Raw genomic sequence first — 284404 nt, forward strand, 5'->3', positions numbered from 1 at the left:
CCACTAAGTCCTGCTATTAAACCTAGCTCTTTATGCAAAATATGAAAAGAAGCTTACAGACATTTTCCCCTAAAATAACAACATATTGTCACAAACCTAAAGTCCTATTTATTTATTTGTATCTCTGGTATGTGTGGGCAAAGATGTGAAATCTTCCTTTCTTTCAGTATCTCACATAACACTCAACTCTGCCTTAATTTTCTTTTGGCCCTGACTTTAAAGTGCATCTTACCCTCATACTTTTGCACTTACTGCTGAAGAAAGCACATTCATAAATGTACTGCGAGATGCTGGATTACATGGCACTGCGGTTCAAGAACACGATGGAATTAATTTCCAAAGCAGTTTCACGGCACACGAATGCACCACTTACATTTACGACATGGTTGTGGACAGGGTGAAGAGAAAAATGCATATTTGTTTCCTTTTCTCAGATTCTTTTTCGTTCCCGTCTTGAGAATAAATACATTGCCGGGTTTCATCTTTAGCCGCGCTTTCTCTGCAGCTAAATGCTTGCAGACGAATGACTGTAGCTCTGATGGGTAAAACCCAAAAGCGCTGCCACAGGTTAGCTAATGTTTCTCTTTATTTTTCCCGTGTTGACACAGAGAAATAAAAATGAAAAGAGAAGCTGGAGGGCAAAAACCAGAAACTCAGGGATGTTTTTCGTTTAAGAGAATCGTTTAAAGATCTGCAAAACAACAGATGACGTACCTGCTTACAAATGATTCCCCATCACACAACACGAAAATGTGTATTAATGTATATGTACAGAGAGTTATACACTAAACTCCCTGACAAAGGCTTGTACACCGGACCACATAAGAATTAGGTTTATTTTTTCAAAGTAAAACAGGACCATGTAAGGAGGTACTGCTCTGTGTTGGGGGTCTGGAACTGACAGCCTTATGCCAGTGGTCTACTTTCTCCAGTGGCAAATATGCGAGGGTCCGAGACATTTGTGTACACTCTGAGGCGTTGTGCGTGCATGCATAGGGGGTGCCCTTATAGTGGGCACCTCCTATGCATGCGTGTACCCTCCAAACAGTTCTAGAATAGCTATTTATATTTTGTGTCTGTAGATGTTTGGGTCTTTCTTTATTTTCTTTTTTTTTTTTTTTATGAAATTAGGTGACAATGTGAAAAAGTGTTTTTCCAGTAATCGTAAGTTAAAGGTGCTGGGATGCTCTTTACCCTCTGAGATGGTAACTGCAGTGCTCACTTTGTATTCCAGATGCAAATCGAACCTGATTAGTGGAAACAAGCAGAAACAATTTTAAGCAATTAATGAGGTTAGTGAAACAGTGGTCTTAAAGATGTGACGTCCTTGTGTCAGAGTGACTGAAAGGATTAAGCTGATTCATTTTATGCATCTTTGTTACCAAATTGCATCATATTGACTTTTGCCAGCACACCCCCATTTGCCAGGAGTGATGGATGTAGGAGGTCCGAGATGATTGTGTTGGTTTGATTTCAGTATTTTTAATGGATGGTTCAGACTGCAGCTTGTGGGTGTATGTGTGGGGATGAGGCGGGGATCTGTTTGATGAAATGTAAGGTGGTGACTCTGTTTTAACCTTGCGGTAGCATTTTGCAACAAATCATTGGATTTTTCCCTGTTTGTTGTTAGTGTTTTACTACATTAAAGGCACATACATTCATTTTTTTTCACCCCCTACCCTTTGGAAGTGTGTCATAACTAAGTGTGCAGTTACTGCTCGAGTTTGTCCTCCAGATGTCTCTGTGAACTCCAGATGCTCTCAAACGCCATCTCCTGCAATCATCCTTCTTCATTCCCACTAACAATTAGATAATGAAATATTGATTTTTAGTTAGATTCATATTGATGCTATTAGCTTTGCATTGATAAATCACTGATGCTGGGAGCCAGACCAGGAAGACATTACTGTGTGTTAATCTGATGGATATGCCTTCTTCTGTCCTGTGTGTCTCTACCTGGCCTGTCACACGCTGTCTTTACTACATATAGAATAGCTTCATATCATGGCCCAAATAACTTGTATTTCACTGTATTTGAGGTCTTGTGTTTGCAGACAGTTGAGGATTTCCTTGTTGATTAAGAACACTGTAAACTTAAAGTTCATACTCCTGTAAAAACCTCCTGATGTAAACAAACCACTTAAAATCACCAGGATTCCTGCATGAAACGGTCATAACATATGACCTAATCTTTGTCAGTGTCATGAAGAAAGAAACACAACAGAATTAAGCTAATAACAAGCCAAAAATTATAGTAATATGTATTTATTTAAAAGCTTATGTGGCAAAAAAAAAACCAACCCTCCGATTTAGACCCTCCTTTACCAAACTGCTCGAGCTTAGCCATAATTTTAGGACTTCCAGGGGAAACGGCTACATCTTGAGGTCACTGCACAGCATCATTATTGGGTTAAAGTGCTTAGCTCTGACTGGGCCACACTGAAAGGCAGATTTTCTTTGTTTGAAGTCATTCTGTAGTGGATTTACCTCCAATACCAGGGTCATTACTGAGTCTCCTCTGTATTATCCTGTAAGATACCAACTTGGGAGGCACAAAGAAAGCAGCCAGCCTCAACACAGCTTTCTTCTTGGTGTGTCCTGCCATCCTTTGCATTGATGCATCACAACTTTCTTATGCTAGGCTGAGATATTAACTGCTTCATTGATTTCTTTTGGTTTAGCTATTACGCTTCACTTTAAAAAAAATTAAAAAATAATAATTTTTTATATATATATATATATATATATATATATATATATATATATATATATATATATATATATATATATATATATATATATACTCTCAGTGGCAAGGGAACAATAAGAGAACAGCACCACCAAGGCTGGAGACGGAGCAATACTGGAAGAGCATATGGGAGAAGGATGCAACCCATAACGGCAATGCTCAGTGGCTAGAGGATCTGAGGGCAGACCACAGCGACCTCCCTGAACAGGGTCCAGTAACCATCACAGTGGCAGATATCCAAGAAAGGGTCTCCAGTATGAAGAGTTGGACAGCACCAGGGCCCGACATGGTTCACGCCTACTGGCTGAAGAAGCTGACTGCACTCCACGAGCGTCTGGCAGCACAAATGAACCAGCTGCTAGTTAACGAGAGACACCCGGAATGGCTAACTGAAGGCCGGACGGTCCTGATCCCCAAGGACCCCAAGAAGGGACCGGTCCCCTCCAACTACCGACCAATAACCTGCCTCAGTACTACATGGAAGCTCCTGTCAGGCATCATATCGGCTAAGATGAACAGGCACATGGGTCAATACATGAGCGGGACACAGAAAGGAATTGGCAAGAATACCAGAGGTGCAAAACACCAGCTACTGGTAGACAGAACAATCAGCCGAGACTGCAAGACCAGACTGACCAACCTGTGCACTGCCTGGATTGATTACAAGAAGGCCTATGACTCAATGCCCCACAGCTGGATACTGGAATGCCTAGAATTGTACAAGATCAATGGGACCCTAAGAGCCTTCATCAGGAACTCAATGGGGATGTGGCGTACAACACTAGAGGCCAACTCCAAGCCCATAGCACAAGTCACCATCAAGTGCGGGATCTACCAAGGAGATGCTCTGTCCCCACTGCTGTTCTGCATAGGCCTGAACCCCCTCAGTGAGATCATTAACAAGACTGGCTACGGATACCGACTACGGAACGGAGCAGTTGTCAGCCACCTCCTGTACATGGATGACATCAAGCTGTATGCCAAGAGTGAACGAGACATCGATTCACTGATCCACACTACCAGGCTATACAGCAATGACATTGGAATGTCGTTCGGACTGGAGAAGTGTAGTCGGATGGTAACAAAGAGAGGGAAGGTAGTCAGAACTGAGGGGATTGAACTACCAGAAGGCAACATTGCAGACATAGAGGACAGTTACAAGTACTTGGGGATCCCGCAGGCAAATGGGAACCATGAAGAGGCCGCTAGAAAAGCTGCAACCACCTGCAGAGGGTCAGGCAAGTCCCGAGGAGTCAGCTGAATGGTAAGAACAAGATCTGGGCCATCAACACGTACGCCCTGCCCGTGATCAGGTACCCTGCTGGGGTAATAGGCTGGCCAAAGGAGGAGATAGAAGCCACTGACATAAAGACAAGAAAGCTCCTTACCATGCATGGAGGGTTTCACCCCAAGTCCAGCACCCTGAGGCTGTACGCTAAGCGGAAGGAAGGGGGCCGGGGACTGGTGAGTGTCAGCACCACAGTCCAGGATGAGACAACGAACATCCAAGAATACATTGGGAAGATGGCCCCAACTGACCGAGTGCTCAGTGAATACCTCAGGCAGCAGAAACCCAAGAAAGAGGAGGGAGACGAGGAACCATCATGGAAGGACAGGCCCTGCACGGTATGTACCACCGGCAGATAGAGGAGGTGGCTGATATCCAGAAATCCTACCAGTGGCTGGACAAAGCTGGACTGAAAGACAGCACAGAGGCACTAATCATGGCAGCACAAGAACAAGCTCTGAGCACAAGATCCATAGAGGCTGGGGTCTATCACACCAGGCAAGACCCCAGGTGCAGGCTGTGTAAAGATGCCCCAGAGACAATCCAGCACATAACAGCAGGGTGCAAGATGCTAGCAGGCAAGGCATACATGGAACGCCATAACCAAGTGGCCGGCATAGTGTACAGGAACATCTGTGCCGAGTATAACCTGGAAGTCCCGAGGTCAAAATGGGAGATGCCCCCAAGGGTGGTGGAGAATGACCGAGCTAAGATCCTGTGGGACTTCCAGATACAGACGGACAAAATGGTGGTGGCTAACCAACCGGACATAGTGGTGGTAGACAAACAGAAGAAGACGGCCGTAGTGATCGATGTAGCGGTTCCGAATGACAGCAATATCAGGAAGAAGGAACACGAGAAGCTGGAGAAATACCAAGGGCTCAGAGAAGAGCTCGAGAGGATGTGGAGGGTGAAGGTAACGGTGGTCCCCGTGGTAATCGGAGCACTAGGTGCGGTGACTCCCAAGCTAGGCGAGTGGCTCCAGCAGATCCCAGGAACAACATCGGAGATCTCTGTCCAGAAGAGCGCAGTCCTGGGAACAGCTAAGATACTGCGCAGGACCCTCAAGCTCCCAGGCCTCTGGTAGAGGACCCGAGCTTGAAGGATAAACCGCCCGCAGGGGCGTGCTGGGTGTTTTATATATATATATATATATATATATATATATATATATATATATATATATATATATAAACTGAGCAGCTTCTACACTCCTCACTTCAAGCTTACATCTTATAAGCAGTTTTTCTCATATGCATATCTGCAAATCTAAACTCATAAAGGTGTAGATTACCTTAAAACACTTTCCAGCTTAATGGAAATTGATGCACCTTTTTTTCCCTATTTACATTTTTTTTTTTCATTGACTGACTGGATTCTCTCTGAATATTTGGGACATGTTTAATATGTGAAAGAAGTTTACAAAGAACTGTGTTATTAATTTCTTTTTTTCTTATTACAATTTAGTGGATGCTTCTCGTCAACCGAGTCGGACTGCACGCATTCAGGTAGGAATCACATATCTGACCCGGGTCACATGATCTAACAATCAGGGTGTACAGAACATTTACAACCACCTGCTGAGGCTGCTGGGAAATCTCCTTATCGGTAGTGTCCACCTGTCTGAGGCAGCGCTCAGTATTTTAGCCCGCTGCCTAGTCATTACTGTCACAGTGGGGTCTCAGTATGTAAAACTGAGGCACAGCAATGCACTGTAAGGCCAAATTAAAACCTGCTTTTATATGGAAATATGGCAACATCCACAACCAGAAAGCCAACGCAGAGCTTCATGAAGCGCATGCAAAGGTTTCAAAATCAAATAGATGGCAGATGTGACAAAAACGGTGTAAAATGCGTTGAAATATTAATGCAACATGTCTGTCGTTTGCGACATAAGGCCGAGATCAGCGGTTGTAAATATTATTTATTTCTTTGCTCATTCATTCATTTATTTTCCATGGCATGAATAGAAAACTGTGGCTGTTTAATTTTAGTGATTTAAGAGGCTTGAACAGGTAAAACTGTGGCTTGGTTTTGTTAAATACAAAATAAAGTTGAAATAACAGTTTTAAAAATGCTTGCTAAATTTCTGTGTAACACTTTATACTTACTACTGTTAAAGGAAAAGGTGGATCTTCTCTGTGATCTTCCTCCTGCCTCACAGCTCCATCTTCAACGTCCACTATCCCTCCTCTTGCGCATCACACCACACCATCTTAGCTTTACATCTCTAACTTTCTTTCCTAATTTTCTCTTTCAGGAGATTTTGGGACCAAGGATTAGTCCTAAAGTCCTACATTATCTTGTGACCCCCTTAGATTACGTTTGTAATTTCTGTTTAGCGACCTAAAGTCCAATCACTGAAAATAGCCGGTTATGGCTTTGTGTGTATAGGGTTGAGATTTTCTAACCAAAAAAAGCAGCATGTTTAAGAAACATCTTGCTTCTGTGCTTACACTGATTGCACTTAATTTAAACCCTAAAATCAAACTTTGATTGTTTAAATAATCACACCCAGCTGTCACCTTTCACACACTAATTAAATCTTACCTTTTATTATCCTTAAGCAGAGCATTTGCCAGCGGAGTTCACGACAGTATTTATTATCTGCTTACCAATTTTACAATTTTATAGAAGAGGAATCTTTTCTCTAATCTCCCAGTGGCTTATCATTGTTTTAATTATTTTCATGTATTATAATGTGTGAGACTTTTCTTCATGAAATCAGAGAACTCAAAGCCTCATAACTTTCGTATGATATCAAGATTGCGATGTTTTTCTACAGAGCTGACGTCAAGTCTGATTTCAAGCTTTAATTTCAAACTAACCAAATTCAAGTGAGCAAATTCTGACCTTTAATCCACCCAAAAGAGCATTTTTAGGCACTTCCTATAATGAAAACACTCAGTTAGAAGGACTAAAGCTCTTAGGTTCTCTTAGCAGTAGCTCTCACACACACAGAAAGCACTTCCTGACAGCTGTCACTCCCATTGGCCACCAAACCGTCTCCCCCTCTCTGCCCGACAACATCCAGGCGTTTCCCTGTCAGACAACATATGCCACTGCATTTCTCCTGCTCCGAGCTGCCTGACATTATCTACTCCCAGTCCCTGTGGCCGGCACCAGCTCTCAGCCCCCTTGCTGGTGGCTCTGCGAACATGATCTCTGATGTCTCTCAGGCAGCAAACTGATGCTGTCACTGCACCAAGATTCAACACGACCCGCTGACAAACACATTGTGACAAGGACACACAGGCACACACAGTGTACACGCAGACGCACAGTTGTGCTCATGTCTCGTCAATATGCTGCACAAGAGTCAGTGCAAGTAATGCCTTTATTCAGTTGTTATTTTCTCCTCTGTCAGACCAGGTCAGCGGCACACACGCCCCGACTTAAAAATTATGCTTTGATGTACGTTTGTGAATTTTTATAATTGACACACAAAAAAGGAAGAGCTGCTGAAAGTTGCACGAGGAGTTTGAGTTTAAATCTAAAAGATCTGCTGTAACTGTGTTTTTATAAGACCACAAAGGTGGATGATGGGGAGAAAGGTTTAATTCATCAGCGGTCGTCGTGATTTCTTTGCTGTGAGTTGTACACACAGACAGCATATAAAGGAAGTCTCACTGCAAATAGGAGAAAGAGTTACTTGTTAAACAGTGTAGAAGAAATAAGGTATAAAGCCACTTATCCAAGAGCCATGAGTAAACAAAAGCGGCTTTCAACTCCTTCATTTGTTGACATTGTCTGCCACCTGCTGGTAGAAGTGATACACTGCAGCAAGAATGACCCCAATTTTTATTTAGTTTTGTCATTTTGTTTATTAGAGCAGAAGAAATGCTTTGTACTTTATTCGAATATATATTGTGCAAACTAGAAGAAGAGAGCTGAGTCTGTTAAACTGCTGAGAAGGAACGTGACACAGTGACGTGAGGCTTCTGAATGAAGATGATGTGTGATGGAGAAAAAAAATCCAACGCCATCGCAGATCGGCATCAACCAACTTTATTTGAATTTTACAGTCAGACAAAAATTGTTGATCTGTCGAAAATATAAATTCTGAACCAACATAATAACTATGAAACATGTTTACATAGTCACAAAAATGAACCCAGCGAGAGCTCAACTGTAAGCTGGAGGTTTGCATAAGAGTTCAGACTTGCGTAAATATCCCTCTCTCAGTGCTTCCTGCCTCTTTATGCCAAACAGGAGTTACAGTTACAGGGTCGTTGCAAAACACAGGCTCAGTGATACCTGCTGTGGGAGCATCACACCCCGCTGACCCTGACCTCAAAGGTGACGAAAATTCAACATGTTTTTAACATGTTCTGCTACTACAAATATCAAATACTTTTAATTGTTGAAATCCGACTCATAGCAAACAAACAAAGACCATTAAATAAAACTATCATTTACAATATTATCAAAAAGAAGAAAAATCTCTCCACACAGTCAGTGCTTTCATAATTATGGATTCTTAAGATCGCCCAAGAATCCATAAGTTGATGGCTTTTAGTTAAATGCATAGACTACGTCTCTATGGGATATGAATACACTGAGAAGGAGGAATTGAAATGTAAACATACTAAAATCTGCAAACAATGAAACACATGAAAACAACTGGAGACTGAGGTGAGTTTTGGATCAGTAGAAATGCTCATTGCTAAAAGTTCTACTTCTAAAAGAAATAAATCACAGCATTAAATGGCTACATCACTAGAATAATGCCAAAAGAAGTGCAGATGTCTGCGCTCTAATTGAAAACATAAGAGCAAATTGTTGCATTTAAATTTTAAACTTGGATTTAAAATAAAAATAAAAACATGGCAGCACTTTTCATTGTTCACTGGTTGTTCTGAGACCCTTTTTGAAGACTGGCTTCAATGACGAGCGCGAGTGCTCATTTTTCACATCAATCCTGGACCTAAAGTTTGGAAAATGGCCAACGACTTTTCATTAACAAAATACAAGATAAACACTAGGGCACCGTTTCTGGTTGTGCTGTTTCACTGGTCTGCTGAAGTTACTGTAAACTACAACGGAGCAGTTTGTTAACCTGAAGCAGAGCTAGAGGACTCGATGGCATTGCTGTGCCTGAAGCAACTGAATTACATATCTGACCTTAGGAGAAATACTGATTCCAAACTGACTGGAAAAAAAAGCACTATTTCTGTCTTAGGCCCTGGTCACACAGGGATAGCGACCGTTTGGCAACCACCTTTCAACCATCAGTTGCTAGGGAAAAATGGGTTGCTTGTTGTTCTGTGAAAACATCTGCTAAAACCTTAGAGCAGGGATGTCAAAGTCTTTTTACACTGTGGGCCACATACAGCCCACTTTGATTTTAAGTGGACTGGACTGGTGAAACTACATGAGGAATGTGTAAAACTGGAGAAAAGGTTTGGGTAGGGTTCAAAATATAAAGTTTTGAACACTGAAAAAAAAAAAAAATCATATATATTAAAATAGCAGAGCCTTAAAGACCAGGCAGTGATTAACCCTGTCAGAGATTTTTAGTAGAGACACCTGTGTGTTATTAATTTGAAGCTCCTACGTCTCCTCATTCTCGAGGTATCGCATTTACTGGCGTCCACATCACCAGGCGGGTGGCTGCTTGTTGATATTGGTCATCAAAAAGGTGCCGCAACAAAAACCTTGTTATTGCTTTGGTCTCTCGATTGCTGTGATCCCCTGCAGTTTATACAGAAGACGTTGCAAACAGTCGCCAACTACTTGTGTCGAGTGTCAGTCAAACAATGAAAAGTGGGAGTAGTGAGGTGCCCATATGCCGCATGGCTGAGAGCAGCCAGCCTGGGTTTGAATCTGACCTGTGGCCTGTGCCTTCCCTGCTCTCGCTCCTCTGCTTTCCTGTCATTCTTCACTGTACCCTTTCAAAGAAAGCTGTAAAAAGGCCAAAAAATATTTAAAAAAGAGAAGTGGAAAAAGTGCAAACTGGACAATGTAGAACATTTACCTTTAAAGTAAGAGTTGTGCCTTCTGAAATGTCTTGGTTAAAGTGACAAGTTGACAAGTGCTAGCATACAAATCAACATTTCCAGTGTAAACAATGAGTGATAGCATTAATATGCTAATGACCAAAGCAATGACAAGAAGATTTTTGGTGCAGCACCCTCCTCGCGACACATCTCACTCAGCAACCTCCAGGAACGACTCACCAGCTGTTAGGGTACCAAAAGTCTGCCAGGGGTTTGCAAAGGGGTCTCTAGGCCTGTGTGACTAAGGCCTTGGGTCAACACTTGCATTTTAAAGGAGAGTCCTTTGAATTTAAATTGTGGGCTGAAAACACAAGTGACACCATGTTATCTGCAACAAAAATCACATACTCAACCAAGAAAATTAAAAACTTAAAAAAGAAGACATTTGTACATGAAACAAAACAACAAACTTAAACTCGACACTGATATACAGCAGTTAAAAACATGTATTTGCATCACAGCTGTTTTAGTGGAATTATGAGTTGTAAGATTTGGTATGTTGTATTGCTCTGCAAGGATCTACTTTTTGTAACCAAAAACAAGCAGATATCTGGGCCTAAAGCCAAGAGAACATCTGTTTAGCCACATAGTTGTGGCTCTACATTTAATTTCCACCTGGCTGTGGTACTTCTACAATGCTTTCCTGTTGTTTTGTACAATAATCCTGAACATTTGCCTCATTTTCACCAAATAAAATAATCAAAAACACATCATATGTGTTTATTTAACTATCATATCTACACTCGTAACATGCTTAACACTTCAAATCAAACAGTCATAATACAAAATCAAACAAGTCCACCGCATTGCTTTGCATATATTGTGCAGATTCCAGAGCCTCTGTGCTCTCCAGGAGTTATGGCTAGTTCCTTTGAAGAACAGCAGGCCTCTCTTTTTTCAGCAGTTAGAACTTTGCAGCCAAGAGAAGCACAATGTTTCGTTACGTTCCTTTATGCAGAGACCCTGAGGATGAAGTGGAGTGGCTGTTCATCTGCAGAAGACAAGTGTGAGTAACACTAGTTAGCACTGGCACAGGTTTTCAACTGGTTTGTTTTTGAGGGTGGCTGTAGCTCAGGAGGTAGAGCAGGTCAACTACTGATCAGAAGGTTGGTGGTGCGACTGGTCCAAGTTACTCTGATGCCTCCAATGGAGTATGAATGTGTGTGAATGTTAGTAAAAAAGCACTTAAGCATGGAAAAAAGTGCCTGAATGAATGAAGCAAGTTGTATAAAGCACTTTAAATGCTCAGGTAGAGTAGAAAAGCTTTATATAGGAACCAGTCCATAGTCCCTGCAATAAATCATTCATTATCTCAACTTCATTTTCATTAAATTCTGCCCACACCCCTCACCCCTGCAGTAGCTTTACCCACAGTTTGAGAACCGGTGGGTCGGCTTTAGCCCTTTAGTTAAGACAAAGGTCTATGAGTGTCCTCACAAAGATGGAAATGAGCGATGCACAAACGCTGTATAAGATATGGAGAAATAGAAATTTTTAAAAATCTTTCACAAAGTCATGTTTCTCCAGTATTGTTTTACACCTCACATACAACTGTTGTCTGGCTTAGAAATCCTCAACCCTGAAGACAGACAGTGCCCATCACTCGTGTTCAAAAAGTTGCCCACACATTACTCTAGGGGGAATAGGAGAAAGCAAGAACAGTTGTAGGTAGCATCAGGGTAGGCCTGACTGACAGGCTGATGACACACCATATGGAGATGCTGTGCGAATTTTACCCTGAGGGGGACAACAATGTTTTTTTATTATTTGTTTGCCTCATCCCTGTCAGCTTCTGTTACGGAAACGAGAAGGAAGAGACAGCCAGGTTGTGGGAGCTGACAGCCACGCACGTAGATACAAGACAATACGCAGACGCACGTGTGCGCAGAAATGACAGACTGTGCTCAGACACAGACGAAGTACAGACACAGAGCAGGAACACGCAGTTGGTAAAGACATACTGTACACGGGGTGAGCAGGGACTTTATGCTGTACTTCACTCTGGAAAGTGAGATAACTGATCTACGGTTAACTGGCTTGAGTTACCTTTAAGATGAAACTGTAGTTAAGCTTTGAACTGTGATACAAATATAAAGAGAAACACTGCCCTGCACCAGATAACTGACAGGATTTTAAAAACATAAACACAAAGTTAATCAATAATGATGTAAAGGTAGGCTTATGTTTTCAGATATAATTGGTTTGGAGCACAAAATGCTATTTTTTCCATTTTTAAACCATATTTATATACTTTATAAGTATATATCCACCAACCTAGTTGTATAACCGATTATGATCATCAATGATTCGAAAAGTCTTAAAGATTTTAAAATGAAAGATGCAAAGATTATTTTAATTCACAATTCTTTTTGCCTGAAATACAAATCTAGAAATTATCAGTAAAATCAAAAACATACCTGTTTGGAAGCTTCAGACGAGGAATGGACTTCATTTCCAAAGTTTCCATTTAACTGCATCGTTGCTGTGAAAGTAGAAAGTAGTGAAAGAGCATTGAAACATCTGTTTCTCATTCTGAAAGCAGTAGATTTTTATAATAGAAATCCTATTTCCTAAAACGTTAGGCCTCCATCTAAACCAGGGGTGGGGGAACTCCAGGCCTCAAGGGCCAGTGTCCTGCAGGTTTTAGATATCATTAGTTCATTACCAGGCCTCTGGAGAACATGAAGACATACTGAGGAGGTAATTTAACCATTTAAATTATCTCTGTTGGATCAAGGACACATCTAAAACCTGCAGGACACCGGCCCTTGAGGCCTGGAGCTCCCCACCCCTGATCTAAACAGTACTCAGTTCTTTGATCATTTACAGCAAATAAAGCAGAAAGCAAAGCTTCCTCCTTACCCTGTGAAACAAGCCTGGGATCAACAAAGCCCCAGTGCTGATAGAGAGCTGCCAGATCATGTGGACTGTAGTTTTTCAGGATACTTAAAATATCGATGTCCGTTGGCGTTTCTCCTGTTGATTCACTCTTTCCCTGAGATATTCGGAGTGTATCTAAATATGCTTTGCTTCCGTGTAGCCCCCACATATTCATGGCAGCCCAGAGATCAGAACCTTTGGGACCTGAAGAAAAGTCACTTGAATGCCTGCGAGAGTGGAGCTTATCTGTGTTAGAGGAAGAAGAAGAATTCCCACTGCGATTTCTTGCCAGCATAAAACCCAAACCCTCCTGTGGGAAGTTCCCCTCCACAGTGGCTCTGTTGCCTCTTTGTTTTGGGCTGCTGGTAGGCTGCAAGCTCTGGAGACTCTTGCTGTTCACAATGCTGTTCACAATGCTGTTTGACGAAGTAGTTTGGGTGCTGGAGCCTTTAGATCCACCCCCCACTGTTCGGTTATGCTCCTTCTTTTGATTTTGGAGTCCAACCTTGCCACTAGACTGTGTCGCATCTGAAGGTCGTGAGTCCTTTGACTGATGCTTGGACTTCAGGGTGCTTGATTGATTCTTGTGGGACGACTGCTTATTGCTGCTGCTGCTGCTGCCATGGTTTGTGACCCCGGGAGGCTGTGTGCGCTGCGTTCTTGGAGTAGGCAAAGCTGGACAGTCCTTGCCTTCGAGGAAGGGTGGCGGCCCTGTGCGTCTCCACTGAGAAGCACCTGCCTTTAAACTCTTGAGACTATTAATGCTAGGTGCCCACTTAGGTGCCATGGTACTGCTGCCATCCACCCTGTGGGCAACACGCTGATGGATCCACAGTACTTCTGGGTAGTTGGTGGTGTGGGAGCAGTATGGGCACTGATGTCTCACCAGGCCCTGTGTTTTTACTGAAAAACTAACATCAGTTATGGGTAAAGAAGAAAGATTGAGGAGGCTGCTAGCATCGCCAGTAGCATGTCCCTGCTCTTTCACCTCTGAGCCATTTGTCTTTTCCATTTTAATGTTTGACTCTACTAACTCCTGGCTTGGAGAACATGAATATGGATTCCAATATGGCTGACTGAGCAGGATGCTCCTGCTTCTGAGGTAGTCCATGTATCTTGAGGCTTTGGAACCACTTCTGCTTATGTCCAAATTGGTGCTCTGTTTGCTGTAGGAACTCAGGAAGTCCTGGTGCTGCGTGTGCAGGTGAGACCTGAGTAGCGCGGTGTCAACAGTGTGGAAATCACAGTGCTCGCAGAAATATTTCTTTTTATCTGCAGGTAAAAACAGAAGGGGACATTCATAACAGATGAGGTCAGTTTTTTTTACATATACAAAAAGACTGTATAATAAAGACAGAAGGATCACACATCTAGCTAAGGAAGGAAAAAACACCCCTAATTAGACAAAAAGATAGAATTATGTATTGTGCTATTATTAAATGTAAATTGTGTTTATTTATTGGTCATTATAAATGCAGATGCCAAAATATTAGCAAACAGCTAATATTGGCCCTATTAGCTTTATTTCATGATTACTGGTGCTGCCATGATGAGTATTGACAGTCATTGTGGTAAGTCAGACTGGTAGAACATAGCATCAGCACGTTTTAATAGTAATAAAGAAATGTGTCATTAGTCTAAAGATATTGTACACAAATAGAAGCTGTTACATAAAATTTTCCATATTGATATTTTGTCCCACCCCTGACACACAATTAATAAATCTAAATCTGAATCTACAAATCCAACCAAAACAGTTTTTTAAAGATTTGTTAAGACAATAAAACAATTATTAATGCTGAGATTTATATATTAAGAGTCCCTTAAAAATATTAGGTAAGGTAACCTTACTGCGTTTGTATGTTTACAGACATTCTTGTGTAAAAAAGGGCAATTACTGCTGCTGTAATCCATTTAGAAATTCGCTAGTGATCTCTCCTTTACACAATATATTGCCAATTTAACTCATTTTTGTACTAGAGTTGTAGTTTCATTTACCTTTCAGAAATCAATTTGTATAAAATACAGCCCTTAATTGATGCTTTGATGCTTATAAATGGTAAAAGTACAAAACTGTTCTAAGTCTGATCAACGAATATAAACTCTTGTCTAAGCTCTGTCGTGGATAATGTATTATGGTGTGTTGTGGTGTATTCGGCTCACCTTCCTGGTCTAGGCTCTTGATGTTCTTCGTCTGTTTAGATGAGGAGTGAACATCTTTAACGTTTTTAGTCTGTAGTGCTTCATAAAATGCTTGACCAAGTCCATTCAGCAGAATAGAGTCCTTCTGGCTAATCTTTTTGTCACCACCTTTGTGATCAAGGCCTGCATCACCCTTCCTCTTCTTAAGATTGGAGCCGGCTGTGTCATTTGGCTTTCTCTTCTTCTCTTGCTTCAAGGGGACGTACTCGCCTTTTTCTATGTCATATGCCACTTCCGCATCAGCTAATCTCTCCTCCCATCCCAGACATTTTTCTGTAGCCTCCACTAGCCGTCCTCTTGTAGCTAACTGCCATGACTGGTAACTACAAATTGGATCCAGCTCAGGAATTCGACTGCCCGGCTTCACTTCTGCAGGGCTTTCCCTGGGTCCAGCAGAAATGAGGTTCAGGCTTTCCAAAAACTGCCTCTTAGCATCTTGCACCTCGGAGGACTCCACATTTCCTTGTGTTGGATTCTGCATCTGAGTGCGGGTGTGGTTCAGTTTATGCAACTTTTCATGTATCTGCAGTGTCCTGCGGTCATTGAAGAAGTTACCGCAGCCTGCACAGAGCTCATAGAGGCACTCTTCATTCGTCAGTAATGCTGGGTCCTGAGGAACCCCGTTGATGGTGGCAGGCGGTTCGTTGCTTTTGCTGCCCCTTAGCTGGGCTTTCACTCGATGAATGCGCATGTGACTTTGGAGGAACCACGCTTGGCGAAAGCGTCGTCCACATATCCGGCAACCGTGATCCTGAGAGCCACGGTGCCTTTTCATGTGGGACTTGAGGAGTAATACCTGAGGGAAAACCTGGCCACAAATGGTGCAGGAAAAAGGTCCGTCATCACCTCCATCGCTAACCTCGACACCATCTTTAACCTTTTTCTTGGTTGTTTTCTTCTTGACCTTTCCATTAATGTTATGAGCTTTATCAGGTGGGCTGCTGAGCTCAGGAGGGTCAGTTATATCAGCATCCTCTTTTTGCCCTTCATCTCCATCCCCCTCCCTGTCACTGAGGTTTTGGCTCAAAAGGCCCAATTTATGGCTTCTAATATGGGCCTTTAGGCTGCCCTTCTGAGCTGTCCTGTGCTCACAGTAGGGACACTTGTAAGGCTTCTCCCGAGTGTGTCTTCTCATGTGCTGAGATAGAGAGCTTAGAAGTGGAAAACTGCGACCACACACCCCGCAGGTGTGGCATGGGGTTACCTCATCCTCTGCCTCCACTTTAGCTGTGTGTTTTTGTGAAACATCCTCCCTTTCTTCTGTCTCCATCACTTTTCCAAGACCACCGGTCATCAAGAATCACCACAGCTGTTTAATAAATCCTCTTTGAAACTCTAGAAAAGTTATTCTTCCAAAACTTATTGAGTTCTCAGCACAGGTAACAAAAACTTGCCAAACATCACAGCTTTAGTATCCAATCCCGATCTCTGAAGAGAAGTTCCTTCATCAAATGGCATGCTGTTTTTATGATACCTGGAAAAAAAGAAACTGAAATGAGTCCCATGATAATTAAATTAACTACCAAAATTCAGAAAAAAGCCAGTTAAAAAAAGTCTGTCCAAATGGCTTTAAAATAATATGAAAACATAAATGAAAATACAGTATTTAAGGAAAAAACAGAGATTGCACAAAGACAACGAGCTTGAAAGTTAATCCTTGGTATGACCACCTTAATTCTTTAGTATTCTTCTGCTGTAGATAGTTTTCGAGGTCTGCACTGCACAGCATGCTGAGACATGCCAGGTTTTCGGGTAATAGCCGTTCCAAAATCACCAAAATGGTGCAAAAATAGCGTTTTATGTATTTTTTTCATAAATTCAACTAAAGAAGTAGGAACACTTCATATGATTCCATGACAGGCTGCTGGTAACAAAGTGTCTAAAGATACAATTTAATGCAATAGTTGCTTTTTTGTCCAAGTTGACACAACATTGGTTTTTATGTGAGCTCAGTGTTAAGTGGCCTAACAGATGAATAAACATGGTCAGGTACAAGGACTGAAAATGAGTGAAAAAGCAGCTGATGTCCAAAAAGAAAAAAAGGAAAACTTTAATTCTTCAGAACTGAGAAGCCACACAGAAAAACTATTAAAGCTTAAAAGTGAATGTGACAGTGGCCACAGCATTTGTGACTCACTATCTTATAAACCAGATTGTATAACAATCTATACCAACAAGAGATTTGCAACATATAAAAAAGCACTGCAGTGAGAGTAGACACCCCTGGTTTAATTTCATATCTTTAAATAGAATAAACTGATGACTGAATAACTGAATAATATTTTGGTTTAAAAACTGTTTAAGATCAAGCAGTTGTTGATTCACATTAAGGTTGTTTTACTCTGTGCTAAGAGAGGGTGAGAGCTCACTGAGGCAATTTGCATCACGGAGATTTTGGAATAACCTTTGTCCTTTACTGGATGAACGACGGCTGTCTGTACCTATTAGACCACGGGTCAGTGTCTCAACATGCGTGTGTCTGTCAGACCTTTGGTTGCTTATGCCGAAATTGAGTGTGTGAGGTGAAGCATGAAGAGATGTATTCATTCCTGGCCGGCCAGGATGAGCCCCCAGGGGCCATCCACTCTAATTCACGATCAATAATCCATTATCAACAAACTTCATTTTAGAAACTCACTTACTCGCACATACAGAGCACGGATTCTGGGCTGAGTGCTGATGCAAGATTGTAAGTAAAAAGGTAAGAATGTATATTTGTAACTTTTAGTATCAAAATAATCTAAATCTTTAAGGTTTTACACACAAATCATTGTTGAGACTGCAGGTATAGTGATGTAGCATTTGTCCAGATCCCTGACCTGGTTTATACCTATATTTTTGGCTTTTTTTTTTTTTTTTTTCAAGGATGATGATTTTTTTTTTTTAATCTTAAAATAGCTTGCCTCGGACAGTAATGTTTTATCAAAACTCCAAAAAACTTTGGCAACACGAACACAAGGCTAATCAGCACATACTGGGTCATTTTTGCATGGCCTGCGATGCTGATTCATAATCATATATTTAGTGGTGAATCAAACAAGATTCAGTAGCAGATAGAAATGTTGGTGACCGTGAAGTTATAGGAAATGGTATTTAAAAGGGTTAATTTAACACATTAGCTAAATATGATCATATAATACATAAAATAACCATAAAATTGAACTTTTTATGTTTGCAGCACATTTTTTTGGAACAGCCTCGGGCTGGGCGATATGACCCAAATTTCATATCTCGATATTTTTTAGCTGGATGGCGATATAAGATATATATCTCGATTTTTTTTTTTTAAAGCCATAAAGTAAGAACAAAAAGAGAGTTCTTAGTCAAAGCTGTGTCCCAGATGTCACACAGGCACTTTTATTAACATAGAGTAGATGTACATAAAATTTACTCAAAAATAAATTATGAGCATTTATTAAATAATAATGCTCCATAAATAAAAGAAAACAATGTTGTTTTTGTGCATAACAAAAAGCTCACAATTGTGCAGTCAGAATGTAAACTAAAAGACGCTGAGCATAATAACATAGACAGATTTCACAGCTGCTCTGTTCCCAACTTCTCCTGTGTGACTGACAGGGTTGCCAACTCCCTGAAAAATAAATAAGGGACACCTCGTGGCCAGGGCCGGGCGACCCAGTTGTCTTCACCCTTCCCAGTGTGGTGAATTTTCTAGCTCTTTTTTTGTGTGTGAAATTATTTTTTTAACCATTTGACTTGAAGTTGATTTAAGTAGATGCATATTCTATTCTTTGTGATATGAACACATGGGAAACAAATGATCACTTAGCCATTTATTTTTAGCTCAAAATGACAACATTAACACAGTAAAACAGGTCTCTTTCTTAAACAGAAGCCTGTCATGCTTAACTTTTGAGAATATAAGTAAATCTTTCTTTAAAAGAACTCTGTCCTGCTTAACTTAAAATAATAGAAAACAATAGAAAGAAAAATATTCTTGTAACAGTGCACATTTAGTGCATTTAGTACAATTGGCTTCAGTTGAGGTATTATTTCAGCTTTTCTAATGCTAATCAGCTGCTCCTGTTTGTAAACCCGCTTGTTCCCATGATTACGCATCTTAACTCATCATCATTATTCATCTATGTATTACTTTTATGTATTAGTCATCAATTTGTTGTAATCATCTATCCTTGCAGTTGTTTATTACACAAAATAAATTATATTATCACACTTCTGGCCACATAGCGCTGATATTCATTGCACATGCCCATATTAACTTTTTCCAGCCAGGTGTTTTCCTTTTCCCATTCTTCCCTTTCTCTGAGGGGAACAAACATTGCTGCTCTAGTGCTGGGCTCACACTGTGCGATTTTTGGCCCATTTTGAGCCGATTTTTGAGTGATTGGACCGATTTTGGCCTTCATCGTGCGTCGTGTAGTATACGTGGGGTAACGAGAAGTGATTAACACCTCACGACCAGCTCCCGATCATCAATCGCTCGTGAGGTTCTCACCACAGCCGCTCACACTGCTCACGCGCAAACGTAAACGTTGGTGAAAAAGACGTTGCAGCACGGCTGTGCAGCGTGTGATCTGGACACAAGCGATGGAGGCACAACTTTGGAAAGCTCATCCGAGCCTTTTCGATGTGGCATCACAAAATTATCACGACCACAACAACCGTGAAAATAGTTGGATTTACACTGCTGCTCAATCACAGCTGCCTGATCAATGTTTTTCATTAGCAATTTAGCAAAGTTGATGGTGGTGGTGTGTCTGTGTGAGTGAAAGACAGAGAGAGCGAGCGACAGATTTTCTGTTATAACCTTCATGTTATGGAGGCACAGTGTGAGCACTCAGGTCGCATCAGAGCATCGGGCGGTATAGTGTGAGAGTACATCGTGACATACAAACTTCTAACCCCTGCGAGTCAATCGTGCAGTTTGAGCAGGAGCTGAATAACGTGACTGAAAAAAATCGCACAGTGTCTGCCCAGCTTTAGGTGTACTGTCATCCGAGACTTGCACCGCAGAGTCGGCGTTTGTTCCCCTGTTGGCCATGCTTCTTGTTGTGGTCATCTGTTGTCTTCCGGTATTTTCTCCGCAAGCGACCTTTCCTCGACCAATGAGATGAGCGGTAATCTGAATTGTCATACTCGAATTGTCATAAGTGTGCTGTCAGCTCATTGGTCACAAAGCAGGAGAGGGGCTGGGAATTATGTTTTCAAACAAAGTGTTAATTCCATAAACATTTATAGACTACTTTTGATTCTCACTGTATTACGGGACAAAGTGCGTCCCTTATTAGCTCAATACGGGACGTGTACTTTTGTTTCGAAATACGGGACGATTCCGTATTTTAAGGGACGGTTGGCAACCCTAGTGACTGATAGCCTGGAGTTTGAAATCCGCTTCGTAACCACGTCTCTTACAGGTGCCATTTATGGTCCTTATACACACACAATACGGTAATATTACGCTGAAGCACAGTACGTATCACTCCGCGAGGCTCAGCCGTAATGCTCCGACAATCCATCAAGCGGTGCAGCTCCGTAGCTTACCAAAGTCGTACTAAAACATTTTGACAGATTGCTGAGCGCCGTGTACCACATAAAATCGGTTCGCGGCCATCAAGCACAACCAGAATTCATACAAAAGGCGCGCTGTCAACTTTTGAGAGAATGAAAGGGTTTTAGGGGCTGCACGGCGTTAGCGTGGTTAGCTCGTTAGCGTGGTTAGCTAGCTAACACGTTGACGCGGTCCAGCCCCACACACGGGGCGATGCGCAGTAACTCGTTAACGCAGATTTTCCGTGTCCATCTTGTCGCTTCCTGCAGGTGAAGCGATGGGGGAGGAGGGGGAGTTGTGTTGAGTGAAGGAGAGGCGAGGCCGAGTAACGTTGCGTAAAGACAAAAGTGGACGAAAGAGAGGCAAACTTGCAGCTCCACAAGTATAATTATAACGTAACATAGACTATATCGATATAAAGGATATTGTCACATCTTATATCTCGTATAAAAATATATCGATATTTTTTAAAAACTCGATATATCGCCCAGCTCTAGAACAGCCTGTCCAATATATGCTTTGAGACTCATCTTGAACAGGTCAGCTGCTCATGTTCGCAACATGTTTCTTTTTCTACTCATATAGGGAACTGTTTTTTTCTTTTTTATCTGAACGACCAACTCGTGAGATACAAGATTCTCCCCTTTTTAAAAAAAACAAACAAAACAAAACATGATCACTTCCAGGGAAACACTGGGGGGGAAAATAAGTTTGTTGTTCTATGAATTGACCTCATAAACTTTAGAACAACTTCAGTGTTTTTTTCCATAATGCACATGTAGGCGAATATATTTCATCATAGTCATCAAGTTCACCAAAGCAAGAATCAAAGTAGTTACCAGGAAAATTATGGAGATGGGTAAAAAAACAGGACATCTGCCCTTTTGTGTCATCTGGTGAAGTTATAAAGACACTGGGAAATGATGTACCTGATATTTGTTTTGTTGTATATACATCTGCTGCACCTGCTTTGGCTGGTGGGGTAAAACATGTCAGGTAAAGGTGCCTGTAAAGCCACTCATTCTCGTTTAATTATTTGTATCTCTTTCTGTTGTTTATTGGAGAGGTTTGGGGATGCCCAAGTTCAAACCATCTCAACCTTTCCTCTCTAACTTTGCCTATAAAAGCAATTTGTGCATCTTTAACTCTGCTAGCTCCCTCTCAGCCTTATTCAGTCTTATTTTACTACAAAATATGATATTCTGCATTGAAGAAAACCAGGTTTTTGCTTGTATATGCTGACAGTTCTTAGAAAGAAACACCAAATTGACAAAAGTCTCTATCAGCAGGTCAAGCTTAGAGAAAAATCAGAATTGCTTAAAGAAAATTGGAATCTAGCGATAAATCTTTCATCATTTTAGAGATAAATGATCTTGTCTGCCAGGAAAATGAGTTTGATGTGAGAAGCTCCTTTAGAGACTTCTTATCAAGACCTCAAAAAATGACAAACATACAAGCAGCTGTGGTGCTCTACATAACGAACAGTGCATGGCAGAGGCAGCCTGATGTAGCTAAACATGTTCCTCAGGCAACGACGACCATTTGTTTGGCTGTTTTTAGTGAAAGAAGGTACTCTAGCTCAGCCAGGCAGTCAAAAGAAAAACCTGCTATTGTGTCAGCCGCACCAGAACTGTCACATCGCCTCATGTCTGGCCCTCCACCCCTCATTAGGGGGTCGAGAGAGTTATTGTTAAACCGAGGAGGCCTGGGCCTACCCATCACTGTCTTCAAATGGGCGAAGAGGCGAGACAAAAGACAACGTTTGTTTGTCTCGTCTTTCTTTGAATGCAAGGGGGAAAAATAGGTACACATACTCATAAAGGCTAAAGCAAAAACACTGACTCCAGCATGATTTCCAGGAGGTGAGGTTGTTCGTCTAATTATCTGCTGTATGTGCATCTGCATCTGTCTAAATGCGTGCCTGCCTGCTTGCTATCATGTGTGCTGATCCGCTCACGCTACAATGGGTGCTGAACCCAGAATCTGGAGGAGTTTAGGAGGGTTTTTTCTGGACATGGCAGGTGTTTGGTAGGCAGACGCTATCAGATTAACGCACGGGCAATGTGGCACACTGTCTCCAAGAGGGGGGAGGATATGGGAGAGAAACTGGAAGGTGGCAATTAAGGGGTTATGGTTAAGGCGAATGTAATGAGTTAACACAATGGGGATAAAGTCAGAGAGCTGAGGGCAACAGATGGGAATAAACGGGCCATCAGAAAGGAGGTAGCCGCCTCTACAGTATGAGCTTATGCCTTTGTCAAAGCAGCCTATCTGCTTAGTGAGTGCTAATATTTGCATCTGCAGTGTCCTACTACTGCATGTGTACACAACAAAAATAATCGTGAAAACTCCCCTTGTCTTACCCCCTCCTCTCCTTCCTGTACTCGGCTATCTTTTCCACCTCTTCAGCCTTTATCCCATACAACAGTCAAAGCCCATTGGAGGATCTGTAAAGTAATGCAGATAGCCAAACATGTTGCTCTGGGGCTTAACTCATTTCTTTTAGAATCCCTCGCTCCATTTTTCACTCTCTTTTCTCTGGCTGATGAATAGGCACGTCCAGTCAGCTGTCCGCACACTGATTCATCCTGACGTCCCAACCAGCTCAGCACAAACTCCCTATGGTCAGGGCACTGATGCTGAGAGCCTGCGTTCTGCGATGTGCGTGTGTACTCGCATGAAAATATCCACAGCGTTGCATGTTTGCGCACTGACTGTGTGCCCGGTTGCTGCTGTGGACTGGAAGTCTCCCATCTAATCTTTAAAAACACCTAAAAAAGCCTCAAATACCAATTTTTCCTTTTGCAATAAAGAAGTGTCCACAACAGCTGACGTCTGCGCATTTCTGTATTTGCAAACTAGTGAGAGATGTGAAAAATCATTGCTGTGTGTATACCCCATGACTGTGTGCATGCATATGTGCACACAGTGCAAGTGTGTGTGTGCATGTGCTGAAGTCATCCAAATATTCACATCCACAAACCTGTGCCAACATACCCCTGACTGGAGATGGCATGTGACTGTCCTTATGCTAGTGTTCAAAGCCACAGTGACTCGCTAAGCCTCACCTTGCATCTACCGTTTTGTGTCCAGTAATCCTGTCCACCAACTGCAAACACAAATGAAAATATTACACGTTATCTTTGCTGCAAATATAGTCTGAGTCTATATTCAGGATATTTTCTATCATATTGTTCCCATCTTTAACTTATCCAGATGGACAGTACAATAAATTTAAGAAAAACCTTTCTGCCCATCAGTCATTCCTGACAGTATGATTAATCTTGTGTCAGTTGTTAGCGGATTACAGGAAATACAGTGTTGCACAAGGGATATTTCACAACAAATTAAAAGCAAAGTCGAGCTTGCCACATCAAGTCCTAGTGGACCAGAGATATCCTCAGAACTGATAATTATCACATCTTTCATTACGAAAATTCTGAAAGTGTGGGGCGGTTTAAACCTACAAAATGTTATATTCTTACATGCTGAAGAAGAAGGAGGACGCCCACAAGCATAGCAAACACTACATGTGGAAGATGGTGACTCGTGCAGCTGCTGCAATAGCTGCACCCCAACCCGATGATAAGAAAGGCAAAGAAAGGCAGCAAGAGTCAGATATGGAAATACTTTGCATTTGCAAGGAGGATGATCGGGGAGTGATTATTGATTCACAAAAGCCAATGTTCAATGATGCTACTGTGATTTTTAGAACAAGCAAGAAAATAGTTAAGAGAAGAACCTAAAAGCCCGACATCTAGACCAGTTCACAGAATGAAAGGCGACCGAGTTTCAGTTCAGCATTTAAATATGCAAAGTATCATGTTCTCCTGAAATACATATTACCATTTTGTTTTTAAAAGCAAGAACTGCTGTTGTGAAGTTAACTATAATGGCTAATGATTTAACTAATTTTACCTTTTAAAGTTAAGCTACTCACATTTCAGTCCATTTCCTGTTATCAAAGTAAAATCTTAACATTTCTTGTTCTGTACTGCTTTTATTTACAGATAATGTAATTTTGTAATGTTCAAGTGTTTTTTTTAATAAAGGAGTTGGGTATCGGGAATCATGTAATTCTACTGGTATTGCTACTGACTTCTACATCGCCAGTGTGTGAATGTGTGTGTGAATGGGTGGATGACTGAATGTAGTGTAAAGCGCTTTGGGGTCCTATGGACTAGAAAAGCGCTATACAAATGCAGGCCATTTACCATTTACATTTCTGGCATAGATATATCTATAGTAGGCACAACTGAAACTCAATGATCTGTAAAGATTAATTACTTTACTCACTTTACTTTTAATTAATGGCCTTCAATCCCATAGAAATCTACGTGAAAGGGGATTTCTTACTTGACCTCTGTAGACAATTTCCTGCCCTTTTTATGCACTCAAGTCATTCACTGTCGGATATACTGAATAATCAAATTCACAAAATTTGTAGATCTTGATCATACGATGGTTCAAAATGGAAGTATGAAACCACACACTCGCACACTCGCAGCTGTCAATCACAAGTCATTGAGCATGTGGTCTCACAGTCAGACCCGCCCCTTCTCGAGCCATCTTAGTTTCTGCAACCAAGAAAGCGACAGCAGAAACGCTCAAGGCTTTAGATCAGGTGATGTCACAGCAGCTACGCCCATCTTTTATCGATCTTTTATGATTACCTACTCTTCAAAGCAAAAAGGGCCAGCTTCTGGTTAATTGATATAATAATTTTTTACTTTGAATGTCAATGTTAAAAAACAATAAATAGTTGAGTAGACATTTAAATATTGCTGCCCTTCCAAGTTAATGCCAGAAATACTAGTGGATTAAATGTATTATTTATTTTATTAATGTTCAACAGCAGGTCCCAGTTCACTACCCGTTTCTCTCTCTCTCTCGCTCTCTGAGAAGGGGAACAAGTAAACAGATGATAGCCATGCTAACCGGCGCTGTTGTGCAGTACTCTGATGTATGAACAACCCGTTCTCACTCCCAAAGCGTAACATTTTACGCTAGGTGACAAATCGTCACCATATTACGTTTTCGGCTACCCACCACGTTCCTAAATGACGACCTCGGAAAAAGAGGGAATATGAGAACCGTCTGGACTGAACCTACACATGTTCGCTCTTTTTCTTCAAATCGCTTAGAAACACGCTATTTAACATCATTAAAGTCCTGGTTAAGGTCAGGAATAAGGTTATGGTCAGGGCTAGGGATAAGGTTAGGTTTAGGGCTGGAATACAGGGCTGGAACGTCTATTACCGCGGGAGCGTCATTGCACTGGATTCCAGCCATAACCCGCCGCGTACCATAAGAACGCCGAAGGTCTCCTTTCGCGTTCCTCAGGAACGCCGCGGGACGTGACAAAACGTCGACATGTTACGCCTCGGGAGTGAGAACGCTCTGGTATGAAACAAGCAGGTGTATGTCAGTTTTGTGTCAGGGTGTCTTCTGTCTTTTAGACTCGTCAATTCACCATTTTTTTCTCTGGTTAGTTTAAGATAATTTCTTACAGGTTTTGTGGGCTCAACACAAACTCCAGGTGCAAGCATGACTTCATGTGTAGCAACTATACAATACAAGTCAGCAACTGGACATCAGATATATTGCCTTGAATACAAACTCGCCCAGTTAACAAAAGAAATATCAGTGTGTTTTAAAAAAAAGCCTTCCTTCTATCCTTCAGTCAAATACCTTCTATAAAAATATAAAGAAATATGTGTCATCATAAAAATGTTAAATGTCAAGATATTTTTCCACTTGCGTGGTGTGACTGCAGAGCTAACAATGACTTTCTCAGAGTAATACAGGCATGCTTCTTCCCATCCTGCCAGCGTGGCCTGAATGCAGCAGTAGAGGTCTTAGAATAACCTAGTGACCACAGAACAACCTCATTAGAGTGAAGTCTTGAAAAAACTGGCAAAACAAGATCAACACACATTGATAAAAGTACACAGCTCAGTCCTTCCAGACAACTCTCCATCCCACCACAGCTGGATTATCCTTTTACAGCTCACAAGCAACTCCTGTTATTATTCAGGGCCTATGGCGTTCCTAGAATGACTTAATTGCACAAAAACAGTGAGGCCGCAAGGCGCTGTGGGCGACCAGCCTAATGTACCTAAAAGATTAGACAGCCATGAGCTCAACAGTCACAAGCACGGACAAACTTGCGCACATTCGTGCCCATCCCCCTCCTTAGGCAACTCTCCACTTGGTTACACAACATATACAGGGATTACTCTTCATTGCATGAGATGAGCTGCTCAATGAGTGGCTTTTATCATGGATGCCCCTTTGTGCACAAAAGGGGGCATCCGTGGCATGACAGAGAAAAGACGGCAGCGGTTTTACCTGCTGCAGAAATACACAGTGGTCTCATGCAGACATCAGAAACTACCTGAGCAGCTCCACTAAAGAGCAGAAAAGCAAAGATGAAGAGTTGTCATTTTTAGGGCTATTTTCAATTACTATAGGTTATTATTACTGTTGATTTATCCTCCATGGTAGGCCTGAGGATCCACTGTGTACCCACTCTCTTTTCGGTTCGGATTGGCTAGTGTGGGAGACACTGGAGTATAATCTGCTGGCATTAACTTGCTCTCTAAAAAAAGCACTCTCGACAGGGATTAGATTATCATGGCAAGGTCAACTCAAACTCACTCCGACTGTCTCCCTTTATGTCTCTATCACTCTGGTTTTACTTTATCGGCCTTCCTCTCATCGTTCGGCCTCCTGTCCATAGGTGTAAATTCGAAGACACTGATTTCATTGTCACCTAAATGCGAGTCAAGCCACTAAGTAAAAGAAATGACAGCAGATTAAAGGAGATTAAGCCTACAGAATAAGGCCAAGAGAAGCAGTAAATCAGAACACTTATTAGAAAATGTTTTGTTGATTTAAATTATGTAAAAGTATTATTGTTTTGTTAAGCCTATTTATGATTATCATCATTTTCTAGTTATTTTTCTGGTGACTGACTAATAGGTTCATCAAAAAGGAGGCTGTCACTGTAATCTTATGCATCTTAAATTGGAGATAAACTTTAGCTTGAGTTGATCCTCAGACTAATGAAGATTGAGCCCAAATAATGGACACAGCCACTTTAACTGTACAGTAAATATTATTTTTATGACAGGTTTGCAGTCAGAATTAATGTCTGCATGCAAAAAGTGCATCAGAGGCTGAGGAGGCTGAATCACTCCCCTGCAAATCAGAAAGAAATTTGACATAATTTTAACTAAAATAAATACAAAATGCTAAAGCTGATATTTCTAATCAAACGTACTTTAAGTTGCTTTGGTTTTGCTTTTTCCTGACATCTAATGTTGATCTCTATCTGCGTAAAAGATCATAATTCTCAAGTTACGTAGTAGATAATGATTTGTAACGACATGTGTGTGTAATTTCCCGTTTCCTGATGATTAAGGTAAGGATTGAAAAAGCGTAAGGGGATACCTGCTTAGCGATTTTACCCTGGAGCAAAAGAATGACAGCTGGCAGGAGGGTCTGGATTAGGTTTCCCATAGGGGTATTGCATCTTTTACACCACCACTTCTTTGGAATAGAATGAGCCAATAGTAACCTGATTCCTCCAGACCCATCCAATCTCGTCTCATTGGTCTCAATGGGACCAAACAGAAGGGATCTGTGAACGCCTTACTCATCCCTCCCATCTTCCATCTGCCAGTGTCTGCACTCCAGTTCCTCCACTGGAGACTTAAAGGCCATGTTCTTCTTTCTTTTCTTTATTGAGGAACCTATATGAATCATCAAAAACTATAAATGTTCTCCGCCCATTCAATTCTTAATTGTGCTAAAATAAAGAAACGCTGCTTTGTGGTTTTGTAAAAAATGACGCAGTAGCTAAATTAGTGTTGCCCAAAGAACTGATCACAATAAGCTCCTAAAGAAAATTCAATTTGTTTTACATTTACATTTTCAGAATTTTTTTAACATAAATATGAATATTTTTCATTTGTAATTAGAAGACAAATTTCCTGATTAATTAATTTGGTGTCGAAAAATTAGCAAACACGTTATAAAAGTTAAAACTTTGAACTTTAGAAAAGAAAAGAAAAAGCATGTTTAAATATTTTACATTTATAATTCTCTTTTTTTGTTTAGGAAAAAATAGCAATTTGAGTAGATTTACTTGCTTAAATTTTAAATGCTTAAGCTTGTCCCTAAAGATTTTCTGTAGGATGATGTTTCTCATCTGTTTACATAAGGCCCAGGTAATGTGACCACCACCACATGCTCTGAATGCAGCATGTGATCCATCTGTATGATGTGCTGTTAGGTAATCACATCAAAAGAGAGGATGCACACTCAGCAAGAACGCGTACGCCTTTTAGCCACAGATTCACCCGCTGCAGACATTTGGCCCACTGAACAGTGCAGATGTTTTTACGTCTAAGTGTAAAGCTCAGTTTCCTGTGTTTAACCCACTCAGAACTTGTTTTCTTTTTTAGGGGTTTTTAGTTGTTTCATTCTGAAAAAACTAACTCCACTGTGATTTGCATGTATGTTAAACATAACTGAAAGATTGTTACACCTACTATAGATGTTACACTGAGAAATAAATTGACTAAAGCCACTTTTCCCTCAGGGACGAGGAAATCTTTCAAAGATGGTTTAAAGTTACATGACTGCATGATCTGGATTGCTTAAAACATTTGGGGCGGAGAGTGTCTGTATGAAAACAGTAAGTGATAACAGAGGTTGTGATCAACAGCAGCACTGCAGCTCATGTTTGGCCATTTGTGTTAATATGACTTTTTTTTAACAACGCTACAGGAAACTGGTTGAAGTGTTTGCCGCACGACCAAAAGTACTGAGACCAGGTGCAGTGAACTTGGAATTTTACTGCCTTTGAAATGGCTGTTTCAAAGACTGGGTTAGGTAGGCAGTTTGTGATCAATCTGAAAAATTACAATTATAACCTGAATACAACTAGTTGCGTCGGGTGCCCTATTGCAAAGACACGTGTTGAATGGGAGTTTCCCTCATCAGTGTTGGCAATTAGACGGCAAATTATTGGAGACGGGTTGCCTGTCTCCAGGAATAGCCTTATGATCGAAAGTGGCCACCCAGAGGTTGAGGATGTTGCACACTCAGCCTGTGGGCGACCAACTGGTAACGCAGCCACTTCAATCAGTCGCTGAATGCAAAAAAAACCAATCAAACAAAAACTACAACTGAAGTTTGTTGTTTGTTTTTTTGTAGATTCGAGGAGGTTGTCATCTTATTTCTCTTTTGGTGTCACTGAGACACAAAGCAGAAACATGAAAACATGCTGAGTATTTACTGCTTCATGCTGGATTCACAGGGAACAACGGTTTAATGGTTTCAGGGATTTTTTTTTATTGTAAACTGAGGTTTGTAAAAATAATTTAAAGACTAAGAAGCTTCATTTTCATTTGATGAGGTCATTGACATTCACCCCAGATTAAAGTGCTGCCCACTAAAAAGAAAGGAAATTGAAATGATTATTACCACCCATTTTAAAACTTGTGTTTGTGCTTATTTTCACTTACAATAACAATTGCCTTTGTTTTGCAACCACAAAACAGGTTATTACATAAAAACATTAGCATGGGCAGTGTCTTATTTTCAACACAATTTCCACACAGAATTTCCCAATCACTGCATCCCTACTTTCAGCCCACTATCACAATGGGTGCTGCCCAAAGTGGAGATGGCCTGACCCCTCACATCCTCCTGCCTGCGCTGTCTGCACCCCTCCCCCTTCCAGCAACAAGCCTCTGTCCAGACCCCCGGCCTCCTGACCTAATCTAGATGATTAAATCATTTTTTCTTTAGCACAAATTTTGTCCCCCCCACTAGTCTTGTCTGGTAGTTGTCGCACACCCTCCCCTATTGATCGCCATGCTGAGGAGATTACCCTAATAGCTGGGATTACCTCCCCACATGTTGGCTGGTTACTCTAGGGGAGGAGGGGAGGGCTGGAGATGGTGCATGATGTGCAAGTGCAAAGAGGGAGGGGGGGAGTAAAACATATTAAAAAATTAAAATTAAAATCTAGACCTGGATTTGTTTGTTGCCTGTGAGTACTATAAAAGACAAACCAATATTACTCTCTGTGGGATGTAAATAAGACTTTTAAGCACCCACATAACAATCTTTATCATTCAGTGCTATGCTGTGCATGATCAGTCATAAGACAAGAGCTTTTTGAGGCAGGGGTAGACAAACAACACCCTCCTAGCCCTTTCTGACAAAAATTGGGACCGCTCCTCCTGCTTAGCCCAGCTGAAATCCAGTTTGAGTGCTAAATCAGCCTCAATCTTTATAAAAGGTTAAAAGTTTCAATTATATTTTGTTATAGATTATTATGCGCTATTTTTTGTTTCTTTTGCTTTGTTTGGTACTAATGGTCAGACAAAAGAAGCAAAACACACACCATTTTTTTGACTTTTGGACCCTACTCATCAGTCCTCTCCTGATAACAATACAGTTTAAGTGGCCCATCCACATGTTTCACTGAGGCCTCTGTGGTGTGGAGGCTCGGTGGGTGTTTTAGCTCACTGTTTCTAACAAGTGCAAGGGGTGAGAGTGGTTAGAAATCAAGATGTTAGACCCACTGTGACACGAAGGCAGGCGGGCAGGCTGAGAGAGAGGCTGGAGGCCATTCAGACAGTGCAGAGCAGAGAAAAGGAATTCCGTTAATCCGCCGCTGATCCGGTACAATGGCAGCCTTGTTGTCTGTCCCGTTTGCGCTCACTTACTCACCACAAGTTTGCGTGCGTCGACCGCCTTCACAGCTGTGAAGGACCGGAGATGATGGTAATGGTTAAAGAAGCGATAATGTGTGGAGCTGGCAGGGAGGGGGTGTCAAGTCGCTACATGTAGGAAACAGCCTCGCTTCACGGGACACACGACTTCTCCCGAGTGCGTTACAAATAACTGACATCCATATTTAGTTGCCAACTAACCGACGGGGATGTTGTAGTCAACTTTCGCCAGCACAAACTCGAAACGGAGCACTTCTCGTATAAGCTGCTCCCGTCCGACACCCCACCGGGTCTCTTTTGTTAGTTAACCGTCGTTTGGCTTCACTCCTTACCTCCAGAGGGGTTAACGATAGGCGGCAGGTCGCTCCTGAAGGAATCCCATCACGGACCGAGCTCTCGCCTCGCAGCGGATAAACACTTGTCCACAAACCGAAGGGAGGGGAGCGGAGGAGGAGGGAGGCGGAGGGGGGCTATCCTTTGAGCGGTGTGCTCATCTCCTTTCTGCTCGGTGGCGTCAAAACTTCCGCGTATTTCAATCACAGCGGTGCACCTGAACCGCGGTTCCCGTTCCGCTCCTCGGCTGCTGCGGCGGCCGTCGTCGTCGCCGGGGACATGAGTGACGCGAGAGATAACGTTATTAACGTTAATAACAAGCAAGGGCGAGTGATCTCTGCGTGCGCGCGCCTCGCTTCCATTCACTGCAGCTGAGCCTGACTGCTGAGAGGTGACCGGTGCGCGCGCGTGCGGAACATTGAGTGAGGTCGAGCTCGTGTTTGCGGCCCAAATGGAGGTAAAAGTGTGCCCACACCGCCACTTCACTAATGCCACCTTGAGTAGAAACGAGGAGTTTACGGTTTGGATTATTGTTTTGCGATGTTTTGCAACAATAGTTGCAATAATAATAATAATAATAAAATAAATAATATATAGACTTTTCATATAAGCAAAAAACTTTAAATCCTATTTTAATGGCTTATTAGTTCACACGTTATATGATTTAAAGCAGAGGCGATTCTAGGATTAGAGCTTTGGGGGGTGCTGAGCACCCAGAGAGCTGCCCAGCCAGGCAAGATAAATCATATAATTCTTAAATTCATCAAGTCTCCCTGTCCCTGGGTCCTCGTCTCAAAACATGACATCACTGTTTTGTACATTTTAACACAATTTAATCCCCACATTTGTGAAAGAAAAGCAAAACACTTTTTTTGAAAAGTCTGTAACAAAACCATCAAATCTGATAAAGGTTATTTAAATGCTGCAAAAGAAGAATGGATTGGAATTAAAAAAAAATACATATCCTAACCTTAATTACTGGGGGAGAATAATGAATTATGCACATAGTGAGTAAAAAGCAAACTGAGTGCATTTTTTGGACAGAGATTCACTTTTAATGTGTATGTATAATATAATACAGATACATAAAAAAACACTCCCAAAACAGAATAAATTATTACAAATAAAAATCTTTACTGCAGACACTAATTTTACTAATTTAATAATACTAATTTTGTGTCGTGAGATTTATGGGTTTCATTCTTTCATAGTGGTACTAGGGAGAGCTTGACATTTTTATCAGGTGGTACACGCTGTAAAAAGTTTAAGAAACACTGATAAGTGTATGTGTGCTTTTGGAAAACATTTAAAGTTGCGGTACAGAATCTTTGAAACAAGCTGGCTTGAAACATTTTTAGAATATAAACAGAGCACTCTGCTTCTCTTTACAGCTCCTCACACCACCAGGGCACCGTTTGGCACTTTCTGATAGTGTGCAAATGTGGCGCACGTACTGCGGCAGTCATACAGACAACTGGACGGTCCAAAAGTTGGTCTACCCATTACTGGCTGAGGTTTTAGTAGAGTTGTGTCTGAACCACATAAAAATATATTATTAATTTTAATCTCCCCGATCAATTATAATGTTATGTTGGAATGTTGTTAAAGAGGGTCAAAAATGTTTCAAACCAGTTTGTTTTGCAGATTCTGTATAGCAGCTTTAATATAGGGAGAACACAACTTCCAGACTGTATGAGTAAAATAAGGTTTTTTCTCTTTGTCAGTTTGCAATGGCAGATCGTGGCTCAAGAGTTGGCAGTTCGCCTTGTAATCGGAAGGTTGCCGGTTCGAGCCCCAGCTTGGACAGTCTCGGTCGTTGTGTCCTTGGGCAAGACACTTCACCAGTTACCTACTGGTGGTGGTCAGAGGGCCCGGTGGCGCCAGTGTCCGGCAACCTCGCCTCTGTCAGTGCGCCCCAGGGTGGCTGTGGCTACAATGTAGCTTACCATCACCAGTGTGTGAATGGGTGGATGACTGAATATGTAAAGCGCTTTGGGGTCCTTAGGGACTACTAAAGCGCTATATAAATACAGGCCATTTTAATAGTTTCTGTTTTGCCTGTCACTGTTCCCTGTCTGTTTTCTTACCTGGTTCTTCCTGACCTTGTACTTTCTCCTCACATTCATCTCTTTCCTCTCTCCCTCTTTGGACTGAAAATCATACACAAATAGATTGTATTCAATTAGATGAAAAATTACATTAATATGTGTTACAGGAAAAATGATTCTATGTTTCTTTACCTTCTTTTAAATGTACAAAGATGCCTTTTGTCTGCCCTCTGCCTATGGTTAGATTAGTTTAGAATTATCTTTTTAGACTTTCCCAGCAAACACATCTTGTTTCTGGGACATATTGTTTTAGATTGTTTTATCTTCCCTAGCCCTCTGCTGACGAGACTAGCACCATATATGGAGTTGTTTTATTTTATCTGTTTATTATTTGTTATCCTGTTCTCACTGTCTCTGTGCTCTGTGCCTATAAAAATTACCAAGCCACTGTGCATGGTGTGAGTTGTTCTTAGCAGCTCACCCGTGTACACGTTTGATAAAGAAAGTAACTTTGTCTCATTGTGTCTTTATTTCTCCTGGGTTTTTTACAGAGTTTTCCCCCAACATTTCTTGGTCCTTCGAGCCGGATCGCCTCCATCGTGTCCCATCTCCGTGACCAGTCCACGTTGCTCGCCTGTCGACAGCTCACATACTAGGTGTGTGATAAAAGACCAAGAGCGTTAAATTCGGGTCTTGGCCAACGTCTTAGAAAGCGACCCACGGTGGTGGGGCCCGATCGAGGTGGACCAGACCCGGTGACACCGACCAGGTAGATACAGACACACTGACACAATCTTGCGTAAAAGCGTATTTTAAATTCAGGGAATTTAAAATAGCGAAAGTAGCTCGTCGCGACTGGAAGCTCCCCACCTCTGTGGGTTTAAAGTAGCTCGTCGGCTGGTAGCTTGGAGCTTGTCGACTGGAAGCTCCCCACTTCTGTGGGTTAGGTTTGGAGCTCTGGGTAGCTCCCCCAGCTGGGTCTAGACAGGGTCTAGGGAATAAGTAGCTCGTCTACAGAAAGACTGGCAGCTCCCCTTATGATAAGGGTTCCGATCGCGCGAATAGGTGTGAATGTGAATGTGTGTGTGTGTGTATTGTCTTAATTAACGGAGCAAGCTGAATTTTCACGGTCCAATAAGAGACTGAGCTGCTCCTACTGTGTTTTTCTTTTACTGCTATTCACTGACGTGCTGGTGAGTTGAGAGAACGGTCGAGTTCCGTCTCGTAAAGTTCACACCGCTTTTGGAAATAGTCCGAAAGTAGAAGGGCGTGTGAGCAACCACTCTCGTCTCTAATACCAGCGAAGGTGATAGCAGCTGTATCGTGTATATATTACTTAATAAACAAAAATAAGTAAATACATAAATAAGATGGGTAATCAAGCAAGTGAAATTAAAACTCATTCCTGCTGACGAGCAGTGGTGAGAAAAGAAAAGTCCAGACGCCGGACAAAAACAGAGAGAGATTTAAGAAAACAAAATATAAACAGTCAGAAGAACAGAACTCAACTGCCAGTTTAGTAAAACCAGAAGACGAGACACTGTGCAGTCCCCACAATCCTTTTAGTAAACCATCACTCATTCCTGCAGCCGCATGTGCAGCAACACCCATATCAGGAAGAACATAATAATCCTTTATTAAGTGAAAACTAGAGATCACAGTAGTTTTGTAGTAGTTTAAAAGGGTTGAAAACAGACCCCACTGAGTAGATATAAATATAAAAAGTACGAAATAAAGATAAACAAAGGGAAAATTACAGTAGAAATTATCTTTAGAGTATTTGAAATTAATAATAGCAAGGATAACAACCTGTAAAGTGATATTAACAATGAAACACAGTTGGCATGATGACCATGCCCAGCATGTATAAAATGAATATAAAGCAAATAATTCACACGAAAATATTTTAATAAAATAAATAAGGTATATTAAGGCTGTGTCATTGTTCAGCCAAGGACAGTGTGTGAAAAGGTAACTGTCTCCACCCTGGGAAAAGGATGATTCTGCAGGTCATCTGAAGCCCTTGATGGATACAAAATAAAATATAAATAATATATTATAATAGAACTGCCTGGTCTGCCATGCAACAGAGAGAACAAATGTGACCGCAGATTGGATGAATTCTAAATTATCTGTTTGCTGAATAAGATGATCCTAACTATCAAATTGGCTCAGGAGTAGTATAGTGGTACACACTGATAAAATATTATAATATGCTATTGCTGTTATATAAGACAAAGAGGATAATATTAACAATGACATAATATTAATATGAAGAGGCACCTTAATCGGTTATGATGTGAGGTGGATAATTGTTAAGCAGTAGTCTGCATCAAGCTTAAGGTTTGCTGAAACTCAGTGTAATGACATGTGAGATGAACACAATACAGAGAATAACTGAACTAATGAAGTGCATAGAGGCACTTGACCAGCTTGAAACCTATCATCCTAGAATGACACATTGCTGAGATATAGAGCACACCTATAATAACAACCAATAAGCAAAACCCTGTAGACAACAGCTAAAACTACAGGATTGAGAAGCTGAATTAAATATGTAGACACTGCTAAGCTGATGAGCATGTTCCACATTTTCTTTTCTTTTTCTTTTTTGTTTCTTTTAGAGCAGAAGCTGCTGTAACACACCCAAAGAAAGACTCTAGGTCTGACCAACCGTCTCAGTCGTGGGAAAAAGATGACAGTCAATAAAATTCTAAAAGATAATTTATTGACGAAAAATATATCAAGAGATAAAAGATAAAACAGTCCAGTGTCCCACTTATGAATTGTATAAAAACACACAGTCCCAAGGCCAGAGCCAGCTATGCCACACAGCCAAGTTGCACTCCACATGTTGCCTTTAACAGGGTTAGAAGTTGTCCTTGGAGACCCACCACCCTGCAAGCATATAGTCAGTGGTCACTCAAGCCTCTGGAACTCTGCTGCCTTTAGGCTGTGGCATATAATAGGCCCTGGCCTGCACAGAGAGACAAAACAACACAGCAGTGTTTGTAGTGTGGGCTATAAGTAGACCAGTGTATCAGTGCAATCAAGTACACTTGCCTCTAATTAGTCCAACCCCATTCCAGCCATTGGCTCACCAAAAATGTGACAACCACAAAACCACTCCCAACCCAGTGCAACTTCACACAATAATATGGAGCTGAATTAACACAGGCACATTAGTCTACCATGTTACAAGCTGCATGATATTAAAAGCCAACATATGCAGACTTCTGCCTTGTTCGGGTGGCAGCATTTTTCTTTTTTCTTTTGTGTCCTGACACGTTTATGTTTTTTGTTTTTGTTTGATTATTTTGTTGGTTTTGGAAACGAATTTAAACGAACTTGTGACAATACTTGAGAATCACAGTGACACATAGTGATTAGGCATATGATTGAAAAATGCCTAGGTTTAGAGCTGTGAGCTATGAGCTGTGAGCAATGCAAAGTTAAATATATATATATATATATATATATATATGTATAAATGGGAAACAACCCTAACTTGAAAGTTTGAAATGTGTGAGATCCATGAATTGTTTGAAAAACTAGAAATTACTTAAAATTGCCTTACGTGAACATGTAGCGTTGCATCTATTCTCCCAAACCAAGAAAAAAGAAGAAGCATTCTGTAACTTAAAAATAAGGCTGACGTGTTGACAACAGGCTAAAACACTAATCCGCAGGTGGCTATCAGGAACAGAGAGGCGAGCAAAGTCATAAACACCAAGGCTGCAGACAGCCACGCAGAAACAGCAGATAACATAGAGACAACGCCTGCTAGAACCGTGGAGAGGAAGGTCACTTCACACGAGATTGTAGGAGTAGGCCACAGAGAAATAATGCAAAACAGTTTTGAGGCAGCCACTTAAGAACTTATTTGACCTTACAGCACAGGCCGAAATTGTGTAGGTTACGCAGTAACCACAGATAGTAAAATAATAGAAGCAAAACCACTCTCTTCTTCATGTTCTGCACAGAGCGCTGAGCTGATAGCTGTGATACGCGAAAGTGAAATACACAAAGACAAACTAATAAATATACATACAGACAGCCAGTATGTTTTCTCTGCTGTACATCATTTTGCAAAAAATTTGGCATAACAGAGGAATGATTACACCAACTGGAAAACCAGTTCAGCATGCCAACCTCTTACAAAGCCTACTGACTCTTTCATTACTACAGGCAACAATTTTGCTGACAGAGCAGCAAAATAGGCGGCACAAAAGACAAACATCACATTGATGGCAGTAAACACACATCAGATTCCACTGGATGTGTTGAAAAATGAACAAAAGCAGCAAGCACAGCAGAGCAGGCAAAATGGCTAAAACACGGTGCAGTTCTGACAAACGACTTAATGATGTGTTATGGCAAGCTAGTGTTGCCAAAATTCCTCCACAAAATGGCGGCATTAGTGACTCATGGCTGTACGCATTTGTCAACGGGGGGACTGACCAGTATTGTCAACTCTCATTTCTACACTGTAAATTCTACACTGTAAATTTTGAAACCTCAGCAAAACAATTTGTCAGAACGTGCATGAAGTGTCAAAAATATAATGCTCAGGGAAACCTGAGACCACACAATTCATATGGACTTTATTGAGCTAAATGAATGCCAAGGGTAAAAATACACCCTAGTGGTTATAGATGTATTCTCAAAGTGGCCAGAAATCTACCCAGTGAAAAAGGCAGATACAATTTCAGTAGCAAAATGTATGTCTAAGTTGTAGGAAAATAAAGAGATGATTGTAAATGACGAAGAATGTAATGATGTCTATCAAGTGTCTTGCAGATCACAGCCCGGTGACTGGGTTCTGATCAAAGTGCTCCAAAGGAAAAACTGGAGCTTGCAAAATAGCGGAACGACCATCTTGCATCCATCAGAGCCAGTAAGTGAAGCCATCTAAACACAGCTGACGGCAGGCTTGCCTACTTGTTGTGATCTCGCCCGGTGGAGGGGTCAGCTTTCCTGGCCGGGGGGTCTACTCGCGACAGGAGGGTGTGTCCCGTCGTCATGAGGTGGTGGCTCTTAATAACTGCAGCGGCCCTGACCATGGCCGGGCTCCTCATCTTTGCTTCCGTGAGGGACAACAAGTCACGCAATATGAAGAAAAGGCAGACACTGTATGACAAAGGAAAGTACACCAAGTTTCCCCATGGCTATGCCACTAATTTCTGGTGGCAGTTTATGAACACTACAGCTTACTTGAATAATAAAACTGACTGGTATGCAAATACATATACACTTTCTGCCCACCGAGGAACGAGAGGAAGTGTATGGACTGTTCACTCAACAAAACCTGTGCCAGTAACGCGACACTGATGAGCCTCAACTGTCGCTCCAACTACAGCTACCGAATGATACTACAAACAAAGACTCATTACCAGACAGGATGTGCACGGACGGCACCAAGCAGTAAAGGAACCAGAGTTTCGCATCTGAGGAGGAGTGAAATTCTTACAGAGCTTGATCCCCGGCATTGGAGTTGCCGAGGTGCGGGATCACGTGGAAATCAACCGATATGCTCTGCTACGACACATCAACTTAACTAAGGCCCTGGGAACGGCCTTAGCAGGAGAACAGAAGGCCATCAGAACGATGGTGTTGAAGAACACACTGACACTAGACCTGCTAACAGCATCACAAGGAGGAGTTTGCAAGCTGATCGGGGAAACATGTTGCACTTTTATCCCTGATGGATACGAAACTGGAGGAGACATTTATGAAGCTTTGCAGAATTTGACCGCTCTGCAAAAATATGTCACTGACCACACACCTGGAGCAGCTACAGCACAAGGCTGGCTGGACTGGCTGTTCAGCAGTTCATGGCTGGCTGCTGTAGCAAAGCCATTTTTCCTTCTAGGTCTCATCATGATAGCACTGCTCATATTAGTGTTGTGTGTGTTGCCATGCCTAAGAGTAATGATTTCAAAGATGATAACAACTACAATGACTGCTTATGTTGCCGTGCCTGAAGAAGACCAGCATCCCGTTGCAATTCTGTTAGAGGAGAACTTGTAATAACTGCTAATGAATGACGTGGTGATTAAAAATGACTTGTCAAGTGATCACGCACTGATTAAAACATTAGTAGGTTATGCAGGTTTTCATCCTTTTATTTTTTGAAGTTCTCATCCTTTTATTTTTTGAAGTTTTCATTTTACATATTAGGTTTTCTTCATTTTTAAATACAAAGTTTTCATTTTAGTTTTCATCCTTTTATTTTTTGTAGTTTTAGTTTTATTATTTTTTCTTGTTTATTCCACTTGTTATTTCATTTACTATGATTTTCATTTACTATGTTTTTCTTTTTATTATTTTCTTTTGTTTTATTCTTTAGACCAAATGACTTCCATTTCTGCTATGCTGACATTTTGAAAATTAAAAAATTGCTTAAGATACTTAATAAATAACCTTCACAGACAATTGTTGTATACATTTAAAATAAGTTAAAACAGGAGGGAATGTTACAGGAAAAATGATTCTATGTTTCTTTACCTTCTTTTAAATGTACAAAGATGCCTTTTGTCTGCCCTCTGCCTATGGTTAGATTAGTTTAGAATTATCTTTTTAGACTTTCCCAGCAAACACATCTTGTTTCTGGGACATATTGTTTTAGATTGTTTTATCTTCCCTAGCCCTCTGCTGACGAGACTAGCACCATATATGGAGTTGTTTTATTTTATCTGTTTATTATTTGTTATCCTGTTCTCACTGTCTCTGTGCTCTGTGCCTATAAAAATTACCAAGCCACTGTGCATGGTGTGAGTTGTTCTTAGCAGCTCACCCGTGTACACGTTTGATAAAGAAAGTAACTTTGTCTCATTGTGTCTTTATTTCTCCTGGGTTTTTTACAGAGTTTTCCCCCAACAATATGAAAAAATACTATTAAGATCACTAACAAAAAGTCCTCTCTCAGTTTACTTTCAACCAAAAGGAAAATAACCAAACCACGTGAACATCTAATAAAAGATATAAATACACATCCAGTCATCCACCCATTCACACACACATTCACACACAACAGGAGTTCTAAGGTTAATGGGCATTCGGTCAGTTAGCTAGTTAGTATCCATTTAAAACAGGACAGTGGTAAAAACAGTAGGCTACGGACAATTTTAAGTTTTAGGTTTTAAATAGCCTGCATACATTTCAATGGGAGCAACAGGACGGTCAAATGTCGCTGATTTTACTACAGTGTAGGACTTGTTGTAGGGTAGCAAACATCGCCTGAAAACAAGTTTTTTTACACCCAGGTTACCTGGGTGTAATGTTTTTCAGCTAAAAAGAAACATGTTCTGACTCCTACCTAACTATATAAAGAGTAACTGAAGGTTAAATGCAGCTAATATGTCCTGTTTTAAGCCAGGCACTAACACCTCCGCTCCGCAGCGTCTCAACCACCATCGCTCTGGCAGCAACGGTGCTAGAGCCAGAGTAGGGGAGAGGCGAGCTGGAACAAACCATTTTGGGAGGGGGGTTCTATACTTTTGTTGTTAAAATGTTATGTCTCAACCAAGTACTGTATGCTTTTTATATTTTTAGCAGTGTGTCACACAAACAACAAATATTGTCAAAAAAAGTAAGAAATCTTTGGGGTGCTTTGATTCATTTTGGGGATGCTGAAGCACCCCCAAAAATGGGCTAAAATCGCCCCTGATTTAAAGTATATTAGAAGCATATAAATTAAAAACTTCCTCAAATAAATGGTATAGATTTTAAATGCTAATATTTGCATATACAGTCGTTCTATTACATTTTATTTACATAGCACCAATTTAGAACACGAGCCACCTTAATGTACTTTATATTGTAAGGTAAAGACCCTACAACACCAGAAAGAAACCCCAACAATTACACGAACCCCTATGAGCAAGCACTTGGCAACTGTGGGAAGGAAAAACTCACTTTTAACAGGAACCAGGCTCAGAGAGGAGGAGCCATCTGTGAACAACTGGAGATTTTAGCAGCTAGCAGTCTTTTTGAGTTTGATTAAATACAGCAATGGTGTATAGACTCACAGAGTGAAAAGACGTGAGAGAAACATCAATCGGAAATCATCAATCTGTTTCTAATGATAGAGTTCATGCAAATGTCCGTGGGGAAGCAGAGAGAAGCACAACATAAAAGTAATTTGAACCTCTACTTTAGTGAAGGACTTGAGTAAACATACCACGTTACTTTCCTACTACTTATCCAGGTGTTTTGATCACTGTAAAATTAAGAGTACTAATTAATAGAGGCAGACAGTTGATGCAGGTGCTACTTCGGGGGCAAAAACTTTATTATTGCATGTTTTTCTTCTTTATTCTGCTAGAAGAATGTGACAAATCCATAAGCTGAACAGTAATGTGTTTATTTAGACATACTGTTTAGTGAAAGTCTGCTAAATTTTTACCATGCCTTGACTGTACAGCACAGCAGCTTGTTTAGAACATGTGGGCCAAATGTCAGAGATTTTCACAAATGAGTTACCTTTTGAAATCCTTTAAATAGATGACGTAAGAAACAAACTCTCTGTCATGCCAGTTCCAGCAGTATTGGGATCTATGGCAGTGAAGCATATTTTCAGAGGCCATATTCTGCAGCATATCTGTCATACTGAAAGTGAGGACATATTTCAGTAACTCCTTGATGTTTTCATCCCAACCTTATTTCATTTGGCCACTTGGGGGTGCAAAAAGACTGCTTTTATTTCCAGTCATCAAGTTGCTTAAAGTACTACTACTGCTACTTATTTCATATTGTGTAAATCTACTATGCAGTATATGTACATCTATATATGTTAACATAGGCATTGATTATTAATGGATGGCTCATATGAGTGACTGACAGACATGAAAAATGAAAACTTAAGCTATGGGAAGGTGTAAAATATTCAGTTTGTTTTTTATGCTATAATGTGTCTTTCCACGACTTTGTTCACACTATCAGAGGCATTTCTCATAGTCTAGGATCCCCAGTGATAGGCTAGACTATCTGAGTTATAGTCACCACAACATACAACTGCAAACATTACTATAAAGGTGAATCGATTTCTCTTTTTCAAACAGTTTTAACAGAAACATAACTTTACAAGCAGTAGCGGTGTTTGATACGGGCGACACGGGCGGTTGCCCGGGGCGGCATCGTGGTGGGGGGCGGAATCACGTGCATCGGCAAAAAATAAAAATAAAAAAATTGCTCGGACCCATGCTGCCCCGATGTCCTGCCAGCGCATATTGGGACTGGTATAGGCACCAATCGGTTTTCTGCCGCCCATTTGCTGGGAGTAAGGGCGCCCTCCGTTTGCGAGGTGCGCCTGCTGCTTGCGGCACAGGGAGGAGAGGGCGGAGCGGCGGTGGATTCTCAGACCGGCTGGAGCAGCATCTTATAACCAACCAAAATAAAACTAAATAAAAACAAACTAACAAACACGAAAACACCAGACATTGTGATACAGACTTATAATTTGCACCGATGTTTTTTCGAAATTCTATACACGAAAAGTGAGCGCGAGAGCCCTCGGTGCGCCTGCTTGCTGCTGAAGTCAAAGTAAACTTTATTGTCATCTCCGCTACATACAGTCCAGTATATAGAGACAAGACGACGAGGCTCCAGTTACAGCAGTGCAAGTAAACAAACAATATATATAAGAAGTTTGATGATTTAAAGTCTCACACACAACCCGTGGAAAGGGGAGTGTTCGCCCAGGACGCCAAATAGGACCACCACTGTTTACAAGCAGTTATTTTGGGGCTGTTTTGTAGGTTTTAGCCACATGCACTGGTCCCAGTAGAACAGCAACAATTTAGTGAATACCGTGTGCATTTCATTTTAATTATGTAAGAATCTCCAAGCTGCCCATTGCTTTCATTTTCAAACGTATTGATTTAGTATCACTGAATTATAACTGAATGTTAATAAACTGCACTTACCTTACATGGTGCTTTTTATTCCTTTTTTTTTATCCTACTATCTGATCACTAAAACAACTTTTTATGGTCACTACAATACCTCAAGTTTCGTTTTTAATTTGATTTTTTTTTCTTGGTATACTTTGCATTTATTGCCATCAATAGGATTACTATATCTCATTAAATACTAAAGAAATAGAAAAACAACCTCAAGTAAAAGTAATAATCTGCAAAATCTGCAGGCTATTGAAGCCTCAAAGTAAATGTGGTCAGGCTGCATGTTGCTGGCTCAGGCATTTGACACTAGGGGACTCACTCAATCACGCTCTCATTTACATTTAGACTCAAGTTATCTGCTGTTTTCTCATTTTTACACAGGGTGGCGACAAAGCCATGTCTCATTCTGCCCACAGACCTTTGTGCTCCCTGAGGCAACTCAGCTGGCACGCTCAGAGATGGACACACCATTGTGGTGTAGGTGGGATCCATACACTTAAATAGTCCTAGATTTATGGCACCACTGTGGCAACTGTGGGAATTAATAAGTAAATCCCATTGAACTACATTTAAGTGTATTTATCACATCTGGGTATCTGTTTTGTTTGTTTGACACTGGGAAGAGTGATTTATTACCATGTTTAGTTACTGCTTTGGAGGCCCGCCTGAAACACTCAGTTAGATAAATATTTTCAGATTTGGAAATACTCACATTCTTCCGATGATACAAGATCTGCAGGAAATTATCCGGAAATTTCAGGGGATTGCTTAAGCTTAGCTTGGTGCAATGTCTGCAAACAGGATGAAACTTTTAGCCTGGCTCTGGTAAATGTTAACAAAGACCATCTCAAGCTCAAATGATAGCACAGCATATAATCTTTCACAAAACCATAACCCAATGTTTTCAACATTTGTGTTTAATGCAGTTTAATAAGAACACAGAACATAATAACTGCACAGCTTTGGAGATTATTATAGACAAGCCCTGGACAATAACTAATCTGCTATTTCAGTTTTTTCAAAATATTGTTTGCAAAGTTCTCACACAGCTCAGAATCCTCTTCTTTTGTCGCACTATTAAGATAAAGACCGGTCACTGAGGAAAGTACACAGGCTGGAACTAGCATGCAGTTCCTGAAAACCTGTTTCTGGCAGTAAAAACAGGAACACTGAGAGCTGCTTGTTTTGTTCAGCCAGTTTATGGCGATGCCTCAGCTTAGACAGAGCAGCATAAATCAATTTCCCCACTCTTCCGCTTTTTCCCACCTAATCTCATTTCGTAGGTCACTGCTGATGTCCCTTCCACTATCAACAATTTGTAACAAAGAGTCATCTCGGCTGCTCAATCTAATCTCCAAGCAATGACTCGGATATAAATAGAAGAAAAAACAAGAATACAAATTAATGCTGTTGTACTTTTGTGTTCATAATCTTGTGCTCATAATCAATATGTCAAACACATTGTTACCTGTAGCCGCCTGGCAAAGATCCTTAGAGGAAGATTAATCATTCAAAGTTATAGGATTCTGTGGAAGAAATTTACAGGAAAACTGTAGCCTTTTGGAGCTAAATCAAGAACTACCGTATGGTCTATATACTGTTGCTTTAGAAAAGAATAGCAAGTAAGAAATGTCTAAATGCTAAAATGTAGTAAAGCAAGAACTGAATAATTGAAATGTTATTACTTTTTTTCTCAAGAAATCTAAATGTGGATTTTATGTTTTATAAAATCTGTTATTCAGAAGTTTTTGTAGTAAATTAATAAATCAATTTACAAATTAAAAGACAGTGTAAGAAAAAAATAATTCAAGTTTATAAGCATGTCTCAGTTCTTGCTTCTTTACTTTACAATCAATGTCTTTTGAAACCAGTCAAAGAACAATTACTCAATAAGTAAGTACTATAAATACTAAAGTGTAAGTGTATCTACTATGATACACTTGCATATATATGCAAGTTGGTGAAGACTCAGTGGTTTATCCTATCATCTTAAAGAATATTCCTTGCTCCACCTAGAATCAGGGTCATTTATGTCCATTTAGGTATATGTGGAGCTTCTGCAGTGTGACTTCGCGTGGAAGGGACGTTTCTTAGTGTTTCGAACTTTTTAGCTGATTCTGAATATGCAAACTGAAAGACAGAATGGGGTGGAGCTGCATGCACTCAGAGTGGGTTGCATGGACATTCTTGCTGTTGTCTGACACGATGCAACAGAGGCTACAAAAACCTGCTGAAGACCTGCCACCTTTTGATAGTCGGGTAAGATAAAATTATGTAAATTTTATTTCTATTTATGAAGTCGTGGGTAAAAAACTTTATAACAAGCTGAACTGGATTATTACCGTAATCAAAGACACAGTCTTTGTGTTTTATTATACCCTTTTCAGTTGCAAGGTGGGATATAAATGTAAGCTTGTCACTGTGCCAGTGTTTCTAACTTTTCTTTAAAAGTAAAGTCCTCACAAGAACAGGGAAACGCGTTACATCTGTCTGCTTCTCTCCTGCTTACTCACATCAGCCAGCTGATTACAAATCCCCGTTCACACACGTTAAAGGACGGCTGTGCTGTGGCTTCGGCTATGTTCACATGTAAAACCAACGCTCATGGAGAAAGACCGAAGCTACAGTCACACTGTTAAACGTTAGTTATCGGTAAGGTAACTAACTTTTCCTCGTTTTCGACTTGACAACCTTCCAGTGTTGTGCCAAAAAGTATTTCCCGGCATTTCCCCCCCAAAACTTAATGAATTTAAACGCTTGATTGAACGAAAATCTTTCAAACAAATCTCTTATGAATGATGTCGTGTCATTTTGAGCAAGAAGGACCATTCCTATCAAAAAGTGAAAGCTTTTTCTGGGCAAAGTGGCTGTTAGATATTATTTATGTATCCATCAAAAGTCTCACTGACATTAAAAGTTTATTTTTAAAGACAGATTTAGCCAAGAGGGCGACAGAAACTGTAGCAACTAAAACTCACAGTTCAATGATCATATTTTAATCGACAAAAAGCAAATCCAAGTTGATTATAATGTAAGTAAAATAATTTTTTGTATATATATATATATATAGCGAACACTTTCATTAATTCTTCACACTATTTACCAATATGATTATCTACCCTGATATAACATATTAGATCGAATGAAACACATAGAAAGATTGGAAATCAGGTGTTGGCAGACAAAAAATGGAAAGAGGAGAATGAAGAGATGTCGTGTAGCAATACACACATTACAAAAAAAGGATAATGTTTTAAAAAGCATAGAAACACGTTGTGTTCGCCCCGCAGCTTGTAAATGGGACCGTTTAAAAGATGGCAGATGTTTTTGTTTTTAAAGTCCCCTGTGGTGAAAAATGTTCTGGTTATCAAGAAAACTTAAAAAAAAACAAAAAAAACTTACGTTTTTAAAATGTTTAGATGCAAATGTGAAAATATTTATTTTACCCCGTATAACACTGATAGCGATGCTCTGTAATGTTTGCCAACACAGATCACATGCTACAGCCTGTAGATTCGTGTGAAATCAAGCTACACAGAACATACGTTTCTGAACTTGGAAAAAACCCCTGTGCATGCGAGACAGTTTACCTCTGCAGGTTGATGCCATGATTTTTCAAGTGAAAATGTTTTTAGATGATAATGTACTCGTATATATGTCTATGTAATTAAAGTACTCGAACAATTAATTCCTCTAAAGCTATAAGAAATTCACTCTAAAACTAAACAACAACAAAAAATTAAATCCAGGAGTGTATTTTAATGTAAAAAAACATTTCGATTCTTATGTTTTCCTTTTCGCTCACAAATAACAGGTCTCCAGGAGATCTGTTGATCTGTTACATAATGAAATGAAAAAAAAAATTACTGCGCTTGAAAAAAATAAGAACTTATTTTTGTTTAAAAAGAAATCCTTGTTCATCCGAGGGGCTTTTCCGGCTTTGACCGTCTCAGGGTCCCAGTATATTCACATATTGAGGTCATCTCATGCTGCAGCTTAAAACTTGTAAAATTCAAAAGGAATATTTCTTCATCAAGCAACACTTGCAACACATCTGTTATCTCCAAGATAACTGCTAAGTGATTTACTAATAAATCGAGCACTTATCGGGAATATAAGCAATGTGAATCTATTTGGCTGTTGTCAAAAAGAACTTTTATTTCATACAAGAATAACTGCGCCATTACAAACTAATTCTGGGGCTTTTCTGAACTCTGTGGCTAACACTTTAGTGTAATTTGTTTATCTGACAGAGCTAATCTACTTATTTGCTCATAAACTCCAGCGCCTATTATGCAGTAATAACTTCCTCTTTCCTTGCAGGGACCGATGATTGTCATCTAATAAACAGACTGCCAAGACTTACATTTTTAATTTATTGTAGTTAAAAAGAGGACAAGCGGACACATCTCGCCATCTTCAGGACAAACTTCACCTTCACTTTGACAAAATGTCAAACATTGACTTGCACAGACTTGAGCTCTACAAAAGCATCATGAGCAGTTGCGGTTCAGGCACATTCTGTAACAACTCTGAGCTGATTTTTCAAAATATGAGTATTTACAACTGGCTGGAGTTTCCTAATCCTCCCCACTGGCTAAGGATTGTCATCTCTGTGGTCTACTTTATTGTGGCTACAGCTGGAATACTGGGGAACTTGTTAGTAATGTTCCTCCTCTACTCTACTCACACCATCACCACAGGCAATATCAATTTCTTTGTTTTTAACTTAGCTGTGGCTCAGCTAATGTTTTCGCTGGCGTTACCATTTTGGGCTGTTGATACTGCGCTGGACTATAGCTGGCCCTTTGGCTTGGGCACATGTAAGGCCGTGTCCTTATTCACTGGGCTGAATGTGTTTGCTAGTTGCTTTTTCCTCACAGCTATGAGTTTGACTCGTTACTGCTATGTGGCAACTGCTCTCAAACCAGGCGCTTCCTTCTGCAGCAGATCCTGGACTTTCCCGCTGGCCACAGCTTTTATTTGGGCCGGAGCGCTCATTTTGGCCGTACCCCGAGCTGTGTTTGCAGAACTGAAAAATGTGGGCCTTGGCAACGACACAATATGCCTGCTCCGTTTCCCTGTTACAACATGGCTCGAAGTAAACCACCTCCTGCGAGTTGTGCTGGGATTTCTGCTGCCCTACACCATTATCATCCTCTCCTACCTGCTTCTGATGCGCTTCCTCTGTCGGCATAAACTGAAAGGCGGCAACTCTCGGCGAAAGACTGATATTTCAAAGTCGGTGGCAGTGGTGGTGTTCTCCTTCTGGGCCTGCTGGTTCCCATACAACATCCTCACGGTTTGGAGAGCCCTGATTCATTTTGACGTGGTTGATATCAGCCCCTCGTTCTACTCGGCTCAAGCGTACTTTTTCCCTCTGGCCAACTGTCTGGCTTTCACCAGCAGCTGCTTCAACCCCATCATCTACTGCCTGGTTAGAAAAGAGTACCGTGCGGCTCTCCTTAATGTGCTTTTCAAATTAAGTTTAGCCATTACGTCCAAGGTGCCCTATGGTATAAATTCTGAGGCGGGGTCAGGGCAAGCAGGCCAGCTGGGTATTCCAGTCAACAGCATTTTCAGCCACACGTCCCAAACTGACACGAGGAGATACGTCCCTCTGTCAACACTGCCAACTGTAACCTCCACGCTGTGAGGTCACAGAAACACTTACACCTTTATGAAACACGATGGAACAAGGATGGATGCTTTCCGAGGTTTCAGTGTGCAATACGAAGGTTTCCCATCTAAGATTGTGCAAGATACATATTTGAGATATGCTGTGATACTAAAGCTGCACCGAAGCTTTTGTGTCTGCATGAAGCTTTGTGCTTTAGTCTGTAACACTTTGTAAAAATGTATTCACTAATTCAGTATAAATCTAATTAAAAGAGGTCCTGGTAGAGTGCACGCCCCATGTGTGGGGGCTGGGTCCTTCCCGGCTTCCGCCACCAGACCATTTGCAGCCTGTAACCTGTGTACTGTCTCCCCACTTTCCTGTCATGTAACTATCACTATGTAATTAAGGCAAAAAGGGAGGAGATCCTTCCACTGCCTACATTGCTTTGCCAGGTTGATTGCTTAATCTACTAAAATGAAAACTGCTCAGCTGTATATGCAACTACACTCTCATATAGGGTTGAGACGTGATTCCACGCTTAAAATGTCAAGCAACTCTTGCCCTTTTTTAGCATGTAAAACCGCCACCTGCAACAGCTTTCAGCAATCACACGGTAATTGCTCTAAGAATGGCTCTTTCTAGTGTCTTGTCCAATTTCTTTTCACTTGCATCTTCCAGTTGCTTGTACTATTTCTTAAAACACTATACAATAGTTTAAATCTCATGTGTAGATGTATTTGGAACAGTTAGTCAAAATTGTGATTGTGTTGGTTTTACACTGTGCGAGTCATTTGTTTGAATACAAATAAAAAATAAAATCCATCTTAATCTTAAACTCGTGAGTTTGTATTGTGTGTTTGCTCTTCACTCAAGTGGTCCAAATGATGAGGTGGGGAAACAAAATATTGAGCACATCACCAGTTTTCTAGGTTTTCTAATATATTTCTAAATATGAGATTTACATCAAATTCACACCAGATGTCAGTAACAACCCATCCATTCCACACATGCAAAGAAATCACACATGGCAGATCTTGTAAGGTGATGGGAGCAGGCTTGTTTTTCCAGCACATCCTATACTCAAAAACTGACACACTACTGACTGTAGTGTGGGGGAATTTGTAGGCCAATCATCTTGGCCATTTTTGCACATTCTGTGCTTTGTTTCTGGGTGAAATGTGTATATCCCAGGAGAAATTTGCTCTTTTGTTTTTCAGTTCACCTGTCAAATATGGCTGATTTCTGTGTCTCACTTCCTCACTCTCTCGAAAGAAGGATAAAAATGAATATATGTGATTAGTGGTCATAAAGCAGTCTGACACTGGAGTACGCCACTAGATGGCACTATTGTTTTATCTTTAAAACCAGATGAGGCCCAAACTCACAGCATACTAACATTCACATTTCAGAGGAGGCTGTTATCCAGTGAAAATATAAATTTAGTATTTTTTAAAAAATACTTTTTTCAAAGATAGGAAAATATGCTAATTTACTGTCTTGTCTCTTTAACATGTAACAGGTTAGCTTAATAAAAGTAGCGGCCTGTTTTACTAATGAAGAAAAGTGTTGATTAAACAAGTAAGGAATAATGCAGTAATAGTGTTACGGTCACTCTGTGGAAGACAGCAGTTGAACAATGCAGCATGACAACAATGTTTGCAACCATGTGCAGTGTACTTGCTTTCAAAGATGGGGACTAGGTGCATGACCAGTTGCAGACAGTTGGCTCTTTAAAGCAACTTTGGTGTTCAACATGTTGATAAAGGGGGTAGTAAGACCGATTCATGTCTGATATCACTTTGCAATTAAATGGGCCAAATGGGGTCAAGTTGGCATCTACGTGCAATCTGTTTGTGATAATGCGGTGATTAAGTGAGATAAATCTGCAAAAATCAGAAATCTGTTGCCATCTGTCGATGTCTACATAGCGAAATCTACCTTTAACAGAAATTCACATTAACTGCTGCCACTCAGAGCCAGACCTTCAAGCTCAAAGGGGGAGCTTGGATTGAAAGTGACTGGACTTGTTTAAGTTAAAGAAGTCTTCGCAAGCTCCTTAGAGTACTATGACCTGGATGACAGAGAACCTGCACAGACATGTCCTCCACAAATAGTGACTTAGTTGTTACAGGATGGCAAGTTAAGAGCAAAATGGCATAGGCACTGGGAAACCTTGCTGTTATATAGGAGTATAACCAGAAAACCACCAGTCTGCAACTAGCTGAGTTGAGCACCCTGTTTAGATGCCTTGGGGCAACTGTTGTTGGGATTTGGTGCTATATAAATAAAACTGAACTGAATTGAAGTTATTGGAAAACCTTTGTCAATCTGTCTGACAGTGATTTTGGTCAGTCTGAGTTGGACCATGGCCTCACTTCACGATTCCTTGGAAACAAGTTGCCTGACACCAGGTGAAATGTGCAATCGCTAGACAACCAACACTTTATTTTTTCTCTCAGTTGCGAGGAAGTTACCATCCTTTTTTTGTTTTTACTTTAATGTGACTGAGGCATTAGAGGTGTGGATTTTATTTCTTTCAGACTGAGCCTGGCTAGCTGCATTTCTCCTCCTCCTAATTGTCCACTTTCTCCTGATTTACGTTTAACACACAGACACGAGAGTGATTTTAATGTAAGGACAAGAAAGCAGGAGAATACTGAAATATCGAGCTATTCCCTTAAGATGCTACATTGAGTCCATTACCTTCTGCATTTAGCTATAATCCTCAAGAATGGCCTCAGAAATCCTCATGGTTTTAATTGTATTTTATAAAGCAACTTACCCCGATAAGTAGCTTATGCACGAATTATTTCTGTCAGTTTTTAACGATGCATAGAGAAGTCATCATAAAAAAAGGAGATCTCTCTGTGTTTTCACATTTAAATGAGCTTTATTGACATTGAAAAACATGACTCAATTCACCATGAAGGTGTGGGCTTCTGCAGACATATAAGTGTGGCAATAATTAGCATAAATATATTACAAGCCAACGGGACTTGTGAAGGAGTTGCTGAGAGGAAACCGAAAGAGCAGCAGAAGCTGTGAAACTGATTCACCTTCATTTTCTTGCAGGGTACCAGACATTTGGTTATCTGCAGTCCTTTGGCATCATGCAGATCTCTGATGGAGAGCAGCTGACATCCCATTACCCACTCAGCCATTGAAATGACAAGGGAAAATGCTAAGCCAGGTTGTTACTTGAGGGGATGGATTATGATTAGCCTAGTTGTGACACAAGGAATCTGCGAGTTTGCAGAGGACAAGTTCTGTTGTAGTGCATTTTGACTGAAAATAGTTTGGTCTTTATTCCTTTGTAATGACAAAGAAGCTGGCGAAGCTTCTGGCAGTATATCTGAAAGTTTAAAGCATTAAGAGGTATACATTTGGGAGGTATTATAGCAGCTTGAGTAGCATCAGTAAATATAGATCGACTTTGAGGCCAAGCTTGTCAACATTGGAAGATTTTATGACTTTGCTGAATGCGAAACTAAAATGTTGTTATTGTGGTATTGCACCAAATAAAACACTGAACTCTCATTGTAATTATCTTATACTGTGTCATACCACAGCTGCAGGCAGTTGGCTTAGCACAAAGACTGAAAATAAAAAGCAGCAGCTGGGTCTGCCTAGTACCTCCTTCAGCTGAAAAGCTAATTGATATGTTATATTTGTTTAATTCATACAAAAATTCATTTGTACAATACTATTTTTCATTTTTTTAGAACTTCATTGATTGCCTGGCACCACCAGTCTTTGTGTTGTATAAGAGAACCCAGTTTTCCCAATAACGGAATAAGTGCGCTTCCTAATTTGTAACACTTTTTCTTTAAGAGAAGCATTTGTTTATTCATTTAGCTCCTTACTTGACTATTTTAGGGCATCAAAACAAGATGAAACCATCTGGAATTTTATCGCCCTCTAAAGATGCCACAAAAAACATGTTTAGCACACACATTCAGCAGCATCCAAAATTATCAGGGGTTTGATATCGTTTTTCTTATGTTTATATTAATTCTCCATGTAACTCTGTGTTTGGACTCTCCTGGTGAAATATTTGGCTCTTTTTAGAAGCAACACGGCTGCTGAGAGTGAACCAAAACAGTAAAGCTGTTCAATAGAGAGTAGAGCTATTGGTTGATATTCTCTGTGGGTTTGTCCTTCTGGATGACCTCTTTCACATTTCACTTAGACATTTCGACTGTTTTTACTATGAAATATTGATTGGTACAGCTGTCAAGTTCATTTACTGAATCTTAATTTTGCTTATTTAAGACAAGAAATGGATTCAGACAGAGGACTGGCACCTCCTCCACAATGAGTGGGAGACTAAGAATGATCTGGGGCTGTGCGTGTGGATTTTTAATCAACTGCTTTACTGAAAAGCTCAGAAAATGTACCCCAGGCTGTCCCCATAAAAGTCTCACAGTGACTTTTCTGTCTTTTCAAATGTGCTTTTATGGTTCTTAGATATTGAATCTTACAATTCTCCAAACTGAGCGCACAGTTAATTTCAGTATACATATCAGATGTGAATTCGGGGTTTTTTATGTAGCACCAAACAACAACAACAGTTGCTTCAATAAATTTTCTAAAGTAAAAACTGCAGTTTTGGAGAGAAAACCCCAAAAATCAGACAATCTCCTAGGAGAAACACTTGGTGACGGTGGGAAAGAAAAACTCATCAACAGAAAGAAACTTCTGGTAGAACCAGTTTCAGGGAAAAGAGAAGAGAAAAAAAAAAGCACGGGGAGACTGAATAAAACATCCACAGAGAAGATACCGCTTAATGACATGCAGCAGTGGTATATAAACCACCATGTTTATGAAGTTTTTAGGGTCAAATACCGTAACCTCGTTTTTGTCTAAATTTAGAAGTAGGAAATTAGTGGCCATCCAGGCCTTTACATTTTCAAGACACCATAATTTAATTAACCAATTTGCATTATCTGCCTTAACAGATAAATAAAATTGGGTATCATCTGGCTAGCAAAGAAAATATATGCAACATTTCAGATAATACTGCCTAAGGAATGTATGCATAATGTAAAAAGGAGTGGTCCCAGCATAGAACCATGTGGAACTCCATGGGCAACTTTCATGTGTTAAGAAGATTCCCCATTAAGATGGTTGGGATCAAACGTGTTACAGTTCAGTTTAAAAGTAACTTACTCAAGTACTTTAAATAACAGATTCTTGATTAGGGATTTAATAATTTATTTAAATCACTCAGAAAAATCACCTGAAAAATGAATACATTCCCTTTGTTCAAACAAAACAAATCATATCAATCAAGTATACTTACACTAATAATAATAATAATTACAAGCGCAATCATACCTACAATAACTACCATTATAAATAAAACTACCAACATTAAACATCCACCACACAACATCAGGGGACTGGAGGGTATGGCTTATCAATGGGGCATGGCTTATTTCAAAAGAAATGTCAAGTAAATTAAGGTATTACATCCACTAGGCCTAATTCAAGTCAGAAATCCCACTGACTCTATATTTGTGACACATTAGGTCAATTGTGCAGAATAATAGCTGCCAAGAAAAATATTTTGCTTCATTCTAAAATGCTATACATCCATTTTAGAAACATAAATATGTTGATGTTAAGTACCCTTATTTAAAATATACAACATATATAATCTCATTTATTGTCATTTATTATCTTGTGTAGCTGCAGCAAAGCGGCAGTTATTCTCCCTTGGGTCAACAAAGGTTCATACGACGTCTAAAATATGTCATGATTATGTAAAGATAAAGCACTTCTTCAGTAGCATCTTATATAATATTCCTCATCAAGTCTTGTTACAGTGGGGCATTTGTCACATTTTTTTTATTTGGACCAAGAAAATAAACTCCTCTTCCTCTTATGTAACAAACGCTAAAAGGGAAGGTGTAAATTAAACTATTTGTAAGAATGAGATGAGAGCAGAGAGCCAGCCCAGATAAAAGCAGAGCGGTTGCTTTAGCGTTAGCACAAACCCCTCATTTAATGCGCTCTTTGAACTTTGTGTTGCTTCGGCGTTGAAATTTGTAGTTCGCTATTCTGTGCGTCAAATCTCTGTGTTCCTCATAACACCTGAGAGTCAAATACCTGGAACACGCTCAATCTCATCCCACGATTCAAAAAACATTAGTATGACTGCAATGCTAATGGCACTTAAATACAATAGCAAACAGGACAGACTTTAGAAACGGTCCTGCGATGGCAACGGTTTCATACAGGAAATCCAAAAATAGAATTAAGCAATTAAACAAGCAAAATTATAACTAGTTTGTTAGCAGTAGCTTTAAAATAAAAGGAGGATTTTTAGCTTAATGGAATAAAGTACCCTCTCAGGTAACGTTACGAAACAGAAAAACAACCTTAAATTTCAAAGGGAGATGAGGGGAGGATTTCAGAGGTAGCACACTGTACCACTGCAGCTAATACAGAGAAAGTTTTCAATAATACATGGGTATACCATTTTTATATATATATATATATATATATATATATATATTCTTTAAAAACATTTTTCGCAGATTATGGATTGCAGCTTCTTGTAAAGTGAAAACAGAAGTGCAGTATAACATTTCAAAATACTGTATTGCAATGCAGGCCAGATAAATAAACGTATATTTCCAAAAGAAGACTGCTTAAAACTGCAATCCAGCATTTGTTGAAAGCACCACTGCTAGTTTGGTTACACAAAGTAGGCGAGCTATTAAGACGAATCTCTTGTCGTATTTCATCTGGAGCAAAAATGAACTTAATCAGCTGTCGTCCCACGAACGCAGCCGCAGCGCTGCAGTTTCTGGATTGCAGCATTAAGAGTTAGAATAATATAAGAATCAAATTCTTTTTTTAAACCACAACTTCAACATGCCTGAAGGCCTACCCTTGATTCGAATACATTTTACATATAAGAATAGATATACATGAAGCTATTTTATACAGTTCTGGTAACATAAACATTTAACTTTGTATCATTGATATTTATCTTGAAATAAAATGTCTTTTTAAAGGCAAAGAGGTTAGGATAAATGATATCAACCATGAAATTTGCAATGTAAATGTTTCTAACATACAGAGTTAACCAACACACTGCTTATTAATTCATCACCTGACTACAAAAAGAAAAAGACATTTAATATACAAAGTTTACAGCTTTTTTGTATTGGCATTGTTATTTTGGGCCCTGTGGCACAGACTGTAAGGCAGTCAAATCCTATGCACATATACTACATATCCCTGCTTGTAAACGTCTTATTGTTCAGTTGGTTTCACTGTGTCCTCTCTCGTTTCTCGGATTTCTGACCATTTCTCACTATACTCCCATGTTGTATAATGCAAAAGGCTGAATGCCACACTCTTCTGGAAAAAAGCAGAAGAGTCAGCAGGTTGGATTAAAAAAGATGCCTTCCAATTAGAAAGCCGTGTCAAAGTAGTTTTCTTTTTTTTGTAAATTTTGTTTTTTGTACATCAGTATATCTGACAGCAAACCGACTTGCTCGTCCTTGCATTTAAAAAGCACATGCAGAACTGTTGCACACCTATGCTTCAGAGACATTAAACACAACAGATGAGTAACTCACTACTTGTTATATAAGATTTGCGTCCGGGTGCACGTCTCGTTTTAAGACCATGTTTGTTAAATTTTCTTTATTTATATTTCACTTTTCAAACCAGGGTTACAAAGTGTCAAGCAGCAAAATCAACATAAAAAAACCACATTAAAAAAAAGATACACATAAAAAAAAAATACCAGGCATGATAGGCTGGTTTAGCCCAAGTTAGAACCACTATGCTCAATGAAATATTCCTAAAGCCTAAGGTGATGCTTTCAAATGGACATTTTGCATCGCTAAGAGCAAAAAGAAAAACCCAAAATAAATCCAGTTTACTTTGTAAGAGAAGCATCAGCCTAACACTGTTTGATAATCTCATCATGAAAACGGTTGCTGGTTAATTTTGTTAGTTCACTGAATTGCTCATTATTGCAGTTCTACTTGAAAAGAGCACACAGGCAATTAAGGTAAGCAATTAAGTTCCTATGAGGTCAGGAAAACTGTGACGAGCTGTGTTAGTGTTATCTTTTCAAGACATTTCTGAAAACATATCATAAACAACAAGAAATTAAGTAGTAACATGACTTAGGATCTGCTGGAAGTTAGCACAACAAACGTCCCAGACCTTTAGGCTGTTTCCGTCTTTATTAAACGTGGGGAGAGGTTAACCTTTGGACCATTAAGTTATAGATCACTTTCTTTAAAATGTTAAACTAAGGCATCGGCCTTGGCCAGGGGAGTTAGGTAGTTATTAGGAAGGAAAAACTGTCATGTCCCCAGTCCCAGTTTGTAGCACAAACCCTGGGAGTCTTCAAAGACCTGTGTTTCAAAGCAGGATTTAGCCTCATCCAGGTAACTTGAGGCTTTGCCCTGGATTTCATTATTACAAAAGGCGCTAGACTTTTAACCCGTGTACATCACCTTGGCAACTTCTGCTGCTGACCTGCAGTCCAGAGCAGGTTATCTTTGAGATCAGAGATCAACAAATACAAAATCAGTAAAGTATCAACCAATTCACTATTCCTGGAAGATCCCTCAGAGCACCTATTTGTACTTGTGGACTTTATACCAAATTATATTTTAATATTTGTTGCTCTTAGACCCTTGAACACCAGCTGCAGGAATAAAAGCTAAAACCATCCTGTAAGCAACAATATTGATTTAATGGCGTATCTATCAGATTTCCCTGTGACTCAGTGACAGAGCACTGATACTGCTTCAGATAGGTTCAACTTTCTAAATACAGCAGGTCTTTCCAGCCTCACTAAAAAAAGCACTTAAAGCGTACACACATTCATGCACTGCTTTTAACACTACTCTACAGCGCCTTTCTACTGTTTTGTCTGCAGCTCTGTTGCTTTACATCTGTATTGTGTTTAGCTCTTCATATTTTTCTAATATTATAGTTTTGCTTACTTTTGTAAAATCAGTCGCTCTGCTGCTAGTGGTCTCATGGCTGCTAATGCCACCCCTTTAACGTAAACGTAGCTAGACGGATAAACTCTGGGTGAACTTATTAAGTTGATAACCACCTTGATGTGACCGCTGAGCCTGACTGCAAATGTTAGGGTAAGTGAAGCCAGATATCCTGGGTATGCTTAACTTGCTCCGTAGCACAGGACTTGGTTCAAGCACAGATGGCATCACTGACAGGATCACTTTCTCTGATCAGCCACACCAAGAAGGCTAACTAGTTCTCTCACACTGTATAAAACTGGTGAAGTGCATCTTTAAACCAAATGTTTACATTCTCCCATAATTTTTCTTTAATGCTGCGTTGAAACACTTTGTAGCACTGTTTTGAAATGTTAGATTTACTGTAGTTTATCACAATTATCACTATTAATAATACTATAAAGTTAATTTAAGCTTATTTTTGTAAAGTATTCGCCGTTATTGCAAAGATTTTAGTAGCTTTACGAAATAATTTTTCTGTACACTGAAAGTCAAGGCTTTACACTGCGTGCCAGGACAAAGTAAACCAACGAGAAGATTCAGATTGTACTTAAACACTTAAGGTGACTGTAGGACTTGTTTGGCATCTTTTTAGATGGAATGCATGGACTAAAAAGGATGCAAAAAATCATGATAACCACCTTTTCTTTTTCTTTTTTTAGTGAAAATACTTTTGCAATGACAATATTTTACTATATGATTTCACCAGAGCCAAATAGTAAAATATGTCTTTGCTTGGGCCCTGCATCAGAGGATAACAGCTGGCAAATGATTCGACGCCTGTCGCTCGTCACAGGCGTCACCATGAAGGGATATTGTGCTTATAAAAAGCCTATTTTACATTTTGTCTGCAGCCACCTTAGCGAGAAGAAACCGTGCTGCGTGTAGGAGGGAACACCGTGAGCACATCTTTATCCCCCAGAGTTTTGCACACCTCTTCTTACTTTTTTCCCGATTAAATAAAGAAACTCAGTAGGTATAGTATTGCCATTGTTGTGGCACTGGCTCATAAGAAGATTCACTTCCCACATTGGTCCTCGTGCTAAGCTGATTGTCAAGTTCTGGTACAGGCTAAGTTTGAATATGTGCAATATTTTTTTTTTTGTCATTATTTATTTAAGAATGTGAGTTGACGCCTCCAGTAGTCCTGCTGGATCCACTGCAGAGCTTTGTCTTGATGGGGGTTGTTAGAGAAGGGTCTGAGTCAGTCTTCTTACACTGAAGTGACCATCATGAACTCTGGTCACTTTGGAACTGGCAGTCAGGATCCATATCCCTGGCTGATAGACTAAAGGGAGAGAAAAAGGGTCAAATTACTACTTTTCTTCATTTAAATCTTCATGAGGGTGGGAAATAGGATTTCCAGCTGAGAGTTAGATGACAAAACTGATACCACACATGTTTGTATAGCATATAAAAAGCTGGTTAGCTTTGTTTAGCACAAAGACTGGTAACAGCTACTGTGGTTCTGTCAAAATCTGTTAGCTGGTAGGCAGTAGGTGCTTTCACAGTGCAGAGACTTTTTCAGAGTCACTGTCAGTCTTTATAACTCAATGTACTCGATTATTATTAGGTCGTTAACACAAAGTAAGTACTTATATTTAATGCACAAGAGTTGCCAAAGCAAAATATAAAATGTTGGTTAGCAATTACCCCTAACTTGCTACTGGCCATCTGCTATAACAAGAGGTTATGTTATGGTATCAGCTGCTCTCAGGTCAATACAGCACTTCAGACCTCCTATTAGTGATGAGAATGCAAATACAGGGAAAAAGACTTCCAGGCTATTTAGTTCACAGGTTGCACTCCACAGTTGGCAGTCACAGTCAGGTGCAGTACTGTGCAAACACATCTTGAGCCACCATTCATTTCTTTATATTTTGCTAGAAAAATTGAGAAAAGGTGCAAACTTATTAAACTTATTAAATGGACATAAACCAAAAACAGAATGTACAGTTCTAATGATCTTTAAAGTCAACACTTGGTAATGACCACCTTCATTTTTCAGCACAGCCTGAACTCTTGTAGTCAGCTATCTTGTAGTTTCTTAAGTAGTCTTCAGGAATTGTTCTCCAGCCTGCGTGAAGGACATTCAAAGATCTTTTTGGGATGTTGGCTGACTTTTGTTCTGTTCATCTTCAAGATGATCTCACATTGCTTCAGTGATGTTGAGGTTCAAGCTCTGTGGAGGCCAATCAGTGACTGAGGGTGTTTTATTGTTGTTCTATCCAGGTATGAATTTACTGCATTGGCAGTGCTGAAAAATAAAGCCGCTGCCAATCAGATGACTTCCAGATGATATTGCACGGTAGATCAAAATTAATATTTTTCTGCACTAATGATTCCATCAAATTTGAAAAGATCCCCAACACAACTAGCTGTAGACACAGACTGTTGTACCTCTCTTCTGACCGCCTCTGTAAACATTGATGATCACTTTCAATCCAGTTCTTGTGTAATTTGTCATACCTCAGTCTTTTCTACCCATTTCCCTTCCTTAAGAATGGCCTCTTGGGTGGCCATCCTTCCATAGACATCATTTCTAATAAGGCTTCAAATGCCTGATGAATCAGCTGAAGGGCCAGATGCATCTCTCAGGTCTTGTCAGGTCTTTGCTGGATTTTTCCTGTTTCTACAAGACATGACTTACTGTTCATCTGCTGTAGGTAGGTTTTTTTTTTAGGCCTGACACTTGTTTTTTCCCCCTCCACACTACACATCATGCCAAGATTTCAGCTAATAGCTCTTTTGCAATCACCTTGTTGGTATAAAAATACTGTTTTATGCCCATCAAACTGTGTTTTCATTGCCATTTTTTGTAGATTTAACTGAAGAAATTGGCACAAATTGTGTATGTCAAAAAAAACCTCATAAAGAACTGAGGGGTGACTCAAGATTTTGCACAAGACTGTAGCCACCAGAGAGGTTTGGACTGAAAGCAACTATTGCAAAACAACCAGCAGAGGTTCCAGACCAACACATAACCTACTATTCACTTTTAATCTAGAGTAAACCAAAACAATGCAGGCTCAGTTTCATAGATTTTTTTTTAGTTTGATATTAGCTTTAATCCAAATCTGCTGTTAATACATCAATAATGAGGCTTCTGAGGTGCATGAAAGACACCTTGGAAAAGGCCAGAGTAGCTTTTTCCCCCCCAGTTTCCAGTCTTGGTGTTAAGCTAAGCTAACGTTTGCTAGCAGCAGTTTCAAATCTTCTATAAAGATTTTTTTTCCATCTAATTCCTTTGAAGAAGGCAGACAAACATGTCTTAAACCATTTGTTTAAATTTCAGTTTCGGTCATGAGGAGGCTCATCGTAATTAGCACAACTCCCCCGATCTGAAGGAATAACATTTCTCAACACATTTATTCTTCTTCAGCGAGTATTTACCCCATGACAGCACTTTGAGCTAAAAGACTAATCCTACTTAGCGCTTAGCCCAAATGAAACTGTTTTACTAGGGTCTAAATTTGGTTGCAAGGTTTGATTGTTTTTCCTCATCACTCACTCACATTTGTTTGAGAAGTCTGGTGTAAAAACATTTACAATCTCACAGCAGGCCCATTGAAGATTTCTATGTGTGGTCTGTATTTTCGAGAGGCTATTTTTACTGTTTGCTCCTGACACCGAGAGCTTCAAAAGAAGGTGACAGTATATTTTTAAGTACAGCACATTTCGGCACTAACTCAGCAGCCGCGCGCAGCCTCTTCACCTGCGTCACCATTCAGCCCACATGGTGCATTCATGAAACCAAGCCCTGAAGGATTACTGTGATGCTGCTGGTGAGTCACAGTCAAGGTTTTCTAATGATGAATGCGTGTTTTTGTGGTAAATAACATTCGGTTTCTGTGTTGAAGACGTGCTATTCCTTCACATAGACACACTCAGTACATAAACCCCAGGTGTTGATTTTGAGAATCAGCGCCATTCCCCCTTCAGGCGTGTGCAGTAAATGGTAAGATGTGATTTCAGATGTGACATATGTACTTTTGAAAGATGGGGATAAGCGGCGTGTATGACAGCTGCAAACTTTTCCCCTGCACTGGCTTTGCGGCAAATGCTCTGGATGTGATGCAAGAATGAAGCAAAAGTGTTTTAGGACATGACTGGATTAGCGAATAGGGATGATAAAAGAGGTAGACACAGGCACAAACCTGGTCTGTGAGGATTCGAGGCTTAATATCAGGAATGGCACCCCCTCTCAGCTCATCTTCCACAGCCATGAGTCTGACAACAGGGAAATAGAAACAAACATACCGGTTGACAAAAATAGAATAATGAAGCCGGTGTTCTTCATTTTTACTGTAGGATTATGCGGCCATATGATGATATTAAGGTCTTGACATGTTTGTGGGCACATTCAGCCATCCTCAGAGCTGCCTGAAGCTGAATCAGAGCCTCCGGAGGCTCTGATTCAGCTACTGAGGAAGTTCACATTCAACTGCGGAGATAGAGAATTTGTGAAATGAGTGTGTTTAAGACGGTTAAGTGTACACCCATCTTTTCATATGGTTTCAACCCAATGAGATGACATGTTAGCTTTGTGCATTTTGTAAAAATGTAGCTTTCAGAAAGGAATTTATTGTGGTACACCAGCATCTCATTAGTTATAAACTCAACTTCATTCCAAGTAGTATTTGCCCCAAAGCTATCATCTTTGTTATTCTGGCCTGGTTTCCTCCTCCTTTTAATACTTACTACAGTAAAATCAATGAGTGTTAAATAACTTGACACATAACCACACCAGAAGTGTTTACATTGATATTCTAGTTTAATGGGTGTGAAGTTTCTGGCATTAGTTATATTTAAATGTACCACATTTGGGAATTATGCCTAATTTGCTTTGTGTTTGAAGGTTTGAGATTATCTCGACTCTACTCAGCAAGTAAACGGTACCCTGTGGAAACAAAAGTCTGATGCCATTTAACCAATGTGGAGAAAGGAGAAAAACAAAAATAAAACAAGAACAATAATGATGCTGTGTATGCGAGTCACATCTCAAATGGTGGAAAACTGCAAAAACAAAATTAAAGAAAATACTGGCAGCTCTCAGTGCTTCTCCTCAGCCCCCTGGTAGATGCAATTATGATATCAATTTCAAAATCCTACCTTTTTCTTCATCAAACTCACAAGATTATTAGAAAACTTGACCTCTGTCCTTAAATTTGAGAACACTGAGAATCAAACTCAGAATAATAATGAGTTTTAGTAGATGCACCTATGGTTTCAGTTTTAAACTCTAATGTCACCTCGTTCTGTAGTTATGGCATTCACCAATACCCCATCAGTCTTTTACTGCTGATATATAGCAGCCGGATAGATGTAGTCATACTAAGTGTTAGCAACATCAGGAAGAAGGAACATGAGAAGCCTGAGAAATACCAAGGGCTGAGAGAGGAGCTTGAGAAGATGTGGAGGGTGAAAGTAACAGTGGTCCTAGTAGTAATCGGAGCACTCGGTGTAGTGACTCCCAAACTGGGCGAGTGGCTCCAGCAGATCCCAGGAACAACATCCGAGATCTCTGTCCAGAAGAGCGCAGTCCTAGGAACAGCTAAGATACTGCGCAGGCCTCTGGTAGAGGATAAAAGCTTGAAAGATACTAGGCCACCCACAGGACAAGTGTGTAATTTTTACATATATATTTTTTTCTTTTTTAAGTACTACACTACACTACACTCTTCATACCCTTTCTTGGACTTATTAAACAGAGCCAGCTGCTGATTGGTGAATAAACCTCCGATTACAGGTTATGCACAGCCAATATGAACGGTCTCCCTCGCTGTTAGTTTTTTTAATTTTCCTGCAGTTTTTGTGACGAATGACACATTAGGTGGGAACGGACCATTAAAGTCTAACCACTCGCACAGATGGGATGTTTTAGTCTAATGCACTAGTGGCACATCTATAATAAATCTGTTTCCTTCGTTCTTTAATGCATTTTGTTTCATGCAGTGCTCCCAAAATTTCAGCCTTGCATACTTGTGAATATACAGCATGTATGTATAAGAGTGGCGTGTACATAGGTGGACTACATCTTATGCAGAAGGTGCAATGTGAAACAGATACAACTCTGCAAGGTGGTGTCAGGGGAGCATCGGATGGCAGTGTGTAGGTTGACACACAATCGAGAAGAGGAAGTGAGTAAAGACAAAGATTAAGTGATGGAAGTTGAAGAAGGAAGAATCCTGCACAGTGTTGGATGAAGAGTACAAAGGTGGTTGACATATTTGATGTGGAGATATCTAGGAGAGAGGGCAGAGCATTTATTGACCAGAGTGGTTAACTCGATTTTAGCACATGAGATGTCTAAGGAATGTAGAAGACATGCACTAGAACCAGTTTTAAAGAACAAGGGCGATGAGAAGAGATGTAATAACTACAGGGGGTGGAATAAAGCTCATGAGCCATACCATGAAGATATGGGAAAGAGTTGTTGAAGCTAGGCTGAGAGGAGGCTTGGAGTTGGTGGCACTAACTATAAGACAAGTGGTGGAGGTGGAACAGCTGAAGATAAGATTTTCATTGGAAAGGACCAGAATGGACAAGATTGGAAATGACTACTTCAGAAGGATAGCTCGGGTTGAGCTTTCCAAAGAGGCAAGACTGACATGGTTGGACATGTGCAGAGGGAGGATTGTAGATCCATCGGATAAGAGACGCTGACTATGGAGATGCCAGGCAGGAGGAAAAGAGGAAGACCACAGAGGAAGTTCATGGATGTAGCTGAGGAGGACATGCAGAGTGCTGGGATGAGATGGAGGCAGATGATCCACTGTGGCTAATCCTAATGGGAGCAGCTAAAAGAAGAATACTTGTGATTATACCATACTGTGCATAAGGCTTGAGTGAACCCTCATTTCTTTATCTTTCGCTTTGAAGGAGGCCGACTTTCTTGATTTTTTAAAAAGTGATCTTTATTCAAGCATAACTGAAACATAGAAACTCAAGGGATGAATGAGTGTTGTGTCTACACATCATAGACAACTTATCAAAGAACCAATTTGAAATGGTTTCTTCAGGAACGTTGTTACTAGCAGTGTGTTCTCATTTTTTTCTGTTGAATTTATGAAAAATGCCAAAGATTGCACCGTTTGAGAGGCATAGAATATTATCGTTGAACCACAATGGTGATTCCTAAAAGAGCTTTGAGGAAAATCTCTCCTTGATATCTCCTTGACAAAAAAAAAAGAGACGTCAGGCCTAAAAAACATCTACAGCAGATGAACAGTATCTGAAAGTCTCATCCTTAAGACATACGGAAAAAAAAATCCAGCAAAAAACTGACACAGGAAGTGAGAGATGCATCTGGACCTTTGGTCAGTCTATTGTTTGTTCACTCAAGCCTCATCATAAATAATCTGAATAGAAGAGTGGCTGTCAAGAAGCCATTCTTAAGGAAGGTAAGCAGGAAGAAAAGGCTGAGGTATGGCAACAGGTCTTAAGGAGTGATGAATGTAAATTTCAAATTTGAGATAAATGTTTACAGTCATCTATAAATATTCAGAATTTAAGATAGCGTTATTAGAGATCGCATGAAAACTGAGATAGGTAATATTAGTTTTGAGGTGCCATGCAATACTATCTGGACATCATAACAGCAACAGCTTCATTTATTAGCATGACAATGATCCCAAACACACTGCCAATGCAGTAAAAGCCTACCTGGATAGAAAAATACACAGTGGAATGCTATCAGTCATGGATGGGCCTCCCCAGAGCCTGGACCTTAACATTATAAAGCAGTGTGGGATCATGTTGACAGAAAACAGAACAAAAAAAGCAGCCAACATCCAAAGAAGAGCTCTGAATGTCCTTCAAGAAGACTGTAGAACTATTCATGAAGACTACTTAAAGAAATGACATGAAAGCTGCATCAAGGGGTTCAGGCTGTGTTGAAGAATAAAGGGGCGGGGGGGTTAAAATTATATTAACTCTGTTAATTGCTACATCTATTTACCATTTTTCCAGGCAAAATATAAAGAAATGAGCAGCGCCTCAAAACATTTGCACAGTGCAGTATCCACTGTATGTGCTGTGTAACATGCGTAAAAATAGGTGGATGAATACACAAAAGGTGACGATCAGTTGATTTTACACAAAAATTCCACAGAGTCAAAGCAGGGGGCATTTAGCTTGGCGTAAAGAGTTTTCAAAAGTAAGTGAGTAAGTAAGAAATACATAGTGAAATCCTCTGAATCCTATAAAAAAAAAAAAAACAACAGAAATCTAAAAACTAATGCTAACGCTACGGTTAAGCTAATGCTAACTGTCTCCAATCTTCTCTCTAAACTCTCTGCAAGAAAGAAAGAGAACGTTTCCCAAAATGCTGAACAATGATACATGTGGCATGACGCAAGCTGCATTTCAGTACTTAATATTTAGTCATAGTTTGTGAAGGTCTTTGAGTTTAGTTTCGAATGGCATTTAATGCTGCTTCCTCCACTCAGCCGAGCGGTGTTATTCTGAGCTTCAGAACAGCTAGAGGCAATTTCTGGAAACCTAGAGAAGCTGGTGACCATCTTTTAACCACCTTTTAGAGCTTCAGTCTACAGCTCGCAGTGCTTTTAAACAAAATGGACTGCTAATGACAGAAGTCTTTATCTGACCAGGTCCCATGAGTGTTGAGTGTAACCCATGCTAAAAGCACCATTTCTGTTTCATCGCACTCCACTTTACAGTTAGATATTTTATTGTGATGTTGGGCATTATTTTGAAACTTAGTGTTGACTTAAAGTTTTGGTGTGCGAGCCAACTAAAAAAAATGTATATCAGTGTGATAAATCTCATTAGCACGATGAACTGGCACAGCCTCACGTCTACCAGCCTGAGCTTGAACGCCACACTAATCACCTGTTGATGATGCCTTTGATTTGAGAGTCCTTCTCCATTTGCTGCTGCTTCAGGCGGCGCTCGCTGTCTTCCAGGCGGTTCTGATACTGCTGCAGGATCTTGTTGGTCTGTTGTTCCTGCGACAGAAGTCGCTGCTCGTATTCTTCAAGTTTGCGATGAGACATCTTCAGTCGCTCCTTTAACGAGTGAATTTCTTCTTCGTATTCTCTAACCTGAAAGAATGAATGAAATAATTGCACTTCACTCATGTCATTATTGGTATTCCGAAAAAAAAAAAATCCTGAATGATGAGTGATTTTATCCATGGAGACGACACTTTGTTGTTCAGTTCTCTTTTATGCTGAGCAACAAGTGGGATAAATGTGAAGTGGAGTAGTGTTGGGCTTTAATGTGCACCAGTTTCAATCTCTTAAGCACTGCATTGTTTCTAAAATAGGCGCAAGTGTGGGAGTTATTCATTATACAAAATGCTTTCTGCCAATACCCCTGCATAATTGTGTTAAAGCTCCAATCTGGAGGCAAGAGAAGCATGCATATGTATAAAAATCAACTGCACTCTTTTTATATTTAGCCAATCTTCCATTTGAGGTCATCTCCTTGTGCACCTCTGGGCTGCTTCCAGCGTGGCTGCTATTTTTACAAGTCCTGTTCTGACCATTTGTGCATATGTGTGATTTCACAAGGGAACTCAAACTTGTGCACAGAGCAAATATCAAATTCTGCATCAGTCTGATTCAACTGATCCACACAGAAATGAAAGATCCTCACACACCAGTTTGTCTTTTTGTTGATTTTTACTGTGTTGCGGATGCTGTCCAAGATAAAGACAATGTTGGATAACACCTCCCACCCACTCCATGACATGTTGGTCAGTCACAGGAGCTCGTTCAGTGAGAGACTGAGATTACCGAAAAGCACCACTGAACGACACAGGAAATCATTCCTGCCTGTGGCCATCTCCCTGTACAACGCATCCACTTAACACACTGTTTGCTGCTACAACTACACATGTTTCTTTTCCAAATATTTATTTATAAGTGACTTATGTATGTATGTATGTATATATATGTATATATTGTACTATTCTTAGTTAGCGTATTGTCTGTCTTGTCTTAATGTTGGTTTAAAATGGAGCACTGTAACAAAAAATAATTTCCCCCAGGGATCAATAAAGTATTCTGATTCTGATTCTGATTGTACAATTTGTACCCTCAGGGCCAATCTGTCAACGCAGTATCCTAAACATTATGAGGCATCTGAGGGAGAACATTTGGTTGACGACCTCAGCTGTGACAGATGCCAGCATACGACAGTCCTCCCGCATTCATTGACTTTAAAAAAAAAAGAATTTGCATTTTTTGTGTTTGTTTTATTTTTTAAACACAGCAACACAATATTCAGTCATCACCATGCTTTATAATAATAATAATAATAATGATAATAATAATAATGGATTGGATTTATATAGCGCTTTTCAAGGCACCCAAAGCGCTTTACAATGCCACTATTCATTCACTCTCTTATTCACACACTGGTGGAGGCAAGCTACGGTTGTAGCCACAGCTGCCCTGGGGCAGACGAACAGAAGCGAGGCTGCCATATCGCGCCATCGGCCCCTCTGGCCAACACCAGTAGGCAGTAGGGTAAAGCGTCTTGCCCAAGGACACAACGACCAGGACAGAGAGCCCGGTGACCTTCCGGTTACAGATGCGCTTCCCAACCCCCTGAGCCACGGTCGCCCCAAAATTTCTTTATAAGAAATTTGAATCTGCACAGCTGCTTCTTCTAAATTAAACTTCAGTTAAAGGATCCTGATCAGACACAATGAAGGAGATCCAACACACATCGCAGATGCACAAGTGGTCAGAATGTGACAGCAGTGATCAAAGTGATTCATGGCTACACAAGGATGACACCTTTACAGCCCTATAAAAAACTAAGTACATCTTTAAACATTATTATTGTACATTATTGTACTTTATTGAGCCCCGTGGGGAAATTTCTCTCTGCATTTAACCCATTCACTCAGTGAAGCAGTGGGCAGCCATTGGGCGCCCGGGGAGCAGTGTGTAGGGACGGTACCTTGCTCAGGGGTACCTCAGGGTAGCTGTTAAGGGGAATCGAACCCCCGACCTTCCGATCATGGGGGAACCACTCTACCTACTGAGCTATCCCTGCTTCTATAGGAACTAAGAGGGTAAGCAGAGGGCAGGTGCTGCTAATCAAATGCACTTGATTAACTGATCTTCAACAACTGTGAGCTCTTCTAGAAAAGCAGAAATTCTGGCAGTTTGCTGGTCTGGGGCATTCAGGTATTAGTAAACACAATGCCACAATCTTCCTCCGAGTGGACGTCCCAGCTATTTCATCCCAAGGTCAAATGGCAAAATGCTCAGTGAAATGACAAAAAATCCGAGAGATACATCTCAGACTTTACAGGCCGCAGTTATCCTGTTAGATGTTAAAGTTTATGACAATAAAATTTGAAAACGACTGAACAAGTACGGTTTGTTTGGAAGGGTTGCCAGAAGAAAGCCTGTTTTCTCTAGAAAGAATAAACCAAAATACTTTCACAACAAAACCCTTTGGACAGACCAGACCAAAGTGCAGATGTCTGGCCATAATGACCAGCACCACGTTTTGCAGGAACCAAACACCAGCACAAAACACCTCATACCAGCTGTCAAGTGGTGGAAGGGTGATAATTTGTGCTGGTTTGCAGCCACAGAGCCTAAACACATTGCATTAACTGAGGCTACGTCCACACGTACACGGGTATTTTTGAAAACGGAGATTTTCCGTTTTCGTTTTAAAAAAATAATCCCGTCCACACGTAAACGCAGAAATGAAGGAAAACGCTGCTAGGAACATGCCAAAGCAACAGGTGGCGATATATTCCTAACCGTGTAGAAATGTTGGCCAATCAGAAGTCTAGAAGCCTCGGTGGGAAATAGTAAACAAGGATGGAGCATAGAAGCAGAACCGAGTGGTATGTGTGGAGGGACAGTAACTGTGTGTATATGTAAGCATTTAAAAACTGCAGAGAGTACAATTAACAGTAACAGTATTGTAGAAATTCATTTCACCAAAACAATAACGTGGCGCACAGTGTGACGTCAAAAAAGGCGCACACCTTTGATGCTGCGTTTTCTGTTTTTCTCATCCACACGTAAATGCAAAAACTGAGTTTTCAAAAATATCCACCCTGGCCGGAGTTTTTAAAAATCTCCGTTTTCAGTGGCCGAAAACGCCGTTTACGTGTGGACGAAAGGTGCAAACGTTATGTGTATTATTTGAAGAGGTGTAGGGGGGGAAAAAATTGCTAACCCTTTCCAGCCGTGACTCATCCATACTCTTTGAGTACTCTTTGAGTTGGCCCTCACGGTCCGGCCGCAGGCTCTCGATGTCAGCAGAGAGATGTGGCATGTTGGACACCCAGGCAACCGTCCGCTCATTCAGGGACGGGGTGTTCAAAGTGGACTGAGAACCCTGAAACAAGCACGTATTGGTCTAAGTAGTTAGATTCTGTCCCATGACATTTAACAGTGATTCTTGTGTATATTTTTGTTGTTTTGAAACTCACCTGCTTATTGACGACTGGCTTGAGCAGATGCTGCTGTGGCGGCTGCAGCTGTGACTGCTGAGGCTTCTTGGTGCTTTTTGTGGGCGTGTCCGTTGCCTCCTCTGCGCCTGCCGGCGGGACTTGGTTCTCTTTGGCGGAGCTCGTCTGGTACGGGAGCCCAGGAGCCGGACTGTCTGTCACCGACAGCTGCCCGTCCTGCTGCGTTTGCACCGTCGGCTGCTGCGTCTGCTGCTGCTGCTGTTGTGGCTGCTGCTGAGCCTGCCGGGATTTTGGCTGACTGCCGCTCGAGTTTGTTTCAGAAGAGTTAAGGAGGAGGTTTCTGCTCTGAGGACGGACCTTTGGAGGCGTGGAAGTGGCCGGGGTGTTAATGGACCGCTGGGACTTGAGGTGCTGGGCGGCGATGGATGTCTGGCGGACAGGATGGACTGTGGTGGGAGGCGTGGCCAAAGATGCAGGCGTGCCTGTGCCTGTGGGTGTCTGAGATGTGACGCCCATCAGGTGCTGCTGCTGAAGAGACTCCTAAGAGAAGAGGAGAATTAAAGGCAAATAATTAATAATACTCACTCAACCTTTCTGACTTATTGAACAGAGGTGCATGTGAAAACACAAAAGCAGCTGATTGGACATCAGCCTGTCTTTAACCTTTACTTTGCTCTGTATTTAATGGCTACTACCTCAGTGCCACACATATTAATTGAAACCCAGGGTTTCTGGGTTCGGCCTTCAGGTGAGTATATAACCACCAAAAGCTGATGTTTCGTTCTGACACTGGAGACATAAACACACCCGCCCCAGTTAACCCGAGAGGTGTGGATGGTCATGAATAGCCATTTAGTGCTAAAACATCAGACGTATGCATATGAATAAACAGATAGATGGAAAGGTAATGAATTCATAAAGCACTCTCCTGATTACACCATCTGCATTAATACGCAGGAGGCTTGTGATGTTTGTTCCATTAAAGCCCACGCATCAGGACAGAAATAGCTCAACTACATGACACCGTCATTAAACGCTATCATTTTACACAGATGTCATAGTAAACTTGTCACTGTGATGGATCAACAGCCCCAAAAAGCCAAAAAGTTCACTACAAGCCGTTTCATTTACATTTTTTGTAAAATGCGAGAATCTCTAAACTCTATTAAACAAATGGCAGTTTAACTTAATTGCTTTAACTCAAGTTTTCAATCTTACGACACAGACTGATTAATAACTACCCGCGTAGTATCTGCATTTCAACACTTTTTCCTGCCCTATTGACCGACCGCGAGTATCCAGCTCCGTCGAAATGAGGACACAGTGTGTGATGGATGTCAAGCGCTCTATAAAGTTCAGCAGAGCAGGCGAGTGAATGATACTTCAGTGCGTTGTCTGTAGCCTGTCAAGTACCCTTAGGTTTCTGTCGCATTTGCATATCATGCAGCTCAGGAAAGGGCCATTTAAAAAAACAAAACAAAAAAACATTTGAGCTTTATATGCAATCTGACAACCAGTCTCAACACAGCGAAAACAAAAGTGCAAGGAGGACCTAATGGACTCCAACTGCTAATCTGAATTCAGTGACTCAGTCGAGGTGTTAAACTCACACTAAGAATAAATGGCAAGTATGTTAGGCAATTTGGCTGGGAATTACAAAAAAAACAACCAAAACAATACAGATCTTTTTTAACAGAGCTTGGCTGTGGCCGTCCTCATCACAACATGCAAAAGACGCAGTAGTGATATTTTAAATCATATATTTAGGGAATAAAAAAATAAAAAAAAAAAACAACTTGTGCAACTGTTCTGAATCACCTCCTGTTGCTCTATATTTGCTAGGAAAGTGGGAAATTGGCGAAGCATTTATTCAAACATGGAAATACATGGAAATGCAATATATGAGGTAAAAACTGCTATATAATTCTAATGAGCTTAAAAGTCAGTGTTCGGTATGACCATGGTTATTCTTCAATGCAGCCTTAACTAACTGACAAAGCTTTATTATAATTTCTTTAAGTAATCGGCATGAATAGTTCTCCAGGTTTCTTGATGGACATTCACGGCTCTTTTTGGATATCTGCTGCCTTTTATTCTGTTTTATGCCAAGATCCATGACTGACAGTGTGCCATTGTGAGTTTTTCTATCCAGGTATGCTTTTACTGCATTGGCAGTGCATTTGGGATCATGCTGAAAAATAAGGCTGGTTCCCAGATAACATTGCATGTCTATCAATTTTAACCAAATCTGCAACACCAGTGGCAGAAATGTAGCCTCAAACCATGACAGAGCCTCCACCATGTTTTACAGATGACTGTAGACCCTCATGGTTGTCACTCCCCTGAGCTCGTCCATATATAATGACGATAACTTGAACCAAAAAATTACAAATTTTTTACTCAATCGGACCTGTTGTCATTGATTTTCAGTCCAGTTGTGTAATCTGGCATACCGAAGTCTTTTTTCCATGTTTCCTTTCTTTAATAATGGCTTCTTCACAGTCACCCTTCCACTGAAACTATTTCTGATGAACAGTAGTTAAACTGAAGGCCCAGATACTTCCTTCAGGTCCTGTGTTAGCTCTCTGCTGGATATTTTCCCCGTTTCTTCAGATACTGTTCATTTTTTGCAAATAATTTTTTAGGCCTACCGCTTCTTTTTCTGTTGTCCTCTTGTTCAGTTTCCTCAGATTTTTTTTAAGGACGCACTGCACACCAAGCTAAGATATGCCAAGGTTACAGCTAATCAGTCTTTGGGAATCACCTTGTTGTTGCAAAAATATTTTGCTTTTGGGCCTGACAAATTGCGTTATCTTTGGCATTTTTCACTGATTTAAATACAGGGAACAAATGATGTGTCTATAAAAACAAAGTAACAAAATGGCAAAATATAACATTTAAATTATTTTTTTGCTAAGTTATATGTTGTGTGTAGAAAACACTGGTTTATCCCTTGAGTAAGGTGCCTTTTTATGCCTTAATGATTCATAGTTTAGAGTTAAGTGAATCACAAAAACCAAACAAAACACTCCTCCGGTTTCTTTTTCACTCATTTTCAGTTCAGTCCTTGTACCTGACCATTTTCAAAGTCCAAAGAAAGCCTGATGAAGTACCGTTCAAGACCATTTTTGAGAAAAAGTGAAAAAAAAATGAAAGTCTGGCTCCTTGGAAGCAAAAATATAAAGAAACAAAGTGTTACTCCAGACATTTGCACATTGCTGTATTACAACACAAAATGATACCTGTTTTAACAAAAATAGCCAGCATAAATGCATTGTTTATATAACTTTTATAATATAATTTTTTTAATTAATATATTCTTTTAAGAAACAAAGGGGTGCAGTACTATTTAATGCTTTAAATCTACTCTGACATCTCCAAGGAGAGCAGACGCAAAACATGCATGTAAAACAATGAAAACACTGATGACAACAGATAAAGATGGCATGAAAGGAGGAGGTTGCAAAGTGGCTTGCAGATACAACTGTTGTCAGGCTAAAGCAGCTTAAATAGTAAGTCCTCTAAGAGATTTGCTTCATATGAGATCAGAAAAATCAAAAAGCATCAGATGAGCCACCATATAATTTTTGAAAACTCAAAAAAATCCTCATATTTAAAAATTTTCCAGTCTAATTTTTTTGATGTATAGAAATGGCTGCAAATTCCTAAACAGTTAATGACATACATTTGTTAAATCCCTTGAATTAAAGCCCAAACTCTGGACTTAAATCACGTATTATGGATTGTTTAATTTAAAATCCACTGTAGCTGTCTTCAGAAGCAAACTGCAAAAATGTAGTCACTGTCCCTATACATATGAGCCTAACTGTATATGTTTTGCTGTTATTTATGAAACCCAAAGAAACATCAAACTTTCTTATTCTATGTGTCAGGAAAAATTAGACTCCTACCTGAACCTGCAGCGACAGCTGGTGCCAGGCATAGTCATTGCTCTGATTCTGCCGGGTGAAATCATCACTGTAGCTGTGTGAGTGGACGATGCTCGGCTGTACCAGACTGCTCTGTGACCGCAGGGCGGACAAGTCCTCGCTGCGAGAGAAAGCACTGTTGCCAAAGGCCGGTGGGTAGTCGTGATGGCCATTCTCAGGCTCAGGGGCGAGGAGAAGAGGAGGGGGAGGCTGGGCCGACTGAGCCGGGGAGTTCTGGGCGGCCAGATGGAATAGTGGGTTCTGGAAAGACAGGGGGAAGTGCATAGCTGCTGCTGCCTGCTGCTGTTGCTGAGAGATGGATTCGGTCGGGCCCCCTACATGACCCATCTGGCTTATTCTCAGACCAGAGCCCGCTGAACCACTCGGCAAATGCCCGCCCATACGAAGAGGACCGCCGAGGTTCCCAAAGCTGTGGCCGAGACCTGCGATGGAGGCCTGAGAGGAGGTGAGCATGTCTCCCACAGAGTTCAGGTTGGAAATGCTGTTCATACGAGAGTCCTGAAGGTCCATCATAGACACACTTTTGTTTACACTGTGGACCTGAGAGACAGAAGAAAACAATACAGCACCAAAGAGAAGCATAGATACTAATAAATAGCTTTTTTTGGCTCATGGCAAAGAAAATATATGCCTATATGTTGTTTTTAGGATGACCATCTGTCAAGATGGGAAAAACAGCTCTGGGACCAATCTGAAGCTCATAGATATGGTTACTAATGTGGACTGTCCCTTTTAAATAACGAACAACCAACCAATTTGTTGTCCGACATGGGACGCCACTGACTGTTAACAGGGTCTGAATTTCTCAGACTCTAATAGAGTCATTAGTGGTTTGTTGTTTATCCTGGGTGGTATGAACAAGTGTGGCAGTCTGGCATCCATGAAAAAAAAGATTTTTGAAATTTATCACACATGCAAGGTGACTGACCCACAGTACCTTCGGATCAGGTTCTGTGATGTCCGAGCTGCTCGTGCAGTACGCAGGGCTTGATCGAGCCAGGGGTGGGCGGGTCACATAGAACACTTCCCTCGACGAACGAAGGTCGCGTTCAGCGTGCCGCCTCATGTTCAGGTTAGACGTGAGGGATTCTACAGCTGACACTCCAGTAGTGGGGGACGGCAGGCGAGAGATGTCTATTGAACTAAAGAAAAAATAAACAGACACCTTACCAAAGAGCTCCATCAAGATATTTCTGCTCATTATCTTCGATTATCCCATTTGATTGTCATGTGGCTTTGGCTCAGGTGGTAGAGCAGTTCAGCAGTCCAGCAACTGCAGAGCTGGCAATTTCTTTTCCTTGATACAAAGGAGGTATTTTAATATTGTAACCCCTGTTTATTGCTTGTATTGATTTAAACTGATATATATATATATATATATATATATATATATATATAAAAATAAATCTGAATAATCAGATAAATAGCTTAAATTTTTTCCAAAGTGTAGCAGTCGAATTTGAAATCGCACATTTGAAACTAAATAAAAGTGCGTTTTTCAGTAGTGAGTGATCCAGCAGGGTAGAATGGGTGACACACAAAATGAACTCTATAACCATAATTTCCACACCCCATCTGAAGTACAAAAAAAATAAATAAATAAAAACTGTATACGTAGGGAGTATTTATGGGAAAAGTCTTAGTTTTCGATTTTGGCGGACTGATTTTATTTTCCTACTAGACACTAGAGGCCTTGTAGCAAGTCATGCATTACAACTATGAGAGTACAGTATACACTATAGAAAAAAAAACAATTATCTAATCCGACGAATGATTTCTGTCAGTGTGATACCTCTTGGAGTTAACGCCGGCAGGTGTGTCATTCCTGATGTTGACTTTCCAGGTGTTTCATCACTGTCCTCTTAAATTTGCAATGAGCAGATTTTAAATGAATTTTTACAGTTTTAGTTCTGGTCTCGTCCCTAACAAATAAAATGTTTGGTAAGGTGAATTTAATTGCAGTCATTGTGGAGGAATTTGGGCCCACTCTTTTGAAGTTTGCAGGCATTTCTTCATGCACGGCTCTTTTAAGGTCTCATCACAGCATTTCAGTCTGATTAAGGTCTGGACTCTCTTAGAGATTCACTGCTCTGCTTAGTGTTCATTGTTATGTTGCATGACCCAATTTCGTTTTCAAATCTAGAATATTTTGGTATACAGACGAGTTCATGGTTGATTCACTGACTGTAAGGTGCCCAGGACATGTGTCCACAGGACAAACCCAAATCATCACCACTCCACTGTCGTGCTTAACAGTTGGTATGAGGTTCTTTTTGCAGAGATGCTGTGTTTGGTTTTCTCCAAATGTGGGGCTGTGCATTACATTTAAACATCTCATTCTGGTCTCATCAGTCAAAAGGACATTTTCTTGTTCTTGCTCAATCTTTTTCTAATTGTACTGTCATGAATTTTAACATTTGACATGCTAACTGAGGCCTGTAGACACTAAGATGTAACTTTTTGTTTTGTTCTTTGTGCAGAGAAACTAAAAATAAGTTTCCAGCATTGCGTTTAACACACACCTGAATGCTCCAGACCAACAAACTTTCATAAAGCTGATCACACTTGCTGATAATCAGTCAATCAGGTACCTTTGATTAGCAGCAGCTGACTGCTTCTTACCCTCCTGTGTAAGCAGTAAGGGTGTACTTATTGTACAGTCATGTGCAAATGTTCTTTTCACATGACTGCACTTTGCGTTTAACAAACACAAAATATGCGCCACAAAATGTAATCACTGTTATTCACGTTAAAGGGCCATTTAGACAGGCAGTCATGGCACAACAGTCTCTTGACAATCTGACAGCGCTAGCATGAATGAAAGCACACAGGGAAAAAAGCTTAGGCAGGAGAGTCTGGGAACAGATGGTGCCCACATTTACTGATTGATAAAATACTTTAAAAGCCTGAAGAGGTGCATTAGCATTAGCATTAGAGGCTCTTAGAAATACACCCGTGTAGTCCTGAGCTAATAAAAACTCTCTTATTATGTATTCTTGGCCTTTTTATGTGTTGTCGCTAATTACACCCTTGTGAAACTGTCTTTATGTGGGTTGAGTGAGCATAATATATATTGTCTTGATAGAGTCACAGCGGGGACTGATCCTGCTGTGGCTTTGTTCCCTTTGGGTGTATGCAAATATATTTTCATGTCCAGAATCGCTGGCAAGAAAAAACACAAACACAAGAAGGTACCTGTTTAAGTCACGCATCATAAGACTTTGGAAATCAGAGGACATAAGACGATTGAAGGACGGGCGGGAGAAGAGTCTGTCCTTCGGTCGGTCCGGCTGGTGATTTGTCGGCATGTGAAGCTGCGGGTTCCTCAGAGCGACGCTGATGTCGTTCAGCAGTCGAGGCAGGGGTCCAAGTTTGAGTATAGCATCCTGCAGAACGGACAGGTTTTCAAAATCAAGAATAGACAAAAAGCTCAAATGGTTGCAAACAGCAGTTCCCACACTCTTTTTTATTTTCCCGCTGCAGGCTATTTTATTGACCATGTTTTAGCAGCACTGCCAACTGGGAGAAAGATCCAACCGGAAAAAAGACGAGATAAAAAGGTAAAAGGAATTATCTTGTGTATTGATGAGCTAGGTTTTAATTCATTATACTGCTGGTGAAGGCTTGACAGGGAGTGATTTTAAAAAAGGGCGCAGAGACAGGAAATTGCCATACAAATATCTTAAAGCTATAATAAATATTTATTAGAGATTCAATGAAACTGACTCATATTCTACTTTATTAAACATGCAGCCAGTCCACACATCACATCAGTCTTTTGGGGGTTTTTAATCGTGTGTTCCAGCTTTCATTTATAACTTGCATCCTTTCACTCAGGGGTCTTATTGACAGCTCCATTCAGCTAGCTAACTATCAGGAAATTGAGCATTGCACAATTCCTGACATGTTTACGGATTCAGAGGGCCACCACAGGGCGAGAGGTGGACAGATGACAAGTCTTGTAGGGCTAACACACAAAGATAGACAACAATTCATGCTCATATTCACACATATGGCCAGTTCACTTAACCCGATGCATGTCTGTGGACTGTGAGAGGAAATTGGAGTTTAATTATAAAACCAATTATATCTCAGTTTTTAGAAAGCTGATTGCTCTCCTGTGTTTGTCAGAAAACTATGGTTCACTTTCCACTAACAACAACTTTCAAACAGACACCAAATGTTTATTTGAACTCATCGAGTTATTCCACCTACCTTGCTAAGCTGGCCCATGACTTCCCACAGTAAGCTGTGGAGCATGGATAACTCTCTTCCGAGGTCAATGTAGCCCTCGAACCCTCCTGCGTTTCCTCCAGTGTCCAAATTGGAAATCTCATAGAGAAACTGCTGCATGGAGCCCCACTCCATTTCCAGGAACTCATTCATGAAATACATGTATTCCTCCTTGGGTCCAAATCTGCACACACATCACAGGAAACATTTGTAGGACACGTGAAGACAAGAGATGAATTTGGAAACACGCTGCGCGCTCTGTTAGCGGATCTAAAGCGTAGGGTTTGAGCTGTTACAGTTTTATATGAAATACACTCAAAAGGCTCGTTGACTTTCTTGTTGTTCTGTAATTCTGATATTATGAGTGTGTTACAGCACGCTGCACCAAATAATGCGCAAATCACTTAACTCTAATGTTTAAATAAATGCAAATGTTGTATTTTATGTTTGCAACATGTGTCAAAAGAGCCAGGACAGGGGTATGTTTACCACTACATTGCATCACTTTTTTCTTATAACGGCACACTGTGAGCATTTGCTAACCATTTTCCTATTCTTGCTTGATGTAGGAATTCAGCTGCTCAGCAAGTCAGAGCACCTTTGTAGCATTTTTCATTTTGAAATGCATCAAATGTTCTCAGCGGGTGACGAGTCTGGACTGCAATCACCGGTTTTGCAACTGGATTCTTGTACTACAGAGCCATGCTGCTCTAATGCTCTAATACATGCTTAATGTGTTTTGTCATTGTCTTATTGTAAAAAAAATAAATTAATAATATTCAAACAAACAAAAACTAGACCTTCCCTAAAAAGATTATATCTGAATGGTAGCATGGGTTTGCTCCCAAAAGCTGCATGTAGCATTCAGGAAGCTTTTACAGAAGTGTACTATTTCACCCCCATACCATCACGGATGCTGGCTTTTTAACTTTATACCAAAACCAAGACTCTCTCTTTTGGCTTCTTTCATAGTTTCCAAAAAAAAGTTTTTAATCAGACCACATGACAGTTTTCTTCTTTGTCTCATTTATGTTTTCCCTTTAATTGGTGCAGTTAATGACGGATTAAGACACCTCAACATGTGTATCAATAAAGATGTGGTTTAACGACCATTGCAATTGGTTCCGAGTTTTTCCGAGCGTAGCTTCAGTAAGTAAACTGGAAGTTCTGGAAGTGGGCCGGAAACCCCTCCCTTCAGGAAAGAAAAAAAAGGGTTACCCTTAATAGGCAACCAAGCGGGAAAGAGCTAACATGTGTTTGTGGATGCATAGATGTTTAGAGCAGGGGTATCAAACATAAGGCCCGAGGGCCAGAATTGGCCCAGCACAGGCTGAAATCCAGCCCACTGGGCACTGATGGAAAATGTCAAGGAAAGCATAAATTTTGGACTTTTACATGTATTTTAATAGGTTTTACAGCTTTATCCACTGATAGAGACCATCCCAGGGTCTCAGAGTGATTTAGTAGAGGTAAAAAATTAAATGAGAGAAAAGTCCAAAAATTTAAATAAAACATTTCCCGGAGGTCTTTTGTTTTATTTTGTATTTTACAGTGTGTCCACTTTTTTTTCTTTTAAGTGATTTTTAAATTTTCTGTTTCATAATTATAGGGCAGTCTGGGGAATTAACTACTAAAGCTTTTTCTGTAATTTTTCATATTTATTTCTTACATTTTAAGCCCAAACAAGCATACCGATTTATTTTAATTTACTACAGCAGCATCTCGTTATCGTGTAGAAAAACTGAGATGTGCTGTTGAAATTGCAGTGCTTGTTCTTATATCAAGATATATCAGGGATTAAATCTGTAGTTAAACTTCATTACACTGACAGAAAGGGGAGTTTTACTGGTCTTGAATGAAAGTGTGCTGTATGTGGCGCACGATATAAAATGAATTTGACATCCCTGGTTGTTGAGTGTAGTGACAGAATCACAGTTTTTAATGTTGCATTAGTTGGTGACCTTAAACCTCACAGAAGGAGATTTCCCTTGTTTCTCTGAACCTTTTAAAACATTTTATACAGTAGACATATTAAATACCTAAATTCTTATTTTAACTCAACAAACACTACTGTTAAATGATTTTACTTTGTATCTTATTACAAAAGTGTTCTGATCCAGCTTTGTTTAAACCATGTTGCTGGCATCAAATTTTAATAAGTACAAGAACTGAAGATATTCTGCTTGATCGCCTGATTTTCAGTACGCTCGGTCCAGACTGGTCAGCCTTACGTATGTCGTATTACGAGCCTGCCTGTTTCATGGATGCACAACAAAGCACAGCAGGCAAATAGTCGCTCACACACCCACAGCCACACGCTATAAGCAGCCAGGTGTTGTTACAGTTTGGCTGTAGCCATTAGCACGTTCTTCACTCTGAGCGAGAAGTTCAGTAAGCAAGTAAACAGCGAGGGATCATCATAAAAATGTTCAAAACAACAAACATAATTACACACCTAATCAAACCCCCGGTGAACTTAGACATCTTAAAGACACTAATGAAGGCAAAGCAGCTAAAGCTAATGCTATCCAGAGCATTAGCTTTAGCTAAGGCAGCCACAAGCTAGCACTCTCGGTATGAGCGAAGGATCAAAGCAGTTTTGAAGAAAATTATGGAGGCAAGTGAGGAGGAGAAAAGGGTGGATTTTTATTGTTATATGAATATGTTGCACACACACTTTAAAAACTTATAACAGGAATCCTAGTGTGCACTTTAAGACACTCCAAATTAATGGCCTGCAATTTTCTGATCAAGTTCACCTGAAAATATTTGTACTGGATTAGTTCATAACTAAGGTCTCTTCAAAGATACTCTTTTATATAAAATGTGATTGGCTACTTTTGATGTTTTATTATATGTACGTGTGGAATTAAAAACTCAGAGTATGACTGGAAGAAATTACTTTCATTATCTCAGTGTCACCAAAGTGAGTCTCTTTTATCAGAGTGTTGTTTTGATTTTTTTTCTGTAACTTGTTTGACAAAAAAGTGCCCATCCAGAAGGTTAAGTTTAATCAGTTAATTGTTTCAGGTCTGTAACTGTTAGAAGGGATAATTAAGAATAAGCCTGAGTTTCATCTTAAAAGTTATTTTTGGTATAACAGGTGTGACCTTGAGAGCACATCCTAAACAGTTCTTTAAAGCCGTCAAATAAATTACCACTGTGTGCGATTTTGATGTCCTAATCACAGGGGCCTAGTTACACCAGGGGAATTCGTTATGATGTTCAAGACAATTCTTTGAGTGCAGAGTGGTGGCTCAGAGTTCAACGTCGGTGAGTAACAGCTTATAACCTGGCAGTCAAAACTGCAAATCTCTATTTGCGTGATGTCAGTCTGTGACACCCATCCCACCTAGCACAAGTGTCAGACGCCTGCAGATTTAAAACTGAACTGAATCAAATGAGTGTAACGTCACAGCTGGCGTAAGAGGGCAGGTGAATACAGACACTCACTTGCTGAAGCTGGCCAGGTTCTGCATCACCTTGGCTATGAGCGTGAGTGTGCGGGACGTGCGTTCAGCGGGATACTCCTGCATTAAGTTGAACAGGGAGGGTGACATGATGGCTGGGCACATGAAGCGAAGAAACAGAGAGGAGCTGATGAGGCTGTCAGCGAGATCCTCTCTTCCGCGCTCAGCACATCTGGCTCTCCATGAGGCAAAAACTTCTTTCAGCTCCCGGGGAAATATGCTGAAACAAGAACATGATTTTATTTCCCACTGTCAGGGAGAACAGCAAGACAAAATGCTATAGCTTATGCGAAACCCTTGGGAATTCAAGGTCAGGAGACTTAAAACATACAGAAAAGAGCAGTTTTCCTTGCTCAAAACAATGTATTTGTTCAGGGTTTATTTTAATAATTCAGTTTCTTTTCCTCAGTTTAAAAAATGTTTAATATCCTTTTTAACTGACTTCTACTTAATTCTGCAGCTTTCAAGGAAATTGAGAACATGACTCGTCTGGGCAAAATGTACGGCAGACTGAAAGTTTCAGTCCTCTGTTACTTTCAGGCACCAATTAATATGCAATGAGAACAGTTCTGCACATACAGAGCTTTCTGAGGGCACAAGACTGACCAGAGAGAGTTGATAATCTTGCAGAGTAGGAGCTCGCAGCACATTCGAAGGTTGGCTTGATGGTCAGCGAGGACTGATGGTGGGACACGCATGGGGTCCACCTCGCAGTTCTCCTCAGACTCATATAAGGCTCGAATAAAGTCACCTACAAAATGTAGATTACGTAGTCTTTACTTTTATAGGAAAAAAAAACTATATACAAAAAGAAGCCGCAATGACAACTGAACCTGCACACAACTGCACATACTGTACATTTGTTTCCTTTTCCCTAGAAAATGGCGCAACTAAAGTAAATAAATGTAAAACTGTGAATATAACACTGCTTTAATAATGGCTGAATCTTAAAAACATAAATATAAAATATGCATAGTTTTTACTTTACAGATTGTTTTATAAATGCAGAGGAGTATTTCAAGGATTAATAAAAGTGGTGCTGCACGCACACACAGAGATGCACAGCTTAAATTCTCACCATTCTTCATTTAAATAATGAAAAATAGGATGAAAGTGGAGATGTCTAAATGTGTTTGATTTTAGCTAGTTTTTATAAAAAGAAAATCAGCTAGTCTAACTAGACTTGCATTAGTTACACTTGTCTTACACCGGACACCCCATTCATTTGTATTTTGAGATGTAAGCTAACAAAAAAGACATTTGCATTTAATGTTGTGCCACAGAAATCCTATTAAAATATAATTTGTCTCTGCTGATGCGACAGACTATTTTTCATAGAGACTGCATTTCTGAAATTGAGCCACGACAAACGGGAGTAATTGTGCATGTCACAAAAACAAGCACAACAAACAATGGCACAATCGGTTACACTAAATGCCAGATGCTACTTATGCATGAACTTGGCCTATTTTAGTAAGAAGTAAAAAGGTATTTACTTAGAGCTTCAAGCACACACACCTTCATTCAGTCAGCAGGGCACTGATAAAGCAGCCTTACCTATAGCCTCCTTGAGGTATCTGTGACCTATCAGTTTGAGGTACTCTTCCACGGCCTTTGTAGCGAGTGTGTTTTCCCGAAAGATCAAGTGCTCTCGCTCCATGAATCGATCCACCTCACACATCGCCATGTCTGACAGGAACTCCTGAGAAGAGATTACACTTACAGTGCAGCTGAGTACACATACAGTTAAGTCTATAAGACACTTTTGTTTCGTAGTTTTGCCTCTGTACACCACCACAGCAGATCTGAAATCAAACAATCATACTGTGCATGCATTGAAAATTAAGCTTTAATTCAAGGAGTTTAACAAAAGTATTGCTTGTCAATTAATGATCTAATTACTTTTTAGGCTCTGAAAATGCCTCATATGCCAAGCAGGCATAACATTATGACCACCTGCCTAATATTGTGTTGGTCCCCATTTTACTGTCAAAACTGCCTTAACCCATTGAAGCATAGATTTCGCTAGACCCCTAAAGGTGTGCTGTGAAATCTGGCACCAAGATATTAGCAACAGATCCTTTCAGTCCTTTAGGTAGCGAGATGGGGCCTCCATGGATTGTCCTTATTTCTCCAGCACACACCCACAGATCTTGGATCTTTTGAGGCTAGGTGAACACCTCAAACCATTCCTGAACCATTGTTGCTTTGTGGCAGGGTGCACATCCTACTGAAAGAGCCATCAAGAAATACCATTTCCTTGAAAGAGTGTACATGGTCTGCAACAATGCTTAGGTAGGCGGTACATCCACGTGGATGGGACGACCCAAGGTTTTCCACCAGAACATTGCCTAAAGCAGGGGTCGGCAACCTGCGGCTCTTTAGTCCTTATACTGCGGCTCCGCGTGGTTTGGGAAAATAAATGACAAGTATTTAGCTGAAGTGTATTTTTTGTATTAGTTCTTTTTAAACTTGTAGTTCTAAATTGGAAGATTATTGTGATACTGAAATATAAAAAAAAAATTATATTTTATTATTTTTCGTCGCTCAAAATAAGCGTCACACTCGCGGAAGCCGGTGTACCCGCCGAAACGCTGTGCATTTACTGAGACTTTCAACCCCAGGTAGGCCAATTATGGATCTTTGGATCCACATTATGTCAGCAGCTCCACCGCGAACTATGTTAAAAACAAACACCGCTCACGCCTCACAGATGACAGCTTACAGTCCTGCGTAAAGATGAAAGTGACTTCACTGTGCGCAGAGGTTCAGGAGCAGAAGTCCCATTGTAAACATATCACGGCAGACCCGACGATGTTTCCATGAACATGCTTTTCAGCATCTCTTTATTGACCACTTTTCACACACGGTTGCTGTACGCATAAAGCCGGCTGTAGCTTTTCAGCTCACAGCCCAACAACACAACAGCAAAGAGAGCACAGACTTTAAGGCGGCGAGGCGTGATTGCGGGTGCCGCTCAGGTGCGTCCGACTCCCATGCAGCGGCACTGCAAACTAAGCCTCGCCACACACATTTACCATGTAAAATAAATATAAGTAAATAAATAAATATTTATGCAGAATTTTGCAAATATTTATTTTTCAATTTTTTAGTAGCAGAGTGCTTTACACCAATTATTTTTTTAATTGAGGTCAAGGCTCTGCTACGCTCCAAAAGCTCAAAGGCGATATAAGGGTGGCAGTACACAAGTTTTTCTTTGCTACATGGATCATTTTAGTTCAGCTGGGTGTCTTTCCTTTTTATTATATTTCTTTAAGAGTTCAAAATGTGTTCATTGCATAAATAAAATGTAATTTTCTCTTTAGCACTTCATAGATTTCATAAGCAACACTCTTTATTTGTTCACACAAAGCATAAAGGTAAAAAACAATATATACAGTATCTTCATTTTAGATGTCAAAAAGTATTTGCGGCTCCCAGTGTTTTGTTTTGCGTGGAAACCGGGCCCAAATGGCTCTTTGGTTGCTGACCCCTGGCCTAAAGCATCACATTGCTTCAGCTGGCCAGGTAAAAGACCACACGCACCTGGTCATACACATGAGGTGAAAGAACACATGACTCATCAGACCAGGGCACGCTCTTCCATTGCTCCGTGGTCGAGTTCTGATGCTAACATGCCCATTGTTGGCGTTTCAACAGTGGACAGGGGTCAGCATGGGTACCCTGACTGGTCTGTGGTTATACAGTGTATCCTAGAAATGTATTATCAGAACCAACATCAACATTAACATTACAAATAACTGACCCTTGGCTGCCCATGAACCTGCCGCTGGTTCATCACTGTTCTTTCTTGGCCCACTTCTGTAGATATTGACCACTGCAGACTAGGAACACCTCACAAGTGCTGCAGCTCTGGAAATGCTCTGACCCACTCATCTAGCCAAAACAGTTTGGCCACAGTTTGTCAAACTTGCTCAAATCCTTATGCTTGCTCATTTTTGGAGCTTCTAACACACGTAACAACTAAAGTAAATAAGCACAGTGTGCTTTGAGGTAGGAGCCAAAAAGGGTGTAGTTTGTGTGTGTGAGCACCCGTGTGTACACCTGTGAGCATGAGCGCGCTTGTATTTAAAAGGTTCCTTCATGTAATGATCTGCTAGAGGGTGTGGGGGGCCACAGCCCCGTCCTCCTGGGCATGAAGCACGCATGGAGGAGATCAAGACTCCAGACATCCAGAGGCCCCAAGAGCAAAGGAGACCAAGGGAGGGGCAACCGTGCCACTATCCTGGAAAGAGCTGAGGAGAGCCCCAGATGAGGGGTCGCTCAGCAACCGCGGAGCAGAAGCCAGGGGGGGTTGCAGTGACGTGCCCGTGAGCTCCGCCGGCAGCCAGCTGTGCCAGAGTGACCGAGCCCTAGGCCGAGAGGCCGAGGGCACCCCACCCCCGAAGGAGCCAGAGCGAGCCCCAGGCTCCAGGCCCCGACAAGCAGCCACCAGGAGTGAGCCGGTGGGTACCTGGACGCCCATCCCCGGACACAAAGAACCACCAATGCACCGATGTCTGAGGGCATCTGCAACTGGCAGGGGAAGTGGTGGGGGGAGATAGGCCTCCATACCTTGGAGGGCCTGAGATGTCCCCAGAGAGGTGGCGTCTGATACCCAACCTAACACATAGACACAAACCAACAGGCACACACAGATACAGACATCCATTCCCACCCTCATGCTCTCATATGCACTTACTCAGCACTCACCCAACGTGGAGACAGACATAAATAGACACTGTACACACAAACACACTGTAATATCTGTAATTCCTAAATTGTTCATTTAAATCTTTTTTTTTTATAAAATCCCTTGAATTAAAGCTCAAAGTCTGCAGTCTTGATTGTTGATTGATTTAAAATCCACTGAGCTGTTGTAAAGAGGAAAAAACACAATAAAATGTGCCACTGTCCAGAAACCTTTGGACCTAACCGTACTTCTGTAAAATTCTTGCAAATTAAAAAACACAAATCAAACAGAAAAGAGGGAGACAAGAAAATAAATTATTTAAGATACACCAACAAGCCATAATTTGACCTCTCTTTACCTTTGTCTTCCCCGTGCTTTGAAGGATGTGCACCAGTGCAAATGCCACCTCCTCTTTGCTCTTCACACTCAACAGAGGCTCCAGAACCCCACACAGTGTTCGGTAGTTGTTGGTAATGTACTCCGCAAACTCCTTGTACAGCTCCATCGGGAGGATGTTCATTGTCTGGTAGCGAGACTTGATGCGTAGTGAGGCGTTGATAACTTTGGTACTTCCAACACCGCCACTTTTGGCCAGAACACTGGACTGAATCACCGGGTACCACTGCTCAACGAACTGCCTGCCGGTGATGCTGGATATGGGGATGCTAACAAGGCCAATGTATGTGCTTTTTTCCTAGATTTTTAAGAAAAAACATGTTTATTTCACGTATTTATTGCAAATGTTTAGGCAAAAAGCATTAAAAATGACTTCACGAGACACTTCCGTTACCTTGCGTCTTTTTTTGTCCGTTTCCTTGTAGAGGTGCAAACGAAGGCTACGAATGGTAGGCAAATTGTTAAATTCAAAATGCTCGCCCCAGAAGACGGTGTCGGTGCGGGGCTTGCTGGTGGTGCGTGCATACAGCATGTCATCCAGACACAGCTCACAATAATAGCGTTTCTTAGCTGGAAGGTCTCGCGCTTCGATGATCCACAACTTGAGGACATTATCCACCCGTCTGCTGTTATCCTGGAAGTGAAACGAGGAGTTCTGTTACTGCATTATAACAGTCCTTACTTAAAACTGTCTCATAATGTTGCAATGTAGTCGATCCTTTTCAGTGAGAGTGTAATACTAGGATGAAATATAATCTGTTCTACTGAATCTACCTTGTTGGGCTTGATAGCTCGTTGCAGGTTTTCGATCCATTTGTCTCTTTCTGAAGCTGAACGGCAGGCAAAACATTTTGTCCCTGAACTAGTCGTTACCTGTGGATAAAACATATCACTTTTTTGCGTTCATGATCAAGAAAGATTCCTTAGAAAACTATAGTTAACAATGATTTTTATTTTTGATCATCTTTAGTGTTTTTCAATTAACTTAGTTCAGCTCATAGGACTTTTTGTTGGAATCTGTAACAGTATTTGTCATCGAGAAAGGGGCAAAAAACATTGTCAAGGCCACCAGTTGGGCACCCTCTTTCACTGGTGTTCCACTGACAGCGCCATGACACCACCAGAAAGCTCAACTGCAATACCTGGCACCCCAGGTATATGCCCGTTCTGCTTTTACCCCCCATGGCAGACATTTCTTAGCCCAGTTAGTCCTTCCTCTTCTTCCAAAGCCTTTTGCTGCTTTGCTCAGTCGCCTCTGAGTGACTTGATAACTTGTTGGAAGGCCTGTCCTTGATCCCCCTCATGCTCTTCAGAAAAGTGGCTCACCTCATGGCCAGAGTTCCTCTGCATCCCACCTCTACAGGGGACACCTGAGTACGCCAGCTGTGTTGTTCTGCCTAGTTACCTCTCAGTGTTTCAGGTTTTTAGCCACATTTCTACACTAAGATTAGCCCAAAGTACATAAAAGTCTCTGCATGCGCACACACTGAGCTCTGCAACATCACAAATGGACTTTTGTGTCATTTTCTTATATTATTTTTTTTTTTACTTCTCTCTAGTAACAGTTTTATTACATAACAAACTGAAATAAAGACAACTATGTCAATCAGGTTTCACTAATTCTAATTTGGGATTTTGCAAAAACTGCCTATATTTGGCTTTTTAATACATAGCTGCACCCCCACATGGTCTTACTTGCACATTATTAGCAGCTTTATAAACATCTAGAGTGGCCAAGACCATAAGGTAAATAATATGTGTTCAGGTTCTACACGAAGGTCAGCTGCTATATGCTGATTTCAGGTTTATACGTCTATAATGAAGCAGTCTTTTCTCTGAGTACGTTCTGCTATCTAAGCTGAGGTCTAACATCTAGGCTGTCTGATTTATCCATAAACAGATGCTACATCTTACACAGTCTCCATCACTTTCTAATAGTAAAGTTAGCCCTCGTATCAAAACATATCGATTCTCCTGCAGCTGAACTGGCATGCTGTTGATGGAGAGAAAAACTTGCGCAGATCTGATCATTTCTGACTCACTAATTTGTGCTGCTCTTACATCATATATCGCATCGGGTCACTTGTGAAAAGTATTTGCTGCCCATGCTTATAGATCACTTGCAGAACCTTACACTCCATTGGCACATTTTTGCAGCCTCGAGGTACTTAGTCCAGTTAGTAAATCTGGTCCTGTGTCTTCAAATTACTTCTTTTTTTTGTGCTTTTTGGTAACTCCGAACAGACCAAACTCTATCAATTCTCAGTTTCCAATTTTATATAATTAACTCAATTATTAAAGCACTAATTCCATAAACCACTGGGTCACCTCATTTATTTTTCAAGTGAGGTGTGAAGTGGCTTTGTAGTGGCACCTGAATTGCAACATAAATACAGTGAGATAAAACAAATCCAGCAGCAGGGAGGTGAAACCACGGAGAGGGAAAAGGTTAAACAACCGCAACGCACCTCAAAGCAGTACTCTTGTCCTAAAATGCTAGAATGGACGGGTTTGATTATGGCGTCTTCATCCAAAACTAGGTCCAAAGCCTCTGCGGCACTGCTAGGAGAAAGGAGGGACTCATGGGAGTGGGATTCTTTGAAGCTCTGCATCAAGCGAGTCCTAGAGAAGAAGAGGAAGATATTGACTTACTTTCAGAATTCAGATGTGATTATGGTGGTGTTTTCACACAATATGAGTCACTGTAGCTCAAACATCCTCATGTGTCACTCCTGCAATTTCAACACAATTATTTTAGATGTGATCCTTTTATAATGAGTTTATGGAAAAAGTAAACCACACCAGATTTTCAGTTCTTGCGTTTTCAGTTTGGTGTATTGACTTTGCTCATGTGACTCATAATGTGTATTAGGAAACGGCCTATACCAGCCCAGCTCGTGGTGTCGTCTGAAAATGCAAATATACCTTTAACTAAACTACAGTAACAAAAACTGAATTTAAAGGTCGATATTACCGTCTAGTAATGTAAATTCAAGTGCTGAGAAACAGCTCAGAAGTGTGCACTCTAGTGCAGGTATAAAAACGCAGGGAGGATTATGGCTTGATCATGGAATAACCTTTGAAGAGGGCAGCTCTGTCAAAGAACAGAAAAAGTGGTGGAACTGAACACAGAAATGTGAAAGAAGCTGTCTTTAACAGGCAACAGAACTGGGAAAAAATGGAGCAAGGAAAGGGATTTTGTTGCTCACAGTAATGGGAAAAGGAGGAAACCTAAATATAAACTATTGTTTAACTTGCTGTGTGTGTTACCATCTCAACTAGTGAGTGGGCGCCTGTCCTTTTGGTTTAACTGTAGCTTTTCAGGCTGCAGCAAACAGAGACTGAATGAGAACCATTAAATTGATTTGCTGGCAGACAGACATTAGAGATGTAGAGGGCTATGGGCTGCTCTATAGTCACGACTGGAGGCTCAGTTTAGACTGAATGGTTAAAAATTTTATTTTTAAATTCTGTAATTAAAAATAACACTCCTCGCTTTCTAGTTAGACGAGAACTGGAATTAACGGCTGATTCCAAAGATATGGAAATAGATTACCCAAAATGTCAGTCTATTCCTATAATGTTTTCCAAAACTGGCTTTAATGAAAGAAAAAAAAAGGAACATACAGTGTTTATAAAATCTTATTAAGCAAACACCTAGCTGTTCTCCTAACAAACAAAATCCTCGAAGGCTCGGTCATTAACCCTTTATATACTCCATGCAAGAAATAAGAAAAATACAGTGATTTTGAATGTTTTTGAGCTTTAGATGTTCCTGCAAGCCAAAGCAACGTTAACCAGCTAGTGAAAACTGAGATTTAGTCTTGCGATTTTTAAAGGTGTGTTCCTTTATCACCTTTTTTTCCTCTTAGATATCGTAGTATTGTGTCACTGTTTGTAGGCTTTTGACTGATAAACATTTCTGTACGGTTAAGGTTATATCGCCACATCAAGTATGTTGTTGTGGCATTTGCATTTTGATGTAGACAGGGATCTTTTAAAAAAGAATGGGGAAAAATAATGTATTTGTGAACAAACCTTGGTCAGAAAGTGATCAAGCAAATTTCTCACAATGGAAGCTTTTCAAAATTAACTTTAAAGTACGATTAGCAAAAGAATATGGGGTCTAATTGCACCAAAAGTATGACTCAGCATGTAGTGGTGCTTTGAATGCACATACTTAGCGCAGCATCAGTTACGCAGGTCACACACATTTCATTTGATAGCTGTTATTGCAGTTACTACACATCTGCAAGCCACTTTACAACCCACCTACATCCCAGCTTTTCTTTCATGTTGTATCTGGCCTAATCAATGTCATATCTGTAGTAACTGATGCCTGGAGTAGCAGTAACTGGTCCATGCACATTATATACCCTTATGATGATCCCAGAGCAGAATCACGCTGCTATAAATATAAATTACTGCAACAGGAAGTAACAATCTTCTGACTATCCTGGTCCTGACTGAATGGATAATGATGCAGTAAAAGGAGAAGAGAAATTTAAGGCTGCATTTTAATACTGATCAGAAGACGAGTGAATCATCATGTTAAGGGAGCTGACGGTGCCATCGCAGAACGCAGGACATGGTAAACCGACTTGGCAGCAAAGGCCGAGCAGCTGCGTTGGAAAGCTAGAGTGTGAAGTTGAATGCTGTGGGTTTATTGCAAAGTCAACTTAACACTACTGAGTGAATTAAGCGTGTGTGGGCAGAACGCGGAACAGGCTGTGAAGGCAGCTGTCTGAGGCAGCGGTGAACGGCTGTGGTTAGAGGGGAAAGGCAGATCGACCAAGGCAGACTTTAACCCCATCGCCGTTTAGCTCCCGCCACCACCTCCTCCTCCTTCACTGCTGCCCCCACAGAAACCCTCGGGTTAATGCAAAACTTGCTTTAACATCTGAACCGGCAATCTGAATTTTACAACAGAGGATTTCTACGCGCTTTGCAAAAATGACACACTGATTACTTCCAGGATCGGTCAGCCACACCTGCCCTAAATGCGTCTGTTACAGCATCTCCTGTAGTGAGGGCAAAGTGTAGTGTCAGCATTAGATTTTTACCTTCTCCCTCTCTACATCTTTGTACTTCCCATATGTGCATCGTGACTGGATTGTGTGAGGACTGCATAAAATTTTGATCACAATGCAAGCGAGAATCCATCGGGATGTGACCTCAGTTCAGAATGCAAAACAAGAAAAAGCTGCGGTGAAAGCCTCTAGAGCTGCAAGCTATTGCATCCCGACAAGAAAAATCACACTAGTGTCTCCACTGCAATGCCCAACGGATTTCAACACTACACTCATTTCAGCTCTATTTTCCTGACTTTGTGCTGATGAAAACCAGTGATTCTAATTGTATATATGAGCAGGCTTCTCATACAGACATCTCAATAAAAAATACATGAGTATGAGTACATATTTAAATAAATGTGCATCTAATTAAGCTGCTATTGTTTAATCTTTTTGTGCAGACATAAAACAAACTGAAGTAACAAACCTTTTCCGTGTTGTGATAATACAAGCCTTCACCCCCTATTTATTTTCTGTTCATCTGTAATAAATCGCAGCTCAGAGAGCATCGTTGCAATGATTGGATAGACTGCTCTTCTATTAATATCACTCAAATGAAGATCTTTCGTCACTGGCTGAAACCATCTGTGAAGGTATCGCTAAAGGCAGCGTCCTTCTTTCAACGGGGCTCTGCTTTTGTGGCTGATAAGGAGCTACAGTGGGAGCAAAGGCTGTCATGAGCTCCTCGGAGATTCATACACATTCTGCTTGAGCCACTTGAGGACAAACATGTCCCTTTAAAAGCACAAAATAGATTTGTGATGAAAGGATTAATGCATATCTCTAATCACGGTAACACAAATCTTAATGATTGCATGTGAGCATGACATGTGAGTAATAATCCGAAGCGCAGGTACGGTTGATTTAAAGACACCGTTTAAAGAAACGCCCTAAGAGAAGAAAAGAGCATTTCAATCAGTGATAATGGATTTAATATTATCATGCATAGAGACCTATCATAGAATAGCCAAATAATGATGTCAGCATTGATGTAGCCAGTTCAGTGTTTATACACTTTTTGTCACCATTAAAGTTAAAACAGTCCCTTTTTTACCCATGTTGCCTAAGCTATATTTGGAAGCTTTAAAGCCAGCGTGCAGACCCGTTACTTTTTTCTTTTATTGATCTGTTGTCCTCCATAGGCCTTTTTCACAGCAGACATCACAGCTGGAAAAGTGCAAATACAAAAAAATGAAAATTAATAAGTGGCACACTTGAATAGAAAAGAGTCAAAGTTAATCTTACTGGAAATAACACCGACTTCTCCAGCTGTGATAAGTCAGATGTTTGCTGCAAAAAAGGTCCGTATAGATTAATCATTTACAGACGAATGGTTCTGGATGAGTGTTCGGACCAGGCGCCTGACAATAAAATGTATTTTCTGTTGGTTAGAGCTTGCTAACATTTTGGCAACTGGTCATTCATACCAGAGTAAGTAGGGCTGTAACAACAAAATCCCTGAGTTTACTGAAATGAATCAGCTTGTCAGTCGGCTTGTAACAGGCAATCTTAACTGATTGCCTCTCTACTCTACTGACATTAGCAACTCAACGAAAAGAAGGGGAAAAAAAACCTCACGGCTTTCAGGAAAAAAGTTAAGAGGTTTTGCCATTGTGATGTGAAGTAGCCACTGAAATAACACACAGTGCACAAAAACAGGATTGTCAGACACCCAAGAAAGAACAGATTCTGATTGCTGATGGTTTAGCTCCCAAGCTCGGTGCATAAATGGACTGTATCCACTATCTTAGTGATGGCTATGATACAATTGAGCTCGTTATAACCAGGACGTTACTAATTCCACACCTGCTGGCGATATCTGCAGTCTAATTTTTCCAGCTTACATCAGCTAGCAGAAAACAATGTTAATGTTTACAGCCTCTGGTTCTTTATATTCAGTTGCGGTTTGTCTGTGTATCTTCTGCATACTTTAACTTCCTTCAGCATTCAAATTCATGCTCTAATCTTTTTTTTTATCTTTTGTTTTTGTCATAAAATCAGTGAAATGGCAAAGCAGTAACTTTCCAGGTTGCCTTTTGTCTCTGGATTACAGACCATTACCATATCAAAAATTCTCTTTCAAACTGCAGCCATGGCCTCCTCTGACTTTTCATTATGAATATTGGATGAACTGTGAGCACATCGTCGCTCTGAGGTAATAATATTTAAAATCTGGAATGGAGAGCAATGGACAGATCACAAACTGGAAATATATATTATGATTACTTACCTTTCTTGGTCAGCACTACGAAACCGGGGCAAAATCATCTGTCTGAAGCTGCTGGTCCGGTCAAGTTTGGGCTGACTTTTTGCCCTCTTGATGGAACCCTTCAACCTTCGATTGAGAAAGCTCTAAAAATTAAAAAAAAAAAAAAAAAAAAAACAGGAGGAAAATAAGTTATGGTTTTACAGTGGGAAGTTTACAGAGGAGCTAGCTACCCTATGGGGTTTTCTACACAAGCATAAAGCTTACATCACATACTTGAGCGTGCATTGTATGGTTTTATTGTACTTACCGGCTGTCTGAAAGGCTGTGGGGTCGTATTGGGAGGAGTTTCCATGCTTGACTGTCTTGCAGAGGCAAAACTTGCCCTGCGAGATTGGTCTATGAAGAAAAAGTGCCAAACAAAAGCAGCAAGAATAACAGAGTTAAACAAATAAGAAATGGAAAAGACTGAAACCTTCAAAAATGCAGGAGCATAACTCGAACACAATAATTATTAAACGCTGAGACTTTGTGGGGATATCAGGGATTGAAACCAGTAAGAATTTTGTAATTTTAAACTTACATCTACTTAGTTCAAGCCATTTAAATTTATCACTTATTGTGTCTTTAAATTGGGTTGTATTTACATACACATTCAGTTCAATATTTATGTCAACCAATGTTAAGGCAACTCCAGCTAGTACAATCTGGCAGCCAGCTCTTTATTGTTACATTTTGTTTCATTCTCTCTGAGGTCACAATACAGTTAGTTTTCCATTAGTTAGAAATGTTTTACTGCTTTCACAACAAACTTCCTACTCATAGCTTGCGTCATTACCTTGCAGCTGCCACTTCAGTCCCATCAAGAAAGGAAAACATCATCAGAAAACACTGACAGAACACACATTATTAGCAGGCCAGATACCAGCACAGAGAAGTTCAAGCTGAAGAACACCAGCAACAAGAACATACATCTACAGCCCCCCGAGAAAAACACAAAAAACAACACAGTGTCTGAAAAAAAACTGCATGCCCAAACAGATATTCGTCATCAGAAGGGAAAACTTTTTATATCTAATGCCAGTGGAAAATGACGCAAAAAAAGAAAAAGAAACCCTGATGTGAGAACTATATTCGGAGGAAGACCCACACTCTGATGAGTCATCTTGAAACCCATGGTCTTGGTTTGACTTTAGGCTAGTAGCAACTGAGTAAACATGGTGATGGATCTATCTTTGAGACTTTCTCTGCACGAGTGTGTGTGTGTGTGTGTCTATGTGGTGACCTGGAAGGCAATTCCAGCGCAGAGGAGCGTGAGGGTCACAGAGTACGAATATATCCATCCCACATTATCCCCATCTTTAAATATGAACGACAGAAATCTAAGAGAGGTATTCATTAACTGTTCAAGTTCCTCAAACACCAAGTTAAAATAGTAACTGTGGGAAAAACTGGAACACTGATCTCACGATAACACTCACATAACACAGAATCAATAACCAGTTTGTTGGATTTCATCAGACCGCAAGGCCAAAATGTTTCTGTGTTTGCTGACACGGTCAGATTAAACTGGTTAAATTAAGATGCGTCAACTTTTTCCTTTACTTATGTCCAACTAATACCAGTTTACCATTAGGACTATATGGAGCTATATGATATTGGTTTTAGCACCACAAATAAATGCACTCTCTCCAGAGATTATAATTAATGATATAACACCTTACCACCCACCATAAAATGTGATGCAGCATTAAAAAAAAAAAAAAAAAGCCAGTCAAGGACACAGATCGAGAATCCCAGCTGTGCACAAAAACAGCCAAGCAATGAGGCAATGAAGAACAACCAGACTTTCCAATATTTCCTCTATTTGCTCTTTCTTTTACTGACTGCAGAATCTCAATCAAATTACATCTAGCTAACCTAGCTAGTACCTAGCTGTTCCTGTAACACATTTTCTATAGTTAACATGATAATGTCACCATCTTTAATTCCATTGGCCACTGTAATCATACATAGAAAATCTAATGTCTTGACTGCCCTATCTGTAAGTAAATATCAGGCAATGGCCTATAACTGTTTAGCTTTAGCTAAAAGAAATAAAACAAGGTCGCTCTAGTCTAAGGTTACAGGCCATAGCTAGCAAATACTCTGGAACATAAACATCAATAGAAACCACAACATTCAGTTTTTAAAATGTAAACAAATTACTTAATCTATATTTTGTTAATCTGATCCCAAATGTACCTTCGCCAACTTCGCTAACATCTTCAAAGCTATTTTAAGGCAGAATAAAGCTAGCATGTTTCCCTCTCTCTGAGTCAAGCAGATGCTAATCACCTCCTGGCTATTGCAACAATCACATCATACATATGATATCACTTTATATATATATAGTCTTCAGATAATAGGCTGCTTGTGTACCTTTATGTGCAAACCTATGGGAGCACAATCTATATTTAGCCTTTCCTCATGTCCCCAAGAATGAAGGTTTTTCTTAAAAAAAGTTTTATTTTTTAAAAAGCAATCACATTTTCAGCTACACACTGTTCAGCCTTTCACAAGTGGGAATGTGCCATGTCAAAAGCTACAATACGGCCCGCAAGTGAGCCCAGGTTGTGCAATACGGTCATATTCCCTTTTATATGCATGCATTCTTTTAAGCTAGCTTCAGAGCGTCCATATGTTTCACAGCACATAAGGAAACGTGATCGTGTTTCATGTTCACGTCGCTCTGCTGTTCTATTTTTGTCTCTGATTGATCTGCTGGAGCATTTTATTTATTTATTTATTTTTCCTTTAGAAGTTACCCATTACCCACGGGAGCCCTTTTTTCTTCCCTTTGCAATGCAGAATCAAGACACTCTGTCATCCTATGATTTCCTCACTCCCAAAGCCTCTAAATAGGCGACTCTCCAGGTTCTATTCTGAATCCCAGCTAATTGTTTGGTATCCATGGAAACAACTCCAAGGGCTCCTACTTGAACTGCAGAAGATACGGGCACACAACTGCACAGTAAAGATGATGAAACACACCAACACGCAGCACAACGCATCTGTTTCTCCCGACAGACGCGTGAGAAAAATGCTCAGACCTGTCGGCCCGACCACGAGGGATGGGCGGGAGCGGAAATCTTCCTCGATCGTTGTGGGGCTGAATCCCAACTCTGCCTCGTGTCTCAGCGCGAGAGCAAATGGATCAAATGACCAAGCAGACAAATATTTAGGTTGTATTTTCACCTGCCACTGAGAAAGTCACTTGCAGCATGCAGTGATCTAAGGAAACGTGACATATCAGAACACATGGATACGTTCGCATCGGCTATTCTGAATGTAAATTGCTGTCAGGACTGAGTGCGTGGGTGGCAACAGCCTCTAGCTAACTGTGATACAGAGAGAGAAAACAGAAAGAGGAAGACTGTGAGTGGGTGTTGGAGAAACATACTCAACCTTTAGCATGTATATCTCTATTAATACATATCTGGAAACTTTGCTTTTATAGAATCATTTGAATAAAATCATTTTCAGGTAATAATCCCCCCCCCCATCCTCAATCAGGTGCGAAAGCTGATGTATATAATAATGAGTTATCCTTGAAACTGACTGATCACGACAGCAATTTAACAATTATGATTTTTCTGCAGATGTCTACAAAAAAAAAAAAAAAAAGATCAAAACTCTGTTGATTCCAGAAAACACACTTGTGAAATCTACAAAAAACACTAATAACCCACCAGTTCACCAAATCTACCAAATAAGCATTAGCTGAACCAATGATGCCGTCACAACAGGCAACCTCACTAATCCTGCGTCTCATGCCACCTTACATAATAGGACACTTCAAAAAACACTGGACCGTAGCATTACTGGTGCTCAACAAGACTGAGGGGCTGCAGCCATGCCAGAGCCTCTAATTCTCCACAGAAGGTGATTTGAGGTAAACACTAACATTAGCACGCTTTCACTCATAATGACAATGCTATCTTGTCAGATGTTTGCATCCTAGGATGATAATATTAGCTATAATGAGAACTCTAATTAGACACTAGACAACTGTTTTCCCCTCACTTAATCTGTTTTCTTGCTTTTAGCCTAAATAGAGGATGGGATACACACAGACACACACACAACTTACTCGCTGCTAATTAGAGCTAACTCCAATATACAGTGAAGCTCATTAGTTTTAAAGGTATTTGATCATAAACCTTTCTATTTCTGATGATGATACCTGCATGAAAAGTTAGGGGACTGTCAGAGTTTAGTAGTCACTTCCCTTAGATGAAGAAAAAAGAAAATTCAGAGGATCACCAAAGGCAGCTGCAGTAATTACAGTCTGTGGAGCTCAAATCTTCACAGCAATCAGTGTAATGAGAGGCATAGTGCTAGCATGTTAGCTGAAGGCTGGTATCAGATCTGCAGGTACCCTGAGATGAGGTATTCAATCAGTATCAAGCAAAAAACTGAGTCTTTACCTAAAATAATACCATAATTAGTTCTTGGATTTTGGCTGTAATCAAACAAAAAAAGAAAAAAAAAAGACAGTCCTAAGACTCAACGTGAGCAGGTTTTCACACATATTATAAAAGCTGTTAATAGCCCCTCGCAGTTTTATTCGCTCATAATGTTATTTTAGAGTTTGTGTCTCTGAAGCGCACAACTATGACTCAAAAAGAAATAAATAAACAAGTAAAAGTATGGCTCAAATTCCCACAGACCATAGCAGAGGAAAATGTAGGTTTCAGGGTTATTTAGTCGAATGTAAACACAATGCAGAAAACATATTGTGCTCGATTTATGTAGGTTAAATAAAGTCAATAGGTTTATAAAACGGCGTCCTCTTTGTTATAAAAGTTTTTAAAAATCAGTTTAAGACAATTAAAGTGCTTTTACTTTTAACACCTTTCCATAGTTTCTCCCTCTGACATAGTACAGTACATAATCGCTTCTGTTTGTTTGTTTGTTAGCAGTCCCCGCAATTTTTTAACTTCACAACAATATACCAGGTCTTAGGGGACACGAGTACCTAGGTTGGCTAAGCTTGACCTTCATTGTTAGCACCCAATGAAGGTCACCTTGAAAAAAAGCATTTCTTGAAACCATATCAAGTAATATGTCATATGGAAGGGCTTGGAGAGAGCTGTGCAACACACTTTTTATTTTTTCAATATGACGCCCTACAACGTCACAATATCAGCATAACAGGCCACGGTGAGCATGCTGTAATAAAAACATAAAATAGTATAGCTCTTGGCCTTCAGGGAGAGTTGCTCTCTCTCTCTTGTTACTGCATCTCTATTTTCAAGCAGGATAAAAATCCACATTCATGCTGCTATGTTAGACGGCCTTTGAGGCCTACGTCTTTCCACGATGTCGGCGTCCGGTTTGTCCCGGAGTGACAGTGTTTCCAGTTCACACGCACCAAATCTCGTTATGTGTGGTCTGAAGCATATGACAACAAGGAGGCTCCGGTGACTCACAGACCAGGCCTGCTGGGGCAGATGTTGTTTTCATGTCATATGGAAGTCTCCGTAATTGCCATATTCCAACGAGTAAATACTGCCATGTCAACAACCAACCCGTGATTATGCCATGGGAAGTTGCTCTTTTTATGACAGCTCCGAGTACCCATAAAGTAAGCCAAACTGTCAAGGTAGCGGCAGTTAATCCTACCCTAATGGTAATGTAACAATAGGCTCAGCAAACTATGGATTAAGATTTCATCACTGTCTATTCGGGCTGCACGATTAATCGTTAGAAAATCGCGATCTCGATTCATACTTATGTGCGATCTCATTTCCAAATGACAACGATTTTAAAAAAAGACGACGACAACGATTGCACCGCATTTTGATCCGGGACGTAATCTGCATGAAAACAAGCGCTCACTCTTCCTGCTTGACAAATGACAAGGGAGGAGCCTTATACCACGTGATACAGAAGCTGTGCCGTGTGATGCTAACATTAGCAGGGAAAAAACAACGGAGAGCACGTCAGGGATGACGAGAAAGTGACAGGAGAAAATCCGTCCCGGTCAACCACCCAAACATCAATAACGGGAAATTTATACAGCGCTTCCCTATACCCGTCGAACTTCCGCAGGCACAAAGAAATTACGGAGGCTATTACTTATCACCTGACCAAAGATATGGCTCCCATCAACACTGTGCAAAAAGAGGGATTTAGGAAAATGATCAATACCCTAGACAAACGCTACACAGTGCCGTCCCGCAACTATTTTTCTATTGTTGCACTACCTGCTCTATACACGCAGAGTCGAGCAACGGTGGAGACGGAATTTCAAGCAGTACAACATTTTGCGGCAACCACAAAACGTGAGACATTCGTTGTTTTTATGTTTATTTATTGTTTTTATGTTCAGTCTCAACTGTTACGAAGTTGATGGGCAGTTAATAAGTGCAACAAATATTTATACTGGAAAAGAAAACCGTGAGAGAATCGTGATCTCAATTCTAAGCCAAAAAAAATCGTGATTCTCATTTTATGCAAAATCGTGCAGCCCTACTGGATATTAAGTTCAAGTGAATAGAAGTTTTGTACATTTAATAACTTATAATAACCAAATATATGTTTTACAATGTCTGACAGTTAACCCTTTAGACAGGTCATGACTTTCACTATCATAAGCTCTGAAATGGTTTAGATTGTCTATAATATGATACACAACTTCATAATTCAGTGAAACAGCTGGCTGGTATTTTATTACAGGGTGAGCATGCTGATTGGCTGAGGTCTTTCTGTGTGGCATTTCTATGTTCTCCCTGCGCCTGTGTGGGTGCCTCCTCCCTAAGACGTGCATGACAGGTGAACTTGTGAATCTGTACTGGCCGTAGGTGGGGATGTGAGAGCGTGCGCTTGCCTGTCATTCTGAGTTAGCCCTTCATGAAGTATCCTGGCTCTATGACAGCTGGGACAGGCTCCAAGGAAGAAACAGTCTGGATGTCGTTGCATGTCCCGTACATTTATATGCATATTGGATTTTCCAGCTACATCAGTGATAACCTTTAATCCAGGTTACAGTGAGATTTGCACATACACAAGCATATTCAGTACAGTGCATAAGTCTTGAGCCATCCCTCATTTCTTTACATTTGAACTTTGTCGTAGTTTTTTTAAAGTTTCTCTTTTGACACCTGACCATTTTCAGATTAATTATTTTTTTGTTGGCGTTTAGAAGGCATCTGACTCAAGAAATGAACCAGTGTTGTGTTGAAACAAACTTAAAAGAACCTATTTTAAATTGTATCTTTACGCACTTTGTTACAATTAGCCTTTTTTTTCTTTTTAAACACGTCTTAGGCGAATATAAGAAAAATGTCAAGTTTGACAAGCATCAATTTTCACCAACAAGGTGATTCTCAGAGAGCCATTATCTGAAAACTTGGTGTGTGTCAGAATGGTGTGCAGTGTGTCCATAAATCAATTCAGATAACTGGGCAAAGAGGACAAAAGAAGAACTGTCAGGCCTAAAAAAAAAAAAAAAAAAAAACCCTAATCTTTAGCAGATCTGAGACATAGATCTGGACCTTCCAATTGAGCCATGTACTGTTCACCGAAGCCTCATCAGACATGGTCTCAGTGAAACGATGGCAGTGAAGAATCCATTCTTAAAGAAGGGAAACCAGGAAAAAAGGCTGAGGTGTGCCAAATTTGACAACAACTGGACTGAAAATCCACGAGAACAGGTCTGATGGAGTGGTTCAAATCTACATCAATACAAACAGAAGAGCTCAGAAAAGGCGCAACAATGAGTGTCTACAGTCCTGTGTAAAAAGGTGGAGGCTCTGTCATGGTTTGGGACTGCATTTAAGCCAGCGGTGTTGGGGATCTTATTAAAATTGATGGCACCCAAAAAAGTGCTGTCAGATTTTGATCCAACATGCAGATCAAAATCTCCCCAGAGCCTGAACCTCAGGATTATTGAAGCAGTGTGGGACCATCTTGATTAAGAACAGAACAAAAGTTCTTTATACCACAACGCTTAGAAATTTGTTACGAAAGATTTTAGAGATGTTTTTAAAAAAAAACTTTTTAAAAAGTGTATTCAAATGTTCAACTGGTGAAATGCATCTCCCTCTACATCACAGTTTAGGGCAAGGGTTTGTGATTCTAGTGAGAAAACAACATTCTAATACAATTATGTCGATTTTTTTTGTTTAAACTAGTAAACTGGTCAAATATAAACTAAAAAGGATTAAAATCACATTTGAAACATGCAGCCTCATTAAAGTGTGTAATTTAAGAACGAGTCAAAGTGTTGATGTATCTGAGATTCTCTCTGCGCCCGTATGATGAAAGTAAACGCAACTTTGTTCATGATGGCAGAAAAACTTCACTTTGTGTTTTTTTAATCACTTCATTACACTCTTGTTTCAAGTGTCAGACTATAGTGTTTAATCCAGTAGTATTTATGGCTTTTTCCAGAAAAAATAGGCAACTGAATAGGCCATGGGCATAAAGGCATTCACTATAATCTATAAGAAGAAATAGAGAAATATAAGAAAACTGCTTGCACGGCTCATTAACACAAGAAGCAAGTGAGAAATGTATTTTAATGTATTTTAATTTATTTTGTGTTCATTTGTATGAACTGACTCTTCAGAGCCAGAGTTTAACATCTAAACGCCAAGTACGACCCATGGTTCATCCACCATTGTGAATTCGAGCAGCGTCACAGGTGCTGAAAAGCAAACGCAGACGGTGTAATGAGTGTAGAAAGTTAAGGCCATTCATTTACAGCAAGCTGTCCAAACAATCATCCTGCATGACTGACAGAAGCAAAACCTCGCAGCATCAACTCCGTGGCTCTTTGACAGCCCGGCAGCCTTGCCCCAGGAGGTTTGACACGGTTTAAGTGTGAGCAGTGATTTACCAAACACAGAATGACACGGGAGATGGCGAGCGCAGAGAGGTACAAACTGCTGGCATTTAGAGAATCAGATAAAGTATAAAGTCCTGAAGTGCCCGCTGCATTTAAATTTGAAGTGAGAAAACATTAGGGCTGTTTAGGAGACTTAAAAACCCTTTCGAGCGAGGACCCAAAGATGACGGTCTTACTAGCTCGGTTTCATGAGCCAAGCACATACACCCAAAAGACCGAGATGCTTTAAATTCAACACGCCTCACAAAAATGTGGACAGCTGGCTTTATTCTAAGTAGAAAAGCGACACCTCTGACTCTTCGGAGCCACTCTGCTTCTAAGTTTAGAAGCAGCACTGTAATCAAGGAGAAGTAAAACGCACAGAAGAGCTGCAGGATGAGAGAGGAGAGGTGGGTGGAGGGGTTGAGGAAGCAGGGGCAGTATGGGAGCGAGGGAGCCACGGGGAAGAACCTGCGATCGGCTTGAAAACTGGCAGATATTTCTGGAGAAACACTGAGTATTCTGCAGTGTAACCGCTACTTCTGAAGGCCAAGACAGTACTGTATAAAAATGGCCTCTGAGCGGAGGAAGACACAAGAACAGTAACCCGAATAAACAATCTAAAGTTGCTCTCCATCACGTGTGTGTTTTCTGTCTCTCTCCTGCCTTGTTCCTCCCTCTGTGTGTGTGTGTGTGTGTGTGTGTGTGTGTGTGTGTGTGTGTGTGTGTGTGTACGTACTAGCCAGGGGAAGTGTGGCCTAGTTACCATAGGAACATGTTCGCAGCTTGTGCACTGCTCTCTATCCAACTACCTCCGTTTTTGCTAATGTATTTAGAAGCTCTAATGCTATGCTTGTAGATGAGCAGATCCAAATTAAAGAGCTGAGAACGAAGATCAAGAAGCAATGTGGATACCGCTCTTGATATCGATCACGCTAAGATATTATATTATTTCGTGAAAGCACACATCAAAAATGAGGCGATTCTCAAAAACCATCCCCCCTACAGTCGCCTCTGACCGCCCCTTGTTTGTTTTGTTTCTAACATGTTTTTTTGTAGGCCTTAATGTCGAAAGCAAAGACAACAGCTTTACACACTGCGCCGACTAATAAAATGATTTCTCTCCCCGTCCCTGAAGGGAAAAGAAATGACTGCTTTCATCTGGGGAGGTAAAGGGAGCACAGTGAGGAGGAAGGAGGAATGAATCAAAGCCGAGTAAAAAGGCAAATGGCGCTATCAAACCTAGAGGATGTCAAAATAAAACTCGGAGCGCGGCTCTGACGGTGAGTGACGCTCCAGTGGAGGATCGAGTGGTTTAAAAAAATAAAAAATGAAATCATCAATGTGCTGAGGTACTTTTGTAAATCTTTATAATGCTGAAAAGGATTGGGAAACCATGGCAGAGGAGGGAAAAGGAAAAAAAAAAAGCAGGGCGGCATATCTGAGGCTAGTGCATGTTAAACCCTTCATTAACCACTAGCAACAGCAGTGTTGATGCATTTCAGAAAGAACAGAAGACTAAGGGGGAGGAGGGGGGACATAGAAAAACATATATAACAGATAAAAACCTTACTGGACCATGACAGACTGGAGAAGAGGCTAAGAAATGACAATACGCAAAGCTGACGACGGAGAAAAAAAGGAGACTTTGACTGGGTCTCGGCTAAACTGACTCACTTGGGGTTAAAACTCCAGGTCCACCACCACAGCAAGCCTCCGCTTGACCAACCAACCCAAACTGACTCTGATGGGGCAGCCACGTCTTTGAAGATGTGTCCATGCAGCTATATGGCACAGACACAAGTAGAGTTTTCCCTTTAGTTTTTGACATCAGTGAACTAACAATCCCCCAACCCCCAAAAACACAACAATGACAAAAAGTTTTAAAAACAACCAGAGGAAAAAACGTGAACCTGTTATTGTGCCTGAAAATAACGGTAAAGCAACATTAATAGAGAGAATGTGTCAAACTGTACAAATCAAATGAAAGAGAAATGTAATTTTATAGATAGTAGTAAACAGCGCTGAACGTGGAGTTGAAATGACTTTTTACTGTGCAGTAGGTGGAATCGTTCTTCATCTGCATGGTATGAATGTCTTTGAGGTTTCTGTTGATAAAATGTTGCTGTAGACAAACAGCAGCGGGAAATTATCTTTCAGGAAAAAAAGAAAAGAAACAGATGTTTAGCTGTATGACTCAAATGCAGTAATATGAGAGGTACCATCTGGGGCTGCTGTGGAGCATGCCAACACACAAACTTGTCCATGTCATTAAAAAGATATCAGTTTTTGGGCTGCAAAGCACGGCATGAGCTTCTTCTTCATCCACCCCATCAGATCTGCCCTTTTTTTTTTAGATCTGCTAGCTAAATGTCACAATGCTGCAGAGCCACAAGCAGCTTCCATGATTAATTGATAAGCGTTCCTACAGACATGGATCCCCTCCAGGTGTGGTGGAAGAAGTATAAAAAATATCCTGCTTTGAATGATGATTTGTTTGTGATATGATTTCTCCAACAAAAAGTTCAATTTCCTGCTTTTAAATTCCCTAAAAGGACATTTACGGTAGCTGCCTCTTAAAAAAAAAAATCAAGTATCAATGAATATGCTAATGTGCTTTTTTGTTTTGTTTAAAAGGTTAAAAAATACTTGATATTACACATCATATTTTCAGTATTTAACAAATGAAGGCTTCAGATTTTCGCATTATACTCAATTTAAGATGCTTACCGGAGCAGGGTTGACCTCCAAATTACACAGAGAAAGAAGCTTAAACACACAATTTTAGCCGAACCCACCTTAAGCAGATGGATGTGAAAGAAAAAAAGCCCTGAAGCTACACTTTTCTGTACAGTGACAGTTTGTCATCCAAGAGATTAAAAAAAAAAAAGTGAGTGGATGGGGTTAGCACACTTTTTTTAAATTTTTTTTTTAAATTCCTGGTTCTTAAAATAAAACTCACATTACAGGTGAGATTTTTGCAGTCATTTTGAAAGCTTTAAATAAATATTCTATGACATCAGGAGAGTCCTAATCAGGGCATCTGACTGATTCGTAAAATACAGCTGTATGAGATGCTAACAAGGGAGACTACCCACAGAAATCTGAGGTGGGTTATGGCTTTAGTCACACTAGAGCAAAAACAGAATGGAAACCAAAAATAAATCTCTGGTTCTTTAGTGATTGCGTTGCATTTTTTCTACATTCGGCACCCAGTTGCATGCAGTTGCAGTTACTAACGGACCACCGTGCAACAACCTCGATCCCTGGGTGACCACGTTGGATTGCAAGGTGAGGCAACCTGTTTCTGAATAATTTTGATCTGACTGCAATCACTCTCAGATTGTCAAATGTTTGCAGATAATCACCGTTTAATCTATAAGCACAGACCTTTCTCACTCACTGTGTTTATACACCTCTCTGCATTTAATTATCAGTTATTATTGATCTCTGGCTCTCTTCCACAGCACGTCCTCACCGCCAACCGGTCGCAGCAGATGGCCACCGCTCCCTGAACCTGGTTCTGCTGGAGCTTTCTTTTTGTTAAAAAGGAGTTTTTCCTTCCCACTGTCGCCAAAGCGCTTGTTTATAGGGGATCATATGATTGTTGGGGTTCTCTATGTTTTCTCTGTACTATTTATAGGGTCTACCACACAATATAAAACACTTTAAGGCAACTGCTGTTGTGATTTGGCACTATATAAATAAAAATGACTTGAATAGATTGGCAATGTGTTGCAATCAATGTGAGTCAGTGTGAGCCGATGAGCATCTGTGCAATAGGGGACAAAACTGGTTGCCAGCTGATTGTTTTTATATAGGAATATATCCAGAACAGAATGTTGCTGAGCACCTGTGTCAGTTCACAGCTACTTTATGTGTTTCTACATGAATTTCTACATGTCTGTTTCAAATCTTCACCAAGTTAATTACCCCATTATCACAAACAGATTGCATTTAATTGCCAACTTGACCTCATTCAACTGCAAATTGAAAGCAGATTGAGTCCATCTCATTGCTATTTCCTTCCCACCCTTGATGTAACAAAGTCACTTTGAAGACTGGTCGCAGACTGGTCAACGTCTTCAGAGCAACCATTGCAAAGGCAACAATATTGCAGGCGATTGCACACGGTTGCAATAAGTTGTCGTGTCGCAGTTTCCAACTACTGTTTCCCCTAGTGTGACTATAGCATGCCTCCAGTGGCTGTAAGAGAAGAGATTAAGAGGAGAAAAATGTGGGGACAGAGTTGAGGGGCAGCTCTGCGAGAGCAAACTGATGAGTATTATAAGGTATTACGTTGTCAGACTGTGTTAAGTTGGAGGAGAGGCTCAGGATAGGAAAGAATTACCAGAACTACAAAAATATCTCCACTTTTTTCTGTTAGCTGGCTGAAAAAAAGAAGAGGATGAGAAATAAATCCATGGCCTGAGGCAAAAGAAAACAATTTGAGAAAATTGCAGGACAGGATCTCATTGACAAGACTCCCAACTTTTTTTTTTTTTTTCAGAGAACATTCAGCTAGACTGTCAAAGCCTTGCTGTCCTTGGCAGCAAGAAGAAGCCCCCTCTGTGCATTGCATTGAAGATGGCTGAAGAACAGCAGAATTACGACAGAAACTTGGTACTGGAGCAGAATCAGCTCTTTGCCGGCTGCTGGGCTCCCAGCTGACAACTGTGACAGAGTGGCAAGGAGTCCAGATTCTCAACAGTTCATGAGAAATTGAGAAAGATTAATAGACGTCCGTGATTCACGCCTTTCTATTTCAGCTAAACTAACAAAATAATTTCTGGAGGAGATGTAGGAGATAGGCGTTTCTTATGAAGATACCCATTTCATATGGAGGAGGATGAGGAAATCCTGCGAGGGACAATGAGTCAGACTGAGCCAAACTTATCTTGTTCCATCAAGTGTGCAGCCTTAGACATTTCATTAACTGAAGCACTGCTGTCTCCACTACAGTATGCTTTTTGGTTAGGATGGGGAACGGTTTAAAAAGAGCCTACTGAGTGCAGAGACGGTGTGACATAATGGACCATGAAGATGGTGGTCATTCACTGTCCCAACATCAATCCGTTGCCAGTAGAGATGGAGGAATACCAGCAATAAATGAAATCACTCATGCGTAGTTTGGCAAATCATCTATTGCTCCCAACTACACATACTGAACCCAGTACAAAGTCCAGTGAAACTGGGACACTTGCTGGCAAAAGCCATTTTGGCCTAATAATAGATATTCACTAACACCAGTGCTGTTATGTAACGAAACGAAACCTTGCCAAAGTTCTTGTTGTCATAGTAAACTGACTACCTGACAGGGCTAAAATAACCCAGTTAAATGATTTTGTTTTTTTCTATCTTTTAAAAAAATAAAGACTGAGCTCTTTAAACTATCATTATGGATAACCTGCATCCTCTCCACAGTCCATGCAGGTGTTCAATGTGCAACACCCACAGATAGCTCATTAAGAAACTACAGGTGTCAGTGAAATTAGTGCAAGCAAAGTCTCGCTGACTCTGAAGTAGCTGACTGCCAAGAGAGAGCAGCAGGTTTGTGCATTGATTAAGATGGAAGTTCCCCTTAAAATAAAGTAAATTAATGAATCTTGTTTTTCTTAGCGTGGGGCACAAAGTGTTGAATGCAGCTGAGATGCATTAGTACTGCAAAAAGAAAAAAAAAAAGTGCCTCTGGGGAAAATCTCTAAAAACATGAGCTATGACATTTAAACACTTATGAATAGTTTTTTTTTTCTACATTACATGTTATGAATGATTTTCTTTCTACCAATCAGGAGGCTTCCTGGGCAAAACTACTGTCATATTTAGTCTTGTTCCCTACAAACAACATAGCAGACACTGAGAAGTTTGTACGTGCAAACCATAGACTGTATACAAAAGATGGACACAGTCTCTGGGTCTGTAAAGTGAAGCCAGCAGGGGGAGACTCAGCAAGAACATCTGGTTATATAGAAGTCAATGGGAATAGAACCTTTTGTCTCTCTTGATCTTTGACTACAGTAAATATTTTTCCAATGAGCACACTGGCTCAGTTAAGACTTTTACCTATTAATGAATAAACATGATGTTCTTCTGCTCCAAACAATGCCTCTATTAGAATGGAGGATAAAGCAGCGCATGCCTTAGGGCTTGTGAATGACAAGTTGCTACCAAATTAGCATGGAGCGTTTCTCCAATTTCTCAGCCAGATCCACCGCTCACTCCTCGTGTTCATACCACCAGGGTAGTGATGGCAAAAATGCTCAGGCATCGCGACAGATCACTAACAACCAGGAGGCAACACTGAGCTTTTATATACAGTCTGTGGTGGCACAATAAGTGGGTACTAGGAATACTGACAGCATGTTGCTAATTTAGAAGGTGGTGTACTACATGTAGCGCTTTAGCCTTAGCTTATACTTTGAGTAGTCCCTAACCGCTGTGAATACCAGCGGTTAGGGACCACAACTGCCATTGAATACCTGAAATACGCAAATACTTGAGACCCCCCTCAAAAACACTTAAAAACACCAAACATACCTTAAGCTATCGTCTTAATGAAAATAATTGGCAAATATTTTAGATATGCTCTATGAAAAAAAATCCACAAATAGGAAAATTTTCTGCAAATTTTCTCTAATCCAAACCAGAGGGTGAGGGTGGCACGTTTTTTTTTTTTTTTTTGGGGGGGGGGGAGTTTACAGTCATTTACTTAAAATCACCTGAACAGCTTTAATATTTTGAGAAGAATTTCTAACAATAAACTGAAAAAGCAAAAATACACACATATACAGCGCCAGGTTTTGTGTAAAACTGTTTTACATCAGGCGTGATGTCACACCTTGGCTGAACCCTTCACAGGTCACGCATCCTGTAAAGCATGACCTTAAAAACGAGTTCAGTGAGACAGGCTGAACCAGGACACCTGCCTGCTGTGTGCAGGTCTGCTGAGTTTCACTTCTGTATGAACAGCTGGTGCAGACCCTCCTGTCTTTGCTGAAGATATGCAGGCTGTGAGGTGGGCTAGCATCACCATACCAGCTGTCACTAACACTAGGTGAATACTTCACAGGGAGATCAATGAAATACTGTGCATTCACACAGATCCCTAAGTTCCACAACATGACATTTTCCATCTGTCCACACTTGAGAATAACACTTACCCAAAATTATAGGACTTCCTTAAGAAGAAATCTTAGTTACATCTGTGGATGCAGACTGTATCCGGTGGGCTTTGCAGGGCACTTGGGAGTGGGGGAGCGGGAGGCTGAGGTTGCAGGTTTACTTTCTTTTTGGGATGAAGGTAGAATCAGTTTGTGCAGACCTGAGAGACGGTTTCCAAATGAAAGCCCGATGCTGTCCTCTTTGAGAGAGAGTTGTGTTTTAATCATGAGGCCAACTGGCAGAGCTCCTCTTGTCCCTCACCTGTGCTGCAATGTGTCCATACGTGCTTCTGTCCAGAGCGAAGGCTTCGGGGGGAAACGTGAAGCCGACTGTCATAGGGATCCCTTCAACTTCAGCTCAGTCCACCACTGAAGCCAAATCCTGCCCCTCAGCAGCGGCTCCGGTGTGCGGCTCGGCAGCTCTCATCTGCTTCTCCTCCCTCTCTTCTCCCTCTGCTGCTCCCTGTCCTCCAACTCTATTACGATCCAGAAACTGTGATGTGATAAGAATGCGGCTTCCTCGGCAATAAAGACAATCTCTACTGGGGAGCGTTTTTGTCATCTTAATTGTTTGTCCCGGGCGCATGTGACTCCAAACAGCCCCTGCGTCGCGGTTTTTTCTTTTATTTAATTTTTTATTTTTTTAATTTTTCAAATCTGTGGATAACGTGAACTCCTGTTAACGCATTTGTGTCTACCGATCAACACAGCCAATTATTTCATCATTTGTCGCTTGTATTTACGTTAAAAACGGCGGATTGGTTACGGTTAAAGCCACGGAGGTCTGCGCATCACTTACATTTAAAAGAATGATTATTAAGGTTGATGTCTGTGGGGCTATGCCAACTCTAAGCAGCAGCAACAACCACGGTGCTGCACATTGCGCGCACTAAAAGAAAAAGAAACGCACAGAAGCATTAAAATAAATATCCTGGCGTATTTACAGGCGAGATCACTGAAATGTGTAGCAGCACTGGAACAAAGTCTGATTCATACACATTGTTTCTGGCGTGCTCCATGTTTCTAGCTAATCTTGGAAAGCGTCTGTAGATAACCCTGCGTGGCTCAGCGACGTCCCCATAATCCAGAAATTGATTACGAGGAGGAAAAAATGAGGGGGAATCCGGTACCAAATTGACGCGGTGTCCTTTGCGCTCCTGCAGTCCGTCAGCCCCTAATTGTAATTTAACGCCAGTGCGCGTAAAAAGGTGCTCGGTAAACGGAGGAGTCTCTCCCCAGAGGGCGGAGATAGAGCGTAAGATAGGCATACAGCGAAACCACCGCCTCCAGAGGCAGCAGAGTCCGCCCTGCGCTGCACCATCTCTGGAGTTTGCAATCGCCACAAAACGCAACGAAACGATGACGGTCGGCAGCCCACTGTTCCGCCTGTTATCGACGAAAACGGTACGAGTTGGAAAGTTCAGCGGAGTTACTTCTTGAATATGCAGAGTTAGTGTTTGCAGTGGGGCTCACACGAGAGTAGGGATGCTGCACTTCAAGTTTTTGCATCTGAAAATATTTCAATGAACTTATTTTATTTATTTATTTTTTGCTTTAATAGCTGCTGTGACGAGTCCTGTAAAAAAACATTTTACTGAATCGGTGCAGCTCAGAAGGCAAAAAGACTGAGAGAGCCCTCAGGGACTGTGGAAATTGGTTTGTGGTAACTTAATTTCACCTGTGGCATCTGGTGTAAGCACTACAACAACTGACTAGATGATTTGGTGCATTAGTGTCCAATCTTTACAGAAACCCCCCAAAAAGATGTAATTGAACAGCAATTAAACACAACACATTCCCAAATTAACCTGTAACCCAGTGTTAATCTGGCTACTGATGATTCACATAGCACGGAGGTCTCTGCTCAAAGAAGCAACATATTAAAAGGAGAGGTTTGAATTTTAAGAAGCCTTTAACAATGCTCACATGCCAGCTCAGGGACAAAGTTAGAGAGGCGAGGCTGAGATGGTTTGATCATATACAGAGGAGGGATGGTGGATATATTAGTCAAAGGATGTTCACTCTGGAGCTGCCAGGCAGGAGGAAAAGAGGAAGACCTCAAAGGATGTTCATGTAGTGAAGGAGGACATGCAGAGTTAAGATGTTAAGACATCAGGCTAAAATCTAAAATGTAGAGAATCCTGATTACAGCATTATTTTCCCAAAATTGGAAAGCTTCACAAATAGTCTCAACAAATTATGCAATAGCCTCCACAGGCTGAGTAGCACTCCACAGGACAGATAAGCTGAGCAGCTCAGTGCCTGTTTATGCCAAATTTTAGGATTCAGTTAGCCAAATAAAGGTGGTATTTTCCAGTGTTTGATTTTTTTTTAGTAGCTCAGTGTCCAGACAATGGTTCATCACTGAAATGGAGAGGAGTTTTAGCAACTCAATTCAGTCTTTTTTTTCTTCTTCGTGTACAGAGAGTGTAAATTTGGGCTGTTTAACTGCTAACCACTGGACAGCAGAAAGATGGGGACTGGGTGAGGTTTGTTGATTTTGTCCCCAGCTTCTTAAATTTGTATTGACTTGTTTCACATCCAGAAACTTACAATATAGACTCATTAGTTACATCTACTCAACTGCTTGTCAAAGCAAACATCTAATAAGCCAATGACATGGCAGCAATTCAAATCAATTAGGCACACAGACATAGTCAGGATGACCTGTTGAAGTTCAAACTGAGCATCAGAATGAAGAAGAAAGGTGATTTATATGACTGTGAATGTGGCATAGTTGTTGGTGCAAGACAGGGAGGCCATCTCACAGAGAAAATCAGAAACCCGGTGAGCGGCAGTTTTCATGGTGAAAATACCTTGTCGAACCCATAGGTCACGTGAGAATGGCCAGACAGCTTCAAAATGATAGTAAGGCAACAGTTACTATCAAGTTAAGCAGAAGAGTGTCTCTAAAGAGAGCTACAGCAGCAGAAGACCCCGGCTCGCACCAGGAGCCACTTGTGCCAGTTAGGTAAATGAAACTGAGGCTACAGTTCACACAAACTCTTCAAAACGGGACAATCAAAGATTAGAAAACCACTTCATTGTTTGATGAGTCTTGATTTGTGTTGCTACATTAAGATGGTAGAATCCGAATTTATGAGCACAATGGGTACGTTCTGCAGGATAACGCATCGTGTCTCAAAACTCAGATTATCCCAAACTGGTTTCTTGAACATGACAATGAGTTCACTGTACTCAGATGGCCTCCATATTCAGTAGTGCAGCCTTCAGACTCGATGGAACAGAAAATTCACATCATGAACAACTCCGCAGCAACTTTGTGATGCTGTCACATCGATATGGAGAACAATCTCTGGGGAATGTTTCCAGGACCTTGTTGGATCTGTGTCATGGAAAGTACTAGCAAGATGTAACAAATAAAGTAACCAGTATACAGGGAGTGCAGAATTATTAGGCAAGTTGTATTTTTGAGGAATAATGTTATTATTGAACAACAACCATGTTCTCAATGAACCCAAAAAACTCATTAATATCAAAGGTGAATGTTTTTGGAAGTAGTTTTTAGTTTGTTTTTAGTTTTAGCTATTTTAGGGGGATATCTGTGTGTGCAGGTGACTATTACTGTGCACAATTATTAGGCAACTTAACAAAAAACAAATATATACCCATTTCAATTATTTATTTTTACCAGTGAAACCAATATAACCTCTCCACATTCACAAATATACATTTCTGACATTCAAAAACAAAACAAAAACAAATCAGCGACCAATATAGCCACCTTTCTTTGCAAGGACACTCAAAAGCCTGCCATTCATGGATTCTGTCAGTGTTTTGATCTGTTCACCATCAACATTGCGTGCAGCAGCAACCACAGCCTCCCAGACACTGTTCAGAGAGGTGTACTGTTTTCCCTCCTTGTAAATCTCACATTTGATGATGGACCACAGGTTCTCAATGGGGTTCAGATCAGGTGAACAAGGTGGCCATGTCATTAGTTTTTCACCCTTTCTTGCCAGCCACGCTGTGGAGTACTTGGACGCGTGTGATGGAGCATTGTCCTGCATGAAAATCATGTTTTTCTTGAAGGATGCAGACTTCTTCCTGTACCACTGCTTGAAGGTGTCTTCCAGAAACTGGCAGTAGGACTGGGAGTTGAGCTTGACTCCATCCTCAACCCGAAAAGGCCCTACAAGCTCATCTTTGATGATACCAGCCCAAACCAGTACTCCACCTCCACCTTGCTGGCGTCTGAGTCGGACTGGAGCTCTCTGCCCTTTACCAATCCAGCCACGGGCCCATCCATCTGGCCCATCAAGACTCACTCTCATTTCATCAGTCCATAAAACCTTAGAAAAACCAGTCTTGAGATATTTCTTGGCCCAGTCTTGACGTTTCAGCTTGTGTGTCTTGTTCAGTGGTGGTCGTCTTTCAGCCTTTCTTACCTTGGCCATGTCTCTGAGTATTGCACACCTTGTGCTTTTGGGCACTCCAGTGATGTTGCAGCTCTGAAATATGGCCAAACTGGTGGCAAGTGGCATCTTTGCAGCTGCACGCTTGACTTTTCTCAGTTCATGGGCAGTTATTTTGCGCCTTGGTTTTTCCACACGCTTCTTGCGACCCTGTTGACTATTTTGAATGAAACGCTTGATTGTTCGATGATCACGCTTCAGAAGCTTTGCAATTTTGAGACTGCTGCATCCCTCTGCAAGATATCTCACTATTTTTGACTTTTCTGAGCCTGTCAAGTCCTTCTTTTGACCCATTTTGCCAAAGGAAAGGACGTTGCCTAATAATTATGCACACCTGATATAGGGTGTTGATGTCATTAGACCACACCCCTTCTCATTACAGAGATGCACATCACCTAATATGCTTAATTGGTAGTAGGCTTTCGAGCCTATACAGCTTGGAGTAAGACAACATGCATGAAGAGGATGCTGTGGACAAAATACTCATTTGCCTAATAATTCTGCACTCCCTGTATGTTTAAGACAGACATTTATTTTAGAAAAAAGTGAAACTGCCCTGTAAAGACCACCGTGATGTTTTGTTTGCCTTCACAGTAACCAGTAGTCCAAACAACAGTAAAATCAATGTCTGCATGTGACTCATTTGGATTTTAATAGCCTGTAATGTGTTATTCTGATCACTGGGAAAGGGGGAAAAAAGCCAATCCATCAAACCTCTCCATATAGGTCCAGACATGTGGAGGCAACAATTGTTAGGATTTTTTTCCTTTTGAATCTGCGATGTAAACATGTTACATAAATATGTATTGCTAATTGTTAAATCCTGAATGTGTCATAGATCATTTCGTGGGCATATATAAATACTGTGTTACATAAATCCTGAAAAAGAATTTTAACCCAGTTAGGTTTTTTTCCCCCCTCTCTACACCACAAGAACGAGGCTGGTGGTAAACTGGGAATACAAAACAATAATTATTTTTCCTAATCATAATTAACGTTTGAATGAATCAGCAAAAGTTTGATCGGCTCCAAATACGACAACAAAGATGATGAAACCTTTGCGTTAACATAGACTCGCACAGCAGCACTATGTGAAATATCTCTACATTTTTATTGGGATTTAAAGTGTAATGCATCTGTAGCAAACACAAGACAAGTACAAGAAGCAGGAAACAAAAATCATTGACGCTGCTGAACGTCTATCTCGGGACACCGGACGGGACACACCGTCTTCCAAATTACACTAAAACAACAACCGGGGGGAAAAAAGCCCTTCGAAGTGGAAGTGACACATCCTTACTCTTTCACTCTCAACCCTTCCTCAATCACTCACATGCACAAACACATCTCCATGGAAACTGTTAAAAGAATAGGTGGTGTGCAAAAAGACTGACAAAGCATAACATATACTAGAACTGGGGCGGTCAGCGTGAAAAACATTTATAGGTAGGGGGGGGAAAAAGGGAAACTTTTATAGGATCTAAGCAGAGAGGGTTCATTAAATGGGAAGGAAACACAAAATTAGGCCAGCTGTAATGTATAATAATTACATAATTTAAGTAGCTTGTCCATTTCAGACTGTGTGTTTGATTTAGATGGTGGGGGGGGAGGCATAAAGCATCGATACACGACAAACAGCAGAAGCCTTCTGAGTAAACACGAACAAATGAAAGTTACTCGGATGTTGCGGATAGCAGAACAGAGGCGGTGGGCATTAGAAGAGGGGAGAGGACAAGAGAAGCAGTACAGCAGAGTACAGCACAGTACACCACCTACACTCGTCTCCATGGCAACTACCACACTAGAACGAGTGATAATGCAGTTCCCTCTCTTCCTATTCTGAAAACTGTTCAATTGGTACCATATGCCCTGTGCAGTATGTGGGAGACAAAGCTTTCGCTCGTGCGCTGTTGCAGATAATACGAGGAACGGTTAGAAGTGTTAAACTGCGACGCTGTAAAATAAAATATGAAACAACAACACTAAAGGCTAAAAATCTTAACTGCATAGATTACATCGGTCTATCCACCAGAGACGCTGGCTTAGCCCGACACTGAATTCATCATCATGGTCGCTTTAAGGGATAACTTGTTATTCTTGAATAAATGTGTTAGGTTGTTGTTTTTTTTCTTTTCTTCACCAATGTAAGTGGCAGTGTGTGGGCAGACGCCGCTTTCAAAGAGCAAGCATTGAGGTTGATAGAATTGGAAAAAGCACAATAAAATTACTTTATTTTTTTTTCCTGTCTCCCCGACTGTGTTGGTTCCTGCTGTTGGTGTTAATGTGAAGTGACATTTTTCGTGCAACGTCATCGTTGAAATTTGCATCCTCAGAAAGTGCTGAATGCAGTTCGGCTCGGGGTGTTACTGCAAAACTTTGTGGCAACAATGCGAATATGACAATGCACAAAGCGTGCACACACATGGTGTGCTTGGTTATGATTTGGGTTTAAGCAGAAAATAACTAGGGACATTACTTCATACACCGAATCCTCGCTCTGCCTTGCTGAATATCCCTCTTGTGGACTCATTTTGTTTTCTCAAAACTGGCTGGTTACCTCCCAAAGCAGTACAGCTGAAAAACATGAATCAATTTGTTGTTTCCTCACATCAGTTTAGAGGGATCTTTTTTTTTTGGTTTACTCTCATGATTAATGCAAGGTACAGTAAGTCTGTCAGCTCAGCATATGACAAACACAGGGCGAGTAAGCCTGGCTGTCGGATGGCCTGCTGGGAGAACTTACAGATGGCTGATCTGCTTCTGCTTCCTCACTTTGCATGCGACATTGTTTGCATCTCGACTGAGAGCATCTGAACAATGGAGGAGCTTTTATCTTTTTTGACTCGTTTCTACGGTGACTTGACTCTCTTCGCTCCTCTCTTTGTAAATGTGACATTTTGGTCTTAATGGCAACTTTAAATCAGCATTCATGTGTATGTAAATGACATTTAAGTAATGAATTATTCACTTCAGTAGATCACTGCCTTAATAAATGCACCATCTTTCATCAGGTGACGGTAATTTTAAAAAGGTCTCAGTTTACACAAGTGTTTCCGATCAGTTAACACATCCAAGGGGGGGGAGGGGATATTTGGAAAGGTGACATCCTTGTTCTCATTTCCAATACATACTTATGAGTATGCACAATGTACTTTTATAGGCACTCTTTTTCTTCTTGTTCACTTTATAAACCAATTATTTATTTATTGTTCCCTCAATGTGTTTCATTTTTCCAGCTCTAAGCAGCTTCTTTTGGAGGCTGAGCTTCATTATGTAGATCTATTCAACTGCTCGTTTACAAGTATAAGCCAACCAGTGCATTTAGACATGTAGACAGACATGTCTAGGATTTCTAGAGAGTGGTCCAAAAAGGACAAAATATCCACGTGTTGACGCCAGAGGTCAAAGCAGAATGGTCACACTGTTTTTGAATCAATAGGAAGGCAGCAGTAACTCACAACCACTCATGACATCCAAGGAATGCAGAAGAGCATCTCTGAATGCACGCTGAGGCAGCAGAGGACCACACTAGCTGCCATTTCTTTCAGCTAAAGAACAGGAAACTAAGGCTAGAATTCACACAGCTTAGCAAATTCTAACAAGTCACCCGATCTCGGTCCAACAGAGAACATTTGGGATTTAGTGGAACAGGAGATTCACATCATAGATGTGCAGCCAACAAATCTGCAGTAACTGTGTGATTTTGTCATGTCAACATGGACCAAAATCTCTGAGGAATGTTTCCAGCATCTTGTTGAATCTATGCCAAAAAGAATTAAAGCAAAGGGGGGGCAGGATGGTGGTGGGGGTCAAACCAGCACTGGCAATGTGTACCAAATAAAGTGTTGTTAGAGTGTGTAATATTAGAACACAGCATTTAATACTTACAGTGGTAGAATTTGGCTCTGTCACGTTATCTAGATAACTAAGGTTCTGCTTTTAGATTATTAAAATTTTGAAACATTTTTATAATGAATGTCATCAGGCGATTAAAGATTTACACATTCTGAACTATCAGTACCTCATAGGTTCACAGGTTACTCTAATGCGTCAGTACAGAAGCAAATGAATGAGTTTTGTTGTCAGTGGTTTTCAAACTTACACACAAATGACCCACAGCTTGAGACTGGGAGTAGACAAACCAAGTCTAAGGGGTAGGACGCTAGTGTATTCCTAGTGCCAGCTTCAAGCCCAGATAAATGGATGTGTAGCTTTGTGAAGGGCATTTGGTGTAAAATCTACGCCAAATCAAATATGCAGTAATATCTGCTGTGCAGAGTTGAGATGAGCTGAAAACAAAGAAGCCTGGTTACTTACGCACCAGAACACAGACTGTTCAGAGATGCTGTGCTCAACATCATCAGGGCATTTACTGGAAACACAGGTAAGAATCTGCTTGAAACAAACAAGTTTTCCTGCAAAGGCAAAGCATCTGCCTGAACCTGAAACTCCAAACGAGATCAGAGACGGCTTCACCAGTCATCGATTCTGCTCCCAGGTGAAGGCTGAATGTAAATCTCCTGTGATACAGCTAAAAAACAAAACAAATTGCTGTTTCTAATAAAATAAATGTGAAACCTTTGATTATCTGAGGCCTTGAAACTTAATTAATTGTATTTGGGGGGTTTAAGAGTGCTGGGACTATGGGACATTGTGCAGGGGAGTAGTTCGGTGTAGAAGGGGTCAAAGGTTTCACACTAGTCAAGCACTCAGCTGTGTTAAGGGCTTACTCTGTCTCTCTGTGATTACACACAGAGAATAAATATAGAAAAGCTAATTTAAGGTCCCAAAGGGATCAGCAAAGCAGTATTGTTCGAGACTGAAGCTCAAGCAATTTTCTGCCATTAACAATTCAGAGAGGAGAAAAAATTTTTTTTATAAAAGCCTCACGATGAACTAGAATATACTCTGAATGCTCGATGAGACAGCCCTGTCTGCATAGAGGCAGATAGAGGAAATAAAATAAAATTTAAACTATCAGACTACACATTAAGAAAGAACCAGGAGATAAATGTGGAAGAAACTGCCTCGCTCTCACCCATAAAAGAGAATATCTTATGCTTGCTTCTGTGTTAAAAATTAAAATGTATAACAGGAGGGAGGATTTAAAGCTTTGATCAATTAAAAGTGTCTCAGTGATTTGTCAGACGCAGACAATTAATTAAACTCCAGGGCCCAGGTTTTCCAAAACAGTCTGATGTTTTTTTTAGTTACGGTGCTGGACTGAAAATTAAAAACCAAAACATGACATTTTGCCTTCTATCACTCAAAAACAAAAAAAAAACAAATACTAAACTGTAAATTAAGACGGGCATGACAGATTAAATGGATTTTAGCCTGGTGAAAACAAAGATGATTTTATGATGATGGGCTTATTTTCCCAGTTTTTCCTGTGGTTCCCGCTGTGCAGACGTCCCATTTTTTATTATAAAGCAGAACTCGTTTAACTCTCAATTATTACAAGTTCCCAAAATTTATTTTTTTGATGAGAACATTTGCAAACACAAAAGTAAAAAAAACCCATAAATCTAAAACAAACAAACTAAATAAAAAGAACAATCACAGCTGCCACTGTGCAGATGCACGCCTTTTTCAGCTGATTTCCACACAGACTTCACAAATAAGACTTTTTACATTTTAAGGCCATGCGGCAGCTGTTTTGGTTCTACTACTGTTTGTTTTTTTTCCTTTTAGCAGCTCAGTGACAGCTCAAACCCAAAATGTCAGTTTTTTCCACTAGACTCCTCGTGAGCTGTAAGGACAGAAATAAAAACAGTGTTTTCGATCATTTCACTGAGAATTTCAAACAGAAAACAATCCTTTATCCTCTTTTTGAAACTAATCTATGTAGCAGCCGCACTCTGTTTCATAACCATTTTCTGCCGGGCGCCCTTTGCTGCTGAAGAGTCAAGTACCGTCGACCCTCCTGAAGTGTTCGGAAATCCATGAGCGGCCACGTATTTGCGGTATGCTTCCCGGATGATGCGGAAGGCTCGTGCGTTAGCGTACGGTATATCTGTGACTGGGTCTCGGTACAGCGCGGCCTTGTGGGTAACAGGACAAACCTCCTGGATGGGCACTTGAGGACTCGTCTGGGAGCTTGGCGGGAAGGCGACCTCAAACGCTTCGTCGTCACTGAATGTTATATAAGTGCGGGAGCACAGGCCTCCGGCAGACTGCTGGGAAGGTGTGGTGGGATTCTGCGGTGCAGTCTGGGGAACGTCCTGGTCCAACCTTTGGGAATATGACAAAACCAAGAATATATGTTTTTAAACATAATTATCAGACAGTTGTGCTCATAAGTCTACATGTCCTGGCAGAATTTATGATTTTCGGCCATTTTTCAGAGAATACGAATTATAATACAAAAACTTTTTTTTCCACTCATAGTTAGTGGTTGGGTGAAGCCATTTATTATCAAGCTGTTGTGTTTGCCCTTTTTATATGAAAAGAACGACAGAAAATACCCAACTGACCCCGTTCGGTCAATGTTTAAGCAGCAGATTACTCCAAAACAGAATCAAAAGAAAAACCAGGTAGCATCGAGTTTCTACGTACCCCTCAACATCAACATTTTCTTCTTTAAGGACTGGGTTTGAGACGAGGGGCATAAGGACTGAATGGTAACGGATGGTTGGTCCTTCAAAACGCCGCTTCTTGTGGACTTGTTTCTTCTTGTCTGCCTCCAGACGTTCGTAGTTTTCTGAAGACGTGAAGTAAAAATCAGCAACACTGATGTGTTTTGTTATACCGCACAAACAGCTTTAGGTAAAGTATTGGTGGAACTATACTGATTTACATTACAATCACGGGCTCTTCCAATCCTGATTAATAGATAATTATAATGTTCAGCTTACATAACTGGCAACGTGATACTCAGTACTCGCACATCCTGGAGTGCTTAACAGGATGCTTTCTGTCTGGTATCATTTCTGTTTTCTATGTTTCTGCTAAGACACACTAATCTCGACATTGGTTCTCTCTTTGCATAACAGGAAAGATAACCAAGAGTCCTGAATTACCCAAAGTTTGTGCAGATATTTAAAGAGTAACTCTCCAACATGTTCTCACCAAGTGATCGAATGTTGATCTCGGCTGTTATTTTCGCCTCAGCCAGCAGCTCTTCCTGGGTGAGGGGTCGGTCACGATGAGCGCCTCGTCGCCTTCGCGGGGCGTCCTGGCGTTCTTGTAAGCGCAGATTCGTCTTTCGTGTATGTTCACTGGTGGACTGTCGGACAGACTTCCGAGCTACACAAGAATTAAGAAATGCAGTGTTAAAAAAAAAACAGCTGAATAAAACTTTTTAAACATGTTTGTAACTTTCCCACAATATTATGATCCATTCACTGAATGCACACAACTGGGAGGTTTATGCATCCTTCTTTTCAAATAAAAGGAAAACACTATGGAAGCATTAGTAGGAGGTTTAGAGAAATCTTACTCTCTGCAAAATCTTGGAATTCTTGTGGAATCCTCCTTTTTGGCTCCACTTTAGTTTTCTCCGTCTTCTTCTGCTCCTCTGTTCTTTTAGGTTTGGGTTTTGGCACTTTTATTGGTTCCTTGGATTAAACAAAGACAGAGAGCATTTTCAATTCGCATCTGTTTCACTGACATTCAGTTTGAGGAAGAAGATGAAAAACATTAAATGTTATGCTATAATCACACATTAAACATGTTCATGCCAGGAAATAAAAAATATATTAATATTAAAAACAATGCAAACTGTTATGTTAAAGGATTTTTTTTAAATCAGTTTGTTTTTAACAAATGTTAATACATGTCATTTGACAACCAGTGGCTTCTGTGGAGCTGCAGAGCAGTTTTAACCTTCGGCTGACTGACTGAGGTCATTTATATGTGTAAGTATGACATTTTTAAATCAAAAATCTTTCCTACAATGATTTTGTCCTTCAGCTCTTCATAGATTTTTAAAGGATTTGGCCCATCTGTGAGCCAAGGATAATGTACTGTTTAGATACCACTTTTCTAATCTCACTGAGTACTCCGATTCACTGCTGCAGAAGCCTTGAGGCAGATACTTAATGCCAATATGATGTGGAAAACAGCGAAACTGACAGAGATAAGAGGCTTAACTCCTTTTACCATAAAAATATAAAACATCATTAATTATATGTTAGAATATCTGGCACAGATAAAGGAAACAGCAAAGGTGAAACAGGCACAAACAGAAACAGAGCCACTTAAAAGAGTATTTCTGTGTAAAATATAATGGGGACATTAGTGGTCCGACTTGGCCATTAGTTGCTAAAAAGCTTGTTCACCTGAGGGATAAGGAGCACATGTGTGCAACTGTACCCATGTGGGGCTGAAGGACAACACAGCGATTAAAAAAAGGTGGTAAATAGTACTTTTCCTTTTCCTTTTCTTTTAAAGGGAAAAACAAAAATGTTTTTCAAGTCCGCTGCAAAGTGATACATGATGACACAAGGTATTAGGGCAATTAAATTCAGCTTAGCTCAAAGTTTGATTGGTCCTGCATTACCTTGTAAGCTTTGGTGACAACCCGACTTTTCCTTCGAGGTGCGTCCTCCTCCTGGTCACTGTCCGGCTCGTCACCCTCATCGATGTCGAAGTCACTGTCAACCTCGTCCTCTGTGTCTGAATGTTCTCCGTGATACTCATCATCTCCCGATTCCTGAACGACAAACAAATGGAGCAATAAATAAAAATCAGGAAAAGAAAAGAACAGCAGAACAAACCATCTGCAAGTAATCCGAGACATACCAGCAAAGACACCAAACACCAAATTTCCTCTGCATTTTTTCTAAGTGTAGTCTTCAGGCCTATTGATTAAAATCTTACACTTTTGTATCTGGCAAGTGTGTAGCTATGTATGCAAAGTCACATCCCATTAAGAGATTCAGTAATAAACAGATTATTTATTTTTAATAAAGATGTTTCCCCTCATTGTCAAAGCTACATCACAAAACTCAAACAAGCAGCCTTAAGCCCAAACCAGGTGCAAAGATAAATAAAATAACACAAATGCATTATGTGCACTAACAATGTGAATTTTCACATTTCTTAAAATAAATGTGGGTCATTTTGAAACCCAACATCCAACGACAGTAAAGATTTAGAAAGCAGCACAAGACAAAAATATCCCTGAAAACTGAACAGATAGAGGAAGCGTTTGCACACACAGGCACGTTCACAGTGCTTTATCAAAGTCCCAGCAGAGATGACTGAGGCATCTCAGGATCTGTTTGTGATTTTTTTATGAAGCCACTCTTGTCAGAACTGCCAGAGCTGCCGCTGCCAAATCCCCCTACACAAGGTGACCCCTGAACCAGCAGCTGTTTGAAGAAAATTAGCCACACTGTAAATTGAGGAAACAAATTAGCATCTTCAAAAGCAAACCATAACGTGTGAGATTGCTACAGCATCAAATGTTCTGACAAACAATATCACACAACTTTCTTCTCTCTTCAAGCGTGAAGCGGGAAAAGCTGGCATCATCTAAGCTCTGTTTACAGCTGGTGTTCAAACTATAATTGTAAGGCCAGCTCTAAACTAAGTCACGGTCACCATTTCGAATGAACAGTGGCAAGACGCACTCATTTTTAGATGTGTCCTTTTAATTCACCTCATTTCTCTTATAGTTCCAAAACTGTACTCTCAGATGTGAGAACCCCAGCCTGATGAAGAGCTTTCTCCATCTATCTTTCCATTTTGTGCTGCTAATCCATGTCCAGGTCATAGGCACAGCAGTCTAAGTAGAGAAGCCCCAGACCTCCCTCTACTGGGTCTGCTCCAGGGCTACCTCCTGCTAATACACACTCAAAACACCTCCCCTGGGAGGCATCATATTCCAATTCTTGACCCACCCCAACCGGCTCCTTCTGATATGTAAAGTAGACGCTATACTCAAATCACTGAGCTCCTCATTCTTTCTCTAAAGCCGAGCCCAGACACCATTTGGAGGAAACTGATTTCTGACGCTTGCATTTGCAATCTCGTTCTTACCCACAGCTCGTGGTCATAGCGAGGGTAGGAACACAGATCGACTGGTAAAATCGACAGCTTCGCTTTCACACTCAGTTTTCGCTCTTGTCAAAATCCAAAATCTGATGAGATTGTTTTTCAACATTACTACGGAAATGATGGCAGGAATGGTTACTGTTAAAAATCACAATCAAACACGACTCCCCAATTACCAGTGAGAGTTAATCAACTTTTAAACCACAACCTCAGCCTAGTAGAGAGGAAGTAAGTGCTTTCAGCAATGCACTACTAAATTTATGATACAAGACCCAATAAACCCCAACAAATATAAATAAATAAACATTTTATTGATCTGCCCTAACAAGAACATGATAAAACTAAAATAGCTTTTAAAATTGCTGTTTACATGATGCACATAACCCTTTAGTCAAGAGCTTCCTGACAAACTCTTTAAAAGTATTGAAGTATAATGCAGCGGCCCTGCCATATATGATACTCTCATTAGGATTTAATACTAAAATAAACGTGTGAAGATGTGCTGGCTTGTCTAAAAGGTCCGGATCGTGTAATGCTGTGAGAGTCTGATTTATATCAGTGAGACCCACTCCCAGTCATGTCAGTCTCAAAATAGTGAGAGATGTCTCCTGTACTAGTGCATGGTCAGTAGCCTGGCAGAAACTAAATTCTTCCGTTGTATTAATGTGTAAATAATATAAATAAGTGAGTTGGCTGCCGGCTTCATTGTCGGGCAGCAAATAGGTATGAACCAATTTCCCCAAAATTGAGCAGCAGTATTTCAGGCATTGCAAAAAACAATAAACTTTGTTTTTTGCAGGCTCTAGTTATTAACACTGGAGCCGGCTAATGCTAACTCTTTATTATCGCGCTCTGTTTATCAGTTTGGTTACTCACATCGTTGAAGCCTCCGTAAGTGGTCTTGTAGAACTCATCCTCTTCTTCAGCATCCAGTAGTTTGGACATACGGTTTCCCGCAGTCTTTCTGGGTTCGCGGCCAACTGCGAGGCTCATGATTGTGGTTTCAAAATATGCTAATCAATGCTAAGCTACTTAGCTCGTTATGTTACGCTAAAAGATATAGATCGTTTTGCGGGAACCTCTTTGACCTCGTCGTTACTCAGTATATTTGCTTAATTTTATGTTGGTGCCCATATTTTTTAGACCCTTTTAAATTCAAGGGATACTTTATAATTTTTCTTATAAGAGACGATAAACACTGACAAATGAAATGTACAACTGACCGCTAGCTCTCATTTAGCAAGCAACCATATCCGGGACTGTTGATCTACTTCCGGGCTAGCGGGCGGACTAAAAGTTTATTTTAGTTGTTTGGCTTGACATAGGAAAATATAATCAATTACACAGTTAATGCGAAGCTTCTATTAGAAAATATTCTATTCAAAAATTGTATAACTGTTTCATGAAACCGAGGTCTTCTTTTGCGCCGAGAAACGTATGCGTTGTCATGGCAACTCTGTAATTTTAGCGCACGATAATGACTGCACTACTCAGCAGTCTCTATCTACTGTTAAAGTCATTTATTTATTACGCATTTATTTATTATATTTGTTTATTGTTATATCCACCCCTTACCGTTTTAGCTGTCAGTTAATGCAGCCAGCTCCACTCACCGGTGAAGGTAAGATAAGTATTACGGTCTACTCGCCCACAATGTAAGTACAAAACTGCTTATGGAGATTTTTTTAAACCTTGCAGTTCACATCTAGACGCATTAAACCAAGTGCTGTGTGTGCTGCTCCTCACTGGATGCTGTAGTGCTGTAAAGTTTTAAGTAAGTACACCAAATTTGTGAAAGCATAATCACTTTAATTTTTGTAAGTTCTTGGATAGAAAAATGTAAAAAACAAAAAACAACCAACTTGCATTTCACACATTTATTAAATAATAAACAGTGCAGAAATTAATCAAGAAAAGATCACATGCTACAGAAAAGAAGCTGCATAATAAACTGCACATTAACCTTAATATAAGGTTAATACCGCTATTGTTAGATTCTCCATATCTCATCAGTCCAAATAGTCCACCTGAAGTCCAATGTAATTGTTATTTTAAGTTTACTCTTTAATTTATTTTATCCTCATTTCCTTATTTTTTTGTGTTGCAAGATAAACATGATCATGGTTTGTCAGGTCACATTTCTTAAATGCAATTTAAAATATTATTAATTAAGACAACATGCTCATTATTATCAGATTCAAGCAAAAAACAAATAAATTGAAGCATCTTGCAGTTTATTCACTGATACCTACTAATATCAGGTGAATATATTCTTTGCTTATTGACTCATAACAGCTTCATGGTAAACCTCCCCGTTTCCATATAGCTGCTTGTCCCTCCATTACTGCTCGACATGGCGCTTCGTGGCACATACGCGATTGTGGCTGTGTGTTTTATCTGACCTTTGCCCTTACTCCAGAAGAACATGAAAATGAAACAAACACTCACAGAGCTGAAAAACGAGAGAAACCCTATGGTTGCTGCTATCAGTAGGGTCTTTACATCAAAATTGAGTTTCTGATTTCCGTTCACACCTGGAGCAGCAGATGGAAAGGCAGACCAACCTTTAAGACGAAATGGTTTCTTAGAAGATGATGGAAAGGTTTGGACATGAAGGCTAATGGGCAGGCTGTCGTTTCCCGCTGCGTTTGATGCCACACAGAGATACTTGCCACTATCTTGAGGCTGAGCATAGCGAACCTCCAGCGAGCCATTGGACAGAGCTCGTACTCTGCCGATGGGTGATAAAGATCTTAGCTGTGGGTTTAGCCATCTGACAGATGGCAGAGGGTCACCTTCGGCACTGCAGTGAAACACCACTGTGTGTCCCTGATCTACTTTCATCACCTGAGCTTTGCGGTTAAGAATTCGAGGTGGCCGACAGGTAAGCAAATCTGGCAGCTCAACCTCAGGGAAATCCAGAAAATTCCAGCCCTGCAGCTGGACTGAGGTAATGCAAGTTGGCGGACTTTCACCAAAGTCCATGTATAGTCGCCTTTGCACCACCCAAAGCAAACGGCAGTCACATGCCAGTGGGTTGTTATCAAGCCCCAGAGTTCTTAGGGTGTCCACTGAATAAAAAGCTCCAACCTCAAGTGTGGTAAGACGGTTTCTGGATGCATTCAGCAATCTGAAGTGGGCCAAACCCCTGAATGCTCCGATTTCAATCCTAAGCAGCGATCCCCCAACAAGATGTAACTCTTGGAGCCGGAGCAAGTCTCCGAGAAGGTTTGCATGAATGTAGGTGATGGGGTTAAAAGAAAGGTCAAGGTATACGAGATATACAAGGTGATGTAAGGGGATGTAGGGGAAGGCACTTAGGTTGCCGTGTTTAATGGTTAGTGATGTGAGGTTTAAGCCAAAGAGACTGTTCCCTGACAGACTCTCCAGCCAGGGGCAATGAGAAATGACAAGTTCCTTTAGGTGGACTAGGTGGCGGAAAGAGTAGTTTGGCAGCGTAGTGAGGCCCAGTCGGTGAAAACTAAGGCTTCTCAGCACGCTAAGTTGTGTGAGCGCTTCCATTGGCATAGCAGTAAGGTTGCAGCCATCAAGGTGCAGCTCCTGCAGACTGATTAGTCCTGTAAAAGCTTGATGAGAGACATAAACCAAGTCATTATCTGCAGCTTTCATGAACCGCAGGGAAGTTAATTCACTGAAAGTAAAGTCGAGGAAAACAAGAAGCTGATTGCTGCTTACATCCAGTAACTGGAGGTTTGTTAAGCCAGCAAACGCTCCCACTGGGATAATCGTCAGGTGATTGCGACAAAGGCGCAGAGTTCTCAGACTCTGCAAGCCAAGAAAGGCTTCCACTTCAATTATTACCAAAAGATTGTCACTTAAATCCAAGTCCGACAGCTGTGTCAACGTGTGGAACTGCTGACGCACCAAAGTCTTAAGCGTGTTGTGGGTTAAGTTTAGCAGCCTGGCTTCCTGGGAGAGACCATCAGGAACTCTGGTAAGTTGGCCACCAGAGCAGTTGACTTCCAGCACCGTAGCATTACAGTGGCAGGATGGCGGACACAGCCAACGCGTCTCAGATGTCAGTGCCACCCCTGCTGCCAACAGGTAGAGAGCTCCCCAGCACAGCCGTTGGTGGACGGCGCTCCTCTCGAACATCTGGTGACCTGTGTGCACGAGTGAGGAGATAGATAAAGTGAATCACAGGTGAAAGGAGTCACGGGTCTTTCTGTATACATTTCTTTACTCGTAAATGATTATTTTTGTATCACCACTGCCAGTTAGGAATAGAGCAAAGAGGAATTGGGTGTCAACTTGTCAGATGGATGGTGGCAGAGATCCATTGATGGGGTTAAATTAACTTTATCTAATGCCTGTCTGACTTTAAATCTGTTTAAACTCTACATACAATACACTTTAATTTACAAAACCTGTTTAACACAAGCGATGAATGTGGCAGATGTTAATTTGATCCTCATTCTTTGATTTACTCTCTAAAGCTCCCGAGGCCCTTTGAGATCTATGTGCCTGGAGAATTTACACCAACAAGGAAAGTATTAAAGTGCCCCACTTCAGTGGAAGGAGACAAAGCTTCCCCACTCTCATAATTCCATGGCTAAAAGATTTAACGTTGTTCCTACACAACATTAAGTATAGTGTCAGGCGGGCTCCAACAGTTTTTGTGTTTTTGTTGTTTGTGTGTGTGTGTGTTTTTAATAAAACTTGATATTCAGCTCTTTCTCTGCTCATCTCCATTCCAGCTTCCTCTCTAGAAGATTAACTAAATGGCTCTAATTAGGATAAACAGCAAATGTGAATATTTGATTCAGTCACGATGCTGAAAGAAGCCACTTATCCTCAGTTATGTGGCAATATGGTTGCCAAGCACTTATTAATTTGCTTGTCTAAGCGTTTTAGACACCACCACCGTCTCCCCCCCCCCCCCCCTTCCCCCAAATATGAAGAGAACACAATTAATACGATTTGTGGTCTTCTATGGGAAAAATGATCTCTCCTGCATGATCATGCATTTTGACTAGATAAGCCAAAAAAGATGAATGTGGAGAAAAAGATTTATAATTTTAAATCCAAGCCATAATAACATTAAACAAAGACCTTTAATGTATATAGAAAAATAACAATTTCTTACACGTGGCAAAAGTTTGTTGAATCATAACTAAACCCACTATTTAATAATGTGATCCTTTTGCTTGACAAACAGGAGGTGTATATGGAAACAGCTCGTACCCCTGAAGCCTTGTAAGGTGATATTTTGTCGTTTATTTCACACAAGATTTAAAAATATACCTTACAGGACCTCATGTGTTCTGATAGAGTTTCCTTTATTTGTAGACCTACAAATATTGGGAAATGTGCTTTTGACTGACTTTAAGTGTTAATAATTTCAGCTCATATAATACCTTTCATTCATCAGTTTCATCATTTTTCTCCTTTATCCTCACTGATGTGACATTTAAGCCAGATTCACATCTGAAGTGCTCTCCAAAATCATCCGTCTGAAACCTCGACACCTGAGCGATTCACTGAGGGAGGCTGGGAGTTGAAAATTTGAGCTCATTATTTTGTTACAGTTCTCAAAGCTCAGGGACAAACCTCCACACTGTGGATTAGTTTAAGAAACACATTCTCCTCTAATGTGAACAACCAACGACAAAATAAAGATATTAAATTAAGATTTTAACTTCTCGGTGAACCGATACTGCAGTTCATTCAACAGAATCCATCTCTGTATGAGATTATCGCTTCACCGCTTCTCCTTTATCTGTTGAGTGTTACCAGACAAAAGTTGCATCACGCTGACCTGAATTGCCCCTTCCAGGTTGCTCGTGCAAAAGCACGGTGCACCTCTCCTCTAAGAGGCTGCAGTCCTGTGGATAATTTTATTTCAGCTTCAAAGCTCTACTCGGAATAAATTACAACCAGAAAAACAAGAGCAGATTGCACGCTCACTGTTTTTGTTTGATTTTTGTGGATAGAGGGAGAAAGAGTAAACCGGCACCACATGAGGCATCACGTACGAGAGTTATCTGTAGTTCCTCGGTTACATGCCTCTCTGGGCAAGATTATAATGTGAGAGTAGCACATACTCCCTGGCCAGTATTACAATGACTATTTTAGATTTTTAAATTATTATTATTGTTATTATTGTGCACATTCTTCAGTTTCTACAAATGATGGAACTCATTTAAGGTTTATTATTTACAAAGATTGTAAAGAAGGACTTGTGAAAGCTGATTAGAAGGTGGCTGTACTTTACGTCAGTGTCTTTTTAATTTTTTTTGGCAAAGGTTTAGTAAAGTTCAGAGCCGCTGAATTATGGATCACAAATAATTCTGATTATTTATAATTTTCTTTAAGATGTTTGTAACAGAAAGTCTCGCAAAGCTTTCACAAAACACAGAAAATACAATAGTCTGCTGTGCAAAGGTTGTCAATCAGACATTACATAATTGAAGACAGTAGCAAACATAGTGCCAGTAGTTATGGAAAACAAAGGTCATGATCTTATTATTCCTAGAACTGTGATCACATAACAGAGACATGCGTGACTGGAAGGACGCCTATTACAGCTACTAAAATTTTTTCAATCTCAAATCATCATAAGCTCGTTTTATGTATTTTTATTTTACTTTGCCACATCCGCCAGTAGGTGGCGGAAAAAGCAAAAGCATTTCGGTGCCTAGAGGAAACACTGTCCACAGGCTTGGTGCATAAGTATTGCCAAGGTAGTGTCTTAATGTGTTGCCAGTAAACACATAATGGTGGCTCTGTGGCTGAACATGTGAACATGTAAACAGTTGTATTCCTGTTAAACTTTGGTTGCACGTCGGTAAATACGACGAACGTTGCAGCTCATCAGAAAATGTGCTGTTTGGATTCCCAAGAGCACGAGAAAGAGAGAGAGATAAAAAAGCAACACCTTCAAGTGTGAAGCCACCCTCTGTTTTGGCAGCTCGGCTCACACGTTGTTGTGCTGAGCTGCACAGAGCGTGGCACATGTAAGAGAAGAGATGGTGTGAAAGAAAGAACGATGTCCATTATGTTTGTGACATCTCTCACAAAAGTGACTGCAGATAAGAAAGTACTCGTATGTGCTGGACCTAAAAAGGTTCATTTGCCGCACTGATTTTCACATTCCTGCTGATTCTGATCCTGATTTTACTCTTGTCATCTTTGCTTTCTTAGAATTTCCTCAGTCATTTTCCACATGATACATCCATATAAAGACGCCACAGTGGAGTGCATGCATCTACTTTTCAGGTAATTTTACATCAGCACTGGTGTCTGCGTGGATCTTGGGAGCGGAGTCTGATTGCTGGTGGTGACGGCAGCTCCCGGTGGCATTGAATCACGGAGGAGTACTCCTCCTGAATTCCTCTGGGAGGGCACATGCTTGAGACTGAGAATAGTTTACAGGTGTGCCTTGGCAGTTTAAAAAACTCAGGATGGTGGTGCAAAAAAGGGAGTTGCAGTAGTTTGTAAAGAAATCAAAGGAAAAGCAAGCAGCCAACTCACCTTCTCTTCAGACTGATGGGTTCATCATTGTAATAGCTCCATTTTTACATGCAAATGACTTTTCTTGTGCTCTTTGTTCTTTTTTTTATTGTTCTGTTTTATATTGTTCTACTTTTATACCAATAGAAGAAAACAGAACTAAAAAAAACCCAAAGTAGATGTGCCAGTCTATCAGTTCCTCCTTACGTCAGTGCTGATCAAAAATCCAATCCAAATGTACCAAGAAACTTCCCGGAGCAATCAAACACATCACCAAAAAAAAAAGCTTCATGCTCCCATTCCTCAAACTGAAACTCTGAGGGAAGCGCGATGCAGTAGCTCAGTCCTCCTGTTGTTCCGCTGTCCTCATGGCAACAACAACCTGGCTGCGGACGCGCGGGCGCTTGGTGCATGCTGGGGGATTATATGCACTAGCTCCTGGACTCCATCCAACACAGTGCACTGGATGACGGGAGGCAGGCACAGGTCAGCCAAATGCAGAGATTTATGTGTAACACCAGATGGGGATGAATTTCAGCACTCACACTTGGAAATAAAGGAATATCTTTTTAACTCTTTTGCCCCATCGGAGGCTTCTTAAAAGTTTGATTAAGACATTAACCACAAGTTCCTCTGTAGTTGTAACACTGTGGCTGTTCATCCAGTTTAAAACTAATGTAAGACTCCTGAAAAAGGAGGGACATTAGGAAAGGTGGGATTTCTAACAGTTGATTGGTCAAGGTCCATGAGACGGTGTAATGACCATGCTTTCTTTTCCACATCAGACTCAGTTTGCCCACAGCTGTTCCCTGTATCACACTATATCATTCTAGCAGGTGGGAAATGTAAATGTACAGCTTAGTATTAAAATTTAATGCAAGTTTGACTCAAAAACTCAGCAAATCAACCAAACCTTGTATGGCCACTCTTAGAAAATCAGGTTTATTGTAACAAGCAGGACTGTAACTGCTGCTGTTACTAAACTGCAACCTTGAGCTTTGTCTTTTAAGTTGTTGTCTTGACAACTGGAGACAATTTTGTATGTTAATGTAAAGCGGGAAAAGCAGGCCTTTCAAAGAAAGCAGGCTACAAAAGTATGAATAAGGTGCCCATTCATGTAATTTCCCATTCATTCATACAGTGGACTGATGTTTGCGTGCTGCTTCGAACACAAGGATTATTTTTTTTCCTCACATGTGGAGCTAAAGCCATGAGGCACAATGTTGTTTCTGTGAGGCAGCAGTGCTAGATGTTACATACCGTGGTGGCAATACTTAACCGAGGTTTTCATTTTCCTTAAATTCCAATTAAAATCTAAGAGTAAAATTTAAATTTTAATGTTTTTTTCTGGTATTTGACTTAGTTCAGAACGTCTCGTGATATTACAGCTTAAAATCCAGAAGAAACTGTGTAACTGTTTATCTCTCACTGCCTTTTATGTTTATGTTGGCCAATTTTTTGGCCTTAGAATATGTAGAAAAAACTAGTTCAATTTTATTTTTGATTTTTGGTGAGACTTTGAATCGAAAGTCAAAGGTCTGTGTTTTTATTTCCATACATTGCTTGCTTGTATGTCAGTAAAGATTGTCATCTTGAATGTTTCATTGATCAAGTTCCCACATTAAGTGTTTCCTAATTCAGTTATTTTATTTATTACTTGACCTCCAATAATTATCCCAGGGGGTATATAAGTCGTTTTTTGAAGTAACCCGTGTAGGGTTAGAGAAGTGTTTAGTGTGATCTGGAACAACAGAGTCATTTCTGTTTATAAGTGTGGTAGAAGCTAAATTTTGGGACCAGGCGGGAAAGTACGAAGAACTAGTGTAGCAATATCATCATCACAGTAAACAACTGTTTCATGTCCAAAACAGAAAAAGCTCTGCAGAGACTTTAAGCAGCTAAATGCATTTATTGAACCAATAATTAAGACTAATCGACACTTGCATGGTTAGATTTAATAAACTAATTATAGTCTCACTATAATTATAAAAATCCTGTTTTTCAATGGTCGGTTCAATTACATAACAAGCTGTTCTGCATTGTTTAGGAGGGGCTAGACTGAAAATGAGAAGTGACACAGGTTCCCGAGCAGCCAGAGAAGCAGATTCAAAATTATTATCATTATTTGGTGTTAACTATTAGAGGTGGACTATAACATGTTCCCTGATTTAAACTTGCTAAAGAGGCAAGATGATTCGACTGTTTTCCTTTCCCTTCTGTAACTGAATAAATCTCCTTTAATCGACTGTAAACTGGGAAAACATAACAGGTGTAAATGATTTTCTGCATTTTGAGTTTTAGTTGCTAACAGCCACCTACGCTGCCCTCACTCTTAATTGTACTTTGCAAAGAACTTGCTGAAATTTGAAAGCACTCCCGCCGGATTCAGCGAAAGCCAACAAAACGATCAGGTGTTTGAGTCGGGGGTTGAATTCCCTCTCCGCTCAGCTGCATGATTGTGAGATGTAATGATGCAAAACATGCACAATCACCAACGAAGAAGAGCTTGTGCTGAGTCAGGAACTTACCATCTGCTACCTTAAGGAACCTGCATTCATCAGCAAATCTCCGTCCAACCGGGCATTCAGGAAGAGGCCGGATCAGAGATGGAGACCAAAAATAGCAAAGGCCACCTCAGATCTCCACGTTGCATAATGTCCTTCTGTCCAGTTCTCTTCATATAGTTTCGTCATTGCAGCTCTCCGCTGTGCAGACCGCTGCCATGCCTTTGGGTTTTTACAATATTGTACAGAAAGCTGACAGGAAATGAGAGCGAAGACGGCTAAAAACTTGGTGACCAGCAGATCACGGTATATAGCCACAGTCTCCAAACCACTAATCCCTCTTCTCTTGGTTTACTATCCACTTATTCAGTCGATGATGATCAGCTCACATCTGTTCTTTACATTCTGATCCGTTTGTCTTCTTAAGAGGATTTTGTGGCACGCTATTTATTTACCAACAAATGTACAATCATCAACAGCATCAGCTCGCATCTGCTAATAACACTTTAATTGGTCAATGCACAAAAATAAGCAGAGCACACTAACATATAAAAAAAATTCTATGTGGATTTTTTTCCTTTTTATGTTTGTTTTAAATTGTGGTCTCACATTGACCCTTTTTGCATCTCTGAAAATGCACTTAAAATGCCTCTTAGGCAGTGGACACCTTAGACCCAAGAACCATGAAAAACATATCTATAATGTGTTGTTCAAGATGTAATAAGGACTAAATGTGTTTGTGGCTCAGGAGGCAGAAAGAGGCAGTCTTCTACTAATCTGAAGGTTTGATCCTTGGCTCTTCTCGTCTATATGTCGAAGTGTGCTCGATGTTGTACCCTGGGCTGCCTATATAAAAGTGTGTGTATGAATCTTAAACAAGGTGGTTAGGTATAGAAAAAAATGATGATGGATGAATGTGGGTGTGACTGGGTGAATGAAGCAATTCAGTAATTTACTTTTTCTTGTATGGCTTCTGGACATTCAAAAGTCAGCAACAGGATCACCTCACAGAAGAAGCATAAGCAGCCTGAAATGGAGAAGCTCAGGTTGGGTGGGTTGCAAAGTGTCTTGCAGAGGCAACTACTTGCAAGCTAAAATGGATCAAACAGCATGCCCCATGAGATCTGACAGCAGGATGTGCAGCAGGGAATTCACTGATCGGCTGATCCATCAGTCTTTCTTGCTGGGATTGATTCCCCAACCTGTCAGAGCTAAGAATCCACAGCTTTATTTACATACAACTTTACCAAGTACACTCAAGAAGTAAATACAACAAGCATGAGAGGAAAAGGAGAACCTGTCATCTTCTTGCGGTTATTTGTGGTAGTCTTACAACTCTTCTCTCTTTTGTATCCCAGTAGTTGTTAGAAAAAGTCACATTTTAGATGAATGGCTGCTGCATGTCAGAGTAGAGAAGCTGCTCCTCTGCACTGAAAGGACCAGTATACTTTTTGGAGACCCGCACAGATACAACACAGACCACATCAGATTGAATGACTGGATCATGGTGCATCCGGTGGTTGTTTCCACTTGTATACAAAAACAAGACGTGAGGAAGTTCACGTCAAATTCAAGAATAAAAGAAAAACATTTGAACAAGAATGATCAAGAGTTCTGGCTTGACGTTCAAAACAAGAATCCAGAAAGAAAGAGCATTTTTTAATACGCCTCTTTTAGTTTTCTACAAATCCACAGCATGTTTGAAGGCAAAAAGCCCTGATGATTAAACTGCAGCTTTCAAAACAGACTCGCTCTGACCCTGTGTAATTCGATTTAAATTAGCATCATTAGGCAGTAAATCTGGATTTTGCTTTTGGTTGTGGCAGAATAATAAATTAAGCTCATGTGCCCTTTTCTCATTTCAGCTAACAGCTACAGTACGTCAAAATATGATTCAAAGTCGTGATTAATTATAAAAAAATCTCCCTGAACTACAAAATCAGTTTCATTTCTATCAGTTTATTCTGAAACGTTTTCATTTCGCACGTATTTCCCTCCACACGCAGGGGTATTTTCATCATTTAACTTTCACCATGTGCAACTCTCATACGGGAAGCCTAGTTTGTGTGGTTGCAGCTGGTCGTAAATTACATTCACATGACGAGGCAGTGAGCAGATGCATAAAAGCTCGCATCAGGAAATAAAACTTCCTCTTTTTAGGCGTGAAGATCTAAGCGTGCTCAAACCGGGTGAACTTGTCTTTCTGGGCGAAGTCATTCTGCAACAAGGTGAGTGTGACTCTTTTCTTTTTACACGTCTTGTTAAATTAATGGCTTGTTTAAGGTTATGGATGTAAGCGAATAATCATATGGTGTCGGAAAAGATTTACTGAGAAAGAAGCTGGGAGATTACAGTAAGAGATTACGGCTTGAACTTCTCTGTTTTGCGATGGAGTAATCTTCAGACGTCTGCTCTGTAGATGAGAATCATGTTTACAGGCTCTTCTGCTTTTGTTTACAGACTGTGTTTCATTGCAAATGCAGTGTTGTGGTTTTGTGCACTGAATGCTAATCATGCTTAACCCTTTCACGCATAGTGGTTACTACAGTGGACAGCTATTCAAAGGCTGATTTCTTGTATTTGTGTCAGTGTTGATGGTATACTTGCACATAAAGCACTACATCGGGCACTGATGTGCCACTCCTTACCCTGCCACCCACTGGTCGTTTAATGCTACTATAGATGTATGACATGTTTCATTGTAATTTTTGTTTTCTCACCCTTTCATGCATGAATTATGACAACCTCAATCAGGATTTTTAGTCATCTTTTCATGCCTAAAGATGCCTAAAAATCCTGATTGAGGTTGTCATAATTCATGTATGAAAGAGTTACTATGTTTGCGTGACCATTTTCAGGCTCAGTGGTGACAGAAACCTGGAGTTTATCATTCTGTGTTTGAGTTGTATACATTCCCGCACTGTTTATACTGGGACTCTCTTGTAGAGTTTTGTAAACCTGAGCCGAGATCTTCTCAGAGCTCCAACTTTTCACATCTTTCAGTTTAAAGGAAAATACTTTTACTGCATTATTCCTAAACATTATCATTATCAACATTTTTAGACCAAAAGTAACCTCAGGTGCACACCAAATCACAGAAAGTTAGATACTGAAATTTCAAAATGCAATCCAAGTTGCCTAAGTTGAAGTTTTGTTGTTCAAATTTAGATCATGAGGAAATGATTGAGAGGGGGTAGGGCTAAATAAGTATATACTTTTGCCTACTCCTTTTCAAACAACTGCATGGAATGATATTATGAAATGTTGGTGAATCTATATGTTTGAAATAAAAATAAACTGAACTGAACTGAACTACTGAAGTGATTAGCTGATTAAACAAGGATTACATCTGCTTTTCTTTTTTCCCCTTCCTTTTCAGTATGCACACTTTGTGTGCTGTGTTGCTTTTGGCCTTCGTGGTCCTCGCCTGTTCTTCGCCCGCTGTGAACAAATTGTGGGAAGAGTGGAAAACCAAACATGGAAAAGTTTATGATAATCAGGTAGGACTTAAACAGACATTTTGTCTTTGTTACCACATATTCTGGCAAGGTTTGAATGAGACAGCGCGGATTTGTGTTTCAGACCGAGATCGACTTCAGGAGGGCAGTATGGGAGAAGAACGTGCACTTGGTGTTGAGACACAATCAGGAAGCCTCGGCAGGGAAGCACAGCTTCACGCTGGGACTGAACCACCTGGCTGACATGGTAGGATGCTGCTGCTGAGAAGACAGGATGTCTAAACTTTCTAAATCTAGATAACAATCTGTTATTGTGCAGTCGTTCATTAGTAACATTAAAACAGCTTCAAGGCTCATGGATAGAATTGCATTAAATTATCTAAAACTATCTGCAGTCTGGAGTGACCACAGGAAAAATATCTGAGTGCTGAACAAAGCTGTAGCAACAGTAGAAGACAGAAGAGGAACAAACAATTGCAGGATCGGTGCACTTGGTTTGGCATTACCATGAATTCTATGTAAAGTAGAAGTGAGATCTACTACAGAATAGGCGCTCATACGATTGTGGTAGTAACTGCTGACTTTAACCACAGCTGGTTTCATACAGTGACTGTAAACAACATTCAGAAACTTCATTGTCATCATTTGTCTTCTCATCCTGACAAAAACCATCCATCTTAGTCTGATCTTACTGGTCCTTCTCAGTCCGAGTCTGCTCTGCAGTGGTCCGCATACCCTGCAGTGTCTACACTCAGTTTGCAGCATTTAGTGGCAAAACCACTACAACAAACATGTGCTGTACAGCTGAAATCGGTCAGAATAATAACAGTAATTTGTCTAGTTATTATTATGATTTTTGTTCCCTGTATTTCCCTGCACAGGAAAATCTCTGGGTTATATTTTAATCTCAGTATATTGAGGGGCACATTTTGAACATATTTGAATATCAAGTTTTTAAAATATGTTTTAATATTAGGGAGTTGAGTTGCCTCCAGTCTATATTATGACTATTATGGCCTTGCAGCCACACTTTGAGCCACATATCGAGTATAAAGTCAAAAATCTCTACACAGACGGGATTGGTGTCTCTCTCTCTCTCCTTGTCTTTCTCACTCATGTATTAACCAATATGTAACTATTACACAAATCACACTCCCAAATCATTGTATAGTTGTGCTGATGATGGCAGAAATTTTGACAACAAGAAGAAGAATCAACCAAACTGAAAACATTTAGCAATTCTGTTAAACTGAACAGCACGAATTGCAGCGCCAGACTGGAGCGATCACTCACAGGAGCGTATCTGAGAGACCTCTGGTGGATACAAACATTTTAACACCGTGTAAACATAACCATATGTTTGCCATCAGAACCTCAAGCGCATTCATGCACATTGATCTTTTGCTGGTGCAAGATGGACGTGAATGACCACCACTGTTAATCTGCAGATAAAACTGCATCCCCGCGGGCTTCTTATAGAGCGGCTCTAATCTCCCTTCATACAATCAGATTAATTTAATCCAGTATGGGCTGGGCCAGCCTGGACAATCAAGATGCTTATTTTTATGTACATAAGTACCCTTATGTAATGCTGGAAATATATAACAGAATATAGAATAAGGGTTGCAAACTGGTTGGTTCTGTGCCGTTCTGGTTCAGGTTGGACTTGCATAAACTATTAAATGAAATACTTTGCTTATGTGCAAATGTCTGAGAACCTTGCATTTTATGTGGACTTTGTATTTTAAATAAAAGGATCTCAAGAAAAAAGTTTCATCAAATGTTTTGCACATTGAAAGACCAGAAACACAAAGTGCAAAAACCTTAAAATATTAGAGCAACATGTCAGTGTTACAGTGTTGATTTCTTGTTCCTGCATGGATAATATTTTAAATGAATGAATGGATTGTTAATATTAAAAAACAACTGCAGAAACAAGAGAGGAATTGTATTCTAAGTTAGAGGGGTTTTGTTTTTGATTAAAAATCCAGGAAGCCCGAGCGGTAAAGCCTGGATGGGCGTGGCGTGTTGGCTCTCTGCAGGAAACTGGCAGAAATGTTTGGGACACATGCAAGCTTTTGGCCCGCTGTCAGAGGACAGAGTGCTGCAGTTGCCTGGGTGAATAATGTGAGGCAGCTGAAATACACTCACATGTAAGGAGAAAGATTCTGTTTTTAAAGCTGCTGTGAAAGATAAAATGACACAGAGCCTTATCTGCTACAGCTGGACCGTTCACCTTTTGTATTTTATGCTCTTCGTCAAAGACAGAGGTGATAGTTGGAAGGGCAAACACACAGCCAACCCGAGATCGGTGCTGTGTTTATACATTCGGTGTCAAGTGAAAACAATGCTGTTGTGCAGAGGTGATATTTAATGGTGTTTTCATTTTATTTACCGCTGCCATTTCTTTGCCCCCAAGACAGCTGAGGAAATCAATGAGAATCTGAACGGCTTGAAGCTGGAGGAGACCGTTAATTTCACAAATGGCACTTTTAAGGACATGAGTGACTCACCGTTACCTGCGAATGTGGACTGGAGGAAAGAGGGCCTGGTGGGTCCTGTCAGAAACCAGGTGAGATCGGGTGTTGTAAGAAAAGGAAAATCATTAACGCGATCCCGTGACAAAAGTGACACTTTGTACTGTTTTTATTTTCTAAGGGTTTGTGTGGGTCATGCTGGGCCTTCAGCTCTTTGGGAGCTCTCGAGGGCCAGCTGAAGAAGCGCACTGGTACACTTGTTTCCCTGAGTCCGCAGAACTTGGTGGATTGCAGCACCCAGGACGGAAACCTGGGTTGCAGAGGAGGCTACATCACGAAAGCCTACAGCTACGTCATTCGCAACGGAGGCGTTGACTCGGAGAGCTTTTATCCCTACGAACACAAGGTCATCCTCGACACGCACAAAGAGAACTGTAGGAAAGAGGGTGGACAAACACAGAAAGACTGACAGTGCTTCTGTCTTTTCATAAATGTCTCGTTTCTCTTTGCAGAATGGGAAATGCCGCTATTCTGTCCAGGGCCGGGCTGGCTACTGTTCCAAATTCAGCGTCCTTCCAGAAGGAGATGAGAAGATGCTGCAGAAAGTTTTGGCATCAGTGGGGCCGATCTCCGTGGCCGTGAATGCCATGCTGGAATCTTTTCATATGTACAGTGGAGGTGAGGAGGCTAAAAGCTTCACGGTGCAGGAGATTCTAGTGAATTTTACTTTATTTGCTGGTCTCTGATCCAGAAAAAAGGCTTCAATCCCAGAGGGATAACTCCTCTTGATTTTCGTTAAGTGGCTTAAACAGAATCATGCATTCATTCACTTGAAACTGGTGGAGCCCCCTCAGGGAGGTCATACATCTCCTACTTTCATTGCAAAGTTTGCACATTACCGCTGCTATAATTTTAGGTTTGTCAGCCCTTGGGAGGCCCTTAGCACTGACCGGCTGTACCACATATTTTTTACCTTATGTATTTTTTTTAACTTACACGCCTGCATTTATTAGGTTTATACAACGTACCAAGCTGCAACCCAAAGCTGATCAATCATGCTGTGTTGCTCGTGGGCTATGGCACAGATGGAGGACAAGACTACTGGCTGGTGAAAAATAGGTAAACGTACCTCCGATTGTTAACCTGTAAAATATTTCCGATATTTTGAACCTAGATGTGAATGTTTTTGTCTTTTCAGCTGGGGAACTGCATGGGGAGAAGGAGGTTACATTCGGCTTGCCCGGAACAAGAATAATCTCTGCGGCATCGCCAGCTTTCCAGTCTACCCTACAGTGTGAAAATATGGCCCACTAACTCAACTTAGTTTATTTAAATTATTATTAAAGACCAGTCAGTGTCACTGTGTTTTATTTCACATCACCGCTAAAGATGCTTAAAGTCCAACCAACTGAAATAACTTTTCATCTGATAAAAAAAAAAACAATATCACTGTACTTTAAATGTCTGACTACATACTCACACATGTCTGAGACTGAAATACTTCAGCTCTCATTCAGTAGTGTTGTTTCTACATTGTACTCTATGTATTTATTTACTTTCTGCATGTTAAACCTCACAGATTTAATAATAGTGACAATGACAAGTGAAAAAATTGAAAGATTCATAACATTTTGTGCCATGTAAAAATACTTTATGCACATTCGCTTATTTGTACATTTCTAAGCACAAATTTACACTCAAGAACAATAAAGATTTTGTCAACTGATCAGTTTTAATTAAAGTTGGAAGTAGAAGTAGTACTAAAGTAGAATTTTGGGGTATCTGAACTTTGCTTGACTATTTTTTTTCCTGAAAACTTATTGCTTTTACTCCCTGCATTTGTTAATCAAATAAGGACTGCTCGGTGTTATCTTTTAAACTGGAAATGTGAAGCTTAGATGTAAGCCCACATGCTTTTAAATCAGTACATGGCTGGTGCACAGTATACAGACAGCATGAACGGTATACAGTCAGTGTAGAGAACGGGCATCAGCCAGGACAACTCATGAAACATCTGCTCACATCTGGTTGAATTCAGGTGTGTACATCTGCAAAGAGCAGCTAGTCAGCTGATCACAGCCTATACTTTAAAGAAAATCTACTGAAGTTCTCAGTAAAAAGTGAGTTGTGATTCTCTTCCCCACACTGAGCCATTACAACTGATTTTAGTTCCCCCACCCTTTGATTCCACTTTAACCTCAGACTGGACTCCTTTTCCCATTTAGAGGCAAAGAAAACGGAGCTTTTTTTTTCTTCTTTTTCTCTCATCCTGTTCTACATAAATGATTCAAGCTGTTATTATCAAGCTGATATTATTTTATCGTTACATTAATACATTAATATAGCACAATGTTCAGTAAGCTTGTATAAAAATAGCCAGTAAAAATCTCCTCCAACGAACTACTTCTTATTTTTAGTACATTTCAGAGCCGATACTTTTTCCACTTTCAGTTCAGTGAAAAGGTTGAATCACTACTTTAACTTTTACTGGAGTATTTTTCAACACTAGTGCACTGTGGCCACAAAGGGATGGACATGGCAGGCATTCACTGCTTTTTACCAAGTACCTGAGTAAATCAGTGAATGCAGGTTTGATGGGTTTTTTTCAAGTTTGTCAAATAATCTGAACTGCATACAATTTATGTGGATGGCTCATATGACAGCCCCTCTCAGTGCTAACATACTTCAGCTGACTTTAAATGTAAATTGATACCACCTGTAAACTCTGCTGCTCCAGTCCACTTAAAAGCAGGAGCCACACTGCAGGCTGTTTGCTTTGTCACACCGTGGTTGGAACCCGTCTTCTTCTTTTCCCAGATTCTGAAAATGTTTCAGCGCCTGCTTTTCACAGTCTTGTGTGGATTTGCAGTGGCCGATATCAGTTCGCAAACAGATCGACACTGGGAGCTATGGAAGAAAACGCATAAGAAAGTATATTCTCACCAGGTAAAACAAAAGTGGAAAAATACCAAGGTGCTGAATCCTGTAACTTTAACAGGAATGTTTCATGTCTTCATCTATATAAGTGTTTAGCTGGGTTCAGTTTAAGCATATAAGTCTGTTTAAGCTTTATTTTAGAACAAGAACCCACCTTGTGTTTCATTAACATCAAGCTGTTTGGATGTCTGAACTCTGGCTTAGTTACGGTGCACATATATGCCACAGAAGATTTGGTGTAACATTTATGTTCCAGATTGAGGAGTTGGGACGCAGATTGATTTGGGAAATGAACTTGAAACTGATTAATCTTCACAACCTGGAAGCCTCACTGAATTTGCACACTTACGAACTGGCAATCAACCACTTCGGAGACATGGTGAGCATTCTCCTCAAACTTTACATCACTTGATGGTGAATGGTGTGTAATTTCTCCATGCTTGCAGACCCCTGTGGAGATCGCTGGCACTCTCATGGGCACTAGGGTACCATCTGACCTGGAGATGGTTGCTGCGAGCTTCATAAAAGTCAATGCTTCTCTACCAGCTTCAGTGGACTGGAGGGATAAAGGCTTGGTAACTCCAGTCAAAAAGCAGGTGAGGTCCTAGCTGGTCCCCTCAGATATCCACACATGTAACAGGAAACCTCTACATTTTTAATCATGTCACGAGTAACCTTTCTTTTAGGGTTCTTGTGGCGCTTGTTGGGCTTTCAGTGCGGCTGGAGCTCTTGAGGGGCAACTTAAAAAGTCTACAGGCATTTTGAGATCTCTCAGCGCTCAAAACCTGATTGACTGCACCACAGATTATGGCAACCGGGGGTGCAATGGTGGCTTAATAGCACGTGCCTTCAAGTATGTTGTTGATAACCAAGGCATTGCTTCTGAAGATGCTTACCCCTATATCGGAAAGGTGAGTCAAGCTTCCACTTGCAGGTAGACTGTGATTAAACCTAGATGTTTCTCATGTTAAAGAGTCTACTACTTTTCAGCATAATCAGTGCAAGTACAACCCACTGTATCGGGCTGCTAACTGCTCAGGGTATTGCTGCTTACCAAGGGGGGATGAGTTTGCACTGAAGGAGGCAGTGGCTCTTGTGGGGCCCATCGCTGTTGCAGTTGATGCTTCCAGGCCACAGTTTCGCTTCTACCATCGTGGTTGGTTACTTTATTAAAATGATGCACAGATTGAATCTTAGTCAGAGTTCCTATATTTGCCCTCCTGTAACCAACAGGCGTGTACATGGACAACACGTGTACCCAGAAAGTGAACCATGGCGTGCTGGTTGTGGGTTACGGCAGAGAGAAAGGACAGGACTTCTGGCTCGTCAAAAACAGGTTGTTCTGAGTCACTGGTTGATGGACTGGGTTTCTTTGTTTCCTTTAATTTTGAGTTTCATGACAGCAGCTGCTTTATTTGTAGCTGGGGTGTACAGTTTGGAGAAGAAGGCTACATCAAGATGGCTCGGAACCGAAACAACCAGTGTGGCATCGCTCACCATGCTTGTTTTCCTTTTGTTTGATTAAGGTGGGTCTTTGTTTTATATTTTGTTTTTTTGTTTAAATAAACTGGATCACTGACATCTTAACATGTTGGAAACTTTATGAATTTGCTATAAATTTAAATCTGAATTTGTTCACTTCTATGGATCTACATTATACAACACTGGTCAACCCAGGGTCTCCCTGCCCTTTAGTAATTAAGGCTGGGAATTTGCTATATAAATGCCAGCTGACAGTTCCCAGTCTCATTTTATTTCAATTTGTCAAATTGTATAAATGTGGCATTTAAAGAAACTGTTTTGTGGCTTGAGGCAAGTTTAAATGGGCTCTTTAGATCCACAATCCTCTTGACTCTCATGAGCAGCCCCTGCTGCACCTATGACTCAACTGCAGCCAGTTTCTGTAAAACAGGGCTCCATTAAACTGCAGGTTTAGAAAAGGTACAACAGGACTCCTGAGTTCAGATGTTGAACCTGCACCAGCAGCAGTGACATCAAACGTACCCCATCAGTGATTCATGGGCCCCAGCCAATGTTTTTCTTCAATTAGACACAAACTAGTTCTAAATCATCATGGAGAGCATTGCTCCCAACTGGAAAATGAAAAAGCATCAATCACAATACCGCTTTGACCTCCAGGTATCTGGTATTATGAGGATAATGCTACGCTTAATTCAAGTGTCTGAACCCACAGCTGTTGTCTGCTTCCTGTTGGATTGCTCTGCTCTGTGGGTTCTTTATATCTGTTTGGCTAACGATCTCTCTCTTTTCATAACTCTGCTGTATTTGATCATCATTCTAAATATCTGCAGAGGTCTTTTAGTTTTTACAGCCTGAGCTGCTGGAAGCTCTGCAATCTGAATATAAGCTGAAATATATGCAACTGATGCAGAATTTATATATTTTTTTAACAGTTTAACACTGTTCAATATTTGTTTTATATTGGCTTTTGACTTGGTATCACATTTTTGGGGGCACCTTTTCACTAATTGTACTTAACCCTTTTTCTATATTTATGGCTTAATCTGTTCTATTTCTTTTCTCAATTTCTTTTGATGTATCCTTATAGGCCATTTTGAACATTCATTTCTGATGTTTTGCCTTTTAAATGTCATTTAAAATGGCTTATTGCAAAATTAGTTTTATTAATCTTACCAGCAAAACAAAATACATGTTTACAATAATGAAAACATCAAGATGTGATTTTAAAATCTTATTTCACTATATTTTGCTTCTTAGGAGACATTGTTTTTAAAGTGGTCTTGAGCCCTATCAACCACAGATGAACAATATCTGAAAACCATGTCTAATACCGGACACGCCTGAGAGATGCTCCATCTATGTTCACTGAAGCCTCATCAGAAATGGTGTCCATAGAAGGGTGGCTGTGAAGAAGCCATTCTTAAGGAAGGGAAATGGGGAGAAAAGGCTGGGGCATGCCACATTACACAAGAACTGAAACGAAAGAGGAAATTCTTTAGGTTTAAATCAATATGTGCCGAGGTCGTCACTGTATATGACAGTGTGTGTATACAGCCAGCTATGAAACACTGTCGTGGTTTCCGTCAAAGGTTTTGGAGATCTAGTCAAATTTGATGGAATTTACGTCATCTGTAAAGTGTCTGATTGACAGTGACTATCCATACCTGGATAGAAAAACGCACAGTGGAACACAATCATGGATTGCCCTTGTTTTTACTGTACTTAAATGCATGTTTGCACATTTCAATAAATCCCATTTCCCACTTTTCCAGCAAAATACAGAGAAGCAAGGGGTGACTCAAGACTCAGCACAGGACTGTACATTGAAAGTACAAAGAGAAACGTCTAAATGAAGTGAAAATTATCTGATGGTGTGAAATGGAGTACAGGACACTGGTTTTCTTCAAGTTTTATTTCCATTATGATTTTATTCAAAGAACTGGATAAATAGCACAAAAGTGCAAAACCCAGCATAATGGACAACTCTCACATAAAATAAATACAGCACCTTTTCAGCATCACTAAAATATTCTCAATATCCAGAAGTAATAAATACTGAATTTACCAAGATGTTCAGTCTTGATTTACAAAACACAAAGACAACACACAATAAAGTTTTGTGTCATACCAAACTTTTTTTGGAACTGTTTCCGTAATCTTTTTGTTTCACAATTTGCATACTTGCACATACAAACATCTACAGTTTCTACACACAGTACACTGAATCTTGAATTGAACTCACATTTAGAGTAGAACTTTTTATCAGATAATAAAACAGCTCAGAGTCAAACTAAAGAAAGCAAACAGAAACGCCATCGCTCCAACTACAGTGATGGATCCTTGCAGTTCTCTGCAGATGCGGGAGGTGTTTCTCCCACACTTTTTAAAAGACTGCCGTCATTAAGGGGAAGTCGTATCAGGCTGGTGTTTGCTTTATTTTGACCGCACCCAATATCTCTGCCTTCCTTTATGGATAAAACTCAAATCAGCAACTCTTTTTATAGTTTATACATGTATATATATATATATTTATTTATATTTATATAGAATGAAATTCTACATGTAGCAACATTAATCCGTAAACTTTTACAGTTTGGACAGGAGCTTCAAGTTGACAGAGGGCGCTCTTTTGATGAGTTCAAACCCGTGGTCCTTTTGAGTTTGACTTGATTACTTAAACCTCCCCCTTTAATACAGACTCACATAAACAAACAAGTTTATGTCAAATTACACTTTTCATGCACTTCACATTGAAAGTGTCCTTCCCTTTCCAGCCAAAGCTTATCTTCAAGATCACAAGCAACCTCCTCAGAAATTCAAGCATGTATATTCACATATATATATAATAAAAACAAAAAAGGTTACCTGGTTCCAAGGTAAACAAGGAGCACAGTCACCACTAACTCACTTTCAGAACACATACTCGAGTTTCACCAGTTTTCACCCCACTTTGATTAAGAACAATCACTGCAAGCAACAAATCTATGTCATCATACGACAATGAAAACACTAGTTCTTGCTTTGGACAAAAACAGCTGGCATACAGGACGTCCAAGAAAGTCAGACAATACGATAACGAACATGCGTCACAGTCGTTTGAATACAGAAGGTTTAGGGGGTGAAGCCGTCTTTATGAATTTAAGATGCGATCCCTTTCTCTTTTTTTCCCTTTTCTGCGTGTTTCTAAAACTGAGGAGCAGACTGTGTGTTATTTCTGGCTGCCTTTCAAGGGACTTGTTTCAAAGGCTGTGTCAGCAAAAGAGCACCCGAGTCTGTTATGAAGAACGACACACTGATTTCTACACTGCATATATAGGTCTTTTTTTTTCTTTTCATAGTGTAAATGTATTCCGTGGTCCCCAACTGAGTTGTAATCATCACAGGGATGAAAACAGAATTGCAACAGAAAAAAGTAGAAAAATATGTGACAGACGATTTCGTCAGCAGACGCACACAGACACACATACATCCAAACAGTCTTTCCAACAGGAACAAGATGGGACAAATCTGTTCATTAAACACATACATCTTTGTACACAAACAGCAAACAACGGAGGGGTGTACTACAAAGGAAGTTAAACATAGCCAGGCTTTCTTTGGCTTAAGCCCCAGCTGGAGATAATGTGTATCATAATGGAGGTTATCAACTTTCTCTGGTAAGCTGGGCTTTCCGCTTCATGGTCTTTGTGCACTCATAAACATAAAAATGGGGGTTTTACAGGTACAGCTCTTCTTCTGCACAAAATGATACCTATGAGTGTCCTCCCTACTCCAATCATAAATGTTATCAGATCATTATGACAAACTGATGACTTTTAGCTTGACGTAGCTTGCTAATGTGCTAATCTCGCCCTGACCTTGTAGTACACCCCTCAGGTATGATCCTCAGCATGTAGATTTGAAGAAAGATTTCAAAGAAATAGGTTTTAGAGATAGTATCATTTGCATTCTTTAGTGAGAAGATAATGTTCTCATGTCTTTATATGCTGAATATGAAGCTACAGCTGGCAGGCAGTTAGCTTAGCTTAGCTTAGCTTAGCTTAGCTTAGTTTAACAGGAGAAACAGCAAAGCCAGTGTAGCTGTTCCCCATCATGTCCAGGCCTTTTTGCTAAGCTAAGCTACCATAAGTGAACAAGGGTATTTGTTTACTATAGAGGGGGCTGATAACAGCACTAACACACACATACACACAATCCAGAGGACGTTTTTCGGTCAAAATGTCACACTCTCTCACTGATTGTCAGCACACAAATAGTACACAAAATACTGTCATATGTTTACAGAATGAAGGTGTACACAATCAGCTTCGCTTTAAGGGTGATTCTGATTCTTGAGATGAGGTCACAGCAGGTTTTTACATGTAAACTAAGAGCCTGCGTACCCTTAAAGACGAAAGAAATAAAAATGAGTTACAAATTTTCATCTTTTCCCAGCAGTGAAGGAATGTCTGATCAGGAGCCCTTAAAATAAAATTATATTCTTGTTTCTCTTGCCACACTGTCTAATTGTTCACTTTTTTAACAGCTTCTTTTCCCATTTGATTTGTGCTTGTGATGCAGTTTTTCTTGGGTAAATGAAGACTGCTTTGTTTGCGTGTTTTGATCCCCAACAAAAAAAATACAGCAAACAAAAGAACTAAATCAGTCTCCTTTCGTTGTTTCGACTTCAAGAATTAGCTTTCCCATTCAATCAGATAACTTATGTTCTGACTAATTCTCATATGGATTGGAGGTGAACTACACTACATGTACAATAAGGATAACAGGGATCTAAATTCTTAAAAGCCAGGGTTTTGGTTCATATGTTGCTTTTCCTTTAGAGCGGATGAATAAGATAATAATAATGGAGATATAATTGATTTTACCGCAGGCCTGATTGCTTTATCCTGAAGGGATCATGAAGAAAAAATAAAGAAAACTGAAATTATTACTACAATGTTGATTCCTGTCCTTGTCCTTGAGACCCGGAGGAGACACAAACCCAGCCTCAGCATCCGGTGTAAAATCTGTGCCAGATCAAACGTGCAGATCCATCTGGTGTGGGAAACAAGGTAGCCGCCGAAAGTACCGCACAAACATTGTGCTGTTTATTAGTTATCTGAACAAGCCTTAAACATTACACCTTTTACAGGCATTAGCAAGGGCACTGAGAAGATGCTTTTGTGGCAGGATACTGTGGGTGTTTACGTGGAGATTTCAGGCTAGTTTTTACAATAGTTACACCTCTAAGGTACCTTGATAATGTGTGGCCACACTGCTTATTCAAACCGCTGCTGGACAAGTAAAATTCCCACTGACGCAAATGACACTGTCATTTGCATGAAACACAGAGATGTAAATGAATAAATCAGAGTACAAACAAAAACATGCGCACACACACACATACACACACCACTAATTTAGGCAAATACCACAAGTATCTGCTCTCACAGTTTAGCACTTGACCAAAATCCGTCCCACAGACGTTCCTCGAAAACATCATCAAACTGACACACGACACGGAGGGAAAACATCAGCTTTGACACCAAACACAGAGGAACTGGATCAAACTATTCCCATTTACAACAGAGAATCCTGTGAAATGCGTCTTCGCCTGCCTGCATTTCGAGGCTCTGAGCAGAGAACTGGAATTACTCAGGGAGAGAAAAAGCACCTCGGCTCTCTGTGTCTGAGTAACAGCAGCCTCACTGGAATGTTTTAACAATATTTGGTAGAGAATAACAGCGGTCAGCAGGTCAGGCTTCAGTAGGAGGCAGTGATCGAGGGTCACGGGAAAGTTTTTTTTGTTTTTTAACAGAAAATATGTTCACCCTGAAATTCATTTTGAGAACTTTTGCAAGCAAGTCTATGAGCAACAGTCTGGATGCAAATGTAAACTGAACTGTTCCAGTAACGTCACAGCACATTAAACAGAGGCACTGGACGCCAGTCACTGAGGTCGAGGACAGACGAGAAAGAAAAACGGAAAACTCACCACATACACTGACTAAATCATTCTCGTTCCTTCAGAAATGGCTTTTTTAAATCAGTTTCCTCTCATCATGTGATCGTTCTGTGTCACTGAGCATCTGTGGGAGCACATTATCACCCTCTAAGAGTGGCTCTTCCATAAGATATCTGATTCTTTTTCTGAATATTTTGAATACCTGACAAAGCAGCGGAAATTAAGTGATCATAAATATAACATCATCTTTTTCTACCTCTGTGTGTTCTCCTCTTTGAATGATGCAATCCACATTTCAAAGGATTCTGGGCTTACAATGGGGATGGCAGTCTGTTTTTGTTGGTATGTGACAGCAGAGCTGAAGCTCTCAGGGATGTTGTTAGTTGTTAAACACGCCAGCTGGACTCTGCTGCCCTCTGCTGGTCGTCAGCTTTACTGCAACACTTGGCCTCTCGTTTCGGGCAACTTTGTGGCAAGGAAACTGCCGGCGGCGAGGGCGCCGGCCGCAAATAGGATGGGTATGGCCTTGGTGATGCCCACAAATGACTGGAAGATGCTGATCCCCAGCACGGCCGCCAGTTTACAGAGGGCGTTCAGGAAGCCGAACGCTGTGGTCCTGGAGACAAGAAGAGAGGGACACACCGACAAGAACGCACACACACGGTAAGGAGGGTTTTTAACAGTATTTATCACTCACTGCTTCATATTTGACCTATTACGGCCATATTTAAGATAATCAAAGTGAAAAAAAACTTTCCTCTTTCTCACACACAGCTACACTTTTATATGAATCCCACCAGGACATGACATGAAGAGCCTCTAGAGGAGGACTGGCCAACACCGATTCTGCTAATAAATTTTATTGACATAATTTCTAAGTGAAGCCAAGCGGATGAGGGTTTCCAGTTTTGCGGCCCCAGAATCATCTCTCCAATCCCTGCATATGAAGTGGTTTATCTGGCTTCATCAAGGGGTGGCCTCCAGCATGCAGTGGCTCGGTTTGTAGCAAAATGTGAAGCGGCAGGAATGAGAACTGGTACCTCCAAATCCACAACCAGGACCCAGGGCAGAGGATGGATGTTAAAAGAAAACATATTGTTAAAGACGTTGAATAAATGCGCATTTGGGTTAATATGGTGGTCTTAGAAGCATTTAATTTACTTTTTTTTACTATGTTTGATTTGCTTTTCGCTTCATAAAAAATATGCCAATTCAATATTTTTAATAAACAGCCAATTCAGATTCAACTCGAGTGAGTGCTTTTAAAAGTGATTCCCAAAGGTCCTTAAGGGGGATTTAAGTGGCCTTTATAGATCTCAAACCTTACTCACACTTTGCCTTGGGTGACCTCACCTTGAGGGTTAAGAGTGCTTTGACCCTTAAATCCTCAATGATTGTAAAGACCCACACCTTTTTTCACACCTTGGCTCATGTGATGACCCATACGTTCAGTGGGTCAACAACCCTCAGTATCACTTCCAAAGAGGACAAGCCCCTTCAAAGACCTGGACTCAGCACTGTTTCTTAGAACTGAAGAAGCCTCTTGGATGGGAGGGGAAACATCCTTGCAAACCTAAAGAAGTCTAGCTGCCTTCTTTTTCAAGCTCTCAAGGCTCAAGGCGTGAGCTGGGTGACTGAGAAACAACACTGATGTGGCGTCTCAAACTTTTGCCATCCACAGCAGATTTGTTGGTAAAAATTCTGGTATCACTCAGCAGAAATGAGTCCACCTCCATAAAGATCCTTCTCTCTCCAGAAAAGAAACTACAAATAAAAATTCAAATTCTTAAGGGATAACAACCCTGAAATGACACTTTTGGACGGCATTTATAACAACACAAAATGAGTGAAAGTGCAACCAGACAGACAGTATTACTCTGTCAGAAAACAGAAACCTCAGCAGTAGTAGAAACATCTGCTCTCGTGTTACCTTTTATCCGAGGGGTAGAGCTCCACTGTTATCACATCCAGGGCATTCCACGAGGCGATGCTGATGCCACCAAATAGACATAAGAGGGCGATCATCCCCGACTCGGTGTTTCCAAACATCAGGAAGAAGCAGCTGACACATGATATGACGCTGGACCCGGCTATGTAAAAAGAGGGAGCAGTAGTTACGTTAAACTGAGTCGCCTCTGCACTCATAACTGAATCCTCCACCCAGATTAGACTAACCTACCCAGCATCCTTAACCGCCCAATTTTATCCATTAATAGAGCCGAGACGATGTTGCCAGGCAACACCGCCAGGGTGCCGAGAAAGTTGACAAAGTAGATCATGTAGGCATTGTTGAAGTCGTCGCTGAAGTCGAGCATGCAGCCCTCCTTGTTGTGGAGAAACGTGCTGTTGACCAGTTTGCAGTTGACGAGTCTGTATTTGAATAAATCTGAAGGCATAAAAGGAGGGAAAAAAAATTGAAAATGATTAAATAACTTCATAAATTTGTGAACATCTGTGATTTCCACTGGGTAAAGAAGCTCTCCTCAGCTGAAAGAAACTCCTCTGCATGTTTCTCCTCTGATTTAAAGAAGAAAAGCTAAGTAAAAGATACAACCTTAACTTTTTGTTTAGAGCATAAAAAATATAAAAGATTTACGCCACGTCCCGAAGAATGTCTGACCCAATCCAAACCAAATAAAAGATCAGTTTTCCTCAAACTGGGAAGGAGGGGATTAAATAATCCCTTAGCAAAAGAAGCCAGAACATTACAGCAGCCACCACACAAGCATCTGTTTTTAATAGGGGCAAAACACGAAAGCAGCATCCAGGACAGCATCTCCCATCGTCACAAAAACGACAGCAAAGGTCAGGAGACATTTCTGTAGAAGATAAAGGGGATTAGTTCTGACAGGCTTCTTAATCAATAACAGTTTCATTAAACGGAGTCTGCAATAAAAGTGCTGAACGATCGTAAAATTTTAGATGCACAAATGACACAAACATAAAAGAATGCGTTGCTGGCTTCATCGGGGAGAAAGCTACAGCTGCCGTAAAAGCTGCAGAAGAACTGAAGCTGAATAAATCTGCCACAGCTTGAGACGGATAGCCGCAGTATGCTAGCAGAGGAACCGTTTCTCTTTAGTTTCTCACGTTTCCCAGGTCTGAATGTGACGTGCTGATTTAAAGCACAATCGGAAATCCAAACCACACGCGGCTCAGTTGCTTTTTAAACGATTTGGTCTCCGCACACGGGGAATTTCTGGTTCTGATCAGCCATTCAGCACATTCTTACATCTGTTTTATTCTTCCTGACAGGGTGCTGTTGTACAGACAGCCCGATCACTCGCACCGTGTCATGCCTTTTGTTTTGACTTTAAGATGAAATGTAAGCATTTCTCACATAATTTATCTGTCAGGTGAAACCATCAGCTAAATGAACAGAGAATCTCACATTTGAGGATTTGTTCGATAGATAGATAGATAGATAGATAGATAGATAGATAGATAGATAGATAGATAGATAGATAGATAGATAGATAGATAGATAGATAGATAGATAGATAGATAGATAGATAGATAGATAGATAGATAGATAGATAGATGCTGCCCGACCATGGTGAGCCACGCCGTGAAGCTCCTGGTGAACAGATTTGGTGCTGATGTTAATGACTTTTAAGCACTCTGTATCTCAGCGCTCGATGACCCCACACTATAACTTCATACCACCTCCTAAATGCTTCCACTTTGCTTTGCTTAATTTTACACACCGGTGGCAACAAGACTAAAAGCACCTGAATTCACAGATTAAGAGATGTGGCCATATAGTGCATGATCTGCTACGTACCTATGGAAAGCCATGGAAAGCAAGTTTATAATGTTCATTAGTGCTCCTGCACACGAGGAGTCATATTTACCTGTGTTATAAAACAAGCTGGCAATGAAGGTGCAGTTTCTAAAGAAGGTGTGCGTGGATGTGATGTCCTCAAAGTAGCACTCTTCAAACACGGAGTCTTCAAAAACCATGGACTTCATCTTCAGGTTAAGGAATCTGTGATCAGGAACATTTTTTTATTGCATATTTTAAAAAACAATATTCTCTACTTTGGCATTAAAGTAATTAATGTTGCCCTGAAACAAAAATTACTTGTCGTTGAAGTAGTATCCTTGGCGATGCACTTGGTTTTCCAAGGTGAAGTTAAACGTGACGTGCTCCACTCGCTCCTTAGTGAAGGTCTTCGTGCGCGATTCATATTCCTGCTTCTGGATGTACTTGATCATGTCCGGAAACCACACGGTTAGACCGTAGTAGCTGGAAAGTTGTGGGAGTCAAGAGAGATTAAATAAGCCCCAAACGGAGCACGAGAAACAGTAGACAGCAAGGAGGTTTTCTTTTTTTTAGATTACCTGAACGACATAGAAAACCAAACAGCCATGAGCATGAAGGTCGTCCGTTTATATTCTGGCCTGAAGCAGGCAAGGATGTTATTCCGTATCTGCAACAAGTGAACACGGAGAAACACAAGAGCAAAGCTCATGAACAAAAAAGCTGAAAGCAACATGACAGCGGCTTCCACATAAAACAAGAAAACGCTGCTTCAACTCTCTCATTGTTCAAACTTTTTCTTGTAGTGGGCATTAAGCAGGCATTAAGCAGCAGCGCGTAGGCGTGTGTGTGCGTAGGAGAACGTAGGCTGCGTGCAAATTCAAATCAGGCAAACAGCCTGGTGAAGGATTTTTTTGCCCAGAGCATAAAAGCCCAGTGCAACAACATGCTGCTGAAGTTTAAACACATCAAAGCCAAAAAATCCACACAATACCTCAAAAATGCATCATCTTTGTGTGCCGAGTGTTATCACAGAACTTGAATTTGGGAGAAACTTTGCAGGCGGACAGGTCAATAAATGCTCAAGCAAGTAGCTTATTATCCCTTTAATATACTCAAAAAAAATCAAAGACAAACTAAAGGAAAAGACATAATATTTTAGCTACACTTGGATTTACTTCCACCTGTGCTTGCATGCACATTGCTTTCATCCACTGAGGCGTTTTAATGCCAGCCCTGAGTTGTAAAACACCTCAGCTTCAGCACTCTTGAAAATAACTGTAATTTTGAGGAAGCTGTGATCTTGGGTGGGTGCCAGAGGGGGCCTTTTTTATTTCACACTGTTAAAGCTTGGCCCTTTAGTTACTGCTTTTGCTCACAAAATCCAAAATACCAAATTTCCTGGTTACTCAAAAAAAAAACAACCAGTTTAGAAGAACAACATTTGTAGGCTAGACAAAATGTATGTAAACTGTATTTTTTAATTAACTTTACTCACCTGTTGGGAGAGGCTCATAATCTTCAGTCTGTAGCGCTGCCAAGCAGGCGTGTCGGTGCCAACGTCCACCAGCTCATCCATCTGCTTCACAGTTTTGATTGTGGTGACCTTGGACCAAAGTCACAAAAGTCAAATTAGAGATGACTTTGGCTCAAAAATAATGTAACTACTGCAAGAGACTTTCTGAAAAAGAGGCTCTGAAAGTCAGCACCAGATATTACAGAGACATTGACTGTAATAACGTTTACTGTTAATCATAAGCCTGATGAACATCTCTGTAATGGGTAAAGCATCTTTAAATGGACTGGGAGCTGTTACAACAATGTATTTATTCTGTTCCTGTTCTCATGACTTGTTTAACCCGAATACATATTGTGGGAAATCACACATTTGTATGATTTGTGGGTCGATTTTAATAGGTTTTATCTCAACAGGAAGTAAAGAAGCAAATCCTTGGAGCTTATCTCGAAGATGATTTACAAGCAGTTCAAAATACTTGTAATAATGTAAAGTTTTGTCCATCAAGCATCAACTGAAACCAAATACTGCAGTTCCTCAAATAGCCACTAGAGGCTCACTCCCGTTCCCTTAGAACAACGCGTGCCCCCTCCAACCACACCCATATTTTGTTTTCAAACTTGATTGCAGTTTATTCCACACCCCACAATAAAATAAACCACGAAACAAACTATCTTTATGGTGTAATTATTTTACGTATAGTTGTTTTTTTATTTTACTGTTTAAAAATATTCAACACTGGTATCAATACATTTTTCAAAAAAATGTCTCTCTGTGCAAAATGGGTTTAAAAACTGTGATAATGTTTGTTTGTTTGTTATTATTTGTATCCCACTGTAAATTTACTGTATAAAGAGCTAAAATCGCCAAAATTTCATTATAAGAAGTGTTTGTGAACTTAAAATCAAGAATGTGGGATACTGTTTGTCCGTGATCCCAGCACGTGCTCCCGAAGCGGGGGAAACAAATTCTTTTGGGGGTACCTACCTTTGCACCGCCGTTGTGCAGGTGAAGCCAAAGGCAAGATATGCTTCATCATATTTTCTAGTCTTTAGCTCGGAAGGAAGTTGGTTTGCAAGCATATTTGGCGATGGTTCATCCTCTGCTCTGTGTTTGTGTGGGATCCCGGTCAAGAAACCTGTCCATTATGCTAGCAGTGTCCAAGCATTCTTTAATTTATTTATTTATTTTATTCATAACTCGCCACCCCCCTGCAATGGCTCTGCGCCCCCCTTTACTAACATGCTATCCCCCTCCCCCCCAGGAGGCGTGCCCCTACTTTGGGAACCACTGCCTTAAATCCACATTTCAGAAATGGCCAAGTTTACATTTACAGCTTTCTACATAAAATACTTTGAACTTATCTACATCATGTCCTAATGTCCTAATGACCCATCTGCAGTTAAACTGAGAAATGTGCAACACAAGCCAGCTATTCAAAGTAAAAGTAGCTATTCAAAGTAAAAGTATTCAAAGTAAAAGTAGCGCCTCATAAAACTTGTTGGCTGTAGCCCTGATGTAAACCTTCTCCATGTCCTTTCTGCATTGCTCATTATCAAGTTGTACCATAGCTAAGCTAGTAGTCTGCAAGTATTTGCAGACAAACATGAAAAGCTACAGGTAAACAACCTGTTACCAAGACAATTCCTGAGAGGTGTTCGGTGCAGCATCTTCATTTAAACTGATTTCACCCAGCAAGAGGTAGCAACCTCCAGGAACCACTGCTGACCAGCTGGGTATTTCACATTTCCATAGCAACCAGAGGGTGTATCACATCCAACATGGCAGGCAACTCTTGAGCAATGTGTGCATGATGTCATGTGACAAACAAACCTGTGTTAATACATCTTCTGCACCGGTTAAATTTGAGGCCACAAACCAGTGGGTGATGTCATAGTGGTTACATCAGTCCTTTATATACTCTGTGGTTTTCATTGCATCACATAACAGCAAGTTTCCTTTGAACAAGTCATCGGCTCTGATCCAAAGTCAGTGTGTCTTTTTGTTCAGCTTACTCCAAACTAGGGGCGTAACCCCAGGCAGCCAATGGGTATCTGACCAGAGACCCCGTCTGTTCTCCCTCTCCCACACTTCCCTCTGCTGTGAGCGCTCTGAGAGATTTACATTGCTGTTTTCTCACTGATACTTACAGAAAACACCCTCTCTGGGTATCCCTTTGCTCGCATGTTTGTGTCGTGAACTTGCTTCAGAACCATCCAGCCTTCGTCATGTTTGCCATTCTGTTAAAGATGGCATGGATTTAATAATGAGAAACATATCAGCAGCTATTACTGTAAGACAAAGACTTAACTGTTTAAACAAGCACATCTGCTAACCTCTAAGTAGAAGCGTGGGCTCTCTGGCATGGCGTTAAGGGCAGCGATGGCTGCAACTGACGGAAAAGCGCACACTAGCACAAACACACGCCAGCTATGGAACTGATACGCCGAGCCCATCTGGAAACTCCATCCTGAAAGGAAAAAGCAAGCCAACACAAAGAAGTGAGCACACATTTCCAAATAGTTAACCTTCAGTGCAGTGAAAATAACATGTTTTTAAAACTCACTATGAAGCATGTTCTCAAACAGAATTTAGAGGTCAGAGGTCACCCTCAGTGCACGGTTTCTGGGCAGATCACTTTCTAGCAAACAAAGTCAGCTTACGTTTTACCCTCGAGCTTTTCAACTGACTGACAAATCTCCAAAAATATTAACATCTTGGTGGGATTGTTCATACGTACATGCATAATAATAATTGTAAAATAAAGAGATTGTAATATAATATTTAGAGAGCTTTATTTGTATCTCATAGGCATTTGATGATGATCAGTCAGCCTGGGCAGAGAAAGTAAGGATCCATAACTATCTGTTTTCTTTACTCTGATCACTGTACTCACCATAATGTGGGATTATAGCCCAGGCCATTGCAGATGCGTATATTCCTCCAATCATCCAGAACATGCAGAGCCAGCTGAGGTGCTCGCCACGCTTCTCTTGGGACAGAAATTCAGAGTAGTACGAGAAGACGATGGGAATCGAACCACCGATTCTGCAAAATTCAGAACACAACTGAGCCTAGAGGTGAAGTGTTTGTATCAGTGATACTATTTTTGATATGTATATGTGTGTTTGAATAGATGGGCTCTTTCTTCTGTATCATATCAAGAGTCAAGCAACATACTTATGTTATTGTTTTTAAAAGTAGAGCAACTGTTTGCGAAACTTTCCAACTCGTGGCTCTCTCAGACCTTGAATGTGCAGCAATTGCTGTTTCATTTAGCCACTAAAGCTTTAACACAACCAGTGCATTAAATGTCTCTGTGCTTGTGTGATTATCATCACCATGGTGCAAAACAAACTCACAGGAGCTCAGCGGGAAAACGACTGGTTTGAGCCCAAATGGAAACGATGTCAGGCTTTCAATTTGCCAGTTCGCTAAACTTGAGAAACTCTGTTTGAACACTTTGCTACACGTTGTAAAAACTAAATGAATCATCAAAATCATTTTGTGCTCGTGCGATTTCACTGTTAAAATTACATTTGTGCAGCCGGATAAAAATTAAAAGTTTCAAAAGGGAAGGGACTAATACTGCAGTTATGGCACACTGTGCAGTGAAAAAGTAATTACCCCCTAAACCTAAGAACTGCCTGTGCCATCCTTCGCAGCGAGGATGGCACTTTCACATCACTGTGGAAGAATTTTGTCCCACTCTTATTCATTTATTTTTTAGCACATCAGAGGTGGACTTGCTGGTATGTTTCAGGTCGTTGATGCTTGAGCTTCAGGTACGAAGTTATAGCTGGACATTCTCCTTTAGGATTTTCTGGTAGAGAGAAAAATTCATGGTTCCATAAGTTGCCCTGAAGCAACAAAGCAGCCCCAGATCATCACACTATCACCACCGTGTTTGACAGTTAGTATGACGTTCTTTTTATGAAATGCTGTTTTAGTTTTATGTCAGATCTAATGGGACTCAAACCTTCCAAAACGTTCAGCTTGTAGAGTTCCTTGGAGATGCTCCCATACATGCCATTTTTGCCCAGTCTCTTTCTGGTCGTTAAATCATGATCTCCGACCTTAACTGAGGCGAGTGAAGCTTGCAGGTCTGCATTTGTTATTCTGGGACCTCCTGGATGAGTCATCGATGTGCTCTTGATAGGCCAATTTTGGTCACCTGGGCAAGTTTTCTCCATTTGTTGAAATGGCTATCACCACGTTTTACTGGAGTCCCAAAGCCTTAGAAATTGCTCTAGGCCGATAAAGGTCAGTGACTTTGCTTCTAAGCTGTTTCTTTAGATCGTATCACATAATGTGTCCCTTTTTGAGATCTTTGAACTACACTTTGTCAGACAGGTTCAGGTTAACCCTCTAAAACCGAACCTGTCGCTTATATCAGACAGGAGTTTTGCAACTTTTTTTTTTCTGCTCTCAAATACAGACTTAGCTGTAACTCTGTCTGTGAAGCTGGACTAAAGAAATAAGTGCCTAAAGTTTTGAGAACATGTCTACCGTGGTTGGTTGGTTGTGGCTAATAGACTTAGTTTATGTTAGCTAGCTAGTGACAGAACCGATAACTCAGTGGGAAGAAGGGGACTAAATCTAAAACTCTGTTTAAGGGGAACACTTTTGAGCTGCTCCTGTCTGCAAGAAGGAGTTTAATTTTTAAACCACAGATTTGCTTTCCACTTTCCCTGTCTGCCTCTTTAGCAGCAACTGCTGTTAGCTTGTAATGTTTGGGTTTGTGAAGCACCTTATAAATGAGGACTGTGTAGACGAGAGACTTTGAATTCATCATTTAACAAAGATGGTCCGGGTAGGTTTGGGCAGATTATTGCCCCTCAATAAATGAAATGATGATTTTTTTTTTAAGTCAACTAAATGGCACGGGCAGAAACAACAGAAGTATTTTTGTTATTATAATTATTTTAATTACCCAACACCCGAGAGGAGGCGGCAAAACAGAAAGGTGCTGTAACCCTGGACAAAGGAGGAGAAGAAGGAGAAGATACTGTTGATAGAGAGAGAGATGAGAAGAGACTGCCGACGGCCTATCCGGTCAGCCAGAGCTCCCCATAGGAAAGCGCCAACCATCATCCCAAAATATACAATAAGACCTGCAGAGAGAGCAAAGGAAATTCAATTGTCAGACTACAAAGACTTGCCGGCTCATGATAACTCTACTATATCTCAAATCAGATTGATAGTTTGATGATAAACATGCACATTTCTTTTGTTTCCCTTCTGAGGGAAAGGCTGAGAAAAGAAGAAAACATAGAAGTGCCAGTGTGAAGCTGGCTGTAAAAGCGTGTTAATCCCCACAGACTTCCTGATAAAAGATTTAACCACTGTTTCATGACTGTAATCTGAGTGACTGAAAACCTCTTAACCATGTTTGTGCTGATGATGCCTTTGGGGCCATTTTAATGCATTTATCTTTAAAATTATATGACTCTAGTGGGTAATTGTTCTAAAAGACCATCCAAATATGGTCATTTGATCTCCAAAGAATCAAGATAGTGGCAGTTATGATGCTAAACACCACACTTTAAACTGACCAACCCGGTGGGTGATGTCATGGTGCGTATGAACATCTTTCATACACGACCCCAACTCCCCAAAAGGTTGGATGCGGTATAAAATGAAGATAAAAACTGAATAGCTAGTTAGGATAATTGGCTGCCGGTCAGTAACATGATTGGGTTTAAGACAAGAGGCAGAGTTTCTCAGGTTCAGAATATTGTTCCTAAATGTAAAATTGCTAAGAATTTAAATACCTCATCATGTATAGTACCAAATATATCAAACGATTTAGAGGCTGAAAATGATGCAGGATGCTTCAGGTGCTCAGGCAGAAACAATGCATGGGCTCAGGAATCATTGTCTGTGAACACAGTTCACTGCGCCATCCACAAATGCAGATTTAAACTGTTGTGTAAAGAAGAAGCCATACGTGAACATGACCCAAAGACTCAACCATCAACTTTAAGCTAAAATAATTTAAAATAAACTGAAACAAAGTAGAAAACAGTGAAATAAAATACATAAAAACATGGATTCCTCTATTCTGCATGTTTTAGAGCAGCGGTCTCCAACCTTTTTTGCGCCACGGACCGGTTTATGCCCGACAATATTTTCACGGACCGGCCTTTAAGGTGTCGCGGATAAATACAACAAAATCAAAACTAGTACCGGTACCGAAAAAAAGAAGATTTATTCATAACACACGTGAAAAGACCCAGGAAAACCGAGTTAACGATTAAAAACGATAACAAAATAACGCTGAAAACCAATAAATACCCTGAAAACCATACATTTCACACCTGAGCCTCAACTCTCGCGGCCCGGTACCAAACGACTCACGGACCGGTACCGGTCCGAGGCCCGGGGGTTGGGGACCGCTGCTTTAGAGCAGTATAATATAATCTTAAACAGCACGCTGCATCTATTTCAACAGCATTGATTCATAGTAGAAGGGTCTGTGTGCTAAAGTGACCTGCCATAAAGTCCAGACCTTTCCCCAACACCAAACATTTGGTGGATCAGGAAAGAAAAATTGCGAGAAAGACGACCCACGACTGCTGAGCAGCTAGAACCCTATCTGAGACAAAAACGGGACATTTAACTTCCAAAAATCAGCCAAGTGGACTCCTCATTTTCCTAATGTTCAATGTTTTCTCAGCTCTGTTGTGAATAAAATGTGAGTTTATGAGATTTGCAAATTATTGCATTCAGTTTTCATTTACATTTCAAACAGCATCCCAACTTCTTTGGAGTGGTGCAGTGTATGTTAAAGAGGCTAGTTTCAGTCACTCATTGTATCTTTGAAGAGCTCATTGTTGTTAAAACTATTCTTTGGAATATTTATTAAAAACTAAAACATAAAACAAAACGTTTTTTATGAAATGTTTAACATAGACGTTGCTGCATCCACCGAGCGCTCTGCCTCTCTCTCGCTTCTTTGCTGCTGCATTGCTGTGTTTCTTTTTTGCATCATTACACAACATTATCTAAATCAGTCTGGTGGCATGAAACCATTGGCAGGAACCTGTTACTGCCTCACTTGTGTGTGTAAATGTTTGTCCTTAAAAAAATGAAGACCAGTCATTTTTAAAAACAAACAAACATAAAAAGATTTTTCCCCAGAGTTGATACACATCTCACGCTCTGGTGAGTATTTCAAGTATGCTGCAACAGTGTGACTCATTTAGTTTTTTAAATAGTTCTTGGCTGAGAAGTAAAGATCATGCCACAGAGGAATGAGTTGTAGCAAGCCTTGGATACACAGCCAAGGTTTGTTGACGGGGACTAATGTGTAGATTATTAACAGCACTGTCATGTATAAAACTGATAATAAGCCTGCTAAACATTTGCAACAGAAGGAGCAGAGTCCTACCTAGCATGCTTTTGTTGGGTTCAGACAGACACATATCCTTCTCAGCGCTGGGGAGCACAAACCCGACCACAAAGATCTCCACGCCATCAGCCATGAGTGCGAGGCCCAGGACGAAGTACAGGCTCCACTGGAACTTCCCGTGGCCACATTCTTGCAAAATGGTCTCGTACTGTTGGGCCAGCTCCTCTTGGTCCTTCCTCCTCTCAGCCTCGGACACGCCGATATCTCTGAACTGCTGAGCTCCGGCTCCCACCGATCCTGGACCCCCAGCAAGGCTACCTTTTCCTGAATCAGCCCTGGGAATTCCTTGGTACTCTCCCTCATAGATCTCGTCATCTTCATCGTGACCCTCTGTGGAGTCACTGTGGCCGCCCTCATCGTCGTTCGCTGCCTGGCTGTCTCCACGGTAGTAGCCTCCATCCTGACTTCCCTGCATGGGGTAGTCATCGTCATCGTCCTCTTCAAAGCGGCTGTAGGAGCGCTTGCTGTACTCATCGCTCACTCGATCAACTGAGCGACCCACTTTCTTGGAAGCTTGCCGCTTGACTTCTTTGGCAATGTCTTTGGCTCCTTTTATGAAGGCAGTCCGGTTTTGGTAGCCGTCCTCCATGTTAAAGAAGTACAGAAGACGCACAACAAGTCAAAGGTTTAGCTTGAGAGGCCACCTGTACGTGCTGTGGCTTCAGTTTGATCAGGACACCTCAGAGCTGACTCCCAATTTGCTTGACTGGTTACAGGTTGAAGCTGTCTGCAACAAAAGCGAGAATTTACATTGGTTAAAATAACAAGTCAGGCTTGGTAACGAAGCATCTTTAATGGAAAGATGCTTTTGTTAGCAAGGGACTCATCGGGTACTTTCAGTGCATCTATTTATGTTTCCTGTAGACCCAGAGCCAAGTCTGCTTAAGTGACAACAAAGAAACAAAAAGTGACGTGTAATGAATTCAAAGATGCCACAAAAAGACACAAAAAACACAAACTCTAGAGAGACTGGCTCACTCAGCTCAACATTAAATTCTAACAGGGCGCAGTCCAGTAACATGAACGTTTTAGAGAGGCCCTACAGAAGTTAAATGTGTCGCTTGACCCTCGTTAGACTTTTTAGGTACACCTGCGGCAATTCAAATCAAGATGGTGAAATCAAATCAAGACAAGATGGCCTGCTAAAGTTCAAACTGAGCATCAGATTGAGGAAGAAAGATGATTTAAGTGCCTCTGAATATGGCATGGTTGTTGGTGACAGACGGGCTGTTCTGAGTATTTAAAAATCTGCTGACCTGCTGGGATTTTCTCACACGACCATCTCTAGGGTTTACTGATGATGGTCTCAAAAAGAAAACAGGTAAAACTGCCTTTCTGACGTGAGTGATCAGAGTAGAATGGCCAGACTGCTTCAAGCTGATAGGAAGGCAACAATAACTCGAATAACCACTCGTTCCAATCACACTTCAAACCTTTATGCTGATGACCTACAGCGGCAGAAGACCACACTGGGTGCGACTGCTGTCAGCTAAGACCTGCACACTACAATTCACACAGGCTCATTCAAAGTTAGACCGGGAAACTTTGAATGAGCCTGTGTGAATTGTAGTTTCAGAGTCTGGATTTCTGCAGCAACATTTAAATGGTAGAGTTAGAATTTGGAATAAATAACACAAAAACATGGCTCCATTCTGCCTTGCATTAATGGTTCAGGCTACTGGTGATGTAATGGTTCATGGCACATTTTTTGCCAACTGGGCTTTGTTTAAATACCATAGCCAACCTGAGGATTGTTGCTGACCAGGTCTATCCCTTTATGACTGGCACACCCTGTCACAGAGCTCAAATCATCTCAGCAAGTTCACTGTACTCAAATGGCCTCCACAGTCACCAGATCTCAATCCAGCAGAGCACCTTTGGGATGTGGTTGAACAGGAGATTCTCAGCATGATGTGTGCCGACAAATCTGCAGCAACTGTGTGTTATTGTCACGTCAATATGGACAAAAAAGGCTCTGAGGAATTAAGGCAGATTTGAAGTAAAAAACAGACCAACCAAGTGCTAGCAAGTTGTACCTAATATAGTGTTGATATGTACAAGAATATTATACGACTGAAGCCAATGAGCTTGCAGTTTCGCAGTCAGACCCGTCCCATTCTCATCACATTTCATCACCAAGACGATGACGGCAAAAACTCATCTCACAGCTTCAGAAACTGCAAGTTTTTCTATAGTCTAGAGTTAAAGCGGAAGAGGCAGCATGAAACATTAAACAAGATCAAAGTATCAGAATTCTAATAATTCTTTCTTTTTTATTTGATTTTGCATTGCACTTAATAAATTGTCACAATCACAACCTTTTAACCTTTTTCATTTTAACAGTTTTGAATGTTTCCACAAACTGTAATGAAAAACTGCTGTTGATGCGGCGTTGTGTTTTACATCTGAGTTTCATAATCCATCTCTGCCTGTCATGTTTTTATCTTTAAACTGCTTCTCTTTTCTTTTATCCACTTATACCATCTAACCAGCCTGTAATGGTTCCCATCCAGACTACACCTGTTGCCTCTCCATATTCACTCAGTGTGCGTCCTCTGCTGAGTCACAGACAGGCCTGAGCAATAATTACAGGGTTAAACATCAGGCCTTGAAAACAGTGAATCTAATTGATTGTTCTTGGTGCACAAATGTCCTAAATGCCTCATCGTATGCTGAAGAGCTGCTCTGTGTGACTATGGCTCAAATGGATCTGACACTATTGTAGAAAAAACCTGAAATCATATAATCTCTAAATGTTCTTTATTTGAAAAAAAGGAAAACATGCAGATTGGATGGAAGCCGTGTGATAAAACAGACCAAGCTTGAAATTGAGGAAAAACAAGCTATAAAACTGATATCTATTTTATTCTTTGCCACAGTGTCACGTTGCTTTTTGGAAAACGTGCTGTTTAAAGAACAATTTTAAAGGTTCGGTTCAGGTGGTCCGTATGCTTCTGCAGGGAGACGCTACAGGCGGGGTCACTGTGCAATAAAACCACTTGTCACTTTTAATTTATGGCGCAGCGAAAGCACGGACAGACGGTGATGAGACATCAGTGTGATGTCACTTTCTCCCAAAACGAGGTCTGACAGGTAATAACAGGCCTCACGGAGCAGTAAGTGTTTGTCAGTTGTACAGTACACATCATGTACTTCATCAAATACTGGTATATTTACATTTATTTTAATACTTCTGAACTAAACCAGTGAAATATAAATATCATTAAACTATGGCAATGGTAGATTTTTGGTTTGAGGCATAGTTTACATGTTCGTCAGCTACAGAAACCCAAACTGTGTGACGCATATAAAAGCGTAAAACTCTTACAGCAAAGAGTAACAGCTTTTATTTAATTAAAAATATCTCTGTAAATCTTTGCAAGTTACTGCAAATGAATGCAAACGATTAACCAAGCTGTATATAACTGTTTTATAATAATAGCAATAATAATAATAATAATTCTTGAATGATTGCGTTCACACAAGTAATCAGAACCAGAAGCAAAACCAGGGGGTTTAAATTACTTGAGTAATGACGTCTCGCTGTAAAGCAATGAACCGAGCATTTTGAACATCTTCTTCACTTGTGCAGTTAGGTCCATAAGTTTATGGACATTTACACATAAAAAATATATATTGTTGCTTTTACAGTCCAGCACGGGTGATGTAAACCAAACAGTCAAGATGTGGGTGTATTGGATCACCCATGTTGATATTTTTCCTGCATCATCATATTAAAGTTGGTTTAGGATCAATGTCGCAGTTGACACGTTAGCTATATTAAAAGCGTTCTTGTTTATATAAAACTCTCTTCTGAAGCAGTTGTTAAGCATCTTAAGTGTTTTTGTCATTACTTTATACAGTAGATAGTAAATATATTAGAAAGCTATATTTGCTGTTGCCAAATTTAGGTCACTCCTTTTGGTTTCTTGGTAATAGTTTTTATTAGCATTAGCTAATTTCTTAGCTAATGCTAACATCTTAGTTAATGCTAATTTCTTAGTTAATGCTAGCTGAATGCTCAAGCCACGTGATTGGTCAGCTTCAGTGTTGATCCTTGACCAACATTATTATAATAATATATTAGTAACACCAACACAAGTGAAGACTTTTACCTTTAACTCAAGGTTTCAATGATATTGTATGAACTGTTGAGGAACAGCTGCTTTGCGTCATCAGTGGTGGTTGTGTAATGTTTTACACATCTGCTTGGCAAGTGAAAGGTCACTGGTTCAATACTGGCATTACGAAGGGCATCAAGCATTAAAAATGCTGCGCTACCTGCTGTGATGACCGTTTTGTGACAAGGCAGTAGCTTCTTTACTCTTGATTGACTGATTCAAAATTCACTGCGGGTTAAAAATTTAAAGTTAGGTCCACCTTAAAGCATTCACTGGATTATTGTTCATTTTGACTGTAATGTGGAAAACATTTTAGAAAAAGTACACCATGTTGGATTTAGCCAGATATCGAGTTAGAGACTGAGACTTATTAGGAAAACGTTAACTGAGAGCAAAAGTTCAGTAAACAAACTTAAATGCAATTTTGGATTATTTTTGTAATGAGATTCGCCCCCTGCTGGCCACTAGAAAGCACGCAGGTTCAAGTCTTCCCTTTTCAGACCAGAATGCGTATCTTTCGTATACAGTCTGTGAATGCTCTGAGCTATTTTCATCTATGGCATTCAGTCGTCGTTACTTATCACCAAGGACAGAGTCAGAAATCGTAGTAGGTGGCAAAAAGAAAGCTGTAAATGGAGCTTTAACCTTGATAAGCGAATCAGTTCAAGATTAGGCTACCATTAATTAGTGGGAAAACAAAGAAAAAAACATTTATGTTTATGCCAGCATCTGTAGCATCTGTCCTGGATGTTATAATCACACACTGTTGATTTGTTTTTTCTAAATTTCATTCAGAAGATGATTTCCCATCAGAAGGCAGCAGATCCATCAATGTCAGCATGACAAACAGATTTACTGGCACTGATCAAAGGAACCCTACCAGGCCTGGTCAGCCAGGCTAAACTGTAGGACTCTAACCTAATAATATCCTGGATGGGCGCATTCACAGCCCATAATCTCTATGCACTTTAAAAACAAGCATGCGTGCCTGTATGTCAGTATGACCAACACACTGAAATCAAGCAACAAAATCACAAAAATGCTTCACTTTATTGTGAGGCTTTTTTGCAACCGTGCTGGACCTGCGCAGATGTTTTTACTTGGTTTGACCTTTTCTCGGGACACTGAGCGTCATCAATACCTCTTTATAATCACATCATTGCACAGCCTCCTGATGGAAGGAAAATGCAACACTGTTAACGATAGCATTAATATTGCCTCGGGTCTAATGCCTGCCGAGAGATAGAGAGATCAAAGAACTAACTAAGATGCCTATGGGAAGATTTTAAAAGATTTGCTTGGTGCTAAAAAAAACAAAACAAAATCCACATTAACTTCACACAAGGGGACACTTATAAAATAGTAAGGTTATGAGGAAAACTAACAGTCTGTGTAGATAAAGTCTGGATAGATAGATAGATAGATAGATAGATAGATAGATAGATAGATAGATAGATAGATAGATAGATAGATAGATAGATAGATAGATAGATAGATAGATAGATAGATAGATAGATAGATAGATAGATAGATAGATGCAACAGGTACTTCTTTCTGTGTTTTTTCCATTAAGAAACCAAAGAGTCAATGCTAAGACTTGTCTGACGCAAACAAAAGCTTCGAGGCCACTTTCGTCTCACATTTCCTCACTGCTGTCAACTTGACAGCCTCTCTACAGCTCACACAGCCTGCAACACACAGGCCTGTCACTGGAGGGAAGAGGAAGGCCTGAGGATGAGGAGGATGTCTTTGTATTGCTTACTGCTCTCTAAAGCTCTTTATTATTCATTTATTTATTTATTTTAATTCCCTCATTCCAAAACCAGTGAGCAATAAGTCAGCAGCTGTTTATCACTTCATTGCAAGACCACGCAGGGCAGATAGTCATCAGCATCTCCTGCAGGGTTGTTAAAGGGAGATTTCAGCCAGCCTCCTTTGTGGTGATAATCTGGACACCTGATAACATGGCTTCAACGACAGTCAAAAGAGATCCCCAAAATCGCTCCTGCAGCCCTGATATTCTCCTCTCACGGGCCTGTTCCCAACAGTGTCAGCCTGTCAGATCTGTACTGTGCTGTCCTGCTTTCACGATTTGTATATTTCACAATGTGGATACATGCCTCGGATTAAACATGGCCAAATTTAAGCCTTCGGTGCGGTCGTAAATGTCTTCATTTATAATAAGCCGTAAAAAGGGCCTTGTCGCCAAAAGGGCCAATTTGTACAGCCCTACAAATGCGGATGGATTATAACTATAAATCTGTTACAGAAACCAGCCGATTGTCTCTTCGCTTGCGTCCTGACATATGCCCCCATTCTTAGAAATCACACTGCCATCGGCTTGTCACGACTTGGATTAGATTATAGGGCCAAGTCTCGATTCACAAAATCGATCCTAATTGCCGTGTGAAGCAAACACACCCATCGCCCCCCTCTCTTCATGTTTTAATGCAAACATAAAAAGAAAGAAAAGAAGAGGGAGAGGGGAAAGAATCAGCGCCATCAGCCACTAAACGCTAATTAATTTCACCTCACCTTAAATCCTACGATGCCAGGGTCCCTCTTCAGCTTGGAGATGGTGGTGATGAAGAATGAGAAGGAGGAGGATGAGGATGGTGATGCGTACGAGGCTGTCGCTGTGAGCCGAGTGGTGACGATGATGGTGGTGGTGGTGCTGCTGATGCTGCGCGGTTTGGAGACGGAGAGGAGAAGCCCACGCCATCCACACACACTCACAAGAGTGATGCTCAGAGGTTCCCCTCCCCCACGCGAAACCCTTCACACACCCCACACGCCCCCCTCCTCACGAGCGCATTTAAACGCCCCTCGTCGATATGGAGAGTTTTGGCGCAAATTGTTGCGCACAATCTGCGCACACACTTTCGCCAGCTTTACGTAAGACTGCGTTTAACGAGCAGATTTTACACCGTGGGGCTGGAGACTGTTCCTGCGTGATTAGGATTTCTCTGCATGCAGCAAATTAGACTCGACCATCTGCTTTTTAAATATGCATCATTGTCTGTACATATATCAATATCGCACACGTGCCAGTGCACCTGACTCCTCTGTTGCCATGCCGACCACTCGCGTATCCCTGAGTGCATCAAGAACTGGCAAAACGAGACCTGAGCCCTCTCGATCAGCCTCCGAGGCTCAAAGAAAAACAGAAATGTGGTGTGGACATAAGACATCTAAATGTTTTCATTTGTGTGGAAACGTGTGGGAACTACGTGAAAAGCGTGTTTTACAACTAAAAGAGGCGACTGCTTTTAGTAATCAGCGCGTAACACCTCATTTAAGACAACATTTTTCAGGCAAACATCTGGTTAGAACACCTGCACCAATCATCTAAACGGGGGGCGGGGGTAGAGAAGCATACACAGCTGCAGTAAGCCCTGATTTGATTTTTTTTTCTTAAGGTATGCTTGTCCTTTACAGTTAAATACCTGTAAGCACAGCAAGACCTTACAGTACTTTTTGCAGTTCACATCCTCTCATCATGGGTATGAATATCATAGTAATGCTGGGCTTTAAAGATTTCTTTGAAGTATTTGTTTTTAGGGTGTAATGATTCCACAGCACACATCTTTAATGACTTTAATAGACAAGAGCTGGGTGCACAAAATTGAATTTATTTTGAATTTGCTCTAATCCACAGTGTCAGAAGTATCCATGCACAGTAAATTTCACTGAGTACATCTGACTCAAATTGAATAAAATTTTACTCTAAAAAAGACAGCATTTGATCCCAGTCTAAATGGAGTAAAATTTACTCTTCCTTAAAATTTACTCCTTGATAATTTACTTGGTTTAGTTTAAAATAAAATAAAAACTAATTTTATTCTAAATAGAACAGAATTGTACTCTGAATGGTATTATAAATAGAAGAAAAAATCACTTTATTTCACTATGTAACTGCATTATAATCATTCACTGCAAGGTTTTAAAGGTGCAATAAATAAATCAGAAAAAAATATTTTTATTTTAACAGCCACCTTTATTATTCGGAGGAAACAGTATGGTACAATACAAAAACTGTAACTGCTTGTTGTAAATCAAATGCTTTACAGCAGAAAAGCTCTTTGACATAAATTACATGAGGTCCGTCTCTTGTGCACAGAATTTGAAAACCATTCGAATGCTCATTGAGACACACAGCTTCTTGTATGGAAACAAACGTTTGAATAACCTGTGGTGTTCGGCGATCAGGTGTTTCAAGAAAATACTGATGCCTTTTGATAACACTGGTGAAAATACAATATTCACTATTTGAAGCAACAGCAGTAGCAAATACCAGTGCTGACCATTTGGACAAACTATGTCTCTAAAGATTAGTGGTAGATTCCGAAGTAAACACCAGGACTGGATGGCGTTTAACCCCAAGTCGATTGAGTCCTCTCCCAACTTCACTGTAGGTGGTTTGTTGTTTTGTTCCATGTAGCCATAGTTAAAGCTCTTAATTCTCCTGCCCACTTCCTTTGATGTTGTATACTGATCATGTAACGTAATCAGTTTCATTTCATATTGTGCCACTCCCTCCAAGACATCATGCATAATATCAACAGAGAAATTTTCACATGTATTGAAGTACTGCAATGAGCTTAGAATGCAAGACTGTTTAACATCCATCACATAAGGAAGTCTCTACAAAACCAAACAGGCAGTGAAGACCAAGTTCCATGTACTGGGTCATACGGGGGAACCTTAACTCCATCCCTCTCCGGGATTTTCATATCCTTCACAGTTGGATCAAGTATCTTAGAGAAGCCATATGTTTGGGATGTTGAACTCCTTGGCAACTGTGAACATAATACAATTGCATTACACATTTGAAATAAACACCAGAACAAGCAAAAAAAAAGGTGAAATTAAATAAACTGAACAAAATAAACCTAAACATTTGGTATAGCAGCTATTATAACATCATCATCAAAGCTTGACTGATTCACACTACGAAACACGCTGAAAACCTTAATGTTTTTTTACTCACCGCAATCCAAAAACGATCAGTAGGTCAGTTGGCCTTCAAAACATATGTACTTCTGTTGTTCTCTGCACTTCATATGCACAGCTGGCATCCTTAATGATATGAAAAGGATATTTTTCAGTACAAATTCTTACAAAATTGAACAAAAAACACAAATATATTCCATGTGTGTCTTACAATCTCGTGTTATATTCTGATAATGTGAATGAATATAAAAAATAAATAATAATAGTAAGGGCAAACTCAACGTTGCAGCAGTCGGAAGTTTGTATAATACCAATCTAATACACTAGGGGCTTAAGAAACGTCTAAAACTGCAACCATGTATACTTTACAATTCAGAGTAAAGCAGGCGTGCTTTCTAGCTCAACAGGTGAAACATCCACAAACGTCAATCCACGATAAAACACACATTTATAACAGAACACATTAGGTTAAAAAAAAGTGGATTTGCATGCCTCAATTTGGTGTAAAACACATGTGTTCACAGACCTTTTTGGATAAAAAACTGGTGCACCGGATTTGTTAAAAACACACTAGCCTGGTCAATTATACTACCTAAAAGCAGCTATTGAGCAATGCTAAATTTAGTTTAGTGACATATATACCTTAATGCTGTCTGCTAATTACTCATAATGTTGACCTTTGCTTAACTATGGAACTCCAAAGTGTTCAAAATTAAATAAATAAATAGGTCAAGATGAAATAAATAACTATGTGAATAAATAAGACACAGATATGTAATGTGAGAATGATATTGTGAAATAATGGAACACATTTTGAAAACAATGCTCATTATTGTGAAACATATTACATTCTGCTATATATATTTTCTTATTATTGTGAAATATTATTTCATGGTCATTATTTTTCACAATAACAGAGCTTATTCCTGAGGCATTTTATTTATTTCCAGCCGTTTATATTCCAAAATGACCTTTTTTCAAAGTCAGTCTTTATTTCAAAATCCCGTTTTTCCCGATGGTCTATTTATTTCATAATGCGACTTTTCAGCAGAATGACTTTGTCTGTCAATCAATGTAAGTGGGCTGGACCTTTGCACCTATTGGCTTATCGTTTACCATCGACTAGTTTTCCTGGATACCGGCTCCGCGGACGGCTACTGCAGCTAGCAACAGCGTGCTAGGTCAAAAGTCACGGAGGATGGCGGACTGGTGTGAACTTCAGCCAGTTCTGCTCATTTAAGCAAATCAGATAGAGAGGGATCATTTACCTGTAGATACTGTTTTGAGTCGTTTAGATGTTTCTGAAATGCTTGGGATGATAATTGCTCTTCAAGATGTTCGCATCGATGACAGCATTGTCAAAGGTTTAAGATCAATTCAGCACCGTGTTCGTTTGGAATACGCCGAGGAAGAACAGTCTTCAAATGTTGGCCGTCTACGTCTAGAAATCCCGATGCAGCACTCAGGACTTTAGTGCTGTCCGGGATAACCGTCGGGGTAATTGCCGATACATTTTCTGTGTCTCCGGGCACAATTAGGAGGAAAATGACGGAGGATGGTCTAAGGTAAGTTTATGCTGTAATTGAGCACCTGTGTGATTCTGTACACAGCATTGTTTAGGTGTTGACCTTAATTATGACGTTTGACAATGAATTATTATCGCTTACTTTTTTTTGTTACTGTCTAAACTAAGTGGGGCAGCTACGGCTAAAGCTATCGGCGCCATCTCGGCGTTGAGACACGTTTAGCAGTGTTAGCTGTTAGTGTGTTAACTCGGAGACTGGGGTCAGTGGAGCCTGTAGGAACCTTTTACACAGAGAGTAGACCCACCAGCTTTCCACAGTCTACTTACTTATCACATCTTGTTAGACAACAGGGTCATTAGTGCTTTAAATAGTACATAGTTGAATGTTTCATTGCTGTTTGCAGTTGATTGTTCTCTGATAACGCATAACAAGGTTGATGTTAAATAGCGAGTTTATTGAAATGGTTTTGTCTATTTCAGCAGCATTATAGATATACTTTCTCTGGTGTCTTCGGTAAAGCTAAAACAAGAATACATTTACATCCTTGGTTCTTTCAGCATTAATTGGAAAACTTTGAGATTTGCTGTGCGCCTCCCAAGCCATTCTCTTTTATCCCACCTGTCAGGTATAGATGGCAATACTTTAAACAAAGTTAAATTTGTTATACCTGAAGAGAACCAATCCTGACCTAGAATGGGTGAATGAATAATTAGTTGGTAGCCAATGCCTAAGCAACTCACATAGGCCCTGGCAGACTCAATAAGTCCATCTAGGAACAGCTGCAGGAAACACCTCTTCAGTTTAGATTTAAAACATGTGCATGCTCTTTCAGGTTGATGAGGATTATGGTGTGGACTGGACAGGACAACATAATCGCTGCCCATCAAATGAGATCACCATTCCTGAGATTCAGCTCCCAGATGCACTGAATGAACAAGACCCTGCTGTGCTACCAATACTTCAAAATCACTTGTAGAAAGACATTATTACATTTAATCAGTTTCTATGTCAGGAGGATTTTTTTTTTTTTTTTTTTTTTAAATTTCTACAGCTTTGTAGCTAATACTGACTCAAAACAGCATAACCAATTTCATTTTCAACAAAACAGTGAGTGGCTATAAAACAGGATTTGTTTTATACAGCTGTCACTTTAATGATATTCATTTCTTGGTTGGATATACAGTACATGTCAACTCTGAGCAGATTTAATACAATGAACACAGTAGAGTAGTGTAACATCTTAATTCAAATAATTTTTTCTAGAAATTTTTTTTGTATCAGTAGCGAGTATAAACAAAACATATTGTGTAATTTATAATGTACAGTGAACAACTGATTTTGATATCTGAACTCTTCATCAGTTTATATTAAAAAAGCCATAAATGCACACCTGTACTCTGTATTTTTCACTGTCAAGTGTATTAAAAAGAACTAGAACTCACTAGATTGTCCGTTTCTTTGAACACCGAGTACAGTAATGTGATGCAAGAAATAAGAAATGGTCTAATTTTACCATGTGGTTATGGAATCAATCGTAAACCAGACCAAAACCTGAGTCAGTAGAGTTGAGACACACCTGAATGTCCATTAGAAATGACTCATAGGTACAGTAGTGTGCAGGAAGACGTAGTACTTCAAAACCGGTGGAAGACTTTGGAAGATTGCTGTTGACCACTTCCACAGTCATTTCTCGGCAAGACTTCCCATCCTGTCCAAAACTTGATGAGGGCTTTTTGTTGTGCACAAGATGCTGCAACAGAAGATTGTTTTAAACTATAATGACATCCTATATTCATTATTTTGAATCTTTTATGGAGAAATACCATAAAGATGACCACTTACATACAGGGCACCAGACATTTTTGCCCCACTCAAATTGCTGTTGTAGCTTTTATAGATATTTTTATGTTAACAAAGCTAAAAGTAGTCTACATACAATTCTAGTGCAACTGATAATGCCACCACTCTTATGTATTGCATGGAGCAAATAACAAAACAAAATTATACTATAGCGTAGAGCTGGGCGATAGAACGATAACGATATGTATTGCGAAATAACTTTTTCTCAATAGAAAAATTAAACTATTGCGATAGACCTCACCGCTCTTGTCCTTTTTATAAAAAAATAAATAAAAATAAATATCGTGATATGAAAAAATCTCATATCGCCCAGCTCTACTATAGTGTACTTTGTTAATGACCCAAGATCACTGGACTGTATGTAATTTACCAAAGTATAATCAGAGAAAACCAATGGCAAAATACCTATCGCAGCAGACTTACCATTTTCAATGAAGGACCGAAGGTAACCTGCCACTCTGCATTTATCCTCGAGAGCATTCCTCTTCTTCCTCATCTTCATCTTCTGTGGCAGGCCACAGTCATTTTATAGCTTTACTTATCTTGTAGTCTTAAGAGCATCAGCAACATTACGTGTATTTTTATTAAATGTAACCCAGCTGTTCAACTAACCCACGCATACAAAACAGTATATTGGTGTTTTGTGTCAACAATTAATGTTCATCCTTCATAAATTAACCAAATAGCTTTACTATTCAGATGTTAAAAGATGTGACCTGACCTTACCTCACAACAGGGAGCAGTCTCTGATTCCCTTGGTAAGAAAGGAGGAATGATGTCTGATCTTTCTGTCAGAAGCGGCCATACCATGGTTTCCTTAAGCCCTTTCCTCAGCTGCTTGACTTGACGACTTGTTTGTGTTATGACCTACAACGGTGAGACCAAACCAAAACTGAAGTTGGAGTCTGTAAAGTGACACACACTTTAAATGTTAAATATTTAAAGAACATCCACTGTACTAGTAAAAGCATTTTCAAATTATACCCACTTACAAAATCACTACGTTGAACTAAAATTGCTTTCTTTTCTTTCACATAGATTACTTGTCTTCCATATTAGCACAGAAGATAAGCCACTTTAAAACAGTCATGAATAACTATTACCTACAACAATGTAAATAGTAATACAGACATTAACCCAGAAGACAATTATTTTCTCTTACCTAATTTATAGAATTCTTTGCTATGATAAAAAACAGTATTAAAAAAAATCTGTGACTAAACTGATTAAAAAGCTCATTTTTGCCAGACAGACAGACTAACCAAGCAATAATAACATATCGTTACTTACCCTGAACAGCGTTTCGTGGAGTGGAGCTAGCTGTGATAGCGTTAGCATTTGCTAACGTTAACACTGTGCGGTTGTGATGAGAACTTGGACCAGGGACCACTTCATCTCCAGTACACTGCTGCAATACGCAGACTGAGGTGAAGACGTTCAATCTAAGCGGTTAGCAAGTTCTCTGAGTAACTCAGAAACGGACTTGTTTCCTGCAGCCATGCCCTTCACAAGAATTGATACACCTGTAACGTTATTCGCGCCCAGTGTTTTGCATTTGTCGGTGCCTTAAGTTTATTTTGAGCTGCATACTGCCGCCAGCTGCATAGGAGATGCATTGCACCATTAAACCTAAATCGACAATTCATGTGCTATTACTTATGTCTGAGTAAAGGAGCAACCAATCACACAACTGGCTCCGCCCTGTCTTTCTTGATTGACAGACAAAGTCATTCTGCTGAAAAGTCGCATTATGAAATAAATAGACCATCGGGAAAAACGGGATTTTGAAATAAAGACTGACTTTGAAAAAAGGTCATTTTGGAATATAAACGGCTGGAAATAAATAAAATGCCTCAGGAATAATCTCTGTTATTGTGAAAAATAATGACCATGAAATAATATTTCACAATAATAAGAAAATATATATAGCAGAATGTAATATGTTTCACAATAATGAGCATTGTTTTCAAAATGTGTTCCATTATTTCACAATATCATTCTCACATTACATATCTGTGTCTTATTTATTCACATAGTTATTTATTTCATCTTGACCTATTTATTTATTTAATTTTGAACACTTTGGAGTTCCATACTTAACAGGCGAAAGGACACTTTCTCAGGCTGAACTCAGGACACACACCCCGACACGCACGCACACATGCACACTGATACCACACTCCCTTCCCCGGATCCAGCGCCTTCTCCCATGCTTGCTCCCCCCTAACCAACCTTGTCACAAACTCGCAAGCTTTAATGTTACTTACAGGCGTTACCTTTCAGATAAACAAAAAAATCCCCATTTTATCCTAAATGAAATCATTATTAAGCACTTTACTCACTTACCTGGCTCACCGCTGACAGTTGTCTCTGTTCCACTGCGGGACAGCAGCAGAAAGGAAACTTAGGAAACTTAGGAATTTCCTCCGTTTTTTTTTTTCTCTGTTCAACTCCAGTGGCCAATCGAAATGATTACAATCCAAAATGAGTAAAAATTATTCTTAGATGAAAATGTTAACTCTGGAAAAATCATTCTCGCCATTTTCCTGTGTACATAATCCCCACTAATGCTTAGTTAAGTGAGCCTTTTCAAATTGTACAGTGTTTTTGGTAGCAATCAGCAAACTTCTGGCATAATTCTAGCTCGATATTTGCTCATGCTTCTTGGCAGAATTGGTAGTTCGTTTAAACTGGTAAGTTTCCTGGTACCGACCCAGCTTTAAATTGTAGCCCACAGATTTTCAGCAGGCTTGAGGTTGGGCTTTCCAGAAGGTTAGCCTGCTTTATCCATTCAAATCCAGTTTTGATGTGCGTGGAATCATTGTCCTGTTGGAACACGCAACTGTGTACAAGTTAAAAACATCTAGGACTTGGTTTGAAGTAATACGCCTTCTTCATTTTTCTATACACTTTGTGCAGTGTACCAGTACCACTGCTAGCAAAACAGCCACACAGCATGATGCTACCACCACCATGCTTGACAGCTGGTGCTGTTGTTAGGTGTGAAATCCTCACCTTTACTCAATTTTTGTCTCCTCTGATCATAAAACCTTCATCCAGGAGGAGTTTGGTTTATCCATGTGGGCAGCTGTAAATTTCATTCAAGCTTAAAGGACCCTCTCAGTGTATGTCTTCACTAGGCACAGTGACACTGTCATTCCAGCAGTTTCCAGTTCCTCCAGCTGTCCTGGGTACACCCCCCGGACCTCCTCCCATGCCCCCACAACAGCTCACCTAGGAGCAATAGTTTCAACAATTCTTCTATAAGATTTCTGAGCACACAGATGCTCCGGGAGGAATAAAACTATACTTTGAAAGCAACATCTGATCTGTGTCCCTTTTAGAGCCACAAGTCTGTTATTTGATGCTGTGTTTTGTTGTCAGAGTAAATAAAAACAGTAAAGAATTGTACTAAAATTTTTATTTGTTGTTCATCTGTACAATGACCAAAAAAACCCCAAAATACAAACAGGTGGTTAAATTACTCTCACGCTTACAAACTAAGCCTAAGGATGCGTTTTTTTAAAAAAAAGCAAAATGACAGACAGTTATCTAACAGGAATTACGATGGCATCGGTGCTCTCAGAGGAGCCCGTGGGGGGACACCTGGGGGCCTCGGTGGCATCGGAGGTCCTCTCTGGAAGCCAAAGGGAGGTGGTCGAGGAGGACCGGCACCATAGCCAGGTGGAGGCATGGGAGGAGGAGGCCCTCTCATGCCTGGAGGGACAGGAGGGCCTGAGAGAGAGAGAACAAGTGGTCACAGTCTGATAAAACCGCTGTAAAACGCTACCAGGAGCCGGGGTTCACACCAGAAACCTTCTTGCCATGACGCAACAGTGCTAACTGCTGTCTTGCCATGCCGCCCAACATGATGTTACATCTTATTCAGCTTCCTTCCCATATCCTTTCTTCTGGGTATCAGAGCCCAGATTTTGTGCCACAGCTGGCTGGTGTAACAGCAATAATACATTTTTTAAGGCTTGGCTCACAAATTTTAGTAGGGTACCTTCACAGGCATCAGCATGAGTCAATGAACATTTGACTGCTTTCCAAATCATCTCACAGCTCAAATGTTTATTTTATATGCTAAATTATCAATGTGTTTCATCAACAACAGCGCAACCTGAGCGCAAGACAGCAAAACCATTTTCAATGCATAATATCAGTTGTGTTACGGAGAGAACCCTTCAATGATTCTTTTTACAGGGAAATGTTTCTTTGAAGGACTTTTCCTCTTATTTTGGTGCTCAGAGAAACTTTTATTAGACAACAAAGACTGAAGGAGATGCCACAGCGCTTACCTGTGGGAGGCCCATATGGCGCTCTGGGAGGCATGCCCATAGGTGGGGGTGGAGGCATGCTGGGGGGCGGCGGTGCCCGGGGGTTTGATCCTGGTGGAGCAGGAGGCGGCGGCACCATGCCAGGAGGAGCAGGAGGAGGCATGGGCATCTGAGGCATACCTGCATGGCAGCAACAAAGCAAGCTCAAGCTTAACATTTGTCCACATGGACCAAACTGGTAAGAGTGAAACTCCAGGTATATTTAAATACGCCAAACACAGGTAATCTATAACTGATAACGTCATGCAGGCTCATATGTACAAGAACTACATAAAAAGCATGTAAATATACATATCTAAACTTTTATAACGTACTACTGCATTACTTTCCACAAGGAATGAATATGGAAACACATTGAAAGCATAAATGTAGCTTTACCTGGATGCATGCTGCCAGGAGGGAACGGTGGTGGTCCGGGTGGAGGTCCGCCACCACCCTGCGGGCCTGGTGTCACAGCTACTGGTGGTATAGCCATAGCAGGGGGCATTGATGGAGGTATCGATCCAGGTGGAGGAACAGGAGGGAAAGCACCAGGAGGTGGCATGCCTGCACGCAAACAGGTTGCATTTGCAAAGTGAGTCTCATATTTCACATTTGAGCAGAGCAATGTGACTTATAATGATCTACCCATGGTAGCTAATGTAATATCTATGAAGAACTTCATTAAAGGACCAATCTGTCAGCTGTCATGTTCACTTTACTCCACACACTGATCAAGATTAGTTAGATTAAAAATAATCTCTTTATCACCTACTGATAAAAGAGGCATCATCCAGAGCAGCACAGACACACTTCCTACATCATCTTAATGCTCATGATGGAAACTCATCTACTCCCATGACAGCCTGTAATCTATAACAATTAATCACATACTGCTGCTGTTTAGAGATTATCCCAAGAAGAACAAAAGGAAGCACAACAACATGACCGCATATCACCGGCATATCACCTGCTAATTACTCAGAATTTATTACTTCTTAGAATAAAATGATCACAATAACTGAGCGTACAGGAAGCATGAGCAGCAGGTATAACGTCCTGTCTATTTCCAAACAGGATCTGGTCAACAATTGGATTGTGTGTGTGCAAAAGAAGGCAAACTCACGCTTTCGTAAATTAAGTTTAACTGACGCCGTTTGTACTTTAATCGATAGTTTAACAGAGTAATATAATTAACTGCCATGAATAACGAGCCCAAGATGGGGCTGGCTGTTGAACAGCAATTCTAAGATAATCATTCAAGTACTGCATCGTTCTCTTAGACAGACAAAACTATTTAAAATATATCATCACAGCCCACTGGACAAACTCTGTGTAATAGATACTGCTCTTTTTATTTAATGTCCAACCATTCAGATGTAAAGTAAACTACAGGAAGTTCCATGTGAGCATAATGTAAAAAGAGATTAAAACGTATGAGGAACAACTTTTATTCTTAGACCACTCCAGTTTGATTACTTCTTTTTCCTGGAAGTAGGTCAAGTTGTACCAGAAACCCAAATTCATCTTGTAAGCTAATCACTTAAAATCGACACCTATTAACTTCTTATTAACGGAAACAAGATTTTTCCACATTACCTGATGAACGGTGCCTGAAATGTTGTGTAACACCCCACAGCAATGTTCAAATGCCCAAAATGCAATAAAACAACTTCCATTTGCTTACCTGGAATGGCCATCGCAGCTCCCAGCGTGGTCAGGACTGGCGTTGGAGCCGTTGGCGGTGGAGGAGCATCTGCAAACAGCTGGTGAGGCCTGTCTGCCTGGGAGAGAGGATTCTGAGCGGCCAGGAGTCGCTCTGCGGCCGAGCCGTGACGCTCTCCTTTGGAATCTTTCTTGAAGGCATACGACACTGTGATGGGCCTGTTGCAGAGGTACTGGCCGTTCATGGCCTCAATGGCGGCATCGGATGCATCGAAGCTGGCAAAATTGATGAAAGCATAACCCTTAGAGTTGCCGGTGTCTGGGTCTCTCATGATCTTTGGCGTCTGGAGGATCACACCAAAGGCACTGAACGTGTCGTAGAGCAGTTTCTCATCAATCTCTGGGTCCAGGTTACCGATGAAGATGTTAGCACCGACATCCAGGTTTTTGTTGTGTGCAGAAGCTTTATTAACCCTGATCGGTTTGCCATAGAGCTTTATCATATTCATGATTTTGATGGCATAGTCGGCATCCTCTTCACTGAGGAACTCCACAAAGCCATAGCCTGAGAAAGTAGCAAAAACTGTTAGATGAGCTTGTTTTTAGTGATCCTTCAAAACACGTACCAAAAAGGTGATCTGATTACTTACCTTGATGTTGGCCTGTGACTCTGTCTTTGGGCATGTGTGTGTTGACCACAGGACCAGCCTGCAGGAAAAGCTCCCATAGTAACGGCTCAGACACTTTCTCATCCAAACCACCAACATATACAGTAGCGTCTAAAACATGAAGAGAAAATAAACCTCATAATGATCAGTGCGTCATCACAGGTCGTCAATCTCTTTTTCAGTGGACACACGTGACATTAAAGTAAAAGTCGATGGAGAAACTTCAAGAATAGAAAAATAGCTAATATTTGGAAATAAATTAGTTAATCAGTGAGATCCAGTCGCTTGTGTCCTTTGGAAGGCCTGTTAATATAATTCAGCCAGAAGATGTGTACAGATAACTATGCGTTGTGACCGGATAAAAGATTTATAAATTATTTACTTGCTTCTTCTTAAAGTTCCTTTATTGCCTCTCACACTCTCCTCACATTTATTATACGTGTACAATATTTAATCAGGAAACTCACGTTTAGTGTTTACATCTAAAATACCTATATCTGTATACCCACATCAAGAAATAAAATAGCCCCGTATAAAATCAGCACGATACGAAACAAAGACGTTTAATATGTTTAACATGACCGCCGAGTCAAGCTATAAGCTATGTTGTTAGCTTCTTCGGCTACTTGTAGTTGTTGGACAACTAGACGTTAAGTCTGCTGCTAATTTGTTTGGAAGAGTCGCACTTTAAAACAACCAAAAACCATCGCTGAACTGGCTTCTATATAAGTAACAAGTAAAAGGATTAAAAAGTCTGTTTGCAAAGGAAAATCAGCGACATGCTAAGCTAGCGACAACTCAATGTTTCCATGTGATCTGCCATTTGTTTATCACAAACTGCTGTCTAAAGGAGGCAGTCGGTACGTAAAAATGAGCCGGTTCCGGTGAAATGTACCAGCACTTTTATGAATGAGAAGTGCAAAGAAACAAAACAGAGTTTAATGATGAGTTTACCTTGGTTTCTTTCTGAAATTGGTCCCGCTGCCATGTTGAATGACCAACGCAGGGGGAGCGCAGCACAATAAAACCCCGCCTCTTCCGATGTTGTGTACCGGAAGTATAAAACAAAAAAATAATTTAATTTAATTTAATTTAATTTAATTTAATTTTTTCTGGTATGATATTAAATGTCGGATTTTAAAGAACATTATGTGAAAAACGAGTTCATTTCAGCTAGAATTGAATTTAATTATTTTTTAATGCTTCTGGACACAATTTTCCAAAAAAAAAAAAGAAAAATTCCAAACAACTTATTATTAATTTATTTTAATTTAATAATAACAAACATAATTAATTAGTTTCACAAACACAGTCCAGGTACTGAGTAGCTTAGTTGTAGTTAGGTAGTCAGTGGGGTTGTAGTCTCATTTAGGATTCTAAAGGATTCAGGTTAAAAGCTCTCCCTCTTTCTTTCTGTCCTGCACACGGTAGGGTAGCATTTCGTTGATGGCAGTATGGACAACAGTCTGGATCCCATGCGATCATCTTGGCTGAATCATTTGATTTATATGTCACCCAGATTTAGGAGATTGAACTTAATGGTTCAATCTCCTAAATCTCCTAAAACGACCCCCATGAGAACCAAGTGATCCCGGTCAGGCGCAGCTCCCTATCCAGTTGGTGATGCTGCCATTCAAGATCCTGAGCAACATGGACAGGGGTATCAAGTCCTTTGATTATCTGAGGTAATAGAGGAAATTAGTCTATTAAAGTTGTTTTTACTTTGATAACTCTTGTGGGCTCTGAAAGAGGAAAGATAAATGCACCAGTATTGCTCTGTAATGTTAATCGTGTTTGGTTTTGATGCCTACGATGCCTAACTAAGATTGTGGGTGGAAGGCTGTTATGCCTTCTGGTGGCATTTGCAAGTTATTGCATAATTTAAAAAAAATAAAGTGAATGAAATCAGTGCTTTTATACTCTAAAAATCTGGAATATGCATTTTTATTAATTTGGAATATTAAATTATTACCACTGTGTGTGTGTGTGTGGCCTTGATTTTCAGTCACTGAAAACAAGTGGCTCGACACAGTGCCATTTGTAACAGCAAATTTATTACATATACATATAAATCTACTAAAAGTATAAACATGGAATACAAAATGTTCATAGAAAATACAAACAGTAAGGACCTCGAGAAACACTCTTATAAAACAATACTGTATAGAATATGAAACATATAAAACCAGAACTTAATCAACACATCATGCATCAAAGCAAAAAAAACAAAAAAACAAAAACATGTAGAGCCAAAACTGTTTTTTAGCAAACAAATGGCAAAAAACAAACATACGGTTCAAAAAAACTTCAATTATATTGATAACAAAGAAAGATCAAAGGCATTTTTACAGAAGGAGCCTTGAGATTAATGGCTTGTGGCTATAAAAACAAACAAACTATAAAAACCAAACAAACCAGAAGTTGAGCATCTAAATTGAAACAAACAGCCTCAGCCTCCTTCCCGTTAAGCAGTTCATTAAAACACTGCTTGAGATTTCCTCATTAATCACATTTACTTTTCTTAATTGAGTCAAAGAAGGATAAAATCCCTGAAAGTGTTTCTGCATATGAAATCCTGGCAATCTGTTTAGTACCAAGTTTAAAATTTACTGATTTGAAATTTACACATTTGAAAAAGTTGAAGATATTAACCAGGATATATAAAGATGACTTTTTCTGTCAATTATAAATTTGCATTATTAATTAAAGAGAACTGCAAAGTCAACATTTTTATATTTGCACCACACACATATGCTGCAAAGTGGGCACAAAAAAAGAAAACAGAAACAGAATCAGTATATAATGTTTATAAATTTATACCAAAGGTAATAATATTAAATACATCCTTCACAATCGCCATGTAGCATATTAAGGAAATTATTTGAATAAAACACTCTGCAGGTACTGGAAGTATTACCCAGCACAGATGCCACTTCAGACTGTAATTAAAAGACGGACGTAGCCACCATGTCATCACCCACTGGTTTGGAAGCCCTGCATTTGGCATTTTGGACTGTTTTGATACCAGACATAACAAACAAGTGGTGAGAAACTGGGACTGTTGTGGACGGCTGGATCAATAAGCTTATGAAGAGATAAAAATGAATACTGAGCAGAAAGTAGTTCAGCTTATTGATCCGGCCCTCCACAACAGTCCTGGTCTAGCACACACCGTATTTTATCATAGTCAACACCAGCTCATAATTTACCAACAGACATCATGCTGTGTGTTAAAAGGGACCACAATGACATAAGGAAAGTAGTGACTGGGGTCAGTCATTCCAGAGGAGTTGACAATTATAAAGAATGCAGGTTGAAGGCACTTCTGCACTGGCTTCACTTTTCAGACTACAGGGGCTTGTTTGCTGGAAAAAAAAATTTAAAAATCGCCATTCCTAACTTGAAATTTCAAGTTAAGTTGAAATTTAGCTAGCTCTGCCAATCAGAAAGCTCTGTGAAGGCAGATCATTTCCTTGTCATCAGCTGTCTAACACTTTGACATGAACACACCTTTATCCATTTCTGCAAAGAGCCATTCAACGTTTGCTATACATTGGTAGCTCACAAGCTTCTATATTAGCAGAGAAGCTATGTCCATCTTTTTTATACAGTCTGTGATTCAGACCAATGAAGTAACATTGGTCAGATTTTGTTACCTTTGGGGCCGAGTGTGGGAACTTGTTTACATCCGTTTTCAGTCTTTATGCTAATCTATGGCGAAGCGGCTTTATTTAGCTTCATATTAACCAGACCGCCCTTCGTGTAACGTCAATCAAATTCTTAGAGTAAATTTCCCCCAAATGTTTGAACTATTCTTTTAAAATTCTGTAACAGTAAGAAATTAACCGCATGTGTAAAGAGGACTGTTCAAACATTGCTAGCTACCATTTTCATAAAGGCACAAAGACTCCAGAGATGAGTTATAGAAACTTCCTGCACTTTTTCTTTGTTTGTTCTTTCTTTATATTTCGTATAATCGGGTTCTGCTCCTGCTAATAATCCAGCATTCAGCAGCAAGAACGAGCCCTCCTGTTGTCTGACTTTCATTACATCCAAAAGAACCATATCACATCAATTAAAACTTGTGTGGGGTCTTTTTAATGCTGCTTGTTAAAACGCCTTTATCCCTACAACATATAAAAATGCATTTTATAAAGACGAACAAATATAAAGTTATGACATTTACGGGGAAAAAATGGTAATAAATGCCTGTTATATTACATTTTTTTGGCATGCAGACATTATAACACTGCCAAAACCCAATTCCTTCTTCCAGTATCTCAAAAAAAAACTTAGACCACAGAAGCTGGCACTGTTCTGACTACAATGACTCAAAACTGATGGTTCAGCTTTTAAAAAAAAAAAAAGAGAAAAAAAGCCCAACTCATTCTCTGGCCTCCATTTTTTAACTGCTGAGACCCTGACCTACATTTAAGTCCTAACAAACACTCACTTTGTTTGAACTCCACTAGCTGACCAACACAATCTGCATCACAAGAGCAGATTTTGCAGTTTTTGTAAGTCGTGTTGCTTTGCAGGTCCTTTTTGCTGATAACGCATTAAAAATGATACATTCGGCTAGTGTCATCGTCGCCAAGCAAGAGACGAAGCTTTAAAAAATGCCTTTGCAAGAAAAGCTGAAGTACAACGGCATAGTGGTGGTTTAATATTTGATCTTTTTTTTTAACCTGAGCTGCTGTCAGAGCATCAATTACCTGCTGACATGTTTCTTCTTTTGCAAATTACCCACAAATTATTATTACATGAGTCAATAAGCGTATTTCTGTGCTTACTGGAAGTCTAGTATTATTAGAGGCTGCTTCCCATAAAAAACCTGTAGGAGCAGGTTGCACATCCATTACAGAAAACCGGTGATATTAGCTGGGATCTTTTATCCCCTTCATTCATATCTTGCTGAGTGGGTGACCTCTGTTCCTGTGCTTTATTCATGAACAAACACAGGCTTCTTGCATCATCAATCTTGGCATCTTCCCATCCCAAATACTACAACCAACCAAAACAAACCAAAGCCGAGAAGAAACACAGGAGCTATACCTCATTAGGTTTTGGTCTGATGGGTCATTTTATGCCCCGTACATTCACTGATCCATAAAGGTTTTGTCTCCATAGGTCTACTTTGAGTAAGTACAGTATGAAATAATGAAAACAAAACATGTAAATCCCAGTCACATTGAATGCCGAGCACTTTTACAGGCATCTAGAAAAAAAGCACTGTCATCCTGTAATTACTAGGCACAAAGAGGTAACGGGCTATAGCGGCTAGTATTTGTTTTATGGACAAGATGTGCATACTGTAAGTCAAGGCTTGATTACCTGGTACACGAAACAAAACAAAACCTAAAACGTTCTGAGAAGTCACCTATGAAGTGATCAGTACTGTTACCAGGAATCCTACGGAGTGTGAAGGCATGTTTCCATACGGTTGGTTTAGTGTGATGGCAGAGTGGCGGTGTTGGCTGCACTGAGCTGACCCACAGCTAACATGAGGATGTCCTTCTTCTCTTTGTAAAAACGCAGTTCTCTGCCCGCCAGCCTGGCGTCCTCTAGTTCCCGCTCTGTCGTGGCCAGCTCCTGCGCGATGGTGCCCGCTACGCTCTGCTCTCGGTTCACCCAGTCGGCGGCCATCTGAGTGCGCATGTCATCATCCAGAGCCCGATGGGAGTAGTGAGCCAGCACCTCCTGCAAGTTCAGCCAGAAAGTCATTTAGAGTCAGAAGATGTGATAGTGGGAAACAGCATTCCCAATTAGATATTCCTCGAGTTATTCAGATTCTGATGCTGAACCTAATAAAACTTCATTTTAAATTTCATAAGACATGAAATTTCTTTATAATTTTTGGTGAAAATGTGAAATAAGCACAGTAAACATGCACAGAAATACAGTATATATAAGACAGAAACAGAGTTGTACAATCCTAACAAGGTTGAAAGTCAACATTTGGACCACCTTTATTCTTATTTGTCCTCTAGACTTCTTGAAAAACATGAAAAGCTCTATTTTGGATGTTCGCTATCTTTAGATGATCCCACACTGCTGCAGTAATGCTGAAATCCAGCCTGTGGGGAGGCCAATCCATGGCCCTGATAGTGCTCCGCTGTGTGTTTTTCTATGCAGGTATGCTTTCACTGCACTGGCAGTGTGTTTGTGATCACTGTCACACTGTCATGCATTCATAATTCCATCATTTTTGACAAGACCTCCATCACCACTGGCTGAAATGCTGCCCCAAACCATGACAGAGCCTCCACCATATTTCACAGATGGCTGTAGGCACTCTCTGTTGTCTCTCAAGAGAGGTCAACGTATGTGCAGACAGTTTTTTCTACTCTTGGCTCTGTATGATGCCAAAAAAGAGTTTTAAATTAGAAGAAAAATGCAAAGAATTCATGCACAAAGCTTCGACTACACCGCACCTCCTTTTAAAGCGGCTTCATGTGGCTGCCTTAAAAGGAGGGAAACCCTAACTGGCGCTACAACAACTTTCAGAGGATGGGCTAAGGGGCTGTACAAAAGCCCAATTTGAGATAAATGGGGATTATTTTGAAACACACATATTTTAGGAGGCACATGCTTTGTTTTTGCTCTTTTTTCACTCACTGCTCATGGTGAGAAAGATAACTACAAATTTATCTAGAACAGTCCTGTCACAGAGAAAAAGCCCTGCTAAACGCTGATCGGCCACAACATTAAAACCACCAGTCAGATTTTGTGTTGGTCACCAAAACAGCTGTGGCCCATCTGGGCGTGGACACAGGACCTCTTTGGGAGTGTTTTGGTGTCTGCCACTGGGACGCTGGATGCGGATCGTTTTGGATATGTGGGTTGCTGGGTGGGGCCTCGATTGATTGAATCTGTCCCGACTCTTACAAAGGGAAAAGAATAGGAATTTGGGCTTTTCATTGTGGTCCTTGAGCTGTTCCTGAGCAAGTTTTGCATTTTGGTGAGGAGCTAAGAAACAGCAGGACATTGCACTGTGGAGATAATCTCTTTTTTTTTCACTTCACCTCTCAGTAGGTTTAATTTTGTGACTGATTACTGGGAAATTTGTTCATTAAAAAAATAAAATAAAAGTAGCTGAAAACTGTTACTATTTTTGTATAATAGAAGGCATTTGTTGGCTTTACCTGTCGGGAACATTGTCGTTCTCTCATGGCTTTGAGGCTTCCGTTCCAGTGCAGCAGCTGGAACACAGTCATCAGCTCCTGGAAGACAAACACAGCCGAGACCAAGAATAAGAGACCAGTAATTCAACACTGTGGGGCCAAACTAACTACATATTATCACTTTTGGGCGAACATTTACACATAAAACTGCTACTTTTATGCATACGTGTTCTGTATGTAGCTACTCTCATACAGGCTCTGGGCCTACATTTATCATAAGTTTTCTTTTTGTTTGTTTTTTTAAAAAGCTACTTAAAACACGCACCTGAAACTCCAGCATGGACTTTCCTTTATTGGACTCGAGCATGAAGCGAAACGCCCCGATCCCTGTGTTGGGGTTGTCGGCCTCTTCTCTGTTTCCCTGTGAGCATAGACAAGCACTTAAAGTCAAGTCAGCCACAGGTTGAGCTCACATAGTAAATGCTACTTACTCATATCTCCCTACAGATATTTGGCACATATTTGTGTTGAGTTTGGGAGTCAGTCCAATGCAGTGTAATTTTCCTTCATTTAATTTTGAGAAGCATCAGCTATTTGTATCCATAGTATACACTTTCATAATATTTACTATGTGTAAAAAAACAAAACAATCCATGCGTATGATGCCAGCAACTGAGCAAAATTAACCTAATACATCATGTTTTTGGAAGCGCGTTCAAATCGACCATCCTACTTGACTGACAGTCGTACAAACACAACTTTGAGTTCTCTGCAGTTCTTTTTTTAAACTTACATTAAAGGAGGCCAACGCCTCATTCACGCTCTTCTCAATGAAGTCGTCTGTAATCCGACGCGAGGGATGTTCGTTAAAAACGGAGTTCATCAGGGCGATTTTGGCGGCGCTGCGTCTCGCCTCTGCCTTTGTGGGACAGAACTGTCAAACAGCAAAGAGAGCATGTATCAGTGGACAGATAAACAGTCAAAAGGCCAACGACAACCCGGCCGGTCTTTAAATGACTCTTTGTGGCTTTGAGCTTGCATCCATATTTGGTCTTGTGGTTTTAGGAATGCTTGCAACAGAATAACCAAACCACAACACATTCACTGACGTTCAACCAAAGACAATGGCGTGTTTTTACAGTAACGTGCAAAAAAAGTCTTGAGCCACTCCTCGTTTTTTTATATGTTGATGGGAAAGCGGGAAGGAAAATTAGAGTTAATGACCTCGAAAGTCAGTACTTGGTATGACTACCTTTATTCTTCAACACAGCCTGAGCTCGCTTTGGCAGCTTTCTTGTCATTTCTTTAAGTAGTTTCTTTGGATGTTGGCTGCCTTTTTGTTCGGTTTTATGTCAAGATGATCCCAATGATGTTGACGGCACCTGGGAGCCCAATCCATGACTGATAGTGGTCCATTGTGCGTGCTGAAAACTGAAGTTGTTGCGAATTGGATCCTTTTCAGAAGGTGTTGCATGTTGAATCAAAATCTAAGGGCACTTTTCTGCGTTCACAAGTCCGTCAGACTGAAATGGAACCTCAAACCATGACAGAGCCTCCACCTTGTTTTACACATGACTGTAGACACTCATGTAATTTGGCATAACTCAGCCTTCCTTAAGAATGACTCCTTGACAGCCAGCCTTCCACAGGGACATTTATGATGAGGCTTCAATGAACATTAGATGGATCAGCTGAAGGTCCAGATGCATCTCTCAGGTCCTGTCAGGTCTTTTTTGGATTCCTTTCTATTTCTTACGTAAATAACTTTCCAATACCGTTCGTCTGATGTAGATAGTTTTTAGGCCACTTCTTTTGTCAAGGCATTATGCCAAGTTTTCAGCCAACAGATGTTTGGGAATCACCTCGTTAATATGAAAATATAACTTTATGCCTGTCAAACTATGTTATTGTTGGCATTTTTACAGACTCGGCTAAAGAAAATTGAACAAATGATGTGTTTTTGTGGCAGGATGAAAGCAACAAAGTAGTTAAAGATACACTTGGTTGGTTGGTTAACTGCCGAGTTGTCTGTTACGTGTAGACACAGCACTGGTTCATCCCTCCTGTCAGGTCTTTGAGAGTTTTTTTTAAGGACGTGACCTTCAGATACTGTTCATATGCTCTAGATAGTTTTTTAGGCTTCCTGCTTCTTTTTTGTCCTCCACTGCGCACCATCGAGACGTATACCAAGTTTTCCAGTAATAGCTCTTTGGAAATCACAAATATATACAATTTTATGCCTAAGCTTTCACATTTTTCATGCTCGACTAAAGAAATGTGTTCTTGTGACAGGCAGCAGTTTAAAATTGTAAGATGTCTGTTATGTGCAGACATGCATAAAAAAACGTTCCTTTGAAACGGAGTAAAAAAGCAGCCAATGTCCAAACCCGCTTTAAAAATTCCAAGGAAGTCCGGCTCCTTTGGAAGCAAAGTATAAAGACTTTCATACAGTACTGCATATTTCATAATATTCACGCTAACAGAAAGCAGACACTGCACCTGGAAACTTCCAAAGCAGCTGCCGCCTGGAAGGCTAACATAGCAAACATAAGGAGGGCTGTTGGACGGGACCATTTCATAAACAACGAGGGCTCCGTTCCTCAGGTCGGCTCCTCTGGTCAGCTTCATCTGCCAAAATTCCTGCAAAGCCTCCACCACGTTCACTGCAGGACACACAGATAAAAGAAGAAGCCCTGTTACATCACACTAATACAAATCATTAGTGCAGTTTACATGTTTTGGTCTGTAGCCGTTAGGCGAGCTCTGCGACATCCTCTCTAAACAAAGATGGAAAGGTGCAGGGGAAGGTCGTCTCCAGGATGCCACAGGGTTTTCCGGAAAGATTTTAGGTGGCTGCCCAGAGGAAATTCTGCATCACCTCAGAGGAGAGGCTTGGAGAAAAACACTCGACTCTGGCCCTCACACGAGAGAACGGAGTTCATGTCATCCACAAGGAAACAAAAACAACAATGGAAAGCTGCAAACTCTGCAACTGAGTCATAAATGATTACTTGGGTTTGGGGTCTGTTGGGAAATATGTGTGCAGCCAACACGATTTGAACGAAGTTACCGCCTGAATCTTGCTCTGGAGGCCAGGCCACTTTGTCGAACATTAAAAACAAAAAATTAAAGCTTCTGTCAACAAACTACAAGCCATATTTTCCATACTATAGAGCCCTGAAGGACAATCCAAATCATTTTTTAAACACACACGGCTCTCTTGCTTTTACTCTGTGACACAGTTTTTATCAAAAGTTTTAAAATGTTTTAGATACTTTAAATATTTTGGTTGCTTTCCATCAGGGAGGCGCCTGATCTCTCCTAAGCTCGCTCTGCAGGATGACAGATAATGCGTCCAAAGACACAGCCAGAGTTGTAAAGAACCATCTTCAGTGTCAACACGAACAAGGAGAGGCGCAACAGATGGTCAGGCCCCCACGGAGCCCTGATCTCAAAGTCAAGTCAGTCTGGGATTACATAAAGAGAGAGCCTAAAGAAACGGAAACAGCCTAAATCTGCTCATTAATGTGGGCAAGAGTTGGTGCTACTTTAAAGACAGTTTTTTTGTGTGTTTAATGCTTTTTACATAAAGTTTAAAAAAACTTATTTTACAAATACTGTTTTTTGTACTTCCACTGCAGCTTTTGTCCAGAATCTACTCTATTTTAAAGTCTGGAGGTATGACGAGATATTGGATTTGCATTGCGGGTCTGCAGCCTGTAGTGCAGCAACTGGGGCTAACAAACCAATTCAGGCTTGTGACAGTGGTTTATTAAGGCCTCTTGGTCTGTTTTTATCCAATTCGGAGGATTTCCTCCATAACAAAAGTGCAAAGAGACAGGAAACTCTCGGAGATATCGAAGGATGTAATGTGAAGCTGATCCAAACTACAGTCATAGAACATCCTGCAACTCCACTTGAAAGTCCAACGAAATCTTTTCCAAAGGTGTATTTGCACACATGCCCCCCCCCCCCTTTTTTTTCTTATAGTACTCCTTTAAATACACTTAATAGGCCTTTTTGAAATTGCAACTTAATCGCTTGAAAGCAAAAGTATAGGAAAGCCTAATTACATCACCTCGTGTGTGTGTTTTACTGCCAAAAGTCTTCAAAAAATGCTGCCAATAATTGTGTTAAGAAGCCTAACTGGCATGCAGGGGGAGAGGCTGTTAGTTAGGGACACATGGGGACCATCTTTTGGAAATAAATCCTATTAGCCTGGGACAGGCACACATGTTAACATTACTTAAGCTTTTGGTCTAATGATAGTTTTAGGAAAACTCTGATAGAAATCAGTCAAGTACTTTAAATTAAACTGGATTTTTCAAGTAATTATTACTAATGATGTGCATTTTGCACATCATGAAGTAATAATATAAAGTTTAATATAAAGTACATAAAGCCTTATAGGGGCACTGCTCTTTCATTTTTCAAGGTTATTATCGATTTCCACAGTGTCTATTCTTGTTATTTACCGTGTAACACGAGTGTAACGGCTAATTTACGAACAATAGTGTATTGTTCGTAAATGCAAACCCCTGCAGCCCCTGGATGTTAATCCTGTGATGGAGTGACTGGAGCGAATATCAAAGGAAACTTCACGGTAACATTGCATCAGGTGCAAATGACCACTGGTGTGTTTACACACCGGAGATAAAGGTGGAAATTACAGGAGTTTGTTCTAAGTGTGGTGGAGGTTTTTTGTGCCTTCCTTCCAAACAAATGGCGCAGCTGAAAGTGGTTTCCAGCTCTCCAAAAGTCCCCTCCCCAGCTACAGCCTGAAGCAGTATGACACGCGTTAACGCCGCTATTTCCAGGACAGTGTCAGCAGCGGACATTACCTCTGCCGTAACCCTGCGTGTGTTTGGCGAAGCTGCGAACCACAGCCTCCACCGCCTCCTTCAGCACGGCCGGGTTCCCCGGGTTACAGTGACCGCTAGCCCCCGGCCCCAGCCCCGCTCCCATTCCGCCGTACAGGCTGTGGAGCTGCAGCGGAGGCGGCGGGGGAGGAGGCCCGGAGGACGCCGCCAGAGAGGCCGGAGAGGACAGCAACGGTGCGATGGGGACCGTAACCCCGGGCCGGAGAGAGGAGCGGAGGGTCCCGGTCGCTCCCGAACTGAATCCGATGCCCGGCTGTAGCCGCTGATGGCGGACACTGTCCGGGATAACGTTGGATTCCATTGTCCCGACGTAACGTCTGCGGAGTCCCGGCTCTGGAGCAAATCTGTAGCGAGGAGCCCGACGGCTTGAGCTGAAAAAGTGAGCTTTAAGAGCTGAATGAGCGAAGTACGGCAGGGTTTTTCTCAGTCACAGCCTGTAAGCGCCGAGCCGACGTTGATTCGACACATAACGGAGCTGCTGAGTCCTCACTCCCTGGATTAGACTGCGGGACTGTCAGTCAAGTGCTGCCTTCAAGGACCCCTCGTATCCTGTTTCTTCTACACTGTGAAATGCATTTACAGTCAGGCTGTACACGTTTTCTAATGTGTGTTTGTAAGCTGGTATTCTTTTAATTTTATTGCACCTGTTCATTGTTACACGGACTGTGTTTTTAATGGGCTAATTTCCTCCCCCCCACCTGTGTTTGCTTGTTTTTGTGGAGTATTTCCTCATCCTAGCTGAGGATCCAAGGATGCAGGAAGCTTTACTTCCTGGGATAGTAATAACACACTGACCTTAAGTTGTTATAATATTATCTTTGCATTCAGATTGTAATACAAGCGCACAAAATATTCTACAGCTAGGAAACACCTTTTTTTTTTTTTTTTTTGTTTAGCTCTGATTTAGCTTTATGATGAAATCCTACCAGAAATAATAAACCAGCTTCTAGGTTATTATAGCTAGTATGGTAAGCTAAACTAAAAAGTGAAGCTACATGTAAAAAAAAAAAAAAAAAAAAAAAGTTAAATAAAAGGAAAAAAACTGGACATTTAAAGAAAAAAAATTAAAGCTAACTAAAGCGGTTTTGTAAACTTGAAAAGCCAACTAAAGTTGAATAAAAATAGAGAAAATGTTAGTAGTTCTTCTTTTTGTTAATTTGATCAAATTAAATTAATGTAAAACAAAAAACGTAATAGATGTGGCTCAGGTGATCGAGCAGGTCGTCTACGGGTTTGTGGATCGACAGTATCCTTGGGCAACTGTCATGAGAATTCCAATGTTTTCTGGAGGACGTGAAGGCAACAGTGGAAAATCAGAAAATATCAAGCCAAGAAATCTGAGCCTCCTCTGTTCTCCTCTGGCTCCAACAGAGAACAACTACAGTGCGGGTTTACAGCTCCAACTCTGCTGAAGCATGTGATTAAAACTTGGATCAGACTAACTCAGTTTACTCGATAAGAGGTGGAAAAAAATGATGATCTTACTTTGAAATACTGAAACATAATGCAACTTTGTACTACCTTAACTCTGAGCTGGAGTGAGGGTGAGACCACCAACCTAGAGCAGAACAAAGACTTGAAGAGGAAATGGGACCTCCTCTTGTGCCTCCTAAATATTTTTTAGGACTTTGTGGGTCTTGTGTCATTTTTCATTCTTTCTGCGGTCTGCGATGAAGCCAGAGAAGTCCAAAGGAGGAACTAGTCCTCCCTCACTTTTTTTGTTAAACTGAATCTGCATTAAGTCAAAGATTGAACCTCATCTGTTTCCACTAAAAAGCCCATTTTAAACCAATTAGAGCCCAGTGAGAAACTGGAAATCGCACAAAGGACAAGAAAAACCGTCAGAAATAGTGTTTACTGCAGAGTCTGCAAACAGCTGAAGGATTTCTGCAGATGCGCACTTTATAACTGTGAATGAGTGTGTGCCTGACTAGTGCATGCTTTTATTTCCCGACCCCAGTTCATAACTTCAAGGTCCATGGCTTATGTTCACTTCCTCTGACATTTGTCTGTTGATCCTGTTCTCCAGTTTTCTAATGGGATCTTGTGTCAGCATGGACTGAACTCCACGATGGATACAACTTTGATGATGGAGGTTTCAAGATTAGGTCCAAGCAAAGCTGCTACGGGTGATCCTCTGACCTAAATACTGAGCATTCTCACTCTTTTTTTTCCTTCTTAAATATTCAGTTTGTCTCATTGTTTGCTATATTACAATTATTATCATTTACAGACATCCTGAACATGTGCTGTTCCCTCTAAAGAGACCTGTGAAATTTCTGGTTTTAGAAACACCGCAGACATGCAGGAAATTTAAGGAACTTCTGAAACAAGCTGTTTTAGCATCTCTCGCTTTCTTCTGATTGGCTGCCACTCATAAACAAAGGGTTTGAGCAGCAGGTTGGTGGGGCTTCTGTGCTTACAACTGTGCATCTGATGATTATAGACATCACACAGAGACAAGAATAAAAAAAGAAACTGGCAGAAAATGAGTGTTTACAGCTGTCAGAGCCAATCCCTGTAATGGACTGGCAACTTGTCTATTTCAGTACCTATCTGCACTTACATTTCAAGCCATTACACATTTAAATTTTTGTGATTACAGCTTGTAGTAGCTCATGAAAATACAAAATCTGGTAGCGCAAACTAGTAGAATAATTATTAGAATGTATTTAATTTTGTTTTGGGGGATGCAGTGCATCTAGAAAGTATTCACAGCACTTTTCTTGTTCCACATTTTGTCATGTTACAACTTTATTCCAATGTGCATTAAATTCATTTGTACCTCAAAATTCCATGAAAAACTTTGTTTAAAATTCTTGAAACTTTATTGAATATAAAGAACAAAAGTTTAACATGTACCTAAGTATTCACAGCCTTTGTCATGACACTCAGACTTGAAGTGAGGTGTATCCTGTTTCAACTTACAATCCGTCATTGTTCCTATAGCTTAACTGGAGTCCTGTGATGATTTCAGTTAATTGGATGTGATTTGGAAAGGCACACACTTGTATATACGAGGTCCCATAGTTGACAGTACAGGTCAGCGCACAAACCAAGCCATGAAGTCCAACAAATTGTTTTTAGATCTCGGAGACAGGATTGTACAAAAAAGGGTACAAAAAAATTCTGCAGGATTGAAAGTCCCAATGAACACAGTGGCCTCCTCCATCACCCATAAATGGAAGAAATTTGGAGCCAACAGGTCTCTTCTTAGAGCTAGCCTTTAGTCAGGTGACCAAGAACTTGACGGTTACACTGACAGATCTCCAGCTGCTCTCTGGTGAGATGCGAAGCATAGGGTCATCATTTCTCCAGCACTTCATTAATCAGGCCTGTATGGTAGAACAGCCAGGTGGAAGCCACTCCTCAGTAACAGGCCCATTACAGCCTCTCTGGAGTTTGTCATAAGACACCTGAAGGAATCTCAGACCACGAGAAATAAAACCCTCTGGTCTAATGAAACAAAGATTGAACTCTTTGGCCTGAATACCAAGGAAACCAGGCATCGCTCATCACCTGGCCAATACCATCCCTACAGTAAAGCATGGTGGTGGCACCATCATGCTGTGGGGACAGTTTTCAACAGGAGGGACTGGGAGACTAGTTAGGGTCAAGGGAAAGATGAATGCAGCTATGTAAATAGACATCCTTTATGATAAACTGCTGCACAGCACTCTGGACTTCAGACTGAGACGAAGGTTCATCTTCCAGCAGGACAATGACCCTAAGCACATAGCCAAGATAACAAAGGAGCGCCTTCAGGACCACTCTGCGAATGTCCTTGAGTATGCAAGCCAGATCCCACACTTGAACCCAATTGAACAGCTCAGTGCACAGATGTCTTCAGAAAAGGAGCTACAGCTGTTGTATTCCTAATATTAAGCTGCTCTTGAGCTAGAGACATAGTCAGAAGTGGGCAAAGAAGAAAAAGGAACTGGATTGTTGCTCATTGGTCCAAAGTTCTCTTCAGGTGAAAGTAAATTTTGCATTTCGTTTGGAAGTCAAAGTCCTGGAGTCTGGAAGGAGAGTGGAAAGCCACAGAATCCAATGTGTTTGAAGTCCAGGGTGAAGTTTCTGCAGGCTGTGATGAGTTGGCATGCCATGTCATCTGCTGCTGTTGGAGGTGGTTAGCCACTGTGTTTTATCAAGTCCAGAGTCAATGCAGCGTCCACTGAGAGATTTTAGAGCACTTCATGCTTCCATCTGTGGACAGGCTTTATGGAGGTGCAGGTTTCCTGTTCCAGGAGGAATAAGTACCAGCCCACGGTACCAAAACTAGCATGTTTTTCTCACCGTGTTATTACCGCCGGGTCGCCTAATCTGAACCTCACAGAGAGTCTGGGGGAAACATGAAAACAGCCTGGCCTCAGCAGCGCCAAAACCCGATCACCTCCGTGTTACACCACCCTGATGCAGTAATTCTTGCTAACAGAGCCACAGTCAAGTACTGAGTATATAAATTAACTGGATGAAATATTCTAACAATCTGAGACACTGGATTTCTGTTTTTCATGAGCTATAAGCCATAACCATCACAACTAAAACAAAAAACTTCATATGTTTCACTTTAGATATAATGACAATAACATAAATGAAAGTTTTCCTTTCAGGCATAACTTAACAGCATTAAGATGCTCTTGTATATAGCTCTTCCACAATCGGGTACAACATTTAAAAAGTTGATAGCAGTACATCAGTTTTGTCTATTTTAATATAAGAGGGCAGCTTAGTACATGATTCACTTTAGCAGCAGCTGCTTTACTGAATGTTATTACAGCTCTGAGTACGTTAGTGCTTCTTTCCCGTTGAGTTGAGCGCGTAATGCAATCAATCATTTTTATGGATGAGCGAGAGCCTCAGGGGGTCAAAGCTTAAAGGAAAGACAGAATCAGGACACTTTTTCTTTTTTCATGCTGACATCTTTTCGAGTAAATGCCCCCATTGTTCACGTCGTAGCTCTGCTGAACTACTTTATTCCTGCTGCACACACTTTAATGTCAAGTGATGCATCCTCACGTCGATTGCATACCACAAAGCAGATGGTTCTGTGTCTGGAGCACTTTTTAGAGACGCAAACAGCTTAAGCCAATAGGACAGTGCAGGCCTGGACACAGAGAATAAATGCTGGGTTGCAAACATGGTGCATGTTTCCACATCTGGTTTTGATCAAAGCTTTACGGTCATAATCTCATTTTTAAAACTCCACTGCAGACTTTTCCCACCAGATGAATAGAGGCTCACGATACATTTGTACAAGGTTTATTAAACAGCTCGTGTTGTTTATGCTCCCTGCTCACATATTTCTATCCAAACACATGTATGAGATTGTTTATTACTGGCTGGGGTGGGAAGCAGTCGGGAATTAATCATTTTACAGCAGCTATAAAGATAGATTGGAGGCAATAACACCCTGCTGGATGTAAGCCAAAGGTAGAAGGTTTACATTCACATGAATGAGTGTAATCCATGACAGTGCTTCCTAAAGAACAGCTGAATGAGGCAGCTTGAAATATTTTTTTTTCCCACTTAATAAAAAAAATGTTCTGCTTAGTAATTAATTAGAGTAATTAAAGATGAACAAATTCAAAAAGGGTGATATTTTGTGTTATACAGCATGAAGTTAGCATGCTAACATTTGGTGTTATTTTATTTTGCAGGTACCGTTATGGTCAAAAGTTCTTACATCCACTCATCATGGTCATTTCAAATTTCATGGTAATTTTAGCTTTTAGTGATTTATTGAACTGTTCTTTATCCGGGGTGGAATGATTGTACAGCATAAATCTTTGATGACTTTAAAAGACAATGGCTGAGTGTTACTCACTTTGGATCTTCTCCAATCCACATGGGGTCGAAAGTATAAATACAGACTTATAAGTGTTTATAATTGGTTAGATGTCCCTCAGCACGATGCACGGCAGCCAGATAGTTTTGGTAGGCATGAGCAAGCCTCTGGTATAGTTCTGGCTGAATATTTGACCACTCTTCTTGGCAGAAAGTTAATTTCCTGGTATGAGACCAGCTCTGACGTGTAGTACACAAAGTTTCAATAGGGTTGAGATTTATGCTTTGGGAAGACCATTCCTAAACCTTAATGTTAGCCAGCTTTATCCATTCCCAAACCAATTTTGATGTGTTTGGGATCATTGCTCTGTTGTAAAAGCCAACCGTGTCCAGGTTTCAGGTGTTGATTTGAGGGGAAGTTGAAGAGTAGTCCTCCTCCATCGTTATTCTTTGCGCAATGTAACAGTACTGGTAACAAAACAACCCCAAAGCATGATGCTACCACCAAGCTGCTTGACAGCTTGTATAGTTTAGTGTTCTTAGGTTTCAAAGCTTTACATTTACTCTTCCAAACATACCTCTTGTCATTGTGGACAAATAGCACAATCTTTGTCTCATCTAACTATAAAGCTATCCTCCAGAAAGCATTTGGCTCGTCCATGTGGGCAGCAGCAAATTTTAGTTGAGGTTAAAGGTGTTGATTTTATGGCAACACTTCTTATTCGGTCAGCAATCTCTCAGTCCATGGAGACTTAAAACTGGCAGCAGTTCATGACAGGCTTGAGCCTTAGTAGTTCCTGGGTTGTTCCAGAACATCTTAACCAATTTCCTCTCATTTGAGGGTGACAGTATGAGTCTTCTCCAAACCTTGTAAGAGTGGTGCCACGTTCAAATAACTTGTATTTATGTTTAGAAATGGCTTGAAGAGACCTTCCCAACTAGTGTAAATCTACAATTCCCTTTCTTAGATCTTCACTGAGTTCCTGAAAACAGGAGCACAACACTGCCATCAAGCCTATGATAATCCATTGCCATATATGTTGATGTTAATGTCACCAAAAGTCTTCTCAGAGATGGCCTTGCTGTCGTAATGCTGACGCTGTTAGTTATGATCAAGTGTTTTCTTCAATCAGCGTGATAAGATGCACAGTCATGTGTTTACTGAGTTCCTTGGACTTTCCCATTGTTCTGAGTATAGGTTTATCTAAAGACCTTGCAATAATTAAACGTTTTTATGATGTCAAAAAGAAACTACCAGTTGTTCTCTAATGAAAGGTTAAATGTAAAGTTAAAAGCCCCAAATTACAATAACGTCCATGCCTCTGATCAGTGGATCAGTGGATCAGTGGATGTGAAGCCAAAAAGTAACTCAGACCTCCATTCTTCGTACTGGCCACCAGGGGGCGATAGCTGTGATGGCAAAAAAACAAACAAAAAAAGCCAAAAACAAATTCCAGTCCTGAAGACGTCTGAGAGAAACTAGCTCTCAAACATGATCTCCGTTAACATGTTGCTGTTGACTTTGTGGTTTCTGGGACTCATTTTATTATTATAAAATATTAGGACATTTAAAAAACAGAAACGAAGCTTTTTTCAGAGAGCAGAATTATTCAGACACAGTGACCTGCCCCTTGATCATTACATCCAGTTTTGAAACACCAATGACAAAAAGACTCATCATAAGGCTTCAAACCGGGACTAAATTAACTAATGGATGACATCACGACAGCTGCGTCCATCTTTTATACCACCTATGCTTCTTAAAAGGCAAAGCTATATTATTTCACCCATTGTTCGCTGGTTTCATGTCACCAGGTCGTCTCTAGTTGCTTCCTGTAACTGTTTTACTTTTCAAAGATGAACATAAAATAACAAAACCCGGGACGGTAGAAACTTGTGCTTCAGTATGTGGCTTACATATTACTACACCATGGATTTTCAATAGTTCTTCATCTGCTTTAGTTTGGTGCCACCCCAGTCCAAAAATCATAGAAAGGCTCCTGGCTTAGGGAACTATAGAAACAGAATATACAAATGGCAAGATTTTTGATTTAACCTCTGTGAACCACACATGGATTTATTGAATTTATCCAATAAGATGATTTGATCTGGACCAAAGTGGTCTTTCTTTAGAGAACTCCATAGTTTACCAAAGAGTCCAGTGCTTTGTACACACACTGAAGAACACATCAATAAACTAATCAGTCATAAGAACTCAGTTTACTCAATATACTCCTGAGCTTTCACAATGTGTGCACATCTTACTGAGAAATGAACACAGAAGCACAACACTGACATCAACCCTGATTTTATAATCACACGTATCACATCTGTTAAAGATGATGTCACCAAAAGTTCCCCCAACCTCACTGGCCTCACTGTGGTAACCTTGATACTGTTCTTGATGATTAAATATTTTTGCCTAATCATCATGATAAGAGCCACACTCATGTTGGCTGTTGGACTTTGCTTGGATTTGCCCAGCTGGCAGACAGAGCAGCAAGGTTCAGCATCCAGTAATGTTTTTTTTCTTTCTTTCTTTGTCTCATCCAATCAGATCTCCGTCTGACAGGAATGCATCATCACCCTGGGCTATAAGAAGTGTAAGAGTCCTGAGTAAAGCCACCATCTGGTCCACATTCTCCTGCAGCACAGGTGAGTCTGATTTATTTTCTAATAGGTTTGAATTAAAACCTTTTCTCTCCTTTCCCCCAAAAAGCCTTAAATTGTTTATATTTTCTGAGACTTGCTGTAAAAGTGCACCTCGTAGTATGTGAAATGTCAGCATTTAACAGTGACGTGAGGCAGAGCTCAGAGGCAGCAAAAGTTTATTTAAAGACAGGCATTAAATAAGCCAACTCCTACAAACATTTACTATGCTACTTAAATGCAATAATAGAGCAGAACGTAATATAAATGCTGGAAATGTAAAGAAAATGACTTTTAAAAGTACTCTCATGTGTAGGATTGATCCTTAAAGTTATATTTTTACATAAAAATTCTGGAAGAGGCACTTTTTATGTGCTTTAAGTAAATTATAGCATTTCTTTTGCTAGTTAACAACCAAAGAAGCAAGAAGCTCATTAAAAATAAACAAAAAAAACCTCATTCCAGTTTCTACCCAGGTTGAGCTTCAAGGCTTAATTTTCTCTGTGATAAATTATTTCAAAGGTTTAGAGTATATAAGCTATAATCACTGACTGCTGAAGTTTGAAAAAATACACAAAACATTGATTCTGTTTCCATGTGACAACAAGTCAAACCAGGATTCCTAGACAATAACTTTGTCATTGACTCACCTGATTAAACATGGTGTGGATTTTGTGGGTGACTTCAGGCAAATACTGCTTTTTAACATCTAACGCCTCAAGCGCACTGCTCACCAAACGTTATGTGTTGTGCAGGTGTAATCCAGTCAGCAGTCATGAAATTCTCCCTCATTGTCGCCGTTGTCGTGCTCGCCCTGGCACAAGGTATGACCAGATTTTGACATTTTTGTTAAATATCTATCGGGGAAGGTGGGAAGTTTAAAAACAAACAAAACACTTTATTTCATTTCTGTTTTTTTCCAACAGGAAGCTTTGCACAGGAAGCCTTAAATCTTGACAACCTCAGTCAGTACTTTGAGGACCTGAAGAACAAAATGCCTCAAGACCTGAGTGAGATCATCCGCAACCCAGATCTGGTCAACCAGGCTTGGTGAGTAACCAACTATCTGCAAAACGTCTTCACACGCATGTAGACGTGTTCAGAATGATTAAAACTGGACTTTGTCCACTGTTAAATAACCAGCCAACAGCTCCTCTGTGCCTCTCAGTGATAACGTAATCATGCAAGGCAGACCAGACCCACACAGTAACCCTGAGCACTGCGTGTGTGATAGAGATGTTCTTATCTCTGTGTTTTTACTAGCTGCGATAAGTGCAGGGAAGCTTATTGTAATAATAGACTAGTTACTGTATTTATTTACAATTACATGGCATTTTTTTTGCATATATATAAATGAAATAGTCATTAATATGTGATCATATAAACCAAGCAGTTTGTAATTATGATTATCAAGCACTTTTTAAATAAAATAAGATTTATTTATATATCGCCAAGATGCTTTATACTATAAGGTAAGGACCCTACAATAATAAAGAGAAAACCTCAACAATCAGATGATCCCTCTATGAGCAAGCACTTGGCAACAGTGGGAAGGAAAAACTCCCTTTTAATAGGAAGTAATCCCCAACAGAACCAGGCTCAGAGGGTCAGCCATCCTCCGTGACTACTGTGATTAATATGCAGTACATGTAGCTGAAATATGAGTATTTCTACCACTCATACTCTACATGTATTTATACCTAGATTGTCAATAAATGAGAGGTGTGAGCATGTAAAGAAGCCTGCCAGTAAACATGGCCAGTGGTGCGTTTCTGATTTCTAAATGTAACAGTGAGTCATTTTCTACCCTAACAGGACTTTCTTGGAGGAGAGGAAAGCCCAGCTGGAGCCTCTGGCCATTCAGATCCAGGAACAACTGAGGGCCGCTTCCACCAACGTGGAGGAGCAGCTCAAACCTCTGGCCACCCAGTTGCAGCCCATGTTTGAGAACCTCCAGAAGCAGGTGGAGGCTATGGTCCAGACAATGAGAGATCAGGCCGCTGCCATCGGCAACTAAATGAAAACGATCAGCTTCTCTAGCAGACGTGCCACCACATCACCATCTTTTGTCGTGGACTGAATTCATACAGCTGCTCGTGTTGGATGGCTGACTTGACATCAGGGAGCCTAAAAATGTGTTTCAGTGCTTGTTAATGTTTGACTGTTCCTCCTGTCACAAAAGCATAAATAAAGAAAAAGACTTGAAACACAACTTCTGTGGTGGTTTCATAATGTGAACTAGTGATGCCTCAGATCGAGCATGTAACAGATGTGTTTTATTATTCGTTTTATTCAAGCAAGCAAAGGTCAGGGGAAAATTGACAACAACAGGTCCAAACATTCAAAAAAGAAATTGATAAAATGGCAGAAAGGAATGCTTTCAATCTTTTGTTCCACAGAATTCTCCTTTAAAACCCCTCAAAACTGAGCATTTTTTATTTGAACTTTTTCCCTTTTTTTCCCCCCCCCATCTTTCATTCAACAAACCAGACCTGATGTTTCTGTTCATTGTAGGCCGGGCTGGAGATTTGTTTTCATTGTTATTTTTTTTAATATATTATTTATTTTCTTTTTACTTTGTTTTGTGTGTTTTTCAACTTTTTCCACTGTGAAATTCTTTTGTCCATCGGTGAAGCTGGTCTCAAGGTTCCACACTCCTGCGGGAAAAAAAAAAAAAAAAGATGTGACGTTTTCTATTTACAAGAGGCTCTAAATGAAATGAAAGCACTAGCCTCTCCTTGTTACAGCAGCTCTGAAAAGTCATACCTAAACACTTGGGACACCAGCTGAATTGGTCACTGTCTTCTGGGCGGCTTCCTTGGCCTGATGAGCCTGCAGTACAGCCACAGCCTCATCCACCTAAACACAGCAGGTCACCTAATGTTAGCAACAGCGAGCACTCTGCTCTCCTTTTTAAGAGGAAGATTCTTAAAATAATTAACGGCCTGACATTGTTGATAATAACTTGCGCAAGTACTGACCTTTGAGCGGAGAGACTCTGGGGACTCCAGCATGTGGAGCAGCTCTGAGTTGTCGATCTCCAGCAGCATGCCTGTGATCTTGCCTGCCAGGCTGGGGTGCATGTTCTGGATCAGTGGAAACAGACGCTCACCTATTGGAGGGACACATAAGAGATTTAAAGACAGGATGAACAAAGAAAGGCCGTGCCTGTACTCAGTACTACTGCTATAGATAGGCTAAGGCTACATTTAGTCATGGAGAGCTGCTACTAAACCTTACCCAGCATCTGCTTCTGCTCCTGAGGAGGAGCAGCAGCCAGCATGGAGGCAGTCAGAGGCTCCTGTCCCTGGACGTGGACTGCAGGCTTTGGGAAGATTGGAAATTTAAAAAAAAAAAAAAATTTATGTACATCCCAGTTTTTCCTCAGTTGTAGGGCAGAAAAAAAGCCATTAGTTCTAGATAATGAGCATTCCTACCTGCTGCATGTTAACTTGTGGCTGAGTGTTCATGTGCTGTTGGGTATTGCGAACTCCTGCTGCATACTTGTACTGAGGTACTCCACGCACGGGGGTAGCTGCTGCGGCAGCTGCAGTGGCTGGTCGGGGGCCCATGGTCTGAGTGGCTGAAGGGGGGAAAAAAGAAAAAGAAAAAACAAAAAGGATGAGCATGAAATATAATAACTAACAAGCAGAAGAGTTACAGGACACAACTGTGTGTGGACAGTGTCAGTGGACTGACCGACTCGCTGGGTGGTCATCATGCGGGGCACCTGGGAGGAAGGCCGCACTGTGCTGAAGGTTTGAGGGCGAGGGCCTGAGGGACGTATTCCACCCGACATGTTCTGGAAGTCTATGGACAAATAAAATCAAACTGCTATTAATATCCCATTTATAGTTCATTAGTTAAATTCATTCAAGCCCAACACACACTCCAGAAGGTGCATTTGAATATTTTAGCAGCACAAACATCTCATTCTCATTTCAGCTCCTTTTCATACTTGTTCTGCTTTCTGACCAGATAAAGTGAAAAGTATGTAAATGAAAACAGCTTTATTGGGAATTTGACTATATTAAGAAACAGTGCTGTCTCTGAACATCTCTAAATGAGCCGTTCAACTGAAGTAGACTATGGACACAAAACGCAGGTGGTCTGCTGATTTTTGCATAATTGGTGAAAATAATAGACAATCTTTCAAGTCTCTTTTAAAACAAGAATAAATATCAACACAAATATTACAAAAGGACAACCTCTGAATACTCACGCTGTGGTCGAACATTTTGGGTGGTCCAGCGTGGGCTCGGGCGGAGCTGGGCCATCTGGCCAGCAGCTGGGTAGTAAGCGGCACGGTTCTGGGCCTGGGGGATGGCTGCCATGAAGTAGCCGGACGGCGGGGCGGCCTGGTACGGGTTAATGACTGGATTTGGCACTGCGCGCACACTGGCCATGCGCTGCATGTACTGGTTGGTCAGGTGGGCTTGACGCTCCTCTTTCCTCTGGGCCAGGGCCACGTACAGCGGCTTGGTGGCTACGATACGTCCGTTCATTTCTGTCACAGCTTTGGTGGCCTCCTCTGGGGACGAGAAGCAGACAAAGCCAAAGCCTTTACTGCGCCCTCCTTCCATCATCACCTGAGAGAGAAGAGAAAAGGCATTTATAAATACTACATAGTCACCAACTGCCAGTATCATAATAGAGAGCATTAAAAGATCATTAGTGCCAGCTCATAAAATTCTATTATCGGTCATACCTTGGCACTGGTTATGGTGCCGAATGGCGAAAACTCCTTCCTCAGACGTTCGTCGTCTATTCCATCGTCAAGGTTCTTCACATACAAATTAACACCCTGCAAATAACCAAAAGTAATCTTGTAACTTCTTATAAACACTACATATACAAAGTGATCTCCAGCAGATGTTTTTGTCTGCAGCACATTTTTATCCCCAGGATCCACGGTGAAGGAAAGTGGGGCCCATGAACTACAGTGTCACTGTTGCAGCCATTTTGGCCAGTGCAGCCCACCAAAGAGGGAGCACTGAATTTGACAAAGCTGCGGTCTCTGGGCAGACTTGTCAAGAAGAAACGAACCTGGTAGCGAGTCATGCGGTCTTGCTTCATCTGCTCAAATTTGCGCTTCAGCTCAGTCTGTCGCTCCACCTTCTTCTGGGCGCGGCCGACATACATAAGCTTGCCGTTCATCTCCTTCCCGTTCATCTCATCCACCGCCTGAAGAAAGCATGAAATCGGGTCAAGTTTGTGAACATTTTCTGGCGGATACGATGTTTACTTTTTTTGTTGAAAGAAATTAAACGTGGCTCACCTTTTGGGCATCCTCGTGTCTTTCAAAGCTAACGAACCCAAACCCTCGAGACTTTCCATTTTCGTCCGTCATGACCCGGATACTCATGGCATTACCTAAGAAACAAAAAAAACCTTATTGCCTTCCTTTTTTTTTTTTTTTTTTTTTTTTTTAAATACCTCTTTATGCCAACACTGGAGCAGCTGAAACCATTTTAAAGTTGGGACACGCCGACTTACCATATTTACTGAAGAGCTCCCTCAGCTTCTCATCGTCCATCTCATCGCCAAAGTTTTTAATGTAGACATTTGTAAACTCCTTGGCTCGGGCACCCAACTCAGCCTCGCGCTCTTTGCGAGATTTGAAGCGGCCCACAAACCTGCATTAAAAGGATATTTTAAAACTTACAAGCGCATTCATTATGGGGGACAGTAAAAATTAGTACAGTTTAATTACTGCATAACTGTTATGACTTATTTGTATATTACAGCTATACACTTTTATCACAAACAAACTTCATCAACATTGCACTGAAACATCCAACACTGTTGGTTAACATGACTCAGCAGCTTTCAGAAATTATACATCCAAACACCTGGAAGCCAGTGAATACATTCACTTACACTTTCCGGTCATTGAGCAGCATGCCATTCATTTTCTCAATGGCTCGTTCAGCCGCCTCCTGAGTCTCAAAATGCACAAACCCGTAGCCTTTAGAGCCATTCTCGTCACAAACCACCTTACAGGAAGAGAACACATGCAGCTTTTAAAAACACACACAGACACAAACATGCAGCAACAAGTATACTTAACCTGAACAGTCTGTAGGATCACACTCACATTAAAACATTGTTATTATTATATGGTCATGTTACTGTATATGAATGTTTATATTGTTTATATTGTTATTGGTTGTGTATATTTGTGTGGAAATATTCTATGTACATATATTGTTTAAAATTCAGATCAGATGCCTAACTGCATTTTATTATTTTGAGTTGTGCATTTTTCCAGCGATGAGACGTTGAATCTAACCTGTCTCACTGTTACCTTTTCTAATATTTCTGGCTTTGCAGCCAGTTTTATCACGAAAAGTATACCCTGAAAAATAACCTGCATATTATGATTTGTAATAAACCAATTAGAAAATCTAAACACAGTCTAATGAATGAATGTAAATCTTTCTCTGGATCCAGTGTGTCACTTTACATCCAAACTGACTGGTTCAGGGATGCAAACCCTCTCCTCCTTATAATCTGTTTTTCTCTACATCTCCACATTACTATGTTGCAGCTACAGATCCAAATTGACGCGTTTTTCCATCTTTCGTGACGTGAGGAGTGAGTATTCCGGTGTCAGCAGAAAAGGTGAAAAAATGTGTTAATGGGAGAATGCTTTTCACAACTCTGTAGCACATAGTCTCTAGTAGAGCTCTTGCATGCGAATACAATCATACGACCTGCTGAGCCACCTCCACCTCTGCTTTCAGGTTACCTGTAACAAAAGGGAGAGAAAGGGGCAGAAAAGCTTTACCTTGCAGGACAGGATGTTGCCAAAAGCGGAGAAGGTGTCATAAAGAGCCTTGTTGTCAATGGACTTGTCAAGATTCTTGATGAAGATGTTTCCCACGCCGCTTTTTCTCAGTGATGGATCACGCTGCGACCACATGATGCGTACAGGCTGCCCCTTTATCACGTCAAAGTTCATGGTGTCCAGTGCACGCTCAGCTGAAGAGAGACGGAGAAGGGGGGGGGGTTAAAAGAAATGATTAGGTCTGAGTCATCCATTGTGTTTGGGTGTGATAGCAACCAGCTGATATGCAGGTTAGTCTTGAGAGGGGGGGGGGGGGGGGGGGGGGTTGTGAAAAGCTGTTTAGCAAACCAATGTGAGAAATCTTGATTTACAAGATTTTTTTCCCCTGAGCCATTTCAAAGAAATGAAAGCAGCATTAATTCTGTAAAGGTGTTAAGGCACATTAGCATGTGTTAGTCCTCCTTTCAGGTATCATCCCCCAGGGCAACTTCACAGTAGGTGCTTTAATCAACTTCCTTCAGTTCAAACTGGTCCTTCTGGTCACAAGTACATCAGCATATGTACATTAGTAACCTCTTGCGTTCTCCCCACTGAGAGCAGCACAGCAAATATTACATCCTGTGCATTAATTGGGGCTAACCTTAGTTCATCTGCACCTTAATCTCAATATTAAACCCCTCTGGTGAATCTAGATGCTGTCAAGCATCCCCACTAGTTTCCCCAAACTTAGACAAATAAACCTGAAGGCATTGCTGTACATATGCATTTCAACTGGCAACAACTTTAAAATCAGAAAACATCCTACAAATAAAGTGTGTGTGTGTGTGTGTGGGGGGGAGAGAGAACACAAGTGGAGTCAAACCATTAGGTAAATATGAGATGATGGAACAACATCTGAGCAAACTGAAACATGGTCAAAATTCTGGCCATCGCTGTTGAAGATTAGAAACATACTCAAGAGTCCCTTTTCTCTTTGCTCAGTGTTAGGCAGAAAACGTTTATAGAGGTGGATGGAGGCAGATTTGTGGCCTCTAGACAGAAAAGCATTTTGCAAAAAAAAAAAAAAAAAAAAAAAAAAAAAAAAAAAAAAAACTTGTTTGAAAGTCAGCACTTATTTTTCCCTTCCTTTAAGCCTGAGATCTGTGGACTCATTGGTTTAATTTAGCACTTTGTGATTTTTGTCTTGAAAGGTTCTATACAAATAAAATTTTACTTACTTATTTTTCCCTGATGCTGATAAATGTTTACACCACCACTTCTAAACTGTTGTCTAATCGTTTTAAGGGTAAGAGTTGGGGTGTTGTCCGCACAGAAGGGAGATAAAAGTGGACCAAGTATTCGCTCGGCAGCCTGCAGCAATGCTACATTACTGGGGAGGGCTGGGCGGACTCGGTGCTGCTACGCCACTGCTGGGAGGTTCACATGAGGAGACCCTACCTACAACATGTCGGCCGCAGTCACGTGTAGTAGGAATAGGCTAGCTCTCACTTGTCACTGATTTCTTATAAAGCACATTTTCTCAAATGTTATATTTAAATAAATTACTTACCGTCCGCCGGTTGCTGGAAGTTTACATAGGCGTATCCCAAGGAACGCCGGGTGATCATGTCCCTACAGACCCGGATAGAGAGGATTGCTCCGGCTGGGCTGAATTTCTCGTACAGCATGGCCTCGGTCACATCTTGATGCAGATCTCCGACGTACAGGGAGGCCATGGGGTAACTGGGAGCACTGGGGTTCATTTTCCCGTGGCTGTGGAGGCTAGTAGAATAATCGTACGAAGCTATATGTTCTTAAAGAAAAAGTTTGCGACGATGAGCCAATACCTCGGTTGTCCAACGGTCGCTAGCGTCACGTCGGTTCGGGGCAGAACGTGATACAACCGTTGACTAGTCAAGTCAGTTGCAGTGTTTTCGGGTAAAAGAATTTATAAGACGGAGATGCTAAAATGGCAAAACGTCGACTTCTTATTGGCTTAAAACTGTCATTCAAACCTGACATGCAGAAATAAAAGCAAATATAGCGGTACTTGGCCTCGCTACGGAATCAGTAACACGTCGACTAAAAAAATTCGATACGTTAGGCAGCCCCTGCTTGTACGTTACCGTCCAGTCCTCGAATGTCTCCTCCAGCTTCACCGACTTGTTACAAAAAAAAAAGTAAACGGAAAAAAAAAAAGATTTTTTGGCGTTTTTTATGTTTTAAATTTTTTTTGTATTTTTATTTTTTTATAGAATGTGTGCCGAGCGAGCTCAGGAGCACACACGCACTCACACAGCACTGACAGCCGGGGTTGAGGGGGAGGAAGTCCTCGGGAAGTTGTCTGATATATACTACTGGGCGCGTCACCGAAATGGACCAATCATTGTTTGGCGAGAGAGAAAGAAAAAAAAAAGATAACAAAGGGGCGTTGACCACTACTCTAGGCGTGATGATGAAATCATGAAAAACGTTTTGTTAAATCCTCAAAATGCCTGATTGTGCCCACCAGAAAGCTCTCTTGTTAAGTGATGATGCAGAAGAACGAGCTAAATTCGCGCTCTTTAGTATCAACTGGCGGGAAAGGCAATGCCCATATTCATATACATACATGCAACATTCCCAACTGCTAATCAGTTTTAACACTGAAACTGCGATAGGCATGGCTGAGACACCCCTCCCTCATTTGGCAAGAGTCTGAGGTTATTTAGGACTATATGTAAGGGTTCTAGGGAAGGATGCACACCCCTTTAACTCTACATTATTAAGCTTTCATACATATTTAGTGACTTAAGTCATTAAATGATACCTTTACAGAAATGAAAGAGAGCTTCAGTGACTGTCACTGATCAAAGGTGAACAGACCCACTGATCTGAAGTGGCCCACTGATCAAAAAAAAAAATACCCACAGATATAAAGTGAATAAGTGAGAATATTTTCTCCCACATTCCACCTAAATGCATCACATGTGCCCTTTAATACATCACTATCTGCAGAGGGCAGTGTTTTCAGTCCAGGAAGCATCCATCTCTCGTCAGACCAGAATACAACTGTCTGATCTTTAGTGTTAATTTTGCACCTCAAACTGCTTTATAATTCTTCTACAGGCAGTGATATGATGAGAGTACAAGGTTTTATCCCATATAAAGGGTGAAATTTGACATGCCATTCAAATTTTATTCACTTCAGCCACCTAAAATCGCTTAAATCTTCCATAGGAATTAATTGGTCAAGTAGCAGCTATGGTGCAGATGATCAAATACACTCGAGTACGTGTGAGCGCTTCTATAAAAGCAGACATTTTGACATTCATGTGTGTGAACACAATGCCACAACCTTCCCAGTAGTGGACATCCCAGCCGGAACAAGGAACAAGTATGGCTTGTTTTAAAGTTTACTTAGGAGAAACCCTCTTCTCTCTCTCAAAAGAACACGAGTACAGTAGGTCTTTGTTTAATTGAGTCGAAACAAGGATGGATGAGTTCTTGGACAATGTTCTTTGGACAGATGATTAAGATTACGCATGGCAGTGGAGGAGTCCTAAAATGGGCAAATTACACTCACTCATCCTACTATGAACTCCTCTATATGCCAAAATGATTTGTCTGATAACTAAAGTTTGACCAAAACTGCGGTCATTGTCTTGCTGCAGACGCAAGCACAGCAGGAAATCTATAACAGAATGGTTGAAAAACAAAGGAATCAAGGTGTTACAATGGCTCAGTTATGTCCACACCTCAACCTCATTCAAATGCTGTGGTGGGACTTTCAACAGAGGTGTGAATTCCTGCAAATCTCCATGAACTGAAGCAACACCCTAACATTGTAAATAAAAGTGGGCCAAAATTCCTCCATAACAATGTGAGAGAGTGATAAAGTTCAAATTAACGTAGCCGAGGTCTGTTCTACAAGCTATTGAGTCATAGGATGTGCTTGACTTTTCCCCACATGACTGCTTGAAGCCCTGTGGAAACTTTTCACATGACTGTATGGAACAGCCCTCATTTCTTTGCTTTAAACATTATTTCATGCTTGGGCCATTTGTGGGTTTGTCTCAGTGAAATCTGTGAACCAACAATTCACATCACACATAAAGAACAGAGAAACCGAGCACACCATCTTAATTTGAATGTTTTAATTCCACTTACATGAAAGCACATAACCAAATAACATACCCAAGAGCATTACTCGCCAAATCCTGCATCCCAACTTTTTTTAAAACCAAGATACTGTACTTAGAAGAAACTGGCACTACTTTGTGATCACTAAATGACCTTAATGCAATTTCCTATCAACTTACCTAAAATTCTCATTTTTATATTTGCCATGGTTTGAAATTTTGCCTTTTCAAAATGTACTTTCAAGGAAGATAAATGTAACTGTATTCCACCTAATCCTAAGCAGAGATTGCCAGTTTTAAAAGCGATGCCTAACCCTCACACCAGACTACTGAGAACCACATACATTCCAGGAGTCAAATCAATACTCAATAAGGGAATAAAATAAACAAAAGAAAATACAAAAAACACCTGAATAGAAAAAGAGTAGAAAGCCACATAAAAGCACATGGCAAAAAGTATCCTCTGCACTGCTGAAGAGATAAAATATCAAAAGTTACAGTATCGAGCCATTTTATCAAGTTGTTAACTTTATCTTAGGCTGTCTATATAGCTTGTCACGTGGTATGCAAAACTGCAGGACATTACAGTCTACTCGTTTCACTGATGAGTGAAAAGATGTCAGTAAAATGGAATGTAACCCTCTCAACAAACCAAAAGTAAATTACAGCTTTTGTAAGTGGTCATTCATATAGAAAACCTTTCCTATGCCTGAAAGCACTGTAAAAACCCATTGAGCCATGACACATGTACCATCCATTTAAAAAAAAAAAAAAAAAAAAAAAAATCTCTACCTGCTACACTGGACACTGACAGGGCCGTATGGATACAAGCAATACCGTAATAGGTGAAACCTGCCAACAGTATGTGTGTACTGCTATTGTCAGATGAAGGAAAAAAAAAGTAATGAATTCAGACTACTGTGACCATTTTTTTCCCTTTTAACACGTGCCTCAAAGGAGTTTTGTGGACTAAAGTGTCACAAAGGTTGTAAATGTTCAGTTCAAGTAAAAACATACAAATTATTATCAAAGTTACACTTCGAGGTTGGTTGGTTTGCTTTCCTGCAACAGCAGCGGTTTGCTACAGTGAATAAGGTTCGAGAGAATGGGGCAGATTTGGATCCAAAGGAGGGATTTCATTTGGACTAAAAGAGACAAAATTATTTAAAGGAAAAGAATTCTAAAGGAAATGAACATCCACTGGGTCACACAATGAGTTATGTTAAAAAAAAATAAAAACAACCAATCTATTCCATTCTTTTCCCTGTGGAGGTGTTGATACACTTAACACATACACTTCAATGCTTCAATGTATCTGCACACACATACTGTACTTTACACACAGAGTGGAGTGTAAACATACATATTTGTGCATGTATGTGGACACACAACCACACACACACAACTTAGGCTGGTGAGAGGTTTTTAAAAAAAAAAAAAAAAAAGGGAAAGAAAACTGCGGGGTTTCTTTTCTCGTCTGAAGTTCAGTTCTTGTCTTCAGCTGGCTGCTCCCCCTCTTCTACCTCAATCCCGCCCTCACCGCTTGGGTCCGACATCCACAGCTGCATTTAAAAAGTGCAAGATAATAAATTTAGCGCTCATGTATAAGCATAAGGGAAAACCAAATTTTAATATAGTTTCATCAAGAGGAGACACTCACAGTCAGGTTGTCACGGAGCAGCTGCATGATCAAGGTGCTGTCTTTGTAAGATTCAGTGTTGAGTGAGTCCAGCTTGGCGATGGCATCATCAAAGGCCTGGAAGACACACAGTGAAACAATCAGGACTTCCAAAACCCAGAGTACAGTCTTGAAAGTGCCTACAGTGAGCTTGTATTAGCAGGGCCAAAAACAATAAGCTAAACAGAAAGCAACAACAAGCAGCCATTTATAGATCTCTAGGATAAAAGGGTACATCTGTGTTGTGCCTGATACTGTAAACTACTTTGATTATATGGGGTGGTCTTTTAGAAACAAGTACAAGTGTTTGCACAAAACTGTGCTCTGGCAGACCATTTATTCACAAATCCATAAACACACTCAATTATTTTAGCCTTTTCCTAACTGTATCGAATGACAAAAAAAACAAAAAAAACAAAAAGTGTCCCAAAGACGTCAACACAAGAAGTTATATAAAAATCTAGCGGCGAGCTGTTATGTGATGCCAGGAATGTCCAGACTACTGCGGTGTCCATCAAATTATTTATTTTTTCTTTCAATAGTATGTTCTCTCATAGTGTGATGAAAGGTATTGCAGTGAGGTTCAGCTTTACCTGTGGTTGCTAGGATATTTAAAAGTAGAACAGGAGGCAGAACCTTAAGCTTTCAGGCTCCTCTTCTGTGGAACCAGCTCCCAGTTTGGATTCGGGAGATAAACACCCTCTTTACTTTTATGATTAGGCTTAAAACTTCCCTTTTTGATAAAGCTTATAGTTAGGGCTGGATCAGGTGGTCACAAACGCTTCCATAGTTATGCTGCTGGGGAATTCCAATGGTGCACTGACTGTTGGTTGTTGGCTGCCCCTGCCAGAATTATCCATCTGTCCATTCGCTTCCGCTTATCATTTTCAGGGTCACGGGGGGAGCTGGAACCTATCCCAGCTGTCTTAGGGCGAGAGGCAGGGTACTCCCTGGACAGGTCGCCAGTCTGTCGCAGGGCTAACACTTAGACTGGAGACAAGCAATCGCATTCGCTCCCCCATTCACACCTATGGGCAATTTAGTGTTTCCAATTAACCTGTCCCCACTAACTGCATGTCTTTGGACTATATTCGCGTAGTTTCTCCCCGGGTACTCCCGCTGCCAGAATTATCTTCCTCTTGAATTCGTTTTTTTCCTTAAAGTGACCTTTGTTGTATTTATAAATAAATCTGAACTGAGCTGAAAATTGAATTCAAAATACGAGTCCGTTGCTTTATTGGAGGGTTTTAGTCTTCTTGCCTGGGCACAGTAAATTTGTGGGATCCTGACATGTGGTTGCCATAGGTTAACATGGAAATTACAAGAAATTTCTAAATGATAATCATTAGCAGCTTTATTTTACTTTATAGCAGTGACTTTTGTTTAATAGTGTGTGGCGATACTAACAGATTCCATCTAAACCTAAATCTCACTTTGATTTGATTGGTCACCGTGAAATAAAAGTCTGAATGAATTATATCACTATTTTAAAAAAAAATTCAAAGCTTTATCCCACACCCGACAGTTACACTGTTACCCCTATCTTTAGTCTTTGAGTGACACGGACAACAGAAGACCCAACGGCCAACCAGTCACTCCTGTTATACCCGTTTTACTTCTCTGAAGTGTGCTGGCTGTAACACATTCATAGTTCGTACATTACAGTGCACTAACTAAGCATGGTCACAAAAAAACAAGAATACAGGCAGGCACAAAGACACCCATTCGAGCACTTACTGTCCGATCATTTGGACACAAGTGGACCCTAACAGAGTCGTGGAAGTGGAAAGGCTTAATGTTGTCTTTGGTATCAATTACATTAATCAAGGGTCTGTACTATTATCAGCAATTCTTCAGAATGTTGTGAAAAAGAAACGCTGCCTTTACTCCCCCATTTTTCAAGGTCTCCTTTAACAAAATCCTAAAGTATAAAGAGTACTGTAAGCAGAAAATTTTAAAAGACTCATCATCCTTTCCGCTGACAAACTAACAGTGTAGTTTCAAGCATAACCTTATTTCCACCAAAGGGTTAGGGTCATACCAATCAGAGTCAAGTCAGAGACATGGAGATTAGCAGCAGTGCGAGGACCGGAGATAGCAGAATATCAATTTAATCTTCAGACTCATGGCAATGATAGGCACAGAAACCACTGAGTGACACTCAGCTACGAGAGAGTGCACGCGTGCTACTAAGTGTATTTATTATTTTTATGTATCCATAAGGTGATATGCATGACATTAATAATGGCCTCAAAATCAGTACCTGTACACCTCTGGTGGAAAAGTGGTACTAACATCATTTTCATGATGCTTCAGTGCTTTTTAAAGAGAGGGACAACAAACAGAGGACCCTTCTTACCGTCTTGGCCAGTTTGCAAGCCTCCTCAGGCAGGTTTGCAATCTCGTAGTAGAAGACGGAGAAGTTCAGCGCAAGGCCCAGGCGGATGGGATGTGTAGCCTCCATTTCCTTTAGGCTGATGTCATAGGCATCCTGGTAGCCACCTTGTGAGTTCTTAACAATTTCTGCACAAGCAAAAAAGCAGATATGGTTTCAAATGAGAAAAATTATTTCTTGGAAACCACACACTGAATTTTTAGAAGTTAGACAACAACAAAAATACATTAAACAAAAAGTAAAATCATCTGATTAATATTTCTATTCAGCTCCACTGTCAAGTACAGGTCCTCAGAACCAAAAAGATGAAGTATCCAATCATTTGAAAGCAGATTTGATGGATATTTTATGGAATATGTAACAAAAGAACACAATCTTTTACAAAACCACCCAAAATTAACAAAAGAAAAGTAATCTAAAATGCCTTCTGGCAACTAGAAGCAGCCAACACCCTGCTGCTGCTGCAGTTGCCATGACAACCTCGCAGCAGCACTTGCCAGCATTTTGGCGGACAGTTGTAGGTCAAGGACGAGAAGCGCGTTAGCATTCTGGCTAAAAACAACACCTGAACCAGTCCTAGGGTCTCCTACCCTAAAAAGGATGTTCAGGACGCCCAGTCAGCACACGTTCATCCCACCGACCGGCAGCTGCGTGACACACCACCGCATGGTTTTCATAAACCCTGAACATAAGCACTCACTATCACTACCTTGAGTGACTGCACGACAGGATAAGAAGAAGGGGTGGTGTATGATGTCTGTTTTATTTACCGTTCCTCTCGTCTCCGGTAGCCACCTCAGCCAGGTAGCGGAAGTAGTCTCCCTTCATCTTCAGGTAGAAGACTTTGCCCTCTGCGCCTGATGCTTGGGGGATCAGATATTTGTCGAGCAGGTCCTGCGAAAAGAAATGTGGAAGTTTAACTCTAAAGAACACGTGCAACACACACAAACCCCAGCAGTTATAAGTGAGCCAGTGACATTTTTAACTCCTTTTCCCTAATGGCTGCCTCACTGGGCCAGGGTGCTGTTATGGAGGTGCTCAGTATCATTCAGTTACTTCATCCAGAGGGGATTTGCTCACATGGTTGAATGCATTCCAAATCCACCACCATACACTGGAAGTCGCAACAGCAGTTCTCATGCTTTTGAGATCAACAGCGATCACGTATCTGCAGCAGGTGGAGAAGTGCTCCACATGCTGCTATGTAGATCTCACCCAGGCTGCACTGCAGAACAAGACCTACTGTTTGCTGCAGTCCAACCGAGCTTTGCTATTTTTTCTTTACAAAGTATACTTGGTAAATAATTTAAATATCTTTTTATAAGTTTGTAAGAGTGAATGTGTCTCCCTTTATATGTGCATTTCCCCATTTCCACCACAATTAACATGAAATATGTAGAAATCACTCGACAGGTATGTTAAGAGTACACACCTGTCCAGTGAAACTATGAGCAGGGAATATTCCTCTTCCTTTAACGTAGCTGCCAATCATATTCTAGGCCTTAAAATTCTAGGCTACACCCATCTGATTCATCATGTGGACTTTGGCAGGAAGTGCTGAACTTTTTAGTCCTATTTCATGCGCTGCAATTTTAATGCGTACTGGACGCTTCCTGTGTATAAGTTAATATAAAACATCAAAGACAGTTTCATTTGAGTAAAATATACTAATCTACTATATCTACTTATAGTAGAGCTAGATATGCTTTACAACATGCAAACTGTCGTCTATGGAGTTGAATCAGTGTAGTGGGCCTATATGTTTAAGTTTCCTTTTAAAGGTCACAAGGTCACAGGGCTGTGAATCCGCAAATACAGGATGTATCCAAACTACCCAAATACTGAAGTTTATCTGTGTGATATTCAAACAACTGCTAGGAAGAGTGCCTTCATTTGCCTACTTGGTGCTTTGTGTTCATAGTTCCAACTGTGTAAGATGGGCCTAAATACTACAGCTAAGATATTCAGAGGTGAACAGCGACGTAAGTAAAGCCATATTAACCTAGACAAGTGCTTGTATGCTGAGAACTATGACTAATATTTAAATCCTGTTAGCTGCAGGTTTATATTGTCCCTCTTTAGATCCCTACCACATAAACACAAGCACCACAACATACCTGTAGGTGTCACTAATGTGTAAAAAGCATGGTTCTACTACTACTTTTTGTAAGGGATGTGTGTTTGCTTCCATTCATAAGGAAGCTGTTCTTTTTCTTTTTAAACTGCTGTCGATGTTGGCTTTTGCAGCTTGATTATTTAAATTAAATAAATAAATATACACACACACACACACACACACACACACACACACACACACACACACACACACACACACACACACACACACACACACACTAGACAGAGGTGACCAAGACCGGCCACTATCTGAATACAGGTTGGACTAATACAAAGAGGAGCAGCTGCTGTGCATTTATATTTTCTTGCAACAAGCATTTAGCTTCAACACCTCTGCTCCTCCTTACCCGAACTTCCTGGCAGATCTGTTTGAGCTCCCCCTCGATCTTCTCTCTGTACTCCTTGACCAGCGTGGCCTTCTTTTCGCTTTCAGGCGTCTTTTCGGCTTCAGCCTTCTTTTCGGCTTCAGCCTTCTGCTCGATGCTGGAGATCACCCTCCAGGAGGACCTTCGAGCTCCGACCACATTCTTGTAGGCAACAGAGAGCAGATTGCGCTCCTCGTTGTTGAGCTCCTGGTTCAGCTCTGTGACAGCCTTCATGGCTGCAGCCATGTCCTCGTAGCGCTCAGCCTGCTCGGCCAGTTTGGCCTTCTGTACCAGCTCCTCTCTGTCTGCCATGACTGTCATGTGGGGGTGGAGGAAGGAGAGAGGAAAGGGAGTCAGGAAGGACAAAACAAACAGGACAGGAGTTAAGGACGGTGTGTTAAGGGAGGCCAAGCAAAGAAATTGTAGAGAGAGAAAAAGTAGATTTCATTACTATATGTGAATAATGGAGGACTACTGTGCAAGTAAATGTGCTGTTATTCCAGCATAACCTCATTTCTCAGGTATGTGTTAAACATTTTGACTGTGAAGACATCCCCATTTTTAACAAAAAAAAATATATTATATATTACAGTTAGTTAACTGTGAGAAAATAGAACATTTATAACCTTGAAGCATATTACATAATCAAAAACTCTGACAGGAATGTAGCTAAAACAACAGTGTGTCGGCTGTTAAGAATTCATGGGAACACTGGGTGTGTCCACACCAGCAAAGCACCTTTTTTTTTCTTAAATACAAATCAATCTGCTTGTCTCGTCTTCACTCGATCGGGCACAGACTTGATTTAAAGTGGTGACTAAATCATTTGGACTCTAAGTCTTTAGAAATACAAAGGGGGAAAGTGCCTATAATCACGACTTGTACAGCAGATACAGTTTTAGGCTTCTTCTGACTCACTATCCTGAAGACAAGAATAGGCAAAATGTCATAATAGATCACAGGAAAAGTGTAGTCGGCATGTAAAAAAAATTATAAGTGGTTATGAAATTCCAGAAAATTTACATTAGATGATGGACATTTCCCCAGAAATCAGTGGTCATCAGTGGTTATTTTTTTATTAGTCTACAGACTATTTTATATCATTTAGTTCTTCCATCAAAATGTCCCACAGCATAAGTTGTCAACATTGTCCGTTTTCCTCTACAGCCAGTTAACACGCATGCCACAGTGCTGAGCTAATCTCAGACTAGTTGCATATTAACTTCTGTCAGTCAACGATCGGTTTTAGTTTTAACTTAAATGATTGTAAATCGGCTCATAGCACAGGACAGGAAGTCTAATTTACTGTAGTAGAATACAGACAGTAACCTATGCTGAGGAACTCGTTTCCTTTTTAAAAAAAATATGTAGACCCCTTCACAGGTAAAAGATGCTGCAGTATAAAAGGACTACGTGTGCGAATAAATGTGCAGCCTGTTTACAAAGCAAAATATATAAAAGAAAAAAAATCCCAAACCTATGAATTCATTTCAAAAGCCACAAAATGGGTGAGAAAATTTTCCCTGCACGCTGCCACCTGCACCCCTTAGAGGAATGTCGGCCACCCAGTTTCACGTCACACTCATTCACACACCTGCCCACCCAACGCGTACCATGTAAGGCACGAATGCAGACCGAACAAAAAAAAATCATTTTCAAGAGCTTAATAAACGATATGGATTACACAGTCTCTGCGTTTAATTTGGGGAAAGCTTCCTAACGCTGCAGGCGGCTATAGGATAATAAGTGTGTCACTGAGTCGGTTAGAGGAATGAAAGGAGCCTCGCTTCGTTCAGTCCTCAGTGAACGCCCTTTTTCGCTTCCCGGAAAGCAAACCAGACCGCTTCTTCTAGCCACAGTTATTCTCACATTTTAGACTGCTTCATTCACAAAAAAATGCCGCTTAGCAGGGCCGAGAGGCGTCCTCTAAAAACAGCGAGCGAACAAAAATAGATGGGTTAACGTTGCCGTAAGTAACGCTTCCCTGTCAGGCGAGCACCGAACAATGACTGAGCAGCGCGGAGCATCAACGATTTCCACTTACAGCCGCTAGATGCGGCGATTAATGCAGGGTTTAAAAAGATACCTTACCAAAAGCACAAGCAGGGACTCTTTGGATAAAAACACCACCGAGCAAGAGCAGTAAATAGATGTAACTAACCTGCGAGTGTCGTTAGACGGTGTTGTTCCTGATTCCCGGCCGCACAGCTGATGATCTCTCCCGCTCATCCACGGGGTTTCCCTCCAATCAAAGACACGGCAGCAGGGTCGAGCCCGGATGGGTGACGTAAGAAGGGAGTTGCTATGGTAGCCAAATCTAAGGGCAATTTTTTTTTAAGACTGCGCCGAATGAGAAAAAACAAATAAACGAATCTCACAGAAAATTAACAAAAATATGATTATGATAATGTAAAACATTATGTAAAAAATCTTCTAAATATAGATTTAATTTTTTTTTAATATTTACGTACAAACGGCATAAACGCTTGGTTTGTCCGGTACGCCCGCAAGGATGCTTGGGAGATGTAGTTTATAGTTATTATAAATCAAATGAAACTTTTCAGGAGAATTTATACTTATATCTACCATACTTATATCTATCAAGACACTGGAAGGGAAAACGTTTGTGTTTAAAAAAAAATAAATCCTTTGTGAGTGTGTGTGTGTTTGTGTGTGTGAAAGGTCATTATGCAAGAAGATAGAAGCCAGGAGGAGGAACCCGGAAGTGGGGCAGGATTGACATAAAGTGGTTTTGTCTACCTTATTATATTTTCAAACGAGCATATTATTGGCCCGTGGCTTAGATATTAATGTAATTTCAGTTTCACTCTCATAATTTGCCGTTTAATAGAATAGAATGCCTTTATTGTCACTATACAGTTGTACAATGAGATACAGAGCATCTCCTACTCAGTGTAAACATGCTGGGGGGGGTACAGTTCTGCAGCGCTATGTACTCTGCCTTTACGGCCGTTTGTGTTAGCTGTGCACACCTGCCCACAAAGAATACGCATTTTTACTGAGACTGAAAACGTGATAAAAACGATTATGATAACGTGTGCTCTCTATATATGTCATTACTTTTAGAAACAAACACTAAAATCGCAAAATGGCATTTAATTTTTTTTTAATCCAGAAAAAGCTGCAAATAGCGGTGTCTTTGTACACCTTTATCATGTAAAACTATACCCATCAGAGCTTTCTACAAGGAGTGGTCTAACATGTATAGAGAGGAACTGATAAAATGAGGAAATTATGCAAAATTATGTTGGTATCAGGCTAATATTATGTATACTGAAACTGTTTTATCTAATGCCTATATAAATACTGAGGTACTGTGGCTCTTCTCAGTAGAAAGGCTTCTTCATTCAAATGCCTTGACCCATTGAGTAGTCCAGACATCAGTCATGTTTTTCTAGTTATTCTAGTTTTACAAATTTCAGGTTTAGGTCTATTGTGATGGATCACTTCCCCTGACCTTGTAAAACTGGTTGAAAGTAGCAGCGATCCAAGCAAGTCTGTTATCAGGGTTGGGGATGGACGAAGACACCAATCAGACCCTGCAGTACTTTCTTAGAGACATAAATCATGCACAGAAGTTTTAGAATTAGAGGTGTGCTAATCAGTGGCCAAGCAGAACTAGAGTAAGGTAGATAAGCAGTGTTTGACAAATACAAATAAATATTCCCAACCTCCTGCTGGACATGTTGATCACTAGCTATTATTACACCACACATAAACTAAATGAATGAAAATATTGTTCCACAGAAACACCGAAACAACACAGCAGGTGCCACGATGCCCAGACACTGGAGTTGAGCTGGTGCTTCAGTGTTTCTTTCTCACTAGTGCGATGAGAGCTGAAAATAGATGATCTATAGCCACAGGGAAATTCTTAACCTAATTAAGTTGTAACGAGTTTGTACGAGTGCTCTCATTTTTTTCCTGTGACTCTTGCATGTTGAGATCAAAGACAGGCTGTAGAAAAAAAAATCTTACATATGTGTATGTGTTTATATGAATGAACATGTGTTGTGTTTTTGATTCACAAGTTTACAGATGGGAAGGCAGGATGTGGATTATGTGTGAGGAGGCTGGGGAACAATGTGGGTTGTGAGTCATTTGGCCGAGCTGCTCAAACAACTAAAACAACAGGCAGCGTCTCACTGACCGTGGTGTGTGTGTGTGTGTGTGTGTTTGTTACTTCTGAGTAGTCAGAATTAAAGGAAGTCAAGCCACATTTCCCCCTAAATGATTTAATTATGACAAAGAAGACAGATGGTGTGGTCTTTATGGTTTGAGTGACTTCACACATGAAGTGCAATGGTGTGGTTGTAGCCATGTCTGCATGGTTGGCTTACACACTATATTCTTGCAGTTATTGTGTTTCAGCTGAAGTGAAGCGTTTGTCATTACTGGACATGTTAAAGACCTCTTTATGCAGACCGAGTTGCATAATGGTTTAGAGGTTTTTGATTGTTAACTGCTGCACATTGAGCCATTTCAGCTGATCCAAGGTAACAGATGCACAATTTGAACTTGTTTTTGATATTTGGTACCGATTCTGTCACTTCCTGTACATATTTGTGTTTAAACCGGTGAGTAAAGCTCTGTGTAGCTGGGAGAGGAGATTAATTTATTCAGTTAAAAATGTCAGAACCTCCTGGGATGATGTTCATGTCAGCTGCCAGTTACTCTCTGTGAGTCATCCTGCCATCCCTACAGTTAAAGCTCTGTATCCAGATATATTCAGTTCTTGGTGGGTGAGAGCTGATGACACATAAATGACATTCATTTACATAAAAGTTTTATGATTTTCCTCATTTTCTGTCGCACAGTAAATACTATTAAAGTGGTGGATGCTTATAATAAACCGGGCCAGCCTACATGTGAGTAAGCCGTAAGCCAAAAACTCAGGCTTCACACATTTTATTCTACTCCCGGGGTGTGTCCGGTATTACTCACTCAGCCTATGCAGCACACCCAAAGCGTCCCACACTGCCTCACAAAAAGGAGTGTAAAACCAGTGGTCATTATCCAAGTACGGTATGCTGTCATGCAATGAACTGAAGTAAAAAAGACAGCCTTACAGTCACGAGACTAAAAATGTAATAACTGTGTAACTACCAGTATTTATTTATCCAGCCTGTTTTCATCTGTTTTGCTCGACAGTTACTATGTAACTAACAGCACAGAGAAAATGACGTGATCAGTGATCACTGTACACTCACTGGCTATTTTATTAGGTACACCTGATGGTTAAAGAGGTATCACAGAATTAAAAAAGGTGCTGGAAATATTCCTCAGAGATTAATGTCAATGCTGACATGATAGCATCACAGTTACTGCAGATTTGTCAATAGAGCATCCCAACAATGCTCTATTGGTTTGAAATCTGGTGACTATGGAAGCCATTTGAGTACACTGATCTTATTGTGATGTTCAACAAAAGTTTGACATTATTTGAGCTTTGTGATATGATATAATCACGTATCAGATGGGTACACTGGTTATAAAGGGAGCCATAATACTCAGGTAGGCTGTGGGGTTTAAACCATATGCAGCCTGAACTATTGATACAAGGCATGATAGGTCTATACCTTCACATTATTGACACCAAGTTCTGATTCTACCATCCTAATGTCACAAAGGAATTTGAGACCGAACGATTGCCCAGTCTTCTTCCAGTTTTGGTGAGCTTGTGTGAATTGTAGCCTCAGTTTCCTATTCCTACCTGACAGGAGCAGCGCCCTGTGTGGTCTTCTGCTGCTGTAGCTCATCTGCTTTTAGGCTCAATGTTTGCATTCAGAGATGCTCTTTTGCATGTCTTTATTATAGTGAATGGTTACTTGAGTTGCTGTTGCCTTCCTATTAGCTTGAAGCAGTCTGGCCATTCTCCTCTGAACTGTGACATCAAAAAGCGGATTTCACACAGAGACATTTCACTGGACATAGCCATCTGTCAAAAAGAGGAAATGTGGGAAAATCCCAGTAGATCAGCAGTTTCTGAAATACTCAAGAGTAGCCCGTCTAATACCAATCACCATAAACCGGTTAAATCACATTTTCTCCCCATTCTGATGCTCAGTTTGAACTTCAGCAAGTTATCTTAACCATGTCTAAATGACTAAGACATGAGAAGCAGCAAATCAGAGAAAGTCAGATTAAAGTTGAAGGAGCGCACAGAGCTTGTTTTACACAGGATGCACTGAGCTGTACAGAGGCTCAATATAAGATGCATAAGAAAGAATTTGAACTGAATCTAGCAGAGTGCAAAAAATAAAAACATGGCACTGGAAATGATCTCCAGAGATCCACTTTAAAGCCGTTTTCAGGAATGGAATCGAGGCTCACGCCTGGACTTGTTCAAGGTTGTCCTTTCCTCACTTATAGTCCAAAACAGTAGATAATCCCATCTCACTATTGGGAATACTCAGTTTGGTTTAAGAAAAGGCGGTGCCTGGAAAGAGTGGAGCTGGACGCCCACTCGCTCGCTGTAAATCCACGGTAATTGCCCAAGCTAGTCTCACAATCGGACATCGCACAGACTTTGTTCTGCTCTGCCCAGATTCTGAGTCAAAGACCATTAATCCCGAAGGGCAAACAGGTTCTCACATGCAGCCTCGCTGAGTAATAAGAAAAGAAACAGTCAGGTTTAGAAGGCAGGAGAAAGTAAAAAAGAGACTTTGGAAGGAAGACAATAAATTACTCGGCACAAAATTAAACAACCGACACACAAGCAGAGTGAAGGAACACAGGGACTGTTTGTGATAACATTACCTGCTTAAACACATAATGTATCAGTGAAATTCATCCTTGCCAGAAAACATTATCATACAAAGCAGAGCTACAACAAAGTGAACCTTTAATAAAATGACTTAACAATTCATCATTGGAGCATACATTCATTGGTTTACAATTCATCCAGCAGCTTGGAAATGGCTATCAAAATGTCACTTTTTTTTACTGAAACAATTACGAAATTATGATGAATTAAAATGAGAATATGCAGTAATAACCAGGCAGACACGACCGAGGACGATTTATGCTCTGAGCACTTATGGATAAAGATTCACAGTCCCAGTTTCCATTCAGCGCTCAAAGCACTAATTAAGAAGACGAGGTCAGTTTTGTCACCGCTGTAACTTCAGCAAACACTGTGCATTTATCTCGAGCGATCAATCCACCAAAGCTAAAGCGTAAAGAGACAAGAGCGGGCAGCAAGAAATACTCCAATACGCCAGTTTGTTCAGGGAAGCTGAATAAGAAGCCATCTCCTTTTACAACTTTTCATCGTTCACAGGTCGTACAGGTCTGCTGTGACATGTATTCGAAGACGAGCACACCGGACTCGACCCGGCCTGTTAAAGAATTAATAGACAAGTGCTTCATGTTGGTCACGTGAAATCATCCGTTGCTGTCAGACTGAGACGAGAGCAGAGCCGGCACAGGGTTGAAGAGTTTAGTATCCATGTCGACGACCACCTACGCCTCCACTCCCTCTAACTCAGGGGGCAGAGGGGATTTTGGGTGTTTGCTCTCAAAGTGCTGCTTGAAGGTTTTGGGGTCCGGCATCTGAGACTGTGAGAAGAAATGAAACATCCAACAGTTGTTAAAGGAAAGGAGGATTTGGAGGAAAAGGCACTGCATTTGGTTTCAAATATGACTCCCACCCTCATTTGGGAGTTCTGAGGGGTCATACTTACTCTGCACACAGCGCAGGTGAATACGAGCGCTGCCTTGGCCGCCGTCTTTTGATCGTGACCTTTGGCCTTCTTCATCTCCGCCTGCTTCTTGGCGTTTTTCTGCTGGGACTGAATCTTCTGATGCCCTCGTGCCATGCTGGGAATGCAGAGAGAGGAAGATGTAAGGACAGAATACTTATGCATGAGCAATCAGTAAGTAAACAACTAATTATGGTTATTTTTGTGTGTAAGGAGCAGCTTAATAATACCATGTTTGCTCATAAACAATTAGAAAACAGTGATCAATCAAGGACAGTGCAAGGACTTCCTTAAATGCAGTTTAGGGTTTAATGCAGCAGTGTCAAACATAAGGCCTGGGGGTCAAAAGAGGCCTGGCACAGACTCAAACGAGCCCACTGAATGGCTTTGGAAAATGTGAAGTATGGCATAAATTTTGGACTTTTAACTGTATTTTAAGTTTCAGTTTTACAGCATTACCTTCACTGATAAACATCACCCTAATGGTCATATTACACCAAATTAAGTTATAGATAAACAATCACATGACATTTTTACGGTCTACTATAGATAGTAAGTAGTGACAGAAACACTGATTTCACTGCTTCGGCCCACTTAAGATCAACACGAGCTTTATGTGGCCCACAATGTAAAATAAGTTTGACAGTATTAGTGCACTAAACATTACAAACACTTACCATTGTGATTTTCTCATTTCAAAGAGAAAGTAACTTTCCCCCTTTTTGGGGGACCAGCACCAGGTTTGTCAGCTTTATGCTACAAGGTAATTACATTTTGGCATTTTTACAAGCTTTACAACCAAAGGAACAAGTTTTCTCATGCTCTTACAGGCTTTTAAATGTTGATCTTAGCTTTAATTGACTAGTTTAGCCTGTTCTCTGCAGATCAGATTGTCAGTGAGTGAGAACCTTGCTTGATAACGGTTTGGGTGGATACCAGTAAAGGTTTGGTTATGTAACCGAGATGTCTGTCGAGGCTCATAACTACAGGACAAACAGTCACTGAGTGTGTGGTACCTTTAACCCATAGACCAAAAATAAGGTTCTGCTGAACAACAACACAATGCTGGGCCACAAAAAAAAGCAACAGATTTTATCATTTAGATTGCTTTTAGGGGGCAGAAATACACCCCCCCCCCACACACACACACACACACACACACACACACACACAGTGACTGACAGACTGCACCGTGGGGGTCCAGGGACTTGGTAATGTGGCCTTGCTCACTAGACGCTTCCATAAATAGCCCTCTGTTGGTCAGCAATGTTGTGAAGTGTTGTAAAACCACGTTAACGCCTTTTTTTTTTTTTTTTAAACAAGCTGCTCTTTAAAAACTAAGTAGCTCCACTGGTTCCTGTTAGTTAGTCATTAAAATGGCTAATGTCGGTGATATATTTACTCAGCTCTTACTGCTTTTTGAGGTTTCGTCGTTTGTCTGCTGCTCTCCTCTGTTTTACAACACAATTTGCAAGTTAACGTCACTTTGTCTTCACTAATCCAGCTGCTAGCTGACAGTTGGTAGCGTTTACACTGTACGTGCTATTCGTGTTAGCTTCGCCGACCGGTTTAACCATATGAAGATTTCACTGCTCGCCGGGAGTAGCATTCTTACAGACAAGCTATATACTCTTATATTATAGCGAATAAATGTTTACAGAGATAAGAGCCCTTACCTTTTAAAAATGGGAGTACGTGTCGTTTGCTAGGTGCATGCACACTCAAATGTGACAGCTGCACAGTTCACACTAACAGGTGAACGTCACGCTCTGTTCATTGACCATGACAAGAGTCGGTAATTATATACTTTCACTGATTTTAGCGACTAAAAATGTTTACTTAAGAGACTGTATTTGGACAAAAATTATAAAAACAAAATACAAGATAAAACATTTTCTCATCGTATATAAAACTGCATTGCGAATTACAGGATAAGGTAATAATCAGTCATTAAAGATATCAGAAGTGCACCTGTGCTCGTTTGTTCATTAAGTATCATTGTAACATAATATACCATAAAAGTCCTCTTCGTGGTCAGCCAAAATTCTTTTTCTGAGATGCAGAAAGTAAAGGAACAGCATACGAGGTTAACCAAATCTAAATAAAAGGTGAGCTGATATGTACAAATATTGAAGGGATCCCTGAATGCACCGTTGTTCAAATCGACGTGCTGAAGACACAGAATGTTGCCACTGTCGCCCCCTAGTGTCTGAATTACAGAGGTACAAGTGTTTAGATCAGTCACTGTAGTTTCATGTACAGGATTCCACACCAACACTGACTGAGAAATCAAGTCAAGCTTTTTGATTTAAACATAATATGATGGGCCTTGAGTTAAAATTCATTGTGTACCCAGTTTTGTATCATTAATACTGATCTTTAGAGCACAAAAGTGCAAATATTACGCTTGGGTTTTCATCTTCATTCATTTATTTTGTGAAAATAAATTTTGTGAAAATGTAAAAGTAATCGTTTCACATAATTGGACTTATTTTATTACCATTAATTAAAATTGGACATTAGTCAAAATTGGACATTATTCCTCTGTACTGACACATGGTAATCTTACTATTGTATACACTGCTCAAAAAGAATAAAATCTTGATGAATGAAATATTCAAATAGAAAATCTTTATTTACAATATTTAATTTGTTGTGAGCAAATGAAGAATAATTATCAACGTCTGCATTTTCAACTCTAAATCATCAACCTTGAAAAGTTTTCCCTGTAAAGTTTTCCCTTAAGCTGTGAAAATTATGAAAATGGGAAGCAGGCGCAGCAATTTATTGAAACATCTGTAAACACATATGGAAATACAAGATAAAAGGCAGAAACAGTGTTTGTACAACTCCATCGAATTGAATGTCAGTAAGTTGAAGAACAAAGATGTTCATACCAAAGTATGAACATCTTTGTTCTTCAACACAGCCTGAACTCTCTTAGCCAAAATTTCTTGCAATTTCTTGAGGAGTAGTTCTCCAGCTTCTTGAAGGACTCTCATCCAGACCTCATCTATGTACAGTCACAATGATTTCAATCAAACATTTCAGCAGTCTGTAACTCTGTTACCACTGATTTTCAGCCATACTTCCTTCCCCTGAGACCATTTCTGATGAGCCTTCAGTAAACAGATGGATCAACTGAAGGTCCAGATCTATCTGCTGGATTTTCTTCCTGTTTTTTAAGAACACGACTTTCAGATACTGCTCATCTCCTGTAGATTTTTTAGGTCTGCCACTTCTTCTTTGCCCTCCACTTATCCGGGTTCCTCTAATTTGTTGAGGCCACACTCCACACCGTACAGAGATATGCCAGGTTTTCAGCTGGTGGTGCTGATGGTGCTATTTTATATATGTCAGGTCAGGTAACACTTCATAATAAGGTCCATCACTAAGGGCGTAATTCACCTGTAATTAAATGGAATTTCAACGCACTTTATTTGAAATAACAATGTAATTATATTTACCTTAAATACTCAAAAAATAAAAACTCAAATACTTACACTAGAATAAAGGGGTAAGCTGTGATATTTTCATTTTGCTGTAATTATTATGAAGTGTTTCATCACTGGTGTTGTCTCTTCTCTGTGTCTTTCACTGGGATTACAGGTGGACGTTTGCTTGCTACACAAGCAAACAGTTGGTACAGAAAGAGTCCCAAAATCTCCACAGTAAAAGAAATGAGCTCCCTCAGAAAAACACTAGGGGGCCTCTTTGGAGGAGGAACCGGCCGTGCTCCACAGTGAACACTTGTATGATGTGTGGAGGAATTTGTTAGTGTGCCACCAGCGTCCACTAACACTGGAACGCACATGATACCAGGAGTAAAATTTAACATCCTGACGTGTCATCGTAACAATCTCACCTCAAAGGTTTGCTGCACTTTTACATTTATCATACATATTTTAACCACGCAGTGCTATGCAAACACTGCAGCAGCACGGCCTGTACGCACCATCATGTGGTTCACTGTGCTGCATTAGATGTTTATCTTTTCTGTCGTTGACACTGGTCACAGTGAAGCTGTTCACCGCCACTCGTTATTTGACTAAATTCAGCTAATATGTAAATGTTCTGCAACTGCAGTCATCACACGATGGATATGCAGACAAGTTGTCTCGATAACACCAAATTATTAATAAGAGTGTGAATAAAAAAACAGGAAAAAACCTGCTGTTTGTGTGTTTTTGTTCATTTCATCACATTAGAGTAATCCAGCCACTGTGTTTGGGTAGGAGAGAGAGAGGAGGATCTATTTTTATCCACTATCAGGCACTATGGTCCATTTTCCTGTTGGAGATTATCTCAACAGGTGTCATGAATTTCTTGAGAGAAATATTATCATTGTGAGAAAAGCCTCCAGCAGGCCTGTTGCGCACCCCCTCCACCTCCCCATACCAAGAAAAGAGAGATAATCTTTTCAGTCTTTTGTGAAAAGAGGGAAATATCTCTCAAGAGAGAAGGATGTGATTATGCTTTGAGAAGGGGGGCAGACAGTAAAAGAAAGAAAAGCGTGTGTAGGGGGTGGGTTGACAAAAGCCACACATTGCTCAGATTCCCCCACCCTGGAGGATGTTGTGCAGGGACTTGCTAGCTTAGGTTTGGGGTGGGGTTCTCCAGCCTTAGGGGCTGTGTGAAAGCAAATCTTCCAGGTGTCAGCTTCAACAGTGGAGGAGAATATTATCTGGCTGTCCATTGTGAGTATGAATAAGCAGGGTTTGCCACAGACAGCAAGAGATGTGTTTTTTTTCTCCTCCATTTGGGTCTTCTCCTCCCACCATGAGGGCTTTCCTTCCTCACACCCAGATCATGGTGTAAATTACTTTTTTGCTATGTTGCTGTCAAATGTTTACTTTTTTTTGGTTGTTTATACACTTTATACGAGGTTAAGCAGAATTAAGAAGAAAAATAAAAGAGGCTGGCAGCAAAACCGCACACAGAGGGAGAAACGTCCCCTGTCAGAGGTGAACAAGGCCTCCTTTTCTCCTCTGGAGGCTGTTTAGTGTAGAGGAAGTTGGATTTCATCTTCCCCATTAGCCACTTCCTCTCACTGCTCCCCCTTTCGCGCTTTCCCTTTTTTTCCGAACCAACAGGTTTAGCCGCAGTCCACACCACGGCTCGCATCACTGTGACATGCCACAATGTTGCCAGACCAGTCAGGCTGTACACAAGCGGTGACACAGTCACAACAAATCCACTAGCCGACAACTTTCACTGCTGCTTCAGCAACCCGGCTTTATTGATGTAAACAACACGGGAAGCGCTCGGAAGGTTATTTCACGGCAAGAAAAGAAAGAAGAAAAGAAGAAAGAGACATCAACCCGATTAAAGATTAAACCGCCGATATCAACCCAGTCTGAGGAAACGAGTGTTTCTGTTCATTGTTTCATTAAAACTGATTCCGAGAAATCACATCACAAGGGCATATCATGCCTTCGGGGAGAGGGAAGTTAATTTCTTACCTCCGCGCAGTCACACACGCCTACATCCTCGCAGAGTGCAGCTGAAGGAGAGGTGAGGTCTTGGGTCAGGCAGACATAAGCTGGTCAAACAGAGGCTGATTGTGAAGGTGGTGACAGCTCACCAGCAGCAGCTCTCTGATATTTCAACTGTGACCGTTGGTGAACGGAGTCAGCAGCACTGGAAGGCAGCTTTAGCACAAATTTAAAGGAATTTGTAGTTTATCAGACAAAGCAGATCTTTTTTACGGTCCTGGAAGTTACCAAAATCTGACAATGTGAAACTGAGGTTTGTACATTGCACACGGTTAGTTTAAAGTGCTCTGACAGACTAATTAAAGGGTAGAAAGAGGGTAAGTAAATAGGTTGGAGACTATGGCACACACACACACACGGACACACACAAAGAAATACTGAAGGATTAAAAAATGAAATATGTGAAGAGCAGTTTATAAGGACAACAAAATGTTTTTATGAACGTTTTGGACAGTTTTATTAACTATAATCCTTTAGAGACCAGATACCAGTAGAGCGCTGGTTATTTACAGAGTTATCAGAAATTCAGCGAATCGATCCGTGGCTCACACACTGAAGTATCTTTTGGGCAGAAGTCCCAAATTTCCCCTAAAGCATCCATCAAGGAGTGAATGTTACCAGAAGTGCTCACACAAAGAGAAAAGTGGTGTATGAATGTTTGGGTGATTGGGTGAATGTGACTTGTAGCAGGAAGCACTTTGCGTGCTCGAATTGAGTAAAAAGGCACTGTGTCAGTACCACTGCAACGCTTTGTTTCATTACTGAGAAAAATTGGGCTTAAGGGTGGTTGGACTGCCTGCATGTGCTGCAGACCATCAGAGCTGCAATGCTGGAGAAATTGTGGTTTCTAAGTTACCTCAAGGATCTTTTCTGTTGTGGTTTTGCAGTGTAGTGGTTTGCACAGTCACACATTCACCTAATGAGTGAAAATGCCCCGATTTGGTCCTGCGAGGTGTCTGGTGCAAAAACCTGCCAAATCAAAAATGCAGACTTAACTGCTCTGGTGACTCTTGGTGAATATGGGAGCAACTTAAAGTAGTAGTTTGAATGTCATTAGGCAAGCTGCAGAGGTTGGGAGTCTATCACACAAAGACAAAGAAACACTTCAAATTAGAATCACCAGTTAACCAGAGAAGTCTCTCAGTGGATTGTATGAGGGAAACCCACGCGTCCAGAGCCTGCATCAATGACACCCACTGCATCAGCAGCACAGAGACACCTGGGACAGCTCGTTACACTGACAAAGTCAATCCATCCATTTTCTTAACTGCTTGTTCAATTGTGGGTGGCACCGTGTCCAGTGTGTACCCTTTAGGCCTATGATCCCCTCCAAACCTTGAACTGGATAACCAGAAGAAGCTTAATGGATGTCATCAGTATTAATTCTGACACCAAAGCTAATATTATTCGAGCACCCATGCTGCAGTCAACCTTATCCTCTATGTTTGGCTTCATTCATGTTCAAGCATGTGTTTGCAACCCCTCATGTCATTCATCCACCCCCTCCCTCCACCTCTTCTTGATCTAACCTCCATCTGAATGTCAACATCCCCCCTCCTACATGCACACATACCCACACCCCTGTCTCCTTCTCAGCTGTGGGCTTCTCAACTCAAACAGGTAGACTCAGACACAAAATCCCAGCCAAGTCCAGACAAGCTGCTGCTCCTGCGAAAAAACGCCTGGAATGCAGGATACACCTTTCACCTCACAGTTGGACACACACACACACACACACACACACACACAAACACACACGAAAAGTATGTGGTGGCTCGTGGCCCCTGACTTTCCAGTCTTGCTTTGGCCTGCTTGTGGCAGCTTGTACGTTAGCCCTCGCACGATTTCAGCTGTCATCTCGCCCCATGGCTGAGATTCCAGCAGGCGGGAGTCATGTAGGGGAAGGTAAAGATAAGAGAAAAGCTCATGTACAACCATTATTTTGATCTCACTCTGTTTTCTGTGCAGCGTTAATGAGTCGTGCATGGATTATGAGTCAACACAGACTTGGGTGCATTTAGGTAAAAGCCGCTCTTGTGTAATGTAACAGCCCTCGCTGTAATTTTGCACCTCTCTGGTGTTGTTGAATCTATTTCTTCTGTAATCACATGCATCTTAAAATGCAGCAATAAAGCTGGAAGGAGGTAGGCAACAGAGCTGAATAGAACATTTTTATTTCCTTCTTTTGTCTCTCTGTTGCTCTTTCACTCAGTCTGTGTGTTGTCAGAAGAAAGGGACCCCACCTGTATTTATCTAGCAGTCCCATTTACACACACACGTACACAGAGAGAGCTCAGCCAAGGCCCAGGTGCTCTGTAAAACAAATTGGACAAGGGAGGATAGTAATCACCAACAGGGCACGCAAACACACGCATCCTCAGACACACAAACAGGAACACACATGCACGCACACACACTGCTGACGGTTTAACTGAATCTGAAACGTAATTTTTGGATTTCCATATAAAGGCGCCCGAAAGCATTCATAAGCAAAAGGCTGGCATGTTGTCATGCAAACACTTCCATCAAACCAGTTTGGAAACGTCTCCCCAGCCGTTTCTCAAGCTTCAACAAAACTCAGGTGCAGACTTAGACAACTGCTCGGGTTCGGAGGAGATGAAACGTGATTTGTTTCCCCCTGAAATGCAAAGGAGAAAACAAAGGCAGCAGAAGAATTTCACTTTTTATACGCTTACTTAAATATTTATACCACTAATACTCTATAATAACATATAGATATACAGGTCCTTCCTTTAAACTTCTCTTTGAGTAAAATAAAGGAGTTTTATACTTTAAGCTGTATCAGTAATGCAGATTAAACAGAATCACAGGTCTACTGGGATTTTCCTTATATATGAGCAACACTCAGGACAGAGTCATTGTCTCCCAGTTTATTGCTAATTTTTATGGAAATTTCCCAAAATGGTAAATGATATAACTCAATGAGAGGTTAAAAAAACACAGGAAAATTAACAGTAAAAAAGTAGCATGGATAAAAATGCTTCAAACTGGTGCACTGAACTGTATTTTTACAGATTTTGACTGTGCACAGCACTGCATTTTTTGTGGGTAAATATGCACATTTTAAATAAAACACTTCTCAATCCTGCGACTAAAAACATACAAAAAGATGTAACAATGTAAATTAAATTATACTCATTTTTGTTGATGTAAAAGCAAATTATGGTGAGGCTACTGTGAACATGTGTTACAGTCTTTGTAACTCAGTAACTCTGTAAGAGCTAAGAAAAGCTAAGAAAAAGGGGGGAGGGGGGTGCAAATAAAAGGAAATCATTTTCAGCTGGATTCATATGTTTGACTCTCTGACACTCAGGACTTGGGAGAAAGATAGAAATGAGATATTCTTATAGTATGGGGTTAGATTACCTGTCATCATTCTCTTTTACTTAGACTTCATGGTATTAAATTCATTAATGCATTACACATTAAAACTCATGTCCAGGGGGTCAAAACCTAAAAATAGAAGAAGCTGTAAATCTGTTTACAGCGTTATCTGTTTAAAATCTTAAACTATTTTACCATTTATTCAGCTTTCAAAAATAACATATATCACAATTGTGCTCAAATAATTAATTTCCTACCACTTATCCTGTTTCTCTTTGACCAAACAAGTCGACATATTGTTTATATACTGAGTATATATAGTATAGTTTTATTTGCTGTGTCTCTGCTCTGTGAATGGACACTTGTGTCCATCAACCGTCTTCATTAAAAAAAGAAAAATGAAGTTTTATATTCAGCAATTATAGATTGTTTGCACCCCACCTGACCACTTCCACAGTCGTTGTATGACACACACACACACACAGAGACACACACACACTGTTTGCTCTGGCAGGGTATTCCTAAACACTGGGATCTCCTTATACAATAGCTTCATTAAGGGGACAATGGCATTGTGTCAGCTAATGACAGGGCTCCTCCCTGCCTTCGCTCTGCTCTGAGATTACCTGGAACACACACACACACACACACACACACACACACACACACACACACACACACACGAGTCACTATTGAAATCTGAGGGGTCAGAAGTAAAATCAGCCGATTGGGGAATGAAAGACAGCCTGAGGCAGTGAGTGGCCAGTTCGAGGCTGTGCAGTCACGCCTCGAGTCCTCCTGTTTCAAACATAATCAATCATAACAGAATCAAATCATATCTGAAGCCGTAAAAATCCGTAAATCTAATCTGTTTCCTGTGTGTCTTCGTTTTCTGTGTCACTGCGGCGTCTTTGCTTCGCTCGCAGGTAAGGTGGGCCTCTACCTGCCCCCAGCAGCCAATCGGATCTCCTCTCCCCTCGACAGCAGCCAATCAGCGGGCAGACTCGCCCTCAGCCTCAATTGTTCCACTGTGAAAGAATTCAGAGCCACAAAGTTGACCGGCTGCCATTAAAAGAGAGTCATGGCAAATATCGCAATGCGCTAAGTATGACACGCTGATGTTTGTCACCGTAATCTACGTTTAAGGTGAGCGAGAGAGACGCAGAGGGATTGGCTGCTGCCTTACCTGCCCAGGTGGAAGGAGCGGAGGAGAGGCAAGCCAAACACAAACACAGGGAGAGAGAGAGAGGAGAGAGAGGGAGAGAGGGGCAGGGAGAAAAGAAGCGGGGCGAGAAAAAGTCGACTTACCTGTAGCCCAACTTCTGGCAACTCACTCTCACTCTATTACCTGCTCCGACTTGAAAGTCCAGTTTCACAAGGAAGAATCGTAGAGGAAGCTAAATATGTCACAGGAGACAGACAAGTAAGTGATCGAGCCAGAGGAGAGGATCTTTGCTGATTTCTACATGCGGGGGGGAGAAAGTTGTTCAAGTGTTTTCTTTTGAGTCTGTTATTAAAACGAAGCTGCTTTAAACCCGGGATTACCTTTGTTTAGGACACACACACTTTAAAAAATAATAATAATAAGGGGGGTGTAAAATGGGGCTCGCGTACCGGTTTCGCTCCGTTTGGACTGTTTATGACAGATATGAAGCTGTTCTAGGGCCTGGAGGAGAAGCTGACAAGCTTGGCGCCGTGGATTTCATTAGAGGTGAATTCGCCATTTTTGACTGATGGGAAAACCTTCAGGGTGCAAGGACTGTTATTTTTAAACACTTTAACTAAAAAAATATACTTTTTTGTGCTGCTTTTGGATATCATTGCATCGTTTCATTCCCTCCTCCTATTTAAGGCCTAGAGAGCGTGTTGGATCTGCTTGTGAATGGGAACAGTTTGTAAAGCCTGCTGGTCTCTTCTGTTGTTTTCTAACGGGATATACAAACTCCTTTATTTATTAACAGTTATTTTAAAGAAATCAACCTTTGGACTGCAGCGCTAAAATTTTAATAGAGTCAGAAGGATTTTGCTCTTGAAAATTAAAAATTAAAATTGTTATTTTTTCCTTAACAATCATAATAATATTAATAATACAGACCAGATGTTACAGGTGTCCTGCTTTCTCCAAATTCTGTGTAATTTAAATTGTAATTGTGTCTAATATTGTTATAACAGGGATTAACTGCATTAAAAATAATCTTATGCCTTATTTCATTTAGTTAGATCATTCCCAACACGATAATCAATTATTATTTCATCCATTATCATCACTATTAGAAGTATATGTTGCAACAAATATGGTTGTCAAAGTGTGGCTGCCCATAGTTGATTTTCCAGTTTTTCTGCAGAGCTGCTGTCTCCCGCATAAGTGGAAGCAGCAGGTGTCTGCCTCTATTTTGACACACAGCGTTAACATTTACTCAAACCCAGCAGATTAAAGCTCCAAAACTCCTAAACATCGCTCAGACGTCTGCTTTCCGGCGACCCTCTTTCACAATACAAGCTCGATCCAAAGGCAGGAGCATTATTTATTTGCAGCCGGGTAAAGAAAGCATGCCATCGTGCCTTTTTGTGTGACTCAGTATAAGGAAGACACAGCGGAGCTTCTCTTTTGCCCTTTATTTTCTGTATAAAGCTTTTGCATCACTGGTCGCAGTGCACAAATAGAGAAAGCGGATCTTTCATACACTTACACAGAGATCTATGAAAGAAAAAAATTCTCATTAATATTTCCTGTGTAAATGTCTAGAAGTGTGTTGAAGCCACAAACATGAAAGCCAAATGAAAAATGGCCACTGTCAGACATGACAGGAGCATTTCGTTGTGCAAGTTGCCACATTCGGAGCCTTTCCTGTGATTGGCTGAGCTCAGAGAGATGTTGTGGCAACACTGTGTGTATTTAACTGGTCTCTGATCTGATCTTAAGTGAGCCTAAAGAGCAAAGAGGAAAACACACAGAGAAAAACAGACAGGCGTGAACGCTGCTCTAGCTAATTAGTTCATCCATCACAGTTCAGCCTGGAAAATAACAGTTGTCATGTTTTTTTGATCGCCTACCAAAAAAAACTGTACATGTGTAAAACAGTGTTTAAATCCCTGTGCTTCTCAAGCAAACGTCTGGTAGTGGTGGTCCCCAACGAGAGGAGGGCGTACACCAGCGAGGATGAGGCGTGGCGGTCGTACCTGGAGAACCCGCTGACAGCCGCCACCAAGGCGATGATGAGCATCAATGGAGACGAGGACAGTGCCAACGCCCTGGGTCTGCTCTACGACTACTACAAGGTGCCCAAAACCCTCATAAAGAGCACCTGTTGTCCTTCGCCTTTGATTCTTTCATGCATCTGTACCATTAATGAAACATTCAACATAGCAAAAGTGATAATGAACTCGGTGTGTGTGCAAGTAAGCCCTGTCTAAAAGCTCTGAACACAGTTTTTCTACTGATTGACGTTTATGATGTCACTGAGATCAGATATCCCCAATATGGTCATCTCAGGCACTCACCTGCTGATCAGAGCTTTTTGTTTGTGAGGGGCAGCCAATCAGAGGAAAGCTGGCTGAAAGGAGATGAAATAATAATTAAAATGTAGCAGCATATTAATTAACATATTTTGGACATTTCCTTTCTATTTAGATTTGTCAAATAAGTTAAATCAGACCACAATGACAATTGTTTTAACTGAATCGACTGAAACATTACACAGCACAGAGGTCTGACGTAAACAGGTGACATGTTGCATGTGGGACACTAAACTGGGAGCTACAGCTCCCTTATAGGCTTGACCGAGAGTGACTTGACTGTCCTCCTTTTCTCTGTAGGTGCCCAAAGAAAAGAGACTTCTGCAACTTTCCAAAGCCACTGAAATTACAGAGGAACAGGAGAAGAGGTCAGTGAACACTCGCCTCGTTCGAAACACCACGAAAATACGCCCAACATGGTGGTCGACGTTTCCAGCAGCAGGTGGAAACAAACAAGGGCGCTCAGTGCAATGAAAGTAGACAGTTAAAAAGATGTTCTATGAAAACTGTTTAATACAAAAAGCCATTTCTTCAAAAATTGCTTTCAGTTACAATAGTAGCGAGTCATCTAATCTAAGGTCGCAGTGATATGAGACAAACACCAGGAGCATGAACGTGTGAAAATATCACAGATCAGTGAGTCTTGTTTCACTCCAAGCACTGATACTGAAAGAAAGAAGCCCAGACTGGACTGAAGCCAATGAAAGGCTCCCGCTCCCTGAGGAAAAAAGAAGAATACAAAAGATTTGATGATATAATACGCTCCGGCTCTGGGAGCAAACTGCTGTTATCTACTTACTGATCTGTAAAAAGGGAAACATCGCCTCATTTCCATTTAGACAACATGCTGCGTGAGTGTTTAGAGAAACTGTGCCTGGGAGCATCATTACATTTATTTTATTATTATTTTTCAGCTCTTCAACGCTGACTTGCAAATTAGTGCTAACCTTTAAATGAAAGCAGCTTCTCATTGGAGTTTTCTTCTTCTACATAAACCTGCATGTGTTGTATTTTAGTGGCGAACGCATTTTTACATCTTAAAATATGAAAAGGGGACTTTTTTAAAGACCTGCATTGACCCTCTGTAACCATGTTTATTAGAGTTAAGCCAAAAAACGACCCCCTGAAGTTAAAAAACAGCAAAGAAGCACAAAATACAGTCGCAATGTGATTTTTCTGGGAATCGGCTAAGTCACTGCTGTATTCATATAAATTACAAAAACCTGCATTAAACATCATCAGATTATAATCAGTGGTCTTGAGATCGCAGTTCATCAAATGCTTAGCCTTTTATGCCCTCCATGCAGGCTTTTTACCTGCATGCAACCAAAACCTGATTGTTCATAAACCAAAAAGCTTCCTGAAGTGCCAAAGCTTTTGCCTCCTGCAGACAGATTTTGCATATTCATATACAGATATCTATTTATAGTGAATGCATGTTTTACCTGTTTTATTCCATTTGTTGCTTTAGCGTACATCAAACCCACACAAAAGACACCACAGGGAACCTTTCTTTTACTAAAACGAACATCAGTTTTAGGGCTACTTATGATTATTTTTTTTATTTTATTTTTTTTTGTTGAGGCCGTAAAGAGAGCAGCAGACATTTACCTCAAGATGTAGCTCACCCAATAATTTTACTATCTAATAGTTTGTGCGTTTCACAAGGAAACACATGTAATCCTATTAATTTCATGTTTTTATTCAGGCCGATGTTGCAGAACAACCCCAGCAGCCAAAGCGAGGTGGAGATGGTGGACAACCGCGTTCAGGTCCTCAAGTCCGTCCCCGTCAACCTGTCCTTGAACACCGAGCACCAGGAGACCAAGCGGGAGCAGTTCAGCGGCTCGACGGGGTCGGGGGACGGAGGCTCTCCGGCTGTTGCCGTGGTGAAGGCCGAGGTATATGCGCCCGTCTTCATGCCAGGAGGGGGGGCTCACTACAGGGTGGAAGGAGAAGACTCGGCGCGGGTGATCTACGAACAGATTCCGTATGAGGTGACCACGGTCAGTCACAACTCGTACGCCAAAGACGACGAGCAGAGCCCGCCTGACAGTCCGTACGAAGAGGAACGAGACGCGGTGAGAATGGAAAGAGTGTGACATGAACAGACACTGATGAAGATAAACATAGAATCGGCTTCTTTTTAAGGGAACACTGAACAAAAAAAGCACACTGTTGGTGCTAAACTTGTTGGGCATTGTAGTTTATGTGCTGTTGATGCCAGTAAATCTACAAGATAATCAGCGAATATAGCAACTGTCCAAAGCTGCTCAGTAGACCACAATGCATTGCAATGACAGGATCAGGTCTGCTTCTTTTCTTCTTTTTGCTGTGTTGTTATTATAATCCTATAAACCACCGCTGCATGAATGATGAGGTGCTAGAAGGCATGCCGGGAAGAGAAATAAAGCAGGCACTAAAACAGGAAATGTAACACAAGAGGACTGCTGATGATTTGAACTGTATATGCTGGACAGAGACTGATAAATGTACAAATATGAATCACTCAGAGGTTAAAGGCTCACTACATTCGTCCATCCGATGTGCTCCCTGTAGCTCGGAGGTCTCCAGCTGACCAGGACCTTCACGTCTTTCCACCTGCAGCATTGTTTGAGCAGTTCCTCTAAAATGTGCCTTTATATTGAATAATTTCCTCTTTTTCTGTGTTTTTGTGCCTTTTCAACAGAAGTACCACTCGCCTTCCTCTCTAGCCACAGGTGACTTCTTATTTCATCAGGAGGGAATGTAAGTGACTCAAGCCCACCTGCTATCACAGTGGCTGTGGCGTAAATGTTCACATGCAGACCATTTTGTAACCAGAAGAGCCTTTCGGTGCGATTGTCATTTCCAGTCACGGGGCTCTCGGTGTGTTTGTGTGTACAGCGACAGCTTCCAGTACACGCTGGACGCCACGCGCTCGCTGCGTCAGAAGCAGGGCGAAGGGCCGATGACCTACCTGAACAAAGGCCAGTTCTACGCTGTGACGCTCAACGAGCTCAGCGCCAACAAGCGCCTCCGACACCCCATCAGTAAAGTCCGGGTGAGCATGTCCACATCCGTCTTTAATCTCTCTTTCGGCATTATGACCTGTAGCAAGTAAAATTGCTAAAATTGCTAAAATATAAACTCAGATGTTATGAATCGGATACTGCCCAGAAGAATATGTGGAGATCAAAAACAGAGCTAAAACAAAGGTAAGAAATTAAGGAGAATCTGTTGTTCTTTTCCTTATTTTATGTGATTGGCTGCTGACATTTCCAAACTCCCAAATGAGGTCACCATATGCAGGAGTAATCCCCTTGAGCTAAAAGGCTTCAAGCTCCTCCAAATGTTCACTTTTAAAGCGGATTTTCTGCTATTTTCTCTTTGTGGTGTCAATAAGAGTATTATCGCTAATGTAGTCATCTCAAGGCCCGGCTCTGGCTGCAGATGGAAAGTGCAGATAAACTCTCAGATTAAGATAGAGTCCAGTATGAAGCTGTGAAGTAGCAAAATATGTGCCTTTAACTTCATAAAATGTGATTTTTTTTTCATAGCTTGGCCATTATGATGTGAGCAGTTTGGCTAGGATAAGCAGGAAACAGTTAACCCTAATCACTCAGACAGAGTTTATTAAAACTTGGGTAAATTTTGAGGTGATCATCCCCTTTTTGTTGTTATATTGATGCAACTCTCTGGAGATAATCTGAGTCCAAAGTTACAAATAAAAGCCAAGCTGTAATATAAAAATGAATGTCAGATAGGACTGGTGTTGTCTGACTCATAAGTCGTGTTAACGTTTTGTTTTCTGTCTCGTCTCCCTCCTCAGAGTGTGATCATGGTGGTGTTCAGTGAGGATAAGAACCGAGACGAGCAGCTTAAATACTGGAAGTACTGGCACTCCCGGCAGCACACGGCCAAACAGCGAGTCCTGGACATCGGTGAGACTTTCACTGCCTCCCTCCATCTTTTTGTCTTCATGTTCCTTCCCATGTTGAACAGATGAGTGAATGAAAACGCACAAAGCAAAGGACAAGATGACACATTTATGCTGGAATGTGCTTAACCAATAAACACAGCATTGCTAAACTGAGAGCAAACAAGCCTCCACCCAGATGTCTGTCTGTGGCCGTACAGCTGCCCACCATCAGACAAAAGGCTGGGCCGTCGCACACGCACACACACCTGAGTCTCCTAATGTCTACGTATGGCTGAGACCCACCACTTAAATCCTCTAATCTCTTTCACATTACCTGGGAGACTGAGCAGAAATAATTGTGAAAAGAGAGAAAAACAATAATCCAAAGCAGGGTTCAACTTGAAGTTGTGAAACTCCGTCTCACAGCGTTTCCCACGGGTAAACGCGTTCTCATCTGAAGACTCGTAATCGTCACACTTTTGACCTTTTGTCTGCCGTCGATTTTCAGTTGATGCATTTGAATTTGAACCGTCTTTTTCTACGCCTTGTTGAATGAGTGTGTGTGAGAAGCGAGTAGGCGGTTTGCCTTTTGACAAGCTAGGGCCTGCTCGGAGAGCGGAGATGTAGAGGTATGTGGGAGAATTCGATGGGAGAAGCACACACAGACATAGGCAGCTTGTCAGGACAGGGAGAGGAATGCTAGCCACACTGTTACCTTAGCTGGTCGTGGTCTGTTGGAAGTAATTCTTCCCCAGTTTAGATCTTCATCTTAATTCTTATATTTATACAACCCGAGACAAGTCCCAATCAGCCTACAATTCACACACATCTTTACATCTGCCGGGAGAGACGATCCAGAGGATGCCAAACCCGTTAACATTTTGGACTTCTTTCATTTTTAGTCAAGAAAATATTGGTCAGTTTGCTCTCGGATGGGTAGATCCACTGGAAGAACTGAACATTTTCAAAGACAGTTGTGTCAGGACCACTTTAGTGAAAGTAGGCTCTAATCAGAGACAAAAGATATATGATTAATGCTGCTGTTGTAGTCATAGAGAATTCAGGCCAATATTTAGCTTGAATATATTAAGTCACATTTAAATAATATGTTATGAGCTTTAACTTGTTGCGTTTTTAATGTTTGTTCTTGATTTTTTTAAGCTGATTTTGTAAATGTTGTGCTCCATTTTTTCTCCCTGGTTTTGTGAGTCTGTTCTGTTTGTCTGTCTGTTGGTCTGTGTGGTTGGGCCGGCCCGGCATGCGTGGATTAAGTTAGGCAAGTAAGCACGATGTGGAGCAACAGTTTTCTGACAGTTGTTTAAGGTATATTAGTAAGATAAACATATAATCAAGAGTTCAACTGGAGGCTTGTTTTGTAGTTGTAGTTATGTGTGGAATAAATAACCTTTTCCCCTTTTTTCCTTTACATCCACCTTGCTTTTTATTACGTAATGACGTGCACGCTTCCTCCTGAAAAGCTTGGGTTAAAAACTTTACTTTACAAAGAAGATTTGAAGGTTGCAGCTATAGTAGAATTCAATTTGAAGTGGTAAATCCCAACTTCCAAATCAGAATTTTCAAGTGGAACACCCATCAAGTCAAATTTCCAACTCAGGAAGTTGGAGAAACCCCAGCAACTCCAACTTCACAATCCAAATACATGTTGACATTAGTAAAACTGTAAAACAGCAACCACTGCTATGTATTTGTGGCTTGCTTATTTAGTGTGTCACAAATACACATGGAGCTCAAGAGCAAAATAAAGTCTGGACCCACAAAGGTCAGGAGTGACATCTGATTTCCGAGATAAAAGTATGCACAGCAACTTGGTTATAGCATGAGGACAAGGAGCTAGGATGGAGGATGGGTTGCAAAGCAGCTTGCAGAGGCAGCAACTGAGTTGAGCACTCAAAGCACTTTCTAGGATTCACATGGGCCAACTCAGGATTCAGTATCTTGGCATTAAATGTTTTCCTAAAGCCCTGTGGAAGATCCATTATTGACTTTTAGTCGTGTTTGTTTGGTTTACTGTGTATTCAGGACAGACAGAAAGTATAGTAGTCTTGATGATAAACAGAGCCTCCTGTTTCCTGACTGTGACCACGGATTTGAAAGTGATATGAGGCATCTAATAACAACATTTCTCAAAATGCTGAACTGTACTTTTAAAGGGATCTAGAGCCACTGTGCTGTTGCTGTGACAGGGCACCCAGGCAATCCTAGAAGATAAAACCTCAGTTTGCAAAAGGGCTCAGTGTTCAGATCCTGGATAGGAGCCCACTTTTTCTAGACGGGTTCCCAGACTACGATAAGTGCAGAAATGATCACACAGCGGACGACAATAAAATAAGAGATTGTTATAACTAAATGAAACGAGAGATGAGTCGCAAAACTTAAATAAAAAAGAGGTTAACTAAAGGGAAAGCATGCTAATTTAGGTGTTAATGAGCCAACATAAGAGTTTCTGTCATCCAGGACTGCTTTGCCCAGGTGCACCAAATGTAGCTGTCTGCTTTCCTGGTCCCTTCATAGACACATAGGAAAACACAGTTAAGAGAAAGAGTAAGATTATATGGCACATTTTATTATCAAATTACATAAATAGTCTTCAAATAACTGCAAAGCAAGAACTTGAATTCATCTCAGCATTAACATGATTACTTGGAAATTAAAGGTATTTTACTGCTGTTTTCATGTAATCGCATGTGTGCGTCTGTTTGGAGGAAGTGTGGTAGCTTTTTCAGCCTGCAATTCTTTGACACCCTGTTTGGCATTTGCTAGTGTAATGAGTTTCTGTTTATAGGTGTGCATATATGATACAAAGATCGTTATCATGTATCAACAGAGAGATATTATCTGCACACGGACACGCTCATCTTTCAAAAAGTATACATTCGTTAAAGATCATGCTGACAAACCAGGCCAGCGATCGAGGACGGGCCGTCGTCCCCGCAGCTTCAGCTAGCTCAGACGGTAACTCGAAGATATTCGGTGATCTGAGGTGAATAGCGAGTCGTGGGGGTTAGTGGGGATGAGGCGGGATCCGTCGTGCCCCTGGGCAGCGTCACAGAATGGATCATTTGAATGAGCCTACTTAAAGTGGGCTGTTAGCAGACAGGCATGTTGTTGCTGCTCGCCTTGCAGCTTTGTGCACCTGTTCAGAAAGCAGGAAGTATTGCTGTAACGGTGGTTAGGTTGAGGGAGGAGATGAGCAGTCACTGACAGAGAGGGCGGGGGGCATTGAACTGATCACAATTGGATCTCATCCTCCCACACGAAGATTTTTATTCCAAGGCTATTTCTTGGAGATGATGGATGGATGATGGATTCTATACTTTACTTAGTGGCAAAAAATTGTGTGGCAGGCAATGCTTTCTTCATTATCTGCATATTTGTGGCGTTCCTTCCAAATAACGATATAAACCTTTGGAAATGGGCCACATGAGCACAAATCTCTCCGCAGTTTTACAGTCTAAATCCTCAAAATGAAGGGACGCGTGAAATCTCTTTGCTAAAATAGACAGACGTAAATTCATTCTTACAGTAATGATAGTCATTTACAGTCTTTACATTGAAATAAAATCCCGGGCCACATGTGAGTCATTATGCCAGCATACCACAGCCCTGCAAGTCCATCCTGTTTGTAAGTCTGAGGTCAACAATATGAATCTGATGCACTCATCTGACTGGCTTTTAATGTGGTCCTCTGCGGCCAATAGTCTTCTGTGTTTCCTCCTGCTGCCTTTGAAGCCCGAGTCTCTGTTTGCTCTTGCCGATAAGGCTTTATCTCACAAAAGTGAAGCGTGTCATTTCATTGCTTATCTTAAATAACAATAGCTACCTGCTTTTATTGACCGGTTTGAGGGGCGGTATGACTGTTTGCTGAAGAACTCATACTTGAAATGAACCGTGTCCCCGTGTGTCCCCACAGCTGATTACAAGGAGAGCTTCAACACGATCAGCAACATTGAAGAAATCGCCTACAACGCCGTCTCCTTCACCTGGGATGTGAACGAAGAGGCCAAGGTACAAATTTATTACGGCTGGGTGTGTGTGTGTGTGTGTGCGTGTGCATGTGTGTGTGCGTGTGTGTGTAGGAAATAAATGTCATTGTAATTTTCCCAGAAACTCCATAGTATTTACTCTTGCTGGAGGCGTGTTGGAAATAAGAAAAAGCAGTGGGACAGGTTTTTTGAGCTGATTCAGTTGTTGGCAAACAAAAGCACTTTCGAATGTGATGCAAGCACCTGCCTGACCCGTAGGCATCACTAACGCTCTTGCGCTCATTTTGAAATCAACAATTGATTCCTAAAACGTTGGCAAATGGTTTCTGCCGCTGTGATCGGAGTGGTTTTGACTGCGTGTCATAAAACTGCCGGGCAGTGTTGCGTAGCTTTGCTCTGTTTGTCCTCCTTTGTGGCCACTCCTTAAACGGAGCCCCGCCGGTGTTTGAACTCCAGAGTGCCCCCAAGGGCCAACACACACACTAGTCTCCGTCCCCACCCTCTGTTGTTTGTTTTGCCCTCATTTCTGTGTGAGCACCAGCGACTGTGTGAATCACTCCGTGTTGTGTGCCTCTTTCATTGTAATAGCAGCCTGGGGACAAAGACAGTGCTGGAGAAAATGCAAGCTCACTTCTCTAGATAAATATTTGCTCTGTCTGTTCATCTTTTTCTGTCTTTCTTTCCTTCTGTCACTCTTTTTGCCTCTCTGAATCTGCACAACTATTGAGCCTGAACGTATGCATGTTGAACCACGGAAACAGGTGTACTGCCCTGCTAGTTTAGTGTATTTGCTCTTCTCTGTCAGGACTAAAAGAAAACCAGGAGGACTTTAAAGAGACAGAGTCTTTTTCACTTCCATGATATGTTTTTACACGCCTGATATGCCTGATAGCAAGTTGAAAAACACTGCTTGTCAAATGAATAAGATGTAAGGCAATAAAGAAGAACACAACACCCAGAGGCTGAGCCTCAATTAAACACAATAGAACTATTTTCAGAGTAAAGCGCAAATGATATGGTGTGCACGCCTGAAACAGAGGTTCCTGCTTTAAGTGCTTTTTATTTGAAGAAAAACTTATGTCAGGGGCCGCTTTAGTCAAAGGAAGATTACAACTGTTATACTGTTCTATTGTGTGAAGCCTAAAGAGATCAAAACAGCTGCAAAACCCAGAACAACAGTTGCGACATCAGACACAGCAGAAAAAAGAGGGGCTTAGGTGATGGTGGGTTGCAAAGTGGCTTGCAGATGCAACGTTTAAATACTGTGCCCATGTCAGCATGTCCTTTGACATTGTTGATTTGACTCATCAGCAGTGGAAAATATCGAATATTAAGAGTTATTGGCCTTCTTTTTTTGAGCTGCATTCAGAAGTCACAGTTCTGTCACCAAGAAATCACAGTTTTTGTCCCAGTTTTGGGAGATTAATTTTTATTTGTTTCCATTCAGTTTAACCTTTGCTTTTAGTGACAGGTTAGGTGCAGATACCAAAAACTCCTTAGTTAGGTTTAAGAAGAGGTTGTGGTTTGGGTTACAATATGGTTGTTTACACCATTATCCCTGCAGACTGAAAAGTGATGCCTGCCCAGTGACAGCCAGGGACGTTTGCAAGCACCACCTTGTAATGAGTTGAGAGTAACATACCTGTTTCACTATTTTCTAATGCCCGTGGGTCACGGCACTGAAGCCTAAAAACACCTTGTGTCTATCAGAGAGACACAGCTTTGTTAAAACAGCAGGATTTGACCCGCCCGAGCATAAAAATGGACCAATGCTACATAATATTTAGACACAAGAGCCCATCTGTCTAGAGAGAAAAGTTATTATTGTACGGGAAGACAAACAAACTACTCTGAGAGAAATGGGAGATTTTTTTGTTAGCCCTTTGCACAAGTACTTGATTATTTTTATTATATTTATTTATTATTTTAAACTTTTAATGGAGTTTATTGCTTCATAAATAGAAACCAGAGAGAGTGCACAGCATAAGTTCCCATGTAATATTTTATTTTCATTTTATGAGGCCGAGTAATCTTCCTACATGTCACTAAAGTACATCCCAAGGATTTAAGCTGGTAGTCTTCCAACAGGGTGCTGTTGAGAAACAGTTACTCGATCTTTATCAATTTTTTTCTTTTCTTTTTAGCGGCTCACCTTGCTCTGCCATGTATTTATAAACGGGTGGTGCAGTTAACGGTTGTAGCTTTGGTGTTTAAATAGAAAAATCAGAGAAAATAAAAGTGAGAGAAGTACTGCAGAGCAGAGAATAATAAAAGAATGGCGCTTTAGCATTGACCCTGCCTCTTCTCCACAGGCTTTCCTCTTGGCTGCTGTAGATAATGGAGTTTTTATGGTTCAAGTTAATGACCAACCTCCTTGGCTTTTGTTGTACTGCACATTTATAACACAGACCAAAGATTGATGGCGATGTGTGCCGAGGCTTGACGAACAAGAAAAGCAGAAACATAACAGATTTTTTTTTTTCTAACTGATGGGAACACCACCACATGAAAAAGAAAACAGTTTCTCACTGATCTGTTATCGCTGTACTTTTGATTTTTATCTGCTGAGAAGAAAACACATCGCAGGGGAAAGGAATTTTGTTTGTTAGACACTTAACAGCCAAGTGTCTGTCAAAAAAAGGGAGGGAAAGGCTCCCACTGGCTAACTAAAGGTGTTTCAGAGCTGACAAAACTATGTATGCCGAACATTTGAGTTTTAAAATTAAAACATGCTGGCTCGCTTTGGGATTTAAATATGGACAGACTCTAACAAGGTGCTGGAAACATTCCTCAGACATTTAGATTAATATTGAAATGATAGCATCACACAGTTGCTGCACGTTCTGTGATGTGAATCTCTCATTTCACAACATCCCAAAGGTGCTCTGTGGGATTGAGATGTGATGGCTGTGGAGGCCATCAGAGTACATCTGAACTCATTGGGGTGATTTGAGATTTTGCGTGTTATACTTCTGGAAGCAGCAATTAGAAGATGGGTACATTGTGTTTAAATGATACTCAATTGGTACTAAGGGGCCCAAAGTGTGCCAAGAAAATTTCCCCACACCATTACACCTACAAGCAGCCTAAATCATTGATGCAAGACAAGATGGATCCAAGGTTTCATGTTGTTTATGTCAAATTCTGACTCCACCATCTAAAAGTTGCAGCAGAAGTTGAGACTCATCAGACCGGGCGACATTCTTTCAATCTTCCAGAGTACAATTTTGGTCAGCCTAAATTTTCTGTTCTGAGCTGACAGAAGTGTCACCCAGTGTGGTCTTCTGCTGCTGTAGCCCATTCAGAGATGCTCTTCTGCATACCTTGGTTGTAAAGATAGTTATTCGAGCTCGTGATGCCATCCTGTGAAGCCTAGAGATGATTGTGTGGGAAAATCCCAGTAAATCCGTTTCTGAAATACTGTCTGACAGCTGTCTGATGCTGGTTGTCTTGACCATGTCTGCATGCATAAATGAACTGAGTTGCTGCAATGTGATTGGCCGATTGGATATCTGCGTTAAAGAGCAGCGTATCTAAAAAAGTGAGGACTGAGTGTACTTTTATTCCTAAATTGCAGAGTTAAAGTATTTTAACATTTCCACCTCTCCTTCCTTGTTCTGTGTCCCTGAAGATCTTCATCACAGTGAACTGCCTGAGCACAGACTTCTCGTCTCAGAAGGGGGTGAAGGGTCTTCCTCTGATGATCCAGATTGACACTTATAGCTACAACAACCGCAGCAACAGGCCGCTGCACAGGGCCTACTCACAGATCAAGGTCTTCTGTGACAAGGTGATAGATCACTTCTTCTGTATTTCTTTATATGTGGAGTCGTTTAGCCAGAACCAAATGCGCCTTATTTGTTTAGTAAGTTTGATTATTCTTATTTTCTTGACTCATTCATTTCTCAGGAGAGATTTTAAAGGGACAGCCCACTCCAATCGCACATGTGCATGTTTACCCTCTGGCCTATAATGCCGTTTTTGTCCATCTAGATTGTTTTGGTGTGAGTTGCCCAGTTATGGAGATATCAGGTGTCTGCCTTTTCTTGAATACAATGGATATAAAAATGCACTTGCCTTGTGTTACTCAGGGTGACAATAAATACCCTCAAAAACTCTTTTCATGAACTGTGACCTGTTTCCTTAAAAAAACCCTCATTAATCTTTGTTGTGAGCTGTTTCTTTAATAATTAAAGGCGCCTAAAATTTGTGACTTAAAGAAGTTGTAGTTTAAAGGACTATAAATGAAGTTCGTGCCTTCATTTTCTGTACAGATTACATAACAGCTCAAACAGTGAACTAAATTCAGAAGCTTGAACAGAAATACGCTACTGTGAGTTTAACTGCTGTCTGGTTTTGTCTCAGTTCATGTGGCATTGACGTGAAGTCATTAAGCTGAAGTTACTTGTGTGTTCTGAGCTGCTGGGAGTTACCAGTAAGAGGCGCACTCACTGTAAAATATTCAGACAGGTAGCTGCAGTGAGGCAGTTATATCATGACATCAGTCCTCCCTCTAGTGGTCAGTTTATGCATCCTCTGCACAAAATGAAGCTTACATACACACACACACACACACAGATGTGTTTTTTTTCTGAGGCTTGTTCGTATACACAAACTGATGTCTCTTTTCTTTTTGTTTCCAGGGAGCTGAGAGGAAAATAAGGGATGAGGAGAGAAAACTGTTACGCAAGAAGTCGAAAGGTACGAGCCGAGTGAGAAATAATTTAGTTTTGAATGAAAATGAAAAAATAATCAGAGAAAATTATAGCTCCAGGGTTCAGTTTGAGGTTTGCAAATCACTGTGAATATATCTCCCCTTCATAAGTAATAATTGTTGCTATTCATATTCTGCTTTTTTCATTTGGACTTATCTCCAGGGAAAGACGGAGGCGTCGGGGTGATAAGTGCCACCAAGAAGTCCGACACCACCTATTTCAAGACCATGACCAACTTGGATGCCCAGCCCGTGCTCTTCATCCCCGATGTTCACTTTGGAAACCTGCAGAGAGCCGGACAGGTAGGTCACCTCTTCTTTTTCAAGCAAACTTTGTATTTTTGCAAAAATGTAACCCAAAATATCTGAATTTCACACATGTCCTTAGAGTAGATAAAGAGAGCCCCAACTCAGTAGGTGGCAACATGAAAGAGGAAACACAATGGGATAAACAAAGACCTATTAAGAAAACTGGATAAAAGGAACAAATAATGGCGCGCCTGCAGAGCCTACAGGCTGAGAGGAAGCTTACCTCGAGTCTGTCTTTGGCAGAATTAAACAAAAGAGATGAAAATATATGAAAATGTTCAGTCATTAATATTATCTGTGAGTGGTGAAAGTATGTGAACCTTGAGGATTAGCAGGTGAAATGAGAATTGGGTGTGAAGTGATACCATGTTTTTATATAGCGAGCAAGGATCAAGGTCTGATCTTTTTAATATTGTGGAGGAAGTGTATCGTGGCATGAGCAAACAAGACCTATGAAAAAGCGTTTTTGTTGCTTCTACGGCTGGAAAAGGTTACTGAAGCGTCTCTGAGGAGTTTTAACTCCATCAATATACAGTCAGACACAAATAAAGACTCGGTGGGTTCATAAAAATCACTCCAGATGTGTAAAAGCTGTAGCACAAGACTGAAAAACAAAGGTGTGCACAAGAAGGCTACAAGAGAACGCTACTGCTGTCCATCTGCTCTTGGCCAGAGGAGCCCAAAATAAAGTTTAAGGGTATAAATAAGAAGCATTATGTTTGGAGATATGAAAACACTGAATCCAAACACGCAAGAATTCAACATCCTTCCATATTTCAAATTCAAATTCAAATTCAAATTTTATTTGTCACGTACACAGTCATACACAGTACGATATGTAGTGAAATGCTTGGACAACTGCTCGTGACCTAAAGAAAACAAAAAAAGGAAAGGCTATGAATAAGATAGGAAATAAATATGAAAAATTAAAAAGGGTAAATTTAACTAGGAAGGAATAAAATATAAATTAAGGTTAAAAATGAAATAACTGTACAACACAAATTAGAATGAAGGGTAAATTTAACTGGGAAGAATAAGATAAAATATATAAATTAAAGTTGAAAATAAAATAACTGTACAACAAAATACACAATACACAATATAGAACTATATAAGAATGTATGAAGAAATCTAAATATAAATAAATATATACACAATAACAGCAGCTGTACAAGTATTAACTGGAAATGAAGAATATAGTGACCAGTGTTGTGCAAAAACAATGTCCAGAAAGTCCAGTGTGTGTGTAAGAACCATATGTGTGGGTCAGTACTGTGTGGTGGTGTGATTGAGAGACCGTATCGCCTGCGGGAAGAAGCTCCTCCTCAGTCTCTCTGTGTTGGTCTTCAGGGAGCGGAATCGCTTTCCTGACCTCAACAGAGAGAACAGTCCATTGTTGGGATGGCTTGGGATATTTTGGGATATTTTGCTGGATCTGTGCCCGGAAGGATGAAACAATGAATATAAGAAGCAAATTATAACTATAAATTATACAATCAAAGAAGAATAAAATTAACCTGCTTCCTGAAAGTCAGTATTCCAGACATCCTTTTCTCCAGCAACACTTCCCAGTATTTCCTGGGGGAACCTGGGGCATTCCCAGGGTTGACAAGATATACAGGGTGTATCAAAAAGAATAATCCGATTTCAAAGTGCTTTCATTCCTCAGCCATTTAACCAGTAACGATCAAAACACGTCCTCTTTGCTGGGGAAGCAGAACAGCAGCCGTGACTCCAGACATACTTGCACGAGACGAGTTTGACTATTGTTTGGACATATGCTGCGTGTCTGGAATGGGACACATTACACATTTACATGTAAAACTTTACATTCGGCATGGATTTTAAAATTTACTGCAAGATACACCACCCTGTATAATAGTGTTACGGCCCCTTCCTCCAAGAAAACCTAGAAAGGGAGGCCCCCAAGGGGCATTCTAACCAAAATCTCAAAGCATATCGACAAACTCTTTTTGACCTGGAGGATCAACAGTTCTACTCCAGGCTCCTTCAAGAGCCTTACCCTATCCCCAAGGCTCAGCCCAGCCTCCCTGCACATGAAAATCATTTGGGGTGGCCGTAGCTCAGGAAGTAGAGCAGGTCATCTGTTAACTGGAAGGCTGGTGGTTTAGATCCCTGGTTGCTTCAATCTAATGCATCCATCGGAATATGAATCTGTGTGAATCCTAGATAGAAGAAGGGCTTGTGTGAATGAGCAGGTTTAGAAAAGCTATATAAGAACCAGATGGTTCACCAGTTGTTGCCTTTAGAATCTCATCCAAACCTGGTGCCTTGCTACTGGGCAGCTTCTTAACTTCCCCAGCAACCTCTGCCATTGTAAAAGTCTTCCTTCTTCACAGAGGACTTTTGGCAGGGTTTAGGAGTTCCTTGGTCAGAGGTTCTCCTCCCAAACTGAACACGGCTTGAGCTAAGCCCTGCTATCCAAGTCCTAAAAGTTCCTAATCCAGTAGAAATCTTGTGTAAGGACCTCAAATGTCCAGTTTATATTCAGAAATCCATCAACACTGTGGAGTTAAATATACTCTGAGCATTACACCTGATCAGTCACCTCGAACACGGGGTGAAGTCATCTTAGAAGGTTCACATACATACCCCAACAGAAATCTGTACTACTCGAGAAGTTTCTCCAAAAACAACCGAGCAAAACATTCTCGTCTCATTTGCTTAACTGTTTTTTAAGGAGCCATGTAAATCGTATATGTGCAGAAATATAGAAAAGACTTTTAGATTTATTTCTGCGTGTTTTTATATTTTCAATAAGATTAATTTCTGCCACTAATACCTAAAGCTTCCTTTTCAGGTGTTTACCTTCAACACAGAGGAGATTGAGAGAGAAGGGTGAGTACGCGTCAACACGAAACTCCTGTTTTCATACAAATATAAGTCATGCAAATGAAAGCAGTTTAAGTGCACATCACCGCAATGGAAAAAAGAAGACGTGCTTGCGCTTGACCTGACGCTGTTCTGTGTTTACAGGAGTGTGGTGGTGAAGAGGATGTTCAGGTCGTCAGATGAAGATCTGTGCCCGTCTCCTCACAAGCAGATCAAAGAGGAGGCGCACAAGAGAGGTACGAGCACGGCCGCCTTCTCCTACACCTGGACGTCATCTCTTCTGTCTTCTTTAAGTGACCTTCTAGAAATGACAAAGTCCAGGAAGGAGAGCAGGGAAATACGCAAGAGAGTTTGACATTTCTAATGATTAACGATGCAATTTATAACAAATCAGGCCCGAGAAAGGGAAACACCGTGCCCAGAACCTTTTCCATCCAGATATTTTCCATCATACGTAACACGAGCAGCACTATTTACGCTTAGTAACAATTCGATCATTTTGATTTAACTGATTATTTGGATAAGCAACATGAAACCGTTCTCAGAAGCATCTATGATTTGTCTCACCGGGTAATCTTCTGTATGTTAGCAGATAGAGGTACATTTAGCAGCTGTTCTGGAGCTTCACAGATGCTTACGTTTCCATTTCTTCCAAGCACTTCTTCTTCTTCTTCTGTGAGACTGAAAGTTCATTCCTTGCAAGGTTCACTGAGTCACACCACCTCCTTTTGCAGCCTCCCGGCTGTTATGAAACTGCATTTTTCAGATTTCCGATCGCTTATTTAGTCTGTAAAATGTCACAAAAACAAAATGTGTTTGTGTGGCCCCGAAGGACTGTTGACATCAGATGAAAAGTAGTAAAAGGATTTATAAATGGTTGCTGATTAGTTTGACAAACACAATACCTCTAAGTGCTTCCGTCTGTGCACTCCAATCATAGGCACATTATTATGTATATAAACTAAAAGGTGGCCTGCTCTCCTCCCTCCTGTCTGCAGTGCTGCTGTATGTCAGAAAGGAGACAGACGAGGTGTTCGACGCTCTGATGCTGAAGTCTCCCACGCTCAGAGGCCTGATGGATGCTGTGAGTGATGCCTCTCTGTTTGTACGTGGGAACTAATGTCAAAGGCACAGTTTGTTTGCAGCCCGAGCGCCTGTTCATAAGCTGCTTTTTTATTTTTGCTTCTTTTCTGTTTTTTTTTCTCATCGGTAGATATCAGAGAAATATGGCGTGCCGACGGAGAGGATAGCCAAGGTGTACAAGAAAAGTAAGAAAGGGTGAGTGAGGCAAACAAAAGGAAGAGGAAACTAACTTGGAGCTTGAACTTTTTCCACACGAAATCAAACTTTTGCTGTTTTTGCGGCAGGATCCTGGTGAACATGGACGATAACATCATCGAGCACTACTCCAACGAAGACACCTTCATCCTCAGCATCGAGAGCTACGCAGACGCCTTCAAGATCATGCTGACGGAGATTTGACAGCTTGTTAACTGACTCAAGAGACTGTGGGGGAAAAAAATCAAAAGAGACACTGTGACTGGTTGATAAGCTGACTGGCATTACTGGAGACAGTCCACTGGAGCTGTACAGATGCTTTGAGGTCAACGTGGAAACACGTGATATCTCTCCCACACTGTTACACTATGAAGCAAATTGCATTTCCTGATTGTCTTGTTGAAAGGACGTTCCTATGAACTGGTTTGGGGTTAGATGATGGACCACAGATTCGTATTCTCCAGTTTCACAGCATGTTTGTTTTGTATAAAAGAATATGTATGCTTATCCTCATTCTGTACAGACTTTATGTTGCCAAATAACACATCAGGAGTAGACTTGTGAAATGCCTGATGTACTGTATTTAGCTGCAGCTTGATTTAGTTTACCCCAAGTAATTTAGTAGCTTTGCATGCTGGCCTTTTTTTGTTAGATGTTATTTATTAATGCTTTAATGAGATTTTAAATTTCGCAATTTATCCAAGAATTTCAAGTGCTACATTTTAGTGACTTTTAACTAGTACTCTTTAACAGTACTCGTTAAGTTTTAAAATGTCATATCCCTTCATTTCAGCCGTGTTGTAGTATTTACAGGTCAAAATAAATATGATTTCTAGTCCTAAATGAGAATAACATTTGAAGACTAAAAACAATCTCATTGGAGACACGCGATATGCTGTTGTTGTTGGAAACTCAAGTGTTTGGTTGTGTTGAAAAATTAATAAAGGTATGGCGATATCATTTTTTGGCAAAACTGTGATTAGGAGTCTGTGAGTTAAATGCTAGCATGCTCACTAGTACACAAGGAAAGACTGTTAGACTAAACATAGAAAAGTCTGGTTGCCAAACTAATAAATTACATATACAAGTGTGTTCTCTTTGTGCATTTTAAAGCAGCTCAACATTAAACACAATGAATAGAACTGGAGTCAAAGACAGCAGCTAGAGCTGTACTATGCTATGTATGTATATATATATATATATATATATATATATATATATATATATATATATATATATATATATATATATGTTAAAGCTTTTAAAATTTAGGTGAGTTGTCTACATTCGAACTATTATTATTTGTAACCTAGAGGATGTAATGTGGAATGTTAGTATGCTAACATTTTCCAGTTAGCGCGGTACACTAGCTAGCTAAAGCTAATAACAGTTTATTTTATTAAAATAATATTTAAGCTTTCAGCTGCTAGTTTATTCACAAGGGATCACCAAAGCGACTGTTTCGCGCTTCATTCTTACATCAGATACTCTTTTTAATGTAATCCTAAAGGGATTTTATTTCTCCTCCCAGGATTGATCCAGGCATTTTCTTTTAACTTGTTCAGTGAATGTATAAACTATAATGTGGAGCCACTGATATTTTTTTTTTATAAAATATTTAGTTCAACTTTTGTTCTCAGAGAGGCTCCAAATGTTTGAGTTTCATTGCAGTTTCATAACAGCTAAGAAAGAAGCTGTCCAAGATGTTGCTGTGACTTGGTGAACAGTTTTCATGAATATGCTTTCAGTTTAACAGAAGTCCTTACAGTGAATGGGGTCTTGAACACAGTGTGCCCGGACCAGGCTGTTCTCGGTAAGTATTGTTAATTCCAACCGCCTGGGCAGCCGAATGTTGGCAAGGCAAGGTGGCTGTTAGGCCAGCAAGACTTTGCATCTCCATAAATATCAGAGCACATTTGCAAATAGCTAGCTTGCAAATTCCAAGAGATGTTTAAAGGTCACACCACTACATTGTCACCTAAAAACAAATCTTGAAAGTATATTTGGCAACACAGAAACACAAGAAAATCACATATAGTTTGTAGTACTTTCTGCCACCATTGTGATTTAAATAAGAATGCATTCTGGGACAACTGGTTACCTGATGTCCTCTGCTTTAGTCTTTTATTTGGGATCTGTTTACCTTTACTTGCTGTGCAGGGTACCAGCACGTTAGGGTCTTGATGAATTGCAGTGACAGTTTATTTCATGATGCTTTGTATTTTCTATTAATTATTAATTATTTCATTTTGGCATTCGTATTGGCACCTATCAGGTATGCTAGCATGTCATTTTCTCATAGTTTATCACCATGTTAGCCTTTACCAATTAGAACTAAACACAAACAACACACTAAAACTAATAAGACTTTATATAAATTGGTTGGAGTCATTCTGTTTCCCCATTTTACATCACCAATAAATATTGCACTTAGTGGAAACATGATAAAGGGCCCTCTGTTCAAACCTCCAAAACAGGAGTGATTTTACAGTTGGAGGCCATTTTTGTCATTCCTCATCTTTTCTGTTGTTGATTTTTGTTTTGTTTTTACTAGCTTTGTATTTGGCTAGGATCTGTGTTACTAGTAGTAGCATGAGGCCATACCTGGACCCTACCAAAGGCTGCACCTGCAGTCCTCTAGAAAAAGTTAGTCTCAAGAGCATGGAGGAAATTCCAGGAGACAGGCAGTTACTCTAGGAGAGCTGAAAAGGATCTTAGAAGGTCCTTAACCCATTAGCAGGACTGGTATCATGCCCGGGCTCATGTGGAGAGGGTATCCAGGTAGTTCCAGGAGGACAAGGGAATTGATACACTGATTGGCCCCCAAGGCTGCCTGACCTAAATCCAACTGAACACCTCTGGGACATTATTTTTTTGGTCCATCCGACAACACCAGGTTGCCCCTCAGACTGTCCAGGAGCTCAGTAATGCCCGGATCCAGATGTGGGAGGAGATCTCTCATCATCCATCAACTCATTAGTAGCATGCCCCGACATTGTCAGGCACACGCACAACCACATGGGGGCCCACTGTGGGTTGGTCATTTCCATTTCCATTAAACAATATGGCATTCTTTAGTTCCTAACACATTACCCAGACCATATGAATACAGATATCCAGCATTATTGTTTTCCACTTTTTTAAGCCTTGTATATAATCTGTTGGGGATTATAAGACTGCTATGGCATGAGGAGTCAAAAGGCCACAAATTATAACTAATTAATCCTGTGGAGAAATATGTATTTGTAGCTGTCATAACATCACAAACATAACCCATGTGGAGGTGCCTGCAGAGAAAATTACAAAGTAATTAATGGACGTAGACATTTTTTCCAGTCAACTTCCTTAACAGTGTGTCTTCAAATTAAATATCATTAAAGACAGTGAAAAAACAATAAGCCTTTTTCCCCATTTTATCTTTATTTTAATAACAAAATGGACATCCTACACAGAACACATTTTGCAAGTTAACAATACAAAATCTACAAAATGACAGTTTTTTGGATTTTATTTTTTTTGTTCGACAGGTCACAGCTGTACAGTATAAACAGATACAATACTGTGTTTTTTTCTTTTCCTTTTTTAAAATTCCTCTACATTTGGCACTTGACCACAAGATGCTATTGAAATGACATGTGAGACTGTAGTACCAATCGCCTCATTGAAATGTTAACAGTGTTAATTAAATTATTATCATTTTTCCACCTTAATATCACATTTATCCAGACAAGAAGACTTCCTTTACATCATGTTCAGCTTTAAATCCTAAAAAACCTTTTGCTTGAGAGATGCTGACTTTATTTCACCCTTGTTTCATCTGTATTATTGTATGGCTGTTTTACTTTTAATGTTTTGTGTGTTTTATTAATTTCACTTGTATTTTTAATGTGTATTTTATACCTCATGTGAGCTAGTGTGTTGTAGTTCTTTACTATGTATTATTTATTCCTCCGCACAGCACTTTGGTCCATTGTGGTCATTTTAAAGTGCTTCACAAATAAAGGTGGTTATGTACGGTAACGTCAGTGCATCAACCTGTCAGTTAAGCAACCGTTATCATTTACATCTGTCACAGCATCAATTTGAAATTGATTGATTTTTTATTTTTTTGCACGTGAGACAAAAACTGCACGTTCAGGACACGACGTCACATTTGCGCAAGAATGTAAGATTACATTGGAATTTAAACATCGACGCTGAGAAGTGGAAAAACTTAACTGCCGGCATTTTATTATCTTACGTCAGTGTAGGAGACTTTTAAAAGTTTTAAAATGCAGCAGATGATATTCAAAGCTGAATGCATAGCAATATGTGTGGTCCTCTCCTTTTTTTTTAACATCTCTAGCATAAATATGAGTGAATATACTGTACAACTTTCTTCCACATCATGTTTGTCAAGAAAAAGAAAATGTTCATCATCACATTCCAATAATTTATATGTCAACATTTTAAAATGAATCTCTTCCATTGCAGCGAATTGCTACAATGTTACCACAGAGTAAAAGAATATATAAGTACGTACTATATATATTCATATAACATCTATCTTTGATTTTCAAATTATATACTTGTTGAACTATAGTTGAAGGAGAATCACAGCTCGGTTTCTATGCATATGCCAAGTTCGTGTATTCGTAGTTAAAATTAATGTGTGTACATACTGTATGTGTGGGTGTGGATACAGAACTTGGCATGAAAAGTCACTTTCAAAGAAGCAGATGGTTGTAATCTGTAGTCACGATATTCCCCTTCATTTAGACATCTGAGTCAGTTTTGGTTCCATGTAACATTCCTCCAAAATGTACAAAAAAAAATTCAAACAAAAGACAAAAATAAACAAAAAATAATAATCTTTCATCCCCATCTACAATTACTCTTTGGTTAAAAACTACAATTCCCAGATCTTCAGTCTACTGTAAGCTCAGAACGCTTTTAGGCCCACGCTTACTTACTTCATTTTTTCCAGTGTTGACATGGATTTACACTGCAGTACTTAAAGAACCACCCAGTCAGTCAGTCAGTCACACAGAACAAAGCCAGCATGACTCCCTTTACATCAGGAATAATGCTTTCAATAACAACAAAGGGGAGGAAAACAAACAGCCAAAACTTGATTTGGCTCAGAGTACCTCACAAATGTGCTGAATTATCCTCACTGGCCGTCCTCTCAGACAGAAAGCACAGCTTTCACTCTGCGTTTCACAAGTCTTTGATGGGATTTCAGTTCTTTTGACTTATATCTGTACCTTATGTGAGATAACCCACATGTGTTTGTCTGGAGTTTTTGACCAGGCGTAGAGGCGCATGAGCCGTGTGTGCATGTAGGAATCTGAAAGATTATATACTATTTGTAGCATGTGCATGTTAATCTGTGTCTGTTTGCGTTCATGTGCCTCTAAAGCTCGAGGTATCCCATGTGGAAGAGAAAAATCTCAGGTGTGTCAGATGGGAGAGATTTTGAAAATGTGTTAAATCTATTAAACTGCAGTGGAAAAAGTCCTTTTTTCGTTTTACTGCCCAGCACTGCTGGGATCACACTGAAGCAGTCGGACAATGGAGGGATCGTTCTTCGCTCCATCGACGAACTCCTCCAGGGACAGTTTACCTGTGAGAGACATAAATGACTTTAACAGGTGTTGCAATATGAATAGTTCAATTTTAAAAAGCAGCTTCAAAAAATATATATTCACTATTTTTTCAGCTCTTTTTTATAATCCATGAACTGCTGCAAAAGCTGGCAGGAGGAGGAAGAGACAACAAGCACAACCACACCAACTGTGAGTGGGAACCAGTTTTTAAGGACAGACACAGAAAAATCAAGAAATGGATTTGTGCTTAAAATGTAGCTGCAATAAAACTAAAAAAAAAAAAAAATTGGAAAAAGCAGTGAGCCATGAAGTAACAGGCCTCCTCTCCTGTAATGGCGCAATTTAAAACAAAGCAGTTAAAAAGACTGATAACTGCTGCTGCTGCCAGTGAAACAGTTTCCTCTAAATCTGAAGAGCACCTTCAAAATTTAGATGTGCGTTGTGTGTGTGGGGTGGTGTCGTAATCTGGCTCTCTTTATTAGACAACCCATGCAAACAGAAGGTTTGAACAGAAGGTGGGTGGGGCTGCTGTAGACACAGTCATAGCTGACTGATCTCATTGTAGGGAGATCCTGTCATGATTCCAGGGTTCTGTGTGGATTTTGAGCTTTTTTGTTTGCTTTTATTATTAACATCACCGTTAATGTTATTATTAAGTTGTGATTTCGCTTTAGTTTCACTGCTGTTTAAGACTTGCTAGTTTTGTTGTTGTTGTTACTGTCAGGTTGAGGGTTTCCATACTTGTAAATGTGATCGTGAGGCTGCGTCCACACAGGAAATCATTTGTAATTACTAAATGGCAATGCAAAGGGGGCAGATCCTAAGATGAACTTTTCTCAACTACAAGGCGAGCGATACAAGCGTCTACCCATTGGGGCACAGATTATAAGCGACTGCAAGGTAATGCATAGGTTGCAGGGTTACCGTGGCAACTGGAGTCTGGAATCTCTGTTGGCTTCAGAGCGATAGGCGATGAGGGAATCACTTCCTGTCTGGACGAGGCTTTACTTCTTATTGAATTTATGGAGTTTTAGTGGGCTAGTGTCAGTTTTGAATTCTTGGTTTTTTGAATTCCTCTTCCTGGGTTTTTTAGTTCCCTCTGTTCAACCCTGTGGCTCTTCTTCCTCTTTAGATCTTATTTAGCGTTTGCCTCCTTATAGAAGTGCAGTTTCACCCTTTTTTAAATTCCTTGCTTTCGACCTTTTTACTTCCCGCCTTTACAATCGTCTTGATTGCCTTCACATTTGTTTCATTCCCCATCAGCTCTCAGTGTATAAACAGTCCCATTTTCCTTGCAGATCATCTATTGATGTTGTCCACGTTTTCTGTGTTGATTTCTGATTTTCAAATACTTACTTAGTGTAGTATTTGGACTACAAACAGCCAATAAAGTGCTTGCTTTTGATAAAACTTAGTGTCCTCTCTCCACTACCAGAGCTTATACATACTCACGCTGAGTATGTATAAGTATTGTAGACAAACTATTTGAAAACTGCAATGTTGAACATGAGCATCCTTTGCTGACATTAATAAATGGAAATAATAAGAACAGATAATAAGGAAGCCTTACCATCTCTATTTGTGTCCATCTGCCTGAAAATCTTATCTGTGCGTTTCTCAGGTGTGGATTCGTCCTCAGGCATCTTCATCACAGAGGAAACCATCTTGTAAATGGCCTGAAGACAGATGGGGGGAAAAACAGTTTCAGTATGTACATTTTGAGGGAAAAATAGTACCGAAATAGTGTTTCGTGCACTGAACAACAAAATAACCTTAATGTCCTTTTATGCAGGTTCAAACTTTCTAAGAGTGACTGTAATGCATTACAAACAGATGATATCTCAGTGGAAAACTGGAGTCCATTAAGCACAACTGCAAAGTGCACAAAAAAAGATAATCTTAGTGACCCATTGATCAACTTATCTCTGCAGGGAAGAAGCAAGATAGAGTGGCCCTTTCATTTATTTTTCACTCTTTGCTGCCTGATTTCACCGCAGGGAAATAAACAGAAAGCGTTCATGTAAAAAAAAAAAAAAAAAAAAAAAAAAACAAAAGAAAAGAAAAGAAAAGAAATACTCTTTGACATTTTTGTTTTAGGTTTTATTAAATATATGGAGCAGAAGAAAATTTCCGCAATAAAAAAAAAAAAAAAAGGTTAAAAAAATATGAAAATCACTTTTGTTAATTCAGATTTTGTTAAATCTGAAGGGTTGTGGGTGGCGGGTTCTTTTCCCCCCCACCTTCCTTTCATTCCTGCATCTCTGCATGGGATGATTTTAATGGGAGAACAAGTGAAACATTTGTTGTTATCGTGAGGAATTTTCTCATCATTGCAACTGAAAATTAGATGGTGATTAATTTCATCATCTCATAAGCTACTTCTTTTCCACTAGTACCCACTCGGCCCGCATTTTAGGGTGTGGCATGAGGTGGCAGAACCTGGTATCCCCCCACTATCTCTGCCAGGATTCCAGGTGAGCTGAGTCAACCCACAAATGTGACGTCAACAGAATGCATGCCGCTGATTGGCCAGAAAGCGTTCCCACTGGATGAGTCATGAAAGCATAGAGGTTCTTGTAATTTATGGATGGACAAATAGGTCCTTCAACTGGATTAGCTAAAAATCTCTAGTTCACCGCTTTTTCCTCATAATATGACTATAACTTTTTTTTTTTTTTTTAAACAGTTTTACTACAAAGAAACTTAATTCATCATGGTAAATGACCTGTATTTTTATAGCGCTTTACTAGTCCCTAAGGACCCCAAAAGGCTTTACATATCCAGTCATCCACCCATTCACACACTGGTGATGGCAGCTACATTGTAGCCACAGCCACCCTGTGTCTTACAGACTAAATTCAAACTCGGCCTGCGTGGAACAGCTAATGTATCGGATCATGTCCAGATATAGGCTCCATCTCACCTTACGCATGCGCTTTAAATAAACACCGACTTTGGAGAATGGGATTACACCTTCTTTGGTACTCGGCTCAATTTAGCACCGCAACGTGTGATGTAACAACATGTGTACAGGATTGCTGGGTTGTGTGAGAGCGTGCGTGATGCTCCGACTGACGTCTGAAGCATTCGTCCAATAAGGCGAGGAGCCTGTTTCCTGTAGAGTAACGATGGGGAAGTGCGCAGCTGTCCCAACTAGTGTTGAGCCAATATGACAATCAGAAGGTGGACCACACATCGCAGCAGAGTCTTTTTTAGGGAAGCAGAGAGGAACTGCTGGTTTCTTAAATTACACATCGTTGCTTTCCCCGCTGTGGGCAGTGAAATGGTTCAGAGCACAAAAGCAGATATGATGCAGCAGCTGGTATGGATGGCTGAGCAAAATATTGCTCCACTGCAGGAATAGTTTTATGAGCAGGGGAGCATGATGGCATGCAGCTCCCTCTAAAAAGCCTGAGGGGTACATAAAGCTAGAGAAGCAGAAAGATGGAGGGAAATAAAGTTAGAAAGGAATAAAAAAACAAAGCAAGACCCACCGTTACGATCTCGAGCATCTCGGCCTTGCTTATGTACCCATTCCCGTCCAGGTCGTACATACTGAACGCCCACTTCAGTTTCTGGTCCAGCCGACCACGTGAGGTCACGCTCAGAGCGATGATGAACTCCCTGAAGTCTATAGTCCCATCTCCGTTGGCGTCAAATGTGCGGAAGACGTGCTCAGCAAACTTTGAGGCGTCACCGTAAGGGAAGAAGTTGGCGTAGATCTTCTTGAACTCCTCCATGGACAGAGAGCCGCTGGGGCAGTCCCGCAGGAAGCCCTTGTACCACTCGGTGATCTCGTGCTCGGTGAAGTCCGTGTTCTCCATCAGGTCTTGCATGACGTCGGGACGGAGCTTGCTGTTCTGTTTACCCATGGTCACTGCTTGCGTTGAGGCTGTAGTCGGTGTGAGGGCAGCGATGCTTTAGACTGCTGACAGCGGAAAACAGAAGACATTAAAAGGTTGTTAGAAAATCATCTGCAGTGACCTCGAGGCTTACTGAGACAGGAGGCGGGAAGCAGATATAAATGGGAATAAAAGCGCTTAATGCATTTTCACACTTTAACTTTTCCACGTAAATATCTCATATTTACATAAAACCATTCATCACAAGCTTTTATTTTTAGGCAAGGCAATAAATCCACATTTTACAGCCGAAAAACGGTTTTGCTCTGTCATATGAGTGAGTGAATAGCTCAATATACATTCATCACCCACGGAACAACAGCTTCATTCGCTGAGTCGAGTTTGCCATCAGCTGATAAACATCCAGTCCAATATTATCTGCTAAATGCTGGTCTCCCTCTGTGTTTATCGGTGCATGCTGCAGCCAGAAATTAGCCTGATGAGAGCAAAAAACAGTAAACTGCAGTAAACCTATCCCTTAAGGTGTTTTGGCATGTCCTAGCATTGTAACGTCACATTTACTTGTGCTGCTCATGTCAAACAAACTTTGGTAAAATGTGCATTTATAATTTTTCCCTTGGATGAAGACTTTACTAATCCCACACCCAGAAAATTCACATGTTAGAGCAGCACAAGGGTCAGAAAGAATGAGAAATAGGAAGGACAAAAACAGTATACAAATAATAATAATAATAATTTGTACCATTTATAAATTTTATTTAATGCCTTTGATTAAATTAATGTCACTGATTAAATCTGTTTATATTCTCCACTGTTCTTTCTTATCTTTCTGCAGGGAAATCACTTATGTGGCGCTGAACTAGCACATGCTCTCTTATCTTATGTGATTTTATCTTTTTCATTTATTTGGTGGCTGATTAAATGGAAAAATGCGCGCACACACACACACTAGATAAAAGGAAAGCATAAGCTTGATCTTGTGCACAAGCAACTGCAACACAAGACCATTGTATGTTCTCATGGTGTAGCACTACGACAGATGCACAACCACACCTATAACATGCCTTTCTGCCTGTGCATGCATCTCTGCAGATGCATCTTTCATTTCCTGCATGAACTCTGAGGCTCATTCGCAGACACAGCTATCAACATCCTCTGTAATCGCAGCCGAGATGGCTTATTGAGCTGGTATCAAAACATCTGACAGCTTTTCTTTCATTTTGATTGAGGAAAGTAAGATAAACACAGTGTGACAAATGTTGCACTCCTCCATAACTAATAATTTGGTGCAGAAAGGAAACTCAGCAGAGGACACAGTTCATCGTCTTCCCCTGTAGCTAATTTGTTTAGCACCCTCCCTTGTCACACTGCTTGCTGCTGAGTTCTTCAGGCTAAAGAAAGAGGGAAGCTGTAAAAAGCTTAGCCGAGGATAATGACAGATACAATCAGCAATGTCAGGTCGGGTCGAAGCAGTGGAGGTACTTTGCTCCAGGAAGGGTAATAAAGTTCCAGGACCTCTCTGTTTACACTCAGGCTTTTGGCCTTTTTCCTATTCCAAATCTTGACAATGAAACTTGTAAACCTCATAAAATGTAGCAAAAACAAACACATGTGAACTTATTAGCTCACAATAACTACACGTTAGTCTATTGTAAGCTCTTGAGTGAAACATACAGGTACAGTCTTCAGTTTCTTAATCATCATCATCATCATGTATGCAGACAGTTTTCTGCTCATTTAGCTGATCCATTAATTCATTGACAGAGCTTCATACACACTGTGGAAACAGCATGAGCTCTTATAGCTAAGAGGATTAAGTCAAACTTCTGCTACAGAAAAAAAATAAAATTAAAAAAAGGCAGGAAACAGATTTAACCCTCATCAGTTCATTTAGCAGTGACAGTAGTTTAAGTAATCCTGCAGCAAGTGTGAAAGTGTGTGCGCGCGCCTTGAATTAAACAGTCTGTGTTTTTATTGGTTTTTCTTAAATCCAATTTCGTCTTCTTTTATTTCACACTCACACATTTTCCATAAACAGGCGGCTATAATCCTCTAATTAACTCAGAGTAAACAATGAGCGCAGACAGTGCGGCAGCCACCTCAGACGAGCTCCCTGCTGTTTTACCAGTAGTTCACTCCCATTCTGCGGCAGCGGGAACAGAGATTAGCACCTGTTTACACACCTATCCTGGAGCAAAACGCCACACGGAGGGGAGGGGGTCTCCGACTGCACGGTGGATGTACGGACAGGGAAGCGAGTCTGTGCCTTTAAATTAGACAGACGCAAACAGTCTGGAGCTGAAGGGTATAGCTGATATATGGACAGAGAGGGGGGCTTTATCCTTTCATAAACCCATTAAAGACACACACTAATCTGAGGACACCGTTCCCTAAACATTACACTCCTCAGGATTCTGCTGGTATCTGCAGGATGTCTTCTAGATCTTTGGCGTTATTTTTAACTCTTTTTAAACCGGATTTTAAGGAATGCTGCTTTTTGCTTAACCTGCAGGCTATAGCCTGCTGTGGACCGCATGTTTTTGTGGAAAATTGGTAGTCTGTGTATGCTACACAGAATTTTACCAGTGTTTGTTGTATAAGTAACAGAGCACATTAGCTGTGTCTGGTTACATGAGGGCAAAAACACCTCGACCAATTGGTAATGTGGGCTGCTCTTGTTTATGTTTGTACTGCTGTTGATCCTTCAGCTCAGCCCCTGGAGATGTGGCAGAAGTCACAATGTCTTTGTGGTGAAGTGAAACTGAGTGTGAAAAAAGCAGGATGAGGATACAGATTGAACCCTTTCCCACTGAAGCCTTAGTAAGTAAGCATTAAGTCTGATTCCCCACAGACTTCTGTGGAATCTGCACCAGCCCCCTGCTGGACATCAAAAAAAGTGCAGGTTTGAGGCACCGTGACCATCTTTTATATACAGCCTATGGGCATTCAGTGATTCCTGTAGTGAGTCTGGTGACCTTTACGGCTCTCCTTTTTCAGGCACATCTGTTCATTATCATACTTCTAATAAGCTTTAATAGTCCTAAAAGTTACTGTATGAAATTAAACCTTCAGGGTGTCAGTTCATAAATTATTGAGCCTGCAAAAAACATATCAGCTTATTTTGTTTATTTTCTTGTTTTACTTGTTCACCGCATTTAGAGCAAAAATAAAAACCTCACATCATGTTACTGATTCACATGTAAGAATCAGAGTGCAATATCTCTAAAATTAGAAACATCCTGCGATACTGAAAGGCTAATTTTGTTAGTTCACTTCTGTACGACCCCAAAGAGTCATGAAGCAGTCACTCTGCCCCTCAGTGAATGGTTGTCCCGCAAGAAGTAGTGATTCCTTACAGACATTTTATCATCCAAGAAAAGATAACACAGTATTTACAGCTTAGGACTAAGAAGCAAGTTCTGCATACCCAGGATTGCTAAGACAACTGCAAACCGAGTGAATAGATGATCCGGGTTTGTTGGAACTTGAAGGCAATCAATGTTAATAACCAGTAGTACCCATTAATGGTCTAAACAGTCCCCCATCAAATCATTTCCCGCTATGAATTCCAGACCCCCAAGTGTCTTTGAACCCCACATTTAAAATCCATCTTTATAAGAAATCTTATCACATCCAAAATACATTTTTACGCCTAACATACAAAAACACAGCTTCTGTTACGTACGTGTGCCCAACCCTCTGGTTTAGTTTAGTTTCAGCTTAAAAAGATAAGATAAAATATTTTATTTGCCATTTGTACACATACACCGAGGACACAGAAATCTTGGGCAGAGATTAGAGTCAAAGCCAAATAAATTCAAATATGTGGGACAATATGAAGTCATTTCAAGTATTAAACAGTAACTTGTGAACTGACTGTGGTATGAAAAAGTATTGCATGATATTGAAATATATATATTGCACTTCTAGTTTAGCTGCTCCTTATTTTGTTTTTTCCTTCAGCTCGACTGTGACAAGAAGCTTATCTTTTATATAAGCTTATATATTTAGCTTATCTGCCTTTCTGAACATTTATTTTTCTCCTACATTTTCTGACATTTCCACTTCATTCATAAACTCATCCCTTATCTGACGTGTTGACTGGTGCCACCGCAGCCTCGAATCTGCATTTTAATTGCTCGATGGATTCGGGTACATTTTTTTGATTATTTGGTCCTGCGTAGTCATGACGACTGACCCTGCAATCACTCCTGTTTATCGCTGTGAGTGGGCCCAAATAAACAAGAAAAGAAAAGCGCATAATTAGTCAGAAAAGAATGAAACGGCACTTCCTACAACGACTGATGGCTTGTTAGTTTGCTTGCTTTTAGCTGCGGTCCTAATCACACAGAGTCCCTCCAGCTTTGCTGTTTAAACATTAATATGGAGGAACTGAGGCAGCTAATACGTCCTCTCTCCATTACTTTAAACCAGAGGGGGAAGGTTAATTAGTATTGCCCTTAATGGCTTTACAAAAAAAGGAAAGAGCAGAGGTGGATTAAAGCATGTTGACAGTTTAAATATGTCTATGTGTTGCTTTTAAGGTTATTTTCACTCTACATAAAATTTGCTTATTGTTGCTAATTTTCCGTACATACCATTAAAGAGCTGAAATAATCACAGAAGAATAAACTGATATAGCAGAGACAAAACTGGCAACTCAACTCAAACCAGTGTTCCTCCCTGTTCAGGATCTGTACATCCTCATCATTGAAAGACTTTAGGCCGATCTCCAAGTTACCTTAGGGGGAAAAAAGCTATTTACACCCAGCTGAAGGCCTTCCTGAATGAATATCAAATTTTGAAAGTGTTCATTTATATGCTGTTGACTGTCAAATCTATTTTCCTTTAAATTATTGGTTCTTGATTGTCTTGATGACATCAGGGGATGGACAGCGCTGAATTTCCATAATTTTTACAGAAATTTACAGAGGTCCTCCTTTTTAAATCCTGTGGCTCCAGCTGTATCCCTACCTTTGACTTTTCTTCTTTGGCCCCACATAAAAAAAAAAATCCAGCATCACTAATCTAAGTATAAAACTTGAGTCACATGTCAACACTGTGCAGGGCTTGCAAAATCGCTAGCCCGACGTCCCGGGGCTAGCGATTTTTCCAGTCGGGCTACCAAAATCTATCTCTGCCCTGCCCGTTGGGCTATAGTAGGAAGGAAAAATATATGTCAATGCTTTTGCATTCTTTTGGAAATGTAGCTGGGTAATTATGTCATTGGCATCGGTGAGCCACTGTCAATATGTGACATATTGAAATCGCGTTTGAATTTGCGCTTGTTTTTTGCTTTCACTTTGCAATTGCGCGAACTGTGTATAGAGAGCGACAGTACTGATTGGTGAGTGATGATAATTTGCGCACCAATTCCTCTGACATCGTCTTATCAATCGTTAGCTTACTATGCAAACATGACAAGTGAAATCTCCTGCAGAAAGCTTAAACATATGAGAGGTTGATCGCGCAGAGAATCGCTGACCGTTATGTGTGTGTGTAAAAGCAGCAGGATATATATTTTAGTTCTGCTGAGCCAAATAAGACAGGTCAGGGTGAAGAAGTGACAGCCAAAGAAAAGCTTACCACAAAACGGAAAAGTTATGACAAATCAGACTATAAGGCAAAAAGAAAGTGCAGCTTTATGGTTTCTTGGACAAAAGAATTTCTGTGGCTGCAATATGACGAGCTAAATAACCAGGGCTGCACATAACTGGTTCGCAGGTGCGCATTTGCTGTCAAAAAAAAAAAACACAAAAAAAAACGCGCACAAGATATGAAGTTGCAACACGTGTTTGCATACATAAGATTTTCAGGAGGAGGACAGACATTTGTTTAGAACTCTTAAAGATGTCGAAGAAGCTCCTTTAAGCAATTACTTTGGTGTTCCTCCACCTCCAAACAAATGTCAGAAGGAGTCCGAACCACAAAAGAAGCACGTATTCTCGGGAAAGTGGTTGCAGGAGGTGAGCTGGCTTCAAACAAATGATGAACGCACAGAGATGTGGTGCGGAATGTTCCGTGAAAATCCCACTCTAGCGGACAAAAACAGTGCTTTTTATATGGACGCAAACGCTCGTTGCAACTTCTTATCTGGTGCGCGTCTTTTATTTTGACAGCGAATGCGCACATGCGGACCACTTATGTGCACCCGTGTAAATAACATAATGTTCTGCCGGGTGTGTTGTTGGTTTTCTCTCGATTTCTGAGTCGACAAGCGCCTTTGTTACTGGGACCAGTCATTTTAAGAAAGGCCCCCATTAGAACCCATGAGAAATGCAAGAAATGCATTATTGCTCAGTCTGCAATATCTTTCCCAGAACAAACACCAATTGCAAATAACATACTAAAAATAAACCTGAAAAATCTGTTTAGAACAGCGTACTATGTTGCAAAGAGTGAACTACCACTGGCAAAATGTAGCAGTCTTTGCAAACTTCAAAAAGCTAGATCTTGGTTCCACTTGTCTCTTACCCGTGACTTCAGTGGAAATTTCAAATTCAGGATCTGACACAGACTGATTCATGTCCTACACAGTTCTTACAAGTTCATATAAATTTCTGTTCAATTAGAACCAAGTATTTGAGTTGATGATTGTAATTTTTATACAATGTTGTAATTTGTTTTTCAACAATTTTTTGATTAATGTTTTGTTTCCTTTACAATATTATACATTAAAGTATAATATTGTAAAGGAAACAAAACATCAATCAAAAAATTGCTCTCTTTTTTATTCGGGCTACTTAAATTTATTTTGGGCTACCAAAAACTGAAGAGTCCCTGCCCGAAGGGCTACCAGGGATTTTGAAATTTTGAGAGGCCTGCTGTGGTTAAGTCGCCTATCTTTCAGATGAGGTGGCTATCAAAATTCAAGTCCATCCTGTCTAGAAGCCACCTAGAGACACTGATCCATGCCTCTTGCCTGGATTATTTTAACTGTCTTTTGATTGGAATTAGCCAGGCCAGACAGGTTCCATCTCTCGTCGATTTTAAAACTTCATGGCTTTTACCCAGTGTGAGCTGCTATCTGTCTTGTACTCTGGCCCTTTGTATGTACCTGTACCATACGCAGGTACATACAATTATAAGTTAATTCATAAAAGGTAGTTAATTCACTAGCTTTTATGAATTAACTTATAGCTGATTTATTGTTTTATTCTGGTTCTCTCATTTTTATACATCGCTTTGGTCAGCTGTTATGTTGGAGTTTTTTAAGTGCTTTAGAAATAAAGTGATGGTGATGATGACAAAGAGTTATCAGACTCATAAAATCAGTGATTTCACCACATCTTCCAGCGAAAAGCAGACTAAACTTCGAATGGCACAAAGGCTGATGAGGACACAGCAGCCTTGAAAAATTAGACGGTTTGCTTTGAGGCTATGAATTAATGCTCCAATCCCCTTTGTCCCAGTCTAATTTGTATTTGCACATTTCTCTCACAGAGCCATGTTGCACACTTATTACGAGCCAAATAATTAATATAATGAAAACTTAACTTTAGGTTTATCTGTGTCTAGTTTGCATCTCCTCTGCGTTTTTCTTTTCTCTCCACTGTGATCTGTGACTGATGAGATGATTTACAGTTTAACTGGTAAGTAAGCACAGGCCAATTAGAGCAAATGTTTTCCTGTCCTTTTTATTACCGCTCATAAAAAAACTAACAAACTATTTCATACAAACATATGTATAAAACTACAAGACAGATTTAAGCACATAAAGTTATTCTAAGTATTTAGTAATGCACAGTATTACTCCTATGATGATGTGTGAGGCCGTTTACACACCACCCTGCAATTATGGGTAACCACAGGAGTTACAGCTGCAAACAAACCCAGTTTACTACCATCATTATTTGCTCACAAGGATCTGAAACCATCTCTGTGGCACTACATTTTTAACTGCAGGAGCTACATTAGCCAGAGAAATCTAAACAGTGGTGTTTGTTTAATATCGGACATCAACAACTTCTTCTACTATTTCCGGATGGTTAGAAAATTCTGATGTCAAAACAATTTATTTGGCAAGTAAACGCACGTCATGATGGGTCACGATCATTTTATTTAGGGTCCGTGTAAACAGTGAAGATCTGATCTGAGCTTTAATGAGACTGAAGAAATTTTGCACATGTAAACATCGCTAATGTTACATTAACCTTTTGCTCTGACCCCCGTCTCCCTCAGTTAATCAGATGTAATTAAATCCAACTTAAATTAAAGCTTAGCTGCAGCAGGTTTGCCATTAATGATGTGTTTTCGATTCAGGCATGGATGACTCTCTCTCTTCCACTATCATGCACAGTTCATGCAGCCCTCTGAGACAGTCGAGAGGAACGGCTCTCGGTTGAAGGTCTGTGTGTATTTTAAAAGAAATACTGATGGGAAAAAAGCTGAACATCTCTTCAGCCAGTCACCCTAAGAACTCCGCTATTTCTAGCTCTGTGAGATCACTGCCAACAATTAACCGGTAAGGCTCTTACCTGGTGCTGCAGGCGGACCAGCGATGGCACCGTTACATAACTAATGCTTTGACAAGTAGACGGATCTTGCGGTTTAGCCGGGCTCTCCCTCGACCATCTCATAAGGTCAGCACAAGAGTGTGACTCTAGTCTAACCCGAGGAGGGGAGAACGGGCCTGAGATAGAGCCGCTGACCTCAGCCTGCACAGGTGTTAGTGAAGCTCTCCAGAACAGGCTGTCTCTTTCAGTGCGGCCTTGACGGTGCACACACAGCCACCATGAGCTTTAGTGTTCGAGGTTTGAGGTCTTTAGCAGAAGACAGGATACACCTGCTGGGCCTCCAGGCAGATTTAACTCCAAAAACAGCCCAACAAACAAACTGCACACCTGCAGCACCAGCATCATCAGTGGCACCAACAGGAGGATCAAAGCCAAGAGAAGAGAAAATACACCTTTAAATCCACCAAGAACTACACCGAAATCAACCGCATGTAGAAAGGAAGATTCAGTACTTACACACATATTTAACCTTTTTTTGGCATAAAATAGATCTTAACATGCTTAAAATGCATCAGTCTGACAGCAAGTGGGCTTAGTTTTCAGAGAAAGTCAAAAGCCGCTGCTGTAAAGTTGGATTTGAGCATCACCACAATCCCCGTTTTATCTTTTTCTAGTCTTGAAAACAAAATCCAACGAATTGCACAGCCCTAGTATGCAGACAGCTCTTCGCACTGTACTACACTTGACTCATTCGTGCTGTTTGACTCAAAGGGCCTCCACACGGCATTCGTCCCAGAACATCTCATTGCCCACTTACGCAACAGCCACAAGGCTCCATTTATATCCTGCAGGTAAATCTTAACCCCACAGTCCAACAGATAAGCCAAGAACAGATCTGAGGAGGTCAACGGAGAGCGCGAGAGGCCGAAAGAGACACGATCGCAGATAGACAGTTTATGAATGACACATTCATAATGAAATATGATGCATCTGTGCCCGCGCTGCAGAGCTGAGGGCGGCTATCCTTGACCTAACAAGCAAGCAATTATTAGACCTACGGGGGCGGCAATCCGATCTCCACCCGCAATTCAAAAGTTTGTTTCATCTCAGCTGTGATAAGATATTAAAAATGACACTTTTACCATCTCACATTAGACGAGGACACATGTGAACGCCCCCAGAGGCTCGGTTTACGCAACGGCAAACCGACGTCACAACCAGCCTCTTTCGTCTTTGAGTAGCTTATCTGCAGTTCTCTTCCACTTCATCTGCGTTTGAAAGAATTTGTGATCAGATGATTGTGGCTGTATAACTCTTTAAAACTCTTATATATGCTGCCTTCTAGGCTTTAGTACGACCTTCAAACCTGAAAATCACAGATCTTTGTCCCCATGTTATTTTTGGTGGGGTTTTTTAAAGTGCTTCCATATTCAAAAATTCAGGCCAGTCCACGTTAACTAGCACGTAAATCCACCACTTTAATGGATAAATGGTCAAAGATGTTACCAGGTGATTTGATGAAGCATGAGGCAAAAATGATAAACAAGACAAACAAGACAAACAAGACAAACAAAACAAACAAATAAACTGTCTTATTTCTGCAGGAGACGTGCCAAGAGGAGGCTGCGACACATATTCCAAATGAAAGGGAAATACTGGACGAGGTTCAAGCAGCTGGCAGCTTTAAAATGTTCTTCATCTCACGTCCTTTCTGTTTCTATTAAATTCGTTTCATCCTCGCTGCCAGTTTGCTTTGTTGAGTTCAACTTGACTGACGTTTGGTGCATGAAAATGAAGTATGAAAGCAAACAACAAGGCCTTGAAAGCCTTATTTACAAGCGCAGTTTTAGTTATAGATGAACTTCGGAGTTATTCCAGCGGAGTGAAGTGCAAAGCCGACAAACTCCTGCATTTTTTATGGGAGAAACGAAGCGCAAAGACACACTGAAGCATCATAGGTAGTCTCGTGCAGCTGGAAAAGTGAGGTTTCGCTCATGTCAAAGGTTAAAACACATAAATATAAACATCTTCTGGCCACCATCCATCAGCGAGCACATGCTTGATGATCCCGAACATCTCAAAGCACCTCAGATATCTGCTGCAGGCCGCATAGCTCTGGGAGCACACACACTCACGTTACAAGTGACGACGGCTGTTCGGTGCAGCATGCCTTAGCAGCTCCTTGAATGTCTCCGAGCAACTCTATCTGCCGTGTTATTTAGCGTAAGGTCAGAGTGGGATTGCTGCTGATTATCCAACACAGTCTGAGGATGTGAGTGAGGTTTCACTGGGTTTCTGCCGGTGAAACAGGATGCACAGACCAACAGTGAAACTCAGTTGTAGTAACTTAGTACGACAGCGACTCAAGGTTTAGGTTTAGGAAAAGTGAAACAACTTAAAAGTCAAAGCAGGTTGGTAAACTTAATCAACTCCAATTACATGTGAAACATCATCCAGAGCTGAATCAATGACTATTCAGCTGAAATGTTCTGACTTTGGATTCTCAGATTTGATCACTTCGTGAATTTCTTGGTGACATGATCCCAAACATATTTATAGACCACTGGTCAAAACACACAGACCCTTAATCATTCGTCTTAATCATCAAATAAAGTAGAAACGATTCAGAGTACATGAAAACAATCGCTCGCTGCATAAAATGTAAAAGTTTGGTATTAAAACCGAGACAAAAACTCAAATTACTCTTAAAACAAAAACTAAAGCTCTTCATCCACACAGGAAGTGATTCTCAGTGACGTGACAACCAGAGAGTGCTGAAAGTCAACAACCTTCAACTCCAAGAAAATAATGAAACGCTTTTCTCGACTCTGAGACGCATAAATGAAGCCACTGCCGATGACAGGATACTGGTGATTGACTTATGATAAGATATATAAATACATCAGAGGGTTTCCAGGGTAACCTGGGCCTAGCGACTAACCTTCAGCGTGAGCAACAGCTTTAAAGTTTTAAAGTTAGCCACTTCTGTCTTCTAACACCCCCTATTGTTTGTGTTTATCTTAACAATGCATTTATTACTACCGGTGTGTCATTTCATCGGGGGGGGGGGAAAATATCATTATGTCTCTGAAGGAGCTCCAGCTTCTGACTGTGAAAGTCTGGGATGATGCTGGTGTTTTAAATAACCATTTTGTTTTCTCATTTGTTCATGTAAACAAAAGAAAGTCCTTCTGCCTTTCACCACATACTCTTTAAAAACTCAGCGAGCACAAATCTGATGTGAAATAACAGAAAAATAACAGCTACTGTTTTTTTTCCAAGGATACATATCAGACAAGGGAGCCAATATTCCAGCAATTTATTGGTAAATCCCCAGAAAATAAATAAGTAAATAAAATAAAACCAAATTTATGTGTCTAGCTGAAACATATCCACAGTTTTATTAATGGACATACAGAACAGACAGTTAATCCATCTGCTCCTCTAGCTTTAACTTCATGCTTGCGCGACGAACCTTTTGGCGTTCGACATATGCTTAACGTGCACTTTGCTCTCCAATGTCAAAAACGACTTCTTCCCTTCCCACGGCAACAACTTCATCATAATTCAGCGCACATGAGCTCCCATTGTGAGACAGCGTTGTGCGTCAAGGCGCTGCAGAAAACCACAATCATGACACCGAAGCCATTATGAGGGAGCGAATGAGAACAAGATAAAAACGAAAAAAAGAAGAAAAAAAAGGAGCGTCTCTGACGACTCCAAAGGAGGCAGAGCTGCAGAACGGACAAACGCCATCACACACTCACAGCAAAATGCCACTGATTGCATGAGAGGGCCGCTTATTTTTGCACAGAGTCTCTAAATGTGAGTCTCTCCCTGAAACAGCCTGTTGTAAAGACAAAAGGCTACAGAGATGGAAATGTCAATCTATCAGATGACTAAACAACTCCCACCCCTCTCAGTCAGAGATATCTGCATGCCAGAAATGTGGCTTTCTATCCAAAACACAGTCCATGTGACAGGTCGGAATCTGTTTCTTCTCTCTCGTGTTATCTCCAGCTTTCTCCTTCACTTCCTTTTATCCCCCCCCAGTCTACTCTCTCTAAAAAAAGTGTAATTCAATTTAAAGAGGCGCAGACTGCTGCTCAGACAAGCCTAACTACAGACCAGGCTACCAGTGCGGTCAGTCTGGCCCAAAACAAACTGAGAAGACACCCACGCCGGTGAAAATAGAACATCTGTTCAAATTTAGCACACATCTGTGAGCATCCTGAAAGCGTTTGACACCAAGGGGGCCATTATCTCGACTCCACCCTCCACAGGTCTTTCAATTATCTTGTTATGCTGTATTGGCCGCTCGAGCTGTTGAATTACTAAAATCGAATCAGAAGTCTGGAAGCTAGAGGTTTCGTGTGTGAGTGTGTTTTCTGTTTTCTTTGCATGCGAATGACCCTCCTTTCTCCCATTTCTTCTGGACCACTGAACTCTCGGATTTATTTCTCGGCTTCTGTGTCCGTTAATGTTTTCCCCCTCACACCACCTCCCTGTCTGATCCCCCCGTGGCCACTTCACTGGAACCATCAGAGGAAACTCAACCGTAATGCACCACAGTGTTTACATCAACAAATGAAACCAAAAAGACGCCTTAAAAAAAGAAAGAAATTTGCACGAGTTCAACTGAAGCCTGGAGGAGCTACTTGGAGATGGAGCTTCAGTCAGTTTAATCCTACATTAGCTGCTGGTCCGTCTCATGGAAACCTGAAACCAACAGAGTCAATATTTTATATATTAATTATTTACTCTACATGCTGTTGGGAGGAAATCTTCACATAATGGGCACCAATTGCTACCAATTGATTGCTATTAAACAGCAAAAATATCCAGCTTTTTTGTTATGAGCTAACCAAATTAATCAACCCATACCCATTTAACTCGCATTAAATTTATTAATTACTTTTGCTCAACCTCAGGAAGAGTGAGAGGGATGTTTTATGTGTGTTCTATAGGAAAAACAAAACATGATTTGTGTCAGGTTAAGCCAGAGTCTCTTGATAAAGCAAAAGATTCAATTCATTTCAGTTTTACTTATATAAAATTGAAGCCTTTACCATCCCTCAAAAGAAATCAAAAGGACAGCTTCTACAAGTGGGATTTATTTTATTCTAAATTAAAATACACGTTATGTTTGTCAAAATGCTCAGACTTCTGTTATTTAAGCTAACAGAGACTCTTTGCCTTAAGTATATGCAGCTCAAGCAGGCTTACATGTGGTCTGCCGTGCATGCAACTACACTAAACAAACAAAAAGCAAAAGACTCAGATAAGAGCAGCAGAAGCCTGCAAATATTTGAAACGCTTTCTGGTGGTTTCTCAGTGGCTTTCCTTTTTGTGCGTTTTCCTTCTGGGTCTTCTTCCAACAGCTTATTAGTGCACTGACCAGACACCCCACACTTTAACCAGAAACTCTGCAGAAAGCAGATTGCCCACTCACCTGACAAAGGTGAAGCAGCACCACCAGTCCAGTAAAGCTACCCTTGCCCTGCTTTAATCCACTGGCTAACTGATGTGCATTTGCTGAAATGAGATACCCTGCTTCACTCAGCCTTGTGTGGTAGCAGGACTCCCTTCTTTTTTCACTTCCTGTTCTCACTCCTGCTTCAATCAAATGGAGAGTGCAAAGACTGAAAACGAACACCTCTCTTCTCTTCAGGGGCTCATTTAGGACAAGAAGAAGCACCTTCATCCGATTAGAAATGTAGGTAAAGCTTTATCCGCTGCTAGCGTCGCGAAATACCTCTGCAACTGCAAAGTTATGTTAGAAAAACATGTGCAAAAAAGGCTGCTTGTTTTGGTCATTTAAGACAAGCGAATAAAAGTGGAGGCAAGCGCTTTGGAAGCGGTACAAGGACGCTTCTTCAACCTGTAAAGTCATCTCACCTGAGTGCGGGGAGGGAAAACTGAGGAGGGGTGGGAAACAAAGTATGAGGAAGCGGGCAAACTGCGAAGGAAGAGACGAACACAACATCAGCGACAGCTTACCTCGCTTTCAAGTTGCTGTGGGGGGCTCGTTAGGAGTCTCTTTAGAAGTCCATTATTAGTACGAGGACGGTGAACGTTTCAGAGGAAGCAGAGCTGTGCGGTAGGTGAGCTGGAGTTTCCCGGGTGCTCGCAGTCCAAACTCTACCAGGCTCTTTTCCCGATCCGCTGCACACACTCTGCTTAGCCCCACAGCCTCTGGGCGTGACGTCAAGGCTCGGCATCACGTGGAGCGGCAGCGGCCAATGGGAAGCCACGGTTTCCTGGCAACAGGAGCCCGGCACCTGAATGGCGATTAGCATTTAAAAACTGTAGCCACAAGTTGTTCGTTTACTAAAGAGTATATCAAATGAAACATAACCCCACTGTATTTAATAGCATCTATGTGCTTATTAATGTTTATTAATGTTTTATAATGGTCTATAAACATATAGAAGTAATTGTTTTATAAGTCATTTTGTGGCTAATGGCCACCTGATGCACATACACAAGAATACAGATCAAGAACCTGTTTAAAATAATTTAAAAAGCATTAAAATAACTTATACTTTTATTTACTTATTAATTGCTTACAAATTATTTACCATTAAAAAAATTAAATAACGCTGCACATACAGCGCCACCTTTTACTAAATATTTACACAGTTTATGGCAGCTCCGGCTCTTATTTAAACATTTTCTCCAGTTTTGCATGCGTTCTGTGTCTTTTACCTGCCGTACTGTTTGTTTCTCCCCTAATGTGGGATGTGTGCAAACTAGACCTTCGGATGGATTCAAATGATAAAGATAAACAGCTGACACTAAGACTACATTTTCAGTCATTTGCATTAAAGTTCAGCTTACTTGCTTTGTTTTGCATTCTCTTGATCAGCATAAATGCGCTTGCTTATTTCTGAGTATTGCATGAGGAACAGGAGGGTGATTAAAATGATAACCACCATCCATTTGCTGTGGCCCAGTACAGGTGTTCCCATGCAGGCACATTGGGAGCCATGCTTTGGCTAAGATGATTAAAGGAAGTCAAAGCCACAGGGATTATTCAGACTGTGTTCCAGGGAGTATATTCTTAATGGCCTTATGAAGTACACCGAGAACCCCCTCCCTCCTGTCGAGTCAGCAAAATGCTCATCACACTGATCACAGCAATCCATTACCTGTACAAAACAATGTTCGATGAACATTAATCACATATCCATGCACAGGAATCATCTCAGCTTCTTTTGATCTCTTTCTAGTGTTGAAATATGTAATAAAGGATTACAATAGAATTCAGAATAATTATTCAGCAGGGTGATGGCCTCCCTTGCTCAGATTCACTTAACTTTGTTTCCTGAATAGATGAGCTTATAAACATAGCGGTGGTGCTTGCAACAACAAAATCTGATCATGAAACACCATCTGTTGAAACAGGGAGATAGCGAGCACACCCAGTAGATCATCAAAGTTTAACAAATACAGTTTTGTGCAATCAGTATGATCACAACATAAGCAGCTTCAACTGTTGATACAAGGTAGGATGGATCCATGCTTTCATGCTGTTTAGCAAAAACAACAAACATAAAGGCTCATCATCATTTTTGCAGTCTTCTATTGTTTAACTCTGGTGAGTTTTTGTGAATTGTAGCCTCAGTTTCCTGTACCAGTTTACAGGCGTGGCATTCAGTGTGCTCTTCTGCTGCTGTAGCCCGCTGCTTACAGTTCATGATGTTGTGATTCAGAGATGCTCTTCTGCATACTTTGTAACAAGTGGGGTTTTTTTTAAGTCCCTGTTGCCTCTCACTGGTTATTTTCTGTTTTTCAGATCATATTCTGCAAACTCTAGAAATGTTTTTGTGGAAAATCCCAGTAGATCACATTCAAAGTCACATCAGGTCCAGGTTCAGATTCCTTTATTGTGAATTGTCCAATGCAAACACACAGAAAATCACAATTTTATAAGTGATTATAGTGAAACAGTCACAATGATAAGTGAAATAAAATCATTTAAGATAGTATTGCACTCTGTAAGAACATTGCCACCCACTGCACATCTGGATCATTGCATTGCGTTATTAACTATGCGTTACACAGAAATCTTCGATTGAAATCATGTTTCTGGAAATGTGATTGTACAAAAATATAACAAAATTAGACTGCATTTA

The 284404-nt window shown here is 40.6% G+C and overlaps 16 protein-coding genes, 3 long non-coding RNA genes and 1 other non-coding gene across 37 annotated transcripts; 7 read left to right on the plus strand and 13 right to left on the minus strand.

Annotated features, from left to right (window-relative positions):
• Positions 1 to 8029: 8029 nt before the first annotated feature.
• Positions 8030 to 32114, minus strand: LOC146549245 (zinc finger protein 516-like). Of its 6 annotated transcripts, XM_085261615.1 has the most exons (7): positions 31735 to 32114; positions 23717 to 23757; positions 23012 to 23095; positions 15080 to 16592; positions 12899 to 14188; positions 12454 to 12518; positions 8030 to 11027 (listed from the first exon to the last, which is right to left on the minus strand). In XM_085261615.1, the coding sequence occupies exons 4-7, from the start codon at positions 16410 to 16412 to the stop codon at positions 10977 to 10979; spliced, it is 2739 nt and encodes a 912-aa protein (XP_085117741.1). In that variant the 5' UTR covers positions 16413 to 16592; positions 23012 to 23095; positions 23717 to 23757; positions 31735 to 32114; the 3' UTR covers positions 8030 to 10976. The 6 variants fall into 6 exon arrangements, with proteins under 6 accessions (XP_085117741.1, XP_085117738.1, XP_085117740.1 ...); XM_085261612.1 differs by lacking the exon at positions 23012 to 23095; XM_085261614.1 differs by lacking the exons at positions 23012 to 23095; positions 31735 to 32114 and adding an exon at positions 31401 to 31723.
• On the plus strand, positions 32045 to 34297 carry LOC146549246 (uncharacterized). Its single transcript, XR_014890347.1, has 2 exons — positions 32045 to 32192; positions 33460 to 34297. It is a non-coding gene; the product is annotated as an uncharacterized LOC146549246 (long non-coding RNA).
• An 11584-nt stretch (positions 34298 to 45881) lies between these two features.
• LOC146549247 (relaxin-3 receptor 1-like) lies at positions 45882 to 50083 on the plus strand. Its single transcript, XM_085262351.1, has 2 exons — positions 45882 to 45944; positions 48009 to 50083. The coding sequence occupies exon 2, from the start codon at positions 48136 to 48138 to the stop codon at positions 49339 to 49341; it is 1206 nt and encodes a 401-aa protein (XP_085118477.1). The 5' UTR covers positions 45882 to 45944; positions 48009 to 48135; the 3' UTR covers positions 49342 to 50083.
• Positions 50084 to 54495: 4412 nt separating this feature from the next.
• Positions 54496 to 112141, minus strand: LOC146549248 (ras/Rap GTPase-activating protein SynGAP-like). 6 transcript variants are annotated; one of them, XM_085263546.1, is made up of 20 exons: positions 110799 to 112141; positions 105316 to 105422; positions 95074 to 95162; positions 94788 to 94909; positions 89954 to 90107; positions 88260 to 88358; positions 87880 to 88119; positions 87448 to 87783; positions 83954 to 84098; positions 83003 to 83147; positions 82380 to 82616; positions 78909 to 79110; positions 77889 to 78079; positions 75631 to 75835; positions 74655 to 75233; positions 70765 to 71283; positions 70509 to 70670; positions 67182 to 67393; positions 62486 to 62558; positions 54496 to 59616 (listed from the first exon to the last, which is right to left on the minus strand). In XM_085263546.1, the coding sequence occupies exons 2-20, from the start codon at positions 105416 to 105418 to the stop codon at positions 59590 to 59592; spliced, it is 3840 nt and encodes a 1279-aa protein (XP_085119672.1). In that variant the 5' UTR covers positions 105419 to 105422; positions 110799 to 112141; the 3' UTR covers positions 54496 to 59589. The 6 variants fall into 6 exon arrangements, with proteins under 6 accessions (XP_085119672.1, XP_085119669.1, XP_085119668.1 ...); XM_085263543.1 differs by having other exon boundaries at positions 75622 to 75835; XM_085263542.1 differs by having other exon boundaries at positions 87880 to 88140.
• Positions 112142 to 120688: 8547 nt separating this feature from the next.
• vps72a (vacuolar protein sorting 72 homolog a) lies at positions 120689 to 126683 on the minus strand. The gene is made up of 6 exons (XM_085261955.1): positions 126113 to 126683; positions 123738 to 123890; positions 122676 to 122793; positions 122306 to 122482; positions 121793 to 121937; positions 120689 to 121468 (listed from the first exon to the last, which is right to left on the minus strand). Exons 1-6 carry the CDS (start codon positions 126227 to 126229, stop codon positions 121078 to 121080), a joined length of 1101 nt encoding a protein of 366 aa, XP_085118081.1. The 5' UTR covers positions 126230 to 126683; the 3' UTR covers positions 120689 to 121077.
• A 20-nt stretch (positions 126684 to 126703) lies between these two features.
• Positions 126704 to 142859, plus strand: LOC146549250 (cathepsin K-like). Of its 2 annotated transcripts, XM_085261956.1 has the most exons (10): positions 126704 to 126857; positions 126935 to 127010; positions 137374 to 137441; positions 138593 to 138713; positions 138796 to 138918; positions 141091 to 141243; positions 141330 to 141554; positions 141661 to 141826; positions 142162 to 142267; positions 142347 to 142859. In XM_085261956.1, exons 4-10 carry the CDS (start codon positions 138594 to 138596, stop codon positions 142444 to 142446), a joined length of 993 nt encoding a protein of 330 aa, XP_085118082.1. In that variant the 5' UTR covers positions 126704 to 126857; positions 126935 to 127010; positions 137374 to 137441; position 138593; the 3' UTR covers positions 142447 to 142859. The 2 variants fall into 2 exon arrangements, with proteins under 2 accessions (XP_085118082.1, XP_085118083.1); XM_085261957.1 differs by lacking the exon at positions 137374 to 137441.
• Positions 127099 to 133093, minus strand: LOC146549251 (leucine-rich repeat and immunoglobulin-like domain-containing nogo receptor-interacting protein 1). The gene is made up of 2 exons (XM_085261953.1): positions 132731 to 133093; positions 127099 to 129360 (listed from the first exon to the last, which is right to left on the minus strand). The coding sequence occupies exon 2, from the start codon at positions 129350 to 129352 to the stop codon at positions 127523 to 127525; it is 1830 nt and encodes a 609-aa protein (XP_085118079.1). The 5' UTR covers positions 129353 to 129360; positions 132731 to 133093; the 3' UTR covers positions 127099 to 127522.
• A 1046-nt stretch (positions 142860 to 143905) lies between the features above and the next one.
• Positions 143906 to 147475, plus strand: LOC146549252 (cathepsin S-like). Of its 2 annotated transcripts, none has more exons than XM_085261958.1 (8): positions 143906 to 144094; positions 144342 to 144464; positions 144532 to 144681; positions 144772 to 144996; positions 145076 to 145241; positions 145319 to 145421; positions 145507 to 145611; positions 147340 to 147475. In XM_085261958.1, exons 1-7 carry the CDS (start codon positions 143975 to 143977, stop codon positions 145604 to 145606), a joined length of 987 nt encoding a protein of 328 aa, XP_085118084.1. In that variant the 5' UTR covers positions 143906 to 143974; the 3' UTR covers positions 145607 to 145611; positions 147340 to 147475. The 2 variants fall into 2 exon arrangements, with proteins under 2 accessions (XP_085118084.1, XP_085118085.1); XM_085261959.1 differs by lacking the exon at positions 147340 to 147475 and adding an exon at positions 146825 to 147329.
• Positions 147465 to 171069, minus strand: LOC146549253 (synaptic vesicle glycoprotein 2A-like). 2 transcript variants are annotated; one of them, XM_085261952.1, is made up of 13 exons: positions 170861 to 171069; positions 164184 to 164927; positions 161724 to 161904; positions 159687 to 159838; positions 159127 to 159260; positions 158941 to 159030; positions 156773 to 156880; positions 155856 to 155944; positions 155596 to 155760; positions 155366 to 155499; positions 153691 to 153897; positions 153442 to 153601; positions 147465 to 152127 (listed from the first exon to the last, which is right to left on the minus strand). In XM_085261952.1, the coding sequence occupies exons 2-13, from the start codon at positions 164791 to 164793 to the stop codon at positions 151944 to 151946; spliced, it is 2214 nt and encodes a 737-aa protein (XP_085118078.1). In that variant the 5' UTR covers positions 164794 to 164927; positions 170861 to 171069; the 3' UTR covers positions 147465 to 151943. The 2 variants fall into 2 exon arrangements, with proteins under 2 accessions (XP_085118078.1, XP_085118077.1); XM_085261951.1 differs by having other exon boundaries at positions 164184 to 164931.
• A 3196-nt stretch (positions 171070 to 174265) lies between these two features.
• On the plus strand, positions 174266 to 176944 carry LOC146549254 (uncharacterized). Its single transcript, XR_014890521.1, has 2 exons — positions 174266 to 174843; positions 175637 to 176944. It is a non-coding gene; the product is annotated as an uncharacterized LOC146549254 (long non-coding RNA).
• Positions 175936 to 178489, minus strand: LOC146549255 (uncharacterized). 2 transcript variants are annotated; one of them, XR_014890520.1, is made up of 4 exons: positions 177955 to 178489; positions 177391 to 177531; positions 177088 to 177169; positions 175936 to 176554 (listed from the first exon to the last, which is right to left on the minus strand). It is a non-coding gene; the product is annotated as an uncharacterized LOC146549255 (long non-coding RNA). The 2 variants fall into 2 exon arrangements; XR_014890519.1 differs by having other exon boundaries at positions 177088 to 177214.
• Positions 178490 to 180068: 1579 nt separating this feature from the next.
• sf3b4 (splicing factor 3b, subunit 4) lies at positions 180069 to 184358 on the minus strand. Its single transcript, XM_085263222.1, has 6 exons — positions 184271 to 184358; positions 183299 to 183427; positions 182671 to 183213; positions 181383 to 181550; positions 180966 to 181124; positions 180069 to 180399 (listed from the first exon to the last, which is right to left on the minus strand). The coding sequence occupies exons 1-6, from the start codon at positions 184302 to 184304 to the stop codon at positions 180227 to 180229; spliced, it is 1206 nt and encodes a 401-aa protein (XP_085119348.1). The 5' UTR covers positions 184305 to 184358; the 3' UTR covers positions 180069 to 180226.
• Positions 184359 to 185351: 993 nt separating this feature from the next.
• lix1l (limb and CNS expressed 1 like) lies at positions 185352 to 195811 on the minus strand. Its single transcript, XM_085261730.1, has 6 exons — positions 195282 to 195811; positions 192940 to 193103; positions 191234 to 191374; positions 190766 to 190861; positions 190462 to 190539; positions 185352 to 189016 (listed from the first exon to the last, which is right to left on the minus strand). The coding sequence occupies exons 1-6, from the start codon at positions 195619 to 195621 to the stop codon at positions 188765 to 188767; spliced, it is 1071 nt and encodes a 356-aa protein (XP_085117856.1). The 5' UTR covers positions 195622 to 195811; the 3' UTR covers positions 185352 to 188764.
• A 64-nt stretch (positions 195812 to 195875) lies between these two features.
• LOC146549258 (uncharacterized) lies at positions 195876 to 205968 on the plus strand. Its single transcript, XM_085261733.1, has 5 exons — positions 195876 to 195925; positions 203665 to 203762; positions 204512 to 204580; positions 204683 to 204806; positions 205572 to 205968. The coding sequence occupies exons 1-5, from the start codon at positions 195891 to 195893 to the stop codon at positions 205771 to 205773; spliced, it is 528 nt and encodes a 175-aa protein (XP_085117859.1). The 5' UTR covers positions 195876 to 195890; the 3' UTR covers positions 205774 to 205968.
• Positions 205969 to 206012: 44 nt separating this feature from the next.
• LOC146549259 (polyadenylate-binding protein 1) lies at positions 206013 to 212862 on the minus strand. Its single transcript, XM_085261729.1, has 14 exons — positions 212096 to 212862; positions 210547 to 210740; positions 209637 to 209752; positions 209253 to 209392; positions 209035 to 209129; positions 208803 to 208940; positions 208465 to 208560; positions 207979 to 208345; positions 207456 to 207566; positions 207194 to 207339; positions 206997 to 207081; positions 206738 to 206868; positions 206523 to 206615; positions 206013 to 206413 (listed from the first exon to the last, which is right to left on the minus strand). The coding sequence occupies exons 1-13, from the start codon at positions 212286 to 212288 to the stop codon at positions 206523 to 206525; spliced, it is 1905 nt and encodes a 634-aa protein (XP_085117855.1). The 5' UTR covers positions 212289 to 212862; the 3' UTR covers positions 206013 to 206413.
• On the minus strand, positions 208633 to 208769 carry LOC146549260 (small nucleolar RNA SNORA5). Its single transcript, XR_014890586.1, has one exon. It is a non-coding gene; the product is annotated as a small nucleolar RNA SNORA5 (small nucleolar RNA).
• Positions 212863 to 214646: 1784 nt separating the features above from the next.
• LOC146549261 (14-3-3 protein beta/alpha-A-like) lies at positions 214647 to 223538 on the minus strand. Of its 2 annotated transcripts, none has more exons than XM_085261731.1 (6): positions 223382 to 223538; positions 221203 to 221534; positions 219490 to 219613; positions 218684 to 218847; positions 216307 to 216402; positions 214647 to 216208 (listed from the first exon to the last, which is right to left on the minus strand). In XM_085261731.1, the coding sequence occupies exons 2-6, from the start codon at positions 221530 to 221532 to the stop codon at positions 216131 to 216133; spliced, it is 792 nt and encodes a 263-aa protein (XP_085117857.1). In that variant the 5' UTR covers positions 221533 to 221534; positions 223382 to 223538; the 3' UTR covers positions 214647 to 216130. The 2 variants fall into 2 exon arrangements, with proteins under 2 accessions (XP_085117857.1, XP_085117858.1); XM_085261732.1 differs by lacking the exon at positions 223382 to 223538 and adding an exon at positions 223312 to 223368.
• A 4530-nt stretch (positions 223539 to 228068) lies between these two features.
• Positions 228069 to 230711, minus strand: znf706 (zinc finger protein 706). Its single transcript, XM_085262918.1, has 3 exons — positions 230621 to 230711; positions 228927 to 229062; positions 228069 to 228801 (listed from the first exon to the last, which is right to left on the minus strand). Exons 2-3 carry the CDS (start codon positions 229059 to 229061, stop codon positions 228706 to 228708), a joined length of 231 nt encoding a protein of 76 aa, XP_085119044.1. The 5' UTR covers position 229062; positions 230621 to 230711; the 3' UTR covers positions 228069 to 228705.
• Positions 230712 to 238882: 8171 nt separating this feature from the next.
• Positions 238883 to 259420, plus strand: grhl2b (grainyhead-like transcription factor 2b). 2 transcript variants are annotated; one of them, XM_085262677.1, is made up of 16 exons: positions 238883 to 239207; positions 240892 to 241063; positions 241601 to 241668; positions 243009 to 243381; positions 243990 to 244048; positions 244187 to 244343; positions 245112 to 245223; positions 249133 to 249227; positions 252837 to 252995; positions 253849 to 253906; positions 254083 to 254222; positions 257050 to 257087; positions 257226 to 257317; positions 258080 to 258165; positions 258295 to 258359; positions 258449 to 259420. In XM_085262677.1, the coding sequence occupies exons 1-16, from the start codon at positions 239188 to 239190 to the stop codon at positions 258561 to 258563; spliced, it is 1809 nt and encodes a 602-aa protein (XP_085118803.1). In that variant the 5' UTR covers positions 238883 to 239187; the 3' UTR covers positions 258564 to 259420. The 2 variants fall into 2 exon arrangements, with proteins under 2 accessions (XP_085118803.1, XP_085118804.1); XM_085262678.1 differs by lacking the exon at positions 238883 to 239207 and adding an exon at positions 239386 to 239495.
• Positions 259421 to 261760: 2340 nt separating this feature from the next.
• Positions 261761 to 282467, minus strand: LOC146549264 (neurocalcin-delta B). Of its 2 annotated transcripts, none has more exons than XM_085261983.1 (4): positions 282267 to 282467; positions 267442 to 267872; positions 265518 to 265623; positions 261761 to 263964 (listed from the first exon to the last, which is right to left on the minus strand). In XM_085261983.1, the coding sequence occupies exons 2-4, from the start codon at positions 267817 to 267819 to the stop codon at positions 263870 to 263872; spliced, it is 579 nt and encodes a 192-aa protein (XP_085118109.1). In that variant the 5' UTR covers positions 267820 to 267872; positions 282267 to 282467; the 3' UTR covers positions 261761 to 263869. The 2 variants fall into 2 exon arrangements, with proteins under 2 accessions (XP_085118109.1, XP_085118108.1); XM_085261982.1 differs by having other exon boundaries at positions 267442 to 267875.
• Between the last annotated feature and the right edge of the window lie 1937 nt (positions 282468 to 284404).

Source organism: Mchenga conophoros, linkage group LG22 (assembly GCF_057382185.1).
Source record: "Mchenga conophoros isolate Kocher_MC1m ecotype Shallow Benthic linkage group LG22, M_conophoros_male_GT1.1, whole genome shotgun sequence".
Taxonomy (NCBI): Eukaryota; Metazoa; Chordata; class Actinopteri; order Cichliformes; family Cichlidae; genus Mchenga; species Mchenga conophoros.

What these genes read in the sequence shown, in the direction of transcription:
- LOC146549245 (XM_085261613.1), bottom strand. Translation starts at nt 16,412, where the DNA reads ATGACCGGTGGTCTTGGAAAAGTGATGGAGACAGAAGAAAGGGAGGAT. An exon ending in TCCCAGGCTTGTTTCACAGG is followed by an intron (nt 12,519 to 12,898) that starts GTAAGGAGGAAG and finishes CTACTTTCACAG; the next exon opens with CAACGATGCAGTTAAATGGA. An exon ending in CGTCTGAAGCTTCCAAACAG is followed by an intron (nt 11,028 to 12,453) that starts GTATGTTTTTGA and finishes TGTCTTCTGCAG; the next exon opens with ATGAACAGCCACTCCACTTC.
- LOC146549247 (XM_085262351.1), top strand. Translation starts at nt 48,136, where the DNA reads ATGTCAAACATTGACTTGCACAGACTTGAGCTCTACAAAAGCATCATG.
- LOC146549248 (XM_085263541.1), bottom strand. Translation starts at nt 105,418, where the DNA reads ATGGACACATCTTCAAAGACGTGGCTGCCCCATCAGAGTCAGTTTGGG. An exon ending in ATACCTCAAGGAGGCTATAG is followed by an intron (nt 83,148 to 83,953) that starts GTAAGGCTGCTT and finishes TACATTTTGTAG; the next exon opens with GTGACTTTATTCGAGCCTTA. An exon ending in AGCTGTCGCTGCAGGTTCAG is followed by an intron (nt 71,284 to 74,654) that starts GTAGGAGTCTAA and finishes CTCTTCTCTTAG; the next exon opens with GAGTCTCTTCAGCAGCAGCA.
- vps72a (XM_085261955.1), bottom strand. Translation starts at nt 126,229, where the DNA reads ATGAGCCTCGCAGTTGGCCGCGAACCCAGAAAGACTGCGGGAAACCGT. An exon ending in CTTACGGAGGCTTCAACGAT is followed by an intron (nt 123,891 to 126,112) that starts GTGAGTAACCAA and finishes TTTGTCGTTCAG; the next exon opens with GAATCGGGAGATGATGAGTA. An exon ending in GAAAATGTTGATGTTGAGGG is followed by an intron (nt 121,469 to 121,792) that starts GTACGTAGAAAC and finishes ATATTCCCAAAG; the next exon opens with GTTGGACCAGGACGTTCCCC.
- LOC146549251 (XM_085261953.1), bottom strand. Translation starts at nt 129,352, where the DNA reads ATGTTCGAGAGGAGCGCCGTCCACCAACGGCTGTGCTGGGGAGCTCTC.
- LOC146549250 (XM_085261956.1), top strand. Translation starts at nt 138,594, where the DNA reads ATGCACACTTTGTGTGCTGTGTTGCTTTTGGCCTTCGTGGTCCTCGCC. An exon ending in GAAAAGTTTATGATAATCAG is followed by an intron (nt 138,714 to 138,795) that starts GTAGGACTTAAA and finishes TTTGTGTTTCAG; the next exon opens with ACCGAGATCGACTTCAGGAG. An exon ending in TGAACCACCTGGCTGACATG is followed by an intron (nt 138,919 to 141,090) that starts GTAGGATGCTGC and finishes TTTGCCCCCAAG; the next exon opens with ACAGCTGAGGAAATCAATGA.
- LOC146549252 (XM_085261958.1), top strand. Translation starts at nt 143,975, where the DNA reads ATGTTTCAGCGCCTGCTTTTCACAGTCTTGTGTGGATTTGCAGTGGCC. An exon ending in TAACTCCAGTCAAAAAGCAG is followed by an intron (nt 144,682 to 144,771) that starts GTGAGGTCCTAG and finishes CCTTTCTTTTAG; the next exon opens with GGTTCTTGTGGCGCTTGTTG. An exon ending in CTTACCCCTATATCGGAAAG is followed by an intron (nt 144,997 to 145,075) that starts GTGAGTCAAGCT and finishes ACTACTTTTCAG; the next exon opens with CATAATCAGTGCAAGTACAA.
- LOC146549253 (XM_085261952.1), bottom strand. Translation starts at nt 164,793, where the DNA reads ATGGAGGACGGCTACCAAAACCGGACTGCCTTCATAAAAGGAGCCAAA. An exon ending in GCCCACGCTTCTACTTAGAG is followed by an intron (nt 159,031 to 159,126) that starts GTTAGCAGATGT and finishes CATCTTTAACAG; the next exon opens with AATGGCAAACATGACGAAGG. An exon ending in TGGTTTTCTATGTCGTTCAG is followed by an intron (nt 155,761 to 155,855) that starts GTAATCTAAAAA and finishes ACAACTTTCCAG; the next exon opens with CTACTACGGTCTAACCGTGT.
- sf3b4 (XM_085263222.1), bottom strand. Translation starts at nt 184,304, where the DNA reads ATGGCAGCGGGACCAATTTCAGAAAGAAACCAAG. An exon ending in AATTTCAGAAAGAAACCAAG is followed by an intron (nt 183,428 to 184,270) that starts GTAAACTCATCA and finishes TTCATGTTTTAG; the next exon opens with ACGCTACTGTATATGTTGGT. An exon ending in AGTCACAGGCCAACATCAAG is followed by an intron (nt 183,214 to 183,298) that starts GTAAGTAATCAG and finishes CTACTTTCTCAG; the next exon opens with GCTATGGCTTTGTGGAGTTC.
- lix1l (XM_085261730.1), bottom strand. Translation starts at nt 195,621, where the DNA reads ATGGAATCCAACGTTATCCCGGACAGTGTCCGCCATCAGCGGCTACAG. An exon ending in GCTGCTTTGGAAGTTTCCAG is followed by an intron (nt 191,375 to 192,939) that starts GTGCAGTGTCTG and finishes GCTGTTTGACAG; the next exon opens with TTCTGTCCCACAAAGGCAGA. An exon ending in AACGACAATGTTCCCGACAG is followed by an intron (nt 189,017 to 190,461) that starts GTAAAGCCAACA and finishes CTGAACTTGCAG; the next exon opens with GAGGTGCTGGCTCACTACTC.
- LOC146549258 (XM_085261733.1), top strand. Translation starts at nt 195,891, where the DNA reads ATGCATTTACAGTCAGGCTGTACACGTTTTCTAAT. An exon ending in GGCTGTACACGTTTTCTAAT is followed by an intron (nt 195,926 to 203,664) that starts GTGTGTTTGTAA and finishes TCATCCAATCAG; the next exon opens with ATCTCCGTCTGACAGGAATG. An exon ending in CACATTCTCCTGCAGCACAG is followed by an intron (nt 203,763 to 204,511) that starts GTGAGTCTGATT and finishes TGTGTTGTGCAG; the next exon opens with GTGTAATCCAGTCAGCAGTC.
- LOC146549259 (XM_085261729.1), bottom strand. Translation starts at nt 212,288, where the DNA reads ATGAACCCCAGTGCTCCCAGTTACCCCATGGCCTCCCTGTACGTCGGA. An exon ending in CTTCCAGCAACCGGCGGACG is followed by an intron (nt 210,741 to 212,095) that starts GTAAGTAATTTA and finishes GTCTCTCTTCAG; the next exon opens with CTGAGCGTGCACTGGACACC. An exon ending in GATGACCACCCAGCGAGTCG is followed by an intron (nt 207,340 to 207,455) that starts GTCAGTCCACTG and finishes TCCCCCCTTCAG; the next exon opens with CCACTCAGACCATGGGCCCC.
- LOC146549261 (XM_085261731.1), bottom strand. Translation starts at nt 221,532, where the DNA reads ATGGCAGACAGAGAGGAGCTGGTACAGAAGGCCAAACTGGCCGAGCAG. An exon ending in TACCGGAGACGAGAGGAACG is followed by an intron (nt 218,848 to 219,489) that starts GTAAATAAAACA and finishes TTGCTTGTGCAG; the next exon opens with AAATTGTTAAGAACTCACAA. An exon ending in TGCTCCGTGACAACCTGACT is followed by an intron (nt 216,209 to 216,306) that starts GTGAGTGTCTCC and finishes TTTTAAATGCAG; the next exon opens with CTGTGGATGTCGGACCCAAG.
- znf706 (XM_085262918.1), bottom strand. Translation starts at nt 229,061, where the DNA reads ATGGCACGAGGGCATCAGAAGATTCAGTCCCAGCAGAAAAACGCCAAG. An exon ending in TCACCTGCGCTGTGTGCAGA is followed by an intron (nt 228,802 to 228,926) that starts GTAAGTATGACC and finishes TTCTTCTCACAG; the next exon opens with TCTCAGATGCCGGACCCCAA.
- grhl2b (XM_085262677.1), top strand. Translation starts at nt 239,188, where the DNA reads ATGTCACAGGAGACAGACAA. An exon ending in ATGTGAACGAAGAGGCCAAG is followed by an intron (nt 249,228 to 252,836) that starts GTACAAATTTAT and finishes GTGTCCCTGAAG; the next exon opens with ATCTTCATCACAGTGAACTG. An exon ending in TACAAGAAAAGTAAGAAAGG is followed by an intron (nt 258,360 to 258,448) that starts GTGAGTGAGGCA and finishes TTTTTGCGGCAG; the next exon opens with GATCCTGGTGAACATGGACG.
- LOC146549264 (XM_085261983.1), bottom strand. Translation starts at nt 267,819, where the DNA reads ATGGGTAAACAGAACAGCAAGCTCCGTCCCGACGTCATGCAAGACCTG. An exon ending in AGATGCTCGAGATCGTAACG is followed by an intron (nt 265,624 to 267,441) that starts GTGGGTCTTGCT and finishes ATCTGTCTTCAG; the next exon opens with GCCATTTACAAGATGGTTTC. An exon ending in GATGGACACAAATAGAGATG is followed by an intron (nt 263,965 to 265,517) that starts GTAAGGCTTCCT and finishes TGTCTCTCACAG; the next exon opens with GTAAACTGTCCCTGGAGGAG.